Below are 288,358 nucleotides of genomic sequence, written 5' to 3'. Positions count from 1 at the left end.
TGTTTTATAATGCTTCTGGGTAGCGTCAGAACTCACCCTGTGGCCAGAGCAGGGAACATCTCAGGCACATCAACTCTTCTTCAGGGATCAATCCATGAATCTGGCACTTCTTCTGCTATAATTTTGATGACCAATGAACTGATTCCTGGTGTCTCAAGGATGCTCTGTCTTTTCTGCCACTGCAAGGACTCATTCCCCTCAAATCCCAGATTGGAGAAGACAGCACCATTGCCTTTATTCCAGAACTATACCTTTTAAGGACCCCTGGCAGAGAGTATCTTTAATGGATGTTTCAGTTTTGGTGTTATGATCCAATATGGAACTTAGTTTTTGGAATATAAAAGGATACTAAGAGACTGCCTCTTTTCTGGAGAATTGCGTAGCACATGTGTATGTGAAAGTTACTATTTAGACAACAACATGTTAAGATGTCAAAAAACAGTCTCCTCCAAAATATTGAGGGTAGTGTTTGTGTATTTAGGAAATGGTGGGCATTTTGAAGTGAAATGTATTGAAGAACTTACTAGTCTGGTTCAGTAAGTTTGTGCAAAGATTGCTAATTCTGATGTGTTAATCCTATAACAAAATAAATTCTCTTTTCATCTGCATGAACTAAGTTAGATCTACAAGTCCACAAATGTAACCAAGTAGTCACTCACACTGGCTGGACACAGTCTGAAAAATGGGAACTCATAATCCATTGATTTCTCTGTTGGCAAAAGAAGTCCAGTCCCTCAACACAAAATATTAGACAAATCAGAGTTCAGCTACATAGTTTTGAACTCTGTGGAGGAGCTGGACAGCAGTGAAAGTCTTTCATTAAAGCCAAGTCAGCCAAGTTTGCAATGCCTCTTTGATTAGCAAAAATGGCTTTGCATGTTACGCCTTAGAGTGTTCCTCAAGGTCCCATTTCCCTAATTTTCTAAATGTGGGCTTACTAACTCTTCTCATACCAACTTCTTGTCACTGGTGCAGTAATGAGCACTCTCCCTCTCTGGCTGTGTTGTTACCAGATGCAAAAAACATTCTGTGTTATCCACTCTCCTGACTTATAACTTTGTCTTGTCTGTTTGATACAGTATCATCCTGCAAAGGAAAGACTGATCCCATATCATGCCTAGTACTGTATTTTTTGGGAGTTGTTTTTCCCATCTGTATTTCCAGGCTCAAGCATGGCAGTACATTTTCATGGAGATCTCAGGTAGAATTCTGAATACTCCCTCAAGCCTCCAGACCTTTCTGATCTGTCTCAGAGTATCATCGGTCCAATTGTTAAGAAGTATTTTAAACAAAAAAATCCTCTTCAATAGCCCAGGCACAAATCCTGAAGAGTTTATTCTGTGAACAATGAATGTGAACAATGAATCAAAACATCCTGCTGTTAAAATCACTATTGTAGCACTGTATTTTTAAGGATAGCTACTATTTTTCTGTAATCTGCAATGTCTTATGCCCTGCAAAAGCAGGTAACTGTTTAAACAAGAGCGGCAAGGAAGGTTGACTAGCAGTTCCTGTCTCCAGAGACCAATTGGTGTTACTCATTACACAGTTGTACAAAGGAAATTAGGAAGTCACATTAGTTTTAGTTTTGTCTAATACCCATCATAGAGAAGGGTCAAAGAAGAATGAATGCCTAGTGAAAGCCAGTGGAAACATTGGAAAGGAATAATTATTCATAAGACTAAAATGAAAAAAAATTACAAAAGGGGTTATGTATTTGTGTGTGCTGCAAGTGATATTACAGACTACTGAGACTAGGGAGGAGTGAGATGTATTCAGACTACCTATTTTGGTTTATAATACAGACATAGATGCCTAGAATTATACCTGCCTTCAAGAAAACTGGTGACAGAATCAGTCTCGCAAGGCAGAGATGCTGAGTCATAGTAAAGTATACATTCTACAGGAATGACACACTGGGAAATGTAAACTGTCTGAATAGGGCTCCTATGTCATTCTATAGACTGCCCAGGGAACCAGACAGCCTTTGCTTCACTCACTGACAGGTGTTTTGAACTTAAACACCTGTTGGTCATGCAAGTCCATTTGAAGCACTAGAGTAGCTGGTCAGAATATGTCTTCTTACCACTAACCAGTTGTGTGGCCACCTTCAAGGAGAAGTATCTGCACTGAAAATTCTATTGACAAAACCAGTGCAAAGTAATCTGTTGCAATCTCTGCATGCAGATATAGGTCTGACCAGGGATAATGAACTAATTCTTTCTAGGACTGAGACAAATGCTGGCAAAACAGAGAGAGATTTGCACTGATTCTTTTTCTTTTGCTGTGTTTTTGTAGGCAGCAGGCTGGCTGTGGGCTGATCTGAAGTAACCATTGAATTTAACTTAAACAACTACCTATTTAGAGGGAACGCAAAAAAACTCAACCTGGTGAATTTATCACATTTTTGCATTTATTACGTTGATCAGATGACATTGCAAATACAAACATGAGACACTCCTCCACAAGGATTTTAAGGGACAGAAGTATTTTCAATAGTAGGACATCTAATCAAGGCTTTTAGAAAAACCTTCCCCTCCTTCTTTTAGCTTTAGGTCTATTTTGGATCACAACATGGCTATTTTGCCCTTCAGCCCTTCTATTGTCTCTGTTTTTATCTGGAAATATTTTATCTGGAAATATGTCCCATAGAAGAGGAAAAGAAAACATTTTTTTTGTTCAAAGAAAATCCAAAGGTTTGACTGCAGAATGCAAAAGGGTCTGATGACATTTTATAGCAGCCAGCAAATCATGCTGTCATGCATAGGGAAAAAGCCACTAAAATATCCCCATCTAAAATACCACAAAATTATGTAGAGCTCAATCCTAGGAAGCCATCTGCCATGTGAAAGCTCCACTGATTTCTAAAGGTGTACATCGCAGGCAGGCTTGCAGGACTGGACGCATAATTTGTCCCTTTTAGAAACTGTAGCTGCCGAAAAGAAGCCTTCCTCAAAAACATTTGAGTGGCAGAGGCTGCCTTAAAAATGTCTGTGAATTCAATTGGGCAAAAACACCCACCACATACCCTCAAAAGGAGTTTGTGTGCTGGCTGAAAATGAACCACAACTACAGGTATAGAAATGAGCTACCCATGAAAGATCTGATCCTGCCGTGTGTATGCATGGAAGACTGCCTGCTCTCAAGGAGTTTTCTGTTCAGAGAGTGTGCAGATAAGGTTTCTCCTCAGTAATTCTCCATTTCTGAATTATAGGCTCTTCAAAGCAAAAGGTAAATAATGCCAGACCATGTGGAGGGATTTTTGACATACATTGCGCATATATGTAGAGATGTGTATATGTATATATGTATAATGTTTTATTATTGCCTTTCATTTCCTCCTGGAAACGATGCTAAGGCACATGGAAAATAAGGAGGTTACTGGTGACAGCCAATATGGCTTCACTAAGGGGAAGTCATGCCTGACAAGTTTGGTGGCCTTCTAGGACGGGGGTTACAACACTGGTGGATAAGGGAAGAGCAACTGCTATCATCTACCTGGACTTATGCAAAGTATTTGACACTGTCTCACACAACACCCTTGTCTCTAAATCGGAAGTCCAGAGAAAGTGGCATTCCTTAGGACTTGGCATTGGGACCGGTGCTGTTTAATGTCTTTGTCAGCAGCATGGACAGTAGGACTGAGTGCACCCTCAGCAAGTTTGCCAATGACACCAAGCGCTGTGGTGCAATGAACACACTGAAGGGAAGGGATGCCATCCAAAGGGACTTTGACAGGCTTGAGAGATGGGCCTGTGCAAACCTCATGAAGTTCAAAGAGGCTGAGTGCAAGGTCCTGCACATGTGTCAGGGCAATTTCAAGCAAAAATACAGGCTGGGTGGAGAATGGATTGAGACCAGCCCTGAGGAGAAGGACTTGGGGATGTTGGTTGCTGAGAAGCTCAACACAACACAGCAATGTTCACTTACAGCCCAGAAAGCCAACTTTATCCCAGCCTGCATCAAGAGGAACATGGCCAGTAGGGTGCAGGAGGTGATTCTTCCCCTTTACTCTGCTCTTATGAGACACCACCTGGAGTACTGCATCTAGCTCTAGGGTCCTCAATGTAAGAAGGACATGGACCAGTTGGAACAAGTCCAGAGGAAGGCCATGAAGACATTCAATCAGCCAGAGCACCTCTCCTATGAAGACATCTGAGAGAGTTGGGATTGTTTATCCTGGAGAAAAGAACACTCTGGGAAGACCTTTAGCAGCCTTCAAGTACCTAAAGGATGTCTACAAGAAAGCTGGAGAGGGACTTTTGACAAGGCCATGTAGTGATAGGACAAGGGGTAATGGCTTTAAACTGAAAGAGGGTAGATTTAGATTAGATATAAGGAAGAAATTCTTCACTGTGAGGGTGGTGAGACACTGGAACAGGCTGCCCAGGAAAGCTGTGGATGACCCATTACTGGTAGTGTTCAAGACCAGGTTAGATGGGGCTTTGAGCAACCTGATCTAGTAGAAGGTGTTCCTGCCCATGGCAGGGGAGTTGGGACTAGATGTCTAAGGTCCTTTCCAACCCAAACCATTCTATGATTCTATGATTTTGTTAGCAAGTACTCCTTGGGAATGGTTTAGAGGGTCCTGTCTTGAGACAGAGAGATGGTCAAATAGTCTCTCAGAGTCCTTCTCCCAGCTCTGTGTTTGTGGAAGTACTGAACCTTGATGTAGAGGAGACAATCTGCAGAGAGGCAGAAGGGGATGTGTTTTACAAATTGCAGCCTGATGAGCTCTGCAACAACATTAAACACCCATGGAGAGATACTATAATACAAATACTAAATGAAAAATCTTTTATGGCAGTAGTGAAAGCAAAGCCTTTGATATATATATATATAAAATAGATAAAATTCCATTAATTTTCAACTTGGGACAGATGGTATATTTGAATTTACAGACATGCCAAATGGTAATTTTGGCTTCCAATCTTTGCGATGTGGCTGGTCTATTATGGGTGATAACAGCATATGCTACTTTCTGAGTCAGTTTCTGTTATGTCATGAGAAGCACCACTGCTAGTAGTGGAAGATGTTTTTACATTAGCTAGATTACTAAATGAGGTTCATAACATAGCAAATAGGTAGGCTCCAAAGGTAGACTCAATATTTCAGATGGATGTCAAATTCAATATTGAATAAATAAATCAACAAAAGCAAATCTCACATGACAAATAAACATAGCATGTAGCTTGTAAAGATTTCTTTCTTTCACCATGTCAGAGTGTTGTATATCTTGACAACTTGCTTTAGCTGGTCATGCCTGAGAGAATTAATGGAGACATTTGGCCTTTGTGAGTCTGTGTCCAAACTTGCATGTCCTGGGGAAGTAAGTAGCTGTTTGAGATGCCACAGAACAGCGGCAAACAGCCAAGGAATGGAAGCATCTGAGTGCAATTTGATGGAGCAGATGTTGCATCCCAGCACTCCACAGCTGCCTCAAGGCTTTGTCTGGTGTCAGCCCTTTCCTAAATGAGTTTTCATAATGAATTTATCTGTTAATTGACACATAAAAATCTATGTTAATATAACACTAAGGACCTATTTTAAATTTACAAATGCCAGGAAACTGGAGTGGAATAAAAAAAAACCCGCAAAACAACAAACTTGACTCCCAACAAAACTTACTTGCTGTTTTCCATGGGGAAGAAACCACTGATGCAGATACGCCTTACATACCACAGAATTAAACATCACTTTTTTTTTCCTTTTTATTTTTTTTTATGGTACTTGCTAAAGGAAATAGTATTTCTGTGGAAAGATCCTTTTTTTTGACAACTGCACAGACAAAGGTAGCACCTCTAATGCCTGGTAAAGGTTTTGGCAGTTGCTCCTGACTTTGCGTGGTGCTGCAGTATTAGAACACTATATTTGTTTTCAGCTGGTACCCAGGCTTTGGTGTCAGCCTAGTTGTCGCACCACTGACCAGGCCAAGCAGCAAAGCACTTCCCTTACTCCTTGCAGAAATGTGAAGATGCTCTCTCTCTATCTTTCAGTGTTTCTACCATTTTGACAGCATAGAGCTAACACAACATAGTTGTGACACTAATTTCAGACATAAGGTAGGGCAGTTCCTTCAATACAATAGTCCAGTTTCACCATACAAGATGGGAAATCTAGAAACAACCTCCTTCTCAGGCTGCTAAGATTCAAATCTAACATTTTACCACCAGGGGAAGACTCTACCCACCAATGGGTGAGCATATCTTCCATCAAAGCTATGCTACAAAGAGTTCAAGCCTGAAATGGGCAGTCTGGGAATAAGATCAACTCTAGTTTAGTGCCTGGGAATGTCAGATGAGTGTGGAGATCCTGGGCACTGATCCCTCTTCCCAGCACAATGTATATAGTTAATGTCAAACCACCATTACAAAGACCAGGTCTCAGGAACTTCACCTTAGATCACGGTCTCATGCCCTCTGTTGCCTTGGCCCTTGGCTCCAATGAATCTTTTTGCCTTCTTTTCTGTGCAGCAGGATAACATTCACAGGAAGGAGAAATCACAGAAAAGTTAAGGCATCTTTCTGAGGGAGGAACAGGAAATGTATGGCTGAGAATATGCAGCCAGAAACACTGATTAAATCTGGACACCTGTCGTGGTTTGATTGCGGGGTGACAATAAAACCGTGGCAGATGTATTGTTAACCCTCTCTCCCCCCTCTTCCCCCTTCAGCCCCTCCCTCTCCCCCTTCCCACTAAGGACAGACGATTGGGAGGGAAAGAAGGACAGAGAGAAGAGAGTTGGAAAAGATTAAAAATGTTTTACTAATGCTACTAATAGAAATAGAGAAAATAATACAAAATATACAAAACCAATCTTGAAAGTCCCGGCAACTGCTCTGGCAGATGTAGGGCCGGCACCCGAAGTCCTGGACTGGACTCTGCAGCCGACCAGAGCCGGATTCAGTCTGTCACTAGGCCTCAGTTCACAGGGACAACTCGCAAGGTCCTCTCCCAATGTCAGCCATAAGGAAAAGGGACAAGGTCCTCATGATCCCCCACTTTTATATGAAGTATGACGTGAATGGGATGGAATACTTTAGTTGGTCAGTTTTTCAGTTCACCTCCTGCTTGTCCATCTCGCGGGATGCATCATTATCAATGACCTTGCATTCCATTGCTATGTCTACCAAAACATGTACCTAACTTTCAGGAAAACTGCAGTTAGTAAGAAGACTTTAGCTGACAGGGAAAATTCGCTAAAAGAGAAACTTGTTTTTAACAAAACCGGGACAAAACCTCAGTTCTCAGGAGGTTGTTTGAACCATGATGACATGTAAAAGGGCACAGAAAGCCTAAACCCTTCTCCAGCTGTGCTTTGAAAAGGAAAGAGAAAGGTCTTTTTACTCTGTTAGAAGAAAAGTCCTCAATACCTACCTCCATGAAGTTGGGGCTGGGAGATGGGGGCTACTGCACTGTGGTTTCTGCAACCCAGGATGTGTTTTATAATGGAGCAACATTCACATAAGGCTGTCCAGACCCCATATGCCTGTGTGCTTCTTTCCATCCTGGCTAATAGCCAGTGTTTAAGATCAGTGGTATCAGATGCATCAGTCTTTGCTGCCTGTCTGGAGAGGTAGAGTGTTGCCATGCAGGTCCATGTACGAGAGCTCGTGAGAGGCAGGGTGGCAGCCAGCACAAGGAGTAGAAAAGCCAGCACGCATATCAGAAAGGCCAGCGCATGTAGCAGAAAGGTGCACTTTAATTGGCGAGATTTGTTGTGGTCCCCCAAGCACACAGTCAGAGAGTTGCTGGGATTGGAAGGTACCTCTGGAGGTCTCTATTCCAAGCTTGCTAAGCAGGTTGTTCAGGGCCATGTTCTGCTGGGTTTTGAATATCTCCAAAGATTCCACAGCCAATCTGAGCAACCTGCTCCAGTGTTTGACCAGCCTCACAGTAAAACTAAGCTTGAGTGGAATTTCCTGTACTTCAGTTTGTTCCTATTGTTTCTTGTCCTGTTCCTGGGCACCACTGAGAAGGATCTGATTCTGTCTCCTTTACTCCCCACATCAGGTGTTTAAACACACAGATAAGATCATCCTGTGCCTTGTGTTCTCCAGACTGAACCGCCTCAGCTTTATCAGTCCCTCCTCCTATCTCAAGCTTCATGTCTTTTGCTGGACTCACTTCAATATGGCCGTATCTCTTCTACTGCGAAGCTCAGACCTGGCCACAGTAGATTTCGTTGATCTGGCACTGGTCCACTTAAGGTCTCAGACCACACCTTGGTTCACACAGCCCAAGCAGGCAGGATGTTGCCTTTCTAAGCTGAAGACCACACAGAAGGCAGATTCAGCAGCTGTCCAAACCCACACAGAAGTCTCCCAATAAACGGTGCAATAATGCCTCTGGCTACATGAACACTTGGTTGCCCTGTGCTAAGTGGGTCACACGAGTCCCCTGTGTAGTGCCTGTACATCTCTGGGGGTACTGCAGCATAGCTGTGGGGGTGCAGGGAGAGTAATAAAGACATCTCTCTACTGCACCACCTGGTTCAGTGCTACCCTGTGTGGGCCACGTGGCAGCACATTTCAAGGACTGGCTGCCATGTCCCCAAGAAACATCATTTGTAGCTGACTGTTGACTAGTCCTAACTGACTGGCTATTCTAAAACTATTATCCTAGATTTGAATGAATCTTTCGACTGAAAGTATTTCCTCTTTTCCTTTCTCTCTTTTGGTTAACACACTTCCAGGCCTATCCTAAATTTTCTTGGGTGCATGTAATGAACAGAGCTGCCACTACCCCTGCTGGTTCCTGTTGATGTATCTTAGTGATGACATCGATGGAGAAATGACTGAAGTGCTTTGAGCCTACTATTTGCAATGACTGTCCATAACATGAAGGTGGTAATGCTCAGGATACACCTGTTCCTCCTGATGGACCACCTGTCTCTCTGAAAAGGTATAGTCTGTGAGGTTGAAAAGAGGCAGATGTGAGCTTGCTTATACATGTAATTCATGCTTATATGGATGGAACATCTATAAATGCTTCATTTTGTCTGAAAAAGTCTTACTCTAGGAAAAAAAAAACACACCTCTTTTTATTGCTATGAAGTAATTGAAATGCTGTTGAAACCGTATTAGCAGAATCAATGGCAGTGTGGGGAAAATATCCTTGTGTGAGGCAAACTGCACTTTTGAAGAAAATGACCTTGCACGCTGATCAAGGGCCCGACGACAGCAATTGTTTCAAGTTTTTGTGGTCTACCTCTCCTCCATCCAGCACCCCTAGGCAGCCTCAGATCCTGGCTGCACCCTGTGCTCTTCGGCTTTTTCACCCATGCACAATATTGCACAGTCTCATTCCCTTGAGATTTCTTCCCCTCATGCACTCTCTTCCCACACTCCACTGCCCACTCCAGTGCCTTTTGCTCCCAGTCCTGTGCACCACAGCCTCACAGCCCACCAGCATCTCAGCCCTGGTTTCCAGCTTCGCACCTGCAACATTTCACATGTAGTTCAGTTACTTACTGCACCCACCAGCACCTGTGTTATGCAGTCTGTGGAGCAGACTGTCTCTTGATAGGAGAGACACGAAAGAGCAAAGCAAGCAATTGCCTGGTCTGCAGAGCATCACAGGTCCCCTACAGGTCACCATCTCTGTTTCACAGGGATGGGAGCTGAAGAGGCATACTGGATACATGAGAAACGGGGGCAACAGTGGAGCCAGGCCAGCACTGAACCTGAGCTGTGACTGGCAGGTTTTACCACAATTTTACTACTGAAAATAAAATGAAGATGATCACAAATTGCAGATTGCAAATGTAGTATTCTAAAACCTGCTTCAAATCTGGAAACACTCCAAGACCAAAACAGTGCAGTTTTTTTCTTATCAGTTAGGATTGCTCTCATTCTTTCAAAACATGTCTGCCTTTATGGAGGTACTCTGAATAAAGAATTTGGCTATAGGAACCAAGCTAAAACAGAAAGGATTGAAGTTCCAGAGATTTAAACAATCACAGAGGGAGCAAAGAGAAGACGGAACTTTAAGTAAAGAGTGTTTGAAATTATTCGTTTATATTGGGGTATAAGCTAACCACACAGAGTATCAACTGACAACACCAATTCTGTGACTACTAAACTCTCTGAGACAGAAAATGTCATGATATTATTTTAAAATACATTTTAGAAGGACTTTACTAATAGAGATGTAAACACAGAAAGTCCACAGAGGCAGAATGGAAAATCAGCTATTGACATCACCAGCAAAATACTCTAATACCACTGACAGCACAGATGAGCTGGATCCAAAGGCAAGTGTGATGCTCAGTGTCGGATGTGTGATGTATAGAAATAGACAGTCCTCCTCAAAACTACGGGACTAACAAGACACTTCAGTCCTCCCTTTGTCATAGAGAGCATGCAGGATGGATATTATCTGCCAATCACTTTGTTCTTAAGACTGACTTGGCAAATATCATCTGCACCTTCCTGCATCTATTCAGGAGAACTAAGGACTAGGTGTTTATGACACTGCAAGTTGTTTATACTTTTGCAAAACACTCTAAAATAAAATGTGTCGGGATTGCACTAATTTTGGGAGAGGCAAATGCTTTCATAAACTATCAGGCTTGAAAAGTTAAGCTACTGCTTTCAAGGCCAAATTTTTAAAGATATGTCAATCTATTTTCCATTAATGCCATCACAATTACTGGGGGGATGGGAAGCTTTACCCATTATTTTCTCTCTATTGGGGTAAGCCGCAGACTTTACACAAGCAAACCAGCAATATGCACAAATTGAGTATGAGGTGCAGCACCTGTAGATGCAAATGAAGATTTAAAAAGATATATTCATATGAGTGTGAGTCCATAGGGGTAATATTGGAAAAATTTGCCCAGGATTTCTATAACTCTTACGAAGGTAAAAACATCTGTTAGATGCCACACTCCCATAAAAACTGTGGGGAAGTCAAACTTCTGAATGTAATGTAATTTCTCCTTTTTCATTATTAAGATTTAATACATTTTGAGGTTGGAGAAGGCAACATATCTCATTACAGACTGATTAGCACAGAATGTGAAAAAAAAAAAAGCTGCTAAGTATTGAAATAATGAGGGCATTTTCCTCCTTCTACATGTAAATTGTCTCATATTCCAATTTATTTCCATATAAATTTATTGTTGCATATGTTAATACACAGAATTGAAACAAGAAAAAAAATTATTAAATGCATTGTAAAACATATGGAAACATACAGATTATGTGATATTTACTAAAAATCCATCTTAATGATGAAAGCACCATTTAGCAGCCACTCTGAAACTGCACTCCTTCATTTATTTATGAGACACTACTTTCTGTAGACAAAGAAAGAATTTTCCAAAAATAGGAGTGCCATATTTTCAAGGCATACTGTATACTTTATTTTTGTAACTAGTAAATGTCAAACAGTATTCATACGCAGTATTGACGCATTAATGTGTTCATTCAACAGTGAAGATACCTTTCCTTGTTACATTATATATTTATGACACACAGAGCTGTCAAATAAATTATGTCAAAGCAGCTAAAGTCAGACCTTGTGACACTTGAATCATAGAATCATGGCAAATAACCTTTAAAATGAAAGACATACGATGAGAATTAGAAACATTTAATTTGCATAAATATAATGTTAACAGTCTTTTCCTTCTTACATATTTCATGCCTAATTTATAATTGTCACTGTATTCGTTTCTTAACATCAGTTTGCACTCTATTTTTTTTCTTATTGCTCACTTTGTTTTGGAATGTGTGAAACACAAATTCTCTAGGAAGCATATGATCAACATACTGTGATTAGAACATCTTAAATTTTGCAGAAAACTCTTCATTCACATAATGTACTATCTGACATTTAGAATTAATTCCTAGAAATAGCTAAAAATTCCTAAACACATCAGGCAAATACAACATCTCTGAAAATAGTGGGCCATCTCTTGAAAACAATCTTGTTTTGTTTTCCTATGAAGTGCAGAATACACTAAAGTGTACATAATTGAAGCACTGGTTTTCATATGGTAGATGATTTATACACTTTGAATTTAGGAATGTAAAGTCTGAGCATCTAAGTGTACATATAGGAATCAAAGTGAGTGGCTGGATTTGCAGAATTGTTTACTACTCAGAGTAGTAAACTCATTGGTTTCATTAGCTGAAAACTGTTAGTAAACGAGACACTTCCTCGAGCCTCTGCAGGAGAGTGCAGTCTTTCTCTCACACCTTTAAACATCAATAGGAACGGAGAGACCTCAGCACTTCGCAGGACTCTGTCCTCGTTGCTAACACTACACAAGCTGACCTATGCAGGCATAGTTAATAAAACTTTGCATTATGCTGAAAACTCCCTAGGGATGCTCAGGTAAATAAGGCTGGAAGGTACTGAGATGAATGTCTGCCCCAGGAGGGCACCGTAACTAAAACACTTTTTCTTACTGGCTGTAATTCACCTCTGTTAGATAGTGAGGCCAGAGCCTGTGCCCTTGTAAAGTGACACAGATTTTGTGCAGTCTCTTTGCTACAGGACGTTTGGCTCACTTTGTCCTTCTGAATCAGAAGAATAAATATTGTTTATTCTATTCTATAATAGTCTATTATTTTGTAATAGTTGTGGTTGAACAAGATTATCATTGTAGGTCCCTTTCAACTGAACTAAGTTTATTCTATTCTATTCTATTCTATTCTATTCTATTCATTCTGGTGAAGCTAATTGGAATGTATATATTTACATAGGAATTCTTCCTGAGAGCCAGAGGGAAGCCAGTGGACAGTCTATACAAAGAATCACTGAGTAAAGGGTTGAAATTAATAGTAAACTTCAAAACTTACTCTAGAAGGTTTAGGGTATTTCATTCAATCTTAACCAAATAAGCGAACAGTTGTCTCTGCAAGAGAAGCAAACCCACCACCACCAGAGATTTGCAGAGACCAACTCAGGCAAGATGCTAAGCAATTCACAGCCACCAGCAGAGCAACCAGTGATATCCTGGTGGTCCAGAAGTGGTGGATGAAATCTGGTGGCATGTCATCCTGGTCACTCGAAGACAGGAAACGTGCAATCGCTAGTTTTAGTAAACATTTGATAGCTCGGGGTGGTGGTGGTGCAGAAACAGAAACTACACTGGCAGTGGAGTATTTTGCCCTTCTAGGCCAATAGTAAGAAACAACCTTCCCTCTCCCTCTCCCACTCACTATGGTTCTGTAAAGCAGTTCTGGCCTGACAGAGCTCAAACTCAGTACAGGTGTTTTAGAAGCGGTTGAAAGGGCAGCTGTCCTCGTGGGTCCTTTGAACACTCTGTTCTGCTGGCGAAAAACTATCCTAAGTGGTACCACTTGCTGGAATGGGAGTATATTCTCAGAAATAGGAAGAAATTTAGGTGAATTTTATAAGGTAAAATACATTACAGGAGTATTACAAGTATCCCAAAGCCCAGTGTCAGAAGGTTAGGAAATTTAGAGTTATTATTAAATATTTAAGGGAAGAAATGTATTTCATCCCTGATTCTGTCCCAAGAGCAGCAATCAAGCAGCAATCACAACATTAAGGCATTTTGAATTTGAAATCTTACACTGATGAAGCACTTTTAAAAATGACACTGAAGGTCTTTGAGCTAACAGGAGATAAATGTCCATCTCAAACCAGCCATGTAGCTGTGGAAAATTTATTCCTATCTAAAGCAGTGGAAATTGGAAACCATTTTGACTAGCACTACAAATGGTTAATTTGGTGCAGAGATGCAGAGGATTTCACAAGGGCTAACAGTACAAACAACTTTAAAACCATCTGAGTTGTTTCATTTACAAGATCATTCACAATAAAACCGAATGTCTCCCATTAGATGCTATCTTTCTAAAGACCCTATTTTTGACAATTTCATTAATGAACTTAACCTGTAAATTTTCAGAAAAAGAATTTATCCAGCAAAGAATAAATACTGAACTTAGAAAAGATAAGATTTATCCATTTATTAAGTTTACAGTTGAGATCTCCATTCGGCTGTGACATAAAATTGATACTTCTACATTTAAAGTACAATGTAAATAGTTTCTAAACTGTTCACAAATTACTAAAACTGTTTGAGGAAATTATTAGTCAAATGTTATAGCCTGTTATTGAGTCCGAGGATGTAGTGAGTCATTTGCATTCAATTACAGCATCCAAAATGAATGCACTTGGGACAATGTACAGAACTTATTTCTCCTGTGTATAATAAGCTTCTCATGGTTACTAATCAACCCTTTACATAGTATTTATGAAAACAGTCTCAGAAAAACATGTACAGAACACTTCTCGTCATTCGTGGGCCAAAGTGGGGAATAACTTCAGGAGTCACTGAAAACTGAAAGGGTAAAAAACCCCACGGCTCTCTCCTATTGTCTTCTAGTAGTGCAGAATCACCAAGACCAGAAGAAAAACCTATCGATGTGTTAACATAAGTATGCAGAGACATGAAAACCACTCCATGAGGCACCTTGTCTATTATAGGCAGCTGCTTTGGGCACAGAGAGTAAGAAGAGTCCAGACAAACATATGTATGTAACCAATGCTGGAAAGAGGATGCTTAGCATTAGATTTTATCTATACACTAGGGCTGCACAAAGCACCCTTGTTTTAATACTTTTCTCTGTAGTGCTACAATGGCCATTATGGCTATGCTATATTCATTTACCTTTTAGGTTCCATATTTTTTTTTGAGTTGGTGAATTACTTCCTTGTCTTTCTGGTTTTTTGATTGTTTTTTACTCAACTCACATTTTACTACCAGTGTTCATGTATGGCAACAAAGACAAGAGGAAAAAAGGCATACATGTTGCCAAATAACATGATACTGATATGACAGCATAATCTAATATGATTGAAGGCAATCCATAACTACAAGCCAAATACTCAACCCATTAATTCCTCCATCCCATTTGTGTGCTTGCACACAGTACTACACACCAGAATAAGGGATGAATTGTGGCACGCACCTTAAGTGTCTCCCCACTGTCATCTCTCAGCTGACACAAGCTGAAAATTCCAGCACCGAAAAAATCACAGCTCAACCTGGAAATGCTGACTACTCTATGCTGGAAACAAGAACAAGTTTTGGAAAATTACTCTCAGTTTTTCCTCTTTGATATGAGATAAAGAATACCTGTGGCTTTGAAAATGTAACAAACCAAAATAATAACTCATGGCAATTACTAGAGCAGAGAAAATCCAGTACACTTGGTCAACATACATCTGCCTTGTCTGAATATAAACTGCCCCCACTGACCTTGGCAGACCTTAAAAAGCATACAGAACCATCTACAAGAATTGGAAGAATATGTTAGCTGTGATATGATGCTGTTATTGCAAATGGTTGTTTTGAGCAGAAGAAAGGAAATAAAGCCATTAGAAACAGAATATGCACTGCTATATGTCTTCCTGCATATACAGTATCAGTTATAACAAACTGGTTTTAAGAATTCATAATTCATAAAGTCTCATTATTCCATGCACAAAACTACAGATGCATATTACAACTAACGTTACAATAGAAGATATCTAAAAGAGTATAACTTACTGGTAAACACAGTACCTCATGTCTGCTTTCTAATAATTTGTGTCTAAATGTGTACAAAAATATTATATAAAACCAGTACAGAACAATCATATGAACATTCTCTGAGTAATGGCAGCTGAAATTTTTTTAATGAATGGCAGATTTGTCATTACAGAATGTAGTATATATATATGGCATACAAAAGATGATCTGTGAGATTCCCTGGAGAACACTAAGGAGAAACTGTGGTGGAGCTCTCTTTCTGCATATGGGCAGACCAGACTAGCCATATTCAATGGGTTGACATCACACTTCACTCTGGTCATTGAACTTGCTGTAATTCTAAATTGTGAGAAGCAGAAAAAAATGTATTATAATGTTTTCCTAGAATATAATGTAAAATCAGCAGACAAAGCAATGCTAGCTTGAAAATGCCCCCATTATAAAGACTAATAAATCAAAAAGTTATTTATTATGAGAATGAACTTCATAAAGCAACAGATTAGTCTCTTATCAACTTATTAACATAAAATTAGAATTACAATGCATTATCCTTGCAGGATTTAGGTAAGAGCACCTTTGCCTTTCCGAACAGCAGTAGAGATGAAAAGGAACCATGACACCCTCTTGCCTTTACCTTTCTGTCAGTGAGTGACTATCACTTGCTGAGGGGGAAGCGGAAATGTAAATTGGAACAAATCACTTTCCATAAGTCTCCAGCTCCTTTCTCCTATTCTTTTCCATCCCATCCCATTCTATCCCATCCTATCCTATCCCATAATTTTTCCTTCGTATAAACACTCAACATTCCTGCTGATCTAGCATTTCAAAAAGGCATAGTGAGAGAACATAGTCTGTGTTGGTTACAGTGTGGTGCTGCTATTGCTGTCACACTGCCTTTTTACTCCTGTCCATCTTCTCTTACTTTCAGATGTTAAATGCAATGAACACATAAAAAACACCAAATCACATACTTGGAATACTCAGAAGTCCCACCAGTAGCATATAGACACTGTTCATAATTACATTTAAAATTTAGGGCTGTGTATAAGCCTTTCAGACTAATCTGCTAAGCCACTATTCAGAGTTTTGATTTGTCTAGCAGCTCTGGTGGAAACATGGGATTAATTCCTAGGAAAGTGGGCTTCTGAGCTCTAACTCATCCTTGTGACTTTGGACATTTGTCCTGGTCTTTCCATGTCCCATTTCCATAGAATGCGAATGCTAGTACACAACTATTTTACGAGAATGTTAGGAAGATTAATTAATTTCTATAAAGAATGCAGATATTTTATATCAGAACAATCATTCAAATTCATCTAATCAGACCCAGACAAAATATATACAATAGTCATCCCCATTATTTTTGCCCTGCAGTTACCATTTCAGTAAAATATTTTTTGCAACAATATCAAAATATTGTAAAGCTCTGAAGAGAACATATTTTTCTGGTCAATCCACTAGACCAACAGTGCCAACCCACCTTATCTGGATAAATCAATGGCAAGTGATTTTGTCCATAGGCAACTCTAATTTAATTAGTAAAATATAAAGTGAAAAAAAAAATCAAACCACAGGCCATGATGAGTTTAATGTCTCTTGGAGAAGGCTCTGAGCCAAGCTTCAGGCCATCTTTGGAATCATAACTAAAACCATGGGAAAGCATGCTACTTGTAATGGAAGCTCAACTACGCTGGGATTACACTGGAAAAGGCTCACAGGGTTTATGAGGAAAGCTCAGGTTTACAGCCTCTTAACAAGGAATACAAGAATCATTACTGAGCAAATAAACACATGTTCAAGCAGATGCATATTGAAGTCTCAAACCTCAATTTCTGAGCCAACCCTTTTTTATTCCTTCTCCCCCTAGCTCTCTCTTCTACCTCATGCAATTCCTCTCCCCTCTGCCCACCCAGTGAGCCAACACGGACATCTCAGTGCAGGGGAGAGGCAAGTTTATTAGCGCGAAACAAGCCTGCTAAGGATCCAGAAGCATTTAGGTCAGAACAGAGCAGTGCTGTGTGAAGTAGCTTTAAGCAACCCAGGCTGAAGATTGGGGGGTGTGTGCTCTGTAAAGCAGACCAGGGTGTGAGTTAATTTGCCTCACCAAGAAGTTATGTTAGGTGTTTCTAGATGACATTATGCTTTCCCATGGAGAATGCACCCAGATTAATGTACCATAGCACAGCACCTCTGGATCTAGCATAGAAGACAAAGAAGTTTTGCTACAGGAGAGACGGTGACAGGAAGAGAACGCTAGCAGGAAAAACTTGATGACTGCAGTCCAGAGGCTGAGAACTAGTTGCAGAGAATCGGCAGATAAAAGATTTCTGTACAAAAGGTTCACTGAGTAAATAAGATTTCCTCAGACTTTAACAAATTGCTATGAGCATCCAAGAAATCCTCCAGACTTCACCCACCCCTTCTGTAAGTCTCATCTTGTGAATTTGAATGGCGTCAACTGCTGAAGAAATAGATTCAAAGAAGACAGGATTTTCAGACTCAAGATTTCCACCGTACTGCATTGCTTTTATCAAGGAAGCTGTAATGAAACAAACACATGAGCACTGATAAGGTAGTGAGGGTATATACACCATCATGTTAAAAATTTTGCTGTAGTCTGATACTTGCCTTTGCAGTGTGCTAGCAACACATCGATGTGTCTGTTTTTACAGTCCATGTAAACCTATATGTGTGAAAACATGAAATCTAAAAAAAATGCTTAAAATACCAACAGAGAATAAAATACATTAAAAGAACATATTCAAAGCAGGCATGGAGCAGGGATGCTGCTATTGAGGCTATGCTGCCAGCAGCCACCAGAGCGAGCCCTTCTATAATGCAAACACCACAAAACCACACTAATTTCCTTCCCTCAAGTAGTCTACAGCTTTGCTGAGAATTAAATGTGAATTTTATTAACAATTTTGGATTTTTTTACTGTATTTTTTAGGAGTTTTTTTTCCAGTTCTCCTTTTTTAGCAAGTTTCACTGTCTCCTCTCCACATGCTTGCCTACCAGTCCACAAAACCAGGAATTAGACCTAGGAAACTGAGACTTCTAGCAGTCTATCAGAAAAGCACCATAACCATCATGCTACATGCTGCAGTAACCTGTTCTTCATTCTTTCTTTGAAAATGTTCAGCTTCACAGAGACTAATTATTGAATTAGCTAAAAAGTAAAAAAAAAAAAAAAAAAGAAAAGAAAAAAGTGAAAATGGCTCTGAGAACCAGAGTAGGGCCTTTTCTGGCAGATGAGGATCCAAAGCAGTCCTTGCTTCAAAAAATGTTTAAATAACCCACATAAAGTGGAACAATTCCACAAGAAGAGATTCATTAATAACCACATCAGAACATCCTATTTTAAAAAATAAACCAGAAGGCTGACTCAACTGAAAACCCCTCTAACTCAAACAGCGGTGAGGGTATTTTGGGAGGGAGTGTAATGAAGCAGACACATTGAGTGCGTTCCTTCTTGGGGTAACCCATGTATGGACTAGTCATTCAGTCAGAGGCTGCGCTCCCAACCTGCACATTTCACAGCCCATGATGGACTTCTCTCTCTCAAATTTGTCTAACACTTCTTTGATATAATTTGCAGTTCTGAGATCTTTAAAAACTTTAGAACATCAATTTCACCTTTTTTTTAAAATTAATGCTTTATCTACTCATTTTATTAAATTCTCTACATTTTGAGGTGAGACGTAATAAAGAATAACTCCTACTCCCCTTATTTAATTTTTCTGGTTTTATTTTTTACTATATCCCCACCTGCAGATAGTTTTAATTTAACATTTTTAAGGCAACGCTTCACTGCTTAATCATTGTAGTAAATGGAGAAAATGGTTAGGATAAGAAAAGGCCTGGGCTGAGACCCAAGTTCAAATTTGGTCTTCTGTCTTACTCAGAAAACTTATATGAACCGAACCTTGGATACTCACTTAAATCTGTACCCACTACACAACTATTAAATGCCAGACCAAATCAAACATAAGAAATAGCTTTTGAATATAACTTTTCATCCACCATACAGAACTGCTTATTATGTGGTTACTGGTTTTGGTCTCCTGGGAGCTTCCTGGAGCTCCTGCAATGCCTGAGGAACCCAGCCTGCCAGACATGTAACCCACAGGAGAAAACAGGGAGATCATTAAGACCTCTGGCTTAGTGGAAAGCAGGACATACAGATAAAATCGCAGAACTAAAAGCTGAAATTTTAAAGTAGTAAATCCACACATAGCTCCACTGCAACTGACACAACTGCCATGACAGGGCCCAATATGACCTAAACCAACTTAATAAAAAAAAGTTCAGAAACTCGTCGCCATTACATACAGATACTTACATTTGCACTGAATGTCATTCGGCTTTAGAATTATTTTTTATATAATTTTATATATAAACAAAATGCAGTTTAATATCAAAACTGTGTTCATCTTTTCCACAAGTGACATGTTTATCTACTTATAAAGGTGAGGTTACGAGTAGCGGGTCCCAATAAATCATATGTGCAATTATATTTCTATGTACAGGATTTGTGTGATGTCATGAATACCTGAAGCAGCATCGAGACTCCAGTGTAGTCAAACAAATTCAGTCCGCTGCAGTCTAATATCAAAACATGTCGCTCGCTGTGACATGACTGCAATGACTCACCTGCACATTTGGTAAATGAAAAACTTTAATTAAAAATGAGAATGGTCAAGAAATTCATATAAGAATTATGATAGTTCAACAAAATAAGTTCAAACTATCACAATAAATATTTTACTATTGTGTACTGGGACATCAGTTAAGCAAATGGCATATTATAGAAGCACAAATGAAGGACCTTCAGAGCAATGGGGTGAAGTGATGACAGGCAGAACACATTATTAGTAAGATGTTTTAGACAGGAATCATCTCTCAAGAATTAAAGAATTGCTTCTTCAGATTTGAACTTCTAAATAAGTCAGGATAATTCTTTACTTGTGTGGAAGATTTTACATGGGTTACAAAGAGAATATATCTCTCTTTTAAATTCTGATAAGACACTCCCCTTTGTAGCACATAAATACCTTTCTATGGGTTAACTAATATCATCCCATAAGGAACAAATTATGTAAAGTGCAGTGTTCCATTTTCCTAAGGGTTTACTATGTTGTTTTTTGTTTGGTTAATTTTTCATATGCTATCATGTATTGATGCTGGGGGAAAAAAAAGAGATTTTGGTAAGATTTACACAGGTCTTAGATTCATTCTTCAACCTCGGGTCATCTTATACTTAAACTAAGCACACTTTGTATTAAACGCATCCTGAGCTAGCACAGAGATAGTGATTCCTGGCTTTGACAAAGGGAAAACTAGAAAATAATGCACATCTTACTTACATTGCTCTGTGAACAAATGTCAGTTGCCATAATGCACAAAACTCAAAAACAAAAGACAAAGGAAAAGAATTCTGAATGTAAAGATGGGTTAAGCTAAATGGTTTTGACAGAGTAGAAGAAAAGATTTTAAACTCTTGAGAGGACTTAAAAATATCTCCGTGGTGTAGATTTGCATTGGTGCTAATTAATTTCTGACAGTAGTCTGAAAGCCAGAGCCTTTTGGACTTGCACCTCCAGAGATTTACTGTCTTTGTACTGTCCAAAGTACATTAACAGATAAATTTCAAACAAAAATACAAAATATCAAAGGAAACCTCCTGCCTGACGTTACAGTGGTGGAAACCCAGGAAGGATTTATGAGATGTGATAGGCTGCTCACTGTAATCTATGCACCTCCTCTGTCTCTGAAACAAAAGAACTTAGTCTTTCTCCCTGTTACTGACTCATGTTACCTTCCCCACGGCTGGCATCCTGCGCTGCAGTAGATGCTGCCTGGCTTCTGAACTGGGGGTTAGGTACAGACCTGTGCCCTCTCTGAATCAGTGTCAACACTAACAGCAGCTGTTTAATTTGGTGCTGATACAGACCAATAGCAAACTGGGATCCCTGAGAGAGAGAAGAGAGAGATTTTGACAAAGATGTACATCACCACACCTTCCAGGAAAACTGCCATAAGGGTTGAGGATTATGTCTTCCTGTTCTTCTCCTTCCTAAAAATTTAAGCCGCAAATTTTGTTTTCCTTTTTATAGTTTTGTTTGGGTTTTTTTTCTCTCTGTTTTTTATTTTAAAGCTCCCATGAAGAGTCATTATAGAATGGTTGGTAAAAGGAACAACAGAGCATTGAAGTTCTCAAGGCAGGATTTAAGCAATCAGAAAAGAAGTCTTGTGCTCTCTGTCACTTCAGTAACATGAGAAACCAGTTCATCCAGAAGAAGACTGAAATATGTACTGCCAAGACCTTCCAACATATGAAGTGCTTTGCACTCTTTGAGTATTTTACAATATAACTCTGTACAATCTTCAGTAGCCATTATAACTGTGTTGCTGTCTTACAGCAAAGCACTCTACCACTCCCAAGTAAACTGAATGCTGTGGTATCATAAAATGTCATGAGTCTAGTTAATAAATGTAAACATTCAGACAACAGCCCCCAAATCAGATTCTTTGCTGTGGCCTTAATGCTTCTAAGTGTTTTAAATAAACACAATATTTTAATTCCATCCACAATGAAGTCATCTGTATAAAGTATCTTCTGCAAAAGATTGCTGTAGCTCTCCCATGGGAATGCATGTGCTCTGGTTTGATTTAAGTGTTATAAAATGTGGGAAGAGTGGAATTATCCAGCTTAATCCTTACTTGAAAGCAAACCCTTAGTTTTTTTTCCTTTATTCTGTCCTCTATTGATATACAGAACAATATTGGAGGTCAGAGTGTTAGTGGTGATTCAGTTGAGGTTTTCTGAGATTTTCTCGTAAGTGGCTTTAAAGATCACAAAGATTTAACATGGCCCTAATTTTATCCTTTTTTACTTTTGCATACTAATATTTAAGTCCCACTGTGAATGCAAAAACAACAAGACCAGAGCATAGCAAAACAGCCTTTTAGATCTTTGCCTGAAAACCTATCCGGGCAATAACATGGGAAGTGGTTGCCCCCACTGCATCCCTGTCTCCATACAAACACAGCAATGCCTGTCAAATAAGCAGGGACTCCTGCAGAATCCGTATTTTCATCGGATCCCCGCTTTTGAAATCTTAAACAGTCAGCCACGAACAGAAGAAAAATAGGACCTGTAAGGCAAAGGTTGACAGATTTTAACATTGTTTAGCACTCATGCTTAATTGAATGTTTGGTCTGACTACAAATATTAATCTCCAGGCACTTTGGGTTAACCTAGAAATAAATAGAAAATTTAAGAGCCATTTTGAACACATATCCATCTTGGTTTTGATATCACTTATAGATAATAAACTCACCATGACAGCTTCCATTGGAAAGTGAACAGAGCAACGTGTTCTGCTCACACTGAAATAAAAGCAACAAACCATTAACATACCAAGGAAAACCAGTCCAATGCATAGTAACCAGAGAAAATCAATGCAATACACAAGAATTCTGCTTCCCAGTATCAAAGTTAACTCCTTCTCTCCAAAATCATGCTGTATGCAACAGCCTATTGGATATATAATACTTACTATGTCTCTCTGTATTCCTCTAAAGTTATACCAAACTGATATTTTGCTTTTCTTCTTAAATGACTCAACCAACATGTTTGGATCCACTAGGAAGCATACTATGATCATGATGCTTTTGGGGAAGCAGGGGTTGGTTAAGAAGTGGTCAAAAGATGGGGAAGATGCTCTTGAAAAGATCAATTCTAGCCAGTGATTCTACAAGATCAATTTTCTACTTGCTGCAATCTCACCTGCTATGCTAATATTTTAGTGAGAACATTTTTTATATGTAAATTCGTTGAATAATTACTTTTACCTGGAGAAATATTTTTATAACTATTTCAATATGAATGCTAAGATCTCAGTAGATATATGAGTTAAACCCTGAAATACAGCACAGAAGCAAAATCCAAAGTGTGATTTTTTTCACTCGTATTATGTGCTACAGAAATACATTTATTCCACAAAAAAATTTATGTACAATATTTCAGACAGCTGCACTGCCAAGTACCTTACAGAAGAGACATAGGATAAAATCTCCCTCCTAAGTAACTTATGAATTAATTTATTAAATTAACTTATCAACTTGTTGCACTTATTAAATTAACTCATAAATTAATTCCATGCAAATCCTAAGTAATATGTTTCTGTTTTGGGGGTTGTTATCATACTAATATCAGTCAGCCTAGCAGAACCAAGGAAAAAAGTAGCACAATTTCTGAGTTGAATTTCTGAACAATGAGGAGAAGCCACCCATCAAAATAAGTATGGGTAGTGCAACTCTTTGGCATAAGACAGAAGGGTGGTAGATACACATTGCTGAACACTGTCTTACCAATCCATCTAAGAAATGACTGTGATTTGCTCAGCCCATTTTTCCAAACTAGATGAAATTTCTTACAGTAAGCACTGTATGGCATTAGAATATCTTAACTGCAATGACAGAAAAATAAATGGGTTTTTATTCCCTTTTAGGGTCGTTTGTAGGAATTTGCAGTAGTTATGTGCAGATAAACTTGAAAAATACAATACTTATTAAGATATTCTGCAAAACTGAGTTATACATAATTTGTAGACTGTTTATTTTCCCAAGAAAATCAGTGAAGAAAATCAAAAATAAACACTACCTTTGAGAAAAACTTTAGCAAGTTTGTACCTTCTTCCTAACTATCCTGGAATTATTTGTAGTTAGAAACAGAAATAAAATGTCTATCTCTCATGGACTCACCTCCAGCAAAAAAAATTGCGCTTTATTCAAGTAGATTTGTAGCTAATTGTTTTCTGTATATAATTGCAATCTTATATTAGCTGAGGTTATGTAAGTTCTGCCAGAAATTTTGGAGAGTTTTGGATCAATGCTTTAATTTCTCTTACAGGATCGTATACAGAAATAGTAGATATTCTTTTCAAGCAATAATAAGAAAATAATCCTTACTGAATCTGGTTAAGATAAGGATTAACTTTATTCTATTCTAAATTAACCATTTGTAATATTACTTTTTTATAACTATTTCAGTATCTGATTACATTCCCTAAGAAATGCAAGGAAAGCAGTCGTGATCTTCAACACTGTCACCGTGTTTACTGAAGTGTATAGCACATCCTACCTTGTTTGCATCTTCATATGCCTGGCTGCTTGTGCCATCCTTTTGGATTATCTTTATCAGGTCAGCATGAAATTTCCTGGCATTCAGAAAGACTAATGGGCTGTTGACTGAAACTATCTTTACCTGGTTTAATGATTCCTGTGGAATGAAATAAAAATAATGCTGAAAATATTATCTTGGGTTCAGAGACTAAAAACGAATCTAATTTCTTTTAAAATACTGAAAATTTGACTAAATCAACCTAAAAGCAGCTTTGGATTGTGAGAATGACTTAACAGATAACTGCCTTGGTCAGTCTTCACACACAACTCATAAAAACCTTTGTCCACTTCGGAAGAATGAGAACAGGATGAGAGACACCATTCTGCTGATTTTGATGTGCAAACACTGCTGCTGAAAACACCTCAGCAGGTCAGCAGCAAATCATGAAGGCAGATCAATAGATCTGGTTCCAAGAAGTTCTCCAAAAGGACTTCAGTCCACAAGAGTGCTATATGCAATAAAATATCCTATCACTAAGTGCAAAAAGGGGTCTGGATACAGAAAATTTCCATTTACTACTGAAACAAAATACCTGATTTATGTGAGTATCAGCTCTCAGAAATGAATTGCTTATGGCAATTGGTAACAGGAAGCAAAACCCAAGAATTCACAATAAAGGTTCAAAAAGCCTCTATTCTTACTAACAAAACTCAGAGATGTAACAAGGTCACACTCGAACACAAGTGGAGCTGACACACAGATCATTTTTTAAGTAGTTCGAAAAAGTGTAGGATTGAATTGAAGATACACAATTTTACCAACAGACTTCTAGTAAAACAGGAATTGAAATCTTCACCACAAAATATACAAACTACCTCCGTATTGTAGACTGCTGTTCAGACTTCTGGGAACCAGACAATCTCTCACGACACCACCACAGCGACCATTATACTGACTAGGGAAACATTTCAAACACCCAAAATTGAGGCAATGAACCCCAGATTACATATAGGGACTTTGCGCAATTTACTTATGAATGTGATTGTGGTACATATCACATCACCAACATACCTCGGTCAGTCAAGTGACAAAGCTTAACTGGCAATTAAAATGGCTAAGATCATATGAAACGAAGCTCTAAAACAAGGGCAAAACAGAGGGCAATATATGCTTGAATGGAGGAGTACTCCAACAGCAAACAGATTCCCATCAAAAAAGGTGCTATACACAGCTTGGTGTGGAGACAAGTGGGGAATGTGGTGCCATACCAAAACTGGCAAAGTGGAAGATGAAAACTAAGAAAAAGGAAGACTGATGTGCAAAAATCAAAGCCTGCAAGATCAAGAAGCTAACAAGCTTCCAAAAATATGAGGTAGAAAACTCAAAAGGTTCAAATCCTAAGGTGGAATCAAGCAGATGGCAGACTTAGGTATAGTCTTTTGTCCAGGATGGGCAAGGACAATTGTGCCAAATTTGGCTTAGTTATTCCTGGCTCTGGTTTGTACTAGCTGCTTTCTTAATGAGAACCGTTCTGAGAAAAATGGACTTCCTGTTTATCATGCATGACCTTGCTCAGAAAGAAAGAAAATTATCTCAGGTAGCCTATTCCTGCTGTCACTTAGACAGATACCATCAATTGCCCTGTGCTCTCTGCACAGTCATGTCTATGCCTGAGTAAGAGTTCAGTTCAGGGAATGCCTGTGATGCAATGTGTTTCACATAAGGTTCTAAATACCCTGTTGATTTTTTCCACATTAGAATGTTTTTTCTCTTGTTGATGAAATAACCCCTATAAATCCACAGACCTTAATGGCAGGGTAGATGATTAAGCTTGCATATTTTTATGTTTAAAAGTCCTGTTGTTTATGTCTAAGCTGTTATTTACCAGGGGAATTTGGATCAGCCTAACATTCATACATTAAAAATTACCGTAAATGCCTGCTGCAACCCGGTGATTCTAAATTCGATTAAGGCCATTTTTCTAAATCTTTAAAATATTTTCCTTCTTTGTTTTGTGTAATAAGCTCTTGAGCAATTTGCTTTCTTAACAAAATGTTGTTTTCCCCACTGTCTGCAGACCCTAGTTTGTTATTACTTGGTTACTGGCATTAATGATTAAGGAAAAAAGCAGGGGAGCAGTTAACTTAAAAAAAATAATTAAAAACTCATAGGGATTTGTACAAAATGTCTTATGAATTGATACGAAAAATAGTAGGCAAATCAAATTTTGGTTATCCATCTCTGACAAAGTTACACCAACATTTTTATTAAGAATGAAAACTGATATAATAATTGACAGCTGGGCCAGCCTCAACAACAGTGTTTTTAATTTACACTTCAGAGTCCTCCCTATTCTCATGTACCTTTCACATTCCAGCATTGTTCAGCATGCCAAAACAGTAAACCCCCCTGAGCTAAGCTCAGATTTTGAGCCCAAGATAGCTCTAATGGAAAACATTTGCCAGAAAAAACAAATGCTTTAGAGGACAGCTTCTCAGTGCTGAGGTAATACCTGCTGACCATGTTGCTGACTGGTGCCTAAGACCTTTCACAAGCGTTAGGAAAGAAGACATGGTGGAAACTGCCACAGTGGAAGAAGGCAGGATGTACTAGTGATGGGACTCTGTGCTGAAAGGACACATGGTTCTACTTCTTTCTTGACTGCTGACCTACCATTTCATCCCAGAGAAAGGAGTTCACCTCTCTGGGCCACCACCCCTATCTTCTTACCACAGGCCTGACCACAAACAACCTTGATGATAACTGCAGTGAAAATAACCAAAAGAATTTTATATCTCTGATTGGTAGCTTTAACTTTGTAAGAAGCCAAAATTTAAAACCACAGTCTTTCAGAGGTTCTTCCATCGATTTTTCATGTGAGGGTACCCTTGTTTGAGTACAGGGTAGTGAGATGTGTGAAGTAGTCTGTGACAACTTCATGCTGCTGTCCCTCCTTCCCCAGCGACACTCGGTGTCCTCTGGGACAGTCTAGTCACAAGGGGCTGGTGACAGAAATGAGGAGAGAAAAGAGATTGGGGAGGATGAGAGTTATCAAAGGACTTTCAGGAAATGAGGAAATCTGATAAGAATGTAGAGACAGCTCTTGTCTGCTCAGATGGCCCCTGCCCTTGCTGCCAAGAGATTTCCTTAGACTTAAGAATTAGGAAAATTTTACAAAGAGCAAACTTAAAAGTAACAAATAAGCTAAGATAGACGAATCTAACAGGACTTGCCTAACCTTGCAGACCAGCAGCAGAACCAGGAACATATTCCAATTTCTGATGCCTAGACTATTTTTTTAATTTACTATGTCATACTGGTTTTAGATTTCAAGCGGTCATTTTACAAAAATGTTCTCTTGACTCACTGATTACAATCTGGTAACCAACTAGAGAAAATAAACAAATCTGAATTAGTGGAACACACACACACACACGAAAGATAATTTACTTACACAATTATCTTCTGGTTTGTATTTATATTCCTCTTCTTTCACATTTTTCAAATTCAGTGTCTTTGCTCTGTAATCAATACACAGAGAAAATCTGTAAGGCACATCATCAGTAGTCTTGAACAGAAACAGGAAGAGACACACCCCAAAACTGCAGTGTAGAAGTTTAAATCCATACACATTTTTATGCAAATAAGGCTTATTTTTTGTGATAAAGATCCAGTTAAGAGAGTAAAAAGCATGTATTAAAATTATAGTATATCACTTTGAAAAATTGATATAATTATTTTTTATTCGAATACGTATAATGGAAATTTCTGGTAAATAAATTATTAATTTTAAGTTTCATTACTGTTTTATAGCTGGCCAGAGAGCTATTCTCAAGTGAAGGTAGTAGATATAGAATCTACAACTTCAAAAGTACAGAGATTTAATTAGGTATTTTTTACCTACAAAATCATAGTGTAGGGAAAAGGGAAAAAAATATACTGAATAGCTATGGGTCATGGAAACTAAGGGTGTTTTATTTATCAAATTTGCTGTATCTCTGCATGCTGAAGCAGAATGTTGCACTCCAGCTATCAAAGTGGGGAACTTAATTGGAAAATCCAGAATTCCTGTGCTCTCTACGTGGTCATTGGAAAGAGAAAGTTTCCTTGAGAAGGCAGCTCAGTGTACAACCTTCTGCTTCAACACTTCACTTGCAGAAATGCCTTTAACTGCAGAACAAGAAGACTATGAAACTAGCTGTCATCTGAGCTCTGTGCCTAAAGCTAGGCAGTGGAAATATTCCCAGAATACAACATTTAATAGATGCATCAGTGTGCAGGGAGTGTTTGCAGGTACTGGTGTTAGCTAAATGAGGCTTGCAAAAGTCGGCTGTTCTCTCCTGTTTGCATAAATTGAGCTGCAGCTGCTGCTGGTTTTAATACACTCTGATACATAACATGTACCATGTGTAATACTCTGTCAAAGAAGTTATTATTGATTTTTCTGTTGATCTTATGCTACCTTCACTTAATGAACCATAGAGATGTGCAATACTAACAGAAATTACAAAATACTGCCAAAGTATGAAATGGTTTAGAGATCCTTAGCCTACAGTAAATGCACAGGTGTGACTTCTGCATTGTCTTATCTTGTAAATTTCTGCAACTAGAAAACTGAAGTTTCATTGTGAAATTTAGTGTACTGTATGACAACACTGACAGTAAAAAAATGTGCCAGAAAGAACACATAAAGATGTGCTACTAGAAAATTTCAATAGCTTATTTCTCACCTGGGAAAGCGGAAAATCACAATTACTATAGTGCAGACAACGCCATACAACAGTCCCACGTTAGCAGCAAAGCATATTGTAAACACGTAGGTACTAACCCATATACTCTTTAAGGAGAGAAACAGAAAGAGATGGTTAATTTTAATTTTTGTAACAATTTATCTTCTATGACTCAAAGATTTTTAAAATTAAGATAGTTTCTCAGAAGTGAACATTTGGTACTTTGACCTGGATATTGAAGACTGTGTTAGTGATTAAAATAATGTCTACCCATGGGAGAACTCGTATGACATAGTACTACTCATCTCAATGCTCACAGAGGTTCCTTTCAGACTTACTTTAAATAGCACATGTAGTTATACTAACAGCATAATTCAGAATGAACTCGGTTGTTTTGCAAAACCTATATCTTATTTTTCACATTGCAAGTTTTTGTCACCTTCTTCACTGCACACCTTTAAAATCTTCCTTTCATTTTACACAACAAGGTACCCTAAAGGTCACATACAGGGAGCTCTTCTAACACTAATTGTATACGTGGGAATTATAATTTGTGAAGAGGTTAATTAAAAGTGACATTTATCAGAGTACGACTGACTAAACCAACTCTATAACAAAAAAATTATTGGGGAATTAATTTCTTCACATGGGAATGGTGAGATTTCAAATTACTTCCCCATCTTTCAATATTTGATTAATAAAACTTTGGATGCAATTTAAATACAAATTAAAAAGGAAAAAAAAAACCAGAAAAAAAAGTCACTTTGAAAATGAACTTAAAATATTGAAAACCCAAAAGATTTTTACATTTCAATTTTTTTCCTTCATTATTTTCTAAACAAGAATGATCATTCATATTTCCATACTGCAATGATTTATACCACAGAGAGATATCCAGATTTCACAATTAAAAGGGCACAAGTACAAATTACTTGATTTCTCACAGCAACCTAATGTCAGCACATATTTCTTTCCTTGAGGGAGCCTTAAGCAAAGACTGCCACCTAATCTTTGTATAAAAAATGTTAAAGAAGAATGGAAAGTATTTTCAGTCCTCCGAATGTACTGATCTTCACAGGTGCCTGTTTCAACAATTACAGTGGTTCTTGTTTATGTTTGCAGAGGAACAGATCACATTACAATGTCACAATCAGTGTTAAAATTATCCTTTCCGAGGCTTTCACTTAGCTCAGTAAAGCCAGAGACAGTAGAATACTTTCAGACTAACCACAGGAGTTTTGCTCGAGTAGATTTCAGAGCTGTTATTTTATGAATTCTAAAATGTAAGTCATACCATACTAATTTATACTTCACAGAGGACAGAGTGTTACGTGACTCTACAGAGAAACCTTTTCCTCCCTCATCTTCAAAGTTCTAAACTACTGCAGAAGGTTTTGCAGTCTCTTCAGTGGCACAGCTGCTAGGTAAACTGGTAGTTCGTTCCCTGAAACCATGTTCAGTCTCCATTTATACTTTAAAATTGGATCTTATACAAATTGTTTTGTATATATTTGCAAAGAATACCTTTACAAGCAACAAACATTGAGTTCTGATTAATCAGACAGAAAGTAATTGTAACATTTACAAATCCAATATAAATTTATAAAGAAGGTTGCTGGATGTGAATGGGCTAACAGAAGTAGTACAAACATGAAATTCAGGGAGGATCAAGAATTGGCCCATCCTGATAAGGCTGAACCCTTGACAACATCTGAGATCAAGGAATGCACCTCAGCTGCAGACCTGAGGTATCTCATTAAATCACTGCTGCAAGATCCACAAAATTATTTTCTCCCAGAAGAAAACAGAAAGCATGAAAACACAATGTGAAGTCTACATAGGAAGAATCAAAGCAAAAAATGTTCTAGTGCTGCTGAGCACTGAGAAAGCTAGTTGAGTCCCTCTTTAGCAGCCTAGTATCTTACATCTGAACTGTAACCAGAGACTGCTATTTTTGAGAGAATGAGCCAAAATAATCATATTCTCATTTGTCAATCACCCTTTCAATGCTTTTTATTGGCCTGGAGTCAGTTATTTTTACACAGGGTAGCATCGAACTTGTAGAAAGAAGTTATGTTGATCTGATAGACATTTTTTTAATTAATGGGTTGTCACAAGGTTCAGCAAAGAAGTCATAAAAATATCAAAGTTTTCTTTGGCAACTTACTTCAAGATGGCTATAGTATATTCCAGGACAGATAGAATCTAATCATTCTTCAAATCTTAGCAATAATGTATTATAGGCATGTTTTTCTTCAAAGTCAAAACAAAATTCAACTTCAAAATATGCTTATACAGTATTAATTTCTAAAAAATCCTAAAGAGTGAGAAAATAATCAGGAGATACGGATTTATGTTGAATTCTGCATATATCAGAAGATATCGGAAGCACTGAGAGGTACTGTGACTGCACATACAGCAGCTACCTCTGAAACTCCGTGGACAGTGTTTCCATGTAGACCTTTTCATTTCATAAGGTCTACTCATCCACCACTGAGGGGAGTGTGAAATGGGAACTTGATGGGAATAAAAAGCATGTAAGTAGGAGAAGTGAGAGCATACTCTCTGAGCTAATGGCTAAACAATGAAATACTAACATACTGTGATACTATATGTTTCTGTACCACTTTGGAATCAGATTATAAATAATCCTTTCTGTTGCAAACTGAGATGATCAGCTATTGCCTGTGTGGGTAAAGTTCATTTCACTTGGCATTAACCACCTACTGCACAGATGTCTACAGCTGCAGGAGCTGTCTAGATTCCCACCATAATCAATGGAGATTTGGTTATCAGAGTGAGGGAAATTTAGGATGCATTTCACCTGACTCCTGCCTAATTACACTGCTGTGTACTTCAGGAAGAGATGAATCAGCCCTAACTGGACTTGACTGATCAGCTCTGTATTGTCTGTAATGCGAGGCTGTGGCATCTTGCTCAGATGAAGAGCCCTTGCTGCAGTCACCAGCACATAGCCAGAGGGAGAATCCTATAAAAGTCCTGTTCGTTCAGGCGATGCTTTGGCAGAGAAGATGCTGGAGTCCAGGAGGAAGCTCTGGCTCCAGGGAGGCTGCACAGCATTCCCATGCACCCACATCCTTCTGCAGACAATACTGATGCATGCCTATGTCCTCAGGGCACCCTTCATCAAACTTTACAATTCAAATACTGAAGTGAAGACCACTACAGCCATAAAACAGGAGCTGTTTAACAGTAAAGTGGTATGGTAGTTCTTTAATATAATTTTTCGCAAGCATTCCACACACAATGCTTGAGAAGGTATTTGTTTGCACAGACTTCCATGGAGACAGATGGACTGATATAAATATTATTCTTTAAAAAGAGTTTATATGGCAATCACACTTTCAACAGATTAAGCATTTGCAAATTCCTTCCCACCCCATTGGGACTAACTACAGCAAAACTAATATAAATCAGGGTAGCACATTCACTAATGTGGGAAAGATAGAAAATCTCCCTAGGATGTCATAAGCTGGAACCATTAGTGTAAAATTAGATAATAATTAGAAGAGACAGCTTGCTACTTTTTGCAAAATGTTTTATATAGCAAAGCCCTCTGTGCTCTTTCATGAATCAGGGAATCTATTTGATGAATACCTGAACAAATCTAAAAGTTCATCTCCCTCCTGAGGATAGTATGTTAAGAAGTTCTAAAAATACATGAAATTGCACCAGTGAGCTCCAAAATTCCATGGAAGGCCCTCTCTGGGCCCCCTACTCCAGCTTATTTTGACAAAATGGAGTGACAGGGTGATGGTTCGATGACTTAGAAACTCACACTAGCAAGATCTTGGAGGACACTTGTCTAAAGTGAGACCCTCCTTGTTGGATCTACTTGCTGAATTGGTAGCATTCTTTACATCCTTATATTACATGAAATTCATACATCCATAACTACCTCTCCCATCTCGGCACCATGTAGGGAATATGTATTTTTTATTATAAATTGTAGCCATTCTTTCTATTTTACAAGTCAGATGCACAACTTAGCTCTGCTTTGACTGTAGTCATCTCCTGTTTAAGTAATTTATACAATTTTTATCATTCTTTTCTCTTTAAATACCATAGTATTTTTCTGTTGAACACATTAAATCCCTGTTATACAATTAACACATGAAAATAATTCTTACTCTATTGTGATTTTTCACATTCTGAAATATTTTTTTCCCCATTTTTGGTCACTTTCAAGTCCAACTGTTAACAGCAAATAGAACATTTTTCTTCAGCAGTCCATTACCAGGCAGTAGTCTTTGCCTAGTTTAAATGGCTGCAGCTCATCTGGGATGCTCAGCCTTAAAAACAAGAGTCAACAAGAACTTCATAGGTCTTTTTGTTGACACTAGGAAAATGCACTGTCAAGCAGAATGAAAAGAGAAGTTAGTCAAGAAGTAGGCTGGCATAACAAATTAGGCTTGCAGGAAGGATATGGAAATCAACTTGTGATCTGAGGACCTGAAAAGTGATATACACTCACAGAAGAATTCCAGATCATCTTCCGTGTAGTTCCCCAAAACAGGCAAAAATTCAAGACAAGTCATTCTCAAGTTAATGTACAAAACACAGATAACACAGGAATCAACACCCTAGAAACAGCCAAAAGATGAAGATAGTAAAGAGAGGACAAATACTGTTATGTATATAGTTATGTATTTAACATATATAGTGGAAAAGAGCAATTATTGATCTGAAATTACTGAAATCATCCAAGAAGGTGCAGGGACTGACGGAAGACCTTAATTGAAGCAAGAGATCTTTGAATTTCGTACGAGTATTGTGAATGGCAGGAAAGGGGTCTTTCGAGTAAGGGCAGCGAGGTTCTAGCTGCAAAGAAATTTGAGAGGTGGGATGTAAAAACAAGACGTTCCTGAGGGCTGATAAAGAACAAGTTGAAAGAAAATTGAAACAAATATACATAATAATATTCGGCTAATAATATTGAGTATTAGCTACTTATGTCTGTCAGCCTAGCTGTTCCTTTGGACTCAGCTGTTCCTAAACATTAAATCTTCAAGAAAAAGCAATCCATGGCTGGAGAGATTTCATGGACTCACAGAATATCTTCAATTGGAAAGGACCCATGAGGAGTCAAACTCCTGAGCTGTACCTTTCAAGCTGTACCTTTTACATTTAGCAGAATTATGTTTTATAAAGAACAAATCAACCGATAAATATTACCGGTCTTATTTGTGTTCAATGAGAATCTTAAAGAAATGCAAAGGAACAATGTAACAAAAGCTATAATATCCTGTTTCTATGCACAAAATATTTGCCACACCTGTGAGCATAACAAACCTGACTTCTATGTTACCTGACGCACGCCCTTCAAAGAATCAGTTCCAGAAAGGACAGCTGCTAATTATTTCCAAATGGTTTTTTTTGAGAGTTTCTCTCTTCAACACACTTTGGATAACCTGGGTAATGGGACTGATTCATTCCTAATGTGTCATCAGTTGCTGGGGTGAATCTTTTCAGGTCAAAATCAACACTATCCTGTTTATTCAAACCACTGGGCTTGGTGGGGCTCCTCAGACCAGGCAGCAATGTGAGATGAACATTTATAACCTTACTTCAGATGGTGGCATTTAAAGCAAGATGATTTACCCTGTCAAGCTAAGGACTGATGGTACAACTATTTGAAGATAAATCATCGTTCAAGTATGTCCAGTTAAACAGATAAACCCAGCAAACTCTCCCTCTCTACAACCTTTCTTCTTCTCTATAACCCTCCTTAGAAATAATTACAGATGTCAGAGGTGTAACAACCAACTACTCACCCATCCTTTCTGCCAAAAACACTAAAGCAAATATCAGTCAGGCTAGTCTATCCATCAAGATTCATCAACTTTAAGGATCTTTCAGAATATCTTACTGGAACACTTAACTACTTTCTACCTCAATGCACTGAGAGAGAAGCCATGTCTCTCTCCCATAACTACTAATTTTCTTAAGTTGGCTGTCTCCAAAATAATTCTTGGTTCACATCATCCACCCCTTGGGACTCTGGAAATCTAGGTTATGCTGAAAACCAAATACACTACAGGTGGTAGAAAATATTTTCAGAATTTTGCTGCTTGAGGAACATAAGATGTCATGAAAGATAGAGCTTTTCTTTTTGAATTATTAAAATCCTAGACTTTTGTGACAAAATGTGGAAAATCTCAGCCAAACTTGATGTTATTTACTCAGCTTTCCATACTGAAATCTAGTATTCTATAAAATATGTTTTATTCAGTCTAGACTTACCATTACTGCTGTAGAATATTAAGTCAAATGTTACCTCCAGTAACCTATATCTTCCACCACAGAGGAGGACGATATGACCAAAATACCTTTCTGAATATTTGTTAACTGAAACTGCATAAACAGAAGTTCCAAAAGCTTTATGGGATGTCAATATGTATTTATGTAAGTGGTTAGTGGTTTTGGTTCTACTGATTGCCCAATACATTCAAAAACTTCCATGGAAGAGAAAAATAGGAGTCTTCCTAAACAGGGACTCATCATTAATATTTGCCAGGAATTCTGTGCAAATGTAAGTCAGAGCATTCAGACTTTGCATTAAACTGGATTTTCATACTATGTCTCTTTCCATCTATCTGCTTTTTCTGATGTGTTCCCCCTCTCATACTGCAGAGTCTTTCATTATGATCAAACAATAGATATCCTATTCGCAAAATCTGAAAGAGCTAAGGCAATTTACCTACAGAACCCTAGGACATATATCTTTCTGCATCTCTAGTGTTTCCAGTTCTGTTTGTCCTGTACAGTCATTCCATACCCCCAGACGACAAAGATACTGGTATCTCTTTGATAATACTACAATAACAAAGCAAGCTAACCAGCTTGAGAGGGCATAGAAAATTAGACACGCTTCTGCTCAGAGTCTGTATACTCATCTTTAGCACTAAATTAGGTTTGATTCTTTATCATTTACTAAAATTCTGATTTTTTAAATACTATTAACATTACAGATGCTGTGATTCTGAGATAGAAAATACACTAACAGTACACAAACTCCCTAATTATAATAGCTTGCACTTGTCTGTTCTAGAGCAACAGAACTATTAAGTTTGGTTACGTATTTGTTAAAGGTTCTCAAGAAAACCTCCTTAGATTAAGTTTCACTTACCCAGTCTATTTTATCCACATTCCAATATTTTTTTAAGTCACGGAACTGCATTAACATCCCCTTCAAGCCCACAACAATAATGCTTGCTAGCACACACTGCAATGAAATAAGAAACGAAAGACATTTGCAGAATTGGTAATGAAAACAAATGTTCTTTCTTCAATTTAGCAGTCAATATCGTGACTAAATTATCAAAAAAATGAAGTTAGTGTTTCAAAAACAGGATAAGCACAGATGTCTTTGTGACACAAACGTAACAGTATCAAACCAATTTTTTCTTTCTTGCAGGCGATCTATAGGCCACCTGACTGTGAGAAAAATGTCAGAAACTTCAGGACGTCCCTAGACTCTCTATGTGTCACCAGACCAATGAGTCTGGAGAACTCAGAAGCAAATCAGTACTCAACTTCTACACAGTGAAGAATTTCAATTCCCCTTCTTCATCACCTAGACAAGGTCTCTAGAGCAAAAAATCCATTAACTTTGAGGCAAACAAAATGATTTATTGTTCTCTAAATCAGAAAGCGGGAGGAAATGGTTGAAGAAATCATTTGAAGCCAAAAAGGATAGAGTACAAAGTGAAGGACTTGCAGTGCACAGGTGGGAAGGGCTGAAAAAAACATCATAGAAAAGAAATAAATTATCAAGAAACATATGATTTTTTTTTTCATGTAGGCAAAAAAGCCTGTAGGAAACCAGTCAAAATTTACATATAATCCATATAAAAAATGAAAGGAAGAAAGCACTATAATGAAAAAATTGATATATTGTTCATCACTCTTTAAGTGCCATTACTTTGCATGGTTAAAATAAGCTATAAAAGGATCTGTGTTTGAAAAGTGAAAATCTTCATTTGATATTGTAAACAACAGCACAAAGTAAATGTAAAATACAGTTGAGCAAAAATTTCATATACAAATATGGGAGAATTATGGATAACTTTGGCATGCCTCTAATTAACATTAAATATTAATTTGTAATACTAAAAGCAGATATATCTTATGTGAAAACACACCATGTTGCTTTACAGAGTCTTAGTGTAGAAGATATATCCCATGACAGAGATAAAAGAACATCTCATGATCTTTCTGCAATTAAGTTTAGATCACTATCTACAATAATTTGTGTCAAATTTATTTGAAAAGCAAAGTCATACATCATATACATAACTGGAGAAAAATTGCTAATTTCTACTGCATTTTGTCAGTTTACAAACCCACAGCAATCTGGATGTATATTTTTCATAAACTACATGCCAAAATTAAGTAGAAGAGAAATGCTTTCCAATATACTTATGTGATAGCCTATATATGCAACTACATATGTGTAAAATCTACATATATTATATTGTCACCTCTGTATTTTATGATTTTGAGACTAGCTATGCCCTTACTATTCTTTCTCCCATTGAAATTAAACAGAACTCATTTAGAGGTAGTACAGTTTTTCACTGAAAGAAATTAAGTAATTACAAAATGTTTGACATAATCTTTAAAAAAAAAAAAGTACCGTACCATAGGCAGCCAGTAAAGCATAGGTCCAATTGCATAGATCACCAAAAGAATTAATACACAAGAAATAAGGCAAGCCACCTAAAACAATAAAAAAGCAGATCATTCAGTCTAACAATAAAATAATATTAAAACCTATGAAAAGGTCTATTCACTAAATATTGCAGACAAAATCAAGAAGATGAAGTTGCTAGCTATTAATGTATCTATGGATTGCAGATGCATATAATTTCAGTTTTATTCTCTGGTGATTACCTTCAGCCAATTGCAGTGAAACCACAGTAAGAAATTTCAACACCCATGCTTGACCCTGCTGACACACACAGACACAGACCACAGCATTGCTTACGCACTCGGCTATTCAAAGGAGCGTGTGTGCAATACCTCATCCCAGAAGTTTCACAGCACCCACTGTCATTCTGTAACATATTTATAGTCATGCACCCTATGTTGCACTAAATAATAGATCTGCCATAGCACTGACCAAAATTATATACAGAGAACTGTGTCATCATTTTCGTGCAAGAGAAGATTTCTAACTTCTTTTATTGGAATCAACACTAAAAGGAAATTACTATGTTGTCAGAAACCACCAGTGATTTCATGTTAATATCAGTGAGCTTTATTTTAGAAAATGTAGGAACATTTTTTTAGTATATTAAAAATTATAATTAATGCAGGTGACATGAGTCCAGACAAACATATGGTCTAAATATTAGTATTCTATGCTATCAATCTGATGGAAAACTACAATAAAATTGCGGTCTCTCACTCCACTCTGGCTGCTCAGAAAGCAGAGTACTTCTGCTCTCATTAAGATACAGTCCAGATTCACAGAAGGTTTTTGACGATAAGTAGACAGATGCTCACTTTATTTTTATATTGATAATATGTTTCTTTACTAAAATAATTAGGTATCATTTTAAGAGACAAGTTGTTAAAAACAAAACCAGACAAGTTGTTAAAACACTAGAAAATTAAAGCCATGATGTACTTAAAAATACCATCAAGAATGATAGACAGAGTGTTTACAGGAAAAAAGACACTAAATTGCTGGTAAAGCCACAGGGAACTTTTCCCTCTTTCTGCCTTCCCAAAAAGGAAAAAAAAAAAAAAAAGTAAAAAGGTGTTGATTATACTTGAAGGACGCAAGGACACTTCTAGCTCACAATACAGTCCCTCACTTCTGTTTTCTCCCAGGACAAGATAACACTGAAGAATAAATGACATCACTGAATCCCAGGTATAGCTGTTGGAGAAAAAGGGGCTGCTCCGAGCCCCTGAAAGGCTCCTTGCATTTCTTTCATGACATGTGCCAGAGTCAACTGACTTCTCTTTATGTAGTCAAAGCAACCCCTTGCTCTTCCTTTTGCCTATGATCTTACCAACGTTTATTAGTGGTGTTCTTTTCATCTCTTCATTCTAGCCAGACAGCCCCAAAAGTAGATGATGGAGTGGATGAGTTACTTTCCAAAAAAACAGTAGGAGAGAGAGTTTTATGTTTATTAAAATACTCTCATAGTGATAACACTTGGCCACACTCTAACTTTTGGATTAAGGCTCTGCTATACTGTAAAACCAACAGATAAAACCAAGCAGAGCCTTATTATTTTTAACATGTACTTCCTACCTTGAAATCAAACTATGGTGGTTTCTTTTTCTATTTCATGTATTTAATAACCTTCTACTGGGGCCTTTACCTACATGTACCAGGGCCAAAGTGCTCAGATATCCTACATGCCTTCAGGTTATAGGTCTTCAAGTACAGGTCTTGAGGTTACCTTAAATCTTCCTTGGAAAAGCCATGATGCAATACAACTGCAAATTGTACAGACAATATGTGAACAGGTAACAGAAGAGGATGTCTGTGAGGATGAGGACACCTGGTATGACATTGAATCCAAGTCAAAGACACAAAATAGCTAATAGCAAACTGGTAGCTAAGCTTTTTGCATATAAATGTTTTTTAAAGATTATTATTGGATAAATTATTCAGTATGATTAATCAAGTTCAGAGTACTGTGTAGGCTAATTAGCAAGTAATTAATATGTAAAGTTTTGAAATAAAGCCCTGTATCATTTCTTAGTATTGTGGTGTCTTCATGAGAAATAATTGCAGGACATGGTCAAGAAGAAATAGCACCTCTTAGCTGTGCTTAGGCGTGTCAGTTGTACCTCATTACGCTTTTCCTCGTAATTAATGACCTTTACATAGGCAAGAGCAACAGTCATAAAAAGACAAACAAACAAACAACAAACTCCAAAGGACATAACATTTATATGGCAGGATGCCACCAATGGACACTTGAGTTTCAGAGGAAGGAGGGAGATGCAGTGCTTAGGGGGCTGCCCCACTGATGTCCCTGCTTCCATGGCCCACGAGGTGCCACCATACGCAGGGGTCACACAAGAGCAGTTTAGTACATCTCTTGTTCATGGGCATGGTTTTGACAGGTAACAGACTCACGGGGTCCCAATTATCATCTTCATCAATTGCAGTTCCCTCTTTTCTGACCTACTGCAAGGAGAATTTGTGGGTTTGATTTCCAAAAGTAGGAAATAGCCCAAAAACAGGGCATCATCTCTATGGGCTCAAGGTATACCGAGGGACACGACAAGTACACCATGGTACAAGGCAGAAGTTGGGAGATTATTTGTTTTTTGTTTTGCTTTTTTTATTTATTTGCTTGTTTGTTTTCCTGAAAAACAGCTCTTAAGTTTACTTTCACTTTATTTTGAAAATCAGGTAGAAGCACTAAATTAAATCTGAATTTTGCTAAAACTTCCATTTAGCCTGTACCATTAAATCTATTAAACACCATTAGAGGGCACTTTTGTTACAGTGCTGACAACTGAAGGGGCTTGTGTGTAGTTTCCTGCGGTCTGAAAACACAATTCCTAACCTCCTAACTGCCACAGACTTTAGAGTTTATATTGAATTAAACAGGTAAAAATGAATAAATGGAACCATTAGCTTTTCTTGTAAGACAGTTGCTTGTCAGATGCAATTCCATGCAGATTGTTAAAAATGACAGGCCAGAATCATTTCCCAGGACAGAGGAAAGGGAGAATAGGAAAATACAATGGATAAGTCAGTAGAAGTTCCAGTGAGCAGTATCTTAGCCTTAATTCCCCTATGTATTTCACTCTAACCCATTACCTGTGTTTTGGCACCAGTACTGTATAAAAGTGCCGTCCGTCCCATTGCTGCAGCACTTGGTATGCAAAAGAAAAATGAAGGAATCACGTTGCTGAGGCCATGAGCCAAAAATTCCTGCAAAGTTGTTAAATAAGATATGGGTTTTTTCCTATTGTTCTGCCATTTCAACCCTTCTTGCCAACAAAGGAGTCCCCAATGTAAATATTAACAATGACAATGGATGGCCATATTTTTCGGGGAAAAAAATCACATATATACATGACAAAAGATGTCCCAACATAATATATCTTCTAACATCTCAGAACCAATTTGAATGATAGAGATACTGAACCAGATTCATCAAAAGGAAGAGGCACATTTTGTTCACAGAATAAATGGTATTGCTGAGTTTTGAAGATGAAATTCAGCCAAAATATTTACATCTTGATCCACATCTGCTTTTTAACAGGCCAGAGTCTCAAGTAGTGGGATCTGGACAGTGTCCAGGTTGTTTCTGGCTTATGACTCTATTGGAAAAAGACAGCCAGTGATTTTTTTTCTTTTAGAGCATGCTTTAGTGAAAGTGAAGTATGGTGGCAATACTATGGATATGCTGTCTTTCTCTACAAATATATTTGGTGTTTATTCAGAGTCAAAATGCAGACATGTCTGAACAAAAAGAAGAAAAAGTGGGGAAGCTACCTTGTATCTGCAGCCTGAGCTGAACAGCGTTTTCTAAGCAAGCGCCCTAACCTGGCTGCCCAGAATATAAGGAGCTCATTCATCTCCTGGGGTCAACATGCAAGAAAAGACGTCAATACTGCTAGAAGTGCTTCGGACACAAATGGTATTGTATCCAGCCAGGGCAACACCTCATCATAACATTGCCTTCACAGTACAGGACAGCACCAACTTAAAGCTCCCCAGACATCCCTGCACATCCACATGCCACCAGGCAGATTCCTGTGCCTGGCCCCTGAATGCAACATAGCTGCACCACCCCACTGCCATTTGTAATCTCTGTTCTCATGGAGGTTTTGCTCTTTTGCTCCATTATTTGATGCAGGCATACACGTAGCTTCCAACACCTTGGTAATTAAGCTGCGCAAGCTATAAGTTTTCCAAAGGTGCAGAAAGACATGCAGGTTGCAGTGCTCCATTTAGTGCCCTTTAGACAATGCAGCATTTTGCCCTGAAGCCTGGCCTGTATTAAGCTCAAAACATTTTCCCTCTGCTCCATAGAAAACATGGCTCTGAAGCATCAACAGAAATTCATGACCAAATATATTCATTCTGAAAAGCATCTGAGAGACCTGAGTAGACAAGAACATTATCACCCTATGTTCCAGTGACGTAAGAGTTGTAAACAGATGCAACAAGACTGACCTGTCTAGCTATGGTGTTCAGAGACCTCCAGCTGCAAAACCAACTGTTCTTCTTTCAACCTTACATCATCTATCCCAAATCACTCAAGACAAAGGTGGGGGCAGCATTTTCATCACACAGCACTGTTGCCAGTTATCTAAAATTGAGAATTTCTTACCACAGTGCTTGAATTATTGTCTCAATGGATTTCCAGTTGGCTTGGTGTTACCCACCCACCATGACCAGTGGTGGGATAGTGCAGAAAGTAACATCCCACTTTTGCTTCAGTGTGTCTACTGTAATGTGGAATTCTGCACTCTCCTATGGCTGCCAATTTGGCAGCACTTTCTGAACTCACCCTGCTTCTTTTATACAAATAAACCTTTATTTCAAATGAGATTTCTACTTCGCATAACTTCATTTTATAAAATCAGATATGTCCTGATGCCATAAGTATCTCGCTTATTTTTAGAACTGCTTTGTTTCTTTAGTCAATGGTTGATTTAACATCTTAACTGGTCTTTAAGAGCTCAGCTGCCAGAGGAGAAACTGTCTCATCTTAGAGCACTGGAAAACGCATTAACACCCAGTGCATCGAATGCAGTATTATAAGATTATCCTGAAGGACATGCTTCCCCAAAAGGAGCAGCTCAACCAAGCAGGGCATTCTGCAGAGTTGATTCGAACTAGGTTTGGGTTTTACTGTAATCACTGGAAGGTCTCAGGATGCCATATGGAACTTACCCTTTCCTACTGGATATTCATCTATAATATCTTTCCAGAATGGTGAAGCAATTTCAAGGATTACTGAGACTAAGGAGAAAGAGTTTTACCTGATTGTCATCCACAGTGTATTTAAACTTTTTAGCAGAGCCTTGGGCTAGAGCTAGTGATGCTACATAACCCACCAGTGCTACTCCAAAAGCTTCAGTGACTACTTCAGGCAGGACATTCATGGGTGGTGCTTTTGGTGATGGTAACCTACAAAAAATAAAGACAGTCCTTTTTGCAAAGCCTGGTATGTAGCCTTGATATACCTGCAATTTATGAAAATAAAAGAGAAACAATCTTTCCAAGCACTGCTAATTTTTTAAATACTTGTGAAGTGACATTTTTTCAATATTTTAGATTAATAAGATCTCAGTCTGCGGAGAAGTGCAGGGAAGAATTTTTATGGGAATATAAAACAGTTTCAGATGGAGTCTTTCATTCGCAAACTTCGATTTGAGAAATTATGAAGGGATCCTTATAAATTAGCTCTCCCACTGAAAGATAAAATCAGCAACCATTCCCCGATTTTGTTACACACAATAAAAGAAACTCTACTGTATTTTTTCCCTTTTTGTAGTTGGCTTTCCCATAAAGTTTTCCCATCATTTAAACCTTTCAAACAATTTAGTATTCCTGTAGGTTATGGACAGTACGGACAATTATTCCATCCAATGGAGACCTTCTAATGGGGACTGCAATGAAAAACCCCAGATTGTCTCTGTACTCCACAAAAATACTTCGGTCTCTCCAGAGCGCAAATCACACCACCTAAGAGCCAAACTATGCTCCGAAGGTTTCTAATGCTCTCCACTGACAAGGCAGTTAGATATTTCAGGTAATTGCCTAAAAGTATATAGGAATGTTCCAGGCTTCTGCTTGTGTTTTTCAACACTACAGAGTCTTCTCATATGAGGTTAGAAAGAAAATAAGCTCCTGACTAAAGCTGAACTAATACAATTTAGCTGTTTGTAACATATATCAAAAGGGGATACTTAACCCTGTTTTAACCTCATATACCTAGCATGTAATAGCATGCCCTACCTACTTAAAAACATCTTTCTTTCTCAGCAACTTTCCTTATTTTTTTAGTACCAGTGCAAGGTGCCACACATGCACTCATGCTGTATTGGACTACATTGTGAAATTTCACTTTGTGAAATTTAGGAATACCCTACCATTTCTAAAAGGGAGATTATACAACAGCTGTGCTATTCCTTAACAACCCTTAGAGTTTCAACATACCTTCCAATATCTAATCTAATTTCTCTTTCCATCCAATTATAATGAACATATTTTTTCCTTATCTCCAAGGTCAGGGAGAAAAAGGTATCTCTATCTGCAGTCAGAGTGTTCTTTTCTAGATTAAGCATATCTAAATCCTTCACTTTTCCTCAGAAATCACACTTTCTAAAATTACTATGTAAGCAAGTGGAGAAGAATGAAGTGTAGTGATCTACAAGCCTTATCTCATTGCAAGTCCTTTCTGCTACAATAACCCACGGCAACCCTCAAAAAGCAGGTTGCAATAATCTTGCAGAGAATGCTCTGCCTTCCTGCCATACATCCATCAGCCATGATCAGGTACTTAGTACCTGCTCTTTATTCCATAAAGTAACAAAAAAGCTATGAAAATGTACAAGAAAATCTGCGTACAGATATACCTTGTTAACATGGGGTTGAATTGTGAGAGAGTATTTGAGGAGGTTGGAAATGAACATAATAGATTTTTGCCATTTCTTATTTCAGAAAACTACTTTGACCTCTTCAGAGACTGTTCTCAGAAGTAAACATATTTAAAAGCCACAAGCTAATAAAAAACACATTACCCATCAGGAATATGTCCCACAACTTCTAGCCCATAGACGTATTCCATGTCAGCATAGTAGCAGGCAACGGATGTAGCAATTATCTATTGATTCAATACAGAATAAAATGTTATATTTCTATTGCTTTTAGCTTCTCACATGGTCCTTATTATTGCCATACATAAACACATGACAGTGTTCATACAATTTGTTCTTTCATCAATCCAGTAAGACAGGGAAGTATATTCCACAAATTTTTGCAAATGTGAAAGAGAGGCAAAATAAACTAAGACCTGCTTATTTGCTTAATCCTTAAAGTAAGGATTTATAATGCAATAGCTAATTTCAATTTAGTCCATGCCATGTGAAAGGAAAACTGTAAGGAAAATTACAGAAAGCAATAGCATAGATATTTAACTATGTTGCACATAAATAACAAGCAACATCTGAGCCACAACTACCTAGCACAAGCCTTGCCTGGAGTTTCAATGTGCGAGCTACTTTTCATTTTCCATTTCAAACTTCTTACCCTTTAACATTCTAGAGTTCATTTGCTTGTTATTGTGTAAAAACTTGTAAACACATGAAAAATATTATACAAATTGGGAGCATATGTCACTTCTTTCTTAATTGTTTAGCCAAACTCTTTCCTGTTCTTACATTTAACATACAGCCATGAAAAATAGCTGTTCATATAATAAGTGGCAGGTGTGGCTGTGGGTAACTATAGACAACACAGTAAACTGCAATAGATCAGTTGTACCACTGAAATCTTTGTAAAGCAAAAAGTCTGATTTTGTACTTACCAAAAGTAGATCAACAGGAAGCACAACTTTAATGTTTCTCTGAAATTTCTCATTCAGTTCTTTAACAAGAACAAGCACCACAATGCTCAGCAAGGAGAGGAGTAAGGTCTCCAGCTGAACTGATCCAATATTCTCAAATATGTAGGCATAAATCTACAGTGAGCAACAAATAAAAATCACAGATTAAAAAACACTTCATTCTGGGTCACAATCTGTGGCATAGTCTCCACAATTTCAGACAATTCAAAGTATCCATGAGAGCTGAATCAATACTGCAGGAGATGAGCCACCTGACAAGCTGGCCTTAATTTAAGATTTTGCAAGGAAGAAAGTCATCAATTTATGATTGCTAAAATACAATGGACTTTTGAAAACTCAAAAATATGTGGAAAATATTTATATAGATGTATCCACATATTTCTTTTGTTAGAAGCAAACAAGAAAATCCCAGTAAATATAATGTGTACACTTTTCATATTCAGTCTTGTTAAATTCAGTGAGATAAATGAGAGCTGCACAAAAATGTTGAGAGATGCTTACATGTACAAAGATTTGTTTTCAGTGTCCTCAGTTCATAACATACATCAATTCTAATAGTAAAAGTTATTTCTGAGGAAGAATTTTAAAAATCAGAAAGGGTGGGGGAGGAAGAGAAGGAGACAGAGGAAGAACGAAAAGGGAAAGAAAATGCAGTAGTGGCTGGATGGGAAGAGAAGCAACATGAAACTTCCTAGCTGCACATGTTCTTCAGGGCATCCTCTCCAGTGCACAAGGTGATCCATCCAAATATTTTTCCAGAGTAGCTGCATCTCTTCAGCAGGGCGCACTCAATCTCACTGTTGGTTGCTCTTTCCCATTACAGAGTGCTCCATGGAACGTGCTTTGATCAGGTCCAGACACCGCAAACACTAGTTAGCTGTCAAGCTTCATGTACACATGTTATTGGCTATTTAAGTAACTAAAATTATCTCCTAAGTCCGGTTTCTTTCCCTAGCATAAACTTACAAGTTAAAAGCTGCAAAGCAAGATGTAAAAAGAGGGAAGGGCGAGATGGGGTGATTCACATATTAGTGGCAAGTGCTTTCCAAGGAAAATTCTGCATGGCAAGGTACTGGAATTGCTGGTGCAAGGCTGTAAGGGATGGGGAGCACTGGACCATGAAGTTCAAAGTCCTGCCGCAGCAGGCTCTGGCTGCATCACTGCAAGTGAGAGGCAGACTGCAGTGTCAAAAGAGAAAAAGAAGACTGGAGCAGAGCTATGGAGCTGCAAATGGGAGGCACTCAGCTTTTCAAATGTTAAGGTGTGCAACATGCTGTAAAACACAGAAAAATATAGTTGGGTCTATGATGAAGAAAGGCAATATGGTGCTAAATATAGGGAACATATAGAACAGAAATATGGAATAGGCATGGAATGACCAGTGGTGATGAGCAGCATGGATCTCTGATGATGAATACAATGTTGTAAGTAACAGATTCAGAAGAATGCACTTGTCATCACACCAGCACAGATGACACAGTGAACTGTAATGTCAGTTCCACTCTGAATTTGAGGGTCCAGAAAATTAGGCATAAATCAGTATGATAACAGATTAACAGAAAGTAGTGAAAAATTTTACAAGTTTACTGGAATGGTTAGAAGGGCTGAAGAAAGTTAGAGGGAACTTCTCTCTCAATAAACAAAGAAATAATCAGATCCCTATCACAAGTTATTTTCAGGCCTCATAAACAAAAGCAATAGTCTATTGCCTGGATCAACAAGATGAATGCAAATGAATATAATACACAAGCTTATTACAGCTGTGGGAGGGCACAGAAAAACAAGTTTGGCTCAGTCCCTTGAATTCTGCATTTATATTCTGCGAACTATTGTGTAGCTGAAATGTAAACCACAGAGAGAACAAAAAGTTAAAATCCAGGATGTAGATTTAGACTGTATCACAAGTAACTTCTTTTTAAACCACAACATTAAGAATAATAAAATCAAGCAATGAAGACTTGAACTAATAATATAAGTAAATAAATATTTTTAAAAAATGTTTTCTCTGGCAACATCTGAGAAGACCATTAAAATAAATGAAAAGGGACACTTGTAGTTTTGTATTTTTATCAAAAAAAGATTAATAATTTTCTGCCTCAGAGAATCTCTTCTCAAATACATGTATAATGCTAACAAGGTTTGACAGTTTGGAGCTTAAATACATATATTTATATTGGATAGGAAAACGTACTAGAAAAAATGATCTTAGGAAAGAACCCTGTTCCAACAGAAAGGTGGTCAAGATGATGATAATATTTTTTGCCACTGTTCTGATTCTGTCACTCCTTGAATAGATGATGCTCATTTTGAAGAATGAGTAAATTAAAATAACTATCCGATTTTTCCTCTCTTGTCTTTTCTAATAATATTTTCATAATCTATAAGGGGGAAAAAATAAAAAAATAGTTACAGAAAGAGAGACAAAATGTAATTTTCCTCACAAAGAGGAAAAATTAGTCCAGTCTTTTTAAATTTAGCCCTTGGACTTTTGGTTAAGGATGCATAGCATAACTCAACACAAATGTTTGTCAGAAGTCAGCAAAAATTTTTAAATCAACTTGTTAAATAATATAATCTATATATGTCATAAATCTAAAGAATGTTAATCAAACCACAGTTTTTAACCACATATTTTCCCACTGTAATCAGACAATGTGTGGATTGTGTCTTGTGTGGCTTGGGACTAGTCTCTGTACTCAGAATTTTCCAAGAATGCATTTTCAAGAGAGCATTGCACTTGGTTCAGTGCCTAAGCAGAAGCTGTGATTAATTAGAACAAAAGGAGGCAATCTGGAAAACTCTATTGCAAACTGTGCCCACAAACTCACCAAAGGCTGAGGAGGGAATAAATTGATTGATTCCTAATTGTCAAAGGCAAAGAGGTGTGGGATTGTTCTGAAGTGTCTGTTGAAGAGTCAGCATTAGCTACCTGTGTTAATGGTGTTTAATTTCATTTTCCTAGCCAAAGTGAGATGTAAGATTGGGTGAATAAATATAATTTTAATGAAGGATTACAAATAAATATGCATAAGCTTTTAGATTTTCTGTCTTTACAAATTGGCTAAAAAAGAAGCTTCCATTTAATTTTTAAAATACATAGCCAAATCTTGTAGACCTTTGTCACAACTTTTTCAGAATTCGCAACAAACACTTTGTATGAACTGCCTAGTGTATTCTTTGCTGTTTCTCTTCAAATTGTAGCCTTCCGTATGTAGTCTATATCAGCCAATAAATGAAAAAGAATGGGATTACCAATGCTTCATAATTTGTAGTAGTTCAATAGCACTGACAGTCCTGTGTCAAAAGTGTCTGTAGTACACTGAAATAATTGCACAGTAACACATAAATATTAAATCAATTGCTACATCAGACTAAAGAGCTTTCATTGACCAGTCTGTTCCCGGATACTCATTCTCTGAAAACCTAAAAACACCCATTTCGTGATAGACTGACAAAGCCAGGAGATCATTTCACAAACCACGCGCGGGCTCTTCAGGGAAAAAAAGAGCTTGTGGCTCCTAACATGAATGTGCTTAACATATACTATAACTATCTCTCTACACTATACAGTACACAAGTCATACTGTCCAGTCAGCCACTGTACTCATCTGAGGTGAAAGTGTAAACCCTAAATGTAAGCACCTAAAGCTCAAGCTTGTAATAGCACTGATATCTGATGCAAAAGAAACATTCATAAATATTTTCATCACAAGCATAATTATGAATTCAGTATTTTACGTAGTTTGATGCTGCACTTACTGAAATAATTTTAAAATTCTGTAGCACAATTTAGATTGATATTGGAGTGTATGAAGAAATTTTTTGTGTTTTTATATATTTAACAAAATTTTAAAATACAGCAATAATATATTAACTGAGCTGTTTGCCTCTTGTTTTTTATTTTTATTGTTAGTTTTGTATAAATATTTTTAATGGAAATGATCGAACGATATTATGAGGAATCAATGAATATTTTGGCAATGTAAATTTGCACATAAGTGAAAAAACAATATTCTAACTTTGCACATACATATCTATAGACACTGAATGTCCCTGTTCTCATGCAAAATGAATGGCTTTGAGTTCCGCTATATTTTCACATACTTCTGTAGGGTAATAATGAACATTGTAATGGTTTATATTCAGAAAGAATTCGTATTCTGATGTAATAATGAAATCCTCTGAGCTTTTTTTTTTTTTTTAAGGTGTACATGAAAACCCAAAAGATTAGTTTTAAAATTAGTATAGGGGCTGAAGCAAATAAAACATTTAAAAGAGCATATTAGTTAAAACACTTAATACAGCTTAACAATAGATGACCTCATTACATTTTCAAAAATGTTTCATTCTGATGTTTGCTAGACAAATACAACACACTGTGGGAAAAATGTACAGGCAACTATTGTGAACTGTATAGGGAACAAACTGGGGGAAAAAAAGAAAAAAGGTCTGATAGTGGGAACATGCAGGTTTTTTTCAGCTAGGTGCAGCAGCACCACAAGGATTTTGCAACAAACTTGCAACACTGCCACAAAAGACCCCATTTTGCAAAGTAGGTTTGTTCTGTTGCAGGAGTGTATTTTGCAGTGCTGCATTTTCTCAGAAACTTGTGGAAGGATAAATATATCTACACATGGATGAAGGGCAAATATATATATGTTTTTATGTTTTCAGATACTACATAAAACTTGATGACACTTTTTTCGTCCCTTGTAAAAATTAGTTCTTTACATGTAGTCCTTCCTCACTATTTTTCTTCTTGACTTTCATATTACCATTTCCATTTATAAAATACTGATCAATGCTCCAATGTGCAGCTCAAGTGAAGTGTTACAAACCATGTACAGGGAAAATGAAATTTAATAAATTACATAAACTATGTGTAAACACAAAACTCCCATAGGCTCAACACCACTGTACCAGATTTGTTCTCCATATGCAAAGTTCGTTTTTACACATTTAATCATGATCTCACTTGCTATAAAGAATCCATTTCACTGGCTTTCTTTACTTTCAACTCTCCTATCACACTTTATTAAACATTCTTATTCTTGTTTTGCCAACCCAAAGGCTGCCTGAAGCAAAGCAATTGGCTTTGTGAGTGGGAGGTGTTTTGGAGTGGAAAAAGAAAAAGAATGTAAGCAAAAATACCAGTCGTGAGGTCTCAAGCATTTGCAGTAAAGAGCACATGTCCAGAGACACATGACAAATTTGCCTTTCACTCTCTGGTTACATGTGCACACTAACATACATCTAACTAGTATAATTTTCATATAAAACTACCACCACCACATTAAAAAAAAATCGTTAAAATCTAAATCTGTGCTTATGACTGAGATACCAGACCTTCTTAAAGTAATCCATAAGTATAAACAGCTATCAGAAACTTACTTGTAGGGTAACATTGTCCATTCTAAGTATGGAGACATTTTGTTTTTCTATTAAGTTGTACAGAGGATTTTTCTGTTTGTTCATTTGTTTTCACACAATTCTACAGAGCAATTCAGAATGTGAACAAAAAAAAAGAAAATTTTCATTTGGAAGATGTTCGAAGGGGATTGATTTCAAAAGTGAAATGAAGGGCAAGGAACTTGTTTCAGATACATTAAAAAATACAAGGGATAAGGGAATAGATTTCTTTCAAAGCATTTGAATGACCTCATTTATGATATCATCAGCACACCAACATGGAAACATTTCTTCGTGTCACTGCTGTTCTTTATTATTGCTCATAATGTATGTTTTGAATAGGTCTTGGCTGTGGTACTTCAGACCAGTCGTCTCTACCAGTTGACAGTATTCCTATGTGTAAGTATAGTCTCCATGGAAATGCCATGAAAAAGAAGCTAGTCACACTTTATATTAAGTGGTATTTATGAAAAGGTTTTTAAAGAATTAAAAATATTTTAATATGTGATGAATCATTTGTAACAGTCTCACAACTGACTACTCGTAAAAATGGCTATGACACTTTTAGTTACGTATTTACAAGGCAAACTACTCATGTTTATTACATGCTCCTAATTCTCATTAATAAATTGGTCCTGTAAAAAACCTTACCAATGGATTATCCATATGAAATGTTGTCAAATTTATAAAATACCATGAAATAACATTCTGAAAAGTGACATCATCTTATCACAAAGTTCACAACAACACATTTCCCGAAATAATATGGAAAAAATGAAGAGCAAAGCAGTGTAAGAAAATATGGTCAGTGCTTTTAAATAAGGCATCCTGATTTAGTGGCTAACCAGATGAAGCCTCACTTCATCTGGTAATCGATTCATTAATTGCTGTCAGTGCAATGTAAATATCACCTCAGCCAGTAAATTAAGCTTTATTATGAGCAAAATACCATTTTGACAGATACTCTTGTAATACTATTAATGCTTCTGCCAAGAGATTATGCTCAAAGCACCTAAACTAAGGGTTTGCTGGAATGTTACCTTAAAGAATATGTTCTCTCTTTTATGCGATAAGATTATACAACTTTGCCCTTTAAGGTTTCAGCCAACAATATCTGCTTTCCAAAGGAGGTAACCATGACACTGTACAAAAAAGGTGTGTGCATTTTATAAAAATTACCTTAAAGCTATAACCTTAAAGCTATATACTTGCTATGCTTATGGCAAAGTAATACCACGTCATAAAGCAATAGGGTAATTTTTACATGGGAAATCCACAAACCATGGATCATGTTCCTTTTACCATGATGATCATCAGGTTTCATTCAGCAAAATATGAAGAGAATATGTTGAGAATGACATTTGGAATATATAATGATATATCCTTCCGACATGCTGGTACAGAAAGAGTTAACCGTCCCTGCACAAGTGTGTAATTGATCAGGTTAAGGAAAGGAATTACTGATGGTGTAATACACATATCTTGAACTGATTACTGTATCTTTTCAAAATAAGACTCATTCCTGCTGATTCTTCATCAGGTTTTCCTAATCTCTTCTTACAAACAGACAGAGGGAGATTAAGATTTTGGTAGTACATCTTCGGTTCACTTACACACATGCATAACAAATTTCTTACACTTATATATAGCCAAATAGTGCAATTATTTAAGAAAATGTTAGCTAGTGGAATAAACCATCTCTTTTACTGAACTCACATGAAAAAAGCCCAGTGGTCCCGATATATAGGGTATTTTCATTCCCAGCAGATACTTCACTTGAGAAGTCACAACGTGTGTAGCTGCTCCTGTTGTCATCGCGCTTATCACTGGTTCTGTTAACAAGAAGGTGGCACTGCCCAATTGCAGCATAAACATCGCTACCTAAAAGACAAAGGTACGTGTATCAGCAATTATGCAGGTTCCTGGTGATAGGACAATGAGCCAGAGTCCTTTTAACAAATTGTAAGATGAGTAATTGTAAGATAAAGATGAAAAGCAGAAGTCCTTTGGGCCTGGAGCACAAGTCTGATGAGAAGCGGTTCAGCCTGGAGAAAAGGAGGCTGAGGGGAGACCTTATCACTGTCTGCAACTACTTGAAAGGAGGTTGTAGCACGGAGGGTGTTCATCTCTTCTCCCAGGTAGCAAGTGATAGGACAAGAGGAAATGGCCTCAGGTTGTGCCAGGGGAGGTTTAGATTGGATATTAGGACAAAATTTTTCATGGAAAGGGTTGTCAGGCATTGGAACAGGCTTCCCAAGGGAAGTGGTGGAGTCACCATCCCTGGAGGTGTTTAAAAGGCGTTTAGACAAGGTTCTCAGGGACGTGGTTTGGTGTTAGAGTTAGGTTAGGCTATGGTTGGACTTGATGATCCTGAGGGTCTCTTCCAACTGAAATGATTCTGTGATTCTATGAAGGATGTGTCTAGCTGAAAGTGGAACCAGCTGGAGCTCTGTGGGTTTACCCGCATTGTTTTACTCACATCACCAGTTCACCAGACTCTAACATTAGTATAGTAAGAAAAGCAGGCTCAGAGAAACTGTCTGCATGCAATGCTTGTTATTCTCTCCTGCTCAAATACATGAGCACAATAAACACCATAAAATTCAACACAGCAACATGAAGTAAACTAAATCAGAAGGTGAGGGTGGTGCTAAAACTCCTTCCTACTCCACTGATATTCACCCTGAGTAAAAGGGCTGTATCTTGGTCCAGCTTACCGATTGCCAATTTGATGATATCAGGATTCCAACCTTAGTGATTTCAACAGCTACCAAATTTATTAGGTGCTAAGCTACGAGGATATGAGTCTCATAGTGAAAGCCCCATCATCCTGTGGAGCCCAGCCCTGCCCTGCCCCAGGTTTCTGTGCCATTAGTTTTCCCTTCCCATGCAGTCACACAACTGCTTTCCTCCTCCCGTGGACCCTTTGCCTCCTGATATCCCAGTGACCCCATGCATATGTTTCAATATACCATGATACTTGGTGCTTTCATGCTACATTATTGTAACAGCAAATACATCAAGTATTGCCAGTCCACTACCTCTCGTTTTAGTACATCAGCTTCATACACTGAGGTTTCTGGTTTGCAGGTATTCTGGTAAGGGAGCTCCAGAGGCTGCCTCAGATGATGGAGGATATAAACATACTTACGTTCTTTACAGAGAAACAAGGATGTTTGTGCAGTTATGTGTTCTGTTTGAACAAACTTTATAAACTTATATTAAAAGTAAACTATTTTAAAGACATTTAAATTCTGCATTCTGTGCATCTGAGAAATACTTGAACTAACTTAAAGTAGAATATGTGTATATAATCAGAAGTTTTAAAACAGGAAGAAAAATTCAACATCCAATTTCATAAACACAATCCCATATACAAACTGGATTTCTCTGCTAGAAAAAAAGAGTAGACTTTGGCTCAGCTATATTTGACCTTGAAGACTATTTCAGCTTTTTTGCAACTTTTACAGAACTTATTTCAGACTACGGACATATAATGAAAGAAAATTCCTCTCTAATCAAGGAATCTGGACTACCTCTGAATCTACCAATATTGTAGGTACTTCATAGGAATATAGGACTACCATGTTTTCTTCCCTTATGCCAGACCGTAATCACTCTTTTCCTCTGAAGAAAGAGATTTGACAGCTTTTAGTTCTTTGAACAAGGTTGTTGTACACCTATAGATACTACTGTGGTTAGCATAACACTTGATCCTTTTCTGATCCATATTAAGATATTAAGCTACATTTAAATTATATCCCCTTACAATGAGTTCTGAAGATTCAATAGATAAAAAAGCAGTTTCTTACTTCTATAACCGTTTGCATTTGCTATTCTCCTGCCTGAAAAAGTTACATGCTCTTGGCACAGAGCTGTTTGTTGCAATACTTTCTAAGAGGACTATTTTGTGTTTACCATACCGAATATCATCCATTCTGAATATCTCACAGTCTCTTTTGCTTTATTTTGTTTTGTTCTGAAGCTAAAAGAATAATTTCCAAATGTTATCAACCTTTGTGCCTAAACACCATTTATTTTTTCAGCGTAAATCTGACCTGTATTCAGCAAGCTACAGGTTCAATAGCACAAAAGAAACAAAAATACCCAAGTGAGTGGCTTTTAATTTACCACAGAAACCTCTAGTGAGCAATTCTCTCTTCCATTTGAGAGATTAAATCTGAGATTTTTTTCTCAATTTCCCACTAATAGCATGTGAATGGCTCTGTACTAAAAACAATCAGCATATTGATTGCCATTCAATATTAGACCCCAGTAATGATAATTACCATTATACCCTCAGTGAGCAGTAATTTAGTTAGTCAGGCCTAAAATCAATAATTACTAACTTCAGATATTTTGTTTAGCTGTTTGTTCTAACAGTGTGCCTATTCATATATTTAAACAATGTTCACAGTAGCAAAGTTCAATAGGAAACAAATTCTCCTTTCCCTAGAGAATTCTGGTTTGTCTTCTAAGATCAGTTTCTATTGTATGGATATGAAATTTCTAACTGTGTAATAGCTGAGTTTCCAGAGAATGAGATGAATGTTTATTTAGCTGTGGATTCAAAACCACAGAGACAATACTGTGAAGTACATAATATCACAGAGAAACACCAGTTAATATTAGCATTTCAAAGAAAGTTATTATGGTGAATTATGGGGAAATGGTGTCACAACTGCAGAACTCAGCAACTTCAGCATCGCTCTCATATTTGCTTTTTTTTAACTGTCATTTTTTCACTTTAAATCTTCAGCATTTGTGGAGGTTGTGACTTTACTTCACAGGTAGTAACTGAAAGGTCACATTTCAAACATACTTTTTACTGTTTATGTAAAATACATCCAAACCATGAGTATGGTTTTGGGTAGACAATTTCTGCAGCCTCTCAGGTAAACAAGCAGCAGCCTGTGCTGGTCCCCCATCTCCTACTGCAGAAGGGAGCTCAGGACTTCCAGAAACAATGGCAATGCTGCATCAGCATGTACATCCTACTCTTTATTGACATTGTAATTAAATAAATATAATGTGCATCTATATATCTTCTATGGTGAAGATCTAACAATGAAGCAACCAGAACAGAAAACATCAGGAAGATGGGTGTAATTTTCAGCATAAGTTGGTATGGGAAATTCCTGCTGTCCTTGCAACATGAGCAACGTGCATAAACTGCTTCGATAAAGAGGGGGCAAAAAGTTGTTTTGAAATAAACTTCCCAAATCTAATAGTGTGTGAGTTTCTTTGACAGATATATTTAATATTTGCAGCATTTATACGGGCCCGGATCAACTCTCCAATTAAACCCGCCATGCTTGGGAACAGACACACAGTTCACAGCTTGCATGCCACTGCTTTTCTTCATAAACACCATTTGAAAGTAAGCTGAGTTGACAGTACATGATTGCATCACATTGTATTACGCCATAAAACCTTTCACCCACTAAGCGATAACCTGTAGAAAGTTCAATATTCTTAAAGAAATTTCTGCTAATCTACTTTATTCTTGCTGTGGTCATGACATAGACTTCCCATATTATTTTTTGATATATTGTATGATTTTTCTTCCTTCTCGATGCAGAAAAACTACAAGGAAAACTGAAGTCAGAACAGCAAAAAACATAAAGTATAAAAAATTGCCAAAGGTAAGTAACTTTATCTTTTAACTATTTGTACTAATACCAGGTTTTTCCTACACTGTAAAAAGAACAGAATTTTCACATATTTTAGGATTGTCTCCAGAATTTTCCATTTATTAATATTTAGGTCCTAGGGGCTGGAAGAATACTTTAGAGAGAGAACAATCACAGTAGAAAAAGTGGTTTAAGAGGTACATGGATATAGTTTCTTTGTGCAGCTTTTTCATACTATGTTAAAAGGTTCATTAAGAAGTAACTTTCTTGAAATAAATTTTACTTTCACCAGTTATACAGTCTTGATTAAATTCATGTGAATGAAATCAGGAGCTGTCATAGAAAGATTAAAAAAAAAAAAACCCACAGGGGGAAGGGACCGCTCTCCATCATCTTTGCCAAGTCTTGGGAAACGGGAGAGGTGCCTGAGGACTGGAGGAAAGCAAATGTCACTCCGGTCTTCAAAAAGGGCAAGAAGGAGGACCCGGGCAACTATAGACCGGTCAGCCTCACCTCCATCCCTGGGAAAGTGATGGAACACCTTATCCTTGGTGCCATCTTAAGACATATCAAGGATAAGAGGGTCATCAGGGACAGTCAACATGGCTTCACCAAGGGGAAGTCGTGTTTGACCAACCTCATAGCCTTTTATGAAGACGTAACAAGGTGGATTGACGATGGCAGAGCAGTGGATGTGGTCTACCTTGACTTCAGCAAAGCATTTGACACCGTCTCCCACAGCATCCTCACGGCAAAACTGAGGAAGTGTGGACTGGATGATCGGGTAGTGAGGTGGACTGCAAACTGGCTGAAGGAGAGAAGCCAGAGAGTTGTGATCAATGGGGCGGAGTCTGGTTGGAGGCCTGTATCTAGTGGAGTGCCTCAAGGGTCAGTTCTGGGACCAATACTGTTCAATATATTCATCAATGACTTGGATGAGGGAATTGAGTGTACTATCAGCAAGTTTGCTGATGACACCAAGCTGGGAGGAGTGGCTGACACGCCAGAGGGCTGTGCTGCCATCCAGCGAGATCTGGACAGGCTGGAGAGTTGGGCGGGGAAAAATTTAATGAAATATAACAAGGGGAAATGTAGAGTCTTGCATCTGGGCAGGAACAACCCCAGGTTCCAGTACAGGTTGGGGAATGACCTATTAGAGAGCAGTGTAGGGGAAAGGGACCTGGGGGTCCTGGTGGACAGCAGGATGACCATGAGCCAGCACTGTGCCCTTGTGGCCAAGAAGGCCAATGGCATCCTGGGGTGTATTAGAAGGGGGGTGGTTAGTAGGTCCAGAGAGGTTCTCCTTCCCCTCTACTCTGCCCTGGTGAGACCTCATCTGGAATATTGTGTCCAGTTCTGGGCCCCTCAGTTCAAGAAGGACAGGGAACTGCTGGAGAGAGTCCAGCGCAGGGCCACGAAGATGATTAAGGGAGTGGAGCATCTCCCTTATGAGGAAAGGCTGAGGGAGCTGGGTCTCTTTAGCTTGGAGAAGAGGAGACTGAGGGGTGACCTCATTAATGTTTATAAATATATAAAGGGTGGGTGTCACGAGGATGGAGCTAGGCTCTTCTCGGTGACAACCAACAGTAAGACAAGGGGTAATGGGTTCAAGCTGGAACACAAGAGGTTCCACTTAAATGTGAGAAGAAACTTCTTCTCAGTGAGGGTGACAGAGCACTGGAACGGGCTGCCCAGGGGGGTTGTGGATTCTCCTTCTCTGGAGACATTCAAAACCCGCCTGGACGCCTTCCTGTGTAACCTCACCTAAGTTTTCCTGCTCTGGCAGGGGGATTGGACTAGATGATCTTTTGAGGTCCCTTCCAATCCCTAACATTCTGTGATTCTGTGATTCTGTGAAGTGGGGGAAAGCAGCCTTGAGCTAATACACAGTAAAGGAGAAGAGATCATAGAAACAAATTATAAAAACAAGTGATTAGATGGAAGAGATGGAAGGTGGGACTTCTGAAAAAAAAGTATAGAAAAAAATTAAAACTAAAATTGAGAATACAAGAATGATAATGCAAAGGGAACCTTATCTTGCAGCTGTCTTTACTGCTCCACAGTTTTATCCTGACATATACTGGAGGAGAATGGGGATTTAGCCAAAAGAAGAGAAATGCGTAATTGCAAAAAGCTAAGCTCTCAATTTCATTAATTCAAGCCCTTTTGGTTCTTGTCCACTTTCAATACTTTCTTCCCATGACAATGTCCTTGGTGTATTATTGTTAAAATTCCACTCTCACTGTGTAGTCAATCTAACTTTATGGCCAGTAAAAATTTTTATCACATAACGAGAACTTTGGATATCACTAATCTCAATATTTCTCTCCACAGTAATCAAAAGGCTGATATCATGTTACCTGCTGCATGAATTCAGTTTCTGAGAATGAATTTTAAACCACTCAAAACTCCACGTTCTGGAAAGTGCAGCTTTTTTTCACTATTAAACCAAACAAGAAGTGATGGTGCTCTTTCTGATCATTTGTTGCATGAGCTAAGAAGACAAGGTCAGCTACAGGGAATATCTCTTGGAAAGAAACAGTAGAGACTGTGAGCCTCTCATTTAGTATGTTGTGTTGGTTATCTCAAAATCAGAGGCTGCAAAAGTGAAGGCATCTATGGACCATCTGGAGAAAACTGTCAGGCACAGACAGTTCAGATTGACTGAGTCACCAACTTAAAACTCTTCTTGGCCTGTTTCAATGGACATTATAATGGGTAGATTTTGTTCTTTTGAATTACAGCTCTTAAGTTCATAGTGGGTGTTCTGAGAGCATTTCGTAGCTTCTGATGGTGTGTGGAGTGAGCTTTCCTCATTCCAGGACCTGCAAAATACATCTTTCTGGGGTCCTTCTAGACTAACATGTAGCATGCTGTACTGTAAATGCGGGAACCAGGACTCACACCCAGCCTAGTTGTCCTTTTCAAGATGTAGAACATGAGCCTGCAGAAGCTATTTCTACTGTGAAAGAAAAAGGAACTCTTTTCCCAATTGTCACTGTGTAATAAAGACTCATGTTTATACTTCATTAATAGCTATGTATAGCATAGAATAATGTACCACAATTTTCCCCACAGGGACACAAATCTTTGGACGAGAATACTAGCCTTACAAAAATACACTTTGTATTCAAATGTGCTCCTTCATTATTAAGAAAACTAATAACAGACCATGTAAATTTGTTCTCCAGATAACCAGAAACATTTTTTCTTTCCAATACTATACATCAGCAACTACTTATATGTATTTAAAATATAGTAGCTGAAAAACTTACCAGTAAAAATGTAGAAGACTGGAATGCAATAACCAGCCATTTCTCATTTAGAGAAGAGCAACACAACTAAAGCCTGTAGTACTGTGGTTCTGAAGAAGATAGAACTTTTGTTTGTTTGTTTATTTGTTGTTGGTTTTGATTTTTTTTGGGGGGGAGGGGTGTTTTCATTTGTTTTGGTTTGGTTTTTGTTTGTTTGTTTTTTCTGAAGGAGAATGAAAGAGAGCACCAACAGCAACTGAATATTACATTAGAATTGACTGCATGCGGTTTTACTTCATATTTCAAGACCCTAGAAGCATGTGTAGACAATTACTACATCTCAGCAAAGGAGCAGCAAATTCCTAAAACACATACATTTCATCATTCATGAACATCAGACCAGACCCGTGGTCAATTTTTCTCAGAGAAGTGAAAACAAAATGTGTTACAAAAGTCATAGCTGTCAGAAACACAATGCATTAGTAGCATACAGAATATGTGTTCACCACTGACCTGAATGATTCCTCCTAGAAATGAAACTGCTGCTGCAACTCCAATCCTCTGCATTTCAAATTCTGACAGGTTCAAAACTCCAGAATTATTGTTTGTAGTGAAATTAGCACTGACTGAAGGAACAAGACGCTCAACTGCGTTGGCAGATATTAAAGAAGTTAAAGCAAAAGTTCCTATAAAAAAAGCCACACACTAGTCACCAATGATTCTATATCTGTCTGTACTCATCACTCATAGTCTCTTTTTCAAAATTTGTCCATTAGAAGTAAAAGTGCCATTTTGCGCATTCTTGTCACGGTAAGAACAATTTTTAAGGTGATTTTTTATGTAACACACATTTCTTCAAGTAAAATATCATTTGTACAGGCAGATTAAATGTCATTTTTGTGTGAACATATTCATTTGGACATGTTAACAAAAGAGGTTAAAACGCAACAATTCAAAATTATTTCAAGTTATCAAAAATGCTTTTAACTTACCCTGGATGTGATGAAACAGCTTTTTGTTTGAGAATCCCAAGTGTTCACCATTGAAATTTCTAGGGCAATTAATTCAAGCTATGTATAAAGTTCCTAGCCCATTGTAGTTAGCAGATGTGTAAATCAAAAACTCAACAATTTACACTCTAATAAATGCAGGCAGATTAAGAGAGAAATATTTATTTGCTGAGAGGTAAAACAATGACATGGATAAATAAGGATGATAATCCAGTTTTAAAAAGCACATATACATTCATGCAGAGCTCTAAGAGCATAAGAAATGCTCTGATCTGTCAGTCATCTTGCACAGTACTTTTCTTCCAGCTGTGGCAATCGGCAGTGTTATCCAGGGAAAGCACATAAGCCTGGCCATTCCTCTCATTATCTGCCAGCATCCGTAGCTGTTGTGTTAGGGAAGCACATTTTTATCTGGCCCTTCTAGATTTTGCTTATGGACTGATATTGATGAATTTGTCAAAGCTCTGTTTGAACCTGCTTGCATTTTCTGCCTCCACAATATCCTTCGGGAGCAGGTTCCAGAACTTCACCATTTGCTCTAGTATTTTCTTTAATCTATATTTTTGAAGTCTTTTACATTGATCTCTCACCACTTTCAGTGATGTCTCTCTATTTCTACTGTTATAGGACCTGGTGAACACAGTTCTACCTTCATCTTGGCCTTCATAAATTAAATCTCACAGCTTGAATTCTTTAGGGACTTACCAGGGACACTTCTACCCTGAAAAACGGCCACTAAGCCCTACCTTTTACTTCCTATTCTTTAACCTGTTAATAATTAATAGAAGGACTTTTCTTCTATTACAAGGGCAACCTAGTTTCTTTAGTAATCTTTGGTGTGGAACCTTATCAGTAGCTGTTTGACCACTCTGATATCTCATATTCAAAGTGTTTCCCTTTTTCCATGTGCTTACTAACACTCACACAGTACTCTAGGAGGTTAGCGAGATAGGATTTTCCTTTGCAGGAGTCATATTAACTCCTCTCCAACAAACTCTGATTATACATATCTTTCAGTATTCTTATTTTTATTATAGACGGGTCTGCATTTCCTAGGATTCCCTCCAGAGCCTTTCTGACAGTGAAACCACTTACACTGGTAACTTGACAATCCTGTGGCCTTGTCACAGAATGTCCAGTTACATCTTTGTCAGAACGATGTCCCACCAGTTTCCTTCCTGGCATCCTGATTTTGATGTGTTTAAAGAGCCTTCAACTACCAGATTGATTATCCTCTCCATGGCATTCTTCAAATTCCTTCTTTTAGCCTTCTAAACTTCCTGCACGTTTGACCTGCCACACTTCATAGCATTCCTGCTCACCTTATTTTGCCAAGTTTCCCATTTTACAAGTGCAAACTTTTCCCTATGACAGTCCCCTTCATTTTCCTGTTGAGTCACAAAGGGGTTTTTTAATCACATTTTGTTTTTTGAATCACGTTACTCATTTTATCTGGGCCTATAATACTTTTTTTTCAAGCAACACTCAAGATAGTTGTAGGCATTTTGCTTTTCAGATTGCTCTTTTTTCTTTTAAACCTGGTGTATCATTTTTGTTTAAAAAACAAACAAAACAAAAAGAAAACAAAACCATGACACATACACAAAAAAACCCACATAAAATTCGATTTGAAAAATTTGAAAACAGCTTATGTAAAATTTTATCTGAAATGAAAGATCTATATGTGGTATTATGGCAGATGAAGCTGTCTCAGAGGATTCTCCAAGATAAATTATACCAAAAACAGACAAGAAAAAAGTACAGCATTTAGTTGCTTAGGTGAGTAATCTTCTAAAGTAGATCAACCGTCTCATGGAAGAGACATTTCAAAATGAGTAAAATTTGACAGAACTGGCCATTGATGAATTTTCCATTTCATAATGACATGACTGACTTCACTAACAAAGGTCACTTTTATAACCCATATAAGTATGGAGAGCCCTGCCAACCTTACAGAAAATGCTGGTAGGTGAAGAGATTGTGACTAATGTACATAAGGAATTACGGAGCATTTGGGGACACGAGGCAGGTGGTACAGCTCCAGCTCAGGCTGCACGCCATAACGTCTTAACCCAGGCTGGTGGGATGAGTGCATGAGACATTTCTACTGAAAGGATCAACAGCATATGTCACACACATTTATTGAAACAAAAATCTTCATGACTGCAAGAGCACTGTTTTGTTGCCTTTTTTTCTCAAGATTAAGTTCTGGAACAGACACCTGTGAAAGGAACAGATTTCCATGCCAAGGACTGTGCTGGAATCCACAGCCATGGAGCTGTGGGACTCAGTAAATCATTCTCTTTACGGTATACCTCCCAAGGATAAAACATCAGATTTAACAAGTTATATTTACCTATTTTATCATCTGTTTTCCTTACTAGAATTTATGTCAGCCAGATACTTATTTATCAACTTTCCTATGCATGATCATATGATGGATTCTTGTCTTTCTAATAATCTTACACCAATAAACTGCTGACAATACACTGCTAATATTACTCCATTTTGAAACAGCTTTTTAATATAGATTAATGTTTTAATTAGTATACTGATCTTTCTATACTCAAGATTCAAAATTAATTTTAATTCTAAATTTTCACTTTTTTTCAAATCTTCTGTTTTTTAACATGAGCTGAGTACATTCTATCACTTATTACAGCATAAGGTCACTAACAGCATCCACAGATCCTTCTTTCAGCTTTCCGTTTGCTCTAAGACAATTTACAACCCTTCAGCAATTTTTAATAATTTAACTGACTATTTTTGAACAAAAAAGGTGCTTAAAATATGTGGCTAACTTCTAACTAAAATATTGCACACCTCAAGTGCATATACATGCGCAATTAGATTCTTCAGAGTTCATTTTCTGTGTGATTAACCAGAACCATCTTTCCTCCTTTCAGGAGTTTTTCTCCTCTACGAGGAAAACTTATTCCTCCCTGCTTAAAACTTCTGACAACCACAGAGGCTGCTTCCCTTTACCCAGCCCTACCGTGCTTTACTAATATACCTGACTCATCCTTCCTGCAAACTTCAGAGGCCACCAAGTGCCCACTTCTGCACGCCAAGGAATTTGTGGTTCGATCTCATGAGTAGTACTTCCAGAAACCATAATTTGGTTTCTTTGGAGTTAGAAACAGAGTATTCACCAGGCTATTAGGAGATTAAAGACCTTTAACTCCTGCAGCTATTGTTGGCTCTGCTGAGGGTAAACAAGTAACTCATAACTACTAGCAGAGTAGCCAGGGAGCACCTTTTGCTCCCTACCTAATTACTCTGCAAGTGGACAGGAGTCATACTGAACTTATTGGAAGAATCTCTAGCTGTGATACAATATCAGGTAACAGGCGCAGAAAGCTTTTTTTCTGAGAAATGCAGGGTTTATGTTTCAGACAGGTGGGAAGTAACGTGTGCTTTCTATGGTTTAAGAAGCACTAGAGCCTTTTTCATTCCTGTTTGCATGTATCTTATTGGCTGAGCCCTTTGTTAAAATCTTAGCCTGAAGCAGATTTCTAAAGTAGAGTTAAAATACAAAAGCCCTAAACTACATTTACAAAGAAAATGTCAATGCAATATTAAATTATAATGGCACGAGTAACTCCAATATATTCTTAATGAGGCTCTTTAAAATACTCAATCTGGCAAAAAAAATAGTTGTAAAAAGAAGCACAAAACCATCTTATTCCTGTTTAGTCTTGGATAATTTTCCTTCCATTGATCTTACAACAACAACAACAAAAAAGTTCAGTTTCCAATTCTTTATTTATGAAAATACTTTTACAAATAGACACTTACCTGTCGCAACATGACGTCCCATTCCAAATATGGCATAAATAATGACAGGGAAGAAAGAGCCATATAAACCAAAAACTGGATGGACTGAAGACAGAACTGCGAAGGCCAACCCTATAGAAAGTTAAAAGGAATTACTTCACTATATAAAACTGTTCTGCATTCGATAATTTTTTTTTGATGAGGAAACATCTACATCTTTATTAAGAGGAGGACAAAACCCACATTCATTTACAAAAACCCAGGCCATAAGCCAGCCAGTGCACAATGAGGATCAGGAAGAACTGTGGAAGGTTTTTCATCTATTGCCTGTCATCAGAATCCTCACACTTTCTTCTGAGTCTTGGTCACCAGCAGAAACAAATGGGTTACAAACACAATCTATGGCCCCAGCTACCATGTTTCCAGGTTGTCTCCATCAGTGGTTCCAAACATTTTTTTAACAGACGATCCTCTCAGCAGGAGGCAGCACTGTCTCACCTCCACCCTCACAAACGTGGGTTTGAGACCACCAAGGCTCCAGGCAGTCAGATGGTTCTTTCTTAGAAACAGTTCAAAATCTATAATTTTGGCTTGGATGGAGCCCCTTCAGTCTGTTTTCTTCTAATTTCTTTAAAAAAAAAAAAGAAAAAAAAAAAAAAGAAATATTCCAGAGTTCATCGTCTTTAGGTGCCGGGGTATTTTAATCCTTTAGATATAAACACTTTTTTTCATTATATAAATCCGTCAGTCCAGAAACAGAAAGTTTTTGACTTTTATGTTGAGGTGGAGAATGAACTGAATTGGTTAGGATTTAACTTTACAGGATTACTAGTTAACTTATTTGCTTAGCTATAGAGGACAGCATCTGTCTTTTTCTTAGAAAGTCTCAGAATATGCCAAGAAATCATCTTTTAACAGAGATATTCCTGCAAGGCAGCAGCCTTGGTTGATGTTCATCTTTAGATACCTAAGAGAGAAAGCAAGTCTGCATTGACTTCTTGCAAGTCAGCAAAAAGAGAGACTCCCCAGATGATGCTTCTGATCATCAGCCTCTACTGCCATTTCACAGTTTTTACTCCTAGAAACTAAGAGTAGGAGAAATTGCCTGGCAGAATTACTCTGTAAATCTTGGTGAATACTTTGTTGTGCAGTAGGGAAGATGGGAATGGCTTGTGTAAAACACAAGGTGCCTTTCTGAAGTCCACCTTCGACCTGAGTGACCAGTCTAAGCTTGTCTATATGTGTGTGTATTCGGAGAATGACCACGCATGATCTGTGACAGAGGTGGTTCAGATCTATGAAATGGAATTGCCTTCTGTGTACGTTTGAAAACTCCAAAGAAAATTAAATGTTTAGACTTAATTGTTCTCACCAAACTTTCCTGACTCTTCCAGAAAGCATTTTACCTGAAACATTGTGGTATGCGGTTTAAATAACATAGAGAGTGCCAAAGAGTACCTTTGTTTATAGACTTTCAGTGAGAATTCATAACATTTCCATTCAAGAGCTCCCTTCTTGAATTTGCATTTGAGTCTGTAACAAAGAACACACCGGTGTGGGGAGACAGTAAAATGCCAAAATGCCAGAAGTGCCAAGTTCCTCATGAAGCAGATGCAGCCTAGCAGTTCACCTGTTCTTAGAAAAACATCGTGGTGAAGATTTTGCTAAGATGGATCTTACAGGGATCACCTTCATACACGCTCTGCTCAGCCAAGTAGCACGATCAGTTATGACTTGGAGAGATTTTAAAATATGTCTGCTGCAAAATTTTGATGCCTTCTTTTAAACAGAAAAGGATTTCATAGCTTGTTTGCCTTTTAATTAGTGTATCTACCAATCATCACTTCTGCTTTTTTCTCTTAGGACAACATTATCATGAACAACAAAGATCTTTGAAATTGTAGTTCTACATCGATGTTCACTTGATCAATAGATGGAAAAGAAGATTCTGACCCAGAGCAACACAGAAGGGTGTGCCAGGGCAGAATAGCAACAGCACAAGGCAGAACTACATTACCCTATTACAGACAAAAGTGAGCATGGGGAAAAAAATAGAGAAAAGGAGAAAGATATTTTAAATGATTGTTTGACACTGGAAAGCTCTTTCATTGTAACCATTTCATGAACAAAACCAAAAACTTTGTAACTAATTTGCTAGTAGAATACCACTCATACAGATATTCCAAGTTTTGCGAAAAAGCATTATGCAAGGCTAATTTATTTTACTCTCCAAAAAGTAAAGGAACCAGAAAAATCAGTATAACTTCAGCCACACTTTAATTATAGCAACATAACTGAAACAAAGTGACCTCTCAGTGTGGACAACCATAAGAGAAATACACAAGACTTTGTACTGAATGCTGAGCCAGGTATGTACTTCACAAGTACAATTGGAAAGAGGTCTATAAATGCTGCTTAAGATGATCTGCAAAATTCTCTATGTTTAAGTTACTCACTCATTAAAAGAAAGGAATTCTTTAATGTTTTATGTTTGTAATTCTTTGGTTCAACATTTTTGTCTGAAAACATTCCTGTTTCAAAAATTCCTATTCAGACACTGCAAAACAGCTGCACGATGCATAGAGAACTTGCCTCATTGAGTTCCTTTGCATGCTCTCTCTCTCACATTTTTTTCCAAATATTTGGACTCCATCAGTTATTATAAGGGAAGCACAAAAACTCCCTCTTTGCCAGGAAAGGTTAACAAGTTTGAAAGATATATTTTGAAATATCAAGCTCATTTTGCAGAAAACAGATTGTGTTAATATAATTTTTAAGTCTGTGCTTCAATAGTGTTAATTTTGGACCTGGATGTTTTCCTTCTAAAATCTACATGGTTCACTTTGAATAGGTTTTCACTGTGAGTAACTTTATCACTTAGTTCAAGAGGAGGTTAGTTTAGAAGTTGAACAAAACAAAACTTAATAGTACAGTAATACACTGCAGGGTAAGCTAAAATGTTTCCAGAAGAGGGACTGCTAGCTCTTTTACTATTCAATACGTCCAATAAATCCAGGATTAAGAACAGTATACATTGTTCTTTCCTCTCAGCATTTACAAGGAAAACAATGGTTTAGCTACCGCAAAATAATCTGTCACCATCTGGCTGTAAAAGCCAATTCTGTCATCTCTACATGTTTTTGGTTTTTTATGTTTCCTAAAACCTTCCCAATCTGAAACTTTTAACAATTATGGCCAAACTGTGTTTGATCCAGCATAAACAGTACATGTTGTGGACACAGCACAAGAACCTCAGCCCAGCCCTAGATCACACAAACAGAAACGTGTCAAGATTTCAATTCAGCTCTCTAAATAGAGCTGAGGGGAACAGAGAGGCACAACCTGAATGAACCCTGATGGCGAGAAGAACTGGCTGACAGAAATCTGGCATGAGTCTTGTTAAACTGTGGAAAAGGTGCTACCTTGCCCAGCAAACCCCCAGCATCAAACACAAATTTTGCGTTATTTACAGACTTGCCACTGAGAAATATCTGTTGTTTACAGGCAGATAATCTAAACATAAATCCAGCCCTTGTTTTTTTTCCCTTTCACAACCTTTTTGCATTAAGTTTCCAGAAGCGGTGTCTCATTATTTTCATGATGAGGTCATGGCAGTCAGGACAGAACTAAAATTACGAGCCTTCGGCTCTAGTCCTGGCTCTGTTTGTTAGCTTTTTGCCCACATGACTAAAGCATGTCAATTGTATGCAAGAGCAGAGGGGCATTATAAAACAGAATTACTAAGGGCTTCAGGCTTTCTGATTAGGCATATAGTGTTCAAAGGTCCCAAGACTTTTAAAGACACAAACAGTAATAGGTCTCAGCTCACTTCATTAATTTTCGTATTAAACTTTGCTACAATGCATTCCATATGCCCAAGAACTAGTCAAAAGACAAGATTTCTTTTCATTCCAAACAGTAATACTACTCAAAAGAAATAGATCATAAAACAAGGATCCTACATTATCTTCACTGGTAATACAGAGAAGCCTCCGTGGCAGTGACATTAAGGTTTTTAAATGAGAATATAAATTCCATAGAAAGAACTGCAAACAAAGAATGAACAGTAAGTTCAGATACAGTACATTAATATTGTTCTTTGTTTTAGCTACCTCCTTATCATCAGATAACATTGTGCGACACAGTTTCACTGAAAACCATGCTCTCTGACTAGCACCAGATGCATAACAACCCTCTTGCACACCACACTGAAAAGAAAAAGATGTTGCACCACTGTTGGTAAATGTCAAATGCAGATAAGTACAAAATAACGGGCTTGATACTAATAGAAACAAGGCCATGTTCTACCACAGGAGAAAGGTCTTAGTTTAAATTGATAGTTTCTGCTAATTAGGTTAGTGCAAAACTATGGCAATAAAAAAATATTTTCCGTAGAAAGAGCTATGAATTGTCAGAGTGTGGTCATCTAGTTAACAGTTTTCTGCATCTGGAAATATTCTCATGATACATACACATGTTCTGAGGAAAGCTATGCAATGTCTTTTGGAAATATGATATGAGAACCAAAAATTTATTTGAAGAAGCAGGAAAAGTAGTAAGCCTATAATCAATTCGAAGAGTTTCAAAATTTATATCATTTACTACTTACTGTGAAAAGCTATAAATTTAAAAGTTTTTCTGGTAGTGCGTGTATTCAAATAACTTTTTGTTATTTTAACCCTTTAGTCTTAAATGTGACTGTATTAAGATAGTCAGACCCCAAGTTTAGGGAACTCAAACTGACACTAATATATCTTATCTCACTCAAAATGCTACCTGCAGTTGTGGTCACTCTCTGATGCTTCAGTAAGACAATTTCAGCCTTTGTTCACAAAACTGAATTACGTAGTAAGATATTCCCTGTAGATGCCCTAAAATGTAGACTTAACACATATTTAATGAGTCTCCCATCAATGCCTCTTGGAAAAACTACAAATCAAACACTCAATGATTCATATCGCAGGCTTTGATTTCTAACTCCAGGACAGGTAGATTTTACTGAAGGAACAAAAAACCATGGAAAACATTTTAAATGTTATATTTCATAACAATTTTCCTATACAAACCTACAGTTCTGTCAGATTCTTTGACACCAACTTGTTAAAAACTATTAACACAAAATGATCCTTTGGAAATATTGTCATTTACCTCCAAAAACTGGAAAGCTCAATATCGTTTCTTTCAATGGTACACACATACACCTTATGCTTGCAACATCTCTGTTTCCTAACGGCACCATTTGCTGGGGCTACACATGTGGATTATACCTTCTGACTTATTTAAAGATGAAGTACCAAGACCTTAAAAAAATACCTTAGTTCTTCTGACATTCAAAGCCTGAGGGAAATTAAGAATGTAAATGCAAGATGGGAGGACAGATTCTGAAAAACATACCATAAATCTTTCAGATCCCACACAATGTTGAGTTAGCAACCATTCTCTTTTTTGAAGGATGTTTCTGTGCAGTTCTTTCCCATGTAACTGTCTCCTTCAGTTTGGTGAGAATTAAGCACCTCAGCTGTATCAGTCACAGTACTTGAATTCACAGTATTTCACACTATCTGAAATGCAGCTCTCCCAGTGTGCCATCCATACATAAACCCAAATTTGGATGCACCCAAAAACAGACTGAAAAATAAAAAATCTGGTATTTTCTTTGCTTTTAATGAAGCTCCTGCAAAAAAGCTATGACTCCTGACAGACAATCAGTGATTAAATGTTTAGACTTCTTTAGGATGAATTTTACACCATTTCTGAACACGACCAAAATTTTATAAAATATTATACAGAGAATTCTATGAATTATTATACACTGGTCAGCCATAATACCTGAAGAATCTGGCCATCTCCAAAATAAAATTAAAGAGGCATTTAGAAAGTGGATTATAGGGAAATTCCCCTGCATGTCAGTAAGAACGAACAGAGAATGAAAGCCATAATGGCTTCTGGCAAGCAGGTAATTATGAGGTAGTCTTCAGAGAAGCATCAACCTTGTGGAGAAACAAAGACCAGTCATGACTGATCACAGAATCTCAGAATCACAGAATGGTTGGGGTTGGAAAGGACCTCTGGAGATCATCTAGTCCAACCCCTCTGCTAAAGCATGTTCTCCTAGAGCAGGTTGCAGAGGAACACATCTGGGTTGGTTTTTAATATCTCCAGGAAAGGAGACTCCACAAGCTCTCTGGGCAGCCTGTTCCAGTGCTCTGCCACCCTCAAAGTGAATAAGTTTCTCCTCATGTTCAGATGGAACTTCCTGTGTTCATTTTGTGCCCTTTTCCTCTTGTCCTGTCATTGGGCACCACCAAAAAGAGTCTGGCCCCATCCTCTTAACACCCATCCTTAAGATATTTGCAAGCATTGATAATATCCCCTCCCAATCTTCTCAAGGCTAAACAGACTCAGGTCTCTCAGCCTTTCCTCATAAGAAAGATGCTTGGGTCCCCTCATCTTCTTTGTAGCCCTCTGCTGAACTCTCCAATAGTTTCTCATCTTCCTTGAACTGGGAAGCCCAGAACTGGACGCACTGATGACAGCCTTTAACCAAGATGAACTAGACTTTTGAAATCCAAGAAAAGGGCACCCATTTTGACAGACCGCTGGCCAAGAATCTCAGCACTGAGAGTTTTGCTGACCTCTCTGAACCTAGAAGACTATCGGTGAAGTCATTTCCTCGTCTTGAGGGAATCCAGACTTCCCAGGCTTGCTGGTCTCTGTCCATGGTGCTCAGGTACCCCCAGGCGCAGGGTCACACATCTGTGCAGCTCGTCCAGTCACACTAAGACAAGCGTAGCTGGACACGAGGCTCCAAAGGATACAGAGGTGGTCCAGAAGCTGAATTCATGTTTCTAGCAGTCTGTCAGACAGGTCTGTATTAGAACATGTGTAACTTGAAAGAATTTCAATAGACATTAAAAATGAAATATTGCATGCACAGCAGCATCAGTGCCTTTCTCCTCTGATGCAAAGCTGCACAAATATTAAACATTGCCCTACCTTTATTTACTAACATGTTACTTTCCATGATCAACTTACATAATTATTCTTTATATGGGAGAACTATAACAGAACTCAGCTGGACACTCTCTTCTACAAACCGTTTATGAATTACACGGATTATGCAATGCATTGTCTAAGAGATTTTTCTGGCTCTGTTTCTGACTATGCTTATTCAATTTCATCTACACATGTTATTTGTATGCCAGATGTATATTTACAAGACAGCTCTACCCCTTAATAAAATTATTAGCTCCAGTAAGTCTGCTGAGAGTATATTTATGCCTACATTTATGGTCAGAGCCTGAAAAAAATCCCTGGCAACCATCACCCTTGAGAAGATACAGCTGGGGTTCCTCCATGAAAAGCTATATATGATATACATATATATATATATATATATATATATACACATTCTTGGCATTGTGCCTTCCAAAACACTGGGCACCAGTTCTGGAATGCATAAAGGCAGTATAGTTCATTTTTTTAATAGCAAGGTCTCCAGCCAGTATTAAGGAATTAGTTGTTCAATAATAAATCCAGCTCAAGGTTAAATTAACTTTAATTAAAACATACAATACAGACCAATCCTCAATGAGTTATTATTTGGCTTGCAGAATGAAAAATAACTTGGCAGGAATAACAATACTGATTTCATCAGATGCCATCTACATCTCAAGGGCCGTCCACCTCCCAAAAATCAGCCCACCAAAACCTGCTTGAGCAAAAGCATTTCTTGTTCCTGATAGGTGATAGAAAATGGACCAAATGTATAACATTACATATAAATTCTATATGAAGTATATCCATGTGTTAGCTGACTACAAAAAATATTAAAAAAAGAAAATAAAATAAAAGAACACTTCCATAGTCCCAAATCTGATAAATTTGAAAGTCCAAATCTTATACCATCATGCTTCCACATGGGCAACTTTGGGGTATATGCATTATAGCACAGGAACAGATATTTATTTCAAAACAAACAGCATAATGTTAATGAATCCAGCCAAATACCAGGAACTTTGCAAGATAAAGATTGAATCCAGAAATACAGTGACAGTATTTTAGTTCGAAAAAGCCCCACATATTTGTCTTAACTTATTAATAGATACACCTTAGCTCAAAACTTCCCATTTTCTTTTGAGCAACAGCAGATATTGAAAGGAAACATCAACTTGTGAAGGAAACTCCTCATGCCCTGTGTTCTGTTCCCTCTTATGACAGGCAAACATGTAATTTAGTACATCCATGAATGGAATTATGTGAGGAGTTACATCTTCTCATCCCAATATTTTAATGGAATATTTTTAGAACTACTTCCAATTTAAAGTCTAAACAGAATAATGCTACTCTGTACTAATTTGTTCATGTGCTGCAACTGTCTTTTAGTTTAAATGTCTTTCCTGAGAAGGAAAAACCTTCTCAGGTTTTAATTAGCCTGTCCAAGCCATTGAAGTCTTCTCCCAAATAGAATCTTTGTTTTTCTGATCCTTCTCCTAGCCTTTTCTTCTCCTACTGAAGTTTGAAATAATCTTCTGTGAACCCAGGCAACCAAAATGACACACTATATTCCAGACAATGTATCAATAGTAAGCATTACCTGTGGTCATCAGCTTCATTGCAGCTTCTGACTCACCTAACAAACCATTTTTTTCAAATTGGCTAATTATTTTTCAGCAGATCTTTAAAACTACACCTAACTGAGAGCATCAGCAGAGTTATCTTTAGAATGCATATATAACTGTGAAGCAAAACCTACTAGCTGACCTAGAACCTTGCTTCAGAATTAGGTAGAAGAATCAATCTTTCTGATATCCTTTATTGTTATACATGCAAATATTATTTTATTATCATTAAAGGGAAATACACTTCCATTGCTTATATCTAATCCAGTCCTTCACCTGCAATGCAGACTTGTAGCTTGGATACAACACTACACTCACTATGCTCCCATCATAGAATATCATTCCAAATTTGAGAGAATCAAAGGTACTTGCTACTGGATCTTCAACATCACTTACCTATTCTTTCACACTTCTGAGACGATGATTACCCATCTCAGACCTTGATCTGAGTGTGTTTCATTTTTTGTCTTTAATGTCAGTTACATATCCATGCACTTGACCATTTCTCACATGGGCAAAGTCATTATCCTTCAGGAAAACTGAGACAAAGTACTAATTTTGTCCTGAGGCTTCAGTTTAGACCAAATACTCAAGCAGAAAGTACCATGACTTTTGTTTCATCCTCTTTTTTTCTAAGGCTGAAAAAAATGTGTAGGTTTGGGTTTTTTTGAAGGGTCTAACTCAGTTGTGATGTTGGACATTCATATTAGTCGCAAACAATTGAAACCTGTGTTCTTTGCACCATAAACTGTCAATACAGTACTGCATGAGTCATTTCTGTGTTTCAAGCAAAACCACTTTTGTGTTTCTGATTTCCCTCCCCATATGCTTTCCTGTCACTGGACAGTGTAAATAGCTCCAAGATGCTATAATGAAAAGTGCATGGTGCAAGTATTATCATCACTTAGTGAATCACAAGACAGAAATTAAATCATGTATTTGTCTAAGAAGTAGCCTCTCTGGTCATTAATGGCTTGCAGAAGAGGATTATAATTATCAAAATCTCAAGCAAGGTCTTAGAAGAAGCTTGAATGGGAGGGTTGACATTGTCTGAAGTTAGGTACCTACATTAGGAATTTACATCCAGAAAGAGTAAAGCAACTTCAGGTGTTAAACAGAGCACTTAATTTTCCCATTATAGAATGCCCTAACCAAAATATCTCAGATACATCTGCGTTCCACAACTATATAGAGAACCGATGTACATAAATAAATTAGGTGCGGTAACATACACATTCAAGCAGACCAACTTTGTGGATAATTTCTCTGGAGAAGAACTCAGCTGCACAGCAGAGTGTATATTTCTATAGAATTTTTCAAAAAAATTGAGACTTACTTTTTTTAAAGTCAATGACAGTCAGAGAAGCTTACTGATGGGTTGCAGAATTACCTACATGGCTTCTAGATGCTAGTATTTGTGGACAGTATTCATAGTTCTACTCAGAAAAAAACACCAAAACAAATAAACACCAGAGAAACACATTCTTAATAACAATCCAAAAACAAATACTGAGACATGATGTACCAACCAGTATAAGTTGCATAATTTGAATCCTGAGAGAAGGCACAAAGCTATTTGTTTGAAAAGACAATATTGGATGAAGAAGGCTACCAAAATGGATTAATGAGAGATGGATCAACTGCTTCATAATGAATAAATGATGCCAGGAAAGATCAACTATGAAAGGCCTTGAAAGTAAAGATGAATAATACACTTGGTGCAGCAAAAAAGTTACCACAGACTGTGAAAATGAGCTAGGCAGCTACATTCTGAAGAGAAATGAAGAGGCTATAACAGGCTTCAGCAGGCTACAGAGAAAAAACAAACAAACCATTATGACAGCATTATGAGATTTAGCTACACGGAAAGACTACATCATAATGCATCTTAATAGTATCATGCAAGGGAACAGAAAAAAATCAGAGGCAGCTTGGTCAAAGTATGCTTTTCATACAAGTATGTGGTGTCCAGGTCACATAAAACAGACACCAAAACATTCTGGTATTATGGACAGGTAAATGGATGAGTTACAGGAAAGACAGTAAGATCTGCCTTTAACCATATTGCACATGAAATGTATATTACCCACAATGCCACAGATAGAACAGCTGAGATACATCTCACCTACATTTTGATGTCTACCTCATCAGTGTTTACACCTGAGCCAATCTCCTGATACACTCAGTGGAAATCTTACCAATAAGATCAAGCAACCTTAAAAAAGTAGATTATTAGGTTTATTCAGATGAATCACACCTGTGATAAGTTGATCCTGGCCAGCAGCTAAGAACCCACCCAGCCACTCCCTCACTTCCCCTGAAAGGATGGGGGACAGAATCAGAAAACCAAAAGTGAGAAAACGCATGGGTCAAGGTAAAGACAGTTTAGTAAGCGAACAAAAGAAAATGAAAAAAAAAAAAATATGTAAAGGTAGTCATTCACCACCTCCCACAAGCAGATTGAACACCATAAATTTCACTAACTCTTATCAACTATAATAGATCTCCACTGACTACTAAGGAATGCAAGACTGGCTTACTGAGAAGTATAATAAATATCTTTGTTTTAGTAGTACAATTTCAATGTAGAGAGAAAAAAACCAGACTAGGCACTTACGAGACGTCTACACAGACCTAGTAATTGAATTTGTCTATATGGATAAGTAACACAGAATGAAACAAAAAGAAAAATCTTCACATGAAGACTGCTGATGAAGTATTAAGAAGCTGGAAAGGGAAGAGAGCAATGAAGTGCTAGTCCAAGAAGCAAATTAAGGATTTATTTGTTAAATTATAGACATCTTGCCAGGGTCTATCAATAACAGATTTTTGATAAACATGGACAAATTAGGTAGTGTTTACCAAAAGATGAAAGCTCAAATTTCTTAACTGTCTGTGCAAGTATATAGCAAACTTCAAGACTGGATTACAAAGTTCATTTTAGACTCAAAGGCTATTTATCAACCTTAGATATCAGAGTAAGAATAAGGATTCTGTGTCTGAAAAATAAGATGTTGACCTTTGTGTTATTAAATGATAGATGGAACTGATATTAAATGATAGCTGGAACTAATGAAGTCTAGTTTCTTTTACTGGTTTTGGCTCATGGTTGACTGAATTTGCAGTCCGAGACAGTGCAAGCTCCAACTGAATCTTTCCAGCAATTGGTGCATTTGAAAGGGATTTTTTTTTGAAACACATTATCTAATGCCTAAGAAGGTATGAGCTTCTATTATCACATTTTAGAACCTGTAGGATCTGTTTCCACTGGCTATTTTCATAAAATTTGTAGAAATATAATTATCTTTGACACTTCTTTCTCCATGTTCTGTGGAATTAGCTAATGGACTCTAAAATTAGAGGACATACACAGAGACCATCCAAGTGTTGTCTCAATAGGTAAATAGGACAAAAGAGTTCAACAGTGAATCATGGCACTCATTAAGATTAACTTGCTGGTTTTAGCAAACAATGAAACAACTATAGGAACACTTTGAGAATACCTGCTTGGTTTCAGCAATGGCTCATCATAAATGTCAAGCAGCACATCATGATAATCCCAGGCCTCTCCTTCCCATCTCCCTGCACTCCTCAGTCTCCTCTCCCCCACCCCAGTATTGGATCCATTCATTGTACAGAATGCTACTGATCAATGGATTCCCTCTGAATGGTCAAATATGACTTGGGCATGTTTTAAACAGATTTCAAAAGCATTTGATAAACAATGTCAGAAGATTTACTCTCTGCAGAAATTATTACATAATTTCTTATGGATACTTTGATAATTATTATATGCTTTATTGATTAACACTGTGAGAAAGTAAGGACAACACCTTAGGCACAGTGGCATATGGTTTTACCTTAGCTCAGTGTTAGGCAAGGTGACACCTCACCTTCTAAAGATCCATTTCTTCCACACTGTACATACAAGTAAAGATAATTAAATACTCAGGTAGCATGCCTTTCTTGTAGACCATTCCTGGACTCTGCCACCACAGGACATAGCTTCTAGTTTACATGTGTCATGGGGGAAGAAATTTAAACCTAAACAAATATATGAGCTCAAGTGTTTCAGTTTTCTAGTAGCTGAGTTGAAGGTATCTTACAGGAGTTTGAAGGTATGAGTCACATTTAGTAACCAATAATTTTGACCCTGAAAATCAGAAGACGAATGATAGTAGTGCTTTAAAACTTTATCAAAAATAAAATATGGCATAAGATCAGATATTCTGAAAAATCCTGTACCTTTATAAAAGACCTTATGGGAGCATACATTACCTATTAATTGCTGATATTTCTAATAATTTGCTCTCTTTTTTTTTCCTCACTTATAAGGCAGACACCACAACCTGCTATTCCATAGGAATTCTCCAGAAACAATTTCTGAAAATTCTGCGAGGAGCATTATCTTAGTTGCATTCACTATGACACACTGACAGAGATTTTCCTGTTTCCTTCCTTCTTTTACAAAGGAAAGCCAGCTATATCATCTAAAATTTAGGTTAGAAGTTGGAACATGGGCACATTTCCCCAGATCAGAGCATCTGCCAACCTGAAGAGTTTGAATATGGCCAATGCCAGATGAGGGAGAAATCCCACAGCAGGAAATTATGAAAAACACAGCTCATATGGAAGGTCCTTCTTAATTATTCTCAAGCTACTGGACTGCACTCTACCCTGGAGTATGCAGCTTTCATCATTCAGACAACTATTGCATACAAATACAACTTCAGATTTTTCCATATGCTTCAATAACTCCAGTTTATTTCCATATGCTTGAATTTACATAAACATGTTGCGGTAACACCAAATGACACTCTGCTCTGCACATCACTTATCACTGGTTACTGATTTTTTCCTACCATTGTTAGAATTTCTGTCTTTCATTTTATTAAAAAACTTCTTGTTTTATTTTGTGGGTAGAAGGAAACAGACACAATAAGACCTCTCAAAATTTGGGGTCTTTTTCCTTCATGTTACATAACAAATGGGACTTTTAATTTTCTTATGTAACCCTCTCTATAAAAGCTTTGAAGGATAGTCCAGGTAACTGGAAGGCTTACAACACTAGGAAAAGAGCTAATGCAAGCAGGGTCTAAAGAAATGTGTTGTGTTCAAGTTAAAGCACCACAAATGTGATTAAATGCTTTGGTATCTAACTTTCCTCCTTTTCCATCCCCTAAAATCATTCTTAAATCTTGAGAAGCAGTGAGGAGAGTGAAAGGCAAAACAGGTGAGCAGTTTTTAAACAGCATAAAATAACGATAAAATTATTTCTAAATTACATAAAAATAATCTGTGGAAAAAAACCCACACAAACAAATATTTTCTGTCTTCACTGGTTCTTCTTAGATTTATCTGTTACATTAAATTACTTCTTGCTGCAAGACTCAAACAAGAAAATAAGAAAATCCTGGCTAAAACTTGCAGCAGTGCTGACCTGCTGTTTACCTTAATATTTTTGATGAATTTCAACATATTGTTGCTAGCAGCATTTTAATTACAATTGTTGTATACACACATACCAATGAAATTAGATACTTTACAGCATTATGGTGTTAAGGTTCTTAAAGTTAAATCATGCCAATGCAGATGTTCCTAATTACTTTAATGTAACAAATACTTACATGTACCGGTTGTTTCCAGCTCCAGCATAATTCAATTAAAGGAGTGCTTATAATTTAACAACGTGAATGATAGTTAACAATTTTCCATATTAGCTATGCTTAAGAAGGAGTATATATAGTTCACATAGGGGAAGGAGCTAAAGTCCATCTGAGGCAGATAAGAAGCTGTGATTTGCCTGTGACAAATATAAAATATTGCCAGAAGAAGGTGATACTATCAAAGACACATCAAAAACTGACAAAAGCATTTATTTCTCAATAGCAATCATGTTATAAACCTGGATTACTGGGACTTCAGGTTTCTTCACATCATTGTGAAGGCTTTTGGTTTGGGGAATCTTTCCTTTCTTTTTCTTTTCTTTTTTTTTTTTCTTGTTTTTCTTCTTTTTTTTTTTTTTTTTTTTTTGGCTGCCAAATGAAGTCTAGCTCCACCCCTACTTTGTATTGCTGCTTGAAAAGAGGCATGGTAGGTAATTTAACACGGCATTAAATCAGCACAGAAGCTGAAGTACGCAAGCCATGGATGCAGGCAGATCCTCTCCATGGGTAATGCCTCTGCCAGAAGCACCTTTTAAGCACAGAAAGTTTTTAATTTTCCCTGCTGCACTCTGGGCTTCCACAGGTAACAGTATAATGTCAACGTTTATTCCAGAACAATATGTCTTACAATGCAATTATCATGTAGATATATATTGTTTTCCTTGTGAAATAAGGAAAGGTGGTCATTCAATTGAGAAAACATTACATATAATGAAATGCAGCGTGAATAGGGCTGCTGCTTTATCTCCTATACTAAGCCTTTGAAAAATTGTCAAAGGTATGGGGTATATCAGCTACAATAACACAAAGCATTTCCATCCACATTTGCACATTCACTATATATATATATATGAGTTAAGACTAACTATATTCTTATAAGAGTTAAGACTATACAGTTTTTCCTTATATTTTTGTTTAGATTAAATCAATCATATATAAGCAGGTATTTTTTTTTTTGCAAAGCTTTAAGATAACACTAAACAAGGGGGGAAAAAAAAAAGAACAATTCAGCATGACCGGGTTTCAAAATATGAATCTGAAATGAGTTAACTGTACCTTGAGTCACCTGTTGGATGGCTAGCATCACCCCAGAAACCGTGTCAGGAATCAAATTTTCCTTCCAGTTGTAGACGGGTGCCCATTTCAAGATGGGCAGCCTTCTCATACACCAGACTTTGATATCTTCAGAGCGAACAGCCTGGATCTTCCTCCAGACTGCACTTCTTTTCCTTTTTGCTCCTGTCATCATTCCCACCTCCCAAAAGCAGTTCCTCTTTCAGAAAAGCGAACACCTGAGGAATCACCCTGATCTGTGTCAGTCTCCAGTTTCTGAGATTTTGCAGTTCCAGAACTACAGAGAGAAAAAAAAAAAAAAAGTAAACAGAAGCAATTAAGATTTCTGCAGCTGCTCTCTAACGATGCTAAATAAAAACACTTATTAAATGCTTTGATTATATAAACAGCTACATGAAATGCAAGAACTGTTTATACCAATGATCACATTTTCTGCTCTTTGCAAAAATTTGGTCTAGTCTCACGTTAGTTTGTGATTCTTTCCAGTCAGCTCCCGCTTTATATTCCCTGTAATGCTTGTGCTTTTGGCCTCAGTCCCGTGGCAAAATGAGGTATTAGTGGGTGTGTGAGGGACTCGGGCTGGGCTATGCTAATCCGAGCAGGACGTGCCCGCCAGAGCCGAAATCTCCCTGCCAAGCCCGGGAGAGCAGCCTTGGCTCTGCCGGGGGAGCTTTGCTGGCTGCGGTCAGAGGGCATGAAGTCCTCAGTAACCTTGGTGCCAGCAAACTGGTTTTTGCTGCATCACTGTTTTGTCTTCTAAATGACACTAAAAAGCTAATTTATGTAGAAAGTTCAGAACATCAAGTAGCAATAAGTCTTGCTGAAAACATGTGCAGTTTCTCTCTGGAGGCTGAAGTCTCAGATTAAAGTGTTGCAAGCTCAAAGTGCAGTGAAGAACTGCAAGCTATCGGATCCATGTGGGATGTGCCGAAAATGCTTGTGATGATTATTCTTCTCCAAAGCTACCCCTTTCTGCTCTTGGTAGTCTGCCCAGCAAAGGCTCTCTCCGTGAAAACAGTTCACCAAGTAACTTCTGATCTTGCAATAACTTCATGCACCTTGTGCATGACGCAAAGTGCTCAGATAAAAAAGTGATAAGACCATAGAAGAGGCTTAAATGGCAAAATATTTAAATGCCTTGCCCAATATGGAGCAAGGACATGGTGGCACTTCTTTAAGTTTTTTATATCCCTGAATGGCAAAGAAATTGAAGTATGAGATCCATCACATAGGTGAAGAGTATTCCCAATCACTATGTAGTAGGCAATAAAAATAAAAAGACTTTTAAATATTTCAATTTCATTTATATAAATTAATTTACATTTTATTGTTTAGATTAAAATGAATAAAACTGAAGCGTTGTCCTCTCAAAACAGCTTTAGGAAAATGAGACTTTTTTCCCGAATGCAATAAGGAGAAAAGCACGAGGGCAAATGGACCACAGTTCATTCTAGTGAGTGACATTCAGGTGGTGTCCACTGCTGTGTCCCTTAGAAGTACAAAGGGAAAAAAAGAAAAAAAGAAATAGCAGGAAAAGACTGCTTCAGACAGACCTTCATTTTAACTATTCCGGGCATACGTATTCTTTGTCCTGCCCATCCTTTAACCATGTACACCTTTTAAAGAACAGAGAAAATGCACAAGGCATGTTTATCTTACTTCTGTTCACCAGAATAAACCTCCTAGCAATGATTCTTTTTTTTTTGGTTTGATTTGTTTTGTTTTTTATTTTTGTGTTTTGTTTTTTGTTTTTTGTGTGTGTGTGTCCCTGCTTTTAGCTTGAAAGTGCAGTTCAAGGACATCATCATCAAGGCTTTTAAGGCTGCCAAGTGTTTCACAACACAGACCTTTCCCTACTTTCAGTGGTCAGAAGTGGACAGGAATCCTTCAAGCTACAGTGAGAGCTACTCAGCTGTTAGGGGCTGCTTAGTTTTGATAAAGTGTTAAGTGCGTCTAACTTAAATGACATTTACTGGGGAAAAAAATCAAAATACATTTCTACACATAAATACGTATGTATAAATGTACACAAATTCAGGTACATGTGTAATAGAGACTAATCCAATTAAAAAAAAAAAATCATGGGTCACTAGAATCTCTGGATATTCTGAAACAGTCAAAAAATTATGAAACCAAAGAACCATCAGTAAACACACCAGAACATACTCTCAATTCTTCAGACTTCTCACATTGAAATGCTGGAGTTGTTTGAAGTAGTCTGTAATTGAGATTTTCCCATCTTATATTTGCAGAGTCAGTAAATCTGGACAGTTTTCATCAATCCTAGATTAGTATCTGAACTCCTAGGATTAGCCATATCAACATACTTTTGTCTATCACCAGTAACAACAGATGTTTTCTCTCTATGGGTGTGTGCATGCATGAGTGCAAACATCCTACAACTAATACTTGAAAATAAGCCCTACTAGTTAGACACAGACAGAACTACACATGCAAAGTCTTTGGGATGTCTGTGCTGATGTGGAATTTGCGTGGAAATTTTGTTTTGCTCCAACAATTACTCTGATGAGTAAAAAATTGCATCATCGTTAAATCTGGAGATAAACGTTTTTACTAGCCTTGAAAAACATTGTTGCTTGTTGTAACTTTGAAAATAATTAAGTACTCTTAGTTAACAATGACACAAAGCACCATACCATTTACAACCCCCCAGACAAAGAAATAAAAAATTTTAAGGGAAACCTATATCTCAATACACAGTAGTCCAACATTTGAATGCTAAAAATAAACAAAAAACCACTTTCCTAAAACACACCGTTCTAACCGAAACACATACCATATCATACACATGATGTTTAAACACTCTCCCATCAGGTGGCTTTCATTAACCTATAAACCTATAATTTATAAACTCCCTAAACTATTCGAGCTTGTCACACTTCAAACCGTATCATGATGTACAGATGTATGAAACAGGTGCACGAAACTTGGCTTTCTGGAACAGCATAGGATAAGCATGAGGAACCTCTGGTTTTATGCCATTACCCCTTCTCCTGTCACTGCATGCCCTTGTAAAAAGCCCCTCTCCAGCTTTCTTGTAGGCCCCTTTTAGGTACTGAAAGGCCACTCTAAGGTTTCACCAGACACTTCTCCTCTCTTAGCTAAACAGCCCAAACTCCTTCAGCCTTTCCTCATAGGTGAGGTGCTACAGCCCCTGATCATTTTTATGGCCTCCTCTGGACCCTCTCCAACAGGTCCATGTCTGTACTGAGGGCTCCAGAGCTGGATTCAGTACTCCTGGTAGGGCCTCAGCAAAGCAGAGCAGAGCAGAAGAATCACCTCCCTCAACCTGCTGGCCAACCTGCTGGCCACGCTTCTTTTGATGTAGTCCAGGATATGGTTGGCTATCTGGGTTGCAAGGGCACATTGCCAGCTCATGCCCAGGTTTTCATCCACCAGTGCCCCCAAGTCCCTCTCCTCAGGGCTGTTCTCAATCCACTCATCGCCCAGCCTGTACCAATGTTTGGGATTGCCTCGACCCATGTGCAGAACCTTGCACTTGGCCTTGTTGAACTTCGTGATGTTCACATGGGCCCATGTCTCAAGCCTGTCAGTGTCCCTCTGGATGGTATCTCTTCCCTCCAGTGTTATGACTGCACCACATAGATTGGCGTCATGCTGCTGTATTCCTATAGATTTATATCATTTGTTCTGGAAGAATATTCAGTTCATCCAAGTCACTTCTCCATGTTCCCTCATAAACCCTGATGGGGCAAAGGAAAGTACATGCTGTCACTAATCCAAAGCTACATGAATCTTCCTGGCTGGCTGGTGGCTGTCCAACTGAATATATTATAATGACTGAGCTCTCCTCAGCCTTTCTCTACCGGTGCAACAAATTTCCATTCATCCTTGTCCGCTGTCCTGACCAACGATTTCCATGAACTCAGTTTTGTTACTGCTATCTTTCTGCCAAATGCAGATAAAAACGGCTAAAGGATTCAGAGGATACTAGATGAAAGACTTGAGAAAAAAGACAGGCAAAAGCCTTGGTCCCACAAAGATTGTGTCTTTATAAAGATGGTTAAAGTTCCAGGAGAAATCATATTAAAAATTCCATGTATGTTTGACAAAACACAGTTGGATGGGAATGAAAGTCAGATCGAAAGGTACTACTAGAAACAGACCAGTCTGTGTGGTTCACACATCACAGAACACAGCACATGAGAATATTATACAAGGTACTGAATTGATAAGAGGGTGACAAATAATGGAACAACACAAAAACAGTGACAGAAATCCACACCTTCAACAAAACATTCCTGAGTTTTGAGAATTTGTATAAAACTAAGTGATTGATCACATATATTACACAACATATTAAACTAGGCCACAGAAGCTGCATACGTTTATGTATGCAAATAATTTATTACTGAAATTGAAGGAACTTTCCCCTCTGAAATGCTGGTACATCAAAACCAAACATAACTCACGAACTCTGAAGCTTCCCAATACATCTTTCAAAACTGGATGCAACGTATCTATTTTCAGTAACACCTAACTTTAAAAGTTCTCCCAATTCCAATAATAAAATACTTAAATGTGGACCTAAATTGAAAAATATGTGATTCTTGCCCTTCATAAAATAGATTAAGCTAAAATCTCGATCTGTTCATCATACAGGATGTTCAGAAGCCACAATGGCTTGATACTAATACCTCCTTTACCACAGAGTAACCAGAATTATCACAAGATAAAGGTGAAAATCCAGGCAACACAGAAGTCGGACCCTGACTCAAATTGCCTGGGCTCAACTTTAACATCTTCTCCTCAAATGGGGGTTTCAGCACCGCCGCTGATGCTGTGCTGCACCAAACTGTGTGAGGCAACACTGACATCCAGTGGCTTCGTTTGGTATTTTTCTTCTGCTATTGCAGGGATGGAGAGCACTTGTGGGGTCTGTCACTGCCCCTTGACGTGATGGGTTTTGAACTGGGTAATGTTAACTACATCGTTTAATAACACAGTATGTTAAAAAATCAGACACGTGTAGCATCAGTAAAAGGTTTATTCGCTACATTTCAAATGTATTTGGTGGTCAGAAATTCAAGACAGGAGGTTGACTGATAGATTAACAATGTACTAAACCACAGGAGGCTAACACTCCAGTACAGTACTATGCTCTCAGTTCATCTAATGAATGAGAAATATAAATGCAGAACAGACAAAAAAAATCTGATCATGCAACCATCCTCTCAAATTCTGTTCCTGTTATGATACTTACAGGTGCCTGCTAATAAATCATCACGCAGTTGGTAATTAATAAACACAAAAAAATTTAAAATTATTGGGAAATCATGTAATATTACTTCAGCACACCAAAAATGACCATAAGAAACCTAGTGTCTATTTCTTAGGGAAAACGTGTAAAGAAAGTCTCATATTTTCATTCTCTTTTAAGATTGTTTCTAGCAGCTGTTTGAAGGTCAGCTTACCTTCAAATTAGTAAAAAAATGTGGTTTTTTTTCTTTATAAACTGGAGATAAGTGTCACAGAGTAGGCTGGAAACTCAGATTGATTAACTTGTACACCTGAGAACACATCTTCATAGCCAAAATTCATAAATGCATATACACTGACATTAAATGCAGAAATATTTTATGATAAACCTTAGCCTTGACATAGATTCATCTGTTCAAGAGAGATGCTGTTTAAGGTCCCAAAATTAAAAATATAGGTTGAAAAAACATCTAAACAATAAGCATCTGTTTCTTTTTATTATTTTGGTTATCCAAATGTCAAGGCAGAGTGCAAACCAGCCTATAAGCCATTCAATGAAAGGAGACCATTTTAACTTCGGAAACCAACAGATCCAAGCTCAAGTGACCCCCTTCCCTTGCATTCCTTATGGGCTGGTGGGCCTTCAGCACCTGTGAAGAAGCTGCACAGCATAAACTTCTCTCGACTAGTTTTGATTCTAGGCTCGACCACCTGACAACAGGGTTCAGAACCTCTGCTCACTCCAAATCTCCATCATTCCAAATCAGTGGGCGCTGAGCATTTAAACACACCTGGAAGAAGCATCCATCCTTGCATCTGAGACCTAATCTGTAAATGGTGGTGCTGAGACCTGGCCCACCAAAGGCTGTGGGACACTGAGGCCTTGATGCATCTGGGAAGACCAAACCTGAACTCCCATGACAGAGTTTCATTTTTCCTGGAATTCAGGTGCAACTGTTTGGCAAGTTAGACAAACAGTAGATAGGTCTAAAATGTAACTATGTTCAAAAAGTGCAACCTGCTGTTCCCAAGCCACCAAAGTGTTCATACATCAAGTTACTTTTTACCTGAATAAACACAATGTTCTCATTAACTACAGAACATTTAGGTGCTCACTGATTACAGTTTATCTAATGAGAGAAATATTTGGGAACAACTATTATGAAACAAGCATTCCTGAATAATTTTATCTCCAGATAACCTTAGAATCATAGAATAATTTAAGAGTGGAGGAATCTCTAAAGGTCAACTCATCCAAACAGTTCCTCAAAGAAGGGAGGACTTCAAAGCCAGATCACATTGCTCAAGACCTTGCACAGGAGCATTTTGCAAATCTCCAAGGATGGAGATCCCACAAGCCCTGGGGACAAACTGTTCTTGTGCTTACTTCCCCTCATTGCATTTTCCCCCTGCTATGTATTCAATTAGAATGTCCCTTCTACCGCTTGTGAGCATTGCCTCGTCCTTCTACACAGCTCTGACAACAGGCTGGTTCAGTTTGCTCCATTACCTTCCTTCTTATTCTTTCTCAGACACAAGAGTTAACTTCAGTTAACTTCAGTTAACTTCACTTTCAAGTGGACTGGAAAAATAAGGCAGTCTTATTAGAAAAATGACCACATATTAAGCTAATCAAACTGGTAGCTGTCTTTTCTATTGATAAGTTGATTCCAAGCCTTCAGACACAAAAAGTATATTAAAGTGAAATAAACTTCAATTTATTAGAGCAGTAGCAATGTGTGATGAAAATGAAAGCCACCCCTGTGCCTCAGTAGCTCTACTGCCTGTATGTTGAAAACAGGAAAACTAGCTACCATTAGGATCATGAAAAAGAATAGTTTTAATAGTCATATAATAGATCAATAAAACAAATTTCAAGTAGGAGGAAAAGAATGCTGAAGTGTGATATCACTATTCTTTTGCTTTGAAAGTGGTGCAGAAAGAATCACATTCCTGTGGTATCTTCTGGGTTACCATTTCTTCCACAAAACACACGCTACATTAGACACTGTGGGCGATGCAGAAAGTTTTTAACATTCTCTCTCTTGAGTGTTACATCGTCTTACGGCAGAGGAATGTATACTAAACTGAAGATTATCCAAATTTACGTAGTCTTCCTTCAATAATAAGTTTTTGTTCTGACACTCTTACAGAGAAAAGATACCGCTATCTGAATAATCAGCAGTACCTTGCCTTGCCTCCAGATCCTTCAGCAGATAAAATCTCTTCTATTGCATCCCTTGATAATGTAATCACACTCTTTTGCTCTGTGTGACAGCCTCCAAATGCTTTGTTTCTACCCACTCTTACTATGCACTGTGCTGCTGCTCTTTTATAGAGACGCATCATTCAGTGCAAGTGTTGGTTAGAAAAACCTGCAGTTCTGGAGTGTCCATATACTTTACTCATCGGCTTAATTTCAACAAGCTGAAATGGATACTTAATCACCTTATTGAGGAAACTAAGTTAACAGTGCATTTATAAGCCAACATATTCATCCAGATCTGTAGGCTGTCATAATATAAATTACAGTGGTAACAGATTTTATGACACACAACAGAAAATAAAGCCATTCAAAAAGTAAAGGCTATGAAAAGTAATAATTACAATTTAGTATTTAAATAGCTAGTATCTTGCTGCCCTCAGAGATGGCTAACTGACAGAATTCCAGGGCCATAGCCAAGCAAATTACATGAAGCCCGTGGGAGACCTGAAACAGTTCTTGAAAAATCCCATCTAAACACATTAACAAATTCACATAGTCCTTTGTTCCTTCATTTTAATTTAAAATATTTGAAAAGATATTTCATGAGACTACTACCTTGTCATTCGCATACTTTACAGAAAGTTTTGCATGAAGAATGTACGCTGCGTACTAAATAAAAAGGAGTTACTTTTCAAACATGAGTTCAAAAAGACTTAAATGCTTTCCCTCCCCAAAATTGTTGTTTGCCAAACTGACTCAGTAATCATCAGCAAGTAACCATGAAAATCCAATATATCGTACACAACGCTACCCTTGTAGCTAAGAATTTAGAGAGAAGACAAAAACTGCTGTGTGCATAATTGTCTGAATTGTAACATCAACTTTTATTGGTTCCAGAAATAAGCCTGAAAGATCTATAGAGGTATGAGAAAATACCTTTTCTAAACAATTTTACCACCAAATTAGTACAGTGACCTCAGAAATCTCACACAACAAACAGTTGTACTGAACTATCTTGCTTACTTCAATTAAAAATCTTAGCCTTGCTTGGGACTTAGTGAACTAGACACACACGAAATACTTAAGTTTGAAAGAAAGTATTTTAAATTATCCCGTACATGCATCCACAGGTTATTAAAAAAAAAAAAAAAATCCAAATTCTAACAGTTTAGAAATAAGTCAAACTAAACCCCCAGGTATACTTGCCAACTGCTCTGAAATCAGGAACCTTGCTGCTACTTCTGCAGCACTTTCTTCCAAAGTGTCAGGAACAAAAACAACCCAGTCTGTGTGCAGTAACTCAGAACACAGTGATTCAGCATGCCAGGTCCTTAAGTAGCCATGAAAATATATATATTTTTTTTAAAAAAGAGATTGGTCCTTTAAAGACACCATCCAGACAAGTCTATATATTTTATTCAAAGCTCCCACTACACAGGTGCATATTCCCCAATTCCCAAGGCACAGTCCTTTTTAATTTGCATTAAAAATACAGAATAAGTGAGGTAACAACCCAGCCAAATGCAGCTACTTGCACATTTTATGCAACTATTTACTTTTTATACAGCAGATTATGTAAGAAAGTAATTCCATGTATAATGAGACTTGCATGGTCTGGATTCCATCATCTGGACATTTTTGCCCCAGTTGCTGCTGGTCTATAATTACTGCAGAAAAATCTGGTTTAGGTGATCTTGAACAACGCATTCTGTCTTTGTACCTCTGCTTCACATGCTTATTAATATATACTCCTGTTCTCTTCTGATGTGATTCCTAATGACCTCATTGGTTAAGAAAAGGCTGCAGTTTTGATAGTTTCTTAAGTATTGTCTATTACTCAGATTAGAAAATTTAAAATTAGATAGTAGTAAATTAGGTAGTGTCCACTAATGCATAATGGCGTTGAAGCATGATCGCTTTCCTGGGGTTCTGGTGAAATTATCTACATCACATAAATCAGTATGTCTCATTTTTCCTAGGAATATGATAATGGCACCAACCAGAGGGTGGAGAACTACTGATAAAGATGAGACAATGTGCTTGGCGTGGCTGAGGTGTACAACATTCTGTCCTGCTTGAGTGACACAGGAGAAAGGAGACCTTCGGCCATACTTCACTAAAAAGAAATTGTTATTTCATTATCATGACTGAATTGTGCAAACTTTAATTAAATCACGCTTTTAAGATGGTTGAAAAGTTTATTTGAAACATGCTCATCAGGGGATCACTGTTTCTGGACATCCGTTGCAGAACTCCAGTTGTTTTCCAAAATAATCATTATCTGCCCTAGACAGCTGCAGCTCAAATGAAATGGTCACTCTCCTTTGTCATGGTGAGGGAGCACAGACAACAGAGATCGCCCCATGCCAGTTCTCTGTCCTAAATAATTTTAAACCTGTATTTTTAAGATGTATTGCCAAAACAATAAACCATTGATTTTTTATATGCAAATTTTTCAAGCTGTGCTTTTCATTGTATATGCATTTAAAATTTTACATATAAACTTTTTAAAAATTTTTTCTGTAACTCCATAAACAGTGGAAACACAAAACCTATGTCTCACTGAATTATTTTTTTTAAAAAGTCTAAGAAATTAATTTAATTCTCACAGCAGTTATGGAAAGATTTCTCCTGACCCCACTGATTGCTTAATTGACTGTGGAGTGCTTTGTTAAATAAAAATGCACTTGAGCATATGGCTGGATAGTTTGCTGATTCAGGTGCTTAGCGGTTGCTTTTGTTTAGTTCCTTATTTTTGCAAATGACACAAACTGTTTTCTTTTGTCTTTTCCACTCATAATTCATTTCCTATTCCTACTTTTGAAATTTAGAGGTTTTAGTGTTGATTTTGCCTTCTTTCCACTTGTTTACAATTCATTTTCCTCCTCTGATGCAAAATTTCTATGTTCTGACTCTCATATTCCATGCAGGTATTTTACTTTCATCCCATTAAAATTTGTCCCATGTGCTTAAGTGCATTGATGCAATTATTTACTGATTTTTTTCTATTACAGATTGGTTTTGCATTTTCCTAGTTTAGAATTACTTCCCTCAAATGAAGCTTTCATTCAATAATTTGCAATATTTTTAAGCTAGATGTTAGGCAGAACAGTGTATAAAATAAGGCATATACAGCACAGATTTGTTTTTTCAAACTGTAATGACTTTGAGTTAATTTTGCCAAAGCTGAAATTGTAATAGGATTTCACTGGACAGAGGGGAAGCTTTCTCCAAGACACAATAATTTAAAAAAATATCTATCTTTAAAACACATTTAGGGACAATTTCTACAGAAAACCTAGTTACCAGGTACAGAGAAGCCGACGAGAAGCGAAAGCAGAGAGAAGTCCAATGACCTTCCTTTACACAGGTTGGAAAGAACTGAAAAGCAGTAAAGGGGACCTACAATCGGAAACTAAAGGTTTGGGCAGCTGTTAGAGCTGGTACCCACATTGCTACACCACAACTTCATTTTCCAGTTGTTGTTTTACCTCTTGCTGCCTCCAGCTAACTTAGACCATGGTGTCTCATAAACGAGGGCCCTGTCTGCCATCAAATATTTGTTTTATCTGCATGTATAATTAATCTCTACCATTTTGATATTGCCTTATTTGCGTTTGTATGTTTATTTGTAAAGTGTGTTATTTAATGAGACAACAATTTTAAACAATGTTAGTGTAGCATCATACAGGAAACACTGAAATTTGATGCTATCGCCAAGTTGGTTTTGGAAAAGAAAACGGGACAAACATTTCAGTGTGAATTAGAAATCTACATTTAACAATAAAACCTGTACAAGATAGGACTTTTTTTGTATAAAAATAACATAGAATTTGAAAAGTTCTACAAAAGTCTCTATGTATATATTTTTTCCCAAGTTTTCTGTATGCATGGATGTCTTCCTAAAGGTAGACATATTGTGCAAGTGCCCACACAGACCTTTGCTCTGTGACAGCACTTGTGTAAATTTCAGTAATATATTTTTCTCCTCATCATAACTGGATTTTGATTTATTCCCTGCCCAAAGGAAAGGCACTGCATACATTGTATAATTTAGTTGAATGGAAAAAAAAAAATCCCTATAGTTTTTCTTTAAATTTTTGAAATCATTGATTTTTATATAATGCGTAATGTTTTCTCTTAGACTAGTAAGATATCAAAATGGTCTGACTGTGGTCTTCTTGTATTTGGAAATGTGATCTGATTGCACATAAAACACTGCTCTCTAAAAACCTTGAGGGGAAAGCACAACTAAGGTGCCCCGCAACCCACTTTGGTTTTGCCATTTCCATACATCTAGGCATCTCCCATAGCCTTCTTAACATCCTTTTAACGTAATAAGGCTATTAATTTAGTATGCCCTGTGTACACTTTTATTCTACCTCAAAATCAGAAAAGAACAAAGTGCTTTTAAACTACCCTCTTGCAGAAATGTTCAATCCAGGAAGGTGTCAGAATATCTGGAGCATCACCAAAATACCCCTCACATTTTGCACAGCACTGTAGAAGTTGTTCATCATCTCAGCCATTTTCATTGTTCAAAGTGAAAAGATCATGTGAAAAGTCTCCATTGGCTCTGTCACAAAGCTGAAATATTTGCATTCCAGGGATTCTTTATTCTAAACAGAAAACCTGTAGAAAAAATCTGCACCTGTTTAAGGAACTTTTATTTACTTATTCTTAAGCTTTACAAGTACCTACTATAGGAGTAGCAGATTTCGTAGAATTATTTCAAAAGAAGTAACTTTGGATCACTGGAAGAATCTTACTAAGCACATCCTTAAATTCAAGCACATTGAGAATCCCACCGAAACTACTGACTAATTATGTACTTATGTTTAGGAATACATTTCTTGAATCAGCTTTGTCTTTGTAACATCATGATCATTTCAAAAGGGTGAGAAATAACAAAAAACTGTAATTTCAGCGGAGAGAGGAATGACATGAATAATCAGATTCTTAGCATAAAAGAAAGTAACAATAATCTTGCTTCCACATGAAATCATCCATAAGAATAAAAACAAAGGTAGAGCATAAATATAGAATTTCCAAAGATAAAGTAAGTCATGCTTTCTCAATGTTTTCCATGAGGTATAAGAGCATCTTTAAGTTTGAAGTTGTTCCAGGAAAACAACAACAACAAACCATACCTCCAAACACTTCAAATCTGATCTTTTCATTTTTAAGATATCTATATTTCTATATTACAATATCTATACACCAAATTTTAAAAGCCAATTTCAAAACTTAGGAAAAGTAGGACTTACAATGAAAATGCAGAAACATATTAGAAGTAACAGTTTATGCACATCCAAACATTTTCCACAAATTTAAAATTTGAACTCAAAGTCTCTAAACAAAAATATTGTTAGTCGCAATATCAAATTTTGTTTTTAACAAAACCAGGACAAACACATGGAAGAAGCCATTCAAAAAGTAATCACAATATCAATTGTTTATGGTTTACCCAATAAAACCATGAATAATGTTTAAGCGATGTCATCTGCTTGATCTCTTGCTGGAGTTTAAACAGTCAGAAACACCAACGTTACAGAGTTACCAGGAATAAATACTTATATGAATAGATTACTACTTTGGAATTAATTTCCTCTCCATCTGGTGTACATTTTATTTTGACCACAAATGAGATACTATGCTAGGAAACTAGTTAACAATTATTGTAAACAATACCAAAGAGAGCAATCTGATTGTTCTACTGAGGGCATTCCTTGCTTGCTCTATGGCACAGCAACAGCAACCAGTCCATCACTACCCTGCATAGTAGCTCAGCAACATCCCTACAGGCAGAAAATGTACATTATTTTCATTTTCTTCTGAAAATAAGAGACGCTGTACATATTTCTTGTACATATTTTTTTGAAGCTGTAGCACAAATATTTCAAAATCACTTCCCACAAATCTGTACCACAAATACTGGTGAATTCTTTTTTCTGTCAAACATCTAGTAAAGACCCGGTTTAGAAGGCACAAAGGCTTCCAAGGGCACAATTCAAACTTAGATTTTGTCTTCAAAACTAATATTTAGATTTAAAGAGGACCACTGTTATCTTCTGTGTCATATGCAAAGCAGAGAGAGAAAACAGTAATACTGTTGCAGAAAACAGAAGTTTTCTGAGACAACAAAAGCAACTTAGATTATTTTCAATTTAGGATGAAAGAATTAGTTTATTATTAGTACAGCACTAAAGTACTAAGATTGGACTTCAGGGAAAACATCCACACCAATAAGTAACTGAGGGACAGAAAATGAACATATGCGTTGGACTCTTCGCTGTCCACTCTGCTTCATTTTTCGCATCCTCCTTGGATCTTTTGGGCTGCTCCAAGTAACTGAGCAAAGTTCAGAGGAGGGTTTGCTCAAAAAAACCCACATCCAAAAGGCATTATGGTTGAGATTACTTCAGTTCTGTCTTTTTCTGCATACGTAGTCCTTCAATACCATATTCCATCTTCACAAACCCCTAAAAATCCTCCTGCTGCCCTCTAACATGTATATATACCCTCACTTCCATTCTATAAAAATGTTGGCCTGCTGAGCTGGACAAACTGCCCTCAGTTTATTTCAGAGACTTTAAAATGAGAGGTGCACACGAAAAATAATGTTTTTTTCTTAGAGCCATGGGCACACCACGCAGGGTCCAGCAAAGAGCCAAAGCCAACTCTGTGCCACACCACGGCACACAGGCTGCTGTGAAGAGCAACACAGACACCAGCCAGCCTGAGCCACTTGGCCTCACGGCCAGGGGCTGACTGCCCAGATAACTAGATGCAGCTTCAGTCCTGAACAGCCTAAGGCTGTAGAGACAGGACAGACAGACAGACAGACAAACAGATGGAGTGGGAGCAGAGAAAGATCCCCCTGACTCCTGGCAGTGGGCAGCCTGCTTTCCCCATCAAGCTCCAGCTGTGCGATGCATCCAGCAGATTAGTAACTCCTCACTTCAAAATTCGATGTGCTGTTAATATTGCTCCCTATTCAACATTCAGTTTAACATCTTTAAAAACCTAATTCCATTTCTATCTATAGCTAACATACCAAGAGATTTCGATTGCCTGTGCAGGGGGTTACACTGGATCGTCTCAGGAGATCCCTCCCAACTGAGCTGATCCTGTGATTCTCCAGCTCCATGAAATGGATTACTTGCAGGCAGCAATAAGGTAAGCACTATAGAGGTGGAGTAAACTGATCCTCAAGTTTCTCACTCTTTGTTTGTAATGTTAACTGTGCCTACAGAAATGGGAGCAGAAGCAACATCCAGCCAGGATGTTGTTTAAGCTGTTGTGAAATCCAACTATGACTGTTGGCTGGGAGCCGTTCCACTTCAAATGCCTCGTAAGAGATTTGTTTTTCCAAAGTGTTGACCATGTCCAGCATTCATTTCCATCACCTACATTGGGACCCAAATCATATCTAGTGTCTTAAAAATGCTTTATGAATGTATGAATTATAAAACAGAACAAGGCCTTTGATTAGGCAGCTGTATAAGAAAGCAACCAAATATTAAGTTCTTCAATAAAAAGTACTGTAAGTGCTCTTATCTAGGATCATCCAGAACCAGAAAAATACTTTGGCCACTTTAAAAGTCATTTATTTCCATAGAAATATATGTTCATGCTGAACAGAACAACAAACAGGATTTGCTGTTTCTCTGTGTTGCACATCCAAATGCTTCCTAGAGATTTACAATTCCATCTCAGTTTCTCATCCCACATCCACGTGTAACACAATCCTCTTTCCTGTTGTATGATTCATAATATTACAGACAAAACATTTAACCCCTACGACCTCATCTACCATAGCAAATCAGTGGTCTGTATAACAAGCACAAAGGTGCACCTGTGTTCAACTAACAGCATAGAAAGAGCAACCATTAATTCACAACACCTCATAAAAATTAGGCTTGCATAAGAGCACATCCTTTACAACTCAGTCGTAAACAGACTAAGAGTAACTTCAAATAGATTATCAAATCAGGCCTTTGTTTTGAAGACATTTGTCTTTTCCTATATTCACTGGCATACCAAACTTAAGTGCTAGTGCCCTGAAGCGAATGCATAGCCATGACTAAAAATCTGTGTTCTGTTCAGAATCTTAGAGTAAGATATTGCTCCAAGTTGCTACAGAATGTCAAACAACAATGACAAAAAATTTAAAAACATGTAGATTTTATTTTTCTCCAAATTTTAGGTTTGAATTACTGCTGCTATTTTTTAAATTAAATTGCTCATCTGATTTCCGTTATGGAACGCTTTAAAAAAATTAACCAGCTGACAAGCCCATCTTGCACAATGATGCTACCAAAAATATCTTGAAGGTCAAATTGAAAAGAAGGCTATTGTTGACTAATGAAATATAATTATCCCATTTTATGTTAAAGTGCTTGAAAATATATAAGTACAAATGCTGTATATTTTATCTAAATACTAATTATTTTCAAATGGAAAAGGTAGATGAACACACAATTTTATTTTTCTGTTATTACAAAGATTGCTAGTTCCTGTCATCACCACACTGACTTTCCTCAGATGAGAAAAGATAGCAAGAAAAACACCTGAACAAAAATGTCCTCTTCCAAGCAGTACAGACAGAGACATATTAAAAAACCCTCCTGACAAACAGTAAAGTTCTCTTGTTTGTTGCTTTCCTTCCATGAGCTATCAGAAGAGTTTCAAGGCTGGAGGTATTTCTCAACCTAAAATCTTAGCACATTCCAATGCAGCTTTCCAAATGAAATAAAACCCTGTGTATTTACTGTTATGAAATATCTGAAGTATCTGGGTTTTTTGAACACATCTGCAGGAGGAGGACAAATAACAGCTAAAAGAAAGGAATTTCATGTTGTCTTTTAGTACTTAAAAAATTACAACATATATTAAGCACTAAAAAACCTACTTGCCACTTTGTTTCGCTTAATTATCAAGCTTAGCTGTTTTTCACTGACTTCATTCTACCTAACCTGGTGAGGTAATTTTAGCTTGCATGCTATAAATCATTGGCAAGATTAACAATACATATTAAGATGATGTACGTTTTATTGCTGCTCAGCTAAACATGTCAGCTAAAGTAATTATGGCTATGAAGCGGCATTTATTTTTCCATAATGGGATCCTTTAAGTCGCACACATTTGGAATGAGGCATATCCACTGCAGTCCCTTTCAAGAGCAGTTTTTAACTGCACTGCATCATTTAATACAGGGTTGAAAGTTCATTCTCCAACACACGAATCGTTTACTCCCAAAACTCTGTAACTTTAAGAGGATCTAGGGAAAAGCTAGGATTATCAGCACTGCAGAAAGTAAATATATATGAAAAGTGTGGCCTGAGGACTGGATGGCTGAGGGAGATGGCAATGGAATTTAGGACCTTCCATTTCCAAGTCACTCTTTTCATTATGTATTCTATGAGTAATAATTGAGAGTTGTTACTGCAAACCATTTGACATTAGCTCCCTGGCCTGAGTCCAGATACTCATGGATGGATTCCAGATTTTGAAAGAAATCATCATATGTTTGGGACTCTTACTGGCAGTCACAGCAGGGGCAGTAAGAACTGCACGTGCAGAGAAAACATTACCTACTCTGAGATGGAAAAGTACTTTTGAAAGAGGTGAAAGGCTTTATGAAATGATTTATTTCTGCTTAATAATTGGGATAGTTTATGTCCAACCGACAAAGTATTTGATGCCACATAACACAGTCCACCAGGAACGCTCCATACTTGTTGGGACTGGTGCTCCATGGCATAGATGGACGCAGGTTGAATTACAAAAGGACAAGGCATTTGCTGACTGAGACAGCTAATGCTGTGTGACAAAGTCCATTACTGCTGTCCAGTCCAGTCTTATACAACATTCATTTAATGAGGTGCAAGAAATGAAAAATGCTTTAATGAGATGTGTGGTTGCTGCTAAATTGGAGGGAGGTGCAATCATAAAAAGATCATTGGAAATACAAACAAAAAATAACAAACTGAACTTCAAGTGGAAAACGAAAGATGTCTTGCTCACCATCTGCCCAAATATGTTAAGAAGACCTCTTCGCATGGGCTATGTTCAAAACCTCTGTGGTATACAGGTGAGAGCTCCAGGAGTCTCCAGCAAGAACTCAGGACAAACAGGTGAAGTTCTTCAGTAACCACTCCAACAGTTCCCAGCCTCAGCAGAAAGAGACTTCAGTTGGGCACAGCAATGCTGAACTATTTTCCGATAACACAATCTGTCTGAAAAGCCCTAAGTATGATAGCTCATACGAGAAATGCACAGCTAAGGATAAGAATGGAAGACTTATCTAATGGAATAAAGTAAGTTAATCATACTGAATACAACACACCAGAATTGTAAACAGGCTGAACAACCAGAAATACCTTTAATGCTGTTCTCATCTGTCAGCTGGGAGAAAAGCCCAAACATCTCCGTCGCTTATAACCTAGGAGGCTGAATCTGAAGAAGCTGTAAAAATCAGCTCAAACTGAGGAAATCCTCAGCTAAAGGACTTCTGAGAAGTGTGGCCCCTTTGACCAGTTGGGCCACAGGAACAAGGGAACTGAAGCAAACACACACAACAAGCATTTATCTCTTGTCCACGTCTACAGAGTTCTCTGTAGCCTTTCCTCCCCTTTTTTCAGATAAAGAAGAACAATACACATAAAGTGAAAGACGAAATAGTCTGAAGTTAGTGCCACTTTGAGCTGGATGTCAGTCATGAAGACCATCAGAGATCCCTTCAAAACTAAAATATTTTAAGAAAAACATGCTTTGCATTTACTCATCTCTTTTGCACTGAATTTTAGAAAAGTGTGATCAAATTTTGACATGTTGCAAACCAACTGTTGGAACGTACTTGCTCAGTTTTATAATAATGCGTGTTTTTAAGGCCACTGATAACCTTATCAAGATTTTTTGCCTAACTTGCAGACTTGCGTTCCAACTCCACATTACACCACCTTGTGTTTTGATTTGTGCTATTTTAAAAACAGGTTATTATACTTACGAGATAAAAAATAAAGGATATTTAATACATATCTCTAATCTTGCTGTACAGTATACCGTACTTTAAACACTTGGTTAAACTACCTTTGAAGCCATTGATTGGACAAACAGAATGTCATGTGCTTTGTGTGCTAGTAGTATGTTCAGCACTGACTCCAGAAATTTTATTAACTACTGTTTACTTCAGAAAATAAACGGAAAAAAAAGAAGTACCAAATATGTGGAATACATATATTTTCTTAATATGCCCATGAGCAGATGAGTGACATACAGAATCATAGTTTCATATGAATCATAGAATGTCCTGAGTTGGAAGGGACCCACAAGGATCATCGAGTCCAACTCCTGTCCCTGCACAGGACAACCCCACAGGTCACACCATGTGTCTGAGGGTGTTGGCCAGTCCCTTCCTGAACTGTCAGGCTTGGGGCCGTGACACCTCCCTGGGGAGCCTGTTCAGTGCTCCACCACCCTCTGGGTGAAAAACCTTTTCCTAATGTCCAACCTGAACCTCCCCAGCACATCTTCCTGCCATTCCCTCAGGTTCTGCCATTGGTCACTAAAGAGTTTGACGCCTGCCCCTCCTCCTCGCCTTGTGAGGAAGCTGTAGACCACGATGAGGTCTCCTCTCAGTCTCCTCTTCTCCAGACTGAACAAACCAAGCAACTTCAGCAGCTACCCCTTCAAACCTTTCACCAACTTCATAGCCCTCTTCTGGACACTCTCCAGCAGCTTTATATCCTTTTTATCCTGTGGTGCCCAGACCTGCACACAGTGCTGCAGGTGAGGCCGCACCAGTGCAGAGCAGAGCGGGACAATCCCCTCCCTGCCCGGCTGGCCATGCTGTGCTGGGTGCACCCAGGACACGGTTGGCCCTCTTCGCACACTGTTGGCTCATGTTCAACTTGCCATCAACCAGAACCCCAGATCCCTCTCTGCAGAGCTGCCTTCCGGCATCTTGTTCCCCAGTGTGTATGTACGGCCAGGGTTGCCGTGTCCCAGGTGCAAAATCCGGCACTTGCCCTTGTTGAACTTCATGTGGTTGGTGATTGCCCAGTTCTCCAGTTTGTCCAGATCCCTCTGCAGGGCCTCTCTGCCCTCAAGAGTGTCGACAGCTCCCCCCGATTTTGTGTCATTGGCAAACTTACTTAGTATTCCCTCAAGTCCTGTGTCCAAGTCACTTATGAAGAGTGCTGGCCCTAAGATGGGTCCCTGCAGAACCCGCTAGCGACTGGTCACCAGCCCAACATCACCCCATTTACTAGAACCCCTTGAGCCTGGCACGTCAGCCAGTTGCTCACCCACTGCACTGTGTGTTTACCCAGCTATGTGCTGGACATATTGTCCAGGAGAATACTGTGACAGACAGTCTCAAAAGCTTTACTGAAATCCAAAAAGATCACATCAACAGGCTTCCCTTGGTCAGCTAGGTGGGGAACCTTGTAGAAAGAAGTTAAGTTTGTTAAGCAGGACTTTGCCCTCATGAACCCATGCTGGCTTGGACCAATGACTGCGTTGTCATTCAGGTGTTTTTCAATAACTCCCAGAATAATCATCTCCCTAATTTTGCCAGGCTCACAGAAGTGAGGCTGAGAGGCCTGTCGTTGTCAGGGTCATCCCTGTTGCTCTTCTTGAAGATTGGGACAACTTTTGCCAGCTTCAAATCAACTGAGACCTCTCCAGATTCTCAAGAGCATTGAAAAATCATAGAGAGTGGTCTTGCTATGACATCACACAGCTCTTTAAGTACCTTTGGATAAATCCCATCCGGCCACATCAACTTATTGGGATCTAGCTGGATTTGCAAATCCCACACAAGTTCAGGGTTGAGTGGGAGTTTGTCATTCTCACAGCCATGGTTCTCTAGCCCAGGGCTGTGAAGGTCCCAGAGCCCATCTTCAGGTTTGAAGACAGAGGCAAATACAGCATTAAACATCTCTGCTTTGTGATATGGTACATATCGCAGCGATGCACGTTAATCTCAGATATTCTGATTGTCTTTTGGGTCTTAAATGGGCTGAGTTTGACAATTTCTAGCTCTCCAGTAAACCTGTTATACAAATAGGCTACCTTGTGTGTTCTTAAAATACATGAACAAACCTTACATGGAAAAGATGCTAAGTTCAATATACACGTTTTAATGGAGACTACATAATCAAATGTACTAACTAAGCAACAGTTTTCAAATTTAGCCTGCTTTGTCTTTTAGATTAAGTCTCTGGAGTTGGCCGTGGAATTCGAACTATGCAAAAACTCAACTATGATTAAAATCAGTAAAAATATGTAAATTGGTGGGGCAGGCACCCACCACAATGTGCCACACATAGGCCGCCCCTTTGATCCCGACCCATAAGCTATGAACAGCCCTGTCACCTGTCCCACAGCCAAGCTAAATCTCTCCTCCTCACCTTCCCAGCCTGTCCTTCTTAAAGAGCCTCTATCCAACCAGTGCACCGCTCCAGTCACACAAGCTATTCCACATTTCTTTTTGTGCCCAGTGATGTCCTAGATCTGCAACAGTCCACAGACTTTCAGCTCCAGTGCAGAAACTCTGTAGCTAAGTAGTTTTTTTCAAATGAGCTATCATGAGGGTCAAATCAGCACGTACTCTACAATGTAGAAGACATATTCAGATACAGATTTTAAATACACGATTTTTTGAATACACCCACATAGTGCCCAAATGTCTCAGTTCAATTTTTACCTAATTCAGGAAAGCAATCTGTATCCTTCCCATCCTCCCTCAAGACCCCCATCATTAAAGGCACTTTTAAAAATTAAATAAACTGAACAGCTCTACTCCTACACACAGCATCAAGGATGTTTCACAAAAAATATTAGAAGCTCAGAACGATATAACTAGAAAAAGACCTTTATCATAATTTTTGTAATGTATCCTTGCACTAGAGAGGAAATATCACTTGTTATGTCAGGGAAAGCTACCGTTCTTTTAGAAATAACAGAATCTGCAAAACCTGAGTGCACTATTGGAAATGTGAAATCCAGTTTCTTCTCTACTAAAAACAAACAAATGAAACTTTTACTTGATTGTCACGACTAAAACAAAAAAACTAAAATATAAAAGTTTGGAATATCAGCACAGTAATTTTCCTTAAGAATCTTTTCATTATTGTTTTTACTGAATAGCACAGTTCAAGTTGGATTTAAAGTACTCTTTCATTACATTCTCCAGCTTCTTGTCCCATGTAAGGTTTATCAAAGATCTCCATGTTGACTTTCAGTCTGCAGTTGTCTGCAAAAATTGTGGTAAAACATTCAGAAGCAGATGGATAACATACTCAAGCAGCAGATCAAGCAGATAGCAAATACTGCAACTAAATCAGTGACATAAAACACTGTCAAATACTGATAAATGTATCAGAGAGTAAATAAAGTTTTTAAAATCCGTTGACATAATCTGCAGTTCTACCAATGGGTGACGAAGGTGCAACGAAGGCTGCCAGTGAAACTATGAAGCAGCTCTCTCTTCCTGGGAGCTCACCAAACCCCAAACGTTTGAGGCCGCTCGTTATGTGGCATAATTCTTCAGAAGCACATGAGGTATAAAGACACACAGAAATAAGACAAAGATGCATATTGATCTTTTTCATATTGCTAAGTAAATTATGAGCTAGAAAAAGTAGCAAATACTTACCTTCCTTTCTTTCCACTTTCAGAAACATGTTTTAGCATAAGAACAGACCCCAGGGAGTCACACACAATCCAGCTGTGTTTTGTCTCTGGGAAACAGGCTACTAGCTTATTTTGCCGTCCCTCTGCTCGGCTGCTCCTGTAGCTATTCCAGCCCTCACTCTTGTATTCTCTCTCAACTCACTGTTCTTAGCCTGCATATTTTAGTGCATTTTATTCAGGTATCCCCAGTTAGCAACAACATTCCCTATTTTGCTTTTGGCTTTTAGTGCTCCAACATTCTGCATACAGCTAAGAGAAAAATCGTTCTTCATTAGATATCCCATCTTTTGTCCCTTGCTCTTTCCCAGCTCAACGGAGCCTTATTAGGATTCAACAATGAACTATTGCCTATTTATACTGCTGAGGTTTTATTCATATTTTGAGTTTTATAGGATACATATGTATATAAGGAAGAATTATCAAAGTCTCCACATCCTTAGCTTCCTTAAAAGAGTATTCAAATACCTTCCAGAATGCAATTATTAAAGTGCATCTTGACGGCCTATGTAATAACTTTTTTAAAAAAGATATCTTGCTAAAATATTTTCATAAGAGAGTATTATTCTTCAAAAGGAAAAAGAAAATTTAAAAAGCTTTAAAAAATAAACCAGCATTAGCTCTGGGAGGTTTTAAAGTTTGTTTCTGGACAAACACAGCATTTTCAGACTCTTTGTGTATATAATCTCTTCAGATATCATGACAAAATATTCACAGGACTGACGAAGATCAGGGAGCCTTTGCAGAAAATATAGCTCCCTGGGAATATTTTTTACCTTCTTACTATTTAAGCTCACGCACTCTGATTTTTCTAATTTGTGAAGAGGATAAAGCTTTTCAATTGACACCTAGATGTATTTATTTAATCTGGAACACAGAGACTACATCAGTTTATTTTGAATTTTACCAAAATTTTGTGTGTGTGAGCAATTATTTTTATGATATAACTGTTTATAACAGACGGAGGCAATTGCTAAGGATTTTAGTTGTATTCAAAAGTATGTATATCATATGCCTCTAGTGATTAATCATAACCCACCTGCTTTTATTAGTCTCTCAAAACAAAGGAATTGGTGGGTTAGTGTTCTTACTGGAGAAAAGGAAAGCACAGAAAATGCCTTCTGTATTTCGGATCCTATTTTTAAATCTGCTCATCTACTCATAGATTAATGAATCAAGACGGGGTGCTGGTCATTTATGAATACATCCCAGGAGATCACCTGGAATACAGAGGAGGGCAGGTTGTGTCTTGAGGACTGAAAATAAAAAGTTCTACTTGACACAATTCCATGGCCTATGAAAGATGATGTCCCAAAATGTTGTATTGTCTACCCAGACAATGCAGATGGGACATTCAGACATCCACTCACCACAGCCTTCAGGGTATTTCCGGAACATTCAGCATTCACTCCTTTGCCATGAAGGTTGTTGCACCGTTGAAGATGCCACTGACCCAGCACACCCATGCAGTATGTCTGATCAGGACTTGCCAGAATGTACACCACAATTTGTCTGCACTGTGATCACCTGTATCGCTTATGAGAGAGATGCTGCCTCTGTCTCCTTACTCAACAGTCACATCATTGAATTCACGAGCTGCAAGGCAACCAGCGCTGGTGAAGAAAGAAGGTGGAGAACTGGGCAAAACCCACAGCTCCAATACCAACCACAGCTCCTACCCCATCTGCCGCCAGCGCATTTACCTACAATAGTTCTCACTTTTGCAATTCATAACAATATTAAGCTTGAGCATAACACTGCGGGGGAGAGGGAGGCACCATTCCACAGCATCTGATCCGCCCAGTCAGGCCATTGCCGGGACCTCTTGCTCCTGGAGACAGAGAAGGAGCAGGGGGATGTGCTCTGCAAAGACCCAAAATTTCAGCCTTGTTTTTTTCACTGGGGTCCGTCGCAGCTCCTGTTGATCTGCCTGTTAAGGAGATAGGGAGGGTTGGGATTCAGAGCATGGACAGGAGACAACAAGTGCCTCTAGTGACAATCTTGCTTTGAGGCAAGTGGTTGTGAAACAAATCCTCCTCTTCACAGTGTTTTAGTACATAATATTTTCACAGAATCACAGAATGTTAGGGATTGGAAGGGACCTCGAAAGATCATCTAGTCCAATATCCCTGCCGGAGCAGGAACACACAGATGAGGTTACACAGGAGGCGTCCAGGCGGGTTTTGAATGTCTCCAGAGAAGGAGACTCCACAACCTCCCTGGGCGGCCTGTTCCAGTGTTCTGTCACCCTCACTGAGAAGAAGTTTCCTCTCATAATTAAGTGGAACGTCCTGTGTTCCAGTTTGTACCCATTGCCCCTTGTCTTATCATTGATTGTCACCAAGAAGAGCCTGGCTCCATCCTTGTGACACTCACCCTTTACATATTTATAAACATTAATGAGGTCACCCCTCAGTCTCCTCCAAGCTAAAGAGACCCAGCTCCCTCAGCCTTTCCTCATAAGGGAGATGCTCCACTCCCTTAATCATCTTTGTGGCTCTGCGCTGGACTCTCTCAAGCAGTTCCCTGTCCTTCTTGAACTGGTTATGAGAATTTTACAAATGCATGTAAGGAACATCACTGTTTCATTGCACTTTATAGTATTTATTACTTATTAAAAAAAAAATCCTTAATGTAATGGAACATCTAAATAATTTATGACCCGTCTTCACTCCCTTCTGCTGCCACCCACCTCTCTCTGCCTTCCCAGGGCTGGCTGCAGTTAAAGGACGGGGTGGCTGAAGAAACTGATGCTCAGCGAATTGCAGATAAAAGCACCAAAAAAAACCTACTCGAATTCATATAAACTTAAAATAAGTACTGCTATTTTTCATTTAGAAACAACATTTTGTAAAGAGTAAAGCTTTGTCTGCTTGAATAGGAATAGGCAGTCCTTGGAGACTTCATGCTACAGTGGGATCCTAAAGCCATAAAAATTAAATCAGTAAACCTACCAACACTAGGAATTAAGAAGTGAACAAAATTGAAAGTGACCACAAGAAGATTTGCCGCAAATAAATCGATTTATTACTTTTTGGCAAGTCCCATACAGCATGAGCAAGGATCTTTCACTCACTTTATTAAAACATTATTTCGCTTTATACAAATTGTAAACATCTTCAACAGGACAAACTGTTGGTACAGGCATTCCAGGATTCTGGCATCTTTTATCTGTCAGTTAACCAAACAAGAATGAAAACCCAATAAAACAGAGACCTTTTCTCACAGGGTATCTATAAAAAGCAGCATGTGCATTTCATATCACACCAATTCTAAGCAACCCAGAGAGGAGTATTTCTGATTATTATTTTTAGTGAAATTCATAGTGGTATTACAAGTAGAGGCATTTTTTCCGTACTACTGTATCCAATTTTTGGTTTGAAATTAAAAACATCATGTTACACAGTCAAGGTGGTAAACCAAAATCTACAGTAAAGCAGCTCCTATAAACACAGTTATATTTACTATACTATATCAGATAAATAAGGATGTAAAAATGCCTGATCTGGTTAATACTTTGTTTTCCTGGCAGGTACCAGTCTAAAGTAGTCATAATTCAAGTTCTGCTTGTCCAAAACCCCCTGCTGTTAATTGAGAGGGAGGAGAGAAAAATCAGACAAAGTGCTTTAAATGAGACATAATCTGATCTGCAAAGTGAATACTTATCTGCTCCTACCTAAGGAGAAGATTTTTCTTTCTAATTTATAAATCCCAGGAATGTCAATCTGCTGGCTAGCTTTACTGAAGGACTACACGATGTGCATTGTTAGCTCATAATCCTCAACTCAGGGGAAAAAAAAAAAAAAAAAAAAAAAAAATCAAATCGCTTTTCTCCAAAACAACTCATCAGCGCTAAAATGCATACAACTATGTTATTGACTAAGATTCAGAAACAAATAAACCCCCACACCACACTTCTATTATTAAAAAACAATTGCATTACAACTTTGGTTTCAGTATGCTCATTTTGGAGTCACATTTACAGTGACAAAAATCTATTTCTCTAATGTAAAAAGTCAAGCTATATTAAAAAAAACCACCACACCTTTCAAGTCTCTGTGCATCATTAGTAACAATGAAAATAAACTTAATTCTTCTGCAGATCACCTTAAAAGTTACTGACAAAACCCAAGGTGATTATTTTCATACCTGTGTGCAACCAGCTGTTTTAAGCACTATAAAACATCATCGTTCAGATCACAGAGTGCTCAGATCAGTGGATCCATAAATTATAAGCTCAGATGAGTTTCACTGCCTGAAGTGAGAACACTGAGGAGCTTTTTGTTTATAAGATTTCTGTATTATTGAAATGCACAGATGAAAGACTATGAAGGATGAGCCGCACAGTTAACATGCATCAATGTTATGATGTAGAGTCATCAACAACAATGATCTTCCTACTAATTCAGTACTAGGAACAGCATTGAGCATTGGTTCCTACTGTTGACTGGAAAAAAAAAAGTGAAGTCCTCAAACTTTGGTAAAAACCTCAGGTGAAAGTCTTTAAAACAAAAAGATCGTGTAGTTCCTTCAGCCAAGCAAGATATTCCGCTACTGGATTTGCCTCCAGTTCTTCCCCACCCAAATAAAGAAGGGGATCCCTAGTACAGCATTAAAGCTGGATCCTGAAATAAAGAAACACTATAGAGGATATTGCATAAATCTAAATACAATCAATCATTTGTAAATGCCTTAACTCTTCCGCGATCATCAAAATCTGCCAGAAATAACGTAACAGGAACTTTCTGGTAATCTTAATTCTTTAGCAGAAACACAGATTAACCAGAACATTTATTACTTGGTATTGTAACTGCAGCATGGGCTGAAGCGCTATTAAAAAAAAAAAAAATCTGATCTACACAACCACCACTTTAGAGAAGATCTAAACATGATTAATACCAACAAATTCAAAATACTGCTTTGTGGGTTTGGTTTTGTTTTAAACCAAAAGATATTTCTGATTTATAGTCAAACCTTGTATGTCTCTTTCATTTTTAACCCATTCCATTTAGTTTTACTTTCCAGTCTGTCTGGGAATTGTCTGGTGCCCAACACATGATGACACAACTGTTATCCATGTGGATTTATTGCTATTGTATGCTAGCTGCCATTTTCTGTAGCAGTTTCTGTCAGAAGTTTTACAGAATTGTAATGTTCTCCTAATCCATAGGCATGTCTCATATACCTAAAAAAAAACCACCACACCAAAAAAAAGAGAAAAAAGGTTACAGAATTAGTGTTCAGTTTAACTAAAAGTATACTTCATGCCAAATATTAACAGCACTGGAAGACAGCTAAAATAAATTCAAGTTTTAGCACAGAAAATATATAGGGTCATTAAACAAGAAAGTATTAATAATAACAGTTTTTAAATTCTGGTGACTTCCAGGCACAGATTGACATAAACTTTGAAGGAAAAAAAAAGTTTCCTGCTGCATCTTATATCAATTTCACTATTCTTTTGTAATTATCTAACAGGTAAAATGACCTTGTAACGTTCTATAAAGCAGAGACTGAATCACGCTTCAGAGATTGTCAGCATTTTAAGAACTCTAATTACACATTTTTAAATTGGGTCAATCTCAAACAATTTCTGAGCTGCAAGATCATTATTCCAGCAGTGTTTCAACATCAGATACATAACAGAAAATAACAGAGCTGACGAGAATCAAAGCTGAGCCCTCTGCTATAGAAATAAGTGCACTAATTTTAAGAACAGATAAAATTACATACTTACACAAGTATTATTGGTTTGCTCAAATATTCTTCACCAACAATAATGGGAGGGGAATCCATCTGCACTACTTCAATAGGCGTTTGCAAAATGTGTGACAAAGCCCTTAGCTTTAAGGCATTAAAAAAAAAAAAAAAAAAAATCAGTAATAGGATTAAAGCCAATTTAGGGAGAAGAGAGGAAGACATGGCATTTAGTTTTAGCAGACATGAGTTCTGGCATAACATTCCAATTATTATTAGAAAATAAACTTTATTAAAATAAGCAAGGTTATTTTAACTTTTTAAACTTTAATCGAAAACAGGTTGTCTTTAGTCATTGTTTTGATTATAAATTCAGGTAATGTTGGGCTAGCTTCAATAATTTGGTAAATACTCTTACATGAAACAATAAATGGTAAGAAGCAAGAAAAACTAAAATACGTATTTTTCTCAAGTTCAGGTTCTGGTTTACATTACAAAGATCTAACATTGCTCCGCTATAGTCAGCTTTGCTACCATCTGAATAATAAAATGCTTTCTCCTTAGAAAGTCTTCCTCAACTCATACCGTCAGTCAATATGATACTTACTTCCAGCTGACCACCCCATGCAGCTGTATTTGCTATATCATCACAGTATTTTTCAAATTCCTCTGTGGGGAAAGAGGAGATAGCTTTTAGTACTTCTCTTATTTGAGAACAAGCAACTTATGTAAAATACTGATTGTACCATGAAGAACTAGAACCTGAAGAATCCAAACACATCATACAGAAAAATATGTATGTCTACTGAAGGAAAAGAAAAATATCAGAGGCCAAAAATACCCATAACCGTTTTAGAAAGAAAATTAAAACTGAAGACAGGAATAAAAACAAGTATGGGAATAAAAATAAGAATAGGTTTATATTAAAACGTTTTATTCAGGGAACTGTTAATAACAAGCATGAAATTGCAGTTTTATTTCTGTTAAGATTCAGATGGTGTTGTTTTGAGCCTCTAGAAAAGAATGTGATAACAAGTAGTATACTTAGTTCTTGTGTTAGCTAGGTGTCAGGTATGTTTTTAAAAATCTTGTAACTGTATCTAGTTCAACTGTTGGGTTTTTTGGTTGGTTGGTTTTTTTTTAATTTCCAAGTTAGCTGCCTTGTTTTTAATCTCTGAAGTATTTATTCCCAATAGTTCCTTTGTTAACAGCTAAACAAACCTTTTGCAGATCATGTTTTACAGAAACCAAGCTTTCAAATTTATAAATTACAACCCTTCAGGCTTCTGAACCCTAAGAATAGATTCTGATAAAGAACAAATTTTCTGAAGATTGCTCAGAATTGCTTTTCATACATCCCCCTTATAACCGATTTAAGAAATGTAAGAAAAACACGACTCCCTGCTGCTGCTGTGCAGAACATCATTTAGTCTTCTCTTGGGACACATTTATCCTGTGACAATTATCTCTGTCAACATGGGAAAGTTGCCTTCTACTTTCACAACAGCCCCCAGCCACCAAATGAAATCCACAGCCATAAGTATTAAATGAATGTTGCAATAAGTCAAAAAAAAAAAAAATACAAAGTAATTTGCATGGTGTTCCAGGCACACAGTAAGAAATGAATAAACCATGTATCACTCAAATAAGTAGTACATAAATTCCATTTAACTGCATTTACTCAGCCTACACCATTGTTCCACACTAAATGCCTTTATATTTTTTTAGTTTCGTCTGTTTATAAGAAAGGGCTCTAAAAGGCCCAGTGTAAACAGTGAAAATAAAGGGTCTAATAAGAAAAAGTATCTACGCAACCTATTATAGAATAGATTTGCTTGAATTTCACACTCATTTTCAACAGCTTTCGTATGTAAATTGAAAACGCCAATATAAAGGTTGACAAATCATCCCTAACACAACTTAAATCACACCCCAGAATATCATTACCATCTAGTAACCAGCATGTTCTGATTTTTTTAATAGGAATAATGTTTGCTAGATTACTTTAAAAAAATATATATAAAAAAAGAAAAAAGAAAAATTACAAAGATTCAGGTGCACCAAGTTTCACAGTGGATCATTATTCTGTGTTCCATAGAACACAGCTGAACCAACAAGGTAACAGAGTTCAGGAACAAACAGTGTAATGGGTTAGTCCCAATCCAACTGTAACTGAGACTGAGAATTACCAGAAATAGTTGCAACAGTTCTTAAAATCTCTTACGCCACGAGTCTTACCTCTACTATACATGTTTCCAGTATTAGGGTTTGTAAGAAATGGCAGGAAGTCGTCAAAGTGACTTTGCATGTACTTTGCTGTTTGGTTCCTCAGAGTTGCAACAGTCCAGGAATTTTGGTGATCCCTGAGCTGATCTTCAATCGCTCTGTACATGCAATGGCCATCTGAAGGGATCTGTTTGATCTCCAAGTGTCTTGCTGCCAACAGGGAGGCAAGTTTCTGACTTTCAAGATGTCTTGCACCCGTTAAATTTTCTATCTCAGCTTCAGCTATCCTTTCTTCTCTTTCTTTCTCCAAGGCAGCTTTTTTTTCCTTAGATTAAAAACATATTAAAATTCTATCAAATGTTAAAATTTAGAAGATGCCTGTACAGTTCCTGGCTTAGTGCTTGATTCTAATTCTTCAAATGTTTTCTCAGTACATTCATATCTGTGAAATGTTCTCTCACTACTACCAAATCTTAGAGACCTCCTAAATTCAAACCTTAGAAAACAGCAAGTGACCATATCCTAACTGCCTCTGACACCACACCTGAAACTATGTGACAGGAGAAATCTTAATTATGTCAATATGCAAAATAACACTTTACAACACCCATACAAAGGCTATTAATAGTAATTTCTTCAGGTTCAACTATTTCACAACACTGGCAAACAACTCAACTATGGGAATTCTAATTAAACAAGAGAAAATATCACTCTTTATTATTAAAGTGTGAGATCTACCACTTACGCGTATGATTGCATAATGGAGCTCATGTCATGAAACTGAAACTCCCCCAGGCTAGGTCCTATACATCAAAGACTACTCCTAACATAAAGGATGGATAAGACTAGATACAGAGAACACTAGAAGGGATGTAATAATATATAACATAAAAATGACTTTTATAGAAAGCTTCTTAAGTTTACACTTAACAAGGGAATAAGAGTCAAAGTAAATGAACAAATAAAAAAGGAAGCAGTACAGAATGACCTTTTCACTTTCACACTTAAAATTCAGCACAAATCAAGACCAGAATGGTTTAGATGACTACAATATAGGAATACTAAACTACAGCATTTCTAGTTTTTCTAGAGATAGTGCAATGAATTAAGAATCTCCACTTGTCATGTTTGTTACAATGCAGCTCTCCAGCAGTAATCACTTCACGGACCCGGACTCCTCCGGCCACAAACCAACATTCATGCAGGTACAATAAGACTGTCAATCCATCGCAATTTAACATCTGAAGCGCAGCAAGATTCAACCCTAAAGGCCTGGACATGAGGTAGTGTTTCTTAACAACTTAAAAATTTACAATGTTCTGTTGTTAAATTTGTAACGTTGTACTACTTGCATATTTTTCCACATAGTATCTTACATTATTTAAATTCAATCCCTTAATGTCTTTATTAATGTTTTCAGTGAAATTCTTTTAAAATAATTTGCTTTACATAATTTGTTTTTCTAGCTCCCATCTCCTGACCTGTTCTGATTCCCAGCTCATGGCTGAGGGTAGAAAAGTACAACTGTTTATAAAATGCTTACATATCTCTAGGTAGCAGCTTTACAGATTTCAAGGCACCCAGTAGGTACAGCATCAATAGTGAATTAGCCAGCAAATGTCTCCTGCAAAAGTGTTCAACTTTGGTTATTACAGTTAAGTGAATAAAACTTTAATCAAAAATTTGTAAAATTTTAAATATTAAATCATACCCGCCTCTTCTGTGCTTTTGATATTCGAGGCTGCTGAATCTGTTGCTCTGCTCCATCAAGCTCTAAATTTGCAACCCCATCAGCTATAGAATCTGTCTACAAAGAAAAACAAATGTTAAATGATCTTATTAGTATAAATGATAACTGAGATGTGCCACCTCCTGAAACAGTTTGAAGTTCTGTTCCTAATTAATTCCGTGGTATATTTATTAACTACACAGATCTACGTACAACACGGAATCCGTCAGAGCGAAAAGCATTTCACATCCCAAATCAGTCATGAATTTTACTACTTTTCCTGTAGTCTTAACAAAGAAACAGTTATGAATTGTACATCTCAAATTTAATCTATATGTTCTCTTACAAGCTTCCACACTGAAGTGTGAACACTGCTTACTGGCTGAAAGGGAAAATTTTCTTCACTATACCAGCCAACTGAAGTACCCAAACAGCCACTACCAAGTTCTGTGACAACTAAAGCAGGAGAAGGCTCCACCTTCCATATCAAAGCACAACCAGCAGCTGGAAAACACGGGGAGTTGATGCTTCTCAAGGAGGATGACAAAGCTAACCCCATAACGCTAAGAACTAGATGTCATCCTTGGAAACGTCAATCCAAATAAAGTAGTTGAGAAATGGAAGCAATCACACATTTCAAAACAAAATCCTCTCAGGCAAGCCTATGTCTGGGGCAAAGATTTTAGCTTAAAGGTCCTCCATCATAAAGTTTTGACAGCTTATTTATCAAAATGAAACAAACTCTTAAAACTAATCTAAGGCACAGGTAAACAGAGGCATTATGTTTAACACTCATGCATTAATCACCTGCTTTAGCGTCTGATTTAAAACTACTATGGAAGATTTTTATAGGGTCATAATTCTCACAATCAAATCAGTTTTCACAAGGATTCTCAGCAGACGCTTCTCAATCAAGTCGATTTCCCTAAAAGTCATTCAGAAATATTTTCACACTTGTTTTGAAACAAAAGTACATTCTGCTTAACGCTGTGTTAGGTCACTAATCAGAAAACACCTAGTCCAGACAGTGTCAGGCAGACAGGTTTTTGTTTCTTTACAAGACTTAAACCGTCAAAAGACACACACTGTTGGGGAAACACTTAAGGAGACGTATGAGCACGGAGCATTAGTATCATTCACAGATAACTGTATTGCACCAATTTAGCCATAAGCTCTATTCCTATTTAGGTAGGAGAAAGTCTATGAACAGGCCCACTTGCACAAATAATCCTTAAATTCAGGCATGTGACACAGACTTATTTTCAGTACTGGAAATACAGAACTAACTTAATGGTTTGCAAATTCACTATGACAAGAGTTTCCAACACTCTACTTACTAATTAAGTATTAAAACATAGGTGAATTTTTGTGTGACACACAAGTATTTAATAGTATCTAGTTTACTCAGGTGGTCATATTTCCTGCAGCTAAATTTGAACAATGATTAGTCTCTTAAAAATTAAGTGGTTTGCTATCAAACAGCACACTGGAAGCATTTGTGTATGTCGCTATGTTGCCTACATGGCAAAACATTAGCACTTAAGACAACAAGTTTCATCACCACAGAAAGTGTCTTTTTACAAAAAGGTCAGTTACGTAGTTGACAGAACTGTAAGACAAAACACATGGGATCAGTTAAATGCATATTGAAGGCTAACAATCTAGTAGTCTACATAAGATAATTAGAGTGACAATACAACAGGAACTTAAAGAAAGAAAACACATTGCTTTAAGATAATGGAGCTACTAATGCAGCCTTAAGAGGAAACCCAAATACTGCTAACAACAAAAAAAATCCACAGTCAGATGCCCCTTTCTAGCAATGCCCACCCACCGTAATAGCTGAATCTTTCCAAAGATGAAAACAGTTGCCAATACTGTGAGGAAAAGGAGAAATACTTTAAACTGTTAGTCCACTATAATTTTTAAAAGTTAAGCCCTAACACAAATTGTACCTGTAAAACTTAGCTAAAGTTAAGGCATCTACCTTATTCTGCTCAGGTGAAGCTTCCTTCAGCTGCTTTAATTCCTCCTTGTGCTTCTGTTCAAGTTCTGCCTCTAGTTTGGCAACTTCCTCAGCTAGCTGTTTTCGTCTCTTTTTATCATTCTTGGGAACTGCATTTTTCATGCCTTGAATTTTTGCTGTTAGAGAAGTAGTGTAATAAAACATTACCTCTAAATATAGATAGTCATTGCAGAAAAGAGAACTGCAAGCCATACAGAAAAAAAATTACAAATATCAACATACTAGTATGTTTTAACAGTTTAGCTGTGACACTGCCTGTTACGACCATCACATTTTAAATCAGCTATATTTTTCTTAAAACATGCAAATGTTATATCTGAAGAAGACAAAAAATTGTGCTAGGTTACTATCATAAATACTTAGAACTTCAACACAGCAGACCTCAGCCTAATGCCTTCAAAAAGATTATTTGAGCATTGAGATGCCAAATCCTGTCACAAGAAAGAAGTGTAAATTTTTAATCACACAAATAGCAGATTAAAAGTAAACACAGAGTTTACCTGTCCTTAAAATAAAGTTTCTAAAAGCAAAATGGATGTTCAAGAAGAAAAAAACCTCTCAATTTGCTTTAACTCCACAAGTTTTTTTAGGCTGTAAGTCAAGGCTCCATTTCTCAAGTCATAGAATAGTTTGGTTAGAAAGGCTGTCCAGAGGTCATCTAGCTCAACCTCCTGCTCAAAGCAGAGCTGAATTAAAAGCTACAACAGGTTACATTAACTCAGATTAATCTAAAATTTATTCAGATGACTACGCAGTCTCCAGGGATGGACATTCTGCAGCCTTTCTGGGGAGTTTTTTCCAAAGTTTAACAATACTTGTTACAAAAATATTTTCCCTTTTACCTCCCAAGAGGACTTTTCTTGTTACCACTTTCAGCCATTGCATCTAGTCCATTCTCTACACTTTACTTCAAAGAGTGTGGCTCCATCTGTCATGCAGTGGAAACTACAATCGGATCTCACATACTATTTTCTTCTTTTCCAGGCTGAACAAACACAGACCCCACAGCCTGTGTTCTTACATGAACACCCTGAGAGCTCTTGTCACTTCTGTATTCGCTGTTTTGGAGTGACAGCATCAATTACTTAACACCTCGCTCATTATTTCTTACCTGTACATTCTCCTGTCCTTCATCCTTGACTGACACAATTAAGCAGAAGATGATGGGGATGATAAAGAAACTTTCAAGAGGAGGCAGCAAGAATCCTCACACTGAAAGATTTATGTTAAGATTCAGCCTCATAGATGAATCAGCTGAGTTTGACAGACAGAAAAGCACTTTTGTTCATAGAAATTAACATAATGGGGGAGACGGAAGTCCAGGACTTAAGAGGCACACACAGATACACAAGGAAAGTATATGGGCAATGGTGGAGACAAGGATTATCAACTGGAGGAGATGCTGGATGCACCTTAATTCTTATGATCAAACTGTTTTGCTATCTGTCAAACAGTTAATCATTACATTTATTAGGAATGTATTTTTCAAGCGGGAAAATGTGTGCCTATAGGTCACCAGCCTTTCCTACCTGAGAAGACCAGGGCTCTGTCTTCTGTATAACCTCCCATCTTCAGGTAGTATAGGACTGCAATGAGGTACCCCCTTATCACCCCTCTAGGTGGAAAAACCTTCTGTTCCTCAGACTCTCACAATCGACGTACCATGTGCTCCAGCCACCTAACCACAATGCTCAATTCCTACCCCTCTTTTCAATCTGAGGAAAATGCATCTCAAAACAGTAAATTCCTGTAGATTTAATGACAATATGCAGCCCAATAGTGTCTCTCCTCTCCTTTAATTCTCTAACTGATAAAAGGCTGCACATTGAACTCCCAACACAAGGACATGGACCTGTTGGAGTGAGTCCAGAAGAAGGCCATGAAGATGATCAGAGGGCTGGAGCACCTCTCCTGTGAAGACACGCTGAGAGAGTTCGGGTTGTTCAGCCTGGAGAAGAGAAGGCTCCTGGGAAACCTTAGAGCAGCCTTCCAGTACCTAACGGGGACCTACAAGAAAACTGGAGGGAGACATTTTACAAGGGGATGCAGTGATAGGGCAAGGCATAATGACTTTAAAGTGAAAGAGGGTAGATTTAGATTAGATATAAGTAAGAAATTCTTCACTCTGAGTGGGAGGAGGCACCAGAACAGGTTACCCAGAAAAGCTGTGGCTATCCCATTCCTGGAAATGTTCAAGGCCACTGTGGATGGTGCTTTGAACAACCTGGTCTAGTGGAAGGTGTCCCTGCCCATGGCAGGGGGGGTTGGGACTAGATGATCTTTAAGGTCCCTACCAACCCAAATCATTCTATGATTCTACAGGTCTATTTCATTATATACCAAAAAAGCCAAACAAGAAAAAGGTTGTATTAATATACCAGCACTGGGAAAGGCTTAACAAATAAAACTCAACAGAATCCGGCTAACTACTTAATTAGTCAACTGCAATAGGGTAGGTAAAATATGGCTCATGAACAGTTCATATGTAGCACTGTAAGACCACATGGGTCTTCTAGTGTAGATACTTTATTAACACTGGACAGAACGTGGAAGTTTCGGATCAGCTGCACTTCGAATGAAGACAGCTGTCTAGGCAGCAAGGACCCATATGCAAGCTTTCCAATCTAAAATGCCTTACAAAAACACACTTCCTTGAACTTAAAAGCAAAGTAGCTAAAATGTCAACATAACGTTAATGGTCTGGCATTGTGTTACGGCTCCCAAGCACTGTCAGGCTCCCACAATCACCGCAAGGCGCCCTCGGCAAACCGCCTGCATGACGAGGAGCACGCCCAGCGCAAAGCGCGGCTGGGACACCAAGACGCAGCATTTCCCACACCGACCTCCCCTCCCCTCCGCTCCGGGACGGCTGCGCAAGGGCCGCGCCCGCCCTTTCCGAAGCCGTGCGGGCGGCAAACGCGCCGGCCAGCGGCCCTCCCGCCCCGCCGGGGCCTCCAGCTCCGTTCCCGCGCAGCGTCCGCCCGGGGAAGGCTGAGAGCGGGACGCCGGGGACGCCGAGCCGGCCCCGCCGCCTCCTCCCGCCGCGGCGGGCGCCTGAGGGAGCCGCTCTCCCCTCCCCCACTCCCGAGCCTTCTCCCCTGCCCGCCCTTCCCCGGCCCCGGCTGCCCCTCACCCTGGAGCTCCCGCTTCTCCTTGCGCTGCCGCTTCACCACCCGCTGCAGCGGCCCCTCGGCCCCCGGCTCCTCGTCCCCGGAGGCCTCCATGGGCACCCGGACACCGGCGCCCGCCGGACGCCTTCACGCCGCGCGCGACCCCCGACCCCGGCACGAGGCGGGAGCTCGCCGCACTTCCGGCAGCCCCGCCCCAGCTGGCCCCGCCCACCGCCAGCAGCCGCTCTCCGCCGCCTCAGCCGGGAAGGGAGGGAGGTACCGAGCCCGCCGCGCCCGGCCGGGCCCTCCCGCCCCCTCCGGTTCTCCCCTCTCCTGCGCCCTCTGCGGCTTCCCCTCCCGTTGGGTCTGCTCCGTGTGCTGCTCTCTGTCCGCCGGGAGCGGTGGTGTTGCCGCCCCGCCGGCGGGAAGGGCGGGCGCTGCCCCCGCTGCTGAGCCCGCGCGTTCCGGGCCGTGCGCTGGGAAAGGGAAACGTTTATTTTCACAGAACGTCAGGGACTGGAAGCGACCTCAAAAGATCATCTAGTCCAGTCCCCCCGCCGGAGCAGGAACACCCAGATGAGGTTACACAGGAGGCGTCCAGGCGGGTTTTGAATGTCTCCAGAGGAGACTCCACAGCCTCCCTGGGCAGCCTGTTCCCAGTGTTCTGTCACCCTCACTGTGAAGAAGTTTCTTCTCAAATTTAAGTGGAACCTCCTGTGTTCCAGTTTGAACCCACTGCCCCTTGTCCTATCATTGGTTGTCACCGAGAAGAGCCTGGCTCCATCCTGCTGACACTCACCGTTTATATATTTATAAACATTGCCCTTGGGTTGTGAGAGTGCGAGAAGAGCGGCGGATGGAAAAGGCCATTTTTACGGGAAAAGCGACCCCGCTCCTCATTTGTGTCACCCTGAGGGAAATAACGGTGGAGCTGCTTGTTGGTATCTCCTGCCCGGTAAAGGACTAACATGGACACGTCTTCACTGAGGAAAAATGGTACGTTTAGCTCAACTAGAAGTAAAGAGGTAAATCTTATTAAAGAGGAAGGCTGGAAGTGAGAAAATAATTGATTGGGTTTTTCACATGATTTATCACCTTGAGGGGGAAAAAAAATATAACCTTTTGTGCAAAATACACTGTGCCCTTTGTGTGTAAGTTTTTTACACGAAGTTACTTAAAGCAAAAGAATACCCAGCAAGACTCTGGATTTTCCAAGTTGTGATGTTTGTGATTTGTGTCTGCTCACCACTGTGAAATTATGTCTCATGAAGTGTTCCATTTTTATTACAGTAAAATCCAAACTTCCTGGTTGGGGTCAAATCCCTGTCTCAAAGTAAGAACTACAAATTCTTGTTGAGTGCTAGTGTGAAGTGAGATGCTTTGCAGTGCAGTCACCAACATTATTTTGTGGAATGTTCGGTTCATCTGGGCAAAACATAATTGATTAATATTTTAATTTGGTTCAAAATTATTCAAATTGAGCAAAAACCTTGTTAATAGGGACAGTAAGTCTGTGCTTAAGTGTTAAGGCATTGGTATTATTCTTTTACATTCTTATCAACAGATTCTCTACAAGAAGTACAGTGTCAAGTGCAAAGAAAGGAAATGCATATAAAGCAGACTAGTAAGATGATGGATCAAACTCTCTTGCTGTACAGAGCCACCCAACTTTTAGACCCCCCTTTACAATTCTGTTGTAAATAATTTTCAAATTTTTATATCCGTACCTGGATATATAATATATTTTACCCTTACCTCCACTTGCTCTTACCAGCTTGTTGGAATAAAACCAGCTCACAGACCAGATAGGAATAAAAAAGTTTCATCCAAAAGGAATGGGGGGTGAGGAGTGACTTTTGGCTAGGAAAATAGATTAGCACTGAAAATTGCTAGGGTGGCCCTATAAATATTTCTGTATACTACCAGTAAATCCAGAATAAGGACAAATCCAGATTAGATTTGCCTTGACTAACATATATATGTGCTCTGTGTCATTTTGTCAATGACATATATTTGTCCACACATGTAGGTATATATGATTATACTGACATTTAATACATGTTCATAAAATGCTCTGTATTAAAAAATAATAAATACTGGTCTATATATTCTACATTTTAGTTTCCTTTGGAACTTCATAAAATTACAGCAAAGAAAAAAACATTGTCTTTTTTATCATAACAAGACACTGTAATTAGGTGTTCAGACATATGACCCAAGCCCATCATTGAAGCCAGCTAAGTTGTCCTGTGTTTTGGGGGACTACAGGCTCAAGTCTTTCAGGAAAAAAAAAAAAAAAAAGGTAGCAGAGGCTCCTTCCCTCCAGCGCAGCTGTCCCCAGTCAAAGGGAGGTCCCTGTAGTGACTACTGTTTCTAGTCCAGACTTCTGCCATATCTTTAGCAGTAATCCAAAAGAGCATGGAATAAATACCAGCAACCAAATAAATAAATACCTCAGGTGGCCAAACATGAAGTGCTAAGTGATGTTAAATGTAGGTTGATTAAAATTCTCTTACCATACCCTAGCCTCATTTGAACAACATGTATCTTAATACAGTTGAACTCAAAGTTAAGCAGGAATGGAGATCTTAGCGCACCCTAAGTGTGAGGCAATTCATTTTAGAGAAGAGCGGTATGATAAATGCTGGGGAGGTCACGTTGCACAGCCAGCTGAAGGTGAGTTTCCTTGGCTGCCATGAAACCTAGAATAAATGAAAGCTATTAAGAAGAGCAGCAGAGGCCACAGGCTCAATGCCTACTTCACAGGGTCCCAGTCCTGGCCTGTGGGGCTTGTTATCAACCTGTGGTGAGAACCAGCTGTGTGAGCAGGAGCTTTGCACCAGACAGCTCTTCTGAAGTGTTTAATGTGGGATAACAGCAAAGGCCTTGAAAAGATTGGAACAGGTTGAAAACAGAGGACCCAACATTATAAACCACTGATGGCCAATAACTGGTTGGAAAAAACCACAACATCGCAAGTTATGAAGACAACTGCTTTGAGCATGCTAAAAGAAAGCAGCAGCAGGGCAAGAGAAAAACAACCAAGCAACAGGAGGAGGCATTTGCTGAGACCTGAGAAAGTAACGCAAAGTGTGTGTATGGCTTAGGGAGTGGAGACCAAAGGCTGCCAGTTGTTCAGAAAGTATCTTATAAAAGGAAAAATATTTTAATTTGGGGAAACCGTCACCATGGGGATCTGCAGTCATGACTTCTCTGGGATTGCCAGGGCTGTAAGCATGCCACCTGCCCTCCCTGCCTGTGCCCAGGGCCCCAACACTCCCTCCTGTGCTGCCTGCTCCAGGAGCCCTGCCTCTCCCTGCCTGCTTGCTCCTGGATCCCTGGCTCCTCAGGGACCTCTTGACCTGCCAGCTCATCAGGACTGTGTATATCAGGATCAAGTACGTTTGTTTTTTCCTCCACAAATTCTGTGTTTTTCCTCTCTGACACTCTTAAAACAAAACACTTACATAGAGCCTGACTACATGTAAGCTCAACTTGGCTAATTATGATTCCTGATTAGAATGGGTTGTTTAACTGTTGGTAAGGTCATGATAAAATATAATGGTTAAAAGCTGAAATGAAAAAAAAAATAAAGAACTGAATTCTGAGGTAACTAACTGCGAAGCACTTTATCTAGGATGTGATAGGTTCACTGTTACACAGGTCTTTAAATCAAGACTGAATGCCTTCCTATGGATATGCAGTAGCTCAGCTGTATAGACTTCATGCCAGTAACATTTACTGACATTCTTTCAGAATTCAAAGAAGTTCAACTGGATTGCTGTAACAACCCTTTCTGGGATTTCATTAATCTGTTTTGTAGGAACTTGAACCTCCCATTGAAAACAATGCTAGCTGTCAGATCCTCTGTACTAATCTGTGTCTTACTGTCAGAATTGAAATTTTCAGAATTAAGGGGCACTTTTGAAATGTGACTACTGTCAGGTAAGTCACTGAAGTAAATGACTGAGGGTTACCTTTGATAACAGCTGATTTGGAGAGTGAATTAGCCAGCTGCCATGTTCTCTTGGTTTCATATTTCTTTTCTGGGGAGGAAAGCATGAACGGCTATTTGAAGTATTACACTTTGACATCCTTTCTAGTATCATGCCATGCTGAAAATCTGGAAGGTCATTTGTTCATTGGTGTATTATAAATAAGTTGAGGCGGGACCCCTGGTACTTCTGTCACTCTCTAAAAATCTTGATTCTGTTTCTTCAGTTGCAAACCCAATAAGGTAATGCTTTGTAGCAGACAGTTTTCATGACAGCACTAAAGAATATCCAAATCTTACTCAGCCAAATGATATAAAACTTTCATCACGCAAAGAAGCTGTCTTACTACTTTTAAGTAAGTGTGCATCTCATTTCCCTCCATTATCTCAAAGATGTTTCTTGCTGACCATTGAAGTGAATTACAGACCGGTTGTAGCCATACACAAAACTCTTGAAGTGGATCTGTTGTTTCACTGAGGTTTTGTTTAGAGTTTTCTGATTTATGTACTGCATAACCACTCAGTCTAGGTCACTCGATGCCAAATATTGAAGCAAAAGTAGCTAGACTTTCCTCATTGTCATAAAATTGGCTGGTAGTAAGATTTGCAATCATTCTACATGAACTAAGGAGTACATGTGACCTTGCAATGAAGCCTCCCCAGAACATGAAGATTGGTATGGCACATTTTATTGGGCTCCTAAAATTTCCTAGCTATATATTGTTATATACATATATTATACGTTATATAATGTGCTATATATTGTTGTCTGAAAGTTCACTTATATCTGTAAATGAACTAGCTGAGCTTTTACTGTTGTTAGTTTATGTTTGCTGGAAATAGTGCTATTAGAACAGATTTTTGCAGTGGGACATGCAAACAAGATCCCTCATCTGTGAAACTATTTTCTAATAATTTTTCAGTTCAATTTTTCAACACAAATCTGACAAGCGTCAGGACCTAAAGCAAATCCAATCACTTAATGAAATCTGTAATGAGTCGTATTTATCAGTTAAGCAAAATAGGGGTTTTTTTAAATGGATTTGACACATTGGAGCTCACAAAGCCCAATGTATTTACCTTTACTATTCATAGCACCAGAATGTGTAAGAAGAATTTCAGGTCTCTGTTAATACAAACACAGTCAGGGTCATCCATTGTTCACAGTTATCTTACAAATGCTGGGATGCAGAGAAACTGTGGCTGTTACCTGGGGATGTCCTTGATTTCTGAGAGGACTGCTATTGAGAAATGTGTGTGTTAGTGGTAGGACAATTTTGCCAGCCTCTGCAATTGTGTCATGAGCTTTGCAGTGTTTTGCTTTCTTAAATCTCAGCAATTGGAATGGAGCGATTTTATGAAAATCCAGAAGTCTCGATTTTCTTGGATGTATGACTGTGGCATGTGCCCTGTGTTTGACAAGAGGTGATGTGAATGCATCCTAAATGCTCAGAAACAATAAGTAAAGAGAAAAAGCCCAGCTCCAGCTCTTCACACTGCTTTTCAGTGAAAAAAAAAAAAAAATTGGACACTCGGGATTTCCAATACTTAAGTACAGTCACTTAATGCATTCAGCAGAGACTGTCAATCACAGTTTCACAGGGTTAACACTGAATGTCATCACATTTTGCTGGTGTAGTCTTGGCAAGAATCTTCGCCAATAATTGATGCTCTGTTAAACCCCTTGAAGCTGCCGTCATTTTCATTATGGTCTTTATTTACCTTCTAGACTGTGGAGCTGCCAACTATAGTTCGTGCTATTGCTGTAAGACAATGAAAGCGAGTGTCGTATGTAAGCAGACATTTTTTGCCAGGTAACCTTCCCAGATCTCATGATAATGAAAGAGAAGAAAAGAGGGACCCTAGGTACTCCTTAAATTGCTAAAATATATAACTTGACAGTTATTGTAACCTCTGAGACTCTCAAAGTAGCTTTCGATAGTAAGCATTCCAGCTAAAATTGCATTTTACTTCTAGATAGACTTCAAGACAAATATATGACTACAAATTTGTACCATGATTTGTGCAATATAATTTCTTGTATCAATAAACTACAATTACACCTTAGTCCAGACCATTGCTGTCCATCATACAGACCACTGATTAATTCTCTCCATTGTTGTCACAATCCAAAACATTTGTCTATGTCAGACAAACTGCTGATGTCCTTGAGCAGAGAACCCACACATGTATGCACACACAGCAGCAATGAGAAGGCCATGGAGGCATTCAAGAGTAAACCTGTGGGGTAACAATCCTAAATGCTGGTGGTCTGTGACTAGTTTCAAGTCCCACCTAGTGTACATACCCCCACACGTTCAGATCTCTAACTAGGAACTTCATCTACAATGCCATGCGAAGAACTCTTAGCTAGGACTAACTTTTGCCCTACTAATTTGATGTTTGAGCATAAGAATGAGGAAGCCACCAAAACAGATCCTTAATTAGCTATGACATCAGAAATACCTTTAGTATGGACATGGCAGATAGTACGATTACCAGAAAATTTTTATTCTCAGATTCATTTTTTTTCCATGTTCCTTGTTAGCATGTGTGATTTCATCAGCAGCCCTTGCACTGCTCCAGCTGGGTACAGCTGGTGCCGCAGGCTGGTGGAGCACAGTCTGGCCAGGGATGAAGCACCAAGCGAGACCCATCCTCTAATCCCAAGGCTGGCCTACTGTTACCCTCCACAGGGCTGAGAACTGGAGCCCACTCCTAGCGCTCTCATCTGCAGGGTACCTGCAAAGGGAAGAAAGGAATGTGCATAACTTAAGTGCCTTAAGGACAGGGAAAAGAGAAGCAGAAGAGGCAAAAAAGGAGTCTGGAGACCCAGACACGAGAAAGGGAAACCTCTGACAGAGAGCTGTGAAAGGAACATTGGCTTAGAGAGGTGATGGTTGGAGAGAGGCTGTGACAAGAGGAAGGAAGATCAGAGCTAGTACAGAAAATGGAATTGGAGGAGGCGTATTTAACAAAGTGAGGGGAATTTGCAGGACAGACTTTTTAGTAGGGCCTGTTGCAATAGGGCAAGACGTTTTAAGCAAAAAGAGAATAAATTCGGACTAGATATAAGGAAGACATTTTTTACAATGAGGGTGGTGGTTGCCTGGAACAGGTTGCTTGGAGAGGTTGTAGATGTCCCATCCCTGGAAACATTCAAGGTCAGGTTGGATGGGTCTCTGAGCAACCTGATCTCGTTGAAGATGTCCCTGACCATTGCAGGGTGGTCAGACTAGATGACGTTTTAAGGTCTCTTCTAACTCAAACTATTATATGATTCTGTGATTCTACACATTTTAAAATAGAGGATGAAAAATAGGACTAGGACTAGTCAGAGAAGGAGACAGGGAATCATTGATCCCTATCGCAGACAGACGGGGTTGAGAGATAGCTCTGGCAAGACGCAAAGCTGCAAGAGAACATTTGGATAAGCTGAATGAGAAGCCAGAGAGAAACAAGGAATCATGCATGTGGAGGACAAAAGCAAAAGGTAAAACAGGGTAAGGACCTGGAGTGAAAAAACATGAGTGCTGGGATAGGGAAATGGTTAAAAGAGATTAACAAAACAGATGGGTGAACTCCAAAGCTCTGCAGTGCAATCCTAAAGTGAGTGGGCCACACAAATATTCTGACTGACATGCAGAGACATTGCTGCACACACTCCAAAGAAAACTATCACACTACGTTCAACATTTACAAACAAAGAGCTGATTAAATAGTTGATGAGTTTGGTAATAGACTGTTTGCTCTTGCAGCATGTTGGAGTCAACATCCTCTATGTGGAACGATTTATGACTGAATTGTGGAGAGGGATGAGAGGAATAAACAACAAATGATTAGACAACAAGTGCAATTGAATTATTTGAAAAGGCGCAGAATGTATAGAGGATACAGCGCTTGGTAAATGAAGAGAATAGGTCAAAGGAATCATGAAGCTGCACATTATAGCGACGGGGCTGCAAGTACAAGAGCTCTACTTCAGATGTTTCAAGCCAGTGTCGGTACTTAACATCAGCCATCTTTCAATCCTTCTCTCAAACTGCTTCATCAAATTTTCCAGATTCAGAGAACCTATTAATGAGCACCTGCCAGAGCTTTCTATACCTTTGCTATGTATCATAGGGGAGTAAAAAGAAAATCCAACAGTTTCCCCAAAACCAAAGCAAGAAATAAACAAAGCTGATGTTTTGTTTGTTTCCATTCATCTTAGTAAACATTTCACAAAAATCCTTTTCTATACTTAGGAGAAAGTGTTACTTACAGAAACAACTGACATTATAGCTTCCAGTGTTTTTTTGTTTCTTTGTTTGGGGTTGGTTGTTTGTTTTTCTCTGTGTTTGGTGTTTTGTTGTTTGTTTGGGCGGTTGTTTGTTTTTTGTTTCTTTGTTTAGGTTTTTGTGGTTGTTTGGGTGTTCTTTTGAGGAGGAGGAGGGAAGCTACTTTCAGGGCTTGAATCTGTGGCAGAATTGAATTTTCGATTTCCTTGGAAATCCTAAATCATGGCCTTTGAACTCCAAACTCCTCAACTTCCAATAGCATGCTCTCAAGAATATGTTGGAGGATTGTATTCATTCTTGCTTTGTCATCCGTTCTAGTGATGTGCCAAAGTGCCCAGAGATGGTGCCAGGTCTGATCGATGTTAGATGCTAAGGGCCTATCAGAGAACATAGATATTATAAATTTCTTACAGAAGGTTGTTGGGGTTTTTTTGTGATCTGTAGTAGATAGCATACCAGAGACCTCAAATGGTAGAGCAGGTCACCTGGGAGGGTTTATGGAAGGAAGGCAGATCTGGAAGTGAAATAGCTGCCTGCAGGAAATAAGGGAACTCGAATGAATAGGAGCACAATGCAAGGTCTTTCTGCTCTGCAGAGAGAGAGCAAAATATTATTACTCAAGTGAGTAAACTGATAGCAAGATCACAAGAAAATTGTGTCATTGGCTCCCAAAGCTGATGCACATACACTGGAACAACGAAGTCTCTGGTTTTTTACCCCCAGACAAAAAGATCACGGGAATCAGATAAAAATATCACGGGAATCAGATTAAAAATATCACAGGGATCATGTTTCATGCATTATGAGCTGAGTAACAATGTGCGAAGGATTCATATTTATTAGCTCTTCATTAGGAGAACTACTTATAAGGATGCTGCAATGGCATTAACTTCATTGCACCTTTTTTCAAGTGTGTGGATCTTGAAGCCTGTCTTTAGTACTAGTAAAGGAATTTTTTCTATTCAGTTATTACCTTAATTGCACCATTTTGCATTCTTTCTCCTTGCTATACCTCCTGCATCTTTTCCCTGACAATCTTAAGATTTGTCAGTTGATAAGGATAAATAGTTCTCAGCTCTGGTTTGACCTTTCCCAGGAGGATATCGGGTTTTATATCCAAAAAACTGTAAATTATTCTTCTGCTGAAGATCACAGTACTATTGGCATGCTTCTCACATCTTTTCCATCAATGGGAGAAAAATGTATGTTTCCACTTTTCCATTTTCCATCTGCACTGATAAGATCTAGATACAGACAAAAAAATTTATTTATGTTCTTTTTATTCTTATAGTGGGAAATTCAGCCTTGTAGTAGCTGGAGTCCCTCCAGACTTCTAATTTGTCTGGTTTCTCACTGCTACTATGTTTTGCAGTTAATGACAATTTCCTTTTTATTGGTGGCTGTAATTAGACTAGCTGTTGTCACCCTTGCATCACATGCTGAGAGACACAGAGTAGGACTCGATATCTATAAAACTAAATGATTCCTTTATGAAAAGAACTAATTGAAGAGGTTCTCCAGGTGCAGCCAATATTTAGATGCAAACATGCAAGTAGTTTAGTTTCTGTGTATCTACAGTAAACTCATCCTCCTCCTTCCCCTTTTATTTCCCATTCAGTTATATGGAGATTTCCTAACCCACCAAAGTCTTGCAGAACCCCGAGCCATAGCAGAGCCAGGTTCAAGGCACCCAACACTCTTTAAGAATTTCATTCAATGAGATTTCCAACATCTTCACATTCCTTCAGCAGCAACATCTCTTTTGGCATCTCCCAGTAGTAAAACTTTTCTTAGAGGCAGGCTGTCACCAGCATTTTCACTTTTCCATCTGATTTTGAATGTTTACTTCCGAAGTGCTGGTGATTCAAAGATTGCCAGTTAAATATGACTAGTCTTGATCACGGTTGAGGACTATGTTAACAAACGTAGTTAACTTTAAAAAGCAGCACCGTGCCACTTCAATCCACACAATCCATATCTCTGTGGAACAGTCTTTGCAATACAATTTGCAGTATTGTCATGAATCTACTAATCATCAGGTCATCAGCAAAACTGCTACTTAACTGAAACAGAGATTGATGCTCTCATAAAAATAAAAACAAAGTAGCAAGCCTCGTTACTCTTTTTTATTCTCCTGGACAAATAATTAACTTCTTTACGTTACTCATCCACTCCTGAAATGGAGCAACTCTTCAGTGAACTTGTTGTATGAAACAAGTTCTGGTTGAAAGTGAAGAAGACTGCTCATTGAGACTGAAATGGCAAAGGGAATTCAAGGCAAACGAGTAATTATCCACACTGGAGTTTTACCAAGATGCTGCTGTTCTTGTGATATGTGTCATGGGATAGCTCATGATCAAAAGCTGTCATAACCTTGACTTCAATTTTAAGCTTCTTTCTTTATACTTACTCTCCACCTGGTACCAGGAGGGTACAGCTGCTCCTTTCCTCCTTAGAGCAAAGGGTGCCATCTACTGAAGCACCAGAAGTATAATAACATTAGATCTTTACCTATTTTTCTTGGATGTATCTTTTCTAGGTATTGACTAAGCCTGATATTGCTTGCTTTCATGATGAAAGTCTCAGAGGTGTTTCTGGCTAAAAAGTAACTCAAATCAAAACTGAAAAAAATGCTCAAATAAAAATTGAAGACAACTTTCTTCCTTGCTGTTCTCCCCAAACCCCTACCCTCCAAACTAAAAAACAGAGGTCAAGTTAAAATTGTATATGATGCCAACATTTAGAAGTGTCTACAAATTTGGAAGTATCTAATTACCTCTGTAATATTCATCCATTCAAGAACAGAAAAGAAAGTAGAAAAAATGAATTAAAAGGTTATTCAAAAGCAACTAGTACAATACCAGTTGACTGATGTTAGTAAACAAATTGAATTATTTTACAGAAGGAAGGGATCTTGATACAGGTATTTATTAAGTAGCAACCTCTGACAAATAATAAAGGAAGGAATCCTGAGTATATGTAATGTGATTAAGAGGAGATGAATATATTAAATTAAGACTTTTGAAAGCAGCTAGTGTCTTCAGCATGACCAAGAAAGTGCTTAGCAGTTATGGTAATGCACTGATAGGGAGCTGGGCTGGAAATAAATTTAAAACCCATAAACAATTTTCCTGCCAATCAAGATTACATTTTCCAGTATGAACTGCTTCTGAATTGAGACTAAAAATTCCTCCATTATTCTAAAAATAAGGTTAACTAGAAAAGCACCAAGACTGTAAAAGAAATGACAGATGTGCAATCAGGAAAAGATGATAACAAGAATAAGCTTTACAAGAATTGCAATGAGAAGTCTCCCTTTGTGTAAATGAAGACATCTTTACCATGATAATTTTTGTCTGTCATAATCTACTGTAGTAAAATTAATGCAACCCAGTAAATTGCAGCTTTATAACAGCAGCCTCCATACATACATTTGCATGAGCACTCTTTAGTGACAGGAATAGAATATACAGGATGAAAAGTTACCAAAAATAGACTTGTCGAGTCACTGGCCAAATGTTACCCATCGCTTTTGGTAACAGAGGGGTGGCGACAAGCAGAGGCTGCAGCACGCCCCATCCTGCCACTCTGGTGTGCTGCTCTCCTGCTGGTGGCCCTGCAGGTGGGGAGGGGTGGGTTGGAGGAACCGCCACTTTGTGCAGCATCAGCTGCTGTCAACCTCCCAAGTCATCAGAGTAACATAATGTTCTTTGTCTGTGCTTTGCCAGTAGGAGGGTGACTTATACAACCGTAACGGGATGAGCAGTGTTGATGGGACTAGAGATAGAACTCTTCTGCACATAAGCAGTTTGTAGTTAATTCCTGTTCTCTGTAGACTTACTATCTAATTTCTGCTATATGGAGAGGAATCAACCCTTTCTCAAGTACAGATAAATATGCAGTTGTATGACATTCCCATTTTCATGGTGCTTGTATACTTTTGCATGTGAATACGTCAGACACTTGTATTAAAAGAAAAAAAATTAAACATCCCAAAATACTAACAACTACAGAGGTTATTATTGCTCATATCAATGCCAAGTTACAAACCTATCTTGAGTCAGGAGTCTGTGCTAGGTTGTGGCATGGCACAAAAGACAGAAGTGAGAAATGTTTTCAAAAGACTTGCCCATCTGTCAAAATATGCTCTCAACTACTATCCTGGATGCTGTATCATAGTTATGGTATCAGATTAGGTCACATTAACTTACCTGACACCATATACACAAACCTATAGTTAGTTATTTTTATAACTGGTGCTAATTATTACATCCTGCATTTCATACTATATGCAGTATTGTAATTACATTTCTCAGACAATGTACAGTATAAAATTTTATCTCATTATAGACTTGATCTTGCAGCACAGGATACCTCTGCAAATTAAAATCACGGGAGGATTTCCCTGAACATTTTTTTCTTTTTTAAAATCTTTTAAATGGTCAGGGTGTTCCTCTGTGTCTTTGAACAGCTCCTATCACAATGGGTTGAGGCTTGCAGGATTTTCGCAAAGGAAAACTGCATGTGTAATTAAATACATATCATAAGAGGGGAGACCTTATCGCTGTCTACCAACTACCTGAAAGGAGGTTGTCGCATGGAGGGTGTTGGTCTCTTCTCCCAAGCAGCAAGTGATAGGACAAGAGGAAATGGCCTCAAGTTGCACCAGAGGAGGTTTAGATTGGATATTAGGAAAAAATTCTTCATGGAAAGGGTTGTCAGGCATTGGAACAGGCTTCCCAAGGGAAGTGGTGGAGTCACCATCCCTGGAGGTGTTTAAAAGATGGGTAGACGAGGTTCTTAGGGACCTGGTTTAGTGCCAGAGTTAGGTTAATAGTTGGACTTGATGATCTTGAGGGTGTCCTCCAACCAAAATGATTCTATGATTCTATAAGGCATTTGTGTCCAGAGGAAGAAGAGCAGGAAGAAAGTGGTAAGTTCTCATTGCCTAACTTCTGTTCAGCCTGACCCTATATGATATTTAAATTATTCTCTTTACAGCCTGAGTAACATCCAAAGGAGGTTTGTTACCAGCTGAGTGCATTGTCTTGGTTCACAGAACACCTTTTGGTACCCTCTGTTGTTACTAGCTGGGTCCATCCAGCTTCCCTTGGCTCCCATAGCCAACACAGATCTACACGTCAGGCTGCAATGTTTGAGTTGGACGGTCATGTAGACCTTTGGCTGCCTTAAACGCATGGACCCAAAATACTGAAAAACAGGTGCAGATGATTGAACTATGACCTAATTTCTGCCATTTAGACTGTTTAGCAGCTCCAGTGACTCTTGGATTTAAAGGACTCTGACAGGTCAAATCACAGGGGCTGGAGGAATGCATTTTTTTAAAATCCCAAATGGGTAGTTATTTAGATGACAATCATATTTCCAAGGATAGGTCAGCATGCTGGAATACTTAATAACAATAATTCTCAGAGGTATGTGCAGGCTTGAGCTGTCAAAGTGAGCTGTGACATAGCTTTCTCTGTAGGCCTAGGGAGCGATCTTAAGGTTTTCAGCCTTCTTCTGAGGCACAGAACAGCTGTTCAGCGGAGGAAGAGGTGCCACACAGACAATTTGCTCTAATTGCAGCAGGATAGACCTGGCATTGGTGGAGCTCAGTGCTGCCTACTTGGCAGCTTTACCAAGATATAAAATCTTCTCTGTCTTTCCCCAAATAAGAGAAATGGTAAAGAAACCTGGTTGCAAATGCCAGTTCCTGCATTAGAACTCCAAAAGAAAGCCTACGGCTCTGTACTTGTTGAAAACTGGGCAAGTGGTAGCAAAATCGTGAGATGAAGATGCGCTGAAGATACAACCTGGCTGGTAATATTTATGATCTACTTTTGACCTGCCAAGGTCAGCCTCACAGTACCTCATAAAGATGAAGGACTTTGGGCACAAAACACCTTGAGCCCTAAAAATCCTCACAAAAAAAGCTTTTAAGTATTCATTTGAGCTTGAGAGAGTTCCACGTGGCATCACTGCATTTCTTGCAAGATGAAGACAGTAGGCTTAACACAACCAGCTGCCCTGTAGCATATTATTCCTTACGTGGTAACATCAGAGCTTGCTCAAATTCAAAGTTTACTTTTGCAGGAAATAACAACGTTTGAAAACACAATTTTGTCCCAAACAAGAAAGAATGAACAATATTTCAAGATTTACTTCAAAATATATTTTTTTCTTTTCCAGATACATTACTATAGGAAAACATTTTGTTTTGCCATCACAATGTTACCATAGCTTATTAATTCCATATTATAATTGTTAAAGTAAAAATGAATAATTTACATAGTACAGAAATAAAACACATCGGCCTCCATTTAAGTTAATGTTTTGATTATTTCTCATAGTCTCTCAAATATATCAGTCTGCTTTTGTAGAATGGCTTGATTTCCTAGATTCAAATTTTTTTGGTGAAAAACAGCTCCCACGGAAAATTTTCAACATGATGCAATAACTACTACTTTATTTTATAAAATGTATTATTAAAGAAGAAATATGACCAGCTCGTGAACTCTCAGGCCATGATCTCATCTTTATCCGGTTGTTATGAAAACATCTGCACAGCTTGCACATCACACATTCCAAGAAGTGGGACGGTTCTGGGTAACCATGGTGCGGGGATGCTGGGTGGCACTTGGCAGTCATGTCTGCTTCTGCACAACGTAACTGCTTATCTTCCAGTATCACCGCAGCCTGGCAACCTCTGACCTATGGACAATGGATGGACACAACACACGGGTGACAAATATCTGTCTTCTCTCAATATAGGCTGACAAATTTGTCAGGGAAGGCTGTTTTCCCCCTTTGGTAGAGACTTGCAGATGGTGCCCGAGTCGGCTGTCTAGCAGAAGGAAATTAAATCCTTATGTCCTCAGAGAGCTCAGTGACACCAGGGGAGGGACTTCTCGGTTGAGCAGCAGATTTGAAAACGTGTAGATTTCTCTCCTCACGTTCAGAGCGCCCTTGAAGGTTACCACCATTTTCACACCTCAGTGGGTATTGCCTCAGTCGAGCTCCTCACCACCAGCCTGCATCCTCAGACCCTTGGCAGCAGTTAAATCAACTACAGCACTTCCCTGGTGCTGACCTTTGTAACTACAGCGTTTCAGAAAAATAAAAAATCAGAACCACCCTTTCTATTTTTAATATTGAAAAGAAGCATGTTGTTTCTCCTCTGCGCACCTTCCTGCTGAACCCGCCCTCGAGTTACCGCTCCGTGCCACGACCATCGCCGACGCGCTGAGGCTGCCTCCCGCTCGGGGCTCGCCGGGCGGCGGGAGCCCGCACGTCCTGCCGGGGCAGCGAGGGGCGGGCCGGGCCGCGCCTCCCCGCTGCGGACCCTCCTCCGGCGGCGCTGCGGCTGGCGCCAGGCCGCAGGGCGGCTCTTCGGCCCGGGAGGCCCCGCCGCGGCCCGGGAGGCCCCGCCGCAGCCCGGCCGGCCCGCAGCAGCAGCAGCGGCACTCCCCCGCCCGCTCCGCCGGAGGAAGCCCGGCCCTCCCCGCTCATTAGCCCGTGACGGGGAGATGGAGGGGGGCAGGCCCGGCTAGCGCAGCCCCCGCCCCGTCGTCCCTCCTCCCCGCCCCGGTCCCATTCATTCCCAGCCCCTTCCTCTGCGCTCCTTCCCCAGCGCTGCCGGTCCGGCCGCCTCCCCGCCCCACGCCCCGAGCCCGGCAGCGGGAAGGGCCCTTCGCGCCGCAGCCATGGCCGCCGAGGGGGTAGACGAGCGCTCCCCGCTGCTCTCCGCGCCCGGCTCCGGCAATGTCACCCCGACCGCGCCGCCCTATTTGCCCGACAGCAGCCCCCGAGGTAAGGCCGCCGCCGCCCCCCGCCGCTGAGCCGCCGCCCCCGGGCCTGTCCCGGGCAGGGGGGGCGGCGGGGCGGGCAGGCCCGGAGGGGCTCGGGGCGGGGGGGGCCGGGCCCCTGCGGCCGCGGCGGGGACGCGGGGGCTCCCCCGCCTTTGTCGGTGGGGGCGGCGGTGCTGGGGGTGACTGCGGGGCCGGGCCGGGAGCCGCCGGCGCGGGGGAGTCCTCGCCCAGCCCCGGTGTCGGGGGGACGAGCAGGGGAACAACAGGTAACGCCGGGTCGAGTAGGCCGTGCGCTGTGCTCCGGAGTGAGCTCTTTAAGAGAGGAGAAAAAAAAAAAATAATAATTGTTTGCAGTGGCAGAACAAGCCCTGACCGGTCGGCTTATTATAACTCGCTGCGTGTTGGAGCTTGCAAGGTAATTGTTGGACTTGGGTTTCCCTATTAATTAGGAGCAGGATTAAGTAAAAGATCCTTAACTACGAACAGCCGAACTCGGCGCAGGGAGCAGCCGCAGGGTGGAGGCGCAACGCAGGCGCGAAATAAAGTCTGCAGGTCCCCGTTCCGTCTGCGGTGACCGGCGATGTGCGTTACCCGGGGAAGCTCGCTGGTCGGCCCTCGCTTTTAAATAGGCAAGGAGCTCTGTGCAGCGTCGTTGTTGAAGTCCAAAACCACTGGGATGTCCTTGCAAACACGTTTCAAGGCCATAGCTGGCGTTGGCTTTATTTTTAAAGCAAGTCAGACACTGTAGTTACAGATCCGGAGTTGCTGCTTAGCAATATGGTATTAACTTTCTTTGACAGACTTGGAAAATCATCTCGTTGATCAATACTGAGTATTTAGTGAGTAGGTGAAAAAAACTAACTTAGAAAATATAAATCAGGAGGTTTACAAAATATATTAATGGATTCTTTTTTTTTCCAGTTAAACCTTATGGAGCAGAAAGCGAGGTGGGGGGTAGAAAGCTGAAGAAATCAAGACTAAGATTAGTGTTAGTTTTGCTAGCAGTAGCCTTTAAAACATAACAGTCCTGATCTCACAGGCTCCAGTGTGTTGGTTCTTTCTTAAGGATTTTAATGTAACTGTATAGTTTTATTACATATATATGTAATTAGAATGCTGTGAGTGAATGTATCTCTGTTTTGAATATTTAAACCTATGGAAAGCTAGTCCTCTTTGCTTTATCAAAATGTATTTTGGTTATTGCTGTAGCTGGTGTTGACTGTTGACTTTCATTTGAGTTGCACAAAGGAATATTGGCCTGAAAACCAGCAGTGGGTTCTTTTTCAGTCAAATTGTGTAGGACTGGCATAATCCCTTAAATTTTGTAGTTTAAAAAAAATCCAGAAATCCTTAGTTTAAATTCTGTCATTTGATGTTTTTATTCTTAGTAGTCCTTGTCCTGTACCTATTACTTTCGTGTACGTTTCAATCTGGTTTTGAAAAGGTCTTTATAGATTTTTAAAAGTAATGAAAATGCACCAGATGAGTGACTCTTTCTTGAACCCAGGGTATAAAACTCATGATCTGGGAACGAGCTGGCCCCCAGATGCTCGGTTCGGTTGGTGGCTGTGTCCTGCTGCACCTTCAGACCACCTTTGTGACTCCTGTTCACTTGCTCGGCACCGCTGGTGGGGTGTGATTCTTGAGATAAGAGGCTTGTTCCCAAATATGAGGAGGAACCATAGAGCTCTCTTAAATGTCAGACATCTCTTTGCAAGTCGAGGATCTCGTTTGATCCGTCCGCAAGCAAGCAAGCATACTAGGTAGCGCTTCAAAACCGCTCCACAAAACTTACAAAAAGATACCTGCCGAACAAAATTTTACAGAGCTGTCACGTAAAGCAGGTAGCTCTAGTTTCCTTGCTCTGTCAGTTATCCTTAGTGAAAGGATCTATGCAAGCTAAACCTCCTTTTTAGCTAACAGGCGTCTTTGTCTCTCTCCCTGACGCAAGTCTAGACGTAGAGGGAAGAAGCGTTCTCGTGGGGAGATGGGGTTTGCTTCCAACCCCCTTTTTGCAGAGCTTCCGTGCTTAACATCACCTGACTGGTGTTGAGCTGCAGGGGAAGGAGGAAGAAGCCCTTCGCCCTCCAAGCTACCACCTGAATGTACATTAATAGATTTATCCCTGTAATTATCTGCTGTGCCCAATATGTCATCCTGAGCTTTAAATTAAGAGAGGCTGTGGTTTGAAAGTAGGTTCCTCTTGCCTTGTTGGGCTGCAGCGGAGACTCAGCTGACCCTTCTCTGTGTGAGCTGCTGGGTGGTTGGATCCTGGTAATGGCTCAGTGTCTGTTCCTAAGGATGGAAGCAGCAAGAAAAATTCTAGATGTGGAGTAGGGCACAGCGTTTAAGGAACTTTTCACATAGACAAAGGTAGGGACCGTCAGCTGTGCTCCCTGTAGTAGGGTAGTTATTCAGCACTTTTTTCCCTTTTTGTGAGGGGATCGGAGAGTTGTTCAGGCTTTCTCAGTTCTTAACTACCTGTCTCTGACATAGATCACTAACATTTTTTTCCTCACCCACCCCCTCCTAGGTCAGGATTAAGAATCTTTGATTCATAAATACTATGTTATTTAACAAATAACCAAAACAACCTGATTTCTGTTTGACCTAGGTAAGCTGCAGGTGGTTCCTTGTGATTTTTGTCCTTCCAAGTACCAGGGGATGAATTTCTAAGGTTGAATACGTGGTATCTTCTGCAGCATCTCTATCCTGTGGGAGTGAGAAGGGAATCATAGGTTAGTCGGACATACCGCGTGGCAGGGAACTTTGCTAATCTTTCTGAGCTAATTACTCTTGGACTTTTTTCTTAAAGAAAAACTGATAACACAGCTGTAAACTTGTATGTCAGCAGCAGGAAATTCAGTATATCATTAATTGTGTCTTGAAACTCTTGGTGTGTACCTGACACTTGCCCACCATCCAGTCACATCCAACATGATGGACCTTTATGGGCTGTTTTTAGATGTGATAGTTAGCCTGAAATTCAAGGCGTCAAAAAAAAAAAACCAACCAAACCCAAAATACATATGTTAATATGCTTTGTGATCTTTTTATTAAGGGGTAATGAGCCGTGAACTCTGAGACAATGCCTTTATTTTCCTTTTCATATCCTCTTCCCCACCCCCAGTATACTTTTCTTTAAACTTAATTTTGGTGGTTTTGCTGGTTTATTTTTTGGAGATCCTCCAACTGCGCTTTTTCTTTAAGTATGAAGTGCCAAGATACCTCCGGCTTTCTGCTTCATAGCAAATGTTATTTGCTGCAGCACCACTCTGAAAAGCAGCCATTATTCTCTTGCTATCTGAAATTTGCTGAGCCAGCAGGACAGGAACAGAGAAGCTGCTTACCTGGAAGCCGAGCAGCTCCAGTGTGAGCCTGGAGAGGTGGCTGGCAGTGTCTGTACGTGCTCACACACCTCATTTAACCAGCTTTCCAAATCTTAAGAGTTGTTTCTTGCAAGTAGAGTATAGAATATTATAAATGTCTAGGGGGGTATAGTTGTCAGTTCTTAAAGTATTCCAGGATTGTGGAAAGCTGAAAGGCTGGGGGGACTGTGTGTCTTTTTTTTTCTGTTTTATTTTCTAATACCCTTCAAGATACTTTTTGCCTTAGTACAGCTGCCCAGCATCCAGCTGATAGAATTGAAAAGTTGCACTTTAAATGAAGAGGAAAAAGCAAAGAAGTTCTGTAACGTCATTGTTGCTTTTCAGAAAAGCAGCTTCAAAGCTGGGATTGAACTGCAGAGGTGTCTTGACAGAGAATTTGGTATCGGGTCTGCTGGACATGCTTTTTATTGTATGGCTGCCTCTCGTAGCCAGCCAGCGTGTCAGCTGCTCGCTGCAGGAGCAGTTCACAGCTGCTTACGGCCAAACCCCCCTTGCAGCAGCCTTGGCTTTGCCACTTGCAGCTCAGACACTGCTGTTCCCATCATCCAAATCTCAAACCCGGGTTCTGCAGTGATCTAGTAGGCTTGAGATTGTTTCCAGTTGCCAAAATATGTGGGTGTTGGAGCTTTGTTTTGTGTATGTTTTTCTTGTCTGTTAATTTCTTGTAATATATTCTGTCTTGCATGTGGTAGTCTTGTACTGAAAATAGGGTGTCACAGGACTGCAAAAATATTGTTATCCTTGAAAATTTTTGACTGGATGCTGTATTTTCTCAGAATGAAGTTCCTCAGGAACAGAAAAATCAGAACACCACTCTTAAGTTACTTGACATGTTTTAAGGATGTTGGTTTCTACAACCAGTATATCAGAGCTGAAGATGTGAAGTTCAGTTGCTCAAGTAACAGAGCATCAGTTTGTATGTTGACTTCAGAATTGCATTGCTGCATATAAGTTGATTTTGTTTCTCGTCTGAAATAATTAAAATGTGTAGGATGTGATTCTGAGACCCTCAAGGTGCCCAGCTTCCTTCCACTGCCTCTGTGAGTTAAAACCAAGTACAGGTCTGGCTGGTTTGTAGGCCAAATAGCAACAAGAGAGAGCACTGAACAGCAATGCTGCTTCAAAGGTTTGCGATGATTTTTGGACCTGAAGGGCAGGCAGAGTTTCTTATATCCCTCCAGCTTATGACATTCACTTTAAAACAGAGTGAAGGAGTGATGAGTGCTTTCTTACAGGCTTAGATTTAATACTCGGGCTTGTCAGCTCTGACAGCAGCCCGTGATTTCCCTCCAGCAGACACTGCTCTTTTCAGTGCTGTTTGCAAACTGAAAGTAGGTTGATCTCTCATTGCTTCCCAGAAGATTTTGTTGGCTGCTTGGATGTAATTATGAAATCATTTATTGAAGTCCAAGGCTAATAATTTAAAATTATTAGTATTAAAGAAAGTTAACTATGAACTACTAGATATGCCTGTTCCTTGTTTGCTTACCTGAAGAACCCTGAACTTCTCGATGAAATAAAAGCTGGTGCTACTACACACCAAATAATTGTGGCAATAATCTTGTGAGAGGTTGCTGTGTTGAATTGTTTTCATTCCATGGATTCTTCAACCAAGAAAGATCTTGAGTGTTTCCTCCCCAGTTTGTTTGCTGTGGGGTCAGAACTGGTGAAGCTGAAATCTGCTCTTCCACAGAGGTCCGAGGCTGCTGTATTCTCCTTTGTGTTAGCGTGTCTTAAGTGACTTAAGCATCCGTGTGCATCAGCACTTTGAATCTTGGACAACAGAAATATTTGCAACTCTTAAAAGCAGAAGCTCTGAGTGTTCAGTTCATCTTTTTTCTTCAAGATGGCATAAACTTGCTGTTGCACTCAAAAAAGCAGCACAGTTCATGCCACTTCTCATTCAAGACTTGTTTCCTTAACAGAACTTTTCTGTATTTTTACCTGTAATATTTGATACTATACAATAAATAGTGGACTATGTCTCAGTTTCTCCAGATGTTTGTAAATGCTGATTATGGCTCTTTTGCCTACCTGTGTCTTGTGTGTTGTGAGGGGTTTTTGTTGTTGTTTGGTTTTTTGTTTGTTTTGTTTTCCCTTTTCTTCATAAAACAGTCTCTGGCTACTAATCTGTAGTGGGTTTGGGCTTTGTTTGGGGTTTCTTTCCCTTCTTTTCTGAAGAAGGTAACAAGTTGTTTTGAAAATAAAGTTGCATAGATCAGCCTTTTATGTGATCCGCTTTTCTGGGGTTATGTATGGTGTGTTTGTATTGTTGGTGTGCTTTATGTACAGCTATGGTTGATGTTTAGGTACACAGTAGTTGTGCGGAAGGGGGAAAAAAAACTTAGATTTGTCTTTTGTTTATACTAATCAGTAACTTTGATTTTTGATTTTTTTTTTTTCTTCTTTCATTCTATTTTTTTTTCCTGTGTTCCCTAGATGGAGGCTACATTTGCTGATAGTGTTTTAGGATCCTCTGTTTGCTTTTCAACTGAGATTTCCTGGTCTCTTGCAGCAGAGCTCCCTCCTCCGTACACGGCCATCGCCAGTCCCGACGCCAGCGGCGTTCCCGTCATCAACTGCCGCGTGTGCCAGTCGCTCATCAATTTGGACGGCAAGCTACACCAACACGTTGTTAAGTGCACAGTCTGCAATGAAGCTACGGTAAAATGGATTTTTAGCGTCTGCTTTTAATGGGGGGAGGTTGAAGTTTGTTGTTGGTAGAATTCATGTCCTCACGTAGGAAGGATGAGTCCCTCCTGCCATCCCTGCCCAGGACCTGCCAGCACAGCTGGCTGCTGGTGTGGCTGTTTTCTTCTGAGACAGAGGACAAAAGGCAAAGATGTTGTTTAAGTAATTATTCTTCTGTAAAGAAGGGTGAAACTGTTTTTGATGCGATGAAGAGAAATGAAGAGTTGAATTGTTTAAGAATGGAAGAAACAAAGTAACTAAACCACACCTCTCCCTGGATGTGTGCTTTCCTCCTGCAGTACTATTCAGTCAATTTGTTAGCTTGCTAACAAACCACAACAATTTTGAAATGCAGAAATTGTAGGTTATGTTCCAGTGATCACAGACCTTTTTGCTCCTCCTCCCCTTTTCTTAATTCAAATCTTCAGCTTTTGGCCTCCTGCTTCTGTTTTTTTCCTTCCTGCCAGTTTCAGTTTTGGGGCCTGATACTGCAGCACTCCACAGCTACTGGGGGCATTTGCATGAAAAACACTGGACTGGATTTATTTTATGAAAATAGCTTTAAGTTATTTCCAGAAAACAAGAAGCCTTAAATCTGTAGCAAAACTTTTTTTCTTTTTTCTTTCTCTCCAGGTAAAAGATAGAATAGAAAACTTGCCGTTAATACTCACTTTCCCAGCCAATGTATAATGTTTCAGGCCAAAGAAAGTATCTTGTAGCTTTTGAGACTAATGATTTGCTATATGGAAGGGACCCAGAAACTTGACTCCCAGATTAGAGAAAGATAATTTCAGTACAGTTTAAAATAAGATTACAGTTCAGCATATTCTCTTAGTGATTGAGAAACAGATTGAAGTCCTTTCACTGTTCAATACCAGATATGGAGGCTTTCTTGATGTTCTGAGTGTTTTTTTAAAAATATGCCACTAAAGCTTACATTTTAAAAAATAACTACACTGAAGTCTTGATTTCTTCATTGCTGAAATATTTTTGGTTTTTCCATTAGTTTGCAGAATCTCTTCTTGTTCTAGTGAGGAAATTTGCACTTCCTTCTCTGAGGAGAGAGAGAAAGCTTCCAATGTTGTCTTGACTCTCAAGTTTCCTCCGTAAGAGGAACTTCAGTTCTCTCTTAGCAAGAACTTATCACTGGAGTTGTTCTGCTTTGTCATACTGTTGAGGAAAAATATGAATTGCTATGAATTCTGATGTGTGTTCTCTGGTGTATTTTTTTTTTTGTTGTTTAGCCAATCAAAAACCCTCCTGCAGGGAAGAAATATGTTAGATGTCAATGTAATTGTCTCCTTATCTGTAAGGACACATCTCGGAAAATAGGATGTCCAAGACCAAACTGGTAAGAATAAAAAACTGTAAGTGCCTTGAGATGGTTTTCATTAAAGTAATGGTGCTCTTTGTGTTGAGTATTTAAAACAGAAAGAGATTCAAGCCTGAGCCTCTGTACATGGACAGCATTACTGAATTACTGTAGAGACAGGTTGTGATAGTGTCAATTTTTAATTATTTTTTTTTAAGGTTAACTTTAGAAAGGAAAAAAAAATATTGTATTTAGTGGTAGTCTCAAATGTGTGCTTCCCATTTTGTCTACATTATAAGGAAAAAAATGGTATAAAGAACAACAGAGAAGAAAATAACTCCTTGTTTCTGGGATTCAACATTCCTAATTTCTTGCAAACTTAATTATTGTAAACACACAGGTTGCTCACTCTGCCTGGTTCAGAGTGGGGACTTCAGAATGAAACAGGAGAGGGAGCAGTAGGTTGGCATCAGTCCTGACCTCCCTTCTTTGCTCCGCTGAGTGTTCAGTCTCTGCTCAGCTTTCAACTTTAGTTTACACATTTGTTATAACAGAAATAAGCACGATTGCCGTAGTGAGCATTGTTACTGTTTGGCATAGGGTGTTGAAGATCCCACTGTGGTAGGAGTAACTTGATTGTAGGTGGTGCAGTTCTAACAGGAGAAACTGAGATGAAGGCTGGATCTGCAGCTACTTGAATGGAAGCTCTACCACACCAGCTGCCCAGGTCACCAGTCTGCTGGCTATTCTGGTTTTGAAACATAGTTTGAGACTTTGGCGGGAGGGATTTTTTTGTTGTTTAACTAATGGAGTGTTTGGGAAGACTTCAAAACATTCAAAAAATTTTCTCAGAGTGAAAAAACTTTGAAGGAGAATGTTGGGAATATGCCCTAAATGGAAGGCTCCAGATTGAAGGGAAGGCATCCAGAATACAATTGTGGTCGGATATGGGGAGAGATGCAGTGTAATTTAAATAATACTTCATTTTAACCTTCACTTTTTTTCATGTCAGGAAGTCTGATCCTCATTCTGCTTTGGGTTGATTAATTTGGGTACTGTCATTTTGGATGGACAAACTGTATAATTAGACTGGAAACACATTGAATATAAAAGCAAATGCTTTTACTGTAAATTGATAGCATTTAGTCAACCTGGGGTGTTTTTTTTCTTTAATGCACTCCATTTGAATGGAATTTTTACTGTACAAATGTGGATAGGCTGCTTATATCGACGTGGTTGTCAGTAGTGTGGAAAGGAAGAGTATCTGATTTGGGAGGATGAACTAGGTTACGGAAGAGTCCTTACTCTTTCTACATGTTGCACACGGGTATGTACATTCCAGTTCATGGGCTTGCTCAGTCTGAGTATTAAGATTTTGTTTTCCTGAGAAGTGTTTCTGCCATATGATGGCAAGTCTTTGATCTCTACAGGGTTCTGGCTTGCATGGCTGATCGTACAGTGAAAGAGAATGTTTGCAAAACTGAAAAGGAAAATGCTTTGGAGAGAGACCAAAACTGGGTCCATCATCTGTTTAAAAAGCAGATCATAGTTTAAAAGTGTAAGATATTCGGTCGTAACTGAGCTAATTGCTTAAAGGCGTCATCCTTCCCTTTTGCTAGCTTAATTACATGTACATCTAATGTTCTTAACACAGTAGACGCATCATTACTCTTGGTCCAGTAATGCTGATCCCAGAAGAGCAGCCAGCTCAGCCTGCCTTGCCAGTTCAACCTGATGGAACTAGAGTGGTATGTGGGCACTGTGGAAATACGTTCCTTGTAAGTAAAGCACCAGATTCTCCTCACCTCACTGTGCTATTGCTCAAGCCATTTGTTGTAAGCACTTTTAAGAGGTTATTGTCTCACTCTATGGCATCATTGAGAAACTAAAGCTTCTTCTGTGCTTGTACCACTATGGATGTATGATCTGTATTTGGTTATCTTTACATTCATTTCAAGGAAATTTTTAACCATCTTTCTGTGCATGCGTGGATAAAACCCATAGGCAGTCTTACTGCTTAGTGATGCTAGAGCAAACGGTGCTGGAAAAGGAAGGGAGGCTTCCTGGTTCTCTTGAGACATGCAGTGATGATTGTGTTCTGCTGTGGCTAAGAGGGCAGCTCTGCTGCTGCTGTATAGACCCCTGAAACCTGTTTGTTATAGCACTTGGCGTTAGCATCTCTGTCAGTTGTTACAGAACTGGAGATTCTGGTTTAGGCGTGAGGCTGACAGTTGATCACATTTTTGAAGTATAAGAATACTCTTTTTCAGTTGAACTGTTTGCAGCCTTTTACATGGATAAAGGGCTGCCCTACATGAATTTTGATTTGGGAACAGTCTCTGCAGTACACAAGTAGGTTAGTTTTAGCTTCATCATCTAGCCCTGCTAGAATGTTTGTCAGGTTTGTGAGTTATGGGAAATGACTGAGATAAGTGGTACAGCTGAAGGACCTGCAAAGTCACCAGAGTGGTGGGATGTCCCTGAAATAAAGGATCATAAGATATGTAAAGACCAGAGAATGCTCAAGTGCATTTTGTGAAAGGAAAAAGGAAGCTTAGGGGATGGCACTCCATGTGGACTTGTGTCAGCAGTGAGAGAAGGGTTTGCTTGTGATGGGCTCTGTAATGGAATAAACTTGTGTCTTCAAATCTTTACTTCAGGTTTATGGATCAGTGAGGTGCACAATAATGGTTTAACTACTGTAGTAGATGATGAATGCAGGGAGCAGGAGATGGCTCTTCCGCGCCTCCTTTTTTTTTTTTAAAGGGAAACTAGTGATTTGACTATGAATTTACAAGTAATGCACTATCTGAGAAACCATTAGAGAGATGCTTGAGAAATACTCTATCTACTAATTCTGCGTATGTATTAAAAATAAATATTCCTATTATAAACCTTGTGAAAGAACAGTAGTCTATAACTGGAGATATCTGGAGTGGGTATTCTGTTTGCTTTTTATTTACATGCAAGTCTATATATGACCTTAACTAGTAAGAACACCGTATGCAATACAGAATAATGTTGCTAACAGAAAACTACTGATCTATGAAAGAAAAAGGCTGTCTCGAGTACGTATTCTAAACCAGGAATCTTTTACTAAAGGTTGCCTTTTCTCTTAGCTTTTTTTTTTTTTTAAATATAGTAGTACGTTACAAACTATTAAGTACCTGCAGGAACACTGTAGTTTGATACAGAATCATAATTTAATTTTGTAATGCAGTTACGGTTTTTAGCACACTTTAAAACTGCACAGGCAAAAGCACTGCTGTGGAAGAGTCACAGTATTAAGTTTTAATGTGGTCTCTTAACACAAAAGACCATCTCTGCTGTGATTTTTGGTTTGGGTTTTTTTTTTTTTGGGGGGGAGAGTCAGTGTTATGAAGTAAAATTATCATTGCTAAATTATTGGCCTATTTTTGATGGCTTTCATAAGCATGGGTGTTTTATTTATCCCCTATTTACTTTTTATAAGTGCAGCCCAAATTAATTTTGTAGTTTACCCTATGAACTTCTTTAGGTGAACATAAGGAGAAAACAAACAAACAAAACCATAAAGGCTGTTTTTTTCCCATAACTACTAGATTATGCCTTAAAAGGCTAAATTTTCTAATTTGGAATTTGCATGTGGCTTCAGAGCTGATGGTCGCTCTTAGGGAACTGCATCATTTTGAATTTCATAGTCCGATCTGCCAGTAAGACCAATTTACCACTTCAAAGTACATTGAAAAGAAACCTTCAAAATCTCCAGAAATTTGAAGCTTGTATTCTGCTGAGTTATCAAGAAACAAACCATTTTTTTTTTCTCACATTATACAGTTAAGGAGAATCAGGAAGGTTTTTGAGGTTTGAGAGTGAACATAGAAGCAAAAAAGTAGAAGTGCTTTAGCCAACCTGGAAACTCAGCTTCTGTGAGGATATTTCTGTCTTTTGATATTTCCACACTGTAAAGCAAATATGGAATGCTAGATGCATCTCTCAGCAACTCAGTAAGGTATCTCCTTTACTTTACTTGGCAGTTAAAAAATAAATAAAATAGACAAGCAAAACTGGAATCCCTGGGGTGAAAAAGCTGAATTGTCAGTTGCTTCTTCTGTCTTCTTTTAAGAGTATTAACTTGTTCACCACCTTTCTAAGTTTGTTTGTTTGGTTGGTTTTTTCCATATAAGAGCATAAGTATGGGCTGTGCTTTCCCTGCCTCTACACGTGGGGAGTGTTGTTTATAAATTATTAAAAGCATGCTCCATGCTATGGAGTGCCTTCAAGTTACTGTGTCTCAGCTGGGAGGATGACTGAGCACTCAGGTGATACTGCAGCTGAGCTATCACTAGTTATTCACATTTTGTTCATCAGATTATCTTTTTCCCTCGGGTAACCGGATACGAGTCTTTTCTGTGTTAAGGTTTCCACTGTTTCTGGCAGATTTGCAGTCCAGACAAGTGGAAGAAGTGGTAGAAAATAAAAGGAGGGCAGGACGAGAGTTTTAACTGTCCTGCTGAATCGCAATCTGAGCTGGTTTGGACTTTTTTGAAAGCTGGGCTGTAGCTGAGCCCCTGTTTGTTTCTGCCAGCAGTAAGTCATTCCCTGCCACCCCTCTCCCAGGGGTCTGTGGGAGGATTTGTGGCTGTCAGTGGCAGGCAGGGGAGGGATGTCCCTGTCCCCCCCGCCAAACCGCTGCGGTCAGGGAGACCTTCGAGGACAAGCAGCCAGGACCCGGCTGTGTGAGCCACCAGCTGTGGGCTGAGCGCTGTGGTTTGTCAGTTGTGCTCTGTCAACTTTATTTTTTCTAAAGCTAATCAAATATGAGCAGTATTTCTTCTGAAATAATTGAATAGGAAACCCTTTAAATTCTTTAGAAAACTAGTAAATGTTTTAATCTGCAGAAATATTTTTTTTTTGCTTTCCCAAAGGACCTGGGGGAAGCAGAGGGGAAGCTTTTTTTTGGCAGAAGTGCAGCTGTATGTACAGAGGTGTATGTATATATGTCTTTTTTTTCCTCTGTCTTGTCTTGAATGCATTGAGAACTATTGTAGACTTAAGAAGAAAGCTTGACATATTATTCTAGCAATTCCTTTGATGCATGTCTGGTTTTGTCCACAGTTGAAACATTTAAGAGCTCTCTGAAATCCTCATCTGTGTTTCAGTACATCTAACCAGGGATTTGGCTGTTGTTTATTGTATTGTTTCAATGGGAAAAACACAGTTTGTGTTGTCAGAGTGCTAAATTTCATGTAATTGTAACCTCAAGTTTTCTTAACAACAAGAAACAGCATTAAGGTACTTAAAAGCACTCTCAAGTATGAGTAAAAATACCAGCTTAAAACATGATTTAAACTACTCGTTGAACCCACCAAAACTCCAAGAATTAGAATGTGGGTGAAAGTAACCTCTCCATACTGTGCTAATGTGATCTGAATTCTTGTAGTTTGAAGGTCTTGTTGCGTTTTTGCTTTTTTTTCTGCAAATAATTCCAATGTGTGCAGAAGGCATCATAACAGTTAGTGTTCCTCTTATTTCCAGGTAACTCTCAATGAAAACAGACAATGTTTTTTTCCATCAAAATTAGGAGCTTGAGTGGGTTTGAGTTTTATTCATCAATAATTACAGCTAATAATTGGAAATCTCTCTATAAACCCTAGAAAGGTCATTAATGAGTAACTCCAGAAATCAGGTTGCCAGCCCTGGAATAAAACTAGCGTACAGGAGTGAAGTCGAATTACAAATACATAAAATATAAGTCCAGGATTTAGATTTGCTTCTATTTCTGGACTTGCAGTTTAAAAAGCTGAAAGGACAGCTCTGAAGAAGACTGTCTACATCCCTGGTGCTGGCAACTGCACCTTAGCCCACTTTTGCTGTGTAGAAATAAGTGAAACTGGTTTTTATCAGAGATGCAGGCAAATAGCTAACTTGTTGCTCTGGTAGGAATGTGGAAGTAGAATTAATGCTCCTAAAGCACATTATTCAGGTGGGGAGTGCCAACAGAAGCTTTCACTTTATTAAGGGATAAAATACAACTCTGCTAAATCAGTTTGACCAAGTCTTTGTAAACAAATAAATTTAAAGAACAACTGCATAACTGGTACTGTATTATAATTGGACACTTCAGAACCAGGCAAACAATGGTGGATTTCTTCTTAGTGGAGGATTAGCCCCATAGGAAGTAAATAAAAATGAGGAAGACCTTTGAGAGGCAGGAAAATGCACTCTAAATACTACAGATCAGAACCTTGCTCACGGCAAAACCTGCCTGTACTGGCAAGGCATTACAAGCCACATCCTTCTCCTTTGCACGTAAAATCATAAATTCATTCATGACATTTAAATGGTGCTGTGCTGTATGTAGGTTCTGTTTTCCCTGCAAGGATGGGCTCTGATTTTGATCGGTGTTTGTAGCAGTTACAACAACACGACCAGATTCAGTAGACTTCTGATTTCTCACAGAGATAAGGGAGATCCAAGCGGAGGGATTGGTGCTCTGCGTTGTAGCTTCTTCCCCTGATAGGAATTTGCAGTGTGACTTTTGCATAAATTAAGAGGCAAGGGGAGATGGGAATTAATTTAATCAGGAAACTCTGCTAACTACTTCCAGTTGGGAAAGGCAGCAGAGAAGAGCTGCAATTGCAATAGAACTACTTTCAGAGCAAAGAAAAATAGTCTTATCATATCGTTTGAAAGTGCTTGTTTAATACTTGTATTATCACAGAGTCACATCTAACAAAAACTGCTGGTTTTAAACAAGTGTATGACTGTGTAACCTCTGGGTGAGGTAATTCAAGGTATTGTCTTTGCTGAGGCTGCTTCCCAGACAGGTTTCAGTCAGTGCATGGAAGGTTGTGACCATAGCATCTATGGGTTTATATATTGCCTTTTTAAAATGTCATAAAAGTAGTTGATAATGTTCTCTATTGATATAAAACCTGTATTTTAGAAAGTAGATGTCTTTATTTTTTAACCTTTCTGTGAACACTTAACTCTGTTTTCACGAGCGATGGAAGGGTTGGGAAAAGATGGGAAAATGCATCTATCTGTAATTGTGCCAAAGAAAACACATTTATTTTGATTCAGGGTATGTTCATAGTTGTGGAAGTAAGAGAAAAAAACTTTATTAATGTTACCATGTTGCCCGCACTACGCCTGTGGATGAAACCACATTACGTCAAGCAAATCTAGTAATACTAAGGCAAGTCATGGGAAATTTTCACATGGAAATCCCAATCCTGTGTTGCCACTGACAAAAGGGCATCCCACTTACGGAAGAAAGCCTGAGAAGCAAAATGTTTTCACAGTGACATTTAGCATGGTACAACAAACATTTTCTCATGCCAGTTTTTCAACCTTTTTATTTTTTTCTTTTTACAGTGGATGGAACTGAGGTTTAACACACTAGCAAAATGCCCACACTGCAAAAAAATGTAAGTTATCTGAAAGCAAGGCAAATTTACTTTGAGATAAGTTGCCAGTGTTTCTTCCATGAAAGTCTTTGGAGTAAAACGTGTCTACCGTGCTGATTATTTTGCTGCGCTCATCTGAATTTCAAGGCTAAAGAGCATGTTACGTGCACATGAATTCTCCATTCTTCATGCACAAATCAGTAGCTTTGACAAATCAACATGCATTTATTAAAATGTTCTGTCTGAATTGCTAGAGGCAAAAATAAGCTGCTAACAATAGACAGGAATGAGTTGCTAAAATTAAAAACTTACGTCCTTGAAATTTTACTACTTTTAATCAGATGCAATGTTTAAATGTAGAATGTGAATTGCCTTATTGTCAAAGGAAGAAATAATTTTGTCTTAGTTTGAAAGAGGTTTTACTGATTTCATACACTCAACAACTGGCTTGTTTAGCACCTTAATGTACTACCTCATTTATTCTTTATTAATTACTGTGGAATAACTTGTTATACTCATTTACTATTACTTCAATAAGAAGGAGAAAAATTAGAATACAAGAGCTGTAAGACAGTTTCATGTTTTGTTTTTTGTTTGGGACTGGTTTTTGAGTATTTATTTGGCCTTTCTTATCTGAGGTTGGGAATACTTAGTTTGAAGTGCTGTTAAAAAGCTACACTACTAACATACCTTAAATTTGTATGGAATCTCAACCACGAGGTGTGAAATAAGACTTACAAATATTACTTCAGAGACTTTTGTGTCCTACTGATTTATTTAAATATTTGTCTTCCTTTGATAGTCAAGTGCTACTCCCAGTTAAAGGAGCAAATGTGTTTTCTGTTGGGAATGGAGAACCACAGCTGTGTTGCATGTTGTAGAGGAAAACTGGCAAGTCCTTTAGGAAGCAGAAGGCTTAGAATAAATGTACTGTAAATGGTGGCATGGCCTGGCCTTCAGCACTGATTGAAATATTTTACTGGAGTATGTGATAGACAAGTCACTTCTAGTGATATGTTTAACTGCAGGAGTGTAACCAATCAGGTGTGGAGTAGTAGATGTTCTAGTTTGGTCTGGTCTTGGTGACATGTTGCTTTGTAGGTGGTGGTTGTGTTTTTATTTTGTTTTGGTTTTTTTACTGACTGTAATTGCATTCAGTCTTTTCAGTCCTGGGGGGAGGGGTAGGTGTTTCGTGGTTTGGTTTGTTTTTAAACTAATTGCAATTTTGTTTTATATTTTATCGTGTCATGCTTGATAGCTGACCTCTGCTTTTTTCTTTACTCTCCTTAGGTACAAAATTATTTGCTGTTTAACCTTAAAAAACCAAACCAACAAAACAAAAAACTCCAAACCCAACAATAACAGCAACAACAAATAACACACACTCCAAGCAACAGTCCAAAACTCATTACCATGTGATCTTTTGGTCTGTCGTCTTTTGACCTATGCTGCTTGTATTTGAAAATACAGCTGGAGCCTAAGGATTTATTAGTATTTTTGTTTTATAAAGTGCAAAGCATGCTGTCTGTATATAATAAAACCAGAGCATCTCTGCAGTGCAATTTGTGAAAATTACAGCTTGCGTGGCAACTGAGTTGCAGGATACAAAACATTTTATCAAACAGGCATTTTTGTCCTTGGGCTGAGCATGCAAACTATGGAATACTGCAATTTAGCTTTGAGTTAGTTGCTTGGTGTCTTCCCACGTTTGAGATGCGATGGTCAGGAGTTTTGCACTTCCAGCAGCATAAACATTTCTAATGCATGGATTTAGGGCACAGCATGGGTGAGGCAGAGCTTTGAATCGTGATGATGGAATAAATAACTGCAGTGACCTGCTGCTTTCTATCAGCCACTTGTGTCGTCCCACCTGTAGCCAAGTAGTCAGAAGGAAATGTGGGGTTCTTTATTTCAGCTAATTAATGCAAAACTTCTTTCATTAGTAGCTGACTAGTCAGATGCAAAACTAGTCATTCGTTCTGTTGACTCAGTTGATGATTGTCACTGAAAAAAAGCATAGTTTAGGCTGAGGCAAAAGGCACCTTGAATTGCTGCAACAGTAGGCTTTTCAATAAGACATCTGCTGAGACTTTTAGATTCTCAAATAATTGTCATGATTTTGTTTCAAACATTTTTAAAAGTGCAATCAATCTCTGCAAATTGCTTGCTTGTGACCACCAATTTGGTTGATGAAGGCTAGATCTTAACGTTAAGAATGCCTTGTGAAACTGCAGGGGAAGTTAGGAGTTGTTACACAAAAAGGTCAATAATGAAACAATGTTCAGGGAAAATAAAGCGATTGTGCCTCAAAGTTCATAAACAAAGGAACCTTTCATGTCTGGATGTTGGAGGAAACAGGGTCTTGGTTTTCTTGTTTGTTTTCAATCCCATCTACCTGCTACCATTGTGGTCAGAAGTTTTATTATTTTGCAACATACTTTTTATTGTGTGTGTGTCTCGTCCTCCCCTCCCACCCCAAGAGTCATTTTTTTTAAAAAAATAACTTGGGAAATATAGGAAATTAGTTGTGGCAGTATAGCTATAAGGTGTTTGCAGAAGCCCTGCTGATGGGTAGTTGTCCTGTCTAACACAGGCTGTTAGTTGCATGTTACCTACTGCATTGGGACAACAAACATAGCTAATGAGGAAATTGTTGCAATAAAGTTTTATTTAGGGCAATGAAGCTGGTGAGGGGCCTGAAGCACAAGTCTGATGAGGAGCAGCTGAGGGAACTGGGGCTGTTCAGCCTGGAGAAAAGGAGGCTGAGGCGAGACCTTATCACTGTCTACAACTACCTGAAAGGAGGTTGTAGCATGGAGGGGGTTGGTCTCTTCTCCCAGGTAACAAGTGATAGGACAAGAGGAAATGGCCTCAAGTTGCACCAGGGAAGGTTCAAATTGGTTATCAGGAAAATTTTCTTCCCGGAAGGGGTTGTCAGGCATTAGAACAGGCTGTCCAGGGAAGTGGTGGAGTCACCATCCCTGGAGGTGTTTAAAAGATGAGTAGATGAGGTTCTTAGGGACCTGGTTTAGTGCCAGAGTTAGGTTAATGGTAGAACTCTATGTTCTTGAGGGTCTCTTCCAATCAAAATGATTCTATGGTTTTATAGTGTAGAGGATGAAACAGTTTTTCCCTCATTCCCTGGTGTCTTTTACTGTTTCAGTGTTCTTTTGTGTTTCAAAATACAAAATACTAGATGTTTATCAGCCTGTTTCCCAAGAGAGTGAGCAGTTTAAGGAAAGCTTCTGGTATTTTTCTCATTTAATGATGGAGTAGCAGCAGGAACTGTTTTTTGTCTGATACTCTCCCTAATTATTTATTAAGTAATTTAGAAACTTCAGGATCGTGGCTTCATTTACTAGAAAGAAAATCGAATGGTACAAGTTTTTACTTCAGAATGCCAAATGTGTCTCTTTCTTCAGAACCTACTTATTTTTCTTTTTAAGGCGTGACATAGTGATGAACCCTAATGAATTTATAACGCTTCTTGTACCATAAAGTCTGCAGGACCTTCAGGAAGAGAGAGTTGTTGGAACCCCAGCATTACTGTGGAGGCTCGATTCACCAGTGCATTTCACCTCCAAAATACTGGCATTTTGATCTTCCTCTTAAAAACTTTTCCAAAAGCGTGTCTGAAATCCTGGCAATAATTCCTATTATTTGGTACAGAAGAGACCCTGAATTCTTTCCTGTGCTACTCCTTTAAGAGCCTGTGCCCCTTGTGGTGGTTTTCCCTTCTTCTCATTACTACCTGATGCTAAATTGGCTTTGGTGTCTTTTATATGCTGCTGCCTAAAGGTCTGGCAGGTGCTTTTGCTTCTTCAGCAGCAGCTCAGAAAGAAGGAATTGCTGCCTTTGGGATGTTGAGTTCACCCTCATCTGTCCCACAATGGAAACAGCTGCTTCTGTGATTTAAAAATGTTCTTTTGATCCCAGTTTTAATATTTCTGAATGTGCCTGTCAGACTTGCTGCAGTTGGTAGGTTTTGGGGCAGGGTTTCAGCTCGCTTTATTCAAAGTTACTTTGGGTTTTTAATGTGCAATTTGGGGTGGGTAGAGGGAAACCTCACTATTTAGAGTGGCCCAGTGGCTAATATCATTGTTAGGAGATGAAAAATAAATCAAGATTTCTTTGGATTGCTAAATATTCTCAGGTCTGTTATGTGACCGTAGAAACTTAATGTATTTATTTCAACTTTGCTTTCTGTGGAAAGAAAAAGGCAGTTAAATTAAGATATTATTTACGTTTCCTTTTTTGCGGTATGTGAGGTGATAGTTTTTTCCCCAGCCTTTCTGACTGAATAGAAGGGGACAGAGCTTGAGAGAAATATGGATGGAAAATACACATGGCACCTGCAATATTATGATTACAAAAACAAGATAATAAGTCAGACAGCTCTGACAGTGAAGGTCTCCTTCCCAAAATGATCTTTGTCTCTGTGTGAAATACACAGTGCAGTGAATATCATGTGTGTTTTAGGTGTATTGAACGTGACACTTCTATTGGCTTATCTTAAGGTATCCAGCTCTGTAATTGAATTAACTTTCTGAGTACAGAGCCAGGAAATCCTGCAAAGGAGGGAACCTAAGGGCAGTTTGGCAAGCTCAATAGTTCAGCTTTTGGAGACATCTCCTCCCTGTCCCCTTTTATAAAACTTCTGTTTGGTTTGGTGTGTGTTTGTTTTTTCCTTGTGTATCTCGTTATCAGAGATATCACTCTTACAGAGTGGCTGTAGAAGTATTTAGAGTGGCTTTTGGGGAGCGTGTGGGGGTGGCTGGTGTGAGAGGGTGGTAAGATGCGATTATTTCCCCAACTGGGAATTCTCCCATGCTAATCATATCCCCCTAGTCCCTCAATCCCATCCCAAATGTGTGTGGTGAGACTTTTGATAAGAAGTAATTTTCCTGAGGAAATTAATGAGCAGGTCAGTTTGGGGACTTTTCCTCTTCTGGAAATGTCTAACAGATGGCTTTTGAGTGGTCACTGTGTTCAACCCTTGCCTTGCAAGGTGAAGCTCAGAGTGTGTGTGTGTGTTAGCTTGAGGTCTGTGGTTTGTGTTGGTTTTTTTTCTTGGAGAATTTTAGAAATTCCTTGTAATGAAGTAATATTGGAGTAAAGCTGCTTAAACCAATCTATTTGAAGGCTTTCTAAGATGAATGCTTAAAAAATTCTAGTCACATGCTAAGCATATGAGGCCTTACTATGTGGTTAATTAACTGCAGCCAGAAATTTGGTCAGTCATATGACAGATGTGCTACTTCAATAGTTCAGCAGTGCTTTCTTCTGTTATGTATATTTATCTTGAATATGTTGAACTATCATGAGATGAAAATTACTTTCCCTTGCATTTTTGAACAACAAGCAACCCCGTATTTCCAAGGATGTGTTGATCTCCCAGGATGGGATGAAGTACTTGGCTAATGACAGCAGGCTTCAGGATGCTTCCAAAATACCTCTACGGTAGATGGTACATGTTTTATGAAGGCATCTCTGCCTCTCTAGTCCTTTCAATTGACTTGTATGATCACTGTGTTTCAATGGAATTAAATCATGTTCCTGCCTTAATTAGTAGAGCTGTATGTGATTGCAAATGCGTGACTCGAGATGTATTTAACAGACAACACCGAGCTTCTGGAATCATTTTTCTAACCTGTAGTAACGAATGTAATGCTTTATTTGCATTTTATATTCTGTTTGACTGAAGCACTGTAATAGTTAGCTTAACGCAGCTGGTAGAGACAAAGCTGTCTGTCTTGGAGTTCCTAGTCCACGTGATGAGTGACAGAATTTCGATCAGATTTATTTACCTTGGTTGTCAGCAGTGGTTTGTGCAGCTCATGTAACTTGTAGTACAACTCTAAAAGAAAGTAAAAAGAACTTGTCACATTTTTGAAGTTACTAAAACTGACTTAAATGTGTCTAAAGAATCTCAATCTTTGGAAATGCTGAAGACGAAAAATTTTTCATGTTTGTGACTAAAACTTTTAAATCTTCAAGAAATGGGGTAAGAGTTTATCCACTCAACAGTATTGAGCAAACTGTTTCAGGAAATAGTTGGTGCAGGTTGCTAGTGGTAATGAGATTTTAGGGATGGTAGAACTGATTTCCAGTTACTCAGGTGCATTAAATGCATTATTAGATGTATCAAAGCTATGTATTCATGTATTAAAAGTCTAAAGGGTGTCTTACAACCTACACTGAAGTTGCAAAGCAAGATTAGGTTTTGCAGTCCAAAGGTTATTCGAGATACTGATGTGGGTGCACTGTAGATATGGGAGATAGACATGCTCAAACTGTAGGTGTGGCACCTCTCTCTTGGTTGTAAGCATCTAGATTTTTAGACACTACATAACCTTTGCCAGTAGTTCCCCTTTAAATAAAATGTGGTCTGTGTCTCTTACTGCTTGCTGTAATTGTAGACTTTGCCTACAACTGTATAAACTTAAGATGGTGTATGTGTATTGCCATTTTCTTCCCCACCCTTCATTCAGACTGAACAGTTACTATTTATGTAGCAGGTTTTTTTGTTGTGGGATTTTTTGTTTGTTTGTTAACTTAAAATACCGTTTCTTTTTTCTAATAGTTCTTCTGTTGGAAGTGCACTGCCACGGAGACGCTGCTGTGCATATATTACAATTGGAATGATATGCATCTTCATTGGGGTTGGATTAACTGTGAGTGATGTACTATGATATACTTGCAACTATGTGCAGGGTTGTGTGTGTACACAGGAGATCCCTTGGTCAACCAGCTTTTCTTTCACCAGCATTTGAGTAAAACCTCCTAAGTTTGTTTGTTTTTGTGACCTCTATCAAAGCCATAGACCTAACCATCTGAGTTAGCCAGAAAAATGAAATGTTCCTAAAAAAAAAATTCTTGCACTTTGAGAGTCTCCTCTTCTTAATGTTAACTTCATCCTAATGTTAACTCTTCATCTGTAAAAACTTCAGTTTTATGTAAAATTGTTTTCACTGTAGAATATTGGAACATCTGGCTTTTGCTAGAGCTCTCAAAACTTCCAGGTTTCCAGAAATACATACTGCTGTATAGCCAGGAATGTAAGTTCCACTGCAGGGGGTGAATGGGATTCCAAAAGTTAGAAACATATATACACATTTGTAATTTGTACAACGTATAAGGAGTAAAACCTGGTAATAAGTTATTTACAAATTAAAAGGCACATGTAGTTTTTCTGAGCAATAGGATAACAACCACCTGGCTTGCTTTGCTTTGAAGTATGTGGTAGTGGTTACTAGAGCCACCTTTCTACCCAGCAGTCCTGGAAGAGCACATATGAGGAAATACCTGCAGTTGAATTCATATGTGTGATACCTTGCGTGATAACCAGAATAATTTTATGTGTGAGCTTGAATGAGTTATGAAAGATTTTCCAGTTTCCCTAATAAAATCAGTGACAGCCAGAAATAAAAAGGGATGACTTTTTTTTTTTTTTTTAAACAACCTGACTGAGTTTGAAAATGATGAAAGTGTTTCACCATGGGTGTGCTCAGAGGTTTTTGTAGCCTCCATCCTTGGAGCTTTTTGGAATCCAGCTGAGTTAAAACCCTGAGCAACCTGGTGTGACCTTAGAGTTGACCCTGCTTTGATCAAGAATGTGGCACTAGAGACCTCCCGATGTCCCTTCCAAGCTCAATTATCCTATGATTGTGTAAAATCAAACTAATAAAATATCTGATTTGTCCCTATCAGAGTAAAAGATGCCAAAATGCTTCTCTTTAATGTGATTTGCTCTTCCTTGAAGAGCAGATAGTTCTGCATGTTTGACGCTTTTGTCTTCTCTTTTTAGGTTGGTACACAGGATTTCGCCAGGCGATTTCATGCAACGTATGTTTCCTGGGCTATTGCTTATCTCTTAGGTTTAATCTGCCTCATTCGAGCCTGCTACTGGGGAGCCATTAAAGTCAGTTATCCGGAGCACAGTTTTGCATAGAGAAATAGTTAGATTATAGCAGATGAACATCTAGTAATTCTGGATATGACATCTTGGACACTTTTAAAACCTTTCCTGTAAGGATTCCATTCTGTTCAAAGTAGTTTTAAGACTGGGGGTCTCCAAGAACAAATGTTCATTGCACTACATAATATGCAAATAGTTTGTTTTGCTGCTAGATTCCCAAGCTCTGAATACTAAAGCTGTGTTTACATGTTCATAACTCTGTCTTTATAGGTGTTGAATTTTATTTCAACAGACAGTATTAAGTTTTACATTTCTTATGTTAAAATCCGTCTGCCATTTTTCTAGATGATCAGTAAGAATTCAAAAGCAAGAGTGTTTATAAGTGTTTCTACAGTAGCTTCATATTTGTACTTAACATTTTAACTAAAATTATATTAAAGTGGCTTGCTTTAAAACCTAAGCAATAAGCATTTTGCTTGAACTGCTTACTGTATCTTTTGCCCAAGATCATAGTGACCTTATTCAGGAAACGACATGTATGAGTGTACTTTAAGAGACTGACACTGTTGCTAGAGAGACATTTGTAAACACTGTACGCTTTGAGATTTTTCAGGTAGAGAGATGCTGTTTTGGTAGTCCAATTAAGTTTCCATTTATCCAGGATTGGATTTCAGTTAGGATATATGCTTTCTTTTCAAGGATCCTGGGACTTCGGTGTTTGGTTTTGTTTTGTTTTTACTCGCAAATCATGACAGCCATGCTCGGATTATGGAACTTAACTCCGGTTATTCGTACAAGTTCCTTTACAGGGTCTAAGGGAAGCATTTCATATGACTTGTTTCGTAATACTTCAGCGTCACGTAGGTGACAATAAGGTGGTGATGGGCTGCCTCCTACTTTCCTCTGATCATGTCAGATTTTCCCTGTTTGGGAGAGTTGCGCACTGGTCACTGCAAAGGGAGACACTGTAAATTCACGTTAACTGCTGTAATAAGAAATGAGTAAACTATTACTTGGACCATTCCATTAAAGTACATCTAGTTGATTTAGCACTGACTTGCCAAGAGAATACGGAAACAGAAAGCTTTTTCTAATGATGTATTCACACAGGATTGAGGGACCAGTTCTTGCACTGCCCATATTCATAGTTTTAAACAAGTTTTTGCTAAATTAGGAAGGAATGTCCTGAGTAATTTAGATGACTGTAGTAATTTAGATAATGGGGTCAGATGGGTAAATTAATGTGGATGTTTCAGGGATACATGTAATTTAAATTATCTATGTTCCTGCTAGGACAAAATGATACTCAGATAAGGATTTTGGAGCACAATAAATGTAAATGATCAAACTGTAAATGATCTGTCTTTGTATGATGCTAAATGTATAAAAGCAGTAGCTCAGGATGACAATGTACCTTTTACAAATAAACTAATAAAGAAATAAAGATTATTATTCAAACTTACTACATTTTGTTATTTATCTATAAATAAAAATATACAAGTGGAAGAATTCCTAGTATGATACAGGAATGACAAAGGTATTATGCAGCAGAGATGAGCTTTGCCTTTTTGCCGAATGGCAGTCTCAGGAATATAAGAGAGCAAGAACAAATTGCTGTTTTCTTGGTGTTTTGGGAAGAATGAGGAAGTAAATAAGGGATGAGACCACTGTTGGGATTATGTGTTCTTTAGTCAATGGCTTACTGAGGGAATAGGCTAATATACTCTCTTCTTTCCCTAATGCTATTTACATCCCTTTACTGTATGGATTTGCTGTGCTCCTTTGCATTTTTAACCTTGAAATACTCTTTCCAGTTGTCTTGTATTTCAAAATGCTGCCTGCCCTCCACATCCTGAAATGAAATAGGCTGGGCCTGTACAGAAAATCATCCACTGCTTTAGTGAGGGCAGGAGGAAGCCCAGGTACAATGTTCTACTCATGAATCAAAGGAATGTGTACTTTTTCCTCCTGCATTAAGCTGTACTTTATTTCCTATCTTCTCAACATTTTTGAGCGGAAGGGAAGATATGTGGACAAAGTAATTTATTTTTGCATGGATCAGGATAAAAGCATGATACTTGCTACAGCTTTCTTTTGCAAAGTGGACCATTGTAGTTATTTCTATAAAATATGAAGTATATTGTGTCATGACATTTCAACCGGGGACATAAGAATCATGATATTTTAACCACGTAAGAAAATTAATGGTAGAGTCTGCAAGGCCTTTACCAGTGGCTGGAATAGATTTGGCTGTTTGTGGAGCAGGCTTTTTTGCAGACAGTCATGATGTGTGCTGAACAACATCTCAATCCATTAAACTTCTCTAAACTTGAAGTTAAAAAAAAAAAAAAAATCCTGTGCATACTGGCCACTAGAAGAACTTTCAGCTTTTATAATCACTCATTTCTTCCATTGACTTTTAATAGTCTTTTCATCGATGTATTATTTTTGTGTTAGATGGCAGAAGGAGCCAACCAAATTCACAGCAAAGGGCTTCTGTGCTTTCAGGTTTTATCTTCCCCCTTTCCTACTCTCCTTCTACTCCTTCTTGCCAAAGAGTTTTTATATAAACTGAGTGGTGTTGACTAGGAAACACTCCAGACCTCAAACTGTGTTTTGTTTATTAATTATGAACCAACTGATGAGTCAGTGTTTTACTGGTTTTGTTTGTAGCCCTCATACTTGTGGATCTTTTGTCTTTTAAAAATAAATACTAGAGGGTAGTGTTTCTGAAAATTAAGATTACCAGATCTTTGTCACAAGTAGTGTGTTGTAAGAATCTAGAGGTTTCAAATCAGCTTGATAAGAAATTTGCCATGAAGTGCTTAGAGAAGATGCTGAAGCAACTTTGGAGCCATTAGTGGTTATTGCTGAGAAATGGATGATTAGTGAATTTGCTTTTTCCTGGTCTTTCAAATGGTGTATGTCTTTACAAACAGAGGGAAAGCCAGGGCAGCAGATTAATATCAAGTGCTAGGAAATCGCTGTAACTATAAGGAATTGAATAATAAATAGGTGAGTATCAGCAGAAATGGTTTGTCATGTTAGATCAATCTAACTGCCTTTTCTGACAAGGCAAAAATACTGCACTGAATGCAAAATGCCCTCTAAAAATATCTGTGAAACATTCTTCCAAGCAAGATTGTGAAACACATCAGTAAAATTATTCAAAGGTAGTGATTATCAGACTGGGAGGATGTGGCAAATACATGCCAGCTATTTCGAAATATTATATGTTTTTGTAAAGTTACTGTGCTGCTTAGTTCATCTATTTCGCTCCTAGCTGATAGAAACTGTGAGCAAGCTGAATGCTTGGTTTCAATTAACCAGTCCTGGTTTCCTACTTATTTTCCTTTTATTTGTGATTCAGTTTTGTGATGACAGGGACTGAGCCTCCCTTTCAAAAGATTTGTTGTGGAGGAATAGATCAGTGAGTATCACAACTACTTGCAACTAAAATTCTAATAGTAACAATTAGTATACTGTGTGGTGCTCAAAAGCTGGAGTCCCATTGTGTTAAACCCCTGTTCATACCAAAGCTTGTTTTCTTCATAGTGGAGCTATAAAATGTGTCTCAGTAGCCGTATCAGATTAAAATGTCTCCATTCCTTTGCCTTCTATCCCTGTAGCACAGCTCGGCGGCAGAGCTGTACTGGAGGAGACTGAGAGGGGGGAAAGCCCCCTTGAAAATAACTTTAAAAGTTCCTCTTTAATTCAGGTTACTTTCAGTGATTTTTGTTGGCACAGTTGCTGTGCAGCAGGTGAAGGAACAAAAGTTCATGAAGGAGAGGGGAGAGAGGAACTTAATCCGATTTATTTGCAAGATTTTGTTATGGTTATTTGAGCCAACAAGAAAAGAATATCCAGGCTCAGTTTCCTACAGCTTTAACCACAAAAGGGCTTTTACTTTAGAACAATGAAGCTACTTGTTAGGCTGATTAGGTAGCAACTCATCAGGTTACACTTCACCAAATGCTGGAGACATCTACCAGGGAGGTATCCCTGTATCACTTGCCCTGCTTTTATGTTCACCCATAGGCATTCACTATGGCTGCTTTTGGGAAAAAAAGGATATTGAACTAAACAGATTTTGGATCCAGACCTATATAGCTGGTTTTATGGTTCCTTTTTAACAGATTATTAGCATGAAGTGTGTTTGGCTAAATCTTGCGGAAGTAATGGATATGACAGAGTATGGAATGGAGATTGCTGGTCCAGATGACAAGCTGGTGTCATTGCAATGACTTAGTAAAATGATTGTCAAATGGGTTTAAGAATGCTGCTTATAAATAATGGCTAAAAGATAAAACTGGATGAGATGCATAGGATCATAAGGACAGATGTATATTATGATTTTATCTAGTAACAGTGTATCTTTTAATGGAGAAACAACATTTCAAAATAAATGCAATACTAGCTCTTTTGCAAAGCTCAATAATAATTTGTAATGGCATGGTTATAGTTACAGCTTACTTGAATTTAAGTGTGCTGCTTAGTTTTTATAAAAAAAACAAGGGAGGGACAAAGAGACTGGGGTTAGAAAAACCTCTGAGGGCATGCTTCTTATTTTTCTTGCAATATTTCATAGGGAAAATGATGTGGCTGATGGAATTTCAGGACTGACTGGAGTTAAACTGTGTGAGAAAGAAGTTGCTATCAGGCTTAGGGGTCCAGGCCAAATGACATACAGCATTTACCTTCACAGAAAGCTCAGACTGAATTTCTGGTATTTCCAAAGCAACATCTTTAAACTTTCACTGTTATTTAATTAAGTCTCTTACCCATATATAATACATCTTTCTTGGCATACTTTCAATTTGTCTAAAAAAAAGCATAGTTGCTTAGATAGGAAATAGGTATAGAATTTAATTTTTATATTATCTGCCTCTAAAATTTCGTCTGTGTAGTATTACTGGAGTATTTTGGTTCCTCTTTATTTTTGTAATGTGATTATCATATTTTTCTTTGGATATTTTTTATTTTATATCTGTAACTGATACTACTGTGTATTATCTGTCAGTTTCTCAAGTTGAACTTCTGAAATACTTTGAATTCTTGCCTATTTAAGGGATGCCTTTACAACATACTGAACATCATTTCTAACCATTTCAGAGAGATAAAGCATAAAGCACCTTGAAGAAATGAATGTTTAATAACAGGATTTCTACTGAACATCCGTTGGAGAGGTGTAACACGTGTCCTGAGAAGCTTCGCGAGCTTGGAGCCTCTCACCCTGAGGCAGCTGCCCCGAACACCCACCAGATGGGCCCACGGAGAGCAGCAGGTTTTCACAAGAGTTCTTTGGCTGTATTTCACTGGAAATGCAATCACCTTTGGAGTGTTCCCTTCGGAAATCTGAGTCTGACAAACTGGCATTCTCTGATTTCTGCCCTCTCCCCTCCAAAAAAAAAAAGCCCAACAAAATTACTTAGCTAACTCTAATCAGTGTTGAAGAGGGCTGAAAGGCCCTACAGTGCTATTTATAGGTTGTGTACCTCTCTTATTAAGGAGTGAGAAAACAGTACCTTACATTCCTTTTAACAGAAATGCACACTGTTGTTATTTTGATGGTAAGGTCAATGAACTAGAAAGTGTGCTGTAAAAATTATTTAACTTGTCTAACCTTTTCTATTCTCTGAGCTTTAATTGTCTCTTATTTCTGTTTTGATGCTTATAATGTCAAACATTAACCTTTTAGATCAAAATTTTCCACCCCAGGTGGCTGTCTCAGGCATATTTTCTGTGCAGTTTCAGTTTAAATAGTACCGTTTTTCCAGGAATGAGAGCAGGGGAAAATTGTTTATTTGTTTATGCTTAAATAAAACCACATAGCCAGAAAATTCCAGCTGTCCCTGCCCCATGCTTTGGAGCAGTTTGGCAGGATCAGCTGGCACTATGTCAGGCATGTTTTCAACTCTCCTGTAAAAGGGAGCTGAAATATGGCTAAGTTCAGCGACTCCTGATCATTATCTACCTGACTTCACAGCAAAAGGATGAGGATGGATAGAACCTGGGCTATGAGCTGGTCTTCTGGAGTTACTCTTTGATACCACCACTGTCTGCATCAGTCAATCCTGTATCAGGTAATGGGAGCTGGAAGACCCGTAGCAGCAAGATGTGACGCTCTGAGGTGAAGAGCACACGTGTGATCCCCACAAGTCCCCTCCATCAGCACTGTGCTATGTGACCAAGGGACCTGGGAGTTCCTGGCAGAAATTCCTCCGAGCTCGACAGCACTCAGGGACATCCTGCAAGTCCCAGCAAAAGGGGGAGCCAGTATAAACTTTAGAGTTAAATCCACCCCCAAGGGCCAAAATAACTAAGAAACCAGAACTATTAAAACAAGGGCAGCCTTACTTTTTTGCTTTTTTTTTTTTTTACTATAAACAAGTAAACTTACAAAGTTGCTGTATTTAATATTGTATTTAGAGTGTCTAAACTGGACACTGGAAAGCTAAAGGAGCTAAGCAAAATCGTTCAAAATGCATGCGCAGTACAAAACAGAACAAAAAAAATATCAAAGCCTGCTACAAAATAGCATAGATTTTCCTCAGAGCTCTGGCCGATGAAACACTCATCACTGTAAGCATCGCTGTATACCCACTATCCTATACAGTGCTAACAAGAGAACTACCCCCAAATTAATGAGTTTTATTCTCATTAGAAAAGCACTAAAGTGGTCTCATTTACATTTGCTGAAGAGAACAGATACTGTAGGCTTCCTGAAAGATCATTAGAACCTGCATTTCTATTAAAAATACTTCCAGTTTTGTTTAAAATGCCCTGTCACCAGTCTTGGAGGTGATACACAATAGAATTTACTGAGTGGCAGATTTCCAGCAAATTAACACATTTTGTGATTGTTAATAGTTAAAAGAACACACAACTTTACAAACGTGTTTTTCTTTCCAAATTTGGAAAATATAATGTAGCAGCTGTTACTGATAATAAAACCTCAGATGTACAAACATACTGTCATTTACTTGGCAAAGACAGAAATCATGTAGTAATAATGTAGTATTACATCTGTGGCAGGAAGCCTAACAAGAATGCTTTTTCCTGATTACGAAAGTGAAATTAGTGAGACTAACTTTTTTCTTCATCTTTGTTTTAAAGTAAAAAGCAGAAAACATAATCTGTTGAATACATTACTTTTAAGCAAATTTCATTAAATCAGAACAAAACCACTCTGCAGCCCTTTTGTTTCAATTTAGTTTTAACCAAAAAATTAGTGCAAATGGCTTTTAAAAAAACCCCTTTTTAATTTTAGAAATGCAAGCTGAAAGCTTGGGATATATCTCTTTTTGGGAAATAGTAGATGAAAGCTTCCCATAGTTTCCTACCTGATGAATTATAGAAAGAATATTGTTGCCTCCTGTCATTCAGGCTTTGTCAAACAAACTATTGAATTCTCCTGTGCTTTTAGCGTTAAGACAGAGCAGGTCAAGAGTGCACAGAAGCCGATGGCATGCTTCACTGCATACGGGAAAAGCCAAGTTTTCTGTCACACGCAGACAGGGTGGCACTGCCTGGGGTGTGACACTGCCCTTCCCTGCAGCCTGGCTGTAACACCAGCCAGACACTAGCACGGCCAGATGAGCAAAACCTGCTAGAACTCACAGAAAAGACAGGATCACCATTCATAATCTTGTTATGCTCAAAATAGCTCATGTATTTTTAATGCAGCATTAGGTGTATTGGACCGTCACTAATACTGATTTTATTTTTGAGAGTAGGCAGAGGAAGAAGAAAATGATAACATTTACAATTTATATATTTATATTGGTGAAATTTAATTTACTTCCCTACTAGGACTATCTGCTTTTAGTTTCACACTCATAAGCACACAGGCTGGCTGAGCTAGAAGGCTTAAATGGAATTTTCAAGTAACAGCAGATCCTAATCTTAAATAGCTTGAAGGAAAGCCTTGGTGTGAGCTGACTGAATCCTGAGTTTATTCATTATTATTTATGGAATCTCTGTCATTCTTCTAAGTCTATAATCTTTTCTAAATTGATGAGGAATATATGCTTTAATGAATGTAACCATTTCTTTCTCTTTAATATTCTTTGACTAGACTGATATAACATTTTTTGTTTAGTATAACTATCTATAATATGGTTTCAATGATGGCCATATTGCTAATTTTGCTTGGATTCAAGACATGAAAAGTTAGGATTTACTTATCCTGCAAAAATGGTATTGCTGATAAGAGACTGAGACCACTGGAGTCCTTGGAAGATGATATCCAGGAGTGAGATCAGACTGAACAACAAATTCCCAACCCAGGGCAGCACAGGCTTAATGTTCAGGATGAGATAATGATACCCGTGTTTAACTTTCAAAACATCTACCCCTAGTTGTGGGAGGATGGAGAGAGGGTTGCAGCAGCTAATAAGCTCTTTTGTTTCTCATTGAAACTGATTCCTGAAGAGAAGGAATAGCTTTCTGCAAAGAATGGCTGAGAATACTTCCTCAGTGCTTTCGTGCCGAATTAAAAACTTTGGATTAAAAATTAAATAAATCTAAAAATGAGTTATATTTGTTGATTAAACTGCAGTTAATACATTATGAAAAAGACCACTCCAGAAAAGTTCAGGTTTCTCATAAACCTTTGTTTTCATTTGTAGTGGCAGTTAAAAGCATGAAAAGTCAAATACTTGCCTACAAACCTTTTTTTTAAAATTTACAATCTTTGAGGCTTTCTTCTCTATTCCTCTTAACCACTGTTTCTCAGATGACTTCAGTGCACCATGTTGGTTCTCTCATGCTAGTTTGCATGGCAAGAGATTGCAGTTCCACACAGTGAAGCATGGAATGATGTTCTTGCTTATATTTTCACTGTCTTCAACAGCACACACAGCAACCAGATGATCTCTGTGCTGTAGGTAGATGTATGCTGCAGACTCAGTTTTAGGACAAGACTAAGGCTCTTCTGCTGCCTTTTCCTTGTCCTGCTTCCAGAGGGATGGGGAGTGTGAACTGCAAAGAAGCTGCACTAGTTCTCCCTGTCCTTTTCCACCATTGTAACGTCTGTTGAACATTACATGACACATTATCTGTCCTGCAGTACACATACAGGTGCAAAGCAGAAAGATAGATACGTGCTGAAGTTATACTGACTGCTGTCTCGATAGCTCATTGTTACAAGCTACTAGATATACACAACCACCTAGAACAGGGGTGTCAAACTCATTTTCACCAGGGGCCACATCAGCCTCATGGTTTCCTTCAAAGGGCCAAATGTAGTGAAAATGAGTTTGACACCCCTGAGAAGAACAGTGAACTGACTTAAGACAGATACTTACTTAAAAGCTATAGAAATATTAATCTCTTTTGCTTTTAAGTAAATTAAAATTTAAATGGCAATATAAGTGGGAAACTTTATTCTGATTCCTTATAAATCAGCTATACCTCACACCTAGAGAAGCCTAAATGAGGTCAGAATTATTCTATTCCAATATTTGGCAGTTTGCATTCAGTATTTTTACAATAATAATTTCAAGGTGACAAAGCAAATCTGGTTTCCCAGGGTGCATGACGATGGATTCATTTACAAAGGATTAATTTTCATTTAGGTCATTCTTACTCTCATATATACACACATCTCAACACTTAACAGTTTTAGTATCTTGAAATCATATTTCCTATCTGGCACGTCAGCTGAAATTGTAAGCAATTTTTCCCCACAGGTATGACATAAACAGATTATCTCGATCCAGAGAAACATGAATGCATAGTTTTAATGTGTGTAATTTTTATAATTGCTACTCTTCTGCACAGCTTAATGTGTTTCCTTATGTCACATTCCAAACTTTGGTCTTTTTTTTTCCTGTTTTGCCCTTGGTCCTAACTGCTTTATACCCATTTTACTGTATCTTTGTCAGTACAGGTTTTGGTGGCATTTGTTGAATCATGCTGACTTAGCCTGAATCTAAACGTAGCAATGTCTTAGTCATAAGACTCTGTGTATTCCTGGTATTAAAATCTATGACAGCAGTCTCAATCAATTCCCGTGACTGAAATACTGGAAAGCAAAATTCTGCATTCTAGTGGAGGATAAGCTGATTTCTCTTGCAGTTTCATTTCAGAGTCAGAGACTAACTTCAGTATATATAAAGATTTTTAGGTCTTGTAATTCAGCTATGATAGACATATCACATGTTAGAATTCAGAGTAAAGGAATCTATACAAATAACAGGTGAAATTCTGGCCCAAACCCAGAAATAAAAGTGCAAAACTTGCAATCAGTTAATTAGGCCACGATTTCAGAATTTCAGTCTCCCAAAGCAAATCGGGCTCTTCCAGGATATTATCAACTATTAAATGTGGCTCTTCTCCTGTGCACATATAAAAATGCACAAGAAATATATGGGGTTGGTTTGTTTACTTAATCTGTTTACTGTTAAGTGTATGTGTACATAGATTATAAGACTTTGTTGTTTTAGATAATGATGCATATGCATGAAGTTATATTGATTGATTAATGTAGGACCACAAATCTTTCCTACCTTCTTTTTCTTATGCTTTTGTTAATACAAAAAAATAAGCAAAGAGTAGATATCTTGATACTTCCTGATATCCCCCTTCATATACAAAGTTAGTTCATCAAGCTGTTAGCTGCAGTCTAGCAGTTTTCCTTCTCTAGGGATCAACCGTCCCACAGCATCTTCTTCTAGTACTCAGTGCAATCCCAGAAAAATAAAGCTCTGCATGGGAGGTATGCCCCCATACGCCAGGTCCTCCAACAGAGGCACAGTTTAGCCCACCAAAACCAAAAGGGCAACTCTGAGAAGGGTGCAGCACCCGTGCTGGTGCAGGCAGTGAGACCAGACCCTGCTACCCAGGTAAAACCCCTGTGACACAACAGAGCCAACAGGTTCCATGGGCGTTTCTGCCTGTTAATCCACCTGCCAGTCACTTCTGGGATCCCCTTCGTGAAGCAGGACCTGCAGGTGGTTTTTCGGAGCCTACAAAATAAGGTCAGTTGAAAAGTCAATGTTCAATGTCTGCGGCTATTGAGAATATTCAGTTCCTACATCTTGAATGGACTGTTCAGTTTAGGTCCAGTAACCAATTCCCTACTGCCATCTCTCAGGGATGAGAGATGAGGAAGGCAGTTCTCCCCCAAAATAACTAATGTTTAATTTCGATGTGTCTTTTATGTATTTATTTATTTATACAATTCCTTTCATTTGTCATTTGGGGACTTTGTTGGTACTTGCATGGTGCCTTTGAGCCATGTTGTCAAGATTTTTCTCTACATTCACAGAAAACAGAAATTTTGAAGACAGATGTTGAGAATCTGTTATAATTAATGATCCCATAAAATAAATTTTAAATAAAAATACAAAATAGTAATCGAAGAGGGGCATGACAGTTGGAAGAAGTGAAAGAAGTTTTGTTTGTGAAGAAAATACATTTGCATACATTAATGTGCATAGTATTATACACTGATCATATAATATTCAAATCTCTTTTTAGTTACATGTGGGAAGCACTAAATACAGCAACAGCTTCCTACTTCTAATTCAACAGTTTCTCTAGTCAGAAAGAACATCATTAATATTCTGAGTTCTCCAATCTGTTGAAAGAACAGCATCAGTATAGTAAATAGTTCAACTTCAGGAACAGGCAGGGGGTAAAAAAGCTTTTGCCTTCTTTCCTTATGCTGCTATCACAGGACAAGTCACTAATTTAGCTGAAGTAGCCACTTTACCAATGTACAACTAAAATAGTCTGTGTGCGCACATATGAATTTACACGTATATTCTTGTCTCTCAGTGTTTGTTCTGTTGACTAATAAAAGGATACAACATTGGAAATAGCGCTTTTTTTTGTTTTCTGATGAAAATACTTTGAAAGTGGCTTTAGAAAAAAAAGTACTGCTAAATAAAACACAATTACATATGCAAATAGGCTGATTACATTTGGCTGCACAAATGCATTACAAATTACACTGAAAATGGCTTTTTAAATGTGCATCTACAAGTCTGCCCCCAGGCTGACCCAAGAGTTCTTTCATTTCAGCACAAAGCCATTATTTTGCTATTAAGTGCCATCCGTTGCAAAGGTAAAATCATGTGCAATTACAATTACATGCTCATTTAGATGTGCAATTGCTCATTTTTACATGTGCAATATTGATATCGTCTTTCATAAATGTTTTATGCTTTCCTGAACCATATCTAGTAAAGGAAGTAAGTGTGACTGTGTGGCTTTCTGCTCCTTTAGGAGCACAAGCAATATGTTAAAAAAAAAAAAAAGTAAATAATCTGATTATTTCGCTAAGTAGAAAGAGCCAGTTGCTTTGGGTGTGTTTTTTTTTCTATAGATACGCATTTTGCTCCCACAGCAATAAAACCTGTAATATTTATATTTTGCTACATATAATAAATCTCGCTTGGCTAGACATGTCATTAGCTCTTGAAATCAATTATTGTATATATCAAGTATTTGAAAGAACACTAGATTATCACCAAGTAAAGTAAGAACACAAACAATACCAAATGAAGTAGAAATTTCCAGTAGGGTAATTACCAGTACCAGGCAAATCGGGAGACAATTTATAAAGTAGGAAAAACGTTAGTTTATGTTTTCATTTCCCCCAATCAGAAGCAGGATTCTCTCCAGGCACAGGCAAAGTTGCTGGGATCTGCAAAATGGCCGAGGTCCAGGGCTCCCTCTGCCTGCTGGACGGCTGGCCTCACTACTGCTGCCAGTATTGCCAGCTCATGGGTGGCAGCGTGTGAGGCAACAGCTATTCCTGCTGGGATGGTCAGTTCCGCAAAAAACAGCCATTACCACCCCTAATATTTCCATCTATCCAGCAGGCCCAGGAGCAAAAAGCTTTCAAAATATCTGGCACACTCCATTTGTTTCCTCTTTCCCTATTTCTACTCCGGCCCCTTCTCCTTCCCTGACATATTAAAAGCAGCAGCCCCGTCTACAGCCCCTATGAAATATCCAAGTGAGGTTTTTTGCTGTTTAATTCGTCCTTAGCATATGGATGCTACAAACCTGCAAAAATACCAGAAGGGTATGTACTTCCACATCACTGTACATGACACCATTTCTGGATGTCAACCACAAAAAGGGTTATGTTGATCCTATGCAAATCCGGTTTGCAGCACCTAGCACTCTTCTTTCAAAAAACACAACAGCCCTGTGAAAACTGTACCTTTATCTTGGTTGCCCCATTGCCTTTCCTTTCAGTAACTGTTCTGGAGCAGCAGCAGACATTTAATATTTATGTGCACTTGCATATTAATAATTGATAATTAGTGCTGATTTTGCTAACGGAAATGGTTGACATGAATAAGGGAGTAGCTGTTTTACATTATAATCTTGTGAGAATAAATGATGGGCCAGAAGAAACATGATATGTCTGAGTATAAACTAATTCACTTGGGAGAAATTACTTCAAACCAGTCTTTAAGTGGCAGCAAGCGAGTTAGCAAGTGTGCAGATGCACTGCATCAGTGTCTGCAAAAAGAACGCGATGGTGCATCATGCACAAACAGTTCTGGAAACTAGCTGGAAGATTATCTATAGATAATAAATAAAGACTATAGGAGCATGACATGTATATATTAGCTTCTGTTTCAGGGACAGTATTCAATTCTGCATACACGACTTAAGAAAAATAAAATTCAGAGAATGCAGCAAAGAAGAACCACAATGCTTGGTGGAACAAAAATGTCTTTATATATAACAAATCAGGATTGTAAATCTTAACATTGCATATTAATAACTGAATACCTATTATGTAAGTATTTGCTGTTTATATAACTAAGCTGCATACTTCATGTTAGCTACCTATTCTGAACCTCCGGAGTCAGAGTTAGTAGCTGCTACGAAATACAAAAACAAACAAACAAACAAACAAACAAAACCACACAAAAACCCCTCACAAAATCAACCAACCAAGCACCCCCCCCCCCAAAAAAAAAAAAAAGCAAACCCCAAAATTTAACAAAAAAATTAAGGACTTTTCATTAACGTGTACTGACATAAGTAAGGTGACTACCTGCAGTCTAGCAAATTAACATCAGGGAATTTTAGTCTGCCCCTCTGGGAGTTAGCAGGGCATATCCATTGTTATTTTTATTATGTGTTGTAAGAAAAAATACATTTCAACTTCCAAAACACCCAAGATTTCATCACTTATGTAAACAACAAACCAGTGGCCATTCTCTGGTCCCTTATCCCCGTGTAACTGGTTGGTGCAACTGGGCAGGTTGACTAGGGCTGTTTTCTGATTCACAAACCACACCAGACAGCTTCCCCAGGCCTGTAGATATTTTTCTTTTCCTTCTGGACGAGTCTAGTCGTGGAGGACCCACGGCTGTGTTCAAAAGTCACTTTTTTTTTCTCAATTTCCACTGTAAAGCCCTGACAAAACATGACCATACTTCATAGCACAGAGGAGTAGTTCTAACGATAAATAAACTTTATTTTTGCAGGAGTGCGGAAATCTCATGAACTACCAACAAAAGTAGGGAGGAAAAGTATGTGGAGAAGTGCTTTCTGTTCAGCCAGTAAATCACCCAGATGCAAGCTGACTCCTGAAGTGAGCTTTTTATGGGCATTATAGTGCTTGAGACCAGAAATCACCCTCAGTGACACTGGACCCATGCCCCAGGGAAGAGCACTGGCCGCACACACTCTCTCATACAGACCCCAGGCTTGTCCCTCAGCCAGCAGGTTCCCTACTGTTGGCGCTGGTGGTGGCCGAGCTGCCCTCTGCACAAAAAGGCAACATACACTTCATTATTGAAATACAGAAAACCACAACCAAACACCAAAAAGCCCCCTCCGCAAAAAACATAACCACAAACCACTCAGCAACCTGAAAAGGCAAAACTTTGAAGGCAAGTGTGGGAGGATCAACTGAAGCTTACTGCACAAATGACACCGCCTTTAATTTGCAGTCTCAGCCCCGACACTCGAGGGGAGCTGGCAGCAGCACCTCAATCTCGCCTTTCCCGCCGCCTTGGCGGGGGCGGCGAAAAGCGCCACGCCTCGTACGGCCCCCTCGGAGCCCGCCCCGCCGCCCCGAAACGCACCCGGTGGCGGGAAGAAGCGGGGGCAGCCCCGCTGAGGGACGCTCGGCGGCGCGACCGTTAAGCGGCCGTTAAGCGGCCGGCGGCGCCCGAGCCCGCCTGGCACGCGGCTGTGGCGCGAGGCGCCGCGCGAAGGCCGGGCCCGCCCGCCGCTGAGGGGAGCGGCGCCGGGGAGCCCGTTGGGGAGCGGGGACGCTGCCCGGGGAGGCGGTTAGAGGTGGGCTGGGGCTGCCCTGCGATCCCTCGGCCCAAAGGCAGGCGGGAGGGGCTGGAGAGCGGCGAGGTGACGGGCCGGGGAGGCGGCCGGGCCGGGCCGGGGTGCCGCGGGCTGCTCGGTACCGGGCGGGGGGCGGCGGCTCTGGTGGGGCTGAAGGAGCTTGTGTGGGTTGTGGTGGGCCCTGAGGGGCTCGAGTGAAACCCCGCTGTGCCTCTGGCAAGGACAGAGGGTCAGTTTCTGGTTATTGGATGGCCTGCTGGCATCAGGGGATTTTTCACAAAAAATGTGTTAATTCTCTTTCGCATGTTCACGGAAGGGTCTTCCAAAGAACATTTCTGATGAGTCCTTGTAAGCTGTCTGCTGTGAATATCCAATTTGTTAAGATTAAAAAAAAAGTCACACAGAAATCCTGCTGGGCCTGGTTGCCACAGCAGAGGGCTGGCTGGCTGGTGTCAGGTCACTGACTGGAGTAACTCTGAGAAGCAACTTGGGCTTTGTAAAGGGGAGGTCTGGGGGTGCAGGAGGTGCCCCCGCAGTAGTTGTCTCACCTGGAAGCATTTAATTTCTTGGCTATTAAAAGTAATCTTTCTCTACTTTTCTTGGTATTGGTCAGCTAGAACACTCTCTTAATCCAGACGGTCGGGCTGGATAACTTCTTGAGATCTTTTATGGCCTCTTCCTTCAAATTAAAGGAGGAAATAAAGCTCTTACAACACTGTACTTGATTTCACTTCTGCCCAAACTCTCTTGTATTCTCTGTTTGGCATTCTTTGAGAGTATATGTGGTTTCTTAGGCATCCTCCTCATGGAAATTGAGGGAGAGGGCAGCAAAATGTGTTGTCACCACAGGTCATCTTGTTTTCATTGACAGAAGGCTTTAAAGACTACAGGTGTGCTACATTCTAGAAGCTAGCCAGCCTCTTAAACAGGTTTTCCTGTTTTTAAAAAGTATGTGCATATCATTTGCAATCAGGGTATGAGGGAAAACTTGCCTTTTTTAATTTTCAGATGCAAATATCATTACTGTATTCCTTTATGCAGAAATTTAGTACATAGTATAAATATGGTTTAAACAAACATTCCTCATCTGGATATAGTGAAATATATTATCTGTGTCAGTAATCCCAGTTCATTCACCTGCAGGAATTTTCCTCGTTGCTTTTCACTACAGCTTTCAAGGTTTTTTGAGTTGAGAAGGTGGGGAAACCAGGGAATCAAATCACAACATTTTCCCGACATTTAGCTCAACTGTTCTAATTCAGACAGTAATCATTTAACAATTAGTTTCTAGACCTGCATGGGTTCAGACAAGCTATATTGGAAAACTGTTACTTGAATGTAGAAGTTCAGTGTTCAAGTTCAAAAGATTATAATGTAGTAAATAGTCAGATTATTTTTTTTTCCATAATGCGAAGACCTGTTGAAGTGGGAAGTGATACTGGATCATATTTTAAATAGCCTAACTTCTCTTTTCCTGTTCCATACTGGAGCTGGATAATAATCTTTATAATTTTAACTCATGAAGTCATTGTAGTTTCCTTTGGATATTTTTTGTTGCAACAGTTCTTACCTTGTCTTGTAAAGTCTCTTAGAGAAAATAGAATTTCAGTACTATTGTTATTGTGCCGATTGTTTTTTCTGCTATTCTTTTTCTTTAAAAGAAGCTGCAATTCCTTCAAGTCATGAAATCTCTCAGTTGACGAAGGAGATAGGTTTGGGGAGGAGAAGAATTAAGATATAGATGTCACAAATTAAGATATTACAACTGTTCGTTTACTTATAGTGGGAAATCTGTCAGCCCAGCACCACCGTAGCAGTTTTTGGTGCTTCTATAGTAGCCTGAGTGGGAAGATGCAAAACTATATTCACTTAAGTAGATATTAAAAAACAATTACACAAGTTTATGTAGATATATATAAGGAACTCCTGTGCAGCCAGCAGACTGCAAAGGATACACTGATGTTAATTAATTAAAACCTTGTTTAATTAAATTAACTCTTAGAAAGTACCTGGACAGGCTGGAGAGTTGGGCAAGGAAAAACTTAATGAAATATAACAAGGGCAAGTGTAAAGTCCTGCATCTGGGCATGAACAACACCAGGTTCCAGTACAGGTTGGGGAACAACCTGTTGCAGAACAGCGTAGGGGAAAGGGACCTGGGGGTCCTGGTGGACAGCAAGATGACCATGAGCCAGCACTGTGCCCTTGTGGCCAAGAAGGCCAATGGCATCTTGGAGTGTATTAGAAGCGGGTGGTTAGTGGGTCAAGAGAGGTTCTCCTCCCCCTCTACTCTGCCCTGGTGAGACCGCATCTGGAATATGGTGCCCAGTTCTGGGCCCCTCAGTTCAAGAAGGACAGGGAACTGCTTGAGAGAGCCTAGCGCAGAGCCACAAAGATGATGAAGGGAATGGAGCATCTCCCTTATGAGGAAAGGCTGAGGGAGCTGGGTCTCTTTAGCTTGGAGATAAGGAGACTGAGGGGTGACCTCAGTAATGTTTATAAATATATAAAGGGTGAGTGTCATGAGGATGGAGCCAGGTTCTTCTCAGTGACAACCAATGATAGGACAAGGGGCAGTGGGTTCAAACTGGAACACAGGAGGTTCCACTTAAATGTGAGAAGAAACTTCTTCTCAGTGAGGGTGACAGAACACTGGAATAGGCTGCCCAGGGGGGTTGTAGAGTCTCCTTCTCTGGAGACATTCAAAACCTGCCTGGATGCCTTCCTGTGTAACCTCATCTAGGTGTTCCTGCTCTGGCGGGGGGATTGGACTAGCTGATCTTTCGAAGTCCCTTCCAATCCCTAACATTCTGTGATTCATTTCCATCACATGTCCCCATCTCCTTTCTCCATGTGTACAGATATGCATAAAGGAAAAAAAAAATCTTTCAGCGGACATGTCTGATTCTGTCTTGATGCAGAGTTTAGCCAGCATATTCTGTCACCTAACAAAACTTCTATGTTAGGCCTTTCTTCTTTTTCCTCCTCAGATACTAAAAAATAGTTACTACTTCTTGTCAAATGCAACTAATGAGTTGCTAGGCTTGCTGATAGAATGCTCTGCTCACTTAACATCTGTATGTGAAACTGAATGCTCTGTATTGATTCCTGCTGCTTTTTTAAAGTGATGCTGCAAAATGTTAAAGGAACCTAAAAAGTTTATTGGTAAATCCCTTCAGCCAGCACGACCTGTGCATCATCTGTCTTCTAAACAAGGTGAGTAGCATGGATAACACACAGTTTGCTTTGCCAGAGCTTCAGTTGCTTATAAGGAGATAACAAGGATGTATAAGGGGACTTCTTTTTAATGCCTTTGTGCAAACTACAGTGATGTATAAATATCTTGTTTTATGTTGATCTTGCTACACCATCTCTGTGCTAAAATCTGAATGTCAACCAGGTTGGGTTTATGCGGAACTCTCTTTGGTGGTATTCTAGCTTGGCATCTGAAGTTCTGGCATCAGAAAGCCAAATTGGTCTTCTCTATTAAATTTGCATTTCTTGGGTTAGTTGGCTCCTGCTACTGAAAACATAAAAACATAGTTTGACAGATTATTAAGCTTTATTGCAAGTACAATATATTGCACCGTACCGTTCTTATCCTGGCTTCATACAAGTTTAAAACAAACAAAAAGCCTAAGAAGTCATGTGGTATTTATGTCAGGTGTGTATATTTTGGTTTTGTTTTTAAATCTTTGTATGCCTTCTAGATATTGCAGTATTACCGCTTTTGTTGTTACGTTAGAAATTTTTGTTGGTCAGAGAAACTGTGACAGCAGTGATGATGTGGACAGAAGCTAAGTGACATGCTAAAATTTTACTTGTTTAAAATTTATGGAAGAAATGGAAAAACAGTGCTATGATGATTTAGAGCTTTTAAGTTGTGAATAAATGCCCATACAATCTATTTGCAGTTGGATTTCAGTGATGTTCTTGTGACAAGTATCAAAAAATAAAAATGTGGAGTCTATTTAAAATATTTTTCTTAATATTTTCTCTTATTTTCACCGGCATCAGCCATTCCGTTAAACTTTCAGAGTGAATTACCTAGCAACAGTGAAGTATGTTTGCAGAGTAAGGTTGACTGGGTGAGTACTGAGTAAACAGTAGATGACAAAGTTGATGAAATGTGTTCTAGAGTGCTATAAATTGGAGGTCAGCTAATCTCTTATGTTACCAAGTGAAAAGTAAAGTGTATTTCCAGTGGGGAGTGTCCTTGAATCCTTACCTTATAAACCAGCAATGTTAGAAGTGTTAAGTATGAGTTTCAGGAATGCCTTTCCGTGATATCTGCATGCACTAGTAGCTGAAAAATACATATAATGAATTACTTATTTAAGAGTCTTATGAAAAGTCTATGTGATGTTTCTTTAGTCTTCATTGAATTTAAGACAGCTATTTTAAAGTACACATATTCAGTCTTTGCTTATTATGTGTAAAGAATAACATTAGATTTTTTTTTGTTTCTTAGCACATGCACAAATTCATTTGAGGCAGCAAACTTGACAAAACTAGATTATTAAACAGTACCAGTGCATTCTGTAGTTCTCTTTCATTGACTCTGCTGGACTGAGCAATAAATGGGCCTTAGCATCCCAAAAAAACAGAAACACTCTAGTGCTTTATTGCCAGAAATACTTGGTTTTAGACATGGTACAGTGTGTCTTTCAAACTGGAAATTGGTTGTAGCTGTTCGCTGCAAAATGAAGTTTGTGTTTTTCCAACTGGAATGTTTAATGTTTTGTAGTCTGAATTTTATTTTTCTGTTGGTACCAATTTGAATGTACTTCAGACTGTATTGGAAGTTTTTTATTTTGTTGTCATTGTTGGTCTAATAATCCCATAGTTCTTAATTTATTGTACGAAGCTTCTGGAAGCTATCTTTGACTTTTTTAAAAATCAAGATGTTGACCACCTATCCTTGATCACACATAGAGAAATCAACAGTTAGACTTGTCTTTTGAGCAATGTGTCTAGAAGAACAAACTGTTCCCTTTTAGAATAGGTCTGTGGGGAGCAATGCTGTGGTACTCAGTTTTGTCAATATTAGGCTACATGTAGCTAGATACTGCATTTCTTTGAGGTTAGTGTATATATGTATATTTTTTTTTCCTTTGGCATAGGATGCTGAGAAGGTTTTTTAATACTTTTGACTGTCAGCTGTTTCATGGGTACCTGCAAATACCAGCTGATTAGTATTCTGTGAACTTGTTGATTTCAGTTGATGGGCAGCATTGGCCTGGAGGCTGGCATAGCAAATTCACAGAACGTTTTTCTAAGCAGGAACATTCAGTAACTAGCTCTGAAGATACAGAGGCCTGAATCTGATGATACAAAGTTTTATATTATCACTCTTTAATGAATCTTTCCCAACATTCAATGTGTTTAAAAAAGCATCAGTGACAAACTGAGAAACTTGTGCGTTGTTATCTATTTGCTCTTTGGCTCCCAATTATGCTGAAATAATGTCCCCATTCCTAGAATAATATATTTTGCTTCAAGACCCTGTTCTTCAAAATTGTAATTTTTTATTTCAGGTGGTTTAAATGTTACTGCCTTTTTGGCAAGACAGTAATAGTGCTCTGTATGTACAAGCATAAAACTTTAGTTATCCTCATCCCTTTTTCTTCCTCCTTCTTTTACAAAAGATAAATTATCACAGCAATAAACACACTGTAAGATGAAAACCAAGAACAACTGTTGACATAACACTTAGCATTGCTAAAGGAAAACCAACTCGTTAGAATTTTTTATACCAGTCATGGTCTTATGTAGTAGTGGTCTATTAAAGAGACAATAAATATTCAAGTTTATATAAGTTAAGATACAGGAAATACAGGTTACTTTTTGGAAAGCTTGGTGAATGGTGAAGATTTTAAAAAGTAAAGCAGATTGTGTTTGCCACTAACTTATAAATAGATTTTAAAAAACAAAATAGGCTTTAGAAATGGAAAAAAAAGCCAACTCTGACAAACCAGGTTCTTAAAGCAGTGAAAGAACTGAAGAAGAATCTGACAACCGAATTCTCTAAACAGCTTTACTCTGTGATATTTAGTATGCGTGCTTAAAGCTGATTAGACTTCTTCGAGGGAAAAAGAATCATCATTATGGCACTTCAAGAATGCTGGTCAGTGTTAGATTCAACTCTGAGTAATCTAAAGAACTGTAAATTATAGTAGTAAGACTACTATCTGGGGAACTTAGAGTGTGAAACTTGTAGTCTTAAGTCTTAAAGGAAGTGGAAAAGAGCTACTGTTAATAATGAACACAGTGATAGTGCTCGTATCTAAGAGGTTAGCCTGTATTCTAGGGAATTTCCACCAAACTGGTGTTCATAGTGAAAGTGCCTGAATACTCACTGTGCCCTAGCTGGATAATTTAAAGCAGAGAATAATTTTTACTCCTTCATGGTATACAAAGAATTTTCAGAAGATCTGGAGAGTGTTGAGTCCACTACCTCATATCTGTTTGAGGTAGAGGGACTTGAAAAGTCTCCATTAGTCATCAGTTTTCATTTATTACTTCTTATCTACCATTTAAAAATGATGTTGAGCTTCAGAAATACATGCACTGCTTTAGGGATATTCTTTGTGGATAGATTCCAATCTTTGTAGATGGATTTCAGGTAGAAACATGTATAAGAGTATTGTGGTGATACTCAAATGTCAAGTTTTGGACTTCAAGCATAATAGAAGTCTTGATATTGTAAAGCAGTTGGCAGGATGATGTGATGGGAGAAGGTGCAGAAGGAAGTGTTAAAATATTGTGATGATATTGTCTGGCACATTGCTGTAAATTCTGCTTTATCATGCATGCCTTTCTTGTGGATTTGAGAATCTGTTAAATCCTTGTTTGTACTTGGAAAGAGCCTTTGAAGAGCCAAGACTTGTGAAGACTAGTTGAACATCATAAAGCGGTTAGAATTAGCAGTGTGGCTCTCTGTTAACTTCATTCTCTGAAATCCCTAGATTTTTCAGAGTTTTTTCCCCCGAAGTTGTAGACACATCAGGAAAGATAACTAAATTTCGGCCACAGAAAACGGCAGTGCAAGCAGGGTGGATAAGATGCTATTCACAATTTCTAGTCTTAGCAGACCATGAAAGCTGGTGGTGCAGTTACAGCACAAAGTGTAAACTGCCATCTCTGTCTGCTTTTGACAAATGCTTCCCAAGATTTTCAGTTCTTCCTACCCTTCTCCGCCCCCAAATCTGTCTCAGAATGAGGTTAAAATTACTTAGCGAAACTTGTGTAGGCTTTTGGGAGCCAAGACAAATTGTTGAGGGTAAACTGTTTTCCTGCTTTCCAAAAGCTTCAAGGCTTTGGCAGCTGGAAGGAACTCGGCGTTATACTGTAGATGTTGGATATTGATGCTTATGAAACCTTTTGCTAGGTGAAAGAATCCAAATCTCTCTTTTAGTTTTAAGGAAGGTCCTTCCTGCTTTTATTACTCCCCAGGGTAGCAGCTTCTGTCTGTGTTCTCAGCGAGATAAGAGAAAAGGAGGAGGTAATTGTGTTCTTTTAAAAAACTAGCAGTAGCACTGTAAAATTTTTTCTAAAAGATTGCTGTCTCAAATGTCCTTACCTATACTGCTTTGTAGGTCATTGAATTCCTTTATTGTATGTAATCAAGAGTATCAAGAGTAACAAACATTCTGGAGGGTCAAATTAAACTTCTCAGGCATTTTAAATTACCACTATTCCTATTTTCAGTTTTCTGCAGTTATTTTTCAGGTCCTTCATCGTTCTCGTTAGAGGTGTATGAACTGTTATAAATAGATACAGTTCTGACTACGGTTAAATTTGTGCAAGACTTTCTTTTCAAACTATTCTTATACTGTAAAGAAGATGGTGATTGACTTGCAAGGAGTAGAAAAAATGAACAGGTTTTGTGGGGGTTTTTTTGGTGGGTTTTTTTTTTATTTTTGTTTTTTTTTTTTGTGCACACAATGTATTAATTGTCCAAAATCTTGGTAACTGGTGAAAGTAAAATTGAGTACTGAAACTGTTACAACTGTTATTTTTTAACTAAGAAACATACATCCTTGTTTTAATATGTTTAAAGGAAACAAGTTTCATAACTTAATTTTGTAAAATATATCACAAAATATTTTAACTCTTCCCTCATGTTTTAGTTATCTGAAATGACTGAAGTGAAGATCTTAACTCAAACTGTGATGCCCTGTCAACCAAACCAGCATGAATCAGAAGCAAAAAAAGGTAAAATAGTGCATGAGTATCTGTGTCAGAATTGTATTTTCTGGATGGAGGACAGTTGAACTTTGACGAGATGTGTGCTGCATGTTATTTTTTCTGGTTAGCCAGTGCTTTGAGAGTTTGGCTTCCTTCTGTACCTCAATTTGAGAGCAATATGGAACTTTCCTGTTCTTCACAGACTCTAGAGAAAGCATAGAACTTGGCCATAGTTGAGGTGGGAAACCCTCACTGGTAGACTTGCTTGCATATAATGGTGTACCAGTCTTAAAAAAAAAAGACCAACAAAACCCAAGAAAAAACAAACCCCAAGCATGAAAAAAAATCCTTCACGCAAAATCCCAGGTTTGTGTAAATTGCTTCTGTGTATAGAAGTACAGGTCTGAGTTGTGTCCTTTAGCCTGTTGCAGGGGTCAGTCATGGCATACAATCTTTTAAGACTATCGTATGCAACCAGTTTAAGAATTTAGTGGTTTGGCTTCCTTTTCTTACTACAGTACTTCTGAAAAACTTCTATTCTGATGGTTAGAAATCACTTGATTTCTTTTATGATTAGTCCTGGACAGTTTGTTCTTGTGTAAACACTGTCCTTAAGGTTTGCCTCACGTGCTTTTCTTTCTGTAGTGCCTGTCACTCAACACTCATAAAGCATAGTAGTGTTTCTGTCATGGTTTGGTACCTTAGAATGCAATCATAGAATAGTTTGGGTTGGAAGGGTCCTTCAAAGGTCATCTAGTCCAACCCCCCTGCAATGAGCAGGGACATCTTCAACTAGATCATGTTACTCAGAGCCCCGTGCAGCCTGAACCTTTGAACCCTCACAACTACTTCATTGGTATTAATCCGTTTGCCACTTTACATGGAGCAGATCCAGTAATTGCTTTTACCTGTTAAAAGGCATCAACTTAATAGCTCCAAGAAAACAGACACTTGGGTTTTGTTATCCATCCTATAGAAACATGTGCCACTTTAGTGTGAGTTATAAACAGATTTTCTTCTAAGCTTTCAAGACTAGTTTGTGGTGTTCCTGTTAATTAGAATAAGATATAGAGACTCTGTCTTTAATGTAAGGTTGTACTCTGCCTTTTTTGTTCTTTTGTATTAAAACAACAAACACTTATAAGCTTGGAATAGTCCTCAATATTTACTAAGTCAATTTGATAAAGTGAAATGCTCTGTAATTTACTACGAATTGTCCTGATGGAAGGTCAGACTGCTGGTTTTGATATTGATTTTTATATTCCACATACAGCATTTTTACCCTTCTATAAGAAACCGAATCAGTTCTCTGAATTCCCAACCTTGATACCTTAAACAGCAATGCTGAACATAGTGATTTTATGTATTCACAGAAAGGATCAAATACAGCAGAGACTTCCTTCTGAAACTTTCAAGTGTTTCTCTCTCTCAGAAGAAGCCGGAGTTTCTTCCTGATCATCCAATTGTACTTGAAAAGCCAGTAAGTGCATTTTTCGTATTAAGTGGAGCTATAAAAACATAGTGGAGGTTTTGACAACCCATTTGACAGGAAACCTTTTTCTTCAGGCTAGCCTGCCAAATTGATAAAGCCTTCGAAAGACAGATTGCAGTTCAGCTCTGTTACTTTTGTACATAGCTTTCCCAGTCGATATTTGGCATTTTACCATGGCAAGTACTATACAAAGGAAAAGGGTTTTTTCTTTGTTTTCACGAAAAAGCTCAGGTGTGTTTCCAAATCAAAAGTGAGTATGAAATCGTATTAAAGCTTTTTACTATGAAACCACAGTACTTAGCTTTGGTGTTCTATGTGATTTCCATCTCTGTCTTTTCAAAATATTAGAGAACGGTGTTGATAAATTCCTAGATTGGTGAAAGTCTGATTCCATTGTTTAAGTTGTCCATTCATCGGTGTCCACTACAAAACTACTAATGAGCTGAATGCAGTTTGTGTTATCATTATCTCTGGTCTGTGTTGGTGAGAGAAATGAATAGAAATTAATGATGAATGTGAAGGAATGTGAGTGCCACCTTAACCTTTGAGATTAAATAATCCTCAAATACTTTGTATATTAAGAGAAAAAGCTAATGGTTTGCATTCCACACACCAAGTGTGGAAAAATGTTCGTGGGTAGAAACATTATAGTATCTACTCAAGGCTACTTACTAAGCTGCTTTTGAGGCCATTGGGGTGTAGTTCTTCTAGAAATAGGATTCCTATCCTGGAGAAGTATGTCCGGATGACTACTGTGTTGGCCACAATTTGAGGCAGTTTTAAACTTTTAAAATTTACATTTAGAAGAACAAATCTGAAGTAGCGTATTACAGTAATCAGTTTTCCCAGATCTTACTTTTTACATCTTTCTGTTACATTTGTCCTCAATGTGAAAGCTTTACTTGTTTGAAAATCTGCCTGTAGACAGGGAAGTTTCAACTCTTGAATTTCTTAAATTCCTTCCTCCCCCCTCCGCACCTTCCTGTTGCTTGAGTTTCTTATGGAGGCACATTTGGTTGTATATACACTTTCATATGGTTATGTTCATAGGCAAAGGAGGAATCCTGCAGAAGTGGAATTGGTGGATGAATGAACGCTCAAATTGCTCAACACATGGCTAAATTGCAAATAATTTGGGTAGAGGGAAACAAGGATAGTAAAAACTGATGCAAGCCAAGATGGGTTGCCTGTATTTTAAAAGTTTATTTTGGGGCTGGAGGATCTATGTCTGCAGGATGTGTATCCAGTTATATATAGTCTTGTCTTTAGAATAAGAGTATCTCACTGTTTGTGATGCCTGCTCTTGAAATCTTTCCCCTGCTTTGTGTTGGTCATATGTATGTGAGCCCCCACCTGCATATGCTAGTTTATCATACAGATAAAAAAAGCAGTGAGTTTTCTGATTTTATTCAGCTGCAAAAGGGGATTAGTAAATTACAAACTCTTATTAGTCAGGATGTTGTATTAGAATAACAGTGCGTCACCTAGCTATCATTATTGGTGTCTTAAGCACAAAGTATGAATGGTTGAGTAGGAAGCTAAAGGATGTTTGCATTAAAAGAAAGCAAAAGCTGGTGAATTTGCTGTATGATCTTGGAGACAGTGTTGAAAAGGATATTGCAAGTAGACTGGTCTCATAAATAAATAAAGGTGATATTATTAGCTTACCAGTCATACTTCAGAAGTTAGTTCCACATTGTAAGTATGAGACTTGGTCAGTGATAGTCTGTATTTTTTTTTCTGAATTGACTAGAATAAATGTTTTGCTGTTAATATAGTATAAAGCTATCCACTGTTGTTTTCTAGTGTTGAATTTTAGTACAGACATTGAATCTTCAGTATTTTAGGAGTTTGGAGGAGTATTAACATGAATTAAACATATAAGTTCTTTGGACTATCTTAAGATGTATTTTGTATGTTTGCATGGATATAACAGCTTGCTTTTCAATAAGCAGTTTCCTTATTGTCAAGAAGAGGAAAAAATTACCGGTATTTCCAAGAATGGTGTAAGATCTCAGTTAAAGTAGAAACCTTGTTAGAAATCCCTTTGCCATAAACTGAAATAAATATTTTATTTGTGGGACATTGAACCCTACCCAGCAAGTCACTTTCTATAAAAAGATTGAAGCACTCAAAGATGTTAAGTTTTTCTGTATGGGCATATAAATATAGGAACCTGTGAATAGAACAGAAGCTGAGTCTTACCCAGGAATGCCGTAGACTTGACTTGGCCTGTCAACTAATGGATCTTGCTTTCAGGCCTCATATTAGTGTGAAAAATACATGTTGAATTTCAAGAATGACCAGTGATAAAACACATTTCAGAATTAGAAATGGGGACAAAGACCTGTATTATTTCCTCTTCTGAGTTAGCTGCATTTCTTGGAAAGCATTACTAGTGAGACTTTCATGAAATACAGGACTGATTAGTCAATATGGAAATAGGAGAGTCCTCTGTTCAGAATGTGAGGCTCATTGGCGTATAGCTCCTCTTAAAACAGTGACACTGAATAAGCAATTTTTCTGTCCAGGAGAGGGTTTATCTCAAATGAGAATAGTCTGAGCCCAATATCCCATAAAAAGATTGAGCCTGGAATGGATTTTTCTTAATACTTCTTATAAAATGTAGATGGGAGGAAAAGCATTTCCTAATTCTTGGCCATGTTACCTGAGAAGGCACCTGAAATCAAAGAAAAAGTGAAGATAAACTCAAAACTAATTTATCCAGAAAAGGCAATGATTTCGGGCTCCTTCTGGTGCAGTGCAGTGACATCAGTCTGTCATGTTAAATTGCCTTCTTTGTGTGACACCTTGCTTATTGAGACAGGCTGTCAGAGTTTGAGCATTCTGCACTGAAGTAGAGAAAAAAGTGATTAATAGTGGAAAGCCTTTAAGAAGTACAGACAGCTTTAGTTTTCGTGTTAACAGTGTTTTCCAGATGCTGTGTCTTTCTAATCTGTTAGTGATGAGACAATTATAATCTACAGCCTTGTTTTGGGGTTGGGTGGTTTTTTTGCTTGTTTGTTTTTCTTTCCTAAGCATGTTTTTGGTAGCTTTTAAAGGGACCTGTTGAGATCACCTAGTCCAACTCTGGTGTGCAAGCACTAGTGTAAGTTGCCCAGGATCATGTCCAGTCACATGTTGAATATCTCCACAGGCAAAGACTTCAGAGCCTCGCTGTGGAGAGATTGCACAACTTGTTGCAGTGTTTGGTCACCCTCCCAGTAAAAAAAAAAACAAACAAAAAAAACAAACAAAAAACTGGGTTGGGGAGGCTGTGAAAGCTGTGTCGCTCTCATCAGATTTTATTGGATGTTCCCAATAGTTAAAAAGAAAAAAACAAAAAATCTTTCTCATAGCCTCTGTGGTTTCTAGAAGGGTGGGAGAGATACAGATTAATATTAAGGACATCCTGTAGCAGAGCTGATAATGATAGCGAGAAAATATCTGAATGTTACTGTTCCTGAAATCTCTAAGGTAAGTGCTGAGCTGGATTTCTGTGCAGTTTTGCTTGTGGTGTCCTGATAACAAGTTATCTAAAGAGAGTACTGTTTTAGTAGAGCAGTACCAGAATGATAATAGAATGTTTGTATCATGATGATACCATTATTCAGGACTTGTTTTCAGTGGAGTACGCAAAACTATTTAATTTACTTGAACAGAACAGCAAGTGGTGTTCAGCTGTTCCATTATCCATCCTTTTTCCTCTGCACTTCAGTTTCCCTCATGCAGCAGATTCTGTAGTTACATGGGAAAATTCCAGTGTGTTGACTGATCCTGTGTCACTCCTTTTGCTGTATAGAAACCAGAGAGATCAATGAGATGCATGTGTAAATTGAATGAATGATGCTTAAAAGGGGCAGAAGGAGGCATCCAAGTAAATTCCTAATGACAAACAGACAATCCTACAACATGTCTATGATCTTATATTTAGGAGCAGGTGGTTGTCAACAGTTTGTTGCTGAAATGAGTGTTCAGGTGGTTCTTACCCATCTTAAGATTTCTGTAGTTGTGAATTTTTGAAGTTGCTGCTGAAGTATATGCCCATCTGTGTGTGAAAGTCATATTTTCAAATGCAGAAATCTTCCTAGAGTGACTTGTACAAGTCTGCTGTTACAGTTAGTGGGCTGTGAGTTGCATTTGTCCTGAAAGACATTGAGGTTTTTCAGATGTGGAGATCAAGCCTACATACACACAGCTCATGATTTGAACTGAACTGATGTTACTGTGTTAATAAAGTCTGACAGGAAGCTTTCAGATTAAATCTCTGTGATGAGTGAAAGTAGAACTGTTTGCATTAATCAAAAAATATCTAATTGTTAAATGTATGTGAAGTAGGAAAGGGTTATAAGCAGACCCATGAAAACTTGGCTTGAATGACCTCTTATAACTGAAGTAATTTGACGGTTTGTTTGTCTTACAGGAAAAGAGCAACCCTTTTATGGACATAGGCAAGAAGTGACAGGTTGTTTGGAAGATGAGAAATCCATCAATGAAGGAGCTACATATGATGCAGATCTTTGAGATTTTTGAAGGTACTTGGGTACCTACAGGTGAAAGTAGGACACCATGAAACTTATGGAAGTGCCTATTTCTTCCTGTAATTGCCTGAGTACTTTAAAAGTCCAACCTTTAATTTGTAATGCCTGAGATGGTAATACAATGACAATGAAAATAAATAATATTACATTTTGCTGTGACAGAATTTTGTGCTTGAATTGTCTGTTATGTAACCATATAGTTTGTCTGACCATAAAGTCTGAACCAATACTTGATTGGGGCTTTTTGCTTGCTCCCACCTCCCTTCCTTAGCAGTAATAATGAAACAACAAATACTGGCTGTGTCAAATCTCAGATGTCTTAGGGTACGTACTCTGCTAGCTTAATTTTTTTTTTCCCCAGAACATCGCTTCCTTGCTTAATTTGAGTTCTCCGTCTTGACACAAGAGATTCTTTAAAATTTAGGGAATACGTACCTTCTTTCAAGGTACAAAGTCTTTTGTTACTAACAGTTTCACTAAAATGAGATATCTCTCATCATGGATCAGAACAAGAGAACTGTCTACACATTGCATTAATAGAATAGAACCGTAGAATCATTTAGGTTGGAAAAGAACTTTAAGATCCAGTCCAGCCATTAAACATCACTGCCAAGTCCACCACTAAACCATGTCCCTAAGCACCACATGTACACATCTTTTAAACACCTCCAGAGATGGAGACTCCACCACTTCTCTGGGCAGCCTGTTCCAATGTCTGACAATCCTTTCTGTAAAGAATTTTTTCCTACTATCCAATCTAAACCTCGCCTAGCACAACTTGAGATCATTTCCTCTTGTCCTATCGTTTCCTACTTGGGAGAAGAGACCAACACCCTCCATGCTACAACCTCCTTTCAGGTAGTTGTAGACAGCGACAAGGTCTCCCCTCAGCCTCCTTTTCTCAAGGCTAAGCAGCACCAGCTCCCTCAGCCGCTCCTCATCAGACTTGTGCTCCAGACCCTTCACCAGCTTCATTGCCCTACTCTGAACTCTCTCCAGCACCTCAATGTCTTTCTTGTAGTGAGGGGCCCAAACCGGAACACAGGATTCAAGGTGGGGCCTCACCAGTGTAGAGTACAGTAGGATGATCACTGCCCTGGTCCTGCTGGCCACCCTATTCCTGATACAAGCCAGGATGCTGTTGGCCTTCCTGGCCACCTGGGCACACTGCTGGCTCATATTCAGCCAGCTGTCAATCAGCACCCCCAGATCCCTCTCTGCCAGGCAGGTTTCCAGCCACCCTTCCCCGAGCCTGGGGTTGTTGTGACCCAAGTGCAGGACCCGGTATTTGGCCTTGTTAAACCTCATACAATTGGCCTCAGTCCATCAATCCAGCCGGTCCAGATCCCTCTGTAGAGCCTTCCTGCCCTCCAGCAGATGAACACTCCTGCCCAACTTGGTGTTGTCTGCAAAATTGTCTCTAATATAGGCACCTAAATTTATGTGTGTAGGTATCACTTTCTGACATCCACATCTGTGTAGAGAACCTGAGCTCCATGGACTTTATTGGCAAAGGATTCAGTTGCCCAAAGACAGGCATCTGGTGTCATCTGGGACACATAGGATATCTGAAGTAGCTGCATGGGACTGGCAAAAAATGACACACAATGTACAGATAACTCGTGTCTTCAGCTAGGAGCTAGAAAACAGTTGGGATACCCTACATTTACTAGAGGCCTTTGTTTAGGCAACTAATTTTGCCTTGTAACTCCATTGATACAATGGAAGCTAAAATGCCTTGATCATGTGCAGCTGAAGAGAAAATGGTACTGCATTGTTTTGTCATGGGCAGAAAATTTCCCGTATGAGTGAAGTTCTGTATTAACACAAAGAGTTGTCCCTATGTTTGTTCTACTAATTAATGACGTACAGCTTCTCTGAAGCATAAGATATTTATGAAAATGTCTGTTCATGTTCATACATGTTTCTTCTGTAAAAGGAGAAAACAGCAGCATTAATATCAATTGTTTATTAACATAAGACTAAAACTTTTTCACAAATATTTAGTCATACCAGCCAAGATGCACTTTTTTGTGACAGTTTGGACTGAATATACTCAATAAACAGTTCAACGTAATTGTCTTATTTCAGCTTTTAGAATGCATCATTTCACTGAATTAGTCACAATAAGAGAAGGCAATAAATGTGCAGTTATCCATATTTTAAAATAGAAGGGATCACATCCATAATAACCAACAGGGGCACATCATAAATTCATAACCCAGCACACCTGTACACTGCAATATGAATGTTATTGTAATGAAAAACAAGGCAACATTAACATTACTTGGAACCACAGCTTCTAGTTGTTATTGAGGACCCACCACGATGCTGAAAGAGAGGAGAATTTATTTAGTTATTTGTTATCACAAGCAGCATTTCTTCTTCTACCTCTTGTAAAAATCCTAAATAAAATAGCTGTAACATATATAAAGAAAAATTCATTTATATATGCAGCTAATACTACTTTATTTGAAAGCTGCATACTTTCAAGAACAAAACTTCTCCAGGCAGGAGAAGAATACTTAGAATACTAGGAGAGCTGAGTATAACTGGTGGGGAGGTGGCTTTAGCACAAGAATTTCTCTCTCTTTTTGATCACATCCAGAGAAGCATTAATGTGTCATAGGTGTGACCGTACAGAGTTAAGCACCCAGATCCCAGAGAGCAAACCACATAAATGCTCATTCCTGTTCCGCTATATCTGTCCGTATTTCAGGTGAGCGCTGTGTCCCCTGGGGGTTTGTGCTGCCTTTAATGGACTTCTGTCCTCGTGACATTATTCAAACCTGGTGCTGTTCCTTTTACACAGCTCTAGGAATGAAGAGTGTTTTGCCCCCAAAGTAAGAGAACTGATGGACTTGTAAATTGTAATTTCTGTCAAAGAAAATCTGTAATCACCAGATTATAGACATTTATACTTCTTCCCCACAGCCCTTAACCTTTGCCCCTTTTCAAACTGAACCTTATGCAGAGAGGAACAAGATTTATGGAGAGAGACAGGAAGGAAAGGAAGGAATTGTGAATGTATCTGAGATGCTGAGTCCCCTTAGCAGAGGGGTGTTCGAGGCTCAGTAGGTTTTGCACTACAGTTTGGGGATTAAATTAATGAACACAACTTGTTTCTGTGAATGTGTCCATAAAGCCTTCCACTTTTGGCATTTTTCTGAAAAATGTTATTCTTGAAGAAGAATCTTGAAAAGATATTTAAGAATCTTACTGGAATTTGAGCTATGAAAGCCTAGAAGTCTCTGACACATCAGTGGATTAATGAATTTTGACCAAAAACCTGCCAATTTAACAGTTTATTTCGTGGATTATAGTGTCATAAGTGTTCAATGATTTTCCCGTAACTTTGGCTTTCTTCAGCAAAAGATTCTCCAGTGTCCTCAAGTCCAGATCTTATATGAAGACTGGGGATTCACTGAAGATATACTGGGTGTTTCATGGCATCCTGGTAGATTGGCCAAGCAGCTTGGGCAGTTAACAGGTGTGTAAGTGATCATAATAGGCTGTGGTTCCTGCTAACTGATGGCAAATGAATTTGCTTTAAGATAATATTGGATCTAACACTCCTGAAATCCCATGTCTTTCTGAATCACTCTTAGATAAGTGTATCTCTATTAATTTTAATTAATCAGCTGAGTGAACACTTTAGGGTTGTAATCTTTGAATCAGATTCAGATTATGAGTTAGAATTGTTTCAGTTCTTAGTTAACCAGATGTGTAAAAAACTGTAGATATGTCTGAGCTAGGGTGAATTTGTTTTTAAAATAGAGCCTATCCTTGTGCTAGTTGCAGACAGGTTGGGTTTTTTTTCCTAATTTTACACTGATGTCACTTTACAGTGTCTAAAATTCTTTCATAAAGTGTACTGGTAGTATTGCAGCCATAATTTTTTACCTCATGAACATTTTCTGTCTTTCAAATACAAATATGATTTGTATAGCTCAAAATTGGGAAGTACTTTCCATGAAACAGAAGTTCAAATGTCTGCACAGACTTCTAAATGATAGAATATCGATAAAATTGTAAAACTAACTGTGAATACATTACTTCCCATTGCCCACCCCCACCCCGGCAAGGTTGCACAGTGAGAAATGTGGTTTCTATGGCAACTGTCTGCCAGGGTGGAGAGTTGCAGACTGAAATCCTCCTTAGCAGGCAGAGTGGATGCTTTAATGAGCATTTGGAATCCCACTTCAGACATGTCTATATTTAGGCATTGATAAATGATGTTTACATTTTATTTTATGTTAATTGCACTTTATCTGTGAGTAAAGCACCCATGGAACACTCCTGGGTCATACCTGGTCTAGCTCTTCAACACAAAGAAGTTTGGGAAAAGGCTGTGTTGTTTTCTACAGCCAAGTTTGTCTTAAATCCAGCAATTTCTCAGTAAGATACAAAATGTGAAGGGATTCTTGGTTCATTAAGTGCAATCTCCTGATACTGCAAGAATCCCCGGCATATAATTGCATGTTCAGATCAGGCTCATGAGGTCTGAAAATGTCTTGGCTGGTTTCTTTTAAAGAGAAACCTCAGGTATACAACCATGTAATTTTTTTTTCTACTAGGTGGGGTTTTATTATTTTAAATTTAGTCTGTACTCAGACATAGGGGAAAATGGGGTTTCATTGTAGTAGATTTGTGTTGCGCAAGATAAAATTGTTGCTGTCCTCTCTCTGTAGATGTGGGAGTGACGCTTGCTTTGCTTCATCCTGCACTCTCAACTATAATTTCTTTAAGAAGATTTTGCAGGCTCATTGGTTTGTGTTAGAAATAGTAATTTGGAATCATTAACAGCTTTCTTTTTGAAAGCAGTTTGGTTTTTTTTCCCTATTTTAACATAGCATAGCAATAATTGGTTAGTAAATATCAATTATTAGTAATTAAGATTTGTGTCAGTCAATGTAAATATGATTAAATTGAAGTCCTCAACAGTAAGCAATTTTTTGCCTGAAAATCATAATCTTAATCTTAATCTATTTTACTATTCACAAATTGTGTTGTTTCTTCTAGATATTTTCTTAAATAGTATATGCTAGCATATCTTTGTGCCATACAAGAGAAAGCATTGTGGGTATTATTCTTGCTGATGCAGTGTACATTTCTGTCCTTAAATTAAAAACATTTGGAGCCCCCTTCTCCTCCATACTTTGCCAAAGAAGATCTGACTAAGGGTGATACTATGGAGTGGGCCTACATACGGAACACACTAATATAGCAGAACTCTGCACATGGAACAAACAAAATATTGTGAAAAATGGATATTTACCAGGGACCAGCATTGTTGTGATGAGCTCTGGGGTTTCCAAGAAGTCCACATTACTTCTTTGGAATGTCTTGCTGTAATTCATTTGAAGGTGGCTAAATTATTGTAAAAAATACAAAAATATCAAGTTTTTTAAAGCAGCTAAATTTTTTAATGAGCATCAGAAATTTTATAATTGATGCTGTAATAGAGATTTTTCTGCTTCAGGACTCCAGCAATGGTGATAGTGGGAGAGAAGACCAGATAAGCTGTGAGGCACTTGCATATTCTATTAAACACAGGTTTCTTTCTGTACAGTTAACTGTGACACTGATGCTCATTGCTTGGTTGTGCTCCACTATAGTGTTGATGCATTACAAGTGTTCTTGAGTCTTCCTGAAAGTTTTGTTCAAAAGGAAAGAAACTCAGCTTCAAGAGACTTCTCTGTCTTCCTTCGGAATGTTTTCTGTCTACAGATTTAGGACCACAGGGGTTGGTTCTTGTGTTTGTTTTGGTTTTTTGTTTGTTTTTTTAATAATAGTAAATGTAGTTAAGGAAAACCTTTTTGTCTCAACTCAGTTTCTTAACCATCTGCCTGCTGCAGGCTAGAATTCAGCTGGTAGGCCTTTTAATCATTATAACTTCTATTTTGGGCCCGAAAGAGACACCCTTGGAATCTTTTGGATGGGTTTTTATGATGTGGATTTGGGACGCTTTGGCGGAGCTCCCCATGACTGCTTGCACGCTTCAGTGTGTTGCTGGATGGCCCAGCTCCTGTCTCACTCATGGGCTTCTTTTATTTCTTTCACTATCACTAAACTGTAGCAATATTGCCATTTCCCTATTCTTTTGGCTCTGATCAACTAACATCCATCTGATACCATTCTTTTCTCTATTTGCTTTCAGACTTTTTATGTTCTATTCAAGTTAGCTTTGTCTTTCTGGCATTTTTATTTATATGTTTCAGTATATTTTAGTCTTTAGGATCTGAAGTATTGCCCTGCAATATTGATTGTGATATATTTAGCAAGAGATCCATTAGCAGTATTTGAAGGAATTTATATTCAGTCTTGCTACACAATTGCTTTCTAACCTTCAAAACTTTCTGTATTACACAAACAAACAAACCCCCTGAAACTTACCTATTCCAGGCGTTGCTGTTCTCCCAGAACTCATAAACAATGAAGCAGGAATCATTTGGAAGCTTCTGTATGGAAACACTAAGAATTGTAGGACAGAACTAATTTAATCAAACATGACAAAGTTATTGGACATACACATCTTATTCCAAATTGTTTATGAGTAGGAACCAAATGCAGTGATTTTTGAACAACAAAACCAAATCAAACCAAACAAAAAACCAACCCAAATAATAAATTTATCAAAAAAGTGATCATATACTGCAAATTATCTGACCTTTTTTAACAAACAAACAAACAAACAAAAAACCTCTTGGAGTATTTTCATGGCTTTTTATTTATTAATATATTACTATACTTACAATTAATTTCTTTATGAAACTATTTTTTCATATTGCTCCAATGGTGTCATTTATCTAAAGAGTTGCTAATCAATAATACAGAAAATTAATCAAACAACTGTGGTTCAGGGAAAATCCTCTAATACAGCATATCGCACATTGAGAACAGTTCATGGAAGTTTATAGAGTAACTTGTGCTGTTTCATTGAAGAATTACGCTGTGAGAAGTCATCCTTTTGTACAAGAGCTGCATCAAAGCAGCACAGAGTTTAGGTGCTTTGAAAGCAAACATTAGTGAAGTATAAAGCCAGACAGACTGATGTCTGCTGCAGATACACTTTTTAAATAATACCCTTGGGTACTATTTACTTATGGTACTCAGCTAATAATTTATCATGGGTGAAAAATGACTCAGAGAATATCTGCTGATCATCTACACAGAAGCATCCCATTTATTATCCTGAGCATAAAAGCTTTATAGCATGCAGGGTACTTATGCAGCTGAGTACTCAAATTGGTGTTTAGATGTATAGCACAAAACATGTATCTGTATTTCTGTGAGTACCCAAGTGTGAGATTGCTGATCTTACTACTACTGATGTGCTTGCGAACTGGTCTCAGATTGTATTTCATACTGTAATAAGCAATAAGTCATATGATTTATTGGTTTTCTCCTGCTGTACGCGGAAGTACTTTGTAAAATAGCAAAAATATCAAGAACTGTTGGAAAAAAGCAAGTCAGTCACGAACAGCTACAGTAAAAAGCAACCGGTAGGTGGCATCACAGATTTACCAAACGTCTCTAAACCTGGGAAAGAAACTTTTGCCATCATTTGTTAAGTTGCATTCTGAAATAATGTAATTTCTTTCCCCTGGCAAGCTTGCAGCCACTAGAGTGTTTTGCTGGATGTTCGGTTTTGGAAGGTGGCTGGGGAGGCTTCTTTTCTATGTTTTTTCCAGCTCTTGGCAGACAATATAATTTTATTTTCCTTATCTGCTGCCTTTACAAGTGAACTACTGCAAAAAAGGTCACCCTTCTTCCAGCTTAATTTACTTTTTCTGGTGTGTGTGTGAACACTGCTGATAGAATCCCAAGGTTGATAATCTCATAGCAACAAGGTTTATAAATTAGGGATGTGATAAGCAACCTTTGAAGCCTTTGAATATATAGGAAAATGTTGTATTGTATACACATTATACAAATACTTATTTCATAATGGTCTGTAGTGTTTAGGATAGTAGCTTTCTCCACTATGTTAAATTAAGAAATTCAGTACAGTGGCGAGTCACTAAAATTTATTCTTTTGTTTTATTCTAATGTTTTATTAGATCTAAAGGAAGCAAAGCAGAAATACACTATTTAATTGGCAGTTTTGCTTTTTAATTTTTCCCATTCTGTACTATGAATGACAAGTTTAAAATGACAGCCTAAAGGGAAGATTCTGAAAGCTGCTGAGCAGAGAACTGGCAAAAAAGTTGATAAGTTGCTCACTTGCCAAGTGAGCACAAATGAAGGATCACAAATGAGTTTTCAATAGTGACAGCCTAGGAGCTTCCAGAAGCCATGAATTGATGAGCTGCAGAGCTGAGAAGCCTTAAAAGATTGTCTAGCACCTTTGGGATAGCCTGTGTTGCCATATTGTGATACTAGTTAAAGTCTGCACACCTACTTTGACACGTGTTTCTGGTTTTAGTTGTCTTTGAAAAGCTCTGTCTTACACACATGCATAACCAGCCAGGAAGGAAGATGTTACAGATTCTTTCTTCATAAATAATCTAGCTCCACTTAATAGTTAGCCAAGAAATCAGACTACATTCCTTCCTTCAGCCCAAGGACAATAACATTGCACTTACTGCAAGCAGCCACCCTGAGCAGAAGCGGATTCCACGTACTGCTTCAGAGCAAGCCGGAATTCCTCAATTTCTTCTTCTATCACAGACATTTGACGCTGAACAATCATTATGTGCTGATACAAAAACATGACAATATTACTGCCGTATCATCCTCTGAATTCCTTGTACTTTAAACTCAGAAAAGTCTATTATAAAAAAAAAATAAACCCCACAATCATCAAAGAAAACCCACAAAAGTTCCTTCAAGGTTTGCTGTCCCTGTTTTAGCACTCTGGAGTGGAGAAGTAGAAATGCCCAAATGTGGCTTTTATGTCTAGGCAGGCTGAGGCACAGAATGGAAACACCCAAAATGAGTGTCCACTCCAGGGAAAGCAAGAGTCATCCGAGGCCGGGATGTGAGAGTCTTTTTGGAAGACTGCAAAGCAAATTTTGATCTTTGAAATGTTCAGTAATAAAGTCAGCATGTTTCCTTGGATGAACCTGTGTGCAAGTGGGCGCGAGGTTTGAGACAAGAGTATATTGCCACAGTCTGCACCAGATGCAGGGTTACACTGGATGGAGATGCTCTCGTGATCTTTTGCCTTTTAGAGCTCTGACTCACACCTGAATGAGATGCCTAATGTAGCCCATGTTAAATGATGAGCACAGCGTGTTTTTTTCCTCCAACTTTCTGCAAAAAATGAGTAATCTTTATAAAAAGGACTATGGAAACACTTGGCAGTACAGAAGACCTATTCATCCCAAATTATTATGATTATCATTTAGCTAATGCAAGTAGTTTACATATTGATTCATCCATTGAAGCTCGTCAACTTTACTAATGAAATATTTGAAGAAACTCTACATGCTTCTTAATTAATACAACTTCACTTCTTGCACCAGTTTTTTACTTGTTTCTGCCTTGATTATTGATACTGTTATCTTGTGGATTATCCTTTCTTCATAAGCAGCCTGTCTAGCAATATTGTATAATCTCATTTAAAAAAGAAAAAATGTAATACAACTCCTGTGATGAAATAAGGAATTTGATGGATCATCTATTTTGGTTATTTTTTCATGTGTATTTTATTTGCATTTTGTTAGGTTCAAAGCCCTGAATTTAGGAATGCTAGTGTATTTGAAAAATTCATCTTGATCTTGGGACATGAACTTAATTAAAGTAAGTTTATTTCTGGTTATGGTTTTGTAAGTTGTAATATTGGTTAATGCTTAACACTAGATACTCTCCCATATTTCCTGGTACGGCTTCCTATAGCAGTTTTGGGACTGTACAACCAGGATTTAAAGCATGCATGAACCATCAGGTGATTGGGAGCTGAAACGATATACACACATAAACACTGAAGCAAGATTCAGTAAATCTTATTAATTGCACCTTTTCCTCCTATGTGAGTGGAGTTTTTGGCTCACTGTATCATTCGAAAACAATGCAAGAATGAATATAAAAGTTTTGCCCATATATTCTAAGTTTTGTTGTATTGCGTTTTGCACAATATATTTTGCTGACTAAAATGGGTTCTTACCACTGGGAAAAGGTGAGGATGGTGTGGGTTTTATTTATTATTTTTTAACAAAAGAGATCAGGTGAAGTTGCTGTCTTACTACCTGGCATTGAAAAGCAAATGTCAAAAATCATAATCTTGAAAAGCACTTACAGATTTTGCATTTTCTTCCAAAACTTCCTCTTGAAATGGCTCAAGTTTTAGGTCCTTTCAGGCAGTTGAAAAGAAAATAGAAATATAAGAGAATGGAATACAGCTGCATTCTGCTCTTACCTTTTTAACAAACTATTCCAATAGCTAGATTCTGTTATATCTCCAGAAGTTATAATTAAATCCCTTCTTTATTAGTTGTAACCCAAACACACTCATCACATTATTTGCAGAATCCTGCACATTTCAGTGGTTAAATCTAACACAGGCAGTCCTGTGTTATAAAGCTGAGCAGGGAATCTTTTCATTTGTATCAGATCCACTTGCTCGCAAATGTGTGTTGGGTTTAATTCAGAAAAGCCAGAGACTTTCTCAAATTGTCAGGTGGACTGCAGAGATGAAAAAGGACGGTAATCTGAGATGAATTATCAGCTACTAGTATGCCACCAAAACCTTTATACAGAAGAAACTTCTCAGGGTGTGGGGGGGGATAGTTGCAAGGGACTGTTTTCCAGCATTGAAAAATACGTGCACTCTGCTCCAAGTTGGGTTTCTGAACTGCTGCACTTGTTTCTGAGGACAGACTGGGCAGCAGCAAGGAGAGGCATCTGTGGGGCTGCAGTGTGCTTGCTTAACATGCAAACTGGCTGCGTGCTTCGTGAGTCAGTGATTCATACAAACACCATCTAGTAATGCATACAAAATTATCAGTTACTTGCTAGGCACATGCAGTACCCTCTAACCCAGTGCCATATGGATATTCTAAAAAATATCCATATACCTGAAGAGAAGCAGATAATTTGGCAACTGGAGCAGCTGGAGCAAAATGCAGTTAGTGGTGCTTTGCTTCTCATTGCAAATAATTCTTGTGTAACGAAGATTAAAAAAATATCTTCTACTTGCAGCTGGGTAGGGATTGATTAACCTCAGGTAGCGGGCATTTTGCTAACACAAATTCTGTACTCGCTGAGAAGCCAACGAGGTGTGCAGGCAGAGTTCAAATGAACAGGGAACCTGCACCAGCCGCAAGCGGCAAAGCTCGGCAGGAGCGAAGCACCAGTCGCACAGTAACCGCTGTGCAGCTGAACCTCTCCTGCAGAATGTGCATAGAAAGGCATGAAATGGGGGAGAGGCGGGGAGGAAACACCCAGCGTTACTAGCTCATTTGTCGGTGCAGATACTCCAGATAAAAACCCGGAGAGAAAATACATATTCCTGTGGTTGTTCCTTCCAGTGCAATTTTTTTTCTAGGGAAATGTATGGAAAAAGAGAGGAAAGGGATGACTCAAGTTGTACTGTAAACTTAATTCTAGTTTTTCCAGTATATATAACTTCAGAACTTGGGTAAAAAAAAAACAAACCAATGATGACTTATGAGATTAATTCATAGTTAAATTCACTTTTGACAGAAGATAGCAAAAGAGTTAGACAACACTAAACCAATCATTCACCAGGTAGTTTTCCAGTAGGAACTACTAAAGGATGATTTGCTGGCCCCCTCAAGAAGTTAAAAATAACCTGTACAAATTCTTCAGTAGTATTATGTCATTAGACATGGCAGGACAGCACACATGAAGTAAATCTACACAGACAGCCTGCTGTGACCTCGGAGCATGCGAGCACTGGCACACAGTCCTCAGCTGGGTGGAACGAGTGCTTGGGCATCACAGAATGTCAGGCATTGGAAGGGACCTCCAAAGATCATCTAGTCCAATCCCCCTGCCGGAGCAGGAACACCCAGATGAGGTTGCACAGGAGGCGTCCAGGCGGGTTTTGGATGTCTCCAGAGAAGGAGACTCCACAACCTCCCTGGGCAGCCTGTTCCAGTGCTCTGTCACCCTCACTGAGAAGAAGTTTCTTCTCATATTTAAGTGGGACCTCCTGTGTTCCAGTTTGAACCCATTGCGCCTTATCATTGGTTGTCACCGCGAAGAGCCTGGCTCCATCCTCGTGACACCCACCCTTTACATATTTATAAACATTAATGAGGTCACCCCTCAGTCTCCTCCAAGCTAATGAGACCCAGCTCCCCCAGCCCTTCTTCATAAGGGAGATGCATCGGCTGACTCAGTGTTGAGCATGAGTGAAGGAGCCCAGTGTGGAGATGAGAACTCGGCCAGACACTTACTGTGCAGCCTGGAAATAAAAACCGAGCAAGACTGCAGCTCAGAGCCGAGGCTTTGCACCGCCTTCTTAGTCCTACCTCAGCTCAGCCGAGGAGTTGTGAAATTGCCTCTCAGTGTGATTGTGTGATCCTGCTAATCTGCTTCAGGGCAAAGTCAAAAAGAAGAGTTTTAGTATAATAGCTGCTGAAAGACAGCTGAAATGTTAACACTTGGCTGGATGTGGTGGGTTAACCTGGAACATCGTCTGGGCTAAAAGTGATGAGAGATGACACATGTAACAGCCTCATCCCAGGTGGGAAGTGCTGACTGACCACTTGATATTTCTGCTTAATTCATTTAAGTTTGAAGTCAGTGGTCATTCAAGCAATCAGTTTTGCTTTTTCTTGACTTTGCCTTTTCTTGACTTGACTTTGTAACAGAGTAGATGGACGGACATTCTCCTACTGGTAAGAGGCACTGACATCCTTTTTGCAATACATGCCTGTCCCAGTCATGACCCAGACGCTGTTTTGCTAGATGCTGCTTAAACATGGATCACAGGGATCTCCTGCAATAAAGTGTAAAATCTAATAAAATTGGGAGAAGAGGAAATGTTGTTAATACAAAAGAATATGCCTTAGGATATTTTATAGAACTAGAAGTTTTATGATTTCTAAGTTGCATGCCTAGTAATCTGGGTTTTTTACTTCACAGAGGCCAGAAAGAAGTTGCAAGAGAAGAGCAACCAAAGGAGTTGGTCCTGGAGAAGCTGCAGAAATGGCAAACTTCTCACCTCTCACAGTTAGACCTGACTATGAGATACAAAGTCAATGAGATGCAAAGTTAGGCAAAGGTGGGTATAGTCTGTCTATTGACAAAACTAAGCTTGTCTAATTGCTGTATTTTATTAATCAAGTTTTATATTGATAAGGAGATAATTATGGAAGGTCTATGCCCTTCCACTGTTTCCCTTTGGCACTGAGCTCCTTTTCAAATTGAGGTTCTTTGTCATCTGCGGCAGATTGGGTCATTTTAGAACACTCTTGTTGTACGTTTATATACTACAAAATGGTTGGCTGCTTTCTGTAATGTTTGCACTGCGTTATTAGTGTATGCCAGGTTTCTTTTTCCAGTAACATTCTTTTAAATGTTAAGTTTCCCTAAACTGCTTTTGGCATCCGTCCACGACGGGAGGTCACTGAGGCAGGCCAGTGAGCTGCTGCTTCCAAAGCAGAGCTGGGAGTAAAGCTGGACTAAAAGAGAGAGTTACATTTCATGATGGGCTTGGACATTTCAAAATACGATTTACAGCTATTCAGAAAAAAATAAAGTTGCTACTAAAATGTCATTGGCGTGGCAACTGCTGTGTAATTGCTTTTCTCATGCAGAAATGACCTCTGGGAGGAAGCTGCTGTGTGCAGGAGGGTGAGTCTGCCCTGGCCACAGGCTTAATGCACTGAGCAGACCATGAGTAGCTGCTGAGCATAGCAAGGAGCAGAGTGAGAAGCTGATAGAAGTCACAGACAGTGCCATGAGGAACAGCCGAGTTTCACAGCTGGTTAAGGAGAAGTGATGCAAGAGACTGTCAGACCTGAGGGATAACCAAAGGGAGAACTGAGCTCCATTTTGGGAACAGAGTCTTGCAAGGCCAGCAGTGCCGGGGTGACTATTGATAATGCAGCTAATCAGTCATAAGGCTGAGATCACAGAAATGCCAAATTTTGGTCTGAAACTGGGACCAAAGGGGAAAAGTAATTAGGAGCGGGTTGTTCATTTGGGAGGGAGCAATGGCAGAGAAAGGTCAGCATGCTTGTCTTGCTGAGCCCTGTGCCAGATCACCACCATTTATCTCGTCTTCTTGTTCAATCCCTTACTTAACTATTTTCTAGGTATATAATTTGCTACTGAACTCAAGTTGGACTAGCGGGCGAGGAGGAGACACTTCTCTGCCAGGACCCGAGGTCTGAGCTGATGCCTCAATAAGGGCCGTGAGTCCAGCCACAAGTACTGAGTGGACTTGAAGCCCATGACAACGTTCACAGGGGGATGTCCATCCTGATCAGCTGGAAAGAAGGAACAGGATCAGGCTGTTGCACTTTTGTGTTTCCGCAGGTGCTGCCCGTCTGTTTGTGGGTGCAAAGACACCCCTGCTGGTGTGCGTGGATCCCTGTCTCTGGGATACAGGCAGAGCCTCACGGGTGGTGAGCACTGACCTGCAGGCAGGGGCAGCATCAGCCACACTGGGACTGGAGCAGCTCCTGGGTCTGAGAGAGCTTCAACCAAAACCCTCGCCTCTGGTGGACCAGGAGGAAGAAATACTCTGGGTCTCAAAATCCCCTGAATTCAGCCACTCCTTTAGCGCCTATCTGAAATCGTCTGTCTGTCCTTCAATAGGGACATTTTATGTAGAGAATGACACAGGAATTTATACTTTACTTTTTCTTCTGCTCTACTTTCTTCTCCAAAAATAAAAAAAACCACCTCACGCAGACATAAACCTACTTATAAAACCTAGTGTAGCGATAAACCTGATTGAAAACGAAAGAAATAGATATTTTCTGTACAGACGGATGTCACTCGGGTTTTTAGGAGCCCTGGGAAGCATCGTTGGATCAGACGGGTCATTTGTCGGACTCCCGGAGGGCTCTGCTTTGGCGTGGGAACTGCAGGAGGTCTCAGGGCTCTGGGGCCATGCAGTCCCTGAGCTGGAGCGGCTCCTGGGGCTCCCAGGCGGGATGATGGGATTTGCATCAGCTTTTGGATGCACTGTACTTATTAGGAAAGAGTTTTAGTCTAAAGAAATTAGTATCCTCTGATGCAGAAGGAAGAAACAAAACTTTCTGTCAAGCTTTAGTGGGAAAGTTTGGAGAGGAAGAGGAAAAATCAGACTGTGAAAAGAGAGGCTTGTCCCATGTGCCCCAAAACAAGCATAACTAAGCACAATAACATCCTCCAGTCATAGAATAATGTGACTTTTCAGATCTTTATGAAAATTTGGATCTGTGGTGATGGGAAGGGGAAAGAACAACTTGGGAAAATCGTGTCATGCTTTCACGAAATAGGAAAGAATATGGTGAAAGGAATATGTAGGTATTTAATGAATGTTAACTCTCTTAGGTAATGTTGAAGTTTCACTCATTATTGATTGGAAAGACTGTGACATTGAAAGCATTTGTGGTTTAAGGATTGCTTTACTGAAAATGAGAGGACAAGCAGGTGAAAAGAAACACACACCTTCTTTTCCAGCCTGTCAATCAGCTTTTGGAGTCTGTTTATCTGAGTCATCCACTGGCTGTCTTCTTCAATCCAACCTTTGGAAAATATAAATAATGAACATTTATAAAATATTACTAAATGGTGGAACATAGTGTATTCATTTATTTTATAAAAATATTCATTAATAGCTTACCTTACAATTTATTTTACTTCTTGAAGGTTGTACTGCAACTAGTTCAATGTCCATTTAGGTATAACTAAAGGAAAGCACTATATGAATTGTTTTCTTTCTTTTTAAGATCAGATAGAAATCAAATACAAAGTGAAAACTACATTCTAGATTAATGCCAGCGCTTTTGAAATCGTGCTGGTACCTGAAGAAAGGAATGCTCTCCTCTGCAGATGGAACCAGCTCATAACCTGAGCACCTTCTGCTCAAAATGCAAAATCAGCCTGTGGGATGGTGTATGTATGTGTGCGTGTGTTAAAACTTTTTATATCTTAATATTTTTCTCAGTTTACCATTTTTTAATCTTCTTTATGTGAAAGTTTCTATAAAAGTAAGAGTAAGCTCTTCCACCCCATAGCAAGCCTGTCTCTAGGATTCCTTTCAAATACATCCCATGGAGGGACCATGTGCAGTGTCTTTTCTGCAGTTCCTCTTTCCCCTGGTGAAGGTGAAAGAAACACAGTCAAGACCATCTTAAATATCCTGGCATGGCAAATACAGCCTAGGCGATGGGATCTTCCTCCTCCAGAGAGACAGCAAACCTGCTGTAGGGCCCCGACTCCAAGGACATTGCTGTGGTCAGTCTGGTGCTGTTCTTAGGGTCCTGCCATGGTGCTTCCAGCAGGATTCCAGGATTATTCAAACGTTAAGGGTGTATATGTTCCTTCACAATTCAAAAAATACATTCTTAGGAACTGCAGAAAAGAACTAGTTGTGTGTACATGTGCAGCTAAATGACCTAGTTTTTTGGCATGGCATGTTGAGGAACCTGATATTGAGGGACTCCTGAAGGAGCCTCATAACATAATTGTAGACTGTCTCGCATGCATTGGGAAGAAAGGGCTTTCTCTTTGTTTGGAAAAGGTTCACTTAGCTAAACACCTGTTTTTTATACTTGCACTCTGGGGGGTTTTCAGCTTTGTTACAGTCATATGCAATATGCTGGCTTAGGGGTTTTCATGTGTCTGTCCACTAACTATGTACATAATTTTGCAGTGGACTCTATAGCTGATTTAATAACATTAACTGGATGTCCCTTGTTAATGATCCTTCTTTACCTTTCCAAGCAAACAGCCTTCCTAGATGCTAGGTGAATTTCAGCAATATGATTATTAGAACTGATCCTATACTAGATTTTTCTAGAAAAAGATTCTGGTTTTGAGCCGTGCATTTTTTGTTTGTGGTGATTGCAAATTTTGACCAACTCAAGACTGATTATGTTTCATCATAATAACTTCCCTGTGTCTGTTTTTCTCCCAAGTCATGGAATTCAGCAGCAGAGGAAAGACTAAAGACACTGGATGTTAATTATTTCTTGTCTCTTTATACAGATAGGACATGACCCTGTCAGAAGACTTCCTAGCCCTCCATCTCTACTGCAGTCATACTTGTGACTGTATAATCACCTGATGTCATATAGAAAAGGTGAAACTAGAAAATGTTGTTCTACAAAGGCACAGGCATCTCTGAGAATCTCTAAAGTCTCTATAAAATTTTGCTTTGCTTAAGTCTCAAGAAAATGATATATTAGGTGGAAAGGATAATACTCAAGGAAACAGATAGGAGCATTATGAAAGCAGCTCCTGGCATTACGCACCATGTGGATGTGTACATAAGTGATTGCCCTAAGGAGAGAGGAAGGATATTTATCAGAAAGTGAAGACTTTTCAACATCTGCTCTTGATATGCACATTAATTAACCTGCTGATTTTTCAGCTGAGAGTTCTTGTGGCATTGGACAGTGTCTTGACCAGACAAATCCTCATGCTGGGGACATACCACAGATGTGATATTTACAGGAGGCAGAGTGTGGCTTCACCTGAACAAGTACAAAGGCTAAAGAAATGCTGGCTTGAGTGTTGAGTTCGTATTCACACCTTCAGCGTTACTGTGCATGTGGGCATCAGGCAGGAAGGAGGAAGACCAAGCGCCAAGACACAGATCTTGTCTAGGAAAGCAGTCAGCTGTTAGCTAGCTATTAGAATAGCTGTGGAGAAAGATTTTAGCTCTTTAAAATTACATTAATACAGTAAGAGTATTTGGTACAGCTTGCATATGGGTTCCTTCTGAACTCTGTGAATTAGGAGTGCAGCAACAAGGTTTGTTCAGCTTGGAGAAGAGGAGACTGAGAGGAGACCTCATCGTGGTCTACAGCTTCCTCACAAGGCGAGGAGGAGGGGCAGGCGCTGATCTCTTCTCTCTGGCAAACGATGACAGAACCCGAGGGAACAGCAGGAAGATATGCCAGGGGAGGTTCAGGTTGGACATTAGGAAAAGGTTCTTCACCCAGAGGGTGCTGGAGCACTGGAACAGGCTCCCCAGGGAGGCAGTCATGGCCCTAAGCCTGACAGTGTTCAAGAAGAGACTGGACAACACCCTCAGACGCATGGTGTGAACTGTGGGGTTGTCCTGTGCAGGGACAGGAGTTGGACTCGATGATCCTTGTGGGTCCCTTCAACTCAGGACATTCTATGATTAAGGCTGTGTGACCTTCCTTCTTATAAACACCAGCAGCTCACAGCAGGGGACCAAACATCATCCTGCATCATTGCGCTGAATGAACAGCATCATCTGATGAGTGGCAGAAAGGGAGTCATCGATGTGAGTGACAGAAGGGTCTTCAAAAGAGGGTTAAAAAGGCAGAGGTAAGCACGTGGCTGCAAGCAGTCAGGTCTGCACAAGCAGTCAAAAATTAGGCTTGGCCCACCGTGTACTTTGGTGTTTCAGTCATCTTCATGCTTTGATTCCGAAAGACATCACTAAGCCTGGAGATGTCTTCATTGCAACCTCATGCTTAATGTCACTATGTCTAAAGAATCCTGTTTACTGAAGTGCCTCCTCATGTTTTCCAAAGTAGAAATGCTCTTTCTGATTTTTTAAAAAATCGTATTAAAGGAAAGCTCTTTTTTCCTCCAGAGAACTTGGTTCTGTATAAGTTATAGCCTTCACCTTTTCATTCTTATCTACAGGCTACAAATATTACCTAAGAAATGTTGAATCAACCCACAGCCCCAAAATAACATCACCGTTTGGCCCACAATAATGTACTTATTTTTCATCAGTTCAGATCTGTGCGTATGTATTTATTTTCTTTACAGCTTCAGCTAACACCTTCTATATTATATTGAAAATTGATTTCTGTCAGTACAGCGTCTTAGTTACCATGTCTAAATTAAGCATTTGAGAGGAAGACACGTGTTTTTTTCTCTAGATGTGTGTGTATACATGTGTCTTAAATATCTTTAAAATGTGAAATACCATACCTGTGCTAAAAAGAGGGCTATTTGGCGACAGGCTATTGTTCCTCTGAAGCCTTCGAGCTGAGCGTTTTCCTGGCCATTGAATTGAGAGCACTTCTGGTTTTGTAGGGCCTTGTCTGCACAGAAACACAGGAGACTACATGAGGTAAAACCTGTGGGAGAGCTCTAAGCTCTGTTCTCAAAAAAGTGTGTTTGCATGTTCCCTTTTGAATTAAAAAAGGAGAAATACCTATTGAAACCACTGAATTATTTTCCAGATTTTCACTGTTGCTAATTAGTTGGTTTTAGGTTGCTAGTCATTAGAGAAGTAAAAAACCAACCAAACAAAAACCAACCAAAACAAAACCCAAAGAGGATAAGAGGGTTAATCTGGTATAAACCAGGGAGAGAAAGCTTTCAAGGAGAGAAAGCTCGAGTTCAGTGTCTGTCTGTGGTGTGGTTCTGACCATGGGAATTTCACGGGAGTTTCATAGCGTCTCTGCAGAGGAACTAGGGTGACAAGAACAGCTAAAAGTGAGATATGAGCTTTAAACATTGACCCCTTCAGCTTAAAGACTGAATAAACAGCAAGATGTTATTCCTTACATCAGGTTGCCTGGTGAAATGTGAAACGGTGTTGGAGGTTCACCGTGCCCCAACTCCTCAGCCCCGCCACTGCAGCTGGGCAGAAGGTTCGCTCACCTCTCCTGCCGAGTCTGCTCCTCCGTGGTTTCCATGGCACACTCCAGGGAGCTCTGGAGGGACTGAAGCTGGTTCAGTGTTTCCTTCAAAAGAAAGCGAGTCACAAACTGCTCCGAATCGGAAGCTTCCTGATAGTCCTAAAAATTGCCAGAAAAAGATAAGGTAAGGATTTGCCTCCTTGGTGAGAAGTATGAGAGAAGATTCAGACTTAATTCAGGAAGGAAACAGCTTTGATGGTTTTGTGCTTATGCGTACAGAGCACACAAGCAACCTGTATGTTTCTGGATGAAATGACCTCTGAATTTCCAGGTATAGACACTGACCCCATCCAGGCTGAGAGAGGCCCAGGTACACACTGGCACAACACAGTTTATACTCAAAAAACCACCCTTTTCCTTACATTTCTTAACTTCAGTTGATGGCAGTACCACATCACTTCTTAAGTGTGGAAAAGCCAATATATGACTGACAACTGCAGAAGTGAATTTAAGGTTTTTATTCAGATCTACTCTTGTGAAAAGCTGTTTATCTAGCCCACTGTCCTGTCTCTGACAGTGATTACGGGAATAGACTTCAAGCAGGGCAGTGCTTAGTGATGCAGGCTTGGAAACCTCCACCAGCAGTTTGGCTGAAGGACTGCCTGTGCCAGAGAGGTTGCCTTCTGAATTTAACAGTCTTTGACTGATTTTTGTTCCTGTAATTTGTTTAATTATTTTTGAAACCACAAATCTATATATTTCACAATTACATGAAATGCATCTAAATGTTAGAGTTGGAGCTTGGTGTTGTGGTTTAACCCCAGCTGACAACTAAGCACCACACAGCTGCTCACTCACCCCAACTGGGCTAGGGGAAAGAATCAGAAGGGTCAAAATGAGAAAACTCACAGGTTAAGATAAAGACAGCTTAATAAGTAAAGCGAAAGCCACACACAGAAGCAAACCAAAACAAGGAATTAATTCACCATTTCCCACGGGCAGGCAGGTGTTCAACCATCTCCAGGAAAGCCGGGCTCCATCATGCATAATGGTTGCTTTGGAAGACAAACACCATCACTTCCAACCCCCCTTTCCATCTTCTTCCCCCAAAATATATACTGATCATGACATTATATGGTACTGAATATCCCTTTGGCCAGTTTGGGTCATCTGCCCCAGCTGTGGCTCCTCCCAGCTTCTTGTACAGCTGCAGCCTTCTCACTGAAAAGTCCTTGACTTGGTATAAATATCACTTGGTAACAACCAAAATACCAGTGTGTTATCAACATTCTTCTCATACTAAATCCAAAAGACAGCACTATACCATCTACTAGGAAGAAAATTGACTTTATCCCAGTTGAAACCAGGACACTTGGTTATTCAAAAAGTTTGCATCTATATTTAGCAGTCTGTAATGGTTCTTCGTGCAATGACATTTCAAATATATTTTATGTGTTCAAAAATATTTATGCCTATTTTGGGTAGATAATTTCAGAAATACATTCTTACGCTTGCTCTCTTCTTGGACAAATGAATCATATTTCCATGGATGGGGTTGACTTTAATGTCTCTGGAAAGCTCAGATCTGCAAACCCCAGTTCTGCAGTGACCTGCAGGTAATGCTGTGTGAGGAGGGTCACCTATACAATAATATAAATGCCTTCTTTGTTTTCTCATTAATAAATGTAATAGAGATGATAGAGCCTCTGCTTACTGTGTAGAGCTCCCATCAGGAACAGAGAAGGAAAATGGACTTGCATTTCTTAAACTCTGAATGAATTTTTGGGCTCTCTCTGATGAAAGCATCCTGGTATCTATTTTTCATATGCCCTAAGTCTGCATGTGTGCACAAAACCCACTCGGCTGATCTTGAAAGCCTTTGGGTACAATACCTTCCAAAAGGGTTTCATAAAATATGAGGCACATTGTATGAATGTTTTCTCTAGTCGCCACATCTGAAGATAGATGTTGGTCTGTTATCTCCAAGCTTTAAAGAAAACCTGACATTTGAATGGTGTTGCCTCCTACTATAGCTGAGAACCCATTTGAGTATTTTTGGCAATGCATATGGATTTTTTTAAGCTCTTCCCTGTTCTTCCTAATGTGAATTATGGTCAAAATGCCTTTTTGACTTTTCGACTTCTCTCAGAATTTTTGCATGTATGCGTTTGCAATCAGAGCACAAATATGTGATGTTTTGAAAATTAAATATAAAATAAAAGATTATAAGATAATAGCTTTAGAAGAATTTTGCTCTCAAATGAGAGCAATCTCTTCATGATATGTTATTGAGTTAGTTCTTATTTGAAGACTTCTGCTGCAGAAGTCTGAGAGGTTAAACCACCCATGAATCATTAGAAGTTACTTATGTAGCCAGGAGCTTCATAGTCTTCTATATTTACTTCTTCTGTCTTTGGATTAATCAGGTATGAGCCACTCTCCAACAAATACTTTCATGTTTATACATTTTAAAAATAGATATCCATGGGAGATTGTTTGCCTTTTGAATGAATACCTGATATTCATACCAGTCCTATAAATAATATTTATGGCAACCTTTATGATTACTAAAACTTATTATGCAATAGGAAAGTTGATTTCTTTCTTCTTCTTCTAAATTGTGTCTATTGTGGGGGATTTGAAACTTTGATGCACCTGACAGAGACCATTTAATTTCCAAAAGTTTTGATTCTCTAGCATGTTAGAACAATGTGTGCAAATCTGTGTAGCATGGGTATCTAAATAAAACCCTGCAAAGGAAATCCAGGGTATGTTTTAGTTTTTCAGCTTTTGTCATTTTTTTTTTGGAAGTGAACAAAACATGACAGAACTGACTGTTTGTTGGAAGTTTTTGAGGGGGATAATCAAAGTGTTTTAAAAATCTGGGTATCCAAAAAGTAAATGCTAAAGACACCTCTATATAACTTCCTGCTCACAGTCATGGTATGGTGTTTTTCATCAGAACTACTGCAGGTTTCTGCATTGCACCAGGATTTAGCCTTTTTTTTTTTTCCCTGTTCTGTTGTCTTATAAGTTCTACATTTAAAGGCTTCCCCATGCAAAATGTCCTTGTGGTCTTTAAATATGGCTTAGAGTTATCAGGCACACAGAGCTTTTTTGTAAAGATGGGCTAGGCAGGCAGGATGCTAACATCATCTGTTGGAGTCTAGAATTATCAAAGACTTTTCCTTATGTATATTTTACCCAAATATTGCTGTTTACAACTCTCCTATGTGGAACTACTTAACTCTCTCTATGCACCCAGTTGGGCAAATGGTTACTCAATATTTCTTTTAAAATGGTGGCTCTGACACTAGCAATTCTGGGCTTACAACAATGTTGAGCAACTTTGACTCCTGCCTGCTGAAAGACAACTACTTCTACCTGTCCTTCTAAAATTCTTCAAAGATCATGGAAGAAGGTATTCAGTATATAAAAATTGTCAGCATTATTACAATTTAAGTCATGTAGGGAAAAAGATTGTCTGTCACAATTCAACATAAACCTCAGCTCCAGCTCTCAGCAATGAGGAATCACCAGTCATACTTCATTATTGTTTCATCACTCTACTTCCTACAGAAAAGTGCCTTCATTTGCATTTTATTAAAGGTACACTAGTACAAGATTTCGCTTGAAGAAAGAAAATGTTAATTGTGAATTAAGAAAAATGTCTATCAATTTATTAAGTGTATATGATGGTAGAATCAGTTTAACTGGCATGCCCAGCATTTGTATTGTCAATATACTGCACCACCAAGTAGTAATGGGACCCACCGATAATGTCTCTATGTAAACTAGAAAAATGGCCAATTTCTTGAATTTCATTAGCTGTAAATTACCATTCATTAGCATATACATTATAGTGCACAGCATTTTGGGCAGTCCAGATGAACTAAGCCTGTGTTAACATATTGTTCTGCTTGTTAGTTTTACTAATTGTGAGTGAATGTGGATAATTTTCCACATCTCTCTCATCAAGAGACAAGTGTGACCTTTGTGAGCAGCTAAGATTTGAGTTTCCATTAATGCAACTGAAAATACACATAATTAGCGATTTCCCTGTAGAAAAGGTCACCGTGGTCTTTAAAACTGGCTTATGGCTGTCTTAAAAGGTTCAGAAGAGTTTCTTCTTTTGGCAGAGGAGGCAGGGCTTAGGTATTTCCTTAGGGAGTCCACATCTCGGGGTTACCACGGGTTCAGCAGCTCTGTTGATCTTCTCGAGCCCTGGTACCAGCTCCAATCCTCTCCCCCTGGGGGACCTGATACCACTCCAGTCCTCTTATCAGAAGAGCAGCTCCTTGAGATGGGGGAGGAGGGAGATACCTGTGTTCAATTACTTGAGGCAAGCAAACTAAACTGTTTTGGGACAAAAAATAACTTTGAAATTTCTCAGAATGGGTGGGAGCTTAGGCAAGAGCTTCACAAAGCTTGGCCTCTCCTTCTTATTTTGCTATATAGTAGTTTATGTTTTATAACACTTTATAACTTATTCATATTATTATTATTATTAATTTATTTATTTAACCGCCACTGTGAGACAGTTCCTCTGAAAAAAACCCTTCAGAGACCTCAGAGATATTCAAGTACCTAAGTGGGAGTCTGGTGACCTATGGAGACCCACCTTGTTTCCAGTCGTTGCCCCAGAAGAGGGTCTCCTTCTGTCCCTGGTTCTCCTGGAGGTCTTGTGGGCTATTTGTCAGGCCTGTGCAGACATCTTGGACACCCTTGAATACTCCAGGTTTTCTAAAGTACCACTAGATGCCTGTTTAAACACCTGAATACTTCCATATTGCCAACTTCATTTCATAGGAAAACTATGTTTTTGGTGATTAAATGAGCTTTTGCTAGTTTACTGAGCACAGAATAGGTCATCAGCAGCAGCAGGTCACATTTGCAATACCAGAAATAAAAGCAATAGAGCAAAGTTTGTTCTTACTGAATAGCAGACAAATAGCAATAATTTTATGGCTTGATAGCATGAGGAAGACGTGCTCTTTAGTCTGTAAGTTTCTGATTTTTGGTATTCACAAGTCAATAGAACCAAAATGTCAAGCATCTTAAAACACTTGGTCTATTTTTATCTATCTACATCATTACTCAGAGAAAGATTTTATTTTCTGTGCTGCAGGTTCCAAAGTTTCTCTTCATTTTATTTATAAGTAACTGCAAGCTATGGAATGTAATACAAATGCATCTTGCTGATAATGTTATGTTTATTTAGGTAATAAAATACTTAAGTATTTTAATTAAAATGCTTCTGTGTTTTACTATAAAAGATGTCAGAGAAAGAAGGCTTAAAGAAACAAGCCTTCCAATGTGTTTGTGAAGTTTTGCTGAGTCTTTAATTTTTAATGCTTCCTGCGTACAAGATGAAGAAACAGTGAGATAAACAAAACTATCCCAGACCTTGTACTTTGATCAGGGAAATAATCAGCCTGGCAGGTACAAGAACAACTGACACCAATGAATAATCTGTCCCCACCACTCCTGTATAAGCAACTCATGCAGATTCTCCATCCTAAGGAGAATGATCAAATATCAAATTGCCATAAGTCCTTTTGAAAATTCTCAGATGTGTTGTGTGAGGATAAAACACAGAAGTTGAACACCAAAACAGAAGGGCTGTAGCTTCCCCAGCATCCCCTGGTGAGGCGTCTTTTATATTAAAAATATGATTCTTACAAATGCAACTCAGTCTTTTCCCTGCTGAAAGATGTTCTTTGCTATATTTCTCTGCATTTTTGGCTTTGCACCTTCCCTTCAAGCGCCAGAGCATGAAGCATTCCTACACCACTGAGAGCTTCCTGCCTTCCCAGGCACTATTTTGTTTGGACAGGCTGGAGGAATCTGGCCCCAGAGTGATGACAGGAAGGCTAATTTCCAAGTTTCTTGAACCTGCTGACACACTGGTACATTTTCTCCTATCTTGATATTTTCGCTTTCAGATAGCAGAGGACTGGAAGACTGGGGAAAAGCTCAGTTCAGGAAAGCTGTGCTGACAACCCTTTCAAACCACAGGGGGCAATAAAGTACACAGAAACTATGCTGCAAGTAACTTGCAGGAGTCAACTATCTGCTAATCTGTTGGGTTAAAAATATCTACACGTGGAAGTAATTTGGAGTGATGGGTACAATTTTGTTGATCTTGATTTAAATCCAGGAGTCCATAGCCAAGGAAAACTCCAGTTTCTCTTGGTGAGAGATCTTTCTGACTAAAAGCTGAACAGGTTGGAAATATTTGTAAACAAACCCCAAGGTATTTGTTCATTAATGCATGTGATTTTCAAAACTGAAACAAGAGAACATGAAGAGTCAAATCTATTTCATGTGCAAAAATGACTCGGAGCATACTTTGTACTAGATTTAGGTACGAGTCAAATAATGCCATACAGTTTGGTATTGTCAAACTTACATTAAGGTACAACAAAAAGAAAAGTACATTAACTTACATTTAGGGTTTTAAAAATTTCTAGTTCTGCTTGTATCTGGAATAAGGAGGGTTTCTAGATTAGGTATCTAGATTTTTCAGACATTCTGATCCACTGTTCAGCTTTTTGTTGAAGACCGACACATCTTCCTTCTCCAGGGTTTCCTTGGAAACCAAAGCTGAACAATTTTTCTAGGGCTCCAATTCCACAGCTGCCTCTTGTGCAAAGCGCCTACTGAGTGCGGGCAACATGAACTGGTAGGAAAGCAGGGACTTGCTATAGAAAGGACTGAGTGCTCACTGTTTATCTGACTCTAAACTAGATAAATAAAATGGAGGAAGTACCAAATTGCTCCTTTTACCCCCCAGATATTTAAGACTGAATGAGCTACCTACCTGTAGTGGCATGCACTCTGGGAAAGTTTAGCAGAAGGCTGATAGTTAGAAGCACTGAGCTTTCCCAAATTCACAAAAAGTCAAAGGGGATGGAGAGCTCATGGCAACCCTGAGGACTGGGTCCATAATCAGCCCCATGCTCTGCTTAGTGGAGTTCAGCTTCAACCCAAGAAGTTTTTAATTTTGGTTTTTAATAGGACAATTTGGTCCTTGGAAATTTGGTCCTGGTCATGGGAAACTGCCTCAGCTGCTGTAGACATACTATGTCTTTGTAGCTCTCAAAGTGTAGGTCTTCAATTCTGGGCTTTTTTTGTTTTCTATGTATGAATTTTCCAACTAGGCGATGGCTTGGATGGCAGTAATAAATGTTTCCAGTACTCAGTGACTATTCAAGGGACTAGGTGGCTGCAGTGACAGAGCACGAACAAAGTTTTATTCTCTATTAGGAGTGGAAACCCAAGCCTTGCTCTGCATATATGCCAGTGGCTGTTCATAACCAGACCACTCATTTCCGACCACCTGCTCGTTTGAGCCGGAGAGTCAACTAGAGCTAGGAGCTACATCACATCTAGTGTGTGTCACTGGTGATGAACATCATTTATCCATGCTATCTCAATAAGCTAACTAGCTTTTTCTGCACCCACAGCTCTGATTTTAGTTGGATATATTACAGATTTTAGACTTCAATAAAGCTCGGACTATTTAAGACGGAAATTTATTATTTGTATTCCAAGGATTTACCAGGTAGTCAGGTCACATAACTTATCTGTTTCCTGAGAACTCAGTTCCTGTTGATAATTATCCCAAGTTTGAACTGATAATTTAATTTCTATAGAAAGCCATAGTTGCTGTGCATATCCTTGGCAGAGGTCTATTTTAGAATATTTGAGGACACCGTTTTTTGACTATGTTCACATAGTGTATCTACTAATTGAAATTAAAGGTATTTTTTCCATTGCTAGCCTTGCTCTAGTTCTGTCACGTCTAAGGAATAGCCAACTGTGATATTCCTGAAAGAAAGATAACCCATTTAACTTCCGTCTTCAGTCAAGAAAACAAAAATCAAAGAAATAGTGTGGTTTTGTTTTGTTTTGTTTTGATGTGTTCTTCAAGCAGACAAATAAAACACTTATTAGTATTCCAGATTTTCTTATGCACTTTCTAGTCAGGCCAATGCTTACTTCTTACAACTCTGATTAGTCTACTGGGGCTCTTCCTCTGTAATTAACTTCTGAAGTAATTCTTAAATGCTGTGTTCTGTTTACTTCCAGTAGTTATCAGATGACATGCCCTGCCCTTTAGCAGTAGTTCATGCACACGGCTATTTTTTTCCTTAAGTATGCATAACTAGAATAAACTAATCTGTTGCTTTTCAGTGTGCAGCCCAGTGAGGCAGTGAGTCAGTGCACATTCACTTCATTAGGAGTGGAAGATGCATAGCATGAACAGACAGACATCCAGTTTACTGGTTCAAGCTCTAAATAAATAAGCTAAACTTTCAGGTTTTTATTTTGGCAGTTTATGTAAAATGTGTGAGTACTGCACTCTTGCAAACACCTGAATGCCAAAGAAAACAGCTTTCTTAGAGAAGCACAGCTTTCTCCCCATTGATCCTTCCATTAATTGACTGAAAAAATAAGTTTCCCCGCCTCCCACAAAATCTCACTGAATACTTTTGGCTGAAATTTCTGTTGTTGGCAGCTCACCTTCCAGTGAACAGCCTTGTGGTGCGAGGTCTGGGACTGGGTTTGGAGGATCTAGGTTCACTTTGTTCCCTGGTTTGTGCTTCCCCTCACTTTTTGAAGCTGTTTGACCTTGCATAGAATATTTCACTGTTCAGCCAGGGATAAGGAGCGTATTACTCCATGTCTTGATGCACTTTTGATCAGACATCTAGCTAGGATGTGGTTTGAGTTAGCAGGTCTGAACATGCGAGCAGGTATATTACAGCCCTTTTAAGTATTTTTAAGCTGTCCTGGAATCTACATTTAACAATAACAAATACAACTCCATAGTATGTCTCCAGATGACTCTTGCCTACCTAATTCAATGTTAATCATAGAATCACAGAGTCATTTCAGTTGGAAGAGACCCTCAGGGTCGTCAAGTCCAACCATAACCTCACCTAACTCCAGCACTAAACCATGTCCCTAAGAACCTCGTCTAAATGCCTTTTAAACACCTCCAGGGATGGTGGCTCCACCACATCCCTGGGCAGCCTGTTCCAATGCCTGACAAGCCTTCCAGAGAAGAATTTTTTCCTAATATCCAATCTAAACCTCTGCTGGCACAACTTGAGGCCATTTCCTCTTGTCCTACCACTTTCTACTTGGGAGAAGAGACCACTAATATAGTTTAAGTCATTAGCATATTTTACTAACATGTTTTCTACTTCAAAAACTTGGAATATTTTTAAAAATTTGGTCTATTTTCAAATATTGATATGCTGATAATACTTGGAACCATCTCTTGGTATGGTGATAGGCAGAACATCCTTCAGATCATTCTCAAAGACAATTTTGATTATATCCAAACTGTAATACTTTGCAGACAGAACATTATGGCTTTGATACTCAACCACTTTGACAAGTCTTTTCCTACTGGACTTTTGCTACAAACATGTATATGTGGAAGAACTTAAATGGAAATTGCTAACTTTATCTAGATAAGAAAAATATTGGATACATGTTTAAATAAACAAAACATACAGTGTAAAGAATATGTCACAATATTTACTTACTTTCTTTGTTTTGTCCATTGCCTTCAGTACAGTTATGTTTAAGTCTTCCAAGACAGACAGAACATTTCCATACTCTCCTAAGTGCTGGGAAAAATATTCTAAAAGAAGAAGAAAACCCATGTCACATATTAATGATCTGAAAAATATTTCATTAAATAGAAATTTTATCAAGTGTGAATTCAGTTATGGTATTATTAACTATTTAAATTTTGTATATTATATTAATATAATATATATAGTAGATGTATATTGTATACATAAATTTAAATATACAAAATTAGCAAGAGTTACAATGAAAAGTACAATTTTATTTTAAAATGTTGTACTATTCCCATCAAAATCATTCCTGGAGTACTTAAAATAACAAAATCAGTATTTCAAAACATTTTCTTTCAATAAATATGTTGTTAAAATGACCAAAAATAAAATATAGGTTGAGAGCTGAAACAGACCTATTTTCAAAATATCTACCTTTTCTTTCTTAACTGGATTTTCATTTTAATAGTCTACTTTACAGTTACTAGCATGAAATGAAGTTTTCCTGTATATGTAGTAAATCTGATTACATTGACACAAAAATGAATAATTGTGGCAAAGCCCTTAGAGGAGATAAGATCAAGTGGGCGCTGTTGTGGGTTGAGGTCAGCTGAGACTAGTTGTTTCTCTCTGAGAAGCAAAGAGACCATGGGTTGCCCAGATAAGCTTCTAGTCCCAGGTACTGCCATTATGTTTTCAACAAATATTATCCATGCAAAATACTTTTAACAAAAATCATGGCAATAAACGTAAGTTTCAGGATGTCCTTGCATAGCTGCTCAAAGAAAGGGCATGTTAACAGAAAGATTTGATGTAAAATCAGGGAGCATAATTCAGTCAGAGGGATTACAGCAAGAGAAGGAAGCAAACCTGGGAAATCATGACCAGAGTTCCCATTTGTTCAGTGCAGCAAAATACAATAAAAGGAGGCACAGGAAGGAAAAAATGTAGAACAAAAATTATGTTAAAGCTAGAGACTGTGTTAGACAAGACATTGAAATAGCAGATCACCTGGAAGAGCATGAAAAACAACATCTAAATAGCAGACGAGAAGAACTAGATTAGATAGATGCTTTTTAGAATAATAAATAGCAATACTTTGAGGCTTTTAAGATGCCAGTGTGAGTTTCTCAGGGGAATAATGGACGCATAAGGTGACATAACCCATTATTGCTGAGAGATCGAATGAAATTATTGAAAATGAAAATGTACTGTGAATTAGTATCCTGGAAGTGAAGCTTCATTTCTGAGAACTGAGATAACTCAAAAAGAGCTGTATAATCACTAGCTTAAACGTATGTACATAAGTGAACTCTGTACCCGTATGACAGATGAGAAACGCCCTAGTGGCAACATATGAAAGATTTAAAAGACAGCTGAAGCAGCCCATATTTAATCAAAACAGACAGTAAACAGAGATGTACTGGGCTGAGATCACCCCCCCCCCAAGTCCTATGTCCAGGTGGCTGATGGGCTCAGGTGCTAAGCAAACTTGTAAGTCTCCAGTGCAACATCAACAGCAGTAAATCCCTAGTGGAACAAAACCACCTGTCTTCCTTGGCCAGTTTTACATAATTTTGGCCAGATTCTGGACCAGCAGAAGTCATCATAGCCCAATTCAATTCAGCTGAGTCTCATCATATATTTGTAAGCCACAGGCTGAGGTGTCTCTCAGTGGGTTCTTGGCCATGGCTAGAGTTACCCTGTGGGTGAGCAAGCTGATATTCAACTTGGCAGCATTTTCAGCTTTTATAGGTCTTCAACATTCTTGACTATTGGAAAATCAATCAGGCTACCATCTTTACCTCAAGCATAACTTTTTTTGACATTTTGTGGGAGGACTTGCAGAAATTTTCTGTGAATTGTTTTCTGCTGCAAGCAGAAATAAGGTGCTGTAAGATTCAGGGCTTTAGGGAAAAGACTTGCAGCTCAGAATGGGGTAGAGAAATGAGTCACTGGGCCAAATTCTAGGCCTTGTAGGAGTTTTTTTTGATGAAGGATGGTAAAACTTGTTAAACTGCTGTTTTCAGTGGCTCATGTTGAAAGAAAGTAATGAATTTTTCTCCACTGGGGTACTAATATGACAATTTCCTTCAAAATTGGTAAAACACTAGTACCTCTGAAAGTGATGAATTAACTAGAAAAAAATATCTCACAGGAAAGGAAAATAAAAGTTATCTATCTTTACATCGGAACAGATTTTGAAGCTCAGAGAAGTACTGATTAGGAAAAATATTTTCAAAGTAATTTCTGCATGTGATGGATGACAGAATCTGAAAAGATTATAAGCCATCTGCATTTTCCCGGGAGTTACTTCAATGAAATTTACTTCGTATTTGAGCTACAAAGACTAAACAAAAAAAACCCCACCAACCAACCAAAACCAACAACAAAATCACATGCTGTGTTCACTTGTGCAAGACTGCCACAGGCATAGAATATATTCTCGACCAAAAAGGAACTTACCGCAGAGCTCTTCTGTGTCGAGATTGCTGGAAAGCAAAGAATATAGAAGGTTAGTGAGCTTAATACTGTTTTTTTGTTGGACTGGTAAACAGTAGAGCTAAAATATTAGCCTGACTGGGTCATGAAGCCTCCCTGCCTGGGCTGTAGCAGGAGTGCCTGGCCCTGGCTGGTCTTGCTCTGCTGCTTAGGGAGGCTTGTCCTAAGCCAGCGGCTGTAGCTGTGCTGCAGCCTTTCTGAAGCTGGCTGCAGGCGCATCCTCCTTCCTCAATCATGTTTCCACTGGCACCTTCCGTCTCACCAACAACCATCTTTAAAGTTCCTCACGCAGAACTTTGTGCATCATGGTGCAGAGTTGCTGCTCCTCAGGCTTTACACATTTGGTCCCAGTGCTGGCAGAAATCCATCTAAACACCAGAAATTGTTTTTTTCCCCACCTTTATGCCTGTACTCCTCTTCTGTGGCTGTCATGCTGGACAACATGGCTTAGAGAGCTCGGCCCTCCGTGCTAAATGAGGGAAAACCCAATAACTTTCTCCTGTTTGTGATGCTGGCTGGGCAGTAGTCCTTCATGGGAGACACAGTACAGTAGGAAGATAAAACTAGACATAGCCCATCGGCATACCTAATTTCTAAGACTTTCTGGCCATGCAAAACCATTTCACTAGTACTAAGTTTGGTAAAACTAGTGATGTGAAAAGTATAGCTGTATTGCCACATTCCCATGCCAACATTCTATAAATACATAAATGTATGCAAGTATCCTGTACAATTCAAAACTGTCCACTTCAGATTTCATCTTGATTAACTCTTAAGCAATATTTTCTCTCTTAAGCAATATTTTCTGAGCCTTTAGTAGTCAAAAGAAGAAATATTTGACCTACAGCTCAATTCTGAAAGTTAGCATATTGACTTTCTTCCAAGGAGAAGAAGAAACTGATTATTAAAGAAACTTAAAAGCATTTATGTCCTTTTGGAATTTTGCTGAGGGGTGAATGTTGAATAGCTGATTGCACTTAGGATTTTTTTCACTTATCTTTTTAATGAGATTTTTTAATTGACCTTTTAACAAAATGATGACACAGTATTATCTTAAAGTCACTTTCACCAATGCTGACTTCCATACATCTGGCTTTTATTTCATCAGAGAGAAAAACAGACAGAAATTGCAGGATCCTGGGTTGTCACAAACTTGCATACTCAGGGCTATTAAAACTTCTGATCGCTTTTAATTGATGATGTAAATGAGATTTTCCCAACACTTTTATTAACTAAAGGTGACCTTGTCTTTGAATAGGCCAAGTTGGATGGCTGCACATGAGGCTTGCATCTGATGTTTTCCAATAACCTTGGTGGCAGGTATAATGAAATTCATAGTCTGTAAGAACTGGTGCTGAAGTGGAGACGCTTAACTCTTAGGTCAACAAACCATGTGAAGGGAAAAAGTGTCTGCGACTCTTTAAGGCTGTTCACCACAGATCACTATGGCATCAATGATCAAACATGTCTAACCAATCACTTCTGCAGTTCAGCAGTAATTTTTGGAACAGTCCAGATGTTCACACCTTGAATGCAAACTGAAACCCTGAAAGCTGGAAAATTGCCTGAGTCAAAAAGCAGTGACAGAATATGATGTTAAACGACAGGAGTTTGCTGTTATGATGCCTACTCTTTGTTGTTTGTCCCTGCATTTTGTGCCCCTTCACATCATCTGCCTTCTCTTTGTAAAAGACATTTCTGCATTTCTTAACGTACAGCCTAATAACTGTGTTTAAAACAGTCTTTCATATTGTTAGCCAGTCAAATTAATGCTCTCTTTTCAAATGTCATGTTAAAATCCATTCTGGTCCTTGTTCTGCAGTGTCCTCAGCAGTGTTGTAGCAATGTAGTAAGGGAGGGGCTCAGAGGCGTTCAGCATTTCTGTCATCTGAACGTCGCTATTAGTCCTATTGACAGAAGTGATGCAGCTGCAAATGGACTATGAGTAAAAATGGAAAAGCATTTGGGTGCTGAATTCATTTTCAGTTAGAATTGGGCACCTGAAGAACAAGAAAATTATTGCCCAAAGTGATTTGTGCAGCAGCTATCAGGAAGCTTGTGACAGAGCATAGAACTGACATAAAGAGCATGGATTTCAGTCTAGTGTACTCATAGTATTTCCTTCTCTATTATAAATACCCTCTGAGGCTCCATTGTTCTTGGCATCCTATTTGAAGGGGATGCTGTTCTAGGCAGGAAAACTATAATTTTGTGTCACTGATTATTTCATTCTTTCAGTAATAATAACATGCTGCTTCAAACACAGTCATGAACAAAGCTAGAAATTCTTTTTCTGTATACAAACAATACTGAGCTCCTTCCTGGATGTTACAGCAGCAATTAAAGAAGTTTGGAATATATTTAATGGTGCAGGAGTGATGTGCACACCAGAGGGCTGTTTCTGCAATTCAATGCTCAGGTTTATAGTGGGCACCTCTTCATCATTTCAGTGGGTATGTATGCCAAGGATGCTTCGGATTAGACCTGTAACCTGGCAATGCTGAACATGTTATTTGCAATATTTGCTGGATGACTCATATCCAGGCACCACAGCTCCACTCCTGATAAGCACCCAAACCACACAGTGCAGCCAAATGCATTCACGCCATGTCAGCACAATCATTTTTAAACTTCAGCTCTCAATTTGCTTTCTGACTACTAAATGCAGTCCTTCTACATGTCTGACTTTGTGTCTAAAATGTTCCCTACCTAATAACGTGAGCTGTTTTTAAAGGACTATTACGAATATTCCACTGAGCAGTCCTGATCACTGCAAAGTTGATCAGACCTGTTGCTCAGTGACGGCAAATTCACTTGTGCGGACTGCAGCAAAAGTGCCTGTGCTTCTGGAAGTGGCCCAGAATGTAGGAGTGCAAAGCAGCTGTGATCATGCTCTTGTTCTGCCCACCACAGTCAGCTGTGGGCTGGGGCCAGCCAGGAAGGAGGGAAGGTTAAAGCTACTCCACCCATCCACTGGTGTGAATCCACCAATCCACAGCCCCATCGCTGACCTGACACATACCATTCTCTGGGACAAAAGGCACCTCTAGGCAAAGGTACCAGCAGAAGGTCCACATATATTCCCTGGACCACAAGAAGAGGTAATGACATCTCTTCAGTAGAGGAATCATATATAAAGGGTGGATTCTGACATCTAAAGCAGTTATTTTATTGAAGAATCCAATACTACAGGGCATTTCAAAAAGATGGACCCGATGACACACTGCCTCAACGTTGGATAGATTGCGTGGCACTCCAAGATTCGGTGCTACATTCTTGGCCTCCATGATCCCCAGACATTACAGCCTGCAAATTTTCTTGTGGGGAGACATCAAAGACCATGTTTTTGTGCCACCATTAGCAACTATTGTGATGTAATTCAACTATTGTCTCCATGTTGTCTGTACAGCAGGTGGAGGGAACACGGAGCATTTATAAAAAGGTTTCTAAAACTTCATAGCTCATTAAACCATTCATAAATTTTTGTGTAATTGTAACATGTTACCACCATGAAATATACTGCTTTGAAATTTGGTCCACATTTTTGAAACACCCTGTATATGAAAGACTTTATGAATCAACCTAATTTAGGAAATTCATTGCCATGACTATCGTAGCTAGAAAAGGATAATGCTTTCTTCTTCAGATCTTTCCTCGTTCTCAGATATGAGAAGGATTTATTTCAGAGGCTTGAACCAACTCTTTTTTGGGTCCCATGTGCATATGTCTGCTAAATCTGGTTTTAGTGAGGAAAGTTTGAGGCTGGTATCTCCTATTGTTAAGTAGAAACATATGATTTGTGACTGAACAGATTGTTACTTAGACTGTGCAAAGGTAAACTGACTTTTTTTAAACTGGGATTAAATTAATTATTGTTACACAAATTAAAATGTTTATTTGGGTTTATTAAACTCCTTGGAAATGCACATATTGATAGAGGTAACAAAACTGCAGAGGTTCTCTGAGAAACCCAGATTATGGAAGGGACCATGTCCTCAGACTACACCTACCATTAGCAATGACCTCGCTGCTAGGAAGCCGATGTTATTAATACCTTCTGAAAAAATGAAACATTCTAGGTCAGCTTCATTTAGGTCAACGCAATTGAAACTACTCATTACCATTTGATTTTCCCGGTGTGATTCTCTTTTTTTTTTTCTGCAGAAAGCTGAATTTCCCATTAAAAATAACCATTCATATGGAAAATTTCCAAGCAACTCTATTTGCAGCCTGTCTGTCTAACCAGAGGATCTGTTAGCATCAGGACTGTGTAAATCATTCTCAGTGAACATGTTGTGTTCACTCATGAAATACTAAACTGTATAATCAGCTCATTCTGACCTATATCTTGCCATTTTCTCTGTACTTCATTTCCAAATTGATTTCTGTAGCTATTGTCTTGAAAAGTCTGAGAGTTAAAGCCAATAGCTGCAATTACATCTCTTACATACTAGCAAACACACCTTTCTGATGGCAGTGCTGCACCATGTGCCTGAAATTCTCATTTATTCTAAAAGACCTAGTTTTAAAAAATGGTCAAACCCCGATGTGTTATTTTCCCCCTGCATTTTTTTTACATTCAATAATTCCTTTTTAGAAAAAACACTTTTCAATCACCTGCAGTTCACCTAATTAAAGAGCCTCTCTGTATCTCATACTGTTTTTTTCCTCGTCGTACTTAGAAGTTCATTTTTTTTTTCTCTGTACTTGTATTAAACTGTGACAAATCAGCAATAGTGTGAGACTAAAACATGCCTTCCACCTGAAACAAAAGAAAACCATCCAAGGCACAGATAATTCCTATCCTTAGATGGCTGTTAAACTACTGCAGATTTGTCATTATTATCTTTACAACCAGACTATTGAAGGAAACACTGTGGTCCCATATAAGATGCATTTCATTTTAGTTGCAGTGCACAATACTGGATTGCAGGCTAATGGAGTCGGATGGGTTCTCACTATTGCTAGGATAATGCCAACCAACCTCTTGCTCTCAGGCATGAAATCAGCATCTTTTGGAGTTTGTTATTAGGGCAGGTGATCTCAACATTTCTCTTTTGACCCAAGTGATGAACTAGGGCTCTGCTACTGAAGATCTGGGCAGGTGAGAGGGAGGTGGGTTCACTTTGGGGCTGAGTCCTAAATGTAGACGTCCTTATGTGTGCTGGCTGTTCAACCTCCCTCCCTTGCCAGGCAAAGGAATCCCAGTGTATTTAATGGAGTTGAGGGTTCAGTAGACCATCTAGCAGGAGCCTGAGTAATTGGATATAAGATAGGCATCTAGTGTTGTTTCAGATGCTCTAGCATTCTAGCATTCTAGCACCACTCATGTCCCAGCTGCTTCTCCTGTGCCATTCTGTCTACCTGGGGCTGGTGTTTCAGGTAGGAGCACCTTAAAGGCCTTATGCCTGGGCAACAGTGCTGAAGGTTGTGTGAGCAGTCACTTCTTAGGTGACTTCATTGACTATAGCGGGCCCTTAGACCCTCTGCCAATACATACACATGAAAGTGTAATGTCCGTCCATATTGCCAAGTCCCATCCCTACACGTGTGGTAGATGAAGCATGACAGACTCTCCCAAATGCCCACCACAAGCTTGGCATTACAGGTGGCCAAGGCTCTCAGGTTCTCACCAAATTCATCTCTGGTTTGTCCATAGTTTATCCTCTTTAGTTTGTGCCACACGCAAAGGCTTAATGAGACCTCCTTGCCTTTGGGAGGTTGCCTGTACTCAAGGTCTGCCTCAATAGTTCTAGCACCCCTCCTACCTTGTAACTAAGGTCCTGGTCGAGGGCGTCATTTTACCAATGAGAAAAGTGAGAAAAACAAATTTGATTCCCCACTGACTCATATGAGTCAGTAACTAGTGAAGCATTTATCGCACTATCTCTCCAGCAGTGCTGTAGACTGAATCCCCTCGAGATCCTCTGTGTATCTCTTAGTTTGTAACTTTGCCAAATCTTCTTGTTATCTTCTGACACCTTTTCCCTGAGGATATTGTTATGCAAAAACAATCTCCATGAAAGTTATTAGTGAAGTGAGGGAAGAGAGAAAGATAAAAGGGAAATTTACATCTGCAATGACTGCTAAAACCTGTTCACTAAACTGCTAACCATGTCAAGGATTCATGCTCTGCTGAAACATGGGCTCATCAGAGTTGACATTAAAATTAAGCAGGGGCAGATTTACCAAGGAAATGACCTATGAAAGCATCCACCCCATAAGCCACGAATTTCAAACTTTTCTTGCGTACTTCTCTCCATGGAGAAAAAGATCTGTGCTACCAATACTTTTCCCTACTTTCAGCACAATTATTCAGGCGCAAGTGCCAAGTCCTGCATATTAGGAAAGGAGAACCTGGAGAGCTGGCTGTAACAGCCCAGACCTAATCCCTGCTGCATCCACACAAAGCCTTATCTTACACTGGCAGAGTGAGGGTGTCTGAGTGGGGACCCTCCATAACAGCTTCTTTATACTATTTGATGGTAAGTGATTGCATAGGGATTTCTCAAAAGTTTCATGAGATCCTGGAAAGACCCAAATAGAAGTGACTTTCAGTGGAAGTGAAATGCCTAGTTGGCTTTCAGCTTCAATCTGAGGTAACGACAATACTGGAAACTGCATTTAAGGAAGAAAAATTAACTGGTACCCTCCAAAGCAGTCACCTTGTGCTAGTTACACATCAGTAATGCTAGTTGTATGGTCTAATCAAAGCAGTTTGTTTCTTTATGTAGCTTTTCAAGCACAGTATCTCCGAATAATCAGAAGTTCCTTCTTTCACTGAAAAACATTAAAATTAAAGTATAATGTAGTTCTTGGTATTATCTCCCTGCCTTGATTAAAAAGTGGGAGACTGACATTCACTGGGTCACCACAGTGGCCCATTGGTGCCATGTCCTCTTGTTTCTTGTGAACATCTGTGAGCTAGTCTCCCCAAGGGGGGAATTTCTGTATAACTCTGTGTATCTAGTAGTTGACCTTAAAACTAATTATTGTATTGGCTTATGGTTCAGTGGACAGAAGACTCCTCCACAGCTTTTAACAAGTTGTCATTTTGATTGCCAACTCTTACAAATATAATTAATGTATTAAAACACCTTCACTAAAGGTAAAACATCATAACAGTACCAAACTATGAGAAAAAATACTTCCTTTTTGCATGAACACACTACTTCACCTAATCTGGTTGTCTAGATAGTGACAGCATCATCATTAATTTATTTTTTAGCTGATGTATATTAATTTATACATTTGTTCCAGGCTGTATCAAAAGGAAAAAAGGAATGGAATTTTAAAAATAATCAAGCAATAAATTTGTATGATGTGTCTTTACCAGTATTTATTTAATGTTTTAAATGTTGTAAAAAGGTAATGTATATTTTATGAAATAGAAAGAAAAAATAGTCAGTCTACACATAAGCGTATTCATAAATTGCAAAATATACATCAAAAAAATCTACTGAGGAAAGATCCTTAGCTAATGCAAATTTTCAGTAAAAGCGATGTTCTGTCCTGGATGAATAACCTGTACTTTGGGATCTACACAAATTGTAAATATAAATTAATCCTGGCACAATTAGCTCCTATTCCACCTATCTTTTGGAAACTTTATCCAATAGTAACTGATTCCTACTCACCTGTTTTCCTGGTGATTATGGTCACTGCAGTACCAATTGTCTCTTCTTTTATTTTGTAATAAGATAACACTTGCCTACAAGATGCGGAGACCATAGTCAGGCAGACACAACCTTAATTACCGGGAAGTTAAACCCACTGTTATTTGCACCTGCTATCACCTTGAAAATGGTAATCGCTAATTTTAGCAGTCTTCTGTTCTGTTACAGGTATGTTACATTAGCTTGGCTTGGTCTTTTTAAAACTTAATAATATTCTAAATGTCTCTTCAACAATACTGACATTAGGACCCATCTAACAGGGTTTTTAATACCTGGTTAATTTAGTTTCCTTGAAAGTGTTGAGCCAGGGTCTTTTATGCTTTGAATATTTTTTTTAAAAGACTGCTGCAGCAGAACTGAGAAGGGAAATCAGATTTCCTGAGCTTGTGGCTCATGGAAATCACCCCAAGGCCACCTCAACTGCTTCATCTTCAGGTTTTGAGATACAAAGACTCGTGTACATGGACAGTGAGGTTTGCAGTGCTGGCAGAGGCAAAAGATTTAACACAGGTGGAAACAACCTGAAGTCTGTTCTTGTGACAACCTAGGTATGAAATCTTGAGCTACTCCAATAAATGGTCTAGTGGATCCAGACATGCTTCCTTCACCGTATGTTGAAGGCATTTATGTGTTGTGTAAACTGCTGCATAATCTCGATGCTTATGAAATATTTCTGGGATAGAGAACCACAATCTGCATCTTGAAAATAGTGAAGCAGAGAGAAGATAAGTGATTTGCCAAGAGTTTGACAGAGTCTATATTTTAAATGGATAAGAGACACAAAATAATCTGCGCAAATCTTCTCCTACCAAATACACAACTGAGTAGAATTTCTCATCCTCCCTCAATAAAAGACAGCCATAAACTACTTGGGAATTATAGGCACAAACCATGACTTTCATTTCATTCCCTTGGGTAATTTGCAAGTGAAAACATGACAAAATAGGTAGTTTGGGGATTGTTTGATATGTACATATTCTCCTAATGCTTACATTACAAAACTTCCCAGGGTTCAATGAATATTTTTCTACTTTTCTTAGCCAGCTGGTTAATTGGAGACAGTTTACGTAACCTGCCCTTTTCAGCAAATGCCAGTGAGTCAAGTTTTTGCCTCCTTATTATATCTGCTTCATGTGATTTTTGCTGGAAAGTTATACTAACAAGGAATTTATATTATACTGTCCAAGTTGTCTCTCTTTGCTATATCCGTCTGATACTGGGCATGCTCCACCTTGCTGCCTGCCTGATGACAGGATTCTCAAAGGCTTTCCAAGGTGCTGGGGAAAGCCTTTAAAATGTATTTGCATCTGTTAAAGAGAAACGTCAAGCAGTGTAGAATGCTTTCAGCTGCAAAGTCAGGCACTAAGCCTTTTATGGGTTAAAGACTTCATGAAAAACCACTCAAAAAGGCTTCCTGTTGCTGTTTTAAATGTAAGCTTTAAGCGTGTTTTCTTATTATCTGTATCTAGGTTTTATTCTGTGACAAGTGTCAACCAGTCAGAAGAAAGCACCCTATCTTCTGATTGATAAAGGTAATTTAGTAGGTTTTCTTAGTCTTCTATCTGTTCAGTTCCCTTAAATACACAAAAATATGCTCCTTCACAGTACATATTCTCTGTGACTTTTGTGCCCTGCTTTTTGACAGGAGTTTTTCTGGACAGTGAGAATGATCTATCTCAGATGGCTGCTGTGCCAGTTTCCTTACCAGTTCTCAGCTAATAACTGTGGCATTCAGCAAAGTCTCACCTATTCTTCAGAGGTGTATATGTCCCAGAAATAAAATTGCAATGTTATTTTCACTTTTCTACATATTTTTCAGGTCCAGATATTCTGTGTTAAAGAGAAAAACATTTACAAATAATAAAAATTTTACAAATAAAAATATTTTACAAATTAAAAAAAAAAGGTTTACAAATAAAAATAAAGGGAAAATAGCTGTAGAACACCTATCTATTTGTTTTAGAAATCTTACGTCATCAAGGATATTTGCCTTTATTAGGATGCTTCCTGACAAATGCAGACAAATGGAATCATGGTAAAATAAAACCACTCTGATGCAGATATGTGGCACATACAAGGAAGTCTAAAGCTGTGTGAATGAGTCTTTGGCTCTGAAATGAGTCTTTGGGTTAAAAATTTGTGTGAAGGCCCTTAATCTGCTAAGCCAATTCCCATGGTGTTCTAAGAAGCACGTGGCTCATTTTGCTAGGATTAGGTAAACTGCATGCATTGTATCTGATGAAGATCTTATTTGTTTCTCAGTCTTTGCCACTGATTTTAAGAAACCTGAGGAAAATAAAAGGTTACACTTATTTCTTCTGTACACAGTACTTATTTATTTAGCAGTATTTCTGCAACCTTCTGCTTTGAATTTATAGCACGCAAATACTTTTGACAAATTAGGGAAATATGGGAAATATGGGAAATTAGGGAAACAATGACTGCCTACTGCCATTTCTTATGATAAGAGATAGCCTGTTTATACTGCTGTTTCTCCTGTGACGTCTGTTAAGGAGACTGATACATCTGGTAAACCTGTATCTCTGTTGCATCTTAGTACCAAGAGTATTCAACACAGGATGGTTTACTAGATGCTTTAGGATGGCCTTGGGATTAGGAGTCAATTCCATACTTCCATTTTGTGATGGCTTAAATCTGATGATACTGGGGAGGTTATGCCTGATTTACAGCAACGTGAGATCAGAGCAGGACTGGACCCAGTATTGACCCCTGGGGTGCAACACTAGTTACTGGCCTCCAACTAGATTTCATGCCACTGATCATCACCCTCTGGGCCTGGCCATTCATCTGGTTTTCAATCCACCTTAATCACTGTAGATAGGGAAAAGTTACCTTAAGGGAAAATCCAATGGCACAAGTTTGGCTGTGTTGAAAACAATACGTAAGGTTCTTCGCACCCTCCTTTATTTTTTTTACCTGCTCAACATCTCCTCCAAGTATCCATCTCAGGTAGTGAATCAAGGGAAGTCAAGAATTGAAGTACTTATATTCAAGCCTCAAGGAAGCCACAGACCCATTACTGTCACAGGCGGGCAACACAGAAGGCATCCTGTTTCCACTCTGTGTTTTCAGTACCCAAATCACATTTGTTGGAACATGCAGATATTTCTACAAGGTTTAGAAAGACTTCACTTTTACAGTTTAGAGCCATTTGACACAGTATAGCTTCCCTGAAGCAGCTTTCGTCTTAGACTTGTTTTCTGATCAACCCGATGTCTTTTTCTTTCCATTCTCAGATATGGAGAGTAACACTCTGATTATAAGAAGGGGACACTTACTCAGTGTTGTGTGTATCAATTGTGTGAAAAAGTTCATGCAGTTCTTCTCCACTCAGAACGCCATCAGCAAAGTAAGCTTTGAATTCATCAAAGGACAGTTTTCCATCATCTGTAACAATGAAGAAATGGAAAGTGCCTTAGTTTCATGTATGGTTTTGCTTGTTTACTTCATGCAGTAGAAGAGGAAACCATTTAAAAACCCTGCTCTTCACATTAAATGTAGAAACTTTACCTACTTGATCAAAACATATAAAGAACATGATGTCAAGTGCATCAGCTGTTGTATCAGAGTTCTCACTTTGCCTCGCAACTCTGGTGTTCTTCCTCATTCTCATCTTTCAAGCAAAGATAGTTTGGATTTGGTAAGTCTCTACCAAGAAACACATCAGTACAATCCCAACTGTGCCCTGACCCCATTCACTGCCGCTTCTCCCTGTCATGCCCCACACTTCCCCTACTTGCTCCCTGCCCATGTTCTCACCTCTACATGGAAGATCTGAGACTGAGAGGGCTAGAGAAAATCCAGAGAAATGCAAACCCAAACATTTCTTGAAGGAACACATTGGTTGAATGAAACTTTCTTCAGCTATATAAAGCTGTCTTCTTATTTCCCTTTTCTTTTCCTCCTCTTTCTTTCCTTTGCTCCCTGCCTCCTCATGAGAGACAGACTCAAGTGCACAACTCAATAGCAGCTCACTTCTAAGTACACTAATCAATACACTGCACTGGTTTGCAGCATTTTGATTCTCTCTTTCTTTATAAAATATATCTTTCTCAAAAAGCTCTATGTTTGGTGTGAAATTACAAAACAAATTTTTAAAAGTTCAACTTCCATGGACTAGGAAGACAGCTTTGTGTCTTCCTCCAGTGGAAAGAATTTCAGCTCATTTTCTTACCATAGAAAATAATGAATTTCTGTTTGCCAACATGTAATTTGTCTAGAATTATACCAAAATTTAGGAATGAGAAAACTGTTTTGGACATATATCAGATGTCAGCTGAAATCCTCAAATGGATTTTCAGATGGAGTTTGAATAGGCCATGCAACATACAGTGAAGCCCAACTATGAAGAATTTGATTTTTTATTTTCTAAGTATTTGCTCTTCTATTTTGTTTGGGACAAAAACAATCATCACCACATGCATCCTGATCATCATCAATAACACGTTCATGTAGTTAAGAAGTGTCTACAGGACTAACGGGACTCAGAGGGATGGGAAGTACTATATGATAGTGTTTAGAAGAACAGTAATGGGATGTACATTAATTCAAGAAGAGAGAGTCCTTATTACAATCTCTAATACAGTATTTAATTGAGTCTGTTTCACCTGTTTCTTAATTTAGCTTTAATTGTAGCAAACCCTTGACTACATGAGGCAGAATCCTTGAGCTGAGATGTGTTAGGCAGAGATTAATTCATCTGGTATTTTCAGGATGTTACCACTTCAAATTGAGGCTCTACCCTCCTTTTGTCAGATCAAACTGCACAACTGTGAATGCTTTCTAAAGGGTATTTCAATAAATACTACAGCATTTTATTGAAGTACTGATCGTATTTGTATCTCAGCTCACGCATGTCTGAAAATCCCAGAGAAGGTGCTATACTGTAGATTTTCTATGTGTTTTGTTTTGTTTTGTTTGTTTGTTTGGATTGTCAGAATTGTTTGGATGTTTGTTTGGATGTCAGAAATGGATAAAATGTGTCACAGTTTGGACAGCCTGTCCCACCCACAGGGTGGCCATGACTGCAGTGACAGCAGTGGCAGACTTAGGTCGTCGTCTGGTTTTGAAAGTAGGACTCTGAGTTGCAAAGAGCACTAGACTCTCTTAATTCTGGCTTCTGATCATATCACAATGACAATTTAAATGACATATGACAGCACAACTAATTTTTTGATTAGCACATAATTCAAGGCTGAGGAGAAGGAATCAATTAAAGGAAGAAATGCAAGATAATTCTGGTTGCTGAAATGAACTAGATCCTGGACAGAGCTTTGAATGACATTGTGTAGAAGGTGATACAAGAAACCAACTAATGTTTAAAAAGTCAAAGAAAGAAGTTTACAAATGCAAAGCTGGTCCAACACAAGTCCTTGAGATTTCATTCAGGGATCCCTCAGCAACAGCTGACATTTGCTTCTGTCCTGAAGAGCAGGTGTCCTCTTTGCTGTACAGGCATGATTTCAGAAGAAGTATGTGGGTCAGGATGAGGTAAAACCATAACTCCATGAAAACAGTTATGGCAAATTGTTCTTCATTGACTAGTGTATCTGAATGAGTTTCAAATGCAAGATTGACGATCAGCAAACAAAAGCCAAAGGAAGAAGATCCATCTCTTTTACTTAGAAGAAGCTGGAATGGTTAAATAGTAGTTAAGTAATAATCTAGCTAAACTGATTGAGCCTTTGCATGAAGCATAGATAATATTTTCAGAGCTTAACACTTTGTAACTCTGTTTTGGGTAGCACTAAATTTAAGTACACATGGCTCTTTCTCTTCCTTCATTAACATACTGAATCACTGACAGGGCACTAAACAACTGTAGAGGGTAAGACTAAGATGTTCGAAGCAGCAGATAAATCTACAACATACTGCTGCCTAATTTCAGAATGGTGAAAAATCTATTATAAATGCAGTATCTGAATCCTGTAACTGCATGTATTATTAAAGCATGCAGATTTGAAGCGCAGAGCTGAGGAGGTTCCTCACTCTTCTACTTGCTCTTATTTCATAATTTATATGGCTTCAAATATACAATTTCCAAGAGTTTTCCAAGCTGGACAAATTGAATGTCTGATTCAACAAAAACATTTTGAAACATTAAATATGAAAAGACAGATTGTAGCTGGAGATAATCATTATTATGATCAAAATGAAATGTCAGGATATACAACAACTAAAAATCAAGATGGCACAATACTGGGTTGAAGGTAGGCAATTTTCTTTGACAGAACTGCCATGATTACCTAATTAAGAATCTAAATACATCTGCCATTTGGCACTGGTTAAAGAGAAGGAATATCACATACTGAGTGTGTTGAAAGGAGCTTCTTTTCACAGCTATGCTTCCTTTGGCTCATACAGATAAAATCAATTGTTTAATCAAACTGCGTCTGTAGCTTTAGCCTTTGCTGGGAAGCATGATCTGCGTGCAAGTTATACACATACTCAAGAAGCTAGTTTACTCATAGAACAGTCTGGGTGTGACACAAAACCTGAAACATCTGTCTGTTTATCTGTTCTTCAGGATCATTGGCTTTACATCAATCCAGAAAATCAATGACCTGCCAACAGCCAGATTGGGCACTCTAACTATTCTCTTTATATTTTATCATCCAAGAGCAGACATTGCCTTTTGCTTCATTGCTATTTATTCTCAGTAACATTTTGAATGTCAATGACATTGACTGACACATCACCGACCTTGTTGCTGGCAAAACCCAAGGAGGTTTGAACCTATTTGGTTACTTACAGACCTCATATGGTTGCATTTACTGAAAAAAAGCTATGGTTCTCCAGAGCATTTCTCTGATTTTGTATAACTGCTAGTGCAGCTGGGGACTCAGCTGCCAGTGGCCCAGGCCACCCCTGCACTTCCTCGGTGCTCAGATGAAGCTCAGACCCAACCCCTAACTAGTGCTCCTCATGCTATTTAATTGCAGACACATATGCCTAACCAGGCTTTTCTTCAAGCATCAAGAACAGCTTTTATTTTAAAGTCTGCATTACGCATCCTCGGCGTCATGTCCCTGGGGCACACCTCACTGCTCTCGGAGTGCCCAGATAAATACTGTCTGGTTTAAGTGCTTCAGAGCAGCTGAGTGGAAACCTCTATCATAGATGCTTCAATCCATGTCACTGGCAAAGTGACAGGGGGTGGATGATTCATAAAAGACAAACTTCTCTGAAGCCATGCATCCCTCAGACAAATCAACCTGCAGCAGCGTTTGCCTTGGCAACGTTATCTCAAAGAAGCTGTTTGACAAGCCTTGCTTGCTTTTGTGTATCTTCTCTGATGTATTTCAAAACCAGAATGTCTTCAAAAACAGGTGCAGTTGCCTGTTCTCCTTGGAGCCAAAACACTCCTGACTGGCAGACAAAAATATAAACAATAAAATGAATCTCCCGGCGTAGTACTTGCAAGTTTAGAAATATATTTACATGGTGTTTTAGAAGAGTCTTCCTTTGGGTTACAATTACAATCTTACATTTATTTAAGTAAAATACACCTCTCTACTGAACAGATGTTTTTACGTGTAAAATAGGACCAAGTGATATCCCCCAGCCAGTTCACTGCAGAAACACGAGTAATGTCTAGGACACAGTTTGGATAGTTTATGACTTCAATAGACAACAGCATATCTGATGAAGGAAAGGCACACATATACTCTCTTTTTGCATTGAAAGATTACTTCAGTAATGGAAAAGATATCCAGCAAATAATGGACAAGGTCATGTGTATATTTGGAGTATACATGCCCAAAGACGGTGGCAAATAGTGAGTCTGCAGGCAGGGAAGGAAGTTACAGTGGTGCAGAGGAGCAGGATGTCCTGCAGAGATGCCAGTAAATGCTGGAGGACAGCAAAACAGCTTCCACTTTCAGCTATTTTGGGCTTCTTGTTAGGACTGGGAGCCTTTCCTAGCAGCTAAACATGCCTGTGGGCTCCTCAGAGGACACCAAAGCAGTCTTTTTACAGCAGGAGCCACATCACACGGAGCTTCTATGGCCAAATGGCAGCCCTAGGGCTTATAGCAATTGGAAGAGCCACATGGAAGAGCTTATGGCAACTGGAAGGAAAAGAACGACTGACCTAAAGCTCATCCTGGGGTTCACCTTGGTGGGATGGGATTTGGAAAGCAGAGCCTATGGCACTGTCCTGAGCCAACCAAGTGGTGCCCAGCCTGCCTCCAGGTTGGCAACATGCACACTGCCAGCACAGTTGGGTTATTTAGGGTCTGGGGCTCCATGGGCACAGTCCTCTGCTCTTGTAGGGCAAAGATTAGCAAAAGGTGAAGAGATAACAAGAAGTGAAACCAACAAATAGAAAAATCCCCTGTGGCAGAAAGAATTTGTTCCCCAGGAAGGTACAACAGGAACTAGGAAATGACAGTGCTCAAAATGGATCTGTCACTTTGGCCATGGGAAAGACAAGGGCCAAAAAACAATTCCATCCAGGTCCTAACAGTTCTCAATGGGAGCTGACTTCCCAAATCCCTTGTGGGAATTGTGGCAGCCCATTATGGATTTTTGAAACCTGGCTGCCTTTGAAGAAGTTAAAGGCTTAAAGCACCTCACTCAGGCCACAGTCCCCTGTGTGGCTGAAGCAAACACAGCGGAAAGGCTGTGTGAACGTGGGTCCTGCTCCCAGCTCGCCCACGCCTGGGGACCTGCTGTGTGACTTGCCTTTTTGGAAGGAACTGATAGTCCATACCTGCTGTAAAAGGTTTGGATCAGGGCATTTGAGTGCTAAAAGATATAGCCTTATACACAGAGAAAACGAGGTAGTGGGGGACACACACATGACAACAGATATGGATGGACTGAACAAGATGCAAAAAAGTTGAAAAAAAATTGATTTATTGGCATACAGCACATAAGCTGGAATCAGACCAAGGAAGACCTGCCAAAATATAATTTTCAGTGTGCCAAAGAGTACGCTGATAATATCCAGTAGGTCCCAGGCATGAGGGATTGTGTAAGAAAAAGCACAGACATAAGCTGAAGCTTTAAAGATTCTGAGCAAATGCACTAAGCTTTCATTGACTCTGATCTGTATGGAGTATTAACATAAGCAGAAATAGTGATTTTGAGCCATTGTTCCAGCTATATGCTGGAAAAGCTTAGCAGACATAACCAAGTGGTCCCAAGGGACTAGCCTAATAGGGAGAAGGCTTAGGCTTAAAAATAGGCATTTTATCTTTATAGAAATAATGACATTGGGAATCTGGAGTGCAGAGTCCAGACCTGCAGCACCTGAAGGGCCCAGGGAGGTGGGACGGGGAATCCCACCCCAGGCAGAGCCTGGGCTCTGAAAGAGGAGCCAGGGTGGTATCTGCAGTGGAGCCAGATGCTCAGGAAGCAAACAGCAGTGTGGCCAGAGTTCCTGGAGGCTGTGCTGCAAGGGTTTTGCCTTACAAATCCATTTCACCAGTACTGACTGAAAAATTTGGGACCTCAAATCAGCCACGCTGCAGTTCAGAAGATTTGTGTCTGGCTCCTATTCAGAATATATGCTGGGTAAAGCCATCCAGTAAATGTATAGCTGAAATGCAGCCACTATAGGCAGCTCAAACCTGGCCCTGCTGGGTAACATGGTGCAGATAGCTTCCCCAAGGGATTCCTGCACATAGCTGTTTCTCTCAAGGACGGGCATACAAGAGCTGGTCACCCTGTCCTGCTGTGACATTTCTGGCCAGTCCCTGTGTGTGGAGGGGAGAGCCCATGTGCTGCTGCAGCTGCCACCAAGCACCGCTTGGTGACCTCATGAGACATCAGGATGTTGTGGCTCCCGATTAGGAGATACTGGCCTAGGAAAAAATGCTGAAATCAGGGACTTGGCATGCCTTCCTTTGGTGTAGCTCCAATATTTTCCTTGAAATAAAGTTTAATATGCTAAGTGGCAATCTTCAGAGAGCTCCCAGGCCAACTGTAATGCTTCACTTTAGAGCGATTCCAGAGATCCCCTTCCTGAGGTGCTTCTCCTGCCTCTTGCAGGAATATTCACTCAGCCCTTTGGGATGGCATAAATTCGAACTCTGGGCTACAAGCTAGAGTCACTGAGAAGTCACTCCCTGAGGACTGCTGTAGTGAGCTGGCTGTTATCCTGCCACAGCTCACCTGGAGACACATGAGCAGATGCAGCTGGTAGAAGACTCACCTGCAAAGTCAGTGTTTGTCCTGCAATGGTCCTGTCAAGAAATAATGTATATGTAAACACCTATTTTGATCACAGCAAAACTGACTCTAGCATGAGCGTTGTGAGATTTCCTCTTGATCATTATGCGGATGTAACTATGGCTTTATGTTTACTCTGTGGAAGTCTTCTTGGGTGGCTCAAATGTGTATGTCAAATGTGTATGTCAGTGCTTGGGTCACTGACACTGGTGGAAGTGATAGGATGCTACTGCTGCACTTGCCTTATTTTAAAGAATCTTTTATTTGCAACCCACAGTTTTTTGTCAGGCTGATGTTCCCATGGTTTTACAGGTAGGCTGAAATCCCCAGATCATTGCAATCAACGACAATTTTGTGACTGCATGTATTATCATACTTTCTTATTGAGTTTTAGAATTCTACTTTGAAAAGTGTGATTGATATCCCTGTGCTGTACCATGGACATCAGAGGGTGCTGAATGAAGACATATGACAGAATGAGAATAGTCTCATCTGACTGTATGTGTCATTTTACATATTCTAGTTCAATAACATTATAAATGATCTATTTTCAGAGGGGAAGAAAAGGCTTTCAGTGAGTGCTTGTTTGAAATGTCAGAGAAAAAATAAAACCAGACATAAATGTGCTGGTTCCGACATTAAGAACATTTTGCTGCTAGTCTGTGCTGGGTGCTTGTCATTCAGGTTTGGCCATTTCTGGAGCTTTTTCTTTTGTTTAGTCACTTTTCAATTTTTCCCTCATTGGGCTGCAGTTATTCTTGACTGCCTGCAGCATACTGTTTACTGTGTTCTTTATGGTTAATATTGTTAAGGTTTGGGTTTGTTCATTTGTTTGGTTTGGTTTTGTGGTGTTTCTTGTTGTTTTGTTGTTTTCGTTTGTTTGTTTGGGTCTCTGCTTCTATAGCAGGTATTACCTATGTTGTTCTCAAATATCTTCCTCTTAGGGGCTTTAATGATGTTGGAGGCATAGTTATACCCAGTGCTTTTTCATAACAGCTGACTTGTATTTGCAAATCAATGACAGCATCTATATACAAACAATCTTTTCTAAACCTGTCATATTAGAGCAGAAGCTGTAAGTTTGGAACAAGGCCATAATCAAATACCAGTTCTAAACTTGTGGAGGAGACAGCTGGAAGATCCTTCTTCTGGAGAACGTGGCTGGGAGTCACTCCCTCCTCTCTCCAGGTTTGACTGGATGGCTATTTCCATGCTGAAAAGTGCTAAGCAGAGTTTTAAATGCTAGGACATGCCATGTTCCCAGAGCAGGAGAGAAGGTTTGTGCATTAAAGCGTGGTTCTTGTGCTGGTGCATACACTCAGCAGCCCACAGACAGGCAAGCCCACAGCTAAGTCACCAGGCTTGGAGTAATTTGTTTCCACCATCAGAAGAGAACAGATCTGAAGGACATGGAGATGATAAAGTAGAAAGGCTCTGCTAAAAGGGAAGAGCAGCCCTCTTCTTCCCCAGGAGGATGGGAAGAGAAATGACCCCCACCTTGATGCAGGCAAAGGCAGAACACTGCTCTCCAGTTATTTTGTGGTACTCCCTGATTCTGGTCAGTGTTGAACCATCAGGGCTGAAGCACCTTCCCTCAGCTGAAGGAAAACTGTTACTCTTGCAAGATCAAGAGTTGCGTTCTCAGTAGATTATTACCATTTTTTCTTCTCCATTTTGACAGTCAGACTGTGATTGGATTTCTGCAACATAGTCTATATTTGAATTTCCATTCCTGTGATAACAGGAGGAAATTACATCATGTGGCTACACTACCAGGGCAAGGCCCCAGGGTGACATTTACCAACAAGTGATATTGTTTCATTTGTTTGCAAATCACTGCCAGGCCTATGGGGTACCTGGTGTCTCTCTTAGCTTATAGGAAAGTAAGAGAAACACGTCATGCAGCCCAGCAGAAAGATAAGCACATATAGGTACTGAAGTCACGTGTGTGTGGGGCAACCACTGTCACCTGTGAGATGAGTGAGGTAAAAAATTGGCTTGATTAGGAAAGACTGCATTTGGCTTTTCCAGTTTCCATATTTGTTGTCCCTGCTGGCCAGGGACAAGATTTTACTTTTTGTGAGGAATTTAATTAGTTTGATTTTGTTTTAAATAGCAAAAGGAATGAAATAAATGAAGAGCTTTCCTTTTAGTTGTTGGGGTTTTTTGCCTTTTATTTTTTTCCCAAATTAGGTTTCATTTGAATGTGTGGAGTTTTGTAAAGTAAACCTGACCAAAACTTCATTTTTACATGCAAACCTGGAACTTCTCATTTCCAAAAAGGTCAATGTGCAACATCTCACCTTTAAGAAATTGCCCTCTTTTCCCTTAGGGTTTTCTATTGCTTTTGTGAATATTGGGAACCATATATTTCTTAGAAATGTGATGTTCCTTCTCTATGATTTGTTCACCTTCTAAGGAAATGACACGACCTTTTCAGTTACAGGAGGAGTGTGGACCTCCTCCTCAGTGGAGCTCCTCAGCCATGAAATAAGCACTATAGGTAGAGTTTATGAAGCTAATGCTCCTGTGGAAGCTATGCACAACTGATGTTTCCAGAAACAGGAGGGTAACAGAATGATGTATGTGTCTGGGGTGGCAAAGAAAGAAGCCACCACCCCCAAATAAACAAGATTTGCATGGCTTCTTTCAAATGGTGGAATGACTGTTAAAGGAGTTTCTCAGTTAAACCCAGCAGTCATAAATCATTTTAGCATTTTGAGTGACAGCAATTCAGCAGGATTTCTTGGGTCTTTTGATCTCTTATTTTATATTGTCTTTGCAAGAATAGTTGTCTTTCTTTGCTGTAGAAGGCTAACATGAAAGCCCACAGTCCCTACAATCATAGTAAGAATGCTATCTCCTTTAATGGAGATAGGAGGAAGAATGAGGAAGAAATTTTTTACGATGAGGGTGAGAAAATACTGGAACAGGCTGTCAAGAGAGGTGGTAGATGCTCCATCCCTGGAAACATTCAAGGCCAGTCTGGACGGGGTTTTGAGCAACTTGATCTAGTTGAAGATGTCCCTGCTCATTGCAGAAGGGTTGGACTAGGTGACCTTTGAAGGTCCCTTCCAACACAAACTGTTCCATGATACTATGATTCTATAATATTCCTATTCATTACCTTGATCCACTTTTTTGGATGTATTTCTTTCTTGTTGTCAAGCATCTAGTAAGGTTTTTGATTATAATTTTTTGGGTGGAATTTTAATCTCACAGAAAATGAATATGGCAGCTCTGAGAGAGTCCTATTGAAAGTTCATGGGTTAACAGGAGCGTGCCACGGACAGTAATGTAGTATTTGTTACTGTAAGCCAACAGTTGGTCTCCTGTAGCACAGAAAGGTGACTCTAAAAGTCCAAGTATCCTAGTCATTAACAAAGGCTAATAATTGCTGTTGACAACTGTTTAAACATGTTAGGTAAGTGTTCACATATCCAACAACCTTTCTGAGAAGATACTTAACTTCCCAGCCTTAAAACAAATCTGCTACTTATTACTGTTGCATGAGACTGTGCAGTGCTGTATTAGCAAAGTGGAAGTCCCACGGGCAGCTGCTGGTTGAGCAAACACAATTAAGCACATAAGAGCTGAAATAATTTCAAGTTCATGGACTTAAATTAATAGAACTAAAGTGACTGAACTTAGCCACTTTCCTCACAATAACATGTTGTAAAGGATCCATATATAAATATGAACTCCAGTGACCAAAGTCTCTAGGGCCGATGTGGCTTCATATTGCTCTGGAACAAGCAAGTGAGCTGTTTCCCGTATTTTAGTAGCAAAGTATCAGTAATAAACTGTGGAGTAACCTCCATGAGGACTGGAAGACTTCCTGACCACCAAAGTGCTGTGGATCCACCAGGGCTGGGACAGAGCATGAGTTCAAGTCCAGGACAGGGACATGAAGCTGCAGGGGCTCATTTTGGCTATGCGGGAAAGAAGACAGCATCAATCTTCAGGGTAGACTCATAAACATCTATTCCAAACACTGCAGGGAGATCTGCAGGGGATTCCAGGAGAGCTTGGCTGTGGTTGGCATTTAACTAAGCTGGAAAGGCACTGCTGAAGGGGAAGGTCCTTCTCCTCCCATCCCAGCCCTTACCTCGGGATTCAGCTTGCACCATCACTGCCCTTGCAAGCCACTGGCAAGCTGACTGAGAGATATAACAACCTCTCAGTGATGGATTTTGTGCCCCCTGAATTCTTTGAAGGAGCCTTCCATGGTTTTGTGGGAAGTGCCAGTTGCTGCACATGAGCTGGGGCAGGAATAGTGGCCAGAGGTGGGCTGTGGGGTGGGATTGCCATCTCAGCAACAGTAAACTGTTATTCAACTGACTCAGTTATATTATCCCATCAAAGTGTATGGAAGCCCCTTTATGTCCAATAGTTCTTCCTTGAAAGTTATTCTCTTTGATTTTCTCAATGGTATCCATTTGCCTTCAGATATCTGAGAGTACACTATCACACCTGCACAATACCTGTTTTCTGAAGATTGAGCGGGAATTGCTTGTCAGGGTTAAACCTGTCTGAGCTGTGAGTTTGACACTGTTCAGTGCTTTCAGAAAAAGACCCAAGTCTGGCCCATGATTTTGCAAGAATTTGCATCTCCTTTCTTCCCATACTGCAGTGTTACACAGTGCTAAATAATTGTGAGCTTGTGTTTCCTTCTCATACTGAAAGATGTAACTCTGGTTATCTGAGTTACGTATAAATACTATTATGGTAACAGAAGCTCTTCATAGCCTCAGACACACTGAATCTCACACTCTGTGTGGCACAGGGACATGGTAGTGGCTTAATTTCTCCGCTGGGGTATGTGGCACAAAAGTGATAATGTAACTTATCCAAAATTGTGCAGCAATTCTGAGATGGGAAAGGGAGCTAAAGTCAGGTTCAAGACCATGACTATGTATACCAGCAAAAAAATCCAGTGGAAACACTTGTGGTCCTTACATCAAGGACCTTCTCCTGCTGTGACCAAAATGGGAGCATTTGTAAAGCCTTACAGTACTATGTTCCAACTTACTGAATTTAAATAAGGCAAAAAATATATGTGGAAAGAAAATCACTCAGTAGCATGAAGGAAAAACTTTCAATTAAGAACACAATAAGAAGTTATGACTTTTGTGTTATAAATACATGAGTTGAATTCAAGGCTTTATTCTGCCTACTGACATGCAGAACAAACACATAACTGCAAAATGTAAGAAACAAGTCTGATTGCTGGATATGGCCTACGGTGTTTGTAAAAAGTGATAAAATGGAGCTACTAACAAGTATTTCAAAGCTTCTTGTGAACATAATGTCACTAATAAAACAACCACATGCACCCAAAGTGCAAACCAAACACAAACGCCAAATTGTGAAAGCACAAGATTTGCCCATAAGGAACCCATAGGGAGGATCAGTGCACAACAAAATACATTACATTGAATGTGTAGAAAACACAAAATGGCATGAGGGATGGCTGGTTTTCCTTTTGGATGTTTAAAGCATGACTTTAAATGCTAAATCAATGATGGATTTCTGTTTTTTCCAAAGGGAGGGGGAAGACGTGACCGGCCTTACCATTCTTGTCTGCTCTTCTTAATATCTAAACAAAAAGAGAGAGAGAACAGAATCACTTTTTCTGTTGTTGGTAGTGGGGTTTTTTGTTTGTTAGTTCGGGGTTTTTGTTTGTGGGGTTTTTGTTTGTTTATTTTTTGTTTGGTATGGGTTAATAGCATACAATGCTGTATTTACGGGCATTTGTAGTTTGAGCTCTACATCGTATTTTCACAAGGCTGTATAAAATTGAAAGGCCCTTAGTGTGTCTTCGTCTTTCCCTGAGCATTGCTTACTTTAACTCCTCTTGTGCTGTATGCGCAGAAAACCAAGAGCATAATAAGAAGCAGCTTTATTTTCTAGTTTGTGCATGGCTTATAAGGATGATGTTTGGGCATAAAACCAGATACCATATGGCTACCGTGATATTGGATTCGAGGTTGAGAGATGTGGTTTAAAGAAGCAGAGCAAGGATGTTACCTGGGAGGATGCACTGAGCATTTAAGATGGTAAGAAAGACTCAGGGTTTGCATGGGGGGAGGAAGTAAAGGGACAAGTCAGGAGAGGAGCCGGGTGTCATGAAAGGATCAGACTGAGTGTAGGAGGCAGCAAGATCAGATGTGTGGGAGCAAATCTGAGGATTGCTCTGACAGCAAGTAGAAAGCAGGTACAGAAGAAAGAGGAGAGAAAGCATAGAGGTTTATAAGCTGGGAAGGCAAGGGCAGGATTGGAGTGCCTGCTGTAGGAAAGGCTGAGGGAGCTGGGGCTCTTTAGCTTGGAGAAGAGGAGACTGAGGGGTGACCTCATTAATGTTTATAAATATATAAAGGGTGGGTGTCACGAGGATGGAGCTAGGCTCTTCTCGGTGACAACCAACAGTAAGACAAGGGGTAATGGGTCCAAGCTGGAACACAAGAGGTTCCACTTAAATGTGAGAAGAAACTTCTTCTCAGTGAGGGTGACGGAACACTGGAACAGGCTGCCCAGGGGGGTTGTGGATTCTCCTTCTCTGGAGACATTCAAAACCCGCCTGGACGCCTTCCTGTGTAACCTCACCTAAGTTTTCCTGCTCTGGCAGGGGGATTGGACTAGATGATCTTTTGAGGTCCCTTCCAATCCCTAACATTCTGTGATTCTGTGATTCTGTGATCATTTCTGTGCTACTAAAACTGTACATGACCCCAGCTTACTCTCAAGGTGTCCAGGTCTGCCCTGTCTCTCCACTGTAAATGGCACCTGCTGGAGAAGCTACTTGAATACATAAGCAAGGGTCTGTAACACCTCATGCAAAGTCTGAGGAAAGGATCCCGGGGGGCACATCCTGTGAGAAGAGGTGACAGAGCCTTCCAGGCCCAGCCCTGTCATCAGCGGGGGACACAGCACCAACGCACCCAGGGCCGTATGCAGGGGCACCGGCCCTGTCTTGCCGCCAGTGACACACTGGCATGTCCATCTGTCACAGCTGCAGTCCCACCACAGGAACCGCCACATTCATCCACACTTTGAGGCCTGTATCTAGTGGAGTGCCTCAAGGGTCAGTTCTGGGACCAATACTATTCGATATATTCATCAATGACTTGGATGAGGGAATTGAGTGTACTATCAGCAAGTTTGCTGATGACACCAAGCTGGGAGGAGTGGCTGACACGCCAGAGGGCTGTGCTGCCATCCAGCGAGATCTGGACAGGCTGGAGAGTTGGGCGGGGAAAAATTTAATGAAATATAACAAGGGAAAATGTAGAGTCTTGCATCTGGGCAGGAACAACCCCAGTTTCCAGTACAGGTTGGGGAATGACCTATTAGAGAGCAGTGTAGGGGAAAGGGACCTGGGGGTCCTGGTGGACAGCAGGATGACCATGAGCCAGCACTGTGCCCTTGTGGCCAAGAAGGCCAATGGCATCCTGGGGTGTATTAGAAGGGGGGTGGTTAGTAGGTCGAGAGAGGTTCTCCTTCCCCTCTACTCTGCCCTGGTGAGACCTCATCTGGAATATTGTGTCCAGTTCTGGGCCCCTCAGTTCAAGAAGGACAGGGAACTGCTGGAGAGAGTCCAGCGCAGGGCCACAAAGATGATTAAGGGAGTGGAGCATCTCCCTTATGAGGAAAGGCTGAGGGAGCTGGGTCTCTTTAGCTTGGAGAAGAGGAGACTGAGGGGTGACCTCATCAATGTTTATAAATATATAAAGGGTGGGTGTCACGAGGATGGAGCCAGGCTCTTCTTGGTGACAACCAACAGTAAGACAAGGGGACACTTGACAAGTGACGGAGCCCTGGAACAGGCTGCCCAGGGGGGTTGTGGAGTCTCCTTCTCTGGAGACATTCAAAACCCGCCTGGACGCCTCCTGTGTAACCTCACCTAGGTGTTCCTGCTCTGGCAGCGGGATTGGACTGGATGATCTTTTGAGGTCCCTTCCAATCCCTAACATTCTGTGATTCTGTGATTCTGTGACTTTGGAGAAGGGATCAGGGGTCAAGGAGTGGAAGTGACAGAGGAGATATCCTCCGGTTTCTTTGCTAGCTCCTTGCTCTCAGGATGAGGTGGTTTTGTGGTGGCATGGGCAAGGTGCCAGCCATGGGTCACCACATGACATATCAGATATGTGCAATGGCCACCTGGTGATCCTGCCACATTTCCAGATGTAGTCCCCATCACTACATCAGTCTGAACTGCAACAGGGAGTCATCTAGGCAACGCTACAAACAAATTTAGAGAAGGGAAGAAAGCAAATCTCCCAAATATAGTTTCTATTGCTCCTATGAATATCAGTAGTTTCAAAATGGGCACAAATATTTTTGAGAGCTGAAGACAATGGAGATATTCTCCTGTTTGACAAACTGCCAGTAGTATTTCAACAGTTTCTCCAGCACATGCCATAACTGCTCTGCTCCTAGAAGTGAAACCAAACGAGAAATGCAAGGATCCAGGTGCCAAGCTCTGTCGGAGCATCTTTACGGCTGTATTCTATCGGGTGGGGTTGGTGGGGAACTAAAAAAACTGTGACTTACAACTGGGACTTCACTGACAGTCTCTAAGCTGAACTTTGCATTGGAACAAGTTTACAGCACATAAAGGCTGAAATAAACTTTGTAAGATGATATCTTCCCTCCCTGTATATCCAAATAAATCATATATTGCGACTCATTTTTCAGTGTGAGGATTGGCCTGTTTAGGGGTTTTAAATTTTTACTCTTAAACTGGAAGTTTTCTCCTAATGAGAAGTAAAAGACTAAATGCAGACCGAAGAAAAGACAGGTAAAATACAGCCCCAGATTCCTGGCAGGTTTGGCTGGGTTTTTTTGGTAACTGTTTTTGGTCTTTCTTCTACCTCATTGGCAAGCAGCCTTGTTTTCTTTCTGTGTCACCTGAAGGAAAAGTCAGCCTGCTTATCAAGGTACCTGTCACCGTGCTGCCTATAGGACTTGGTGCTGCCCTGGAGCTGGTCACTATATGTTAACAGAGAGGGCAAAGTCAGTGTGCCGAAAGGTTTTGCAGAGTTTCTGCTGAAAGCAGAGAGATTTGTGAAATTTGGGGAGGGTGAATAAACATGATGCTCTGAGATCTAAAGGCTTTCTTCTGCCCAGTTACACTTGATAAAAGGGAGCAGTGGGTGCCTCCAGGCAGATGCACATCCCACTCCTCATCTTGCAAGGGCCTGGCTGAGCTGCCCACTGTGGCACATATGCCAGCACCTCTGAAGGGAAAGAGCAAGGTGTGCTTCAGCAGGGTGATAAATATGCCCAGCTTGGACCCAAGCAATATTAACAGATGACTGGTGACTTGTGCCATGAGTAGCAGGGGGCCATGCAGAGCCACACCATGTGTTGCAGCCACAGTAGGTGACGCAGCCCACACCTTGTGCAAGAATTCTGTGTGGAGCGGCCACACCAGCTGCTCAGTCTTGGCAGTGGAGTTTCCATCAATTAGAAGTGCCCCATAAATATGAGTCAAAGGTGGCAAAATTTTCTGCATCAGTAATTTATCTTAAAAAAATTAACTATTACTATTTTAATTTTAGATCAATTATTTTTTTTTTAAACCTTACAGAAATGTTAAAATCCTTTGGACACTTGATAGGGACTTTGACACAAAAGCAGGAGGAGGTTGCATTAGAAATCAGGTGTCACTCATTAGATCCTAGTGGGACTGAGACCTCAGTGCCTGCCCTTTCTGTGTTGCCTTACAGACAGTCTCTTGCTGCCTGGTCTAATATGCAGTTAGTGTTTACGCAAGTGGAGGGACTTCACTGGGGGGGTTATCAGAGAGCTGCAGACCCTCAAACAGTTACGACCTGAGTGTACTCCCACAGCAGGAAGGGCCCCAAGGGTCCTGTCCCTGCTTTGAAGCAGACAGAGACTAGGTTTGAATTTAAGGTTTTCTTCCAGATGCAAGAGCAGAAATATGGCAGAAGCCTCTCTCCCTCCCTTTCGCCAGTTTTGTGAATGGCACCTGCTTTTCCATGAATATGAACCTGACACTGGTTTAAGAAATTGCTGAAAACTAACCCAACAATTTTCATTTTAAATAAATTTTTCATAGTGGGTGAAATGAAAAGTTTTCAGTTTATCAGGTATTCTGACCATCTGCAGTTTCCCAACCCAGTGTGCTGAGTGAAACTGGAGAGCTGGCTTGATTTGAATGTCTTTTATCTGTTTCCTGACAACCTGGGTTTCTCTTCTGTCTTTGTATTGTATGCCTGTAGTTGTCTGGTTTCTCTTAAAAGAGGTATTTGCAAGACCAAAAAGCTGCATTTTCCATAATACATTTGAATGGATATAATAAAAGTCAACAGAGAGTCTAATTTAAATGATTTCTCATCGAGCCTAGAGCAATCAGGAGATGAACAGATATGGCTTTCATTGGGGGCTGATTGAAATGATTTGGGGAAAATATTGGGGAAGTGTATGTGGGCACATTAGAGAAAATATTTAGATAAAGAGCCCTTAATATAAGCTTTAATACAGAACATGTCATTTCCAGCTGATATTGTGGACTAGCCTCGTTATAAGAGTTGGTCTGCAGTAAATCAGAGTTGGTAGTAGAGTTGGTCTGAAGATTTGTAAGTCTCATCGAGAGAGGATATTTTGGAGATCTTTGAGCAGGAGTTTGCTTTTTATCCAGAACTCACCTTGGACCAATAAGTGCTCTGTGCTAGGCAAGTTTAGACAAAAAACTTTACAGCTGCATCTTGTGAGATGCTGAGCCCTTGGTGATGGTCTAGTACAGCAGCCCTGAGGGGTGGGATGGCCAAGTGCACAGGAGGGCACCTCGCTGGGCTCCCCCTTACCGAGCTGAAGGGCTCAGGGTCACTCAGCACATCAACCCAGACACTCTTCAGCGAAAAGCCCAGAAAAAAAAAAAAAAAAAAAAAAATCCAAGCAGTGTCTTTTCAAAAGTGGCAGCGTTATCAGTCAACGCCTCTCCTAAGCATCGCCAATTGCTAACCTGGTCTCCTCACACATGCACGCCATCGGAAGCAAACTCATTCCCCCCATTAGCATTTTAAATGGTAAAAACAATTAAAAAAAAAAAAAAAAAGGAAAGGAGAAGGGGAAAGGAAAAGGGAAAAGGAAAGACCCACAGCCTCGCTGGGCTTCACCCCTTCCATCTCAGAGAGAAAATCACGGCTCCAGAAAAAAAAACAAACAAGAAAAAACCAAACAAACAAGGGAGCGGGGGGAAGACAAGGAAAAAAGGCAAAACAGAAAAAACCAAAAAACGCCCGCGCCCTCCCGCTCCCCAGTTCCCCCCTCCGCCTGCAGTGTCTGCCTTTGCTGGCGGGAGGGTTCGTGTCGCGGATGCCAGTACTCACATCGCGGAAGATGCGCAGCCCCGCTCCCGGCTCCGCCGCCATCCGCCCGCCGCAGCCGCCGACCCCGCCCGGAGCTGCGGGGCCGGGGAAGGCGGTGGGGATGGCGGGGGCGGACCGACCGCTCCCCCGGCCCCGGGGCTGGTGGCTTTGCCGGGGGGCTGAGCCGCACGCCCCGCCACGCCTGCCGCGGGCAGAGCCGCCCAAAGGAGGCTGGAGGAGAGACTGGTGCTGCTGCTTCTCACCCCTGAGGGTACGGGGGGCAGTTTGTCCCATCCTGCTCTGTAGCCGCCTTGTTGCATCTTTAACGTGTGTTCGCGGCGAGGCTTGCTTTCTCTCCACGGGAGAAACTTGGTTCTTGCAGTCTGCCAGGTCAAGTTTTCATCACCATTTTAGCGGCTTTGCCCTTCGATACGGTCACTTGGGGGAGACCTTTCTTGAACCACAAGACCCGAAACCGAACACACTTTGAAGTCCCAGAGGCGCGGAGGGGTGATGGGGTGTAAATGTACTTCCACATGGCTGGTGCAGACACCAGGATAAACTGCGCTCTGTAAAAGGACTCGGGCTTGAAAATTAGGTCCTTAAAAATAACACACCCTTCAAGGTGTCCTGGCCCAAAATCAGGGGCTGTGGGGACATGGGAGTGCTGGTTTTTCTGGAGGGGAGCAAGCCGGGGGCTGGAGGATGGGGCAGGAGCGGGCTCTGGGGTGAGGGCAGGGGAGGAGGAGGATGCCGGGGTGAGGGGGAGAGCAGCGCTCAGGGAAACTCCCCCACCCCGTGGTATATCAGACACGTGCCAAGAGGTTATTGCATGGACATTGCGTAACAGGGGCTTTGTCTTTGCTCTCCTGCCACGTACCACCAGCGCATGGCATTGTGATTATATATTATATATTACAATAATATTCTATATTATACATTATATATTATTATAAATTATTATAGACAATATTATCCTCCAGGACAAATGTCAGAGGGAAATTTTCCCTTTAAAACACCTTAATGTATGAAAAGCCTTGGCTGCAGCATGACTTGCTGTGCGTGGGTGCTCCTGCTTCTTTCGCCTCCATTTCCATGTTTCAGAAGAAAACCTGAGAGAGAAGAGAGAGAAGTCTCCAATAGGAAAGATAAGGAATTTCACAGGGTGAGAAATTTTTAAAGATGGCTTGAAAAAGAGATGGAAAAATCATCTCAGGCTACTTTAGTTTTTTAATAATACTGAAAGATTTTTATTTAATCTGATTTTTATGATTAAAGTATTGGAATGTATTTCATTCCAGAGAGACAAAAGAAGAAAACAATCCAAAGGTTGTCTCAAGAGCCAGAAGGGTGAGTGGAGATAAGGAAAAGCTTCCTTAGACTATAGAGGGACTTTTTTTTGTTAACTGTTATACTAACAGCAACAATAATAATTTATATATTTAACTTTATTGATTGACTATTACCTTGGAAGGAAAGACTATTATCTTTCCCCATCGATTAGTCTTAACATTTACTGTGACTATTTTAACTTTGTCTAGAAAAATCTTCCTTAAAAACAGTAAGAAAAAGAAAGTGTAATCCTGTTATTTTTAGAGCAAAAATTAAACCATAAGAAGCAAAAATAAGTCATAGGCCTTTTATTGTACTAGGGTACTTGCTGCCTTCATGGGAGGATGATGCTTTTGTGAAATTCCCAGGTGAGGTCAGCACTCACTGATACCCTCACTTCTGCAGCCACAGAATGTGCTGCTCATGACCTGCTGCAAGAAATATAGTTGTTTTGTGTGTGGATGAGGATAAAACCTAAAAGTGCTTGCTCTTTTTCATGCCGTGTGTCACATCCTTAAACTTTTATTTAGAAAGCAGCCTACTGTACCAACATCTTCGCTCATGTGAAATGAAGTGTTCAGTCAGTATTTAATGATTTTGCCCTTTTATCTGGGAAAAACAAACAAGTGAAAACTGGCAGCCAGTGCTACCTTACGCTTACTGTGCAGTGGGCTGTGCAACAAGAGCCATCAGCGCTGAGATAGACAGCAAAGCTTCTTATTTTTACTGAGGAAATGCAAGCTGCCTAACTGTCTAATCAAGTTTCTAAATCATTCCATGATGGTTAGCTATGTGCGCTGCCTCTAAATGACAGGAAAAGCACTATATAATGCTTGTGTCAAAATATAACCTTTCCAGCAGAAGAACAGCTTCCACGCTTGGGTACCCCATGGGTCTGTGGTGAAAAGTAGTGTTTGCTCTTGGCTGAGGAAATGGATCAGCCTTATGGTCCTTTTTTTTGGCTGTAGGAGTGGATTGGTACCTATGAAAAGAGTAGGGTTAGCATAATAACATGTCTCTCTTCAGCTCTCGAAACACATAGTTTCATCTTGGTTTGAACATCTGGTCTGGTGCTTTATAGGTCAACCCTAAAACATGCTCCAGTTTGAGTACTCAGGAGCTGCCCCCTGTAACAGATTCCTTGTGACTTTTCCAGATCACTAAGCCGTAACAACAGAGAAATTTCAGGGTTAGTATGTGTGTGGCCATGACTTGTTATAGAAGCAGTAACAGAGGATGCTAGAGGCCACCCTTCTTTTGTGTCTTGCACATGGACTAACCTGACCCAGGTAAGGTTCCAGTATGTTTATTATAGCTCAGTGTTTCCACAAATGGGATCGTGAGGATGGAAAAGTGAGTCCCCTTCCATGTTGTATCTGTGCCAGTGGCAGCAAGGATAGATGTACTGAAGGATACAAGCAAGGATACATGTACTGAATCCCAAAAGGAGTGATGAAAAGCATTAGGTCAACCACTTATGCAGGAGTACGTGGCTATGTCTAGTTCATCGGATGAAAAGCACCTCAAAGTTGCCAGCTCTGGGAATTCACTTTACCCTCATCCTGATCCCTCCTGGGACAAGACTTGAGTCCTCCCGCATGCCCCTTGCTCCCCTCCGCCTTACCTTCCACTCTGGTGGAAAGGAAACCCAGACACAAGTTTCCCTGGAGCCACAGTGCACTCCAACAGCAATCCAGTGTAGGAAACTGGGATGTAGGCTGTTCATCAGCAGGTGAACCTGGATGCAGTCTGTGCGCATTGGAGCTCTTTTCTAAATCACCAGGAAAAGAAAGGTAAGATAAAGCCATAATGACACACGAGGAATTCAGGGAGATGCTGGCTTCCACACTGGTAAGAGCTCCTGCAGGAGGAAACCATACAGCTTGCACCAGAACATTATTTTGTTCTTTTTGTTTATTTGTATGCTCTTCCTACAAGTATTTGGAAAAAAAAAAATCACCGAAGATCTACTCATTCAATCCAGTTTTCATGTATGTTCCCAAGCCTAATTTTTCTTAATAGTTTGGTGCCTTTGACAGACTGTTCCCAGTCAGTGGGAAATGCCAGGCCTGGGATCTCCTGGGATCTCAGGAAGACTTTAGACCAGCAGCTATGAACCTCAGTCTCTCTTTCCCCACTCCTTTTCCATCTGTTGGAGGATCATAAAACTCCTGGGATAGAACAGTATCATTATAAAGATAAACACAGTAAAGATTAAACAGTTCTGGGTCAGTAATGCACAGCAGTGCATTAAAAGTGCCGAAGTAAACTATATGCACATCATTGTACCTGGAATATCGGTTGTTCCTTGCAGGACGTAGCACACATATTTTTTACACACATGTAGAGTGAGGCAATTTTGTAGCTTTTAGGACAACTTTTTAGGGACATGTGAAATGCATGAGATGTGTAATGATAATTAATATATCTCACATAGCCTCTCCTATGCACATTTTGTTTGTGATCAGCCCTGCAGAGGCATTTGGAAGCAAGTAGCATAATGAAAATGACCATAATGGGGCATCAAGCAGAGACTACGGCTCATGTTGAGAAAAAGCCTGCTGTGTGGCTGGATGGCAAAGTCAGACATTTAGTCAGATCTAAGAAAAGGAATAAAGGAAGAGATCAAAACATGACAGAGAAATAAGAAGCATAACAATGCAACAGCACAGTAGAGAAGCACTTTCATTCTTTGTGTTTGCAACATTCCCAGAAAAAAAAAAAGGTAGAGGGAAACTGCTATTGTTAGTCTGCAGCTAAAAATAATTTCCCATTTAATCCAAACCCAAAGAGGTCCAGTTCACAGTACCTGTCAGACTCAGATATAAACAATGATCCTGAGCAGCCCATACACCACAGCTCCGTTTCCCTTCAGAATGGAGATTGTAAGGTTATTTTTATTGCAAAGCTTTAGTCACTAATTATTTGTCAAATATTTGTAAAACTGAGAGGACAGTTTTCCATACAGCTGAAGAAGGGAGTGAGGCTCCACCAAAGAGTTAAGGCCTGTCTTTAGAGTCCTGGTCTAGTTTTGCTCTGAAGAAGCCATTGACTACAGAGTAATTTTAGGACCCTGGTTAATTTATTGAAGTGCTTGAGGCTTGTCGGGGTGTGTAAATAATCACTGTTTCCTCTTTCTTCCCTGCATATGTACTATCCCACCAATGCCAACCTAAGAGTAACTGCCATTGAGAAAAATGCCAAAGGCTTTCTGCATCACAACTGGGCCAGAAGTAAGTGCATATACACACAGACAGTATAGCAATGGGGGAGACTCTCTGAGCCCTAAGACACGGAGTCATGGCTTTAGGCTTTGGCAAAGCTTTGGCACCTAACCTCTGCTTTAGGTGTTCAAGTATTTTCCTAGGTGCAGGCCATCATCCTTCATATGCAACAGGGATTTAATTACATGAATCCAATAACAAGATCATAGATCTGAGAAGAGCATCTCAAGCTCATTTTGATAGCTGGATTTGAGAAAATTGGAAATATTTTTTAGAAAAATTGTATTATTCTAATTTTTTTGTGAAACAAAGAATTTTCTCTCTCCCATTCCCAGGCTGCTACTACTCTGTTTGCTCCCCAGGTGTTACCATGTTCAGCCCCAGGCTAAGGAGAACAGTGCAACAAAATTAGAAAAGGAAGACAGGGGAATTAGGGTGTGATGTTCTCTGTTATTGATTTTAGCAATAATTAATACAATTAATTGGTCAATAATGAATACAATTAATAGGTGTTTACTTGAAATAAAAAATCAGTTCTGCTAAATGACAGAACCAAAACCTATAATTCAAACAGAGTGCAGCTTTGGAGAAATTTCTATCCGAAGGCAACTCTGTACTAGAAATCTAGATAATTTCCAGTACTGAAAGTCAAAGTTTTGTCCTGCTTCTGAATATTGTGCTTCTTTGGAGAAATTCTACACAAAATATTCCCAGCGAAGTTCTACTTACAGATGGGATTTGAGACTGAGCAGTAAGTGATTTGGACAAACACATCCCACTGGTGTTGTTATCCTGGAGCCAGGCCTGTGAAGGCTGGCTCAACACCACGATGCTCGCCCAGCCCCAAGACAACAAGGTTAAAATCCTGGCCATATTGCAGACTTTTTGTAGAGTCCTAGACAAATAATTTAGTAGCACTGGAGTGCCTAGAAGGCCCCGGATCCCTGAATCATCTGCAGACTTGCTGAGGGTGCACCCTGTCCCATCATCCTTGTCAATGATGAAGATGTTATACAGTACTGGTCCCAGTATCATTCCCTGCGGTGCAGCACTAGCGACTGGGCCCCATCTGGCCTGGAGAGGCTGAGAGAGCTGGGACTGTTCAGTCTGGAGAAGAGAAGGATCAGGGCTACTTCATCAGTATATGCAGACAGGGCAGGAAAACCAAATTCTACAAGTAGGCATATGATCTTAAAATGTGCTCACTCACTGCAACAGTAACAGGGAACTGTAAACAGCGTTTTAGGATGCGTGTTCTCTACAAAGGCCAAAATACACAAACTTCGTCATCAAAGGATGCGATAAAAAACCAGGGACATCGTATGTGTTTCACTGTGAGAGGCATTTTTTAGCATTAAGGGACTGATTGTACAAATCACATTAAAATTAACGAGAATTGCAAGACTGAGTTTTCTACATGGGACATTTATCCTTTCTCTTAAATTTTAGAGAGTCCTTTTTACCCTCAGTTAAAAAATAAACAAACAGTTATTCTTCTTGGGTCTGCTTCTGTGCTGATTTACATTAAGACAACAAAAGAATAATTGTTTTCTTCAGTGTCAGTCTTCGAGCTCTGGAGAGCCTCTTGAAGCTATGCTGCTGGTGTGAGTAGAGGATCTGACAGCAGGAGATAAGAAGTTGACTCATTTCATTTCAGTTACCAGGAGAGCTGTAGGAATCAATCACTACTTGTTCTCTCCTTTTCTGTCTTGTCTTCTCTTCTACGTTTTCTTTTCTTTTCCTAAAGAGCTCTAGGTGTGCATTCTTTTCCTGGGAAAGATTTTAATCTGAAGACTCAGCCCCCCGCATCATTACGGGCATCTTGGAACTGCATTCAGTGTTTGGCGGATTGAGCTCTAAAGTAGACACAATACAGCAGGGGACGATAATGACAGAAGTATGGGAAGAATTAGAGGGGGAAGAACATTATGTGTTCAAATCCCTTAGGCTGTTTTGAAAATCATGTCCATTATTATTAGTGAAAATCAGCCACTTAAATTCTTACATTCCTTGTATTAATAAGTAATACAGCAAGCACAGCAAGAAGAGACACAGGCATTTCCCACTTCAAATAAGGAAGACTGTCAACCCAAATGAAAAACTTGCTAATCAGAGTTTCAGATCTCATTTTAAAAAAATGCAGGCTTTTGTGAATCTCCTCACTCTCCGAGTCAGAGAACAATTTGCCTGGATGAAACATAGAAAATTTGGAAATGCCAGTTTTTCATTTGGATGCTAATCAGGAATTCTGATTTTCTACAGGAGGACCTGACTAATAAAGTTATTATTTTACTCCTTTTTGGATATTGATTAGATTACTAGATACAGATATTTCTGATGGGCATATATCAATCTTTATATGAGTTTAGATTTATATTTTTAGTATTCTGCCATAATCGGACCGTTCCAAATCTCTGCCATTTGTGAAAATTATTGATGAATATGGCAGCACATAAACAGATGGAAAGTTAATATTTTTATTGCAGACACTCCTAGAAATCTTAATCACGGATCATCACTCTGTTATGCTAGATGCTGAACAGCTGCAGGACAAATGGCAAAACTCACTGGTGAATGACAGAAATCATATCATTTTTGTTAAAAAACCCCACAACAGAAACATAATGAAATTCCACCTCCCTGCACAGTCCTCAATATACGTCTGCTTCTCATTACCTCAAATCATCTCCTCAGTAGTTAGGGGATAATAAAAGCAAATATCCTGGAGAAAATAAACCTATATTTTCCAGTTCCTTGTGATACGCTGCCAGAGTAGTTATTGGGGTAATTTTCCATAATACTTTCTGGGTCATTTGGAGCAGTGAATCTGAGTCCCATAAATCCATATTACTAACATTATTGACTCAGAGAGTGCATTCATTGCCTTGTGGATTGCTTCATAAAAAGACTGTTACCAAAAGGTCATTGGTATCTGAAAACTAATTAAGGATTATTCTCAAATTCCTTTGCTATTCAAAAATTGAAAGTAGTTGTAAATGGAATTGTCTACAGAATTTGTTGGTATTAAAGAATTTTCCAGCTTCAAAAAAAACCCCAGCATAAAAAAACTATTCCATAATCATTGTAACACTTGAGTGAAAATAATCTAAAGTCACAGGATTCTATTACATCTCAGACAAAACTTGTTCCTTGTTCAAAAGTCCTTTCTGCTTTGAAATATTTTGTTGTTGCTTTTGTGTTTGTTTTTAAATATATAAGCAGTTGATCATTGAAAAGAAAAGATTTCAGCATTGTCTGTTGTTTATAGGCCCAGAGAACACTTCATTAGAAAGAAGAGCTTTGTCACCAGAACAGGATATTTTTTGCTCATTTCCCACCCATCTCTAACTGATATTAAATACTATGTGAATTTTTATTTTTAATCTGCTGATGCCGGCCTTCCTTATCCAGTTCTATATAGCCACTACAGCTGTGCCATCTTGTGGTCTGCACAATGCTTGTAGTGTTTTGTAGCTTGGAAATTAATCAGAAGTGTAGCAACTTGTCATCAGCCACAGCCAAGGCAGCACAGATGAAATGCCCCCACAAGCAATAGTTCAACCACTCTTAAGCAGTTACTCATCGTGGGCTTCTTGCTCTTGTTGCCTTTCTTTGTTTTGAGGAGCAGCAGCAGGTGGGTCTACAGGAGCTAAAGAGAGTTGATTGCAGTTTCACTTATAACTCCAGAGCAAAGAAACAACTTTTATTGATGTAGGACTGGCCTTTCAAACCCAGCATTAATAGCCTGTGCTTAGATAGCAATTTCTTCTGGTGAGAGGAGAAGAGGTGGTTTTACTTACGGCCATGCAATTGGTATCCCTTGGGCTTCTCTATGTCCAGCTGCAAATTAGAAATGTCTTATGGCTTCTTTTCCCTGCTGCAGGATGGCAGTGTTCAAGGTGGCCCTTCCATTTGCCAATTAGCTGCTGTCCTAAAATTGCATTTGGTTTTATTTGCCTCTTTGGGAGACAACCTTGTTCCCTGATAGTTAACTTTTTTTTCCTGTTTTCCAGCCCAAAAATATTAATGGCCAGTTTATTCCTATGTCGTGCTGTGTCAGCTAAAAGGCCTTTTCCTTCCCTGAGGTTTGGTCTTGATAGCTTTATATAGAATAATTGCTCCTTCTTTCAGCCTTGATTTTGCTAGACTAAGTTAAACTCTTTAGTGTTTCTCTCATTAAGAGAAGCTGTTAGTTCCCTCATCATGTCTGCCTTCTCTGCACTGGTTTGTGTTTGCTTCTCTTTTCCAAAGCAAAGGACAAGAGTTTTATGCCATCTTCCAGAAAGAGTTCACAAGGAGAATGTCATTGTAAGTTTCCTCTTTTTTGCTAGAAGTAGCTCAGACACCACCTTCTAGGTACCTTTGCTACTTTGAAAATAACCCCCTGGTCCATCATCTCCCTGAATAACAAACTCCCAGTCTGTAGCACAAATCTCATTGTAGGTTCAAAGGGCATGGTCTTACAACGTATTCGATGGAAGCTCATCACACTGCTGTGACTCCATGCCCTAAGGTCCTCTAGTTCCTCCTGAATGATACTGCAGTCTTCTGCTTTGTCACATCTGCAATTTCAATTAAAAATAACATTTTAAGGTTACGAATTAAAGCTATCGTTCTATGTTCATCGTTTGCTTCCACCCAACACAGGAACCTATTTTCTTTAGCAGCTAAAAGATGACCTGGCAGTGCTATCAATTGGACTTAGGTCCAACAGGTTTTGTGGTGTTTGTGTGGCCCTGTGGAGCTCTTCTGAAAGTGTCCATGCTCAAGGGAAGTGGGAGGCACCACCATCCCTGCACTTGTGGGGTACCGAATGCCCCCTGGAGCAAACACTTGCAGCGCAGGTGAGGACTTTCCCAGGAGGAAAGGAAAGGGCTTGTGACACAGGCTCCCCCCAGCTGAGTGACACAGCTTGGGGTCCAGGGCAGAGTTGCATTTGTTTGCTGAGCAGCCCTGGGGCATCTGGTCAAAAAAAACCCAAAAAACTCAGGAACCCTTGCTGGGAGGAGAAACGGTGTAAGCACTGTTACAGAAGATGACTAAACCCACCACAAATCCTCGAGGATCTCAACCGCTAATCTCCTTCCAGCATAGTCATTTTCCTTCCAGCAGAATCACATTGTCATCTGCCCCGTTCCAAATCTCAGGCACTTCTACAGTTCTTTTATGAGTTCCTTTCTCATCCATCTAACAGATATTGTCCCTAGTGGCAGCACATCAAATATTTTCCTGAAGTTCAGATAGATGAGATCTGCATTTCCTATTCAGATCTGTTTGCACATCAAAGAAGCTTAGTCTGGCATGATCTACCATTGGTAAACACATGCTGCCTTTGATCTCATTTTCTATTAACCTCTGTGAGCTAAAATTTTAATAGATGTGCAGTGTTTCTAATTGGAAATCAGTGTTCCCACGAGTCTCATTTTTCTTTCTACTTTAATGGTTTCCTTTTGTTCCCATCACATTTGCTTTTACATTCATGAGTATCAATGTGAGCATAAATAACTATACATATCATGTTCCTGAAAAGCAGGAGATTAACAGCTTGGCTTGCTGAACTCCACTAATCTACAGATCAGGTACAGCTCAGGCTCCAGCTTTAGGAACTGCTGTGCTCACATCTGCCGCGGGCTGCACTGGAGAAGCCAGGACAGAAGCATCAGTGGGGGCAGAGCCATCCGTGCCCCTTGGCCTCCAATGGGTCCCACTATCAAGTCTCTAAATAGCATATGGCTCTCAGATTTTTATTTTAAATAGCCTACTGCTATCTTAAATCTCAGAAATCTGCTATTTTTCTCTTCTTATCTTTTGCAACTTTGCTGTAAAAAGCATACAAAACCTAAACTTTTCCCAGCTTTCGAGCAAAATGACCCAAGCTGCAGGCATGCAGTTCATGTCTGAACTCTAATCTTGCACAGAGGGAGTGCTCCTCCATTAATTTAGATTTTTTTTTTTTATACCACAGCTTAATATTGTCTAACCAAAACCCTGAGAGAATTTTCTCCAGTCTCTCCTAATTAAAGTGCTAGAATAGCATATTTCAGCAAACATGCCATCTTCTGGTTCTCAACCAGAGTTGGTTGAATAGAATAATAAGATTTGAATAATCTTTCCAACCTTACACGTTAAAGTGTTTGCTCCGAACTAAACAAGCAAATCATCAAACACATTTGTGAATAATGCATTTGACAAAAGTTGTAATACATTAAAATGACATTGACAAATACTCAGATCACTCTCCCTTAAAATGTAAAAGGAATAGGAAATTTATATTACCTTTTTAGAAAACAGAGTTTATAAATCTCTAATTTATATTTTGAAGTATAAATATAGTGTCCACATTCATTTTAACTCATTTTGAGTTTATTATATTTAAATGAAAATCAGAATTGTAAGCTAATGAAACAGCATGAAGGTGCTTTCAACAACATAACTACTTTGTTTTATTTGCTTTGTCATTCCCAGTGAGTTTCTGAAACTGAATGCTTTAGAAATTCTGAATCTTACCTACCACATCATTAAAGAGATTCAAAGCTGTGCAAAGCTAGTCTTCTAGTCCCCTCTGCATGACATTCGGCTTTTTTTTTTTTTTTTTGTCTTTAGGGAGCTGTGGTGCATGGAAAGAGGTTTACCAGTCACATCTGGTTCCCATCTTGTATTCTTTTCTTTCCCTCCGTTTTGCATTTAAATTTCTACAATTGAAAGGATACGAACAGGTTAGATCACAGCTGTGGAAAACAATGTGTAGATGTACAAACTCCATCTGCACAAAGAGCGTTGCTCACACTAAGCCTTCCTCACAGGTAAGAATTTGGGAGTGAGCAAGGGTTAGTAGTAATTTGTGGTGTGTTTGATTACACCATGAAAGCAGTTAACAGGATGGTGACCTGAGATAACTACTAATGGACTATCAAACAGCTTCTACAAACCACAAATTAAACCAGAGAAAGCGCTTACAGAGAGCAGCCTCCCTGTTGGCCATATGATGACACATGTGTGCGCTGTTTGCAGAGCTGTCACGGTCTGTTGGATGCTCCGCTCTCCTCGTGTGTTTAACCAGATCACCTTTAATAACTCAAAGCTGTTGGCTCCTCATTCTGCTTCTCAAGGTAGAAAGTGATTGAATTGTCAGAGAAGATTATGAGAAGGAAGCTTAAATTCTGGTGAATATAAGAAGAAAATCTGTGATGGATACAATGCACAAAAAATCACAAAAGTGTCAGATTTAATCCTCTCCCCATCTGTCTTTAATCACCACTTGATTTGTCGATGTGAATATTCTCAGACTATTTCAGTTTCTTGTCTGAGAGGGGATTTAATGCCTGAAACCCTTGTATGGGTGAGAGAGTTTATGGAGATGTACGGCAGCTGTATTTTTTCCCTTTTATTTATTTAATGTTTGCAGGATCCCAGCTGATGTCTCTTTTATCTATAGCAGACAAGACCCACAGCCCCAGGGTCTTGGTCCAGAGGAGTCTCTCCCTTCAGCTGCCTCGGCAGTCGTGTCATCCCCACGCCAGCTTCCTTCCCACACACCACATTGCTTCGCACTGTGCAAAGTGCTGTATGGGCCATCCTGGTCCTGATCATCCCGGTCCTGACCATCCCGGTCCCGACCATCCTGCCTATCTGCTCAGCAGATACATGTGGGAAACAGGGGTCTGCCTGGGAGGTGCCACACACCAGAGGAACATCTACACTGGATTAAGGATTGCTGGTGGATGAGTTATATAAACTACCCTTTCAGATTCTGTAGCTCACATTAAAACTGTCTGCGCTGTGCTCCTTGGCTCTTGCATGTGGAAATAAACTGGCCACTTGAGGCAGAGTTCTTGAATCTCCGCATAGCCTTAATTAACAGCTAAGATTTGCCATCCCTTCTTGCTTTATGTTGTCAACAATGAGGAATGTACAGGCAGTTGAACAGTAAACATAAGTACTTATCAGGTGGATCTCACTTGAAGAGGAAGCAAATTATATCAAGACATTTTTAAGCCACTAAAGCAGCCCTTAGTAACAGAGCATCACCACTGCCCATGGGAGCCTGGGAATGACTCCTCTGCTAACTCTGGACTATCTAAAGCAAGGGCAAAGATGCGGCTGCACAATATTAAGACCCTGGTCTTGCTGGAGAGGCTGTGGCCAGATCTTACACACCTCCCTGACTTGGTGAGGTGCCAGCACTGCAGAGAGGGTGAGCAGCCTCTCCTCCTCCTGAGGACAACGTGTGTTACTTGCTTTGCAGGTGACACGTGTACAGACAGAAGGTGTGGGTCTCCTCTTACGACCTCAGCGGACTTCAGCTGCTGCTGCTTCTCACATCCTCCTTCAGTGGGAAAACCACGCTGGCTGCAACGTGTGTACTCTGCCTAATCACATCTTCTAGCCAAAGGTCAGAGTTCCACGTGTGTGCTCACTAATAAATGCCTATAATCTCTGGCAAACAAGCCTTGATTCTTGTGTTTGTATTTGTTTTACACTTGTTTCTTTCCTGTCCTTCAGAACAGATGTTGGGTCTGAATCTACCGAAAACAGCCTAGCAAATATTTGTCAGTGGTTATCTCTGACAGTTTCCCACCCACAAATCTTTTGCTTTGACTCCTTTGGCCCTGCTGTGTCCTGCCTGCACCTATAGCTGAGCAGTATCTCTTATTTCTTTTCCTCTTCTTTGGGAAAATGGACATCCAGCTAAAGCAAATCTCCATCCACGTCATTTGTAAGAACAGACAAGGAAATTATACAACAGGTCTGCAATGCGACTCCATCCTCTCTCTAATTCCATATTAAACCAAAGAGAACCAATTAATTTTTTCACCACATCCAAGTACATGCCTTATTTAAAAAGCTTTTCCTGTTAATTGAGATACTTTCTGTGTATTTTGCAACTTCGAGTCTTATTCCTCCCTTCTAATTTATTTAGCTAAGCTTCTTTTCCTAATCTACCCGTTTCTCTCTGATTACCTCTTGAAAAGCAGAAGGGCCTCATGTAGCTAGCACTCACTTCAAACATATTTAAAGGGTGCACTGTAGCATTTACCGGTCTGGTTTGGTGTCAATATTTAACCCTTAAACAAGCTTCAAAGCATAAAATACCACAAACAGAGCTGTAACGTCTATGTTGTAATACACTTCTGTACTGGCAGATGGAGTAAGAGACTCACACCTAGAAAACGTGATAGTGGTGGTGGTACAAGTGTCTTCAGCATTTGTATAGTTGAGTTTCAGATGAACAGAGCATATAAAACAATGGATAAAATAAAAAAGGTAAGAAATTTACTGTAAGAAAATTTCTCCTTTGGGAAATGAAGCTTCATTAAAAACAGAGCCATCTGAAAAAATGCATTGCTTTTCATGTAATTCTACGATGAAAAGAATTGAAAAGCATTTTAACAATGTCAATGTGATTAATTTGGTCCTTTTCAGAAAAAAAAAAAAGTTATGTTTGAAACTCAAAGCTCTTTACTAGTTAATTACCTTAGTGTAATGCATTTCAAATTTCCTGAAACAGCATCTTCTCCACAAACTTGTGTTTTAAGAAACTATAAAAAGTTGATTTTGTTCCCATTCAGAATGAGCACAACTTTCAAAGAGTCAGAATTTCCCTGCAAATTCTGATTGCTGCGCAGCTGAAAGTTAATTGGAATGATGGTATAGCAAAAGTAATTTGAAGGTCTCAGTGGAGACAATAAGAAAGTTTAAAAATTAATTCTAAGGCTGGTGAATTAGTAGCCACATTCTCCCATCACTTCTGCTGATGTAAAATCTCATGGGGAAGGTAATATTAACGTTTTTTGTTCTGGGTCTTTCCAGAAAAAGTCAAGTGCTCTTAGTCTCTCATACTCTTGCTGATGAAAATTTAATACTGATGTTAATCTAGATCTGTACTACTGTAAGTGATGACTGAAGACAACTATGCTGTGTTAATTTTAATCTCACAACCCACAAGTCACTTCTGTCCCCTGTATTGTCACCAGTTGAAACTTCTGCATCTGGAAATCTGCTGATTCTGGGAACATTACTAATAGGTCATGAGGCAGAGTAAAATACTGGCTAGTTCTGCTGCCTATACAGTTTTAATAAATGAAGTTAAAGCTTTGCTTTGTTTCCAAAATAAGCAAATTCAAGCAGACCCTTACAGAAGGGTATGATTAGTCTCTGATGACACTTGCACAAATTTCAATTGGGTTAGCACATCTTCATTTACATTACAGCCACAGGATAAGACAGTTATCTTTTATTATCAAGATAGCGACTGACTATTCATTATATTATATATTATGTATTATATATTATATATTATATATTATTTATTATATAGTATATATTATTTATTATTTATTTACTATATATAATATATACTATATGCTATATGCTATATACTACATACTATATATTATATATATACTACATATACACTATATACTATATTATATATTATATATTATATAGCATGTATGGTGTTAGTGGGAACAGGATTGTTGGGATAATGTTTTCCTATCGCTCTGCTCACATCACCTCACCACCTTTTGTTAACTCGATGCCAATGCAAGCCTCCCCTCTTTTCTGCATAAGTTTGAAATTGTTTTGTCTGGGTGCCACAGCTCTGCTCTGCTTCATTGCCCCACAACTCTTCTACTATTATTCCTGTTAATATCCAGCCAGAGCAATACAGTTATTTGGAAAGAAACAGTTGAGCTTTGCGTGCTCCTTCCAGCAGAAGAGTTTTTACACTTGGACAGTGTGTAACAGCCTTTGATTCTCCTTCTTCTTGGAGACTTTCTCCTTCCTTCACTCAGTGACCCTTCTGCTCACTCTACTGAGCAACTCACATGAGAAAACAACAGTATAATGGAGAGTATTACTTAGTGAAAGAATTTCATTACATGCAGAAGATGGAGTCTGAGGTTGGGGCTGCAAGAATCTCTACATCCAGATACAAAATGGGTTGCACACACTAGTTTGGAAAAGCCAGCTTCAGTACTAGATGGGCAGCACCCCAATTCATCAGCAAAATCTCTTGCAGTGAAGTTGTTGCATTTTTGCAATACTGGATTTTAGCAGAGTATGAGTGTGGCAGCTGTTGAAAACTGAAAGAATAAAAGAACTTACACTTCCTTGTTGTACAGACAATTTTGCCATCAAAGTAGGCAAGAGATTTTTATTCCTCTCTTTCTTTTGCTTTTGTGTGTATATTGCAGGAACTACAGTTTAGAGACTCTCAAACTGTCTGTAAACACTGAAAAAAATGTTTGTAAGGTTTGGCAGAGGTTCTGAGAAAAAAAGCAGCAGTGGAAAGGCATTTGATGCACATTTGTTGGCATAGCAGTAAATATGAACAGAACTATGCATGGAAACATCTTCTGTGAGCTGGGAAACAGCATCAAGACACTATGTTTCACTTAGAATTTCATACTTAATAAGTGGCAAAATTACAGAAATATTTATTTTCTCCCTTGCTAAGGATACAAGAAGGGTCCAGGCGTCTCCACCACTTGGCACTCCTGTGAGACCTGTTCTTCCCCTCATTCCCAGCTGAGCAGTTCCTGAAGTCTCCCACGTTCATAGGCCAGAAATCCTGGCTTCTTGTAGGCTTCAGGTGGACTTAGAAATGCTTACAAACCCATTGCTGAGTATTTTGAGTATTTCTCAGAGCCTACTCTCCTGCCTTTTTCTTCTTGGCTTCCCTTTCCAGTATCCTTTATCACAAAGAATGAGGCTTAAGAGGTTATTTTTGGCAAGCAGTAAAGAGAACATTCCAGGTACTGAATAACCTGAACTAATCAGATTATTTTAAATGTAAATGGCAACAGAATCTAAATCAAACACAAGCACATCTTTTTTTGGATGTGCTATATTTCACTGCTCTTTCTCTCAGGCTCTTTAGCTCTCAATATTCCTATTTTTTTTCAATCCCCAGCACTAAAGCTGGCTGTATAAAGCTATATAGCCTATTTAAAAAAAAAAAAAAAAGCTGCACAGCCTATAATACTTAGAACAGGTAAACTTTCTAAAAAGTGTCTAGAGACGGGCAAGAGGCTAAGGATTTGTATAAAGGTCTCTTTCATGGTTGTCTCTGCTCACCATGGCCAAAATCTCTCTGGACAATGCAATTAGAGCTGCTGTTTCCTGGGGCTTTTCCTACGAGGGAACTTGGCCTAATTCAGGGAATGACTGAACTTCAGAGAGAGGAGCGTGAGTGCATCTCCATCCACTGCAGCGTAAGCATCTGATTGCATGCCTGAAACTGGCTCAGGGTTTGTCATATGGAAGCCACTGTAATTGGAGTAATTTACTCTTCTTTCTGTATGGTTAATAGCATTTCCCTCTCCTCCCTCCCATATGGTAAAGCAAATCACAGTGGACATTTTTTCATTCTCAGAAGACCCCATGTTGCTGGGCTGCAGGAGATCCATAGAGGATGAGCCCTTGACATATCATATACAATACAGCTAAACCCAAGACTTCTTTTAAAAGATTAATAATGTGCCCTCTAGGGAACTTTGATTGGCATGCTGATACTCTGAACGTTAGATGAGGACAACCATTATAAATTATTGCAGGGTCACGTCAGCTCTAGGCAGACGACTTTCACTTTGAGTGTCTCCTAAAAGGTATGTGAAATCTTTAGATAGAATGACTTTTAATATTTTTAAAGGAGTCTTACTGAATGCTGAAGACTGTCTATCATGAGAGCTGCCAAGGAGATGGCCTTCAAATTTATCTTTTGATTTTTGTTCAATTGTTAAACAAGTGCTTTTTCAGGAGCTGGCCCATGTCGGTTAGCTAATAAAGGCTCTGGAAGCAAAAATGGAAAAATCATTTCCTGTTTTATTTTTAGCCTGTCTCATTACATAATTAACATCTTAATTATGATGCACTCCTCGTTTTCTTTTTTTCTTTAAGTTACATAGTTGGGCTGAAAAGTGATGTCTAAGGTAAGCCCTGGGAATAATCCCTTTACAATTGCTCCCCCTTTCTCGAGCTGCGTGAGCAGGACAGGCTGTCTTGCAGGACTGCTAAAGCGGCCTTGCAGCTTCCAGCCAAGTTTTAAAAGAAAAGTTATCTCCATATCTTGGGGGATATATTTCAGTGTTAGGATCTGCTGTCATAATCGAGAGTTTTGTGTACACTGTCAGGTGACTTTGTGTTGACAGTGGTGTTGCCAAGGGACTTGCAGCATTCAAGACATGTGGCTTCTGAAAAACCCTTCAAGAGAGCTCCTGTGTGCAGTCTCTTGAGAAGGCATAAGGCTCAACTGTAAGTTTAAGTCACCTCGGTATAGTAGTAATTTTGGTCTGCTCTGTGCTGAAACAGGACTATTTTGTCTTAATGCAGTACTGCCTGTATACGCCAGCAGTGACGAGGAACCAGAAAGTTCACCCATTTCCTGAGTTCCCCTGAAAGCTACAGGCTGGCTGGCTGGCTTCCCTCTTCTGATGCTCATGCATGCTTGTCCTTTCCTCTCTGAGATCTAGGGATGAAGTGTCTTCGTCATCCCTTGCCATGTTTTTGTCTTGCTTAAGCTCTGAGAAAGGAGAAATCCCTTGGCTCTGTAGTTTGTTCCCCCAGCTGACAAGATCCTCCTTCTTTTCTGCTCACAGTAAAGCAAAGATGCTGTTCCAGACCACAAAGTGGTGATCTTTGCCACAGACATTTTAAATCTGCAAATGTTTCATAATGGCAGGAAAACCTTTTTGCTCCTCTGCAGGACAGCGGGCACAGCAGACCCTCTTGCCACACTGAACATGTTGTGCTGCTCTGAAATCACAGTTTCCCTCTTCGGTTTTGCTTCCAAACCACAGACACTGTTACAGCCTGTGTGAGGGCAGGAAACAGGTGGGGAAATATTTTGGGGCTTTTTGCATGTGCTTTGCTCTGCTCTAAACGCTGACATGCGGAGGAGCAGTTTATTGTCCAGTTGTACATGATATACATCTGCTTTCTCCAAGCACGGGTGACCTACTCTAGACTTTTCTTAACAAACAGCTTAAAACCAGCTGGTTTTACATTGTCAGAAAGAAATACAGGCTACATATGTGAACCTACTTTCTCAGGAGCTCTGGTAAACTGTGAATCCTACAGCTGTTTCCAGCGGTGGCAAGCGCAGCCTTTCTACTTCCACGCAGGAAGAAGGGCCTTCTGTGCTCTGAAAATAACTTAGTCAAAGTTGTGGAGATAGATCAAACTGTATCATTAAAAAAAAAAAAAAAAAGAAAGAAAAATAGAATGCTTCTCTTTAAAACTCTCCTTTTGCTGAAGTTTCTCTCTGCCATGTGCTTCCCTGGGAGTTCTCATTATTTCCCCACCATCAATCAATCCTACTCCCCAGTGCATCAACTCATTCACTCATCTTCAGATCCCTGCAAATTTCCAACGAGGTTGGCAACAGCAAATTGCTGTAATGTGAAGTAATAAAACCCAACCTTTTTATAATTTGGCTGTTGCTTATTTTTCTCTAGTGGATTCCAATAAAATAGAAAGGGGTCCCTTGAGCAGCACATCTGAGAAGCTGGAATGCTTTTAAGTGCAACAGGTTAGAAGAGGTCTTTAGAGATAATCTCCAGTACTCTTTAAAAAGAACTCCTTGGGGAAAATCCTAAATAATCCTTCATAATTAGAAGCTTTGTAATTGGTTGCAGAAGACTTACAAGTACTTTATTGCCTCTGTTGTTGAAGCAGCCTTCTGTTACACTGAAGACCAGGTAAGCCCAACTGCTTGCGTCTTTCCCTGCTTTTCTGCTCATGCAAAACCTCTGACCTCAAGGAGGACAACTTATCCTATTGCAATGCTCTGTTAAATCAGATCGAGTGTTCGGGTATGTAACTGCTTGTTGTGCAGCGTTTGTATTAATCTCTCTCCTTCAGTTTATCTGTTTGCAGAAATAGTTCTTAATAAGAGGACAATACCCTGCAGTTAGGGTTTACTGGAAGAGACAAGGTGGCAGAAGGAGCGGAGACAGGCGATGGGGCCCTTAACCTTCTCCTTCTCCCTGTCCATCCTTCTTTAGCCTCTTCCAGTGTGGCACATGGATTCAGACACACAGTGTGAAGGCTCACATACAGCACAGTCCCCAGGTCTGGATCAGGGTTAGATCCAGCCCTGCTTGTGTTCACTGGGGACATTCAGTGCTCACGGTATATGTACTGTAACATAAAATATGTGGTGAGAAAGGTATAGCAGTAATAAAAGTATACTCTGATTAAATATTTTCTGAATGTTATATAAAAGACAAACAGTGCAAACAAAGTCTTCTGAGAAGATGAAGAAGTTGATTTGAAGCAGTCAGTGTGGGTTTACCAAGGGAAAATCAGGCCTGAGCAACTGGATTACATTCAATGGACTCCATTGGTGGTTTCTGAGATAAAGGAATAACAAGAAAGATAGGAAAGGGCTGCTAAAACTTAGCTAAATAAAATGCTAATAAACAATCAATACAAGAAGAAATAAACAAATGCTTCATGGATTCCAAATGCCAGTGCAATGAGTTGTTCCTGTACTTGGTACGTCTGTAAACGATAACTTTGCAAAAACCTTCCTGTACCTCTTGGGAAGCTACTGGGATCGACTTTATCACTACACACCAAGTTTATGATTAGTTGTCTTAATCCTGAAGTCATCTCCAAAGGTATTGCCTAAGAAATGTAGTCTGTTTTCTGCCCAACAAGTTTTGGCCAAATGCTCAAGTGGAGGAGTAGCAGGTATTGAAGTAACATGAAACATCCGAAGGGCTGAAAGTTTAAAGTTCATGACAAATTTTAAAGGATGGAGTAACACGCAAACAAGAGAGAGAAATCATAAAGACTGAAGGTCTTGCACAGAGCCAAGATACTTGACCTCTGCTCTCAAAAGCAGCTCAACACCTCACATCCAGTTTTCTTGCCAGTTTTCGAATTTCTTCAAGGAACTGCTTCATGATGCTTCATTTCTACCTCCATGCAAGAAAGAAAGAAAAAAAATCCAGGAAAAATAATAATAACTACTGCAAAACAAATGTACAAAACAAAAAAAAATCCAAAACCAGTTTAATGCCATGGATGCACATAAGAAAGATGTGATTCTCCTCGATACTTGTCAACCTCTATTAGCAAATTAACCACGCATAAGCCAGACAAGTAGTTTGCATTTGTAACACAAATTTCCTTGAAATTAGCAAAATAAATGATATTACCTATATTGAACTGGGTCTGCACATTTGATGTCAGTGCTCCTGAAGGCCATACAGGTCCTGAGGGACAGCAAGTTCAGTTTGCCCATGTATTCACACTAGAGTGAATTTATATCTCTGTCATTACTGGAGCATGTGTCTGTGGTGCAATCGATGAAGGCGATCTAGAAGAAAACAATTTACAACATCTTCTTTGTGAGGAAGTAAAGGCTTTTGCAGGAACCCAGCAGTTCTCTTTATGCACCTTGGATCAAGAGATATGCTACAGAAAATGTCTATAATATCATAGGTCAAGAAAAAAAAGCACCACGGCCTCTTTCTTATGATTGCAATGAGCTATTGTGGAATGGAGAGGCTCATAATAGAGTGTGCTATGCTCTTACTCTACCCATAACTAACAAATAGCACATTAGTTCCTATAAACCATATCGTGTGCTTGAGAATATGATGAAATAATGAAATATGTTTGGTTTAGCAGTGTAACTTGGTCTGCCTTTTGTACTGAAGGATAATGTAACTATTTCACAGCAAAAAAAAAATTAATACTCTAGTATGTCTTTCTAGATGTGAGACTGATCTGGAAGGCCTTAACATGTGAAAAAGGAAATTAGAAATACTTCAGATTAAGGCAAATTTTGTGCTGGAATGGTGTGGAGTTGCATTCGGAACCCATGAAAGAATTATACATACTTGTACATATAATAGCTCTTCAGTATTTCCTTTGGTACCAAATTAGTCCTGTGTTATAGACAGTTATTAATAATACACATAAAGAAGAATGAAAGTAAATTTTAATGCAAAAATATAGCTAATTAGCTTCTCCAGTTTCCAGCGAGGAATTTAGCAGTGCTGCTGCTCTGAGGATGGAATGGCATCTCAGCTGGTCCTGCCTCAGAACTGGTGCCTGCTGCCCATCTGGCAGTGAAGTGAGAAAGCAGCAACAGCTGCTCAGGGGCCTGGAGAACTTAATTTGAAGAGATACGCATGCCTGAAGTAATGGGTCTAACTGCTTCAAGAAATAATATACGCCTGCTGTGCCATGGCCACAGGCAGAATGCCAGAAAGGAGACAGAAGAGGAAGAAAAACAGAGGTGAACCTCCCATTACTATGGACTGGAAACACAGAGTAAAGGATGATGTTTAGTGTGATCACTGGGACCGTACAAAACGACAAAAGCTAACGTTTTCCTGGAGCAGTACAAGGTGTCTGTACATTAATGAAACATGTTATTTCCTGAGGGGATACAAACTATACTGAAACTGTGATTTCAGAATATGTTAAAAGAAGCTGTGAAAAACATGAAGCTTTTTTTGAGAACTTTTCCTGTTGTACAGACTTACTTTAAAAAAACCCCACAATCTTCTTTAAATTTTTTAAGAGGGAAAAAGAACTCACAAAAATCTAAATTGGTATAATAAGAGAAAAAAAAACTCATTTCAAATCCCAGATTTGGCTCTCATTCCCTTTGTGTCTAACTTAACCCTTCTGCCTTATTTCTGATCATAAGAAGTAAACAAGCAAGTAAACAAACACTACATAGGGGTTTTATAAAGACAGCAGGTTCAATGTTGGAGAAAGCTTTTGAGATGCTCTTTTAATGAAGAAGAAATTCTCTACCTAAGTTGCTACGACGGTTCACATAACCAGTTGTGTTACTTTAGAAGGAATAACGGGGAAGGACTGTATTTTGTGGCTGAGAACATCTTCCTGGTATATCTTTGATATGCTGCTGATGTGTTTATGTGTTTACAGCTGGGTTTGCAGATTGTCTGTTTTGCCTGATGACTTGGAAAGCACTTTAAAGTAGATTCATTCAAATGTACAATGTATTTGATTTAATGTATGCGTATTTTATAAAGGTAATTTTAAATGCTTCAAGGGACAGATGGAGGCAATAAATCCAACACAAAATGCTTATGTAGTGTTTTGAGGTTGCAAAGTACAGGCGAGCCTGACAGTTGAAAAAATTGTTCTAGCCCAGTGAAAACTGCTGAAGTTAAAACTGTTATAATGAAGACTGAGCAGCAGTGGTACAGACGGCTCAAAACCCCAAACAACCACCTTCACAAACTCTAAATCCAGGTAAGTATCTGCACTAAAGAAGAGATGAACTATAGAGCACAGCAATGGAAATCTCTGCATGCTTTCAGGCCTTGTGGATATCTTTGCCTCAACGTGTCTATCAGTGAGTGACATGTATAATTTTTCTGTTTCTTTAATAGTTCTGTATGTAACCATCTGCCAATATTCCTTTGGGTTTTATTGGCTGCAGAAAGCACAAATTTGCCCTAGATACAGTCAAAAGCGGGCTTATATGACTAAAACCCATGTGCTGCTATGTCTTTGCAAGATCAGGTTTGGAAATGTTTTTCTGATTTTATCTAACAATATCATTTAAACCAGGTTTACTAAATAACTTTAGTTTAAACACATGGTTTTGGGTATCAATGTATGAGCAGCTTAAGTCAGTCTCAAAGTCAACGAATAGTTTCAACATGTCTAAATATTTTTAACACAGCTATCCTGGCTCTGCTGAACCTGGTAAGAGGTGCCATTTGCGAATGTTTGTTTTCAAAAGCCCAAATTGCCATGCACCTGGACTCCTACTTGCCCAAGCTCTGTGCCCTGTAGAGATCTGCTCTGCACACAGGATGCATATTTATCAAACACACTAATCTAATTTACTGTGTGCAAGGTTGTCTCTTAGAGCATTAGAGGTTCCTCCTTGTTATGGAAAAGCTGCCCTCATGCGCAGAAAAGGGCGCATGGAGGTTTGGGGGTGGGGGGTACAGGCTCCTTCATGCACAGACCCTGTCCCCAACCTTGTGTCTTGTACCTTTGCCTGTATAACTCCATTTAAGTAGTACTAAAAGGCATTTTTATGTTTACAGCACCTCTTGTGACTAGGGGAGAAGGGCAACAGGACTGAAAAGAACATACAGCCTTTTTTCATGTGCTTTCCTATCAACACATTCGCTAAGTCCTGTCAGCCCTCACTATCTCATCTGATCATTTTGTTTGTATTCTGTGTCTATCTCCTAAGCTGTTTGATGTGGAGCACTCTTATGAGCTCCCGAGTGCCCGCTAAGCCTGCTGAGGGCTACCAAACCCTTCAAAAGAAAAACAAGACACTCCAAGCCTTTGGCAAAATCTTTATTGCAAACCTAATGGATTGCTGCTCTTGCAACCACATTGTGTCCCTGATCTCAGCTGCTGGAGTAGCAGCACAGACACCAGCACCTAGAAAAAGCAGGCAAGAAGTGGAGTTTCCATTTCACAGTCTCAGCACGTAAGAGGTGAGACCATTAAGAAGAGACTAAGAAAGGTCTTCTACACTCAGTCATAATCTGCCTCTCAAGGAGCGTCAGGCTGCCTACCCAACTCTTGATTTCTGGGGCTTCTAGCTAAGATGCTCTTTTGCCTGGGGCTAAGACCATAACAATTAGAATGGGAGGAAAATTAGACTTTGAACCATGTTTTCACAGGTGTTTAACATAAAACGTGAATGTTCCCTCAGAGGAGGTTTGTAATGCATCAGTTAGTCTGGCTGGAAACCAAGAAAAATAAATAATTTAGTAGATACATTACAACAAGGACTGTAAACACGTAGACCGATGTAATTGTGCTTTGTTGCAGCACCAGTGCCTGATACAGTATTAAGGCTCAGACAAGGGTTCTGCCATTGATTTTAGAAGCCGGGATTTTTTCAGTCCTCATCCTTCTACAGAGGCATAAAACCCTGCTATGTTCAATGCCTGCTGGCAGTTACCACATTGTGGTTTCTCAGATAAAGGAATAACAACAAAGATGGGAAAGGACTGCTAAAACGCTGCTAAGTAAAAGCTAATTATAAATGAAGACCACATGAAAAAATACATACATGAGCTTCTTTCTGATCTTAGACTGCTGTAAATGAGATCAGTGGTCTGGTTTATACCAGCAAACTTAAATACATGTTTGTTTATCCAACCCACAAACTCAAATACAATGTCCTGCTTCAGTGCTGACTTTAAGCTAACCTTAAAGCTGCTTGATAAAACTCAATAGTGAAACTCAGTCAAATATTACTGCACTGCTTGGATTTTGAGTTAACCTTTAATGTTAAATACTTTCACAAAAATCACTGATCCAAAAATACTAGGAGAAACTGACCTCCAATCCATAATCCGCTAGGACTTGCCATGGAAATCGTGAAAACGCAGAGAATTTTTCTTCACTTTGCAACATAGTTTAGTATATTTGAAAGGTTTATATATATAAAAGGAGATAGATATAGCTTTTACATTTGGGATCACAGATGTATCAAAAGGAATGTGATAGTTTGTTGAAGAATATTAAAGTATATTGCTAGAAAGACACAGATGTATGGGAACTGATGAAAAACATGACACTAAGGATATGCTATCATCTCCATTTTTCTAAAACTCTCCCATGAAAAGTGCCCTGAGCATGACATATCTTTAAATCCACTTCTTTTGGTCACTTTTAAGTGGAGAAGAATCTATGTGTAAACAACATCAATAAATTACTTTACTGAGACGGTTTCCTGTTCCTTAGACATGCTTTGTACCTTTTTTCATAATAACCCAAACTCATTTTGAAAGCACACCTTCTGAATGTTAGTGCTCCCAAGACCTGCCTCAAGTATTCTGTTACATCAAAATGTAGATTCCTAGTTTGTGGCCCTGGTAGCAGTAAGGAATTACACGGTCAACATTTTGAGGTGCATCTAATGTTTGCACCGTGCACTTCAGGAAGACATTATGAATGTAATAAGCGTGGTCTTTTGTAGCTTACCATTTCCTAGGGCTGACAATGCTAGCCTAGTCCTCACGAACAATTTCGGTACTTCCAAACTTCAGGCCAATTATTCTGCATTACACCAACAGCCCCAGACTAATGGGGTCTTTTGGCAACAAAGCAGTCATTTCATGGGATGAAAAATTGGTGGAAGTTTCTTCTGTCAACCTAAGGATATCCGTTTGCAAGGAAGAATCCCATGTGAGTCTTTAAGATGAATTACCTTAAGTTTTCCATTACTGAAACAGCTGAACGCAGCTATAGGTACATCAAGGATACAGCTGTGGTTTTGCCTTACACAAAAGGACAGTTCAGATTTCTCATTGCTCCTTCTGGGCTAGGACACTCTAAGGAATAACATGTAAATCATCATAAATCCTCACAGTTCTACTGAAATGAACTTGGTTTAGGTGTGTCACTATTTATGTAACAACTAATACCAGCGTAATGTCTCAGAATCTTCCCTTCAGTGTAAATATTCAGCACATTGTTGATGGATTTAATTTTTGTTCATGTCCTACATATAGTTGTAACAAAATCTGTTTGGTATGAACCATGTATTTCATGTACAAACATGTATGAAAAGAAACACGTTAATTTTCTGAATCGTACAAGGTTTTGATAGTATATCAAATTATTGAGTGTTTTTAATGTGACTGTATGGCACTTAGCTGGGAGGCTAAGACTATAAATAAAGTTTCTAGTCCTATACGTAAACACCTAATCAATCAAGTTGCAAAAGAACACAGGCTGGATTTCCACCCTAAGACTTAAAAAGTAGTACTCTTTATGGATACATTCATTGAATTTTATAGGCATTGAATTTTATGGCTGTATCTCTTATTTAGAAAGCCTATTTCCCTGCATGAGCAAAGTGTATGCATCTTCCTTCATGTGGATGTGAAGGAACATAGGACAAGGAAAACTGCCAATAAGATGGAGGCATTTCTGGTGACCAAATCAGCCTGCTGTGGCCAAAGAATGGTTAATCCTGACATAAAGTAGTCAATACTGCAGTCCCCACCAAAGGGCCCTCACATTAATGCTGACAGAATTAAACAGCATAGGCATTTAGAAGTATACTGGAGCTATGGTCCTTAATATCATCTTCTCAAAAAAGTCGTGCTTCTCCCTCCCAAAGAGCAATTCAGAAATAACTATGGCAAGTTTTCAGGAGCTCGCAACTCAGAATAATTTTGGTTCCCGATTCGTGGCTGAATGTATCCTACTCTCCAGCATCAGGACTCCTGTTCAGTGTAGACCAGTCACATGAGCCTAAATGAGTCACATCATTTCAATAAGATGACTCACATACCGAGTTGGGTGTGTTTGCATGCTAATATTCCTTGAGATAAAAAATCAGACAGGAGAAGCAGAGTTGCAAAATGCAAAATAGAATTTCTCAGTTGCTTGTGTCATATCAAGAAAATATCCTGGACCTACAACACCATCCTGGAAAATCAAACACCCGCATGGCAAAAATTCTTCAATATCCAGTACAATCTATATCATCATGAGAGCATCTTTCTATAGATTTTATTGAAGCAGAACAGTCCTCTGGCTGTTACTCTGTGCCTCTCAGATTTAAATTGATTTGCTGACTAATACCAAAATAAAATATAAAGACAGGTAAGAAGTCAGATGAAATGACAGATGAGTTTAATGAGAATCTAAATAACTCAGCCTGAGGAAGTGTAGGACCTGTTTTAGTTGATGCCATCATTTAAACCCATATGCACTAAACCTGTAATTTTTATTCCTATTACTTCAAATAATTTCTGAAGCTACACAGGCCCGCAGTGCTTATTTAAGGAACAGGTTAGACAACATCTGTTGGAAATTATTCACTAACTCAACTAACTTACTTGGGGGAAAAAAAACAAAAAAGCGCTATCTTTTGGAGCACAAAGTATTTGTCCAGGAGGTGTGTGCTCAAGAGCTCGCCTGTTTTTCTAAGTGTAGTAATTGGTCTATTAAAAGATAACTGCCTTTCCTTACCTTACCTATCTTGCCTTGCCTGTACCATCGGACGATTGCAACTGCATCACTCACAGAAGGGGAGTATCTTGATTCACTGACTAGTAAGTCTGGAAGGCAGACCATTTTGTTTGGCAGTTCGCAAATTTTCAAGGGTGTATGAGGTTTTGTTTCCCCTTCAGACCCTAAGAGCGGGCTGGGAAGACTGGCAGGAGCCGGCTGACACTGCCTTTCAGCTCTGTAGCTGTGCCCACTCTGCGTGTGGGAGAGGCTCCCAGCTCTGGTGGCACCCTGACGAATTCCTGCAGCCTGGCTTGGATGTTTATCCAAAGATGCTTCAGCTCCTGCTCCGTGACTATGCTCTGTGTCACTCAAAATCTGACTGCGTGTAGTTTTTCCTTCCTGAGCTACTACTCCAAGGATCTGTACAATGCCAGGATTAGCTGTTTCAGGGGGGCAGGCGATGGATGAGGTCAAGGAATTTTAGCCTGTATATTTCCTAGGGACCGGAGAAGCATCTTTCCTAACTAACTAGTTAAAATATTTTTATATGGTGGAGTGTAATGTCAGGACTGTCACTTGGATAGACCATTCTGTTCCTCAGACTCTGTGGTCCTTTCTCAAGTACGTTTTCTGTGATTATAAATACAGAACCCTGTAGCTTTAGGAGCAGCAGCAGGAGACTCATTCCAGCCCTGAGTACAAGGTTATGCACTTTAAATGCAGAAATTTAGGGGCAGTGTAAAGTGTGTAATTCTGATCGACATTTCCACTCAGGCTTTTTCATATTCTACAAAAACAACTGTACTGAACAAAAATATACACAAGCTGAATCCATATCAAGGACGCATGTGCTCTTAGTATAAAACCAGAAATTAATATTTTGTCATCTTGTTTTTCTACTGAACCTCCAGCCTTCCCCAGTTTGCTGAAATGCCTTACTGAATGTACAATTATGCCCATTGTCCTTTACAAGTCATAATACAGCGCTTTCTTGCCGTTATTATTATTATTCTTATTATGGATGTATGCCCTGCCTGTGTTTGCATCATAAGTAAAGAGCACACACAAAATCAAATGCTCAAATTCAGATACAGGTAACAGCAAGAAAGCAGATTATGCTATAGACATTTATTTGCAATTTCCCTGTTGTACAGAGTTTTATTCCCAGGATTGTTTTATTCTGCTGTGGATATCAAGGACAAATGTCATTTTCTCAGGCTAATTTGCTGGATCGCCCATCTTATATCGTTTCTGATGGTGTATTTTGCAAGTGGACATATTTGCAGTACATTCTTCAAGACAGGTTACTCATTTTAAGACCTAGGGTTTTTTTCCCAATCACTCTTTAACCTTTACAACTCCCACACATGTTCTCATTTTATATACACTTGCAAATTCCCCAGCAGAGGAATATAACTCCACTGGAGCAGGTACATTTAAGTGTTGTAAAGAAAACAAAACCAGCACCACGCTGCTGCTGTCACTAGTAACGCCAGAGGAACGGCAACCTACCAAGACAACGGGCCTCAGCAAGGCTCCTGAGAAAACACCCCACTGAAACCTGCCCTCGCTGCGTATTCAGGCTGTTTCTTTCCTTCAGGCTGTTTCACTTTAGCGATGGCTCAAAATCTGAGCTCAAGACAACCGAAAGCGTGTCCGAGCCGACAGGCCGACGAGCTGTGGAGCCAGCTGAGCCGAGCTGTCCCGCTGCGGAGGTGCCGCAAGCACCGCGGCGCCCGCGGGACCGGCGGCCTTGGCTGTCGCCCCTCGGCCCAGAGAGGAGAGGCTGGGAGAGGTTTGTCTGCCTTGTGCAGAGAAAACCGCGGTGTTTGTGAAACAAACCCTCCATGTACGGAAGCGACAGTGGAAGACGTGTCGCGGGAACCCGGTAACAACTCTTTAGTCAGGGACGCCTCAACCACGAGCTCCTCTGACAGAAAATAACCAGCTGTTCAGCACGGTCCTTCCAAAACGCACCGCTTACGGGTCCGCCTTGAATGAGGCTTCTGACAAAGTGGCCGGAAAGCGGCCCGGGGGCACTGCGTACGGAGGCGTGAGCGCCGCCCCCAGCCGCCGGCAGCCCGAGGCGCGGGCGGGGCGGGAGGCCCGCGGCCCCCGCTGGGGCACAGCCCGCCCGGGGCGGGGCAGAGCGGGGGGCGGGCTCGGCCGCGGCGCTGCCGCCGAGCCCCGCAGCGGGGCAGGCGCTGCCGCCGCCGGAGCCGCGCCTTTCTCCCGTCCGCTGCGAGCGGCGCCTGGGCTGCCGCATCGGCAGCGCCGCTCCGAGAAGCCGCTTCCCGGAGGCGAGCGGGAGCCCAGCGCGCCGGGAAATGGAGCCCCGCTGCCGCGGTTGTTGCTGCTGCCGCCGGCGCTGCCGCCCCCCGGGACTCGCACTTCGCCAGGGCCGCCGCTGCCACTGCCGGGACGGAGAGCGCGGCGCCGCCGCCTAACGCCGCAGCCCCGGCGGCGCGGCCGAGGGGGGAGGCAGCGCGGAGACCGGCGCGGCCCCTCCGCCCGCCGGCCCCGCGCGGCGGCGGCGGCGAAGCGCGGCCCCTGCTCCCCGCCCTCCCCGCTGCCGCTTCCCCGCCCCCGCCCGGCCCTCGGCTGGGCTTCGCCGCCGGGAGCCGGGGCATGGCGGGGCGATGAGGGAGCGGCCGCCCCTGCCCGCAGGCTGCGTGGGGAGGCGGGGAGCGACGGGGCTGTGCGGCTCGGCGGCGCTAGAGCCGGGCGGCGGGGCGGGGGGATGCGGGGTGCGGGGGCCGCGGCGCTACAGCTCCTCTCCCGGGCCGTGAAGCAGGCGGCGGCGCAGCGGGTCCGGCAGGACGTGGGCCGCTGGCTGTCCCGAGCTGCCGGGTCGGCGGCAGGAGGTGGCGACGGGGACCTCGTCGGCTTCGTTCCGGCGGAGGCGGCGGGGGCCGGCGGGCTGCTGCTGGGGCCCTACGCGGAGCAGGGCGGGCTGCCGCCGGCGGAGCTCCTGCTCTGCCAGCTGCCCGAGGCGGGCGGCGGCGGGCCCGGGCTGGCCGAGGCCCGGGGCTGGCGCTGCTCCTGCTGCCTCCTGGGCACCTGCTGGTGCAAGAGCTGCCTCAGCGTGTTTGTCCTGGCAGCGCTCTGCTTCGCCTCGCTGGCCCTGGTGCGCCAGTACCTGCGGGACCTGCTGCTCTGGGCCGAGAGCCTGGACAGCCTGGCCGGCGTGCTGCTCTTCACCGTGGGCTTCATCGTCGTGTCCTTCCCCTGCAGCTGGGGCTACATCCTGCTCAACGTGGCTGCCGGCTACCTCTACGGCTTCTTGCTGGGCATGGGGCTGATGGTGCTCGGCGTCCTCGTCGGCACCTTCGTGGCCCACATGGCCTGCAAGCGGCTGCTGGCGCGCTGGGCCAGGGCCAGGATCCAGGGCAGCGAGACGCTCAGCGCCGTCGTCCGCGTCGTGGAGGGCGGCAGCGGCCTCAAGGTGGTGGCTCTGGCGCGGCTGACGCCGATCCCCTTCGGGCTGCAGAACGCCGTCTTCGCGGTGAGTCCCAGCCCGGGCCGTGTGGCCAAGGAACAAGCTGTGGCTGGCAGCATGGTGGCCAGTGTCACTGGTGGAGGTTGCCTCCTTTCCCGGGAAGGAACTTTGGCTTCTTTCTCTTTTAACATCAGTAAAAACAAACCCACTGCCTGCTTTTCCTCGTGGTTCTTCTGTGCTTGCAGAGGGACAGCAGGCAGGTTTTCAAGGCGCCTTATTCAGTGGCATTGTGTTTGAGGTGGTCTCTATCTTTCAAGACTCTATTCTGCTGTTAGGAAAGAAGCACCAACATGCCGTGTACCAAAATCTGCAGAGAACTCAATGGTTTTGAAGTGCCTCTGTTTTTAAAGTGGTTCGAGTGGGAGGAAAAGTATTTTTAAGCAGTCTAGACAGATCTCCCTAAACTACTTAATATAAATAATCATATTGGAAAGAAAGAAGTGGACAGATTAAAATTCTTGCTCACTTTGGTTGGTGTTTGTAGCGTACATCTGGCAAATCCATACAGGGTGTTAAGTCCCTGCACGTGAGAGAGGTCGCGTATTTTGGCCAGAGCACAGTAAGATGCAGGCTCAGAGCTGAAAAGGTACTTGTACACCAGCGTGGTACTGGAAGTTCTTTTAAACTTGAGTTTGGAAAAGGGTTAGTCTTACTCTTCTTTCTACTTTTAGATGGAGATTGGTACATTCTCTAAGAATAATGATTTAAAATTTATAATCTTACTGTTCTCTTTGATAATTTTAATGGAGAAAGTAAAGAATAAAGGTATCTTTTTTTGAGTACCATCATGCTGATGACGACAATTTCAGACCCTCATCTCTTCCGGAGTGCTTTATCTGAAGGGTCTGGTTTTGGCTCTGTGTTTTTCCTCAGTTGTATCTGCTAACTCAGTGAAATCAAAGCAAAGCAAACCAGATTGTGAAATATTTTAACTGTTTAATAGTAACTCAAATGTTCTTTAATGTTAGAGACCGTCTAAACAGGTGTTTTGATCTGCCACTTTCCTACAGCACACTTTTCCTTACCCATCTGCAGTCCTGATCCTCTACCCTTCTGAAGCGCTTGCTTAATTTTGACAGAATCATCTGGTTGAAACGAGTAGGTCACTGAATACCAGATTTGTTATTTAAGAAAAAATTAATCCACACAATTCTTAGGGGTGAAAACCCAGATCAAATTTTTAAAATTGCTGTGTATAAAACTGTGTGTGCTGGGGCATTCGTCTCAAGAGCTGCAAACTCTGTCTGTACGAGCTGTAGCAGCTTATAATTTCTTTTTAATTAGATCCTTTAACCATTTCCTTGTTACGAATGAAAGAACCTCAGCTGTTTTATTTATTTACCTATATTGCTGCAGGACTGAGAAACTTAGAGCCTTGCAGGAGGGAGCAGAGTCCCTCTGGACCACAAGGTCCTGGTGCAGCAGATGAAGCTTCTGCCACAGTGTGACCCTCCTAAAGTGGGGAGAGCTGTTCTCTTCAGTTGCTCACAACTTCAAGGTGTTGCTTGGAGTAGCCAGCAGATGTTATCGAATAGTATTGGATCTGAAGAACTGACCAGAGAATTAGCGAATTAAAATTATTTCCTTCCTGGCATAACTGTTGTGTTGGAAACATGATTCAACAGAGCATTCAGGCCAGTGCAATATTTAAGTGGTGCTGTAAATCACCGTTTTGTATTCTCTAAGTACTGCAAACTACATAGTTTTCTTTCCAAGTGGAAGATTTCAATGTTAAAATAACAGATAGGAAATGAGATGAAATCAGATTCTTGAGTATGCGACATAATTTGGATGTTGCCGGCTAAAATTAGTTTGTGATGCATTTATTACTCTGGATTTATTACTTTGCAGTGTAGTCAAATAAAGCATAGTGTGTTCAGTTTTTAACCAAGAACATTTAGTACGAACTACTAGATTACCAAAAAATAAAAATGTTTCATGCAAACCTGGGAATTGGAGGCAGTTTCTCACTGTGAGTCAAGTTTGAGTTATGTGTGGAATACAACATTCTACCTATACAGACTGAGCTGTCTTTTCTTTGAAATAGGACTTATTTGAAAGCTTAATGCTCTGCTTACGTTTAAAATGTGAGGGGGACATTTGGGGTGCCCTAAGCATCTATCCATTCCCTGGACTAGAAACTTCAGCAATGAATTTGAAAAGCATTGCTCTTAGTTGTAGGGGAAGGAACAGGGAAGTGAAGAAAACCTACACATCTTTAATTTTCCAGCAGTCCGGTTTATGCGTGTTTTCTATGTGCATATTTATAAGTAAAGTGGAGGTACTGAGAGTACTTAAATGAGAGGGGAGGAAGTGACAGATGAGGTCCAGGGCAAGGCATAACCCCGAGGTGAGAAGGGTCATCTGCAGGGCTGGGATTAATGGGTTTCTACAAGCACTGGTTCAGTGAGGGGCAGGTACCATCTGCTGAGGGTTTTGGGGAGGCTGAATTGCGGGGGAGTGTAGAGAAGGAAGGAAGGAAGAGCTTCCTAGCATTTGATTACTGATGGGATCATATTATTTGAAACAGCACAAGAAGAAAATTAACACGAATTTCATAGTTTCTCACCAGACAGTCATGAACATCTTGCTTCTGAAGGTCATTCTGTTGCTCTTGGGGAAAGTACTGATAGTAGGAGCAGTGGGTGATGCATTTACTTGTCTTTCTGGAAGACCTGGAAACTAATTAACTGAAAGCATGTTTGTATTTCTCTTTGAGTGGGTTTTGCTTAATTGTTACTTCGGTGCTGCTGGGGTGGCCTGATGGCTCTTACCGAAGTGTTTGCCCACACACAGCCCTCTCCCCTCGCAGATCTTGAGTGTTTTGCAGGCAGGTCTGTAAGGAGGACTGGTATGTAGGTTATCACCTCCTTTCCACTAGTGGGTGCGTGGTCTTAGATTTGTGCAAACTCATTATTTGTAGTGCCAGGTGTAGCTTAGATCAGAATTAATCTTCTCTCTCCTCTCAGAGGAGTACTGTGTGGAAGAAATAATCTGTCCAAGGGTGCATCTTTGGTTCCAGAAATGCACACAGTGAAACCAGAGTTCAGGAAATGATACCTGCTTTGGAGGAACATGCAGGCTGCTTGTTCTGCTTGTTGGAAAGTTGCAAGCTATTTTTTGTTTTGTTTTGGTTTTTATTCCCTACATGGCTTGGTGTTTGTTGTGGATTTTGTTTGTTTGTGGTTTTTGTTGGTTTTGGTTTTGATTGTTTGTTTGTTTTGAGAAAGTAAGGAGCATCAGAATTGTCCTTTGCTCTCAGTTGCTAAGCCTACTGATCTGTAATGTGGGGTTTTGTAAATTGAGGAGAAAGAAATCTGCTGCAATCCCCAAAGGCATGGGAGCCTCCAACAAAGTGCTGACAGAAGCGTTTGTTCTGTGGCAGGACTGAACCAAAGGTGCCAGCTGCAAAGAGTACACAAAAGTTTTACTGGACAAAGCCCGTCCAAGGCTTAGTGGGAGAATTTCTAGCCAGCACTCCTGTTACCAGAGTGCTTAGGTAGTTCTTAATTTTATTTGGTATGGGCTATAACAATTGCATCCATGCTTGCATTGGGATTTCACTGTTACTTTTTGCTGGCTTGAGCTTTCCCTAGAAAGTCCTGGTAGCCACTGTTTGGCAGTTTGGCCGCAACAGACCCCGGTCTGACAGGTAAAGTTTCAGAGAAGGGAAGACACGGCTAAATTTCTCAGGTAGGGATGCCGTCCACTTCCTATGCATTTTGGGGGAAGGGCTACTACTATAGGTCTGAACTTTGCAAACCAGGAGTTAAAAGGGCACCTGCAATGTTTTCCCCCTCCTCTTTCATTTTGGTGGGAAGCATATGTCTCAGTCCATCATATCCATTGACAGCCTCCCCTTTATTTGGAAACAGTCTCCCTCATGGCCCAGGAAGTCCAGTTCAGGACAGATCCAGCCATGCAGATGTGTTGCTTTTCAACCAAAGTGTCCTTAATGTGTATACAGAAATGAAAGAGGTGCCCAGGAGTGTTAAAACAATCTTTGGGAAGTTTCCCAGCTCCGTTAGATTTAATGACAGTGTCCTATTTAGCAAATCTTGCCTCAGCGTTAGTTTTTCAGAGACTTTTAATAGCAGCTCCTTCATTCCCTTGGCAATATGGAAAGTTTCAGTTGTGCATTCTTATTACATGGCCCAAATTACTATAATGTTAACAAAAAAAAAAAGTATTTTAAAAGCATCCATCAAATGTGAAGTTCTAACATAATTATGTAGTACTTTTTCATTATAAATCTAAATTAATCTTGTATAGAGAGGGAAGTGTATTATTTGTGTTGCTGGTATATATTTCAGTCTGTGGGAAGTATAATTTGCAGTGTGAAGTTTGGAATTGGCTTATTGGATCTTGTTCCAGTGAATTATTCTTCATCTTTATGCTTCATTGCATTCTCTTCCTCTGTTGCCCTTCCTTTCTCCCAGAAACTTTCCATTGATGATGCTTAGAGCTCCAAGAATTCAGCAGTGTGACTTTCATAGTAACCAAAGTTTATTTTAAGAATAGCAGGATGAAATGAGTGACTTTGCTGCTATTCTCTTGTCTTCGACATTGTACAAAACTGTCAAGGTCAATAATTTCCATGTAGACTCCCAGTGTTAGGGGCTGTTCTTAATTAGAACTTGTTTTATTACTGTGTGATCAACTGAATTGTCTGGAAAATTTCTTAGACTGCCTGTTTCAAAATCACACTTTTCATACTCATTTTTAACCCATGGTTTCCTCCTGTTTTTGTTTTTCTTGTATAAGTATTTTTTGGCCTCTTGGCTCTTGAATTTAGTATTTCCCAGTGGCTTCTGATACTAATTTAGCTAGTACTGTGTACTTTGTTCCCATGTAAACTGTCCACATACTTACTCAGAACAGAAGTTTCCCAGCAAAGAGAGGCAAAAATCTTGAAGTACTATTAGTTTTTTTCCAGAGGAATTGACAACAGCTATAGCTGTCTGTACTGTTCTTTTTCACTAAAGTGTGGTATCTTTTGTAGAGAATCTTAATGATACCCATGTATGTCACTGATAGATACAGATAGATATCACTGATAGATATATGTCTCTTAACAAGTATTTAACTTCCCTTGCAGAGGCAAGTTGTATCTGCTGTTCTGTTTACCTAGATCATATTTAATACAGTGACGTTTTGGACAATTACCTCTTTTTATTAGTTGCCATAAATGTAAAAAGCAAAGTAAATAGATTTTTGCTTCAGACCTTAACATTTGATAAAGTAATTTCTTCATATGAGCAAATTCTCATAAATTGTAGGGCTCCATTCTCCATGAAGAAATAAACTTCTCTGAACAGTGTAATTACATCCTTAGTTAATGACTTTTGCACAGAGATGTTATGTAGTTTAAGATGGAGTTAAATAAAACCTAGTAACTTTAAAAAGGTCAGATGGAAACTAGCCACATACTGTTTTATTGTGTTATCTTAGCTTCACGCACAGTGGAAAGTTTCAGTGAAGGGATGTATGAAATTCTTTCATTATTTTGCATGAAAGTTTGTGGCAGTCTGGTTGGTTGTGCACATAGATTGTGTTGGAACTGTGCTCCATTTCTTATGCTGTCTTTTACTCAGATTACAGATTTGTCACTACCCAACTACCTGATGGCTTCTTCAGTTGGGCTGCTGCCTACTCAGCTCCTGAACTCCTACCTGGGCACTACCTTGCGCACCATGGAGGATGTGATTGCAGAACAAAGCGTTAGTGGCTATTTTATATTCAGTTTACAGGTGAGTTAAAACGATTGCTTTCATAGATTTTGGTAACAGCAATGTCAGTCTCCTTATGACTGCTTGGGTAAACAATTACTCTTGGAACCTCTTATCTTCTTGTGCTTGAGTTTATTTCTTTGTCCCCCTAATTTCTTGCTCATCTGCTGTACCAGTAGGCAAGTTTCCTTTCTGTAGCTTTGTCTATTCAAGTCGTTGAATCTTTGCTTTGGAAACTGCATGCCCATAGGAACCCATAGGATACATAGAGAGATTAAGCGTTGCTGATTTCTCTTTCAGACTGCACCGCCTCCAGTGTGAAAGGAGTTTTGAGGTGACATGTGTCTCAGGGGTTAAGGGCTGCTCTCTGTTGGTGTAACAGCTCCCTAGTCTGAGGCAGCTGACCTCTTAGAGACTGAGAGCCAAGCAAGTATGGCACATAGTATTGAAAAGTAGCAGGTTTTAAAAGTGGTATTTTCAGTAGAGAATTGTGTAAAACTGAGCTGATGTTTATTTTTTCGCAGGCTTATTGACTGCTGATACCCAGAGAAATGGGCTTTCCAGTGTACCCTTTTCTTTCGTTGCTTTCTTCTGTTAAAAAAAGTTTAATCCTCTCTTTTCTCACGTGACCCAAAGCAGAAATTACTCAGTGTTTTCTTTTTCTGTTGTGGTTTTGTCAAGTTTTCTTCTCTTGCCCTCTGTGGTAATCTGCTGCTGAATTTGTCTTGACAAGCCACCCCCACACAAAAGCTCTTGCACCACCAGCTGTAAGTAGTGTGCTCAGGGTGCTTAGACCCAGCACCTGTGCGGTCTTCACTATTGGCATTGAACGCTCCCAATTTTACATATGTATTCAGAATGAAAAGTGCTGTAAAAATACCATTTTTCTAGTGCCTAGATCAGAATATTCTAATCTTGTAAGTGAGTAAATTAATGAGAAGTATGTAGTACCTTTACATGAGCTTAGGCGATGAAATAATTTGTCAGTAAATCTTGGGAATAGCCTAAAGTCTGAGACCATTGCAAGCACAGAAGTCATGAGTTTTTCAGAATCAGATTATATATTAAAACCTCCTCTGACAGCATCTTTACTTCAGGCTGTGTTTGAACAGCGGTTACCGTGGTTGCAGACTTTCAGTTGATGCTGCAGTCATTTATCTTCCTCAGTTTTTACAGTCGTAAAGCTGATGTTTAACAATGGTAAGATACAAAACTAAGTCTAGGACCGTTTTAACCCCCCTCCCTCCAAATTGTCTGTTTTTAAATGGAACATATAATTCGTAGGCTTCAGAGAACAGGTTTATGAGTATTAAAAGTGTCTTTGTAAATGTGGAGTAAATAGCCTCAATAGATCAGAGGAAAGATAAATGGTTACTTGATCAGCTTTCATTTTCTTTGTGAAATGTTATTTCCAGGGTAGTAGCTTTTAGTGGTCTTTTCCTTTTTTTTCCTCCACTTTTTTTTTTCAATGACATTGACTCTACTTTGTAGATTATGTGGGTTGTAACGTAACTGTCACTGAGGTAAGCACTAGCTGGAGAGGCTGAATGTTTGAATAGGAGTGCTCACCTCCTTGAGAGCAATCCTTGGGACTTGACTGAATAAGTCAAGGGGACCCTGTTATTGGGGGAATTACTTATGTTCTCCCACTTTGTCTCAAGCATCTGCTTTGTGCTTTGCCTCGCTGGGCTTTGATGAAACTTTGATTTAATAAATAGCTCTAAAAATCCTTCACATTTCATGATTGTCTGTATGTGTATACTTTAAGAAGTACTCATCTATGGAACTAGGCTACTGGTAGTAATATTTCTAAAACCGGTCAAATTTAAATATTTGGGTAAGCTTTTAGAACAGGATTTTTCCTATATATTCTAAACTTGCTGTCCATAGTCTCTTTTTGGCTTTTACATTGGGCAGCTTTTGAAATGTATAACTTGAATTAGTGAGGAACATCTTTTTCACCACAAGGATAATCAAGCAGTGGAGCAGGTTGCCCAGAGAGGTGGTGAAATCTCTGTCCCTGGAAGTTTTCAAGACCTGGCTGGACAAAAGTCCTGAGCAACCTGGTCTGATCTTGCAGCCAGCCCTGCTCTGGGCAGCAGGTTGGGAGAGAGACCACCAGGATGCCTTCCAGCTGAAATTATCCTGTGACCATACTTGTCAATCATCTTACTTGGTGATATCCTATCATCTTTTGTGCCATGCTGACAGATATTGTAAGTGATAGTCCTTAAAGAAAACACAGCTCTACCAATTAATAATGAAGTTCAGATTTTGGACTCAAAACTTTAGATTCTGTTGTAAACAATATAACCTTTTTGTTTTTTTTTTTAAAGGAAGCTGCGGATTCCAGCTAATTTCATAAAACATTCTTTAAGAAGGCAGAATAATTTACTTATTTCAAAAGGACTGTCCCTGTGAGACAGCTTGATTTTTATTTGAAGATTTTGTTTTGTTTTGTTAAGGAGGATCTCAGCTGAAAACTTATCTGGTATTTTATTGAAACCGAAGAGCGCCTCTGGAGGGTGCAGTGCATGCCAATGTCATTGAATAAGTAATTTCCAAGCAAAAGTTGTCCAGGTTTATTCCTGATAATTTTTGTGGTGAAAGTGTAAAAATTCTTACCAGTAAAATTCAGAGCCAGAACGTAAACTAAACCCCTAGGTTTTTACGATATTTCCTCCTTAAAACAAACAAACAAAAAAACTGCATGCCACCAACATCCTATCCCCTCCTCAAACCTCCAGAAATCAAGTTCTTCCCACATGGACTACTCTAAGTCACTCAGAAACTCTTATTCTGTCCTGTTTAGTCCTGATATCCGTGAAGCACAGTGACACTGCTGCTCTCTCCTGTCTTCCACACCAGAGGGACAAGGACAAGAAGTTTTATTTCCTTTACTCTGCATCATGGTCTGTCTCTGCTGTTTTGCAAGTTGCAGATGCCCAGTACAATTTTAGCCTATTACTCACTTGGTACAGGGAAAACACCCATTTTGACTTACAGAAATACACCAGGTCGTTTCTTTGGGGAAACACTTTTTTGCTAAGGGGAAGGGAAGAGAGGAAGGGAAGAGGCTGCTTTCTAGCAGGTATGTAGATGGCAATGGAAAGAAAGAAAATATACTTTCAGTTTGTATCAATATATAAGTTCTATGCAGTGTCTGTGTTCTGATACACCAGTTATTTTGTTGGTGTACTGAGGTTTAGAGCCACTCATTGGTTAAGTTCATCTCCCTTCTAGTGTCTTGCCTGTGAAGCATTGAGTCAACAGATGCCTCCATGAATCTTTGCATCGATGACTTTTTGTTTTATTCAGAACAGTTTCTTTGTATTCCTGCTTACAGTTTATATAGCCTACAGCCCTCTTTTGTTTCATTTGCAGATTGTCATAAGCATAGGACTCATGTTTTATGTCGTCCACCGAGCCCAAGTGGAACTGAATGCAGCTATTGTAGCGTGTGAAATGGAAATGAAGACATCGCTTGTGAAAGACAGTCAGCCAAGCATCAGTGGTTCAGCCACATACTGCAACAAAAGGACAGTAGCGTTCTCTGGAGGAGGTGTCAATATTGTGTGATTTCAAGTCTTAATAAAGTAAGGTTTTGTGAACCTAAGGTATTGCCTAGAAATATCTATGGACAATTCAACTAGTTTTAAAAAAAAATCACAAGTGGTTACAGGTTGTACTGTGGCACAAACCAGCTGACCAGCTCTTCAATTGCACATGGAGTGACTCCTAGCAAGAAAATAAAGATGGTGAAGTAACTGAAGATGTAAATGCAAATTTGGCTGCACCTTTGGTCATTTATTATGCCTGTCATGGCCTGTAGTCTGCACTTTAGGTTTTTTCCTTTGCTCCTAAAAACTGAGAAATGCTTCTATAAACTGAGAAAAGTAGCACAGAGGTAAATATTTTTCTGCTTAGTGTTATTTATAAGGCTGAATAATTATATGCAGTAGAATTTTATTACTGATAAAGATGAATGAGAAAGTATGCAATTCAATGTATGTTATCCTTGAATGTGCTTTTGCTTTGGAATTGCTTCTAGAACTTGGAGTGTATTATTTAGCTAATGATGGGACCATTTGGCTTTTCCTTCATTTTTTATTTTTAAAAAAGAAAACCCTATATAAAGTTTTGGTTGAATGTATTTTTGTAAGTCATTAAAATGTTGCAGAGCCATGCATATGTACTCACACAAGCTTAAATCCTACATTGTGGGACTGAAGTGCTCTTAAATAACATTTTAAGTTACACTGTGTAATATGCAAAGTAAAAGAGAAAATACAGAAGTTATAATAGATTGCAGTGACTATTCAAAGCAGACTTCATGACTTCACTCTTGCATTGATTTTACCACCTTGGTGATTGTAACAAAGGGCTTTTCCATGTTGGTCCTATTTATAATATTTTTAATTGTTAAAAGGATGGGGTTTTTCAACTCAGATGACAGCATGTAATAAGGCTTCCAGAACAGGGAGCTAAATCTGTCCTTTAAACAAAATGATGGGATACTGGCAGTACCAGTCTTACATGAAGGTGGCCTTTATTTTGTAAGTGAATCCTCTCTCCCTTTAAAAAGCTTTAAAAATTCACTTTGGTTGGCGTGTCTTTTCTAAAAGTTGTACTTTTTTTGAAAGATGCAATCTATTATAAATTTCATCAGAGTGAAGAAATAGAGGTTCTCCTTGGAAAAATTAGTAATGTAGGAGGACAGTAGTGTCTCTGAGACTCAGGAATTCTGACTCCATTTAGTAAGGCAACCCTGTATTGGAAAATGCTCCTTTTACATGTGGCGTGGGCTGTTTTTCACTGCACTTGAACAGGTGGACTAACCCGATAGTAACTTGTGTGTGTGTAAAAGGAAAACAACAATAATGCCTGAACCTGATGTCCTGTATGTGTGAGTTTCATGTAGATACATGTACCAATATTCAATTGCTCAAACACACACACCTCATCCAATATAAAAA

General features: G+C 39.4%; 6 protein-coding genes across 10 annotated transcripts in view; 3 read left to right on the top strand and 3 right to left on the bottom strand.

Annotated features, from left to right (window-relative positions):
- Positions 1-12,842: 12,842 nt before the first annotated feature.
- Positions 12,843-80,582, bottom strand: SLC26A7 (solute carrier family 26 member 7). Its single transcript, XM_065627951.1, has 18 exons — positions 80,390-80,582; positions 65,068-65,178; positions 60,773-60,945; positions 53,089-53,253; positions 45,925-46,077; positions 45,140-45,222; positions 43,376-43,523; positions 41,199-41,312; positions 38,042-38,119; positions 36,528-36,623; positions 29,378-29,484; positions 28,102-28,192; positions 24,666-24,803; positions 22,861-22,909; positions 20,070-20,170; positions 18,146-18,200; positions 17,935-18,056; positions 12,843-13,319 (listed from the first exon to the last, which is right to left on the bottom strand). Exons 1-18 carry the CDS (start codon positions 80,580-80,582, stop codon positions 12,843-12,845), a joined length of 2,454 nt encoding a protein of 817 aa, XP_065484023.1.
- Positions 80,583-105,569: 24,987 nt separating this feature from the next.
- On the bottom strand, positions 105,570-117,542 carry OTUD6B (OTU deubiquitinase 6B). Of its 3 annotated transcripts, none has more exons than XM_065628444.1 (7): positions 117,366-117,542; positions 114,194-114,348; positions 112,189-112,284; positions 110,490-110,802; positions 108,859-108,920; positions 108,292-108,398; positions 105,570-107,739 (listed from the first exon to the last, which is right to left on the bottom strand). In XM_065628444.1, the coding sequence occupies exons 1-7, from the start codon at positions 117,454-117,456 to the stop codon at positions 107,655-107,657; spliced, it is 909 nt and encodes a 302-aa protein (XP_065484516.1). In that variant the 5' UTR covers positions 117,457-117,542; the 3' UTR covers positions 105,570-107,654. The 3 variants fall into 3 exon arrangements, with proteins under 3 accessions (XP_065484516.1, XP_065484517.1, XP_065484518.1); XM_065628445.1 differs by lacking the exon at positions 117,366-117,542 and adding an exon at positions 115,344-115,421; XM_065628446.1 differs by lacking the exon at positions 114,194-114,348 and having other exon boundaries at positions 112,189-112,280.
- A 15,534-nt stretch (positions 117,543-133,076) lies between these two features.
- PIP4P2 (phosphatidylinositol-4,5-bisphosphate 4-phosphatase 2) lies at positions 133,077-161,367 on the top strand. Of its 2 annotated transcripts, XM_065630112.1 has the most exons (8): positions 133,077-133,428; positions 139,332-139,480; positions 140,752-140,858; positions 142,474-142,597; positions 148,179-148,231; positions 154,794-154,884; positions 156,018-156,055; positions 161,241-161,367. In XM_065630112.1, the coding sequence occupies exons 1-8, from the start codon at positions 133,323-133,325 to the stop codon at positions 161,263-161,265; spliced, it is 693 nt and encodes a 230-aa protein (XP_065486184.1). In that variant the 5' UTR covers positions 133,077-133,322; the 3' UTR covers positions 161,266-161,367. The 2 variants fall into 2 exon arrangements, with proteins under 2 accessions (XP_065486184.1, XP_065486183.1); XM_065630111.1 differs by lacking the exon at positions 161,241-161,367 and having other exon boundaries at positions 156,018-157,590.
- Positions 161,368-169,169: 7,802 nt separating this feature from the next.
- C2H8orf88 (chromosome 2 C8orf88 homolog) lies at positions 169,170-185,604 on the top strand. Its single transcript, XM_065630123.1, has 6 exons — positions 169,170-169,187; positions 174,557-174,626; positions 175,428-175,498; positions 179,543-179,627; positions 180,974-181,080; positions 185,516-185,604. Exons 1-6 carry the CDS (start codon positions 169,170-169,172, stop codon positions 185,552-185,554), a joined length of 390 nt encoding a protein of 129 aa, XP_065486195.1. The 3' UTR covers positions 185,555-185,604.
- Positions 185,605-187,677: 2,073 nt separating this feature from the next.
- Positions 187,678-246,736, bottom strand: NECAB1 (N-terminal EF-hand calcium binding protein 1). Of its 2 annotated transcripts, none has more exons than XM_065629336.1 (13): positions 246,673-246,736; positions 240,890-240,914; positions 228,419-228,527; positions 217,408-217,433; positions 214,906-215,003; positions 205,365-205,501; positions 204,687-204,799; positions 201,213-201,289; positions 195,877-195,930; positions 194,222-194,334; positions 192,030-192,107; positions 190,912-191,003; positions 187,678-187,964 (listed from the first exon to the last, which is right to left on the bottom strand). In XM_065629336.1, exons 1-13 carry the CDS (start codon positions 246,712-246,714, stop codon positions 187,936-187,938), a joined length of 993 nt encoding a protein of 330 aa, XP_065485408.1. In that variant the 5' UTR covers positions 246,715-246,736; the 3' UTR covers positions 187,678-187,935. The 2 variants fall into 2 exon arrangements, with proteins under 2 accessions (XP_065485408.1, XP_065485409.1); XM_065629337.1 differs by lacking the exon at positions 246,673-246,736 and adding an exon at positions 235,299-235,329 and having other exon boundaries at positions 240,890-240,904.
- A 29,608-nt stretch (positions 246,737-276,344) lies between these two features.
- TMEM64 (transmembrane protein 64) overlaps positions 276,345-288,358 on the top strand; it is a 12,957-nt gene continuing 943 nt past the window's right edge. The window contains exons 1-3 of the mRNA XM_065629924.1: positions 276,345-277,659; positions 283,248-283,403; positions 286,767-288,358. The exon at positions 286,767-288,358 is cut by the window's right edge and continues 943 nt beyond it. Coding sequence (XP_065485996.1) covers positions 276,895-277,659; positions 283,248-283,403; positions 286,767-286,961 — 1,116 coding nt within the window. The 5' untranslated portion in view covers positions 276,345-276,894 and the 3' untranslated portion in view covers positions 286,962-288,358. The remainder of the gene's footprint in view (positions 277,660-283,247; positions 283,404-286,766) is intronic.

This window comes from Caloenas nicobarica, chromosome 2 (assembly GCF_036013445.1).
Source record: "Caloenas nicobarica isolate bCalNic1 chromosome 2, bCalNic1.hap1, whole genome shotgun sequence".
In the NCBI taxonomy this organism is placed as follows: Eukaryota; Metazoa; Chordata; class Aves; order Columbiformes; family Columbidae; genus Caloenas; species Caloenas nicobarica.
This window is presented reverse-complemented; position numbering and strand designations above follow the sequence as displayed.

Coding starts and splice junctions, on each gene's coding strand:
- SLC26A7 (XM_065627951.1), bottom strand. CDS start 80,582: ATGATGACAGGAGCAAAAAGGAAAAGAAGTGCAGTCTGGAGGAAGATC. Junction 45,223..45,924: donor TTCCTGTTGATCTACTTTTG/GTAAGTACAAAA, acceptor TTGAATCAATAG/ATAATTGCTACATCCGTTGC. Junction 24,804..28,101: donor ACAAACCAGAAGATAATTGT/GTAAGTAAATTA, acceptor TTCATTCCACAG/GAATCATTAAACCAGGTAAA.
- OTUD6B (XM_065628444.1), bottom strand. CDS start 117,456: ATGGAGGCCTCCGGGGACGAGGAGCCGGGGGCCGAGGGGCCGCTGCAG. Junction 112,285..114,193: donor CTTCACCTGAGCAGAATAAG/GTAGATGCCTTA, acceptor TTTTCTTTGTAG/ACAGATTCTATAGCTGATGG. Junction 107,740..108,291: donor AGCAAACCAATAATACTTGT/GTAAGTATGTAA, acceptor GTTTTTTTTTAG/GTATATGAGACATGCCTATG.
- PIP4P2 (XM_065630111.1), top strand. CDS start 133,323: ATGGCCGCCGAGGGGGTAGACGAGCGCTCCCCGCTGCTCTCCGCGCCC. Junction 139,481..140,751: donor CAGTCTGCAATGAAGCTACG/GTAAAATGGATT, acceptor TTTGTTGTTTAG/CCAATCAAAAACCCTCCTGC. Junction 140,859..142,473: donor GGATGTCCAAGACCAAACTG/GTAAGAATAAAA, acceptor TTCTTAACACAG/TAGACGCATCATTACTCTTG.
- C2H8orf88 (XM_065630123.1), top strand. Junction 174,627..175,427: donor TCATCTGTCTTCTAAACAAG/GTGAGTAGCATG, acceptor CACCGGCATCAG/CCATTCCGTTAAACTTTCAG. Junction 179,628..180,973: donor TGAATCAGAAGCAAAAAAAG/GTAAAATAGTGC, acceptor ATGTATTCACAG/AAAGGATCAAATACAGCAGA.
- NECAB1 (XM_065629336.1), bottom strand. CDS start 246,714: ATGGCGGCGGAGCCGGGAGCGGGGCTGCGCATCTTCCGCGAT. Junction 205,502..214,905: donor CAATGGACAAAACAAAGAAA/GTAAGTAAATAT, acceptor GGCAATTTTTAG/GACTATCAGGAAGCTTCCGA. Junction 204,800..205,364: donor GAGCAGACTCGGCAGGAGAG/GTGAGCGAACCT, acceptor GTTTCTGTGCAG/ACAAGGCCCTACAAAACCAG.